At 38.2% G+C, this 288,358-nt stretch overlaps 1 protein-coding gene across 2 annotated transcripts; it reads right to left on the bottom strand.

Annotated features, from left to right (window-relative positions):
• Positions 1-77,115: 77,115 nt before the first annotated feature.
• BRINP3 (BMP/retinoic acid inducible neural specific 3) lies at positions 77,116-284,989 on the bottom strand (the record flags this gene model as incomplete). 2 transcript variants are annotated; one of them, XM_082003025.1, is made up of 7 exons in its annotated part: positions 77,116-78,232; positions 117,834-118,056; positions 140,929-141,165; positions 144,607-144,712; positions 167,103-167,293; positions 177,049-177,239; positions 284,754-284,989. In XM_082003025.1, 7 exons carry the CDS (start codon positions 284,987-284,989, stop codon positions 77,116-77,118), a joined length of 2,301 nt encoding a protein of 766 aa, XP_081859151.1. The 2 variants fall into 2 exon arrangements, with proteins under 2 accessions (XP_081859151.1, XP_081859152.1); XM_082003026.1 differs by lacking the exon at positions 177,049-177,239 and having other exon boundaries at positions 284,754-284,874.
• Positions 284,990-288,358: the final 3,369 nt, after the last annotated feature.

Below are 288,358 nucleotides of genomic sequence, written 5' to 3'. Positions count from 1 at the left end.
TGGTCATTTGGGGAGTCAGCCCCCTCCTCCTTTTTCCCTTTTATGGTCATGGGTCTCTTGAGGATAATTTCTTCTCCTTGGATGTTTGCCCCTTCTGTTGTCCAGCCAAGTGGTTCCTTCTTACCATCCTTGTTAGAGCACTCCTGCCAGTCTGTCTCTACGCTCAAGGTTGAGATATCTTCTCTGTTCTCTTTAATCTCTCAGTCCTTGCTCTTAACTCTTCTTTGTTTTAATTTTCAGGAGGCCTGCTTTCCTTGTGATTAACAGTTTACACATAGTTACAGTGTTAGCATTGAGGCAAATACAGCCTAAGGACTATGAGAATAGGCCGTTAAACATAATCACACAGTTACTAAGCTAAAGAATTCTATACTAAAGTTAAGCTAATCATGTAATCAATAACCTTCCATATATTAAGAAATTTGCAAAACTTACAGTTGATTAGTGACACGTGCTAAAACCTTATAATTGTTTTAGATCCTTGGTTCAGTTTATTGGCAGTGTTAGGTTAACAGTTGGACTCAATGACCTTAAAGGTCTTTTCCAACCTAAAGGATTCTATGATTCCATGGTTCTGTAAGAATCTGCTTTAGGTATTTCAATGGAATCAAGTACCTCTGCTTTCTAAACAAGCTAATTTCGGAGTGGCATAATTTTTAAACATGGACAAGAATGTCAGAATCATTTTGACAGACAGCTAACATACTCCTTGGATACTCTCTTGTAGCTGGTTTCTAACAAATGCTGTAGGTGTTTAATTCTCTACAACTAAAGTGTGTACAACAAACAGCCAGGAAAATTCTGCAAACAGTGAATTATAGCATTCCAACCTTGAAGTGGTAGGACATAAATCAAGAGCCATAGATCCTGCTGAAACAGCAATGTCCTTAACCTTGCTAAATTCCTGACGTGTAAATATGAAGACTTAACAATGTGGCCCTCAGAACAAGTTTCAGGGTCAAATATAACACCAAAATTATTCAGTCAGGAGGCAATTTTATATTCCCAACAAATGGTTCCATAAATGTGAAACTGCTATTTAGCAGGCAATGGGCCAAATAAAATCAATTCTGTTTTAAGCACCAAATGTTAGCAGACACTCAACACTTAACATCTAATAAGTATCCTTCCAGACTAGAGACAGATTTATCTAAGTCATCATGAACTGTTTGATATACCTATTATATTTGGATGTCATCAGCATAAAGATAGTAATTAAGATCCTGCTTATGGAATAAATGACCCTATCGGGAGCACATACTGTGCATGTTAAATTGGATAATCATGCTTTATAAAATATATAGTGGGATTTCCAGACGTTATCAGTAAAGCACCTCAACACTCATAAAACAGAATTTTAAGAAAGAAAAAAAATAACTGAACAAATTTAACCATAATTTAATTTTGTTGCATCCTATCAAAATAAGTAATGTGTAAAAGACTATTACTATTCAGTTTTATCGTGGCTCTAAGAAAATCTGCGGTGTATTATGTCAGGGTTTTGATTTTATTCATTCTTTTTAATTTACTTTACTATCTGGCAAGATGGGTTAGTTGTGTGCACAAGAAATAGTGAAATCCTACTCCCTATTCATGTTGAATTAGTCAAAATTCCTAAAGACAGCATGGAGAGAGGGAAGCTTTAGAAAAGGAATATGCAGTATTAGTCTGTATAAACTGCTTGTTTTGCAGCTCTGCTTTGTTATTACCATTTAATTAATTATCCACTATATAAAAGGGGAGATGAAGGAGATAGCTCTCCTCTTAAAAAAACCTGTTTAGAACTTTAAATTTATCTTTCATTGACCTGTTGAAATTTGTTTATAGACTTTTCTACACAGTTGTTATTTCACATGGACAAACTATTCAGCTCTTGTTCATGTATCCCTAACCTTTCAAATTAGGAATAAAAAAAAGACATTCGGAGGAATAGATTCATTTCTTCTACTCCAGTTTTAGGTTACAGGGGTTTTCTTGGTTTGCTGGAATTTGCATTCTTTTAATTAATTGCAATGGGATTTGTGAGCAGAGGAGAGGGGATTTCGGAAAAAGATCATAAACAAGCAAGTAAAACAAAAAACTCAACTTGAAATATAGTATTAAAATTCTGAGTTCTGTTTTCTTTTCTGTAAGAAATGTAACTGTGAATTTAATGTATTCATCACTCACTTTATGTATTCACATGAATAAAAATGTACTTAATCTGATAGCTTTTTTAGCTATATAAAAAGAAAAAAAATATTTTTAAGCTATCATTGCAGCTGAGCAGAAATGTTCTTCCCAAATGCTCTTTTCTTCTTAGTGGTGTCTATATATGAAACTGGTAGAAAAACAGTTCAAAATTGTATCTTGTTTTGCACAGCATACAAAATTAATTAGATTTCTCACAGGTTATTATTTTTCACTGTTGCTGTGGCTGTTTTTGTCAGAAACATGATAGTTATTTAAAATTATGTTACATATACCAAAAGATACCCCCCCCCCAAAAACAGTAAAAAAACAAAAGGGAGAATGTGAGTGGTCTTAGGTCAAAACTAAGAGATAAAAGCAGGATGACAGTTTTAACTGTCCTAACTTCATGCTAGAGTGTGATTCCCAAGCCTATTTTTTTTTCCCTTGAGAATAGTCAAGATAAATATTTTGACAAATTCAAAGTGTTTGATAGGACGCAGCAAGGAAGTCTGTTGTTATGGTTTTCTGATGTAGTAGTAAAAGCACACTAACAGTTGTAGAAAACTTCTGAAAGTTCTTTTCTTTTTTTCTGATGTCTCAAAAATAATTCTGGTAAGTACTTGGGGATTTTTCTAAAAGAAGAATTTAACTGAATTTATTAATCTTTGTCTATTCCAGCAATACAATTCTCAAAAATTAAAAATGCAATCAGGAGAAGGCAGATAGAGAATGGAGTTTGTCTGCTTTATACAGGGAAATTAAAGTTAATATTTCAACAGTAGAGATGAATGTTAAGAAAGTTCAGTTTTGACAACAGTTTTTACTCAAACTGATTTTAGTAAATACTTTAGAATGGAACAGTGACTGTGTTTAGAGAAATACCATCCCTACATCCAACAAAATAAGTACATTGTTGTTTACTTGTTAACAAATTTCCAATACTTGTTAAATATTTTCATGTAAGTTTGAGAGATGGCAATATAAACTATACACACATAAAATAAATTGAGTTAAATTTAATATCATGTGCATATATGAGAATTATTCATAACCCTTACAGAAAGCTGTCTTAAGATTCAGAGGACAAAGTACAAGTACATGTTTACTTCATTTTTATTCTCCTACAATTCACAACTGCAAATGAGGATTTATGAATAGAAATACATAAGGAAATATTTTAAAAGAGCCTGATTCAAGAAATATTTATATAAATACATACAAGATTATTAACATTGTGTTTAATAGTAAAGATTAATTTCTAGCAAACAGCAAGAAATACATTTTCTCAGGCTTCAACATTGGCATGAGATAGTACAATTTTTATATGAAATCTAGTCCACTGATTGTTTTTTAGAGAAAAGATTATAAGGATCAGAAATACGATTCTGTAATTCTGTGAAAAATCTGCCTAATATTGGTTATAAACACCTTACAGATTGTATGAAATAATAAGTTTTAACCATAGATTCTACGATAAATACTGTTAGTGTTCCAGCTCAGAAACTGAACTCCGAAGCTCATGGATCATTCAATATTCATGTATCACAAATAATTCACATTATTGCTGATAACACTTATTAGTTACATTAGTCTGACAAAAGTGCAATATGTTTCTCAGGTATAGCTACAGAATTAAACTACTTCCATGTTTCAGCACATTAACATTGCTACATATCAAAGTCCCAGGAGAATAACATTACAGATGCTACGAAAAATCCTTTTTTCAGCACACACAAAAAAATCACAAACCAGCCTCCTTCATGCAGTTCTTACGAGATGCATTTTGTTCTGAATTACCTATATGACAAGTTACTTCATTCCCTTATGACTTTGCCAAGGAATAATTTTGTCATAGTTTGAGAGATGAAAACATTCTCATCTTATGTTTTTAAAGTATTCATTGCTATTTCAGCTTGGGGTAAAAATGAGATGAGTTATGGAATTTTCTTACTAAATTGACAGTTAGTTTTACTGTCCAATAATATCCATGCAAGGCTTGATATTTTGTTTTTAAATACATGATTATACAAGAAAAATGCTATCAAAATTTATGCATATTTCTATTTTCATTTGATTCTAATTTAAAGAACACTTAAATGGGAATAAAGTAAGCTATATTTCTCCCACAAGGAAATAATTTCTATGGACAAAATCGCCTTAGTGTGCTAATTCTTTACAGTACAAGGAATTTTCAGGTTTTACATATGAACACGGTTTTTTGATTGGCCTATTCAAACAGAAAGTCCTAGACGTAACTCAAAATGGCCATTAAGTCATTAATTTTTATATAGTAAAGAGAGAAAGCAATATTCACATTGATATTTATGATTTCATTATTGTCAATGTTTCATCAATTTTATAACACTTATAAAATAACAATCTGTGTTCGGTTCTAAGCTATCTTGGCATTGTTCTAGTTGACAGATAAATCAATACAATTGATAATCTTCTTTCTGGTGTAACCAAGTATCAAGCGGACCTTAAGGCATCTGAGGAAAACTGATAGCTTTTTTATATTGTGAATTGCTTTAATTGTGTCACTACTGCACAGCAGAACTATGTCCTTAGAAAAGCTATGAGTCATAAAAATTATCATTTTCACTCCAGTTATCAAGTGATAGTAATAATGAAAGCGCTACAAGAGCATCAAGGCAGGACAAAGAAATTAGACCCTCCCTTCAATATTTTTCCTTTTTTTTTCTTCTTTTCTGGGAAGAAAATTCCATACATTTCACGCATGGAACAATGTGGAGGTGAGGGTAAAAACCATAGGTATTCAGCTTAGCTGAGCAGCATTCCAACTGCATATCTATTTCTACTAAAGAAAGTTCACCTTCTTGTGCAGTTCTCTTTGTCCTTTAAACATTTCTAAATCACTGTGGACAAAAAAAGCTAAGTCCCTCAAATGTCCTATCCCTGCTTGCTGACATCTCCCATCATCGGTACCTGAGCACAATAAAAAGGCACCTCCTCATCCTAAATCTCCCTCGCCCCGAAAAATATTTAACCTAAGCCTCTCAGAAATACACTGGAGACTACTCTTATTTGAATAACATGGTCAGAGGAGGTCCACCTGAGGTCCACCACGATACCATCGTATTGTATGTGAGCACTTAGAATTTTTACTCAGGAGCTGGTGGATCTGGTGTAAATTTTTCACTGCCTGAAGGGTTTCAAGCACGTGACTGCCACAGAAGCTCACCAGCCTTTAGACTGCAGCTGATTTCATCTGTATCTGAGAAGTACACTTAGCTCCTCCTGTTCTGAAGAAGTGATTGCGTTTTAACTAAGAAATAGATTCACAGATGTAAAAATAAAAATGCAAAAAAAAAACCAACAAACCAAAACAGACTAGGAGTGAGTAAGAATAAGCTTTGTTTTGGAAGACTAAGTCCTGAGATTAATTTTTTCTTTAAGTGCTTTATATATTGAGATAATAGTTATGATCTAGTTCAACATTAACATGTGTCTAAACCACAGCGAACTCATTTGTATAGACAACTCTATCTGTGTATCTCTGTACCTGTACCGGTTCTAGCCAGCACATCTGACTAAGATTTTGAAGATTTGGACCTTTGTGTCCCTGGAGGTGTTCAGATTTATGTCACAGGTATATATACATGTGAAATAGACATTTTGGATTTAGGGGCTTCTAGTCTGCCCAAAACTCTCCTCAGATGCAAATAGCTACAAATAAATGCAAAAAACAATTTTGGATTGTATTTGAAATTTTCCCCTGGCCACTTACTACACCATTATGTACACAAATATCTGAAGTATTCAAGGTTTCAGAAGGCTGAGTTATGCCTAATAATAAAACTTTTTTTAAGTGCTCAGACTTTGTGGTGAATTCTTAATAAAGCCAAATTCTCCTGGCCGCTGGGTATTCTTAAAAAAGATTTTATAAAGTTTATTTAGGAATTTGCTATAGCAGCCACTATTTTGTTTTTTCAAATTTGCATCTATCAGTAATGAAATTCTTTATTTTGAAGTAAAATTTCCTACAAAGCTTATAATATCTGTTCTTTTTAAGGACTTTAACTATGTGCCTAATTGTATCATTGTAATGTTTTTCTGGTCAAGTTATATATGATTAACCCTGTCCTCTATGTAAACAAAGTTGTTAGATCCCGTTTTCCTTCAAACTTATAGGATCAGGTTTATTGAAGTAATCCACAGGGTTCTTGCTAGATTTACATCACATTTCAGAAGCAGATTGAATATCTTCCAGAACTCTTGCAATGTAAGCCATTTTTTACCTTGTGTTTTCAAAGTGATAGAATATATAAATTTACTTTAATGAGAGAAATCACCAACTTGCACAGAGCAAAACCAAACGGGCCTGTAAATACCAATTCAATTTTTACTTGACAAACAGCAATACTGAATATTTAAAAGCTTTTGTTTGTTTGTTTTAAAGCCATCATACAAAATCAAATAAAATAGTTGATGGGTTTAGGTAGACAAAAGACAAAGAAGGACTCAAAGAGAGATGCACAGGTGAGAAATATCTCACATTTTCTGTTCTTTTATAACAAGCACTGGGTAAAGTGAGTAAAAATAATCAACTGAGAATGTTTGGGGTTTTGAGCTTGGTAACTGATGAGACACTTCAAATGCTTTTAAAAAATAAAAAGATTAAAGTTTTGAAAAGACCTCAAAAAGACATGTTACTGAACTTGATTTTTAGAAAATACATACTCCAAACTATATTATTTTTTTTTAAATTAAGTAAAATGTATTCTAACAAGACAATACCTACAAAATTTATGAACAATCTTATTCAGGGAAGTAATGACTTTTTGATGTTTTTAGTGTTCCTTGAACCTGTTGTGAAAGCTGATAGTCATGTACCTGGCAAGCACATTACATGCTTGATTTATTGGGGTATTCAAAGCACTTTCTGAAAATATTTAAATAAATATCAGAAAACTCTGACATTATATATACCTACAAGTAGTTAACAGATCACTGAAGCCCACTTAACAGTTTTCTCAACAAAAGGCTATTCTCATGCCTGACTGTCTTCAAGGAATAGGTACGGGTGTTTGTTTATATGTAAGGTTTTACCTATAACAAAACAGTGTACTCAATTAGCTGTACAATATCGCTTTATTTATTCCCTCGACTACCAAACGCAAAACATATAAATCTTTATCAGGAATTCAAAGATGAAACCATTTTTTTTAGTGTAATGTTTCTTACCGGTAATCTAGCTTTTCCATGTCATTCAGACGTTAAGGATGACAAAAGGAAGAAGTGTGTTTCTGTATGCCACTAGCGGCTGCAGTGCTTGGAAACTCCAAGAACAGACTAGAAATTTTTACTGGGTAACATTTTAATAGGTAACATGGCCTTGCAAAAGGATCTCGATAGATGGAAGCATTGGGCATGAAATTTAACAAGAACAAATGTGGATGTGGAGAGGGAAATGCTGATCTCTTCTCCTGGTATCCAGTGACGGGATGTGTGGGAATGGCTCAAAGCTCTTTCCAGGGACTCATAATCCTCTACCACTGAACTACCCATTTCCCTGATGCTGAATTCTCAATTCAAAACCGTAACTCCAGCAAATCTGAAGCTAGCACCAGATAGTTAGCTCATCTAGACATAACAGGGTCATGCATGCAACATCGAAAATGTGAGACACAGCATGTTTTCTGCCCCTAATCCGTCAACTGTTCAGACTGAAGTCCCAGAAAAAGTTTGCAGACATTGTTTGGATTGTACACTTTTTTGTGAAAGCCAGGATGCTCATCCAGGCATGAGAACAAAGTTTAGGCAAGGCTTCAACTTGAAATATTTTAACTCTGAGCAAACAGTGCTCTGTCCTGTGAAAGCTAAATAATGAAAGGAAATCACTCTTAGTGTGTCAACATTTACCCAGGCAGTGTGGACTACGCAACTGTGCAGATCTTTGCAAGAACTTCTGACTATGAACATTTAACGATGATGGCTGCCCCTCCCTAAATCAAGATTTCATTTTTACACAGATTAAATATCTAGTCTGCAAAAGCAAATTTTTCCTGGCATGTAAGTGACGTTTCAGAAGATTTGATACCAGCATTGTTTCACTTGTCAGTATACTTAGATTAATAACATGCTGTATCTTCAGTTTCTGCAGGAAGTATTCTTCATCTTAACCAGCAAACCCATAAAGGTAGTTATAAATTTATAACTGACACAATACTCTCTGAATATTCCATGATTCCATGGCACTGTGCCTGTCATAGAGGTACGAGATACTGTCTAACCTTCTGATGAGGATTCTTGCAGAAGACTCTGAAAACTGTAAGTGAATCATCTCTTGTAATGCTTTGTTCTCCTGAACTGCAAATAATGCTTTAGTCTTGGATCTTTAAGTTTCTGAAGTTTTTTCTTAGTATTAAAAAAGTCACATATGACTATCTTAGATGAATATTGATAGTTTCTGTGAATAAAATTGTCAAGACTGTTTTTTGTCTGGAAAACAAACAAGTACTTATTTCTGCTGCCTGTAACTTTCACAGAATCCTAAAGGTTGTTGGTTGTTATACTACTTGGACTCAAATATCTGATTGGAGTATAAAGAAATCACAGAGAGCACCTCATATCTAAAACATCATGAGCACTACACTATCACTGGCAAGTCAGATATTGGCAATCCATTTATGCAATATTATCAATTTTTTGTTAGTTAACATCACAATGATGATAATTTTCTATTCTAAATTTCACACACTTAATCATGGCTGTGTGATCTTTTTTTAAAACTCTAATATAAACTTGAATGAAGCTGGTTTCTCTTTATCAGTTTCTCTTAACTTCTCTATCTTATTTGTGATTTGTTTTGGGACAAAAATGTAAATCCTGTTGATCATTATACCAGCTACTTCATTTCACTTGCTGTGTTTAGTATCTTGATAACATCTCACTTCAGCTGATTACTGTGTTTTAATGTTGCAGCCAATTCAAGAATACTGTAGAAGAAGAAGTGTATTTCCATAAAAAAAAAGGAAAACCTCAGTCTGTATGTCCTTATGAAATCTTTTTCTTATTGGTTTAAATAAATCTCATGTAGGCACAGTAAAAGAATTTATGTCAAAGTCTTTGAAAAAGGCGTCATACACTGCTTAAATTTTTTTGTTCCAAAGATTCAAGATCTTTGTTTCAAGGGCTTACAGCATCTCAATAGTGTTATTTCTACTGTGGGGTACCATACTGCAGACAATGATATTGTCACATCAGCCCATCACTTTTCTCATGAACACTTGGGAAAATTAAACTCTCATAAAATGTGAATCACTTTTACAATTTATGTAGCCCTCTAATATTATGCATGTATGTGAAAACTTCCATTGCTTTCCAGTCTTCTGAATGGTAGACAGTCAGATTAAAAAGCAATCCTAGGGAGATAGACCTAGAAGCCAAGATTTCTTTTTCCTAACTGCAGTAATCACTAAACCATAGTCTGGCTCCCTTCTCCTTCCTGTGCTTCTCACACTCTTGATGGCACAGTGGTCTACTTCTTTTTCTAAAGGGTAAGCTGGACATGAGTTTCAAAGCATCCAGCTATCAAGGGCTTCCAGAGAGAAGCCCTTTTTTTTTTTCAGAAAACTGTAAACCATCATGGGATGTCTTTTGAGTGAAAGGGATGGTGACTTTGTGTTGGACATGCCTTGAACATTGCTCTTAGGGATACAAATAGATGATGGACACAAGTCTTCCTGGTACCCAGTCTGTGAAGGAATTTAGATCACGGCTAACCTGCATAGAAATCTGAATATAAGTACACCGAGAGCTCTATGATACAAACCATACGTGCCAAATTTACTTAGGTATGAGGTAGATTTTATTGCAGTTGGAGGGGGAAGACTCTGGATCTTAGTTTTAAAGGCAGGTACTAACATTCTGTCTAAGACCATCTTAAACCTGCAGTAATTCCATCCAATGACTTTATTCCTGCTTCTACTTTATACCGAACATAGTGCCCAAACTGATATGGCAAATAAAGGAGGAAGTGATATTTGGCTTTAGTCTTAATCACTCAAGTTGTTTGCCAAGAGAATACTCGAGCAAAGTCAGCAGAATGCTATTCAATGGATATTAAAGATGTTTATTTTAATTAATTTAGCGAAGCTTTTTCTGAGGTTATCATTTGCCTTGTAGCCATCTGGAATCAGAAACTTATTTCTATTAAATTACTTAATCACTGGGGTTTATTTGATTTTAGATTTGCTTCCTCTAATTCCACAAGGGAGTGTTACTTCTGCCCAAATTTCAGAGAGTGTAATAAGATAAGATTTCTTTAACAATTGGCACATTCTTAATGATAAACCATTAGGGAACTCTTTTTCCCTTTTGAAAACATAATACTTGGGAAAAAAAAAATCTGTTATCTCTCTTTTGCTTTGCTACTTTCTGCAATAAATTGAAGATTTGGGTTCTTGATGTTGTCCTGGAGGACTGGTGTTTCCTTAAATAAAGGCCACCTTGGTATACTGACTTATTTCTACAGGAATTTTTCTTAAGAAATCTTTCTTTTCAGTATTTCCAATTATTACTCTCTTTCAAAGATTCTGTAGTTGTGTAACTAGCTAAAGCTTTTATGTCACACTGAAATTAACTGTTTTGTTGTTTGAAATATGTAACCTCTGAAATACATGATCCTCTGCGATGTAAGTGTTCTGTAGAGACAGAGTTGCTGCTGGATCTAATGAAATATCACCTGATAAACAAATTCCTTCCTTCCTTAGTGCAGTAAATGTTCTAGGGTCAAATCCTGACTGCACCTACACAAATCTTGCTCACAAATGTATCCACTGGCTTAATGTTCAATAGGGCTACAAAAACCAGTTGTCACCAGTTTAACTGCTGCCAGAGAATATAATTCAATCTTCGTCTCCTGGTACATTTAATAGGTTCGATCTTTACTATTTTAAAACCCAGTATTTCTCAACAAGACAACGTGTCAGTGGTTTAGTGACCATTTCTAATAATGTGAATTCAGGATTTTTTTCAAATGAGTTCCTGATTATGAATGCCATCCAAAACACATCCCTTTTAATAAGGGAAATGGATAACTTTCTGTCCTTGTACACATTCTTTTTTTAGAGCAATAGGAGAGAAGCTTGCTAGTATAGTTATGAAAGCAGAAAAGTTTTTATTGTATCCGTCTGTTTCGAGTTATTTATAACATATGACCCTGCTTTTTATAACTGCTTTCCTACAGAAAAATGTCCATCTCATCTAGGACAAGTGTAAACACTTCAGCAATGAACATTTTCAAGACCTCAGCGAGTAAAAGTATCATGTTAGAACTGGAAAGATAAACTGGATGGTTTGTATTAGACAAGGAGGAGGAGATACAGAAATTTAATCAGTTTCCATACACTGATGTTCTGTTTAAAAGTCATCTAAAACACTGAATAGTCTCATACATTCTTCCAGATATTAATCATCCCACAAAAACCTTAAAATTCAATTGTGGCATTAAATTTTATCCAGTAGCTTTTATTCACGACCTGAATTAACATCTGATGTTTGCTTCATTATAGAGTCAGCCATCTAATCAAGATTTTTATATAGTTTGTTAAAAGCTCAGCCAGGCATTTGCTTTACCTGATGTTACAGTGATTTGCACCAGAAGTTTTTCAATAACAAATATTTCTCAGACAAGAAGCCAGTATTAAGACTATCAAATTCCATTGGTTTGCTAATATTAACTGTATAGATTGCCACATTATATATTTAACTCTATTTCAGTGGTTGATTCTGTAAAATTACAAAACTAAGTAATTTCAAAGCAGTAGAATTCAAAACCAGTAGATCTCAGAATTAACAATGAACAATTTACTACAGTTTTACATGTTCTTAGAGTAAGGATAGATACTTTTTTTTAACAAGCATCTCCAAATTTCCAGTCTTTTGGAGCTGGAAATGGGAGGCAGCATGTTTTCCTTTTAGGTTGTCTCTGATTAAGGAAGGAAATATACTTGTATGAAATTTATTTGTGTATGTTCTACCTTCAAATCTGTAAATAAAACTTGTATTGTGAACATTAATTAAAGGAAGACATAGACCTGTTAGAGTGGATCCAGAGGAGAGCCACAAAAATGATCAGATGGCAAGAATACCTTTCCTATGCAGAAAGGCTTGAGAGGGCTGAGGTTCCTTAGCCTGGAGAAGTCTCCAGGGAGACCATACTGAAGCCTTTCAATGTATAAAGGGGCTTTTAAGAAAGATGAAGACAGACATTTTGCCAGGATCTGTAGTGACAGCACATGGGGCAATGGTTAGATTGAATGTAAGGAAGAAATTTTTTACAATGAGACTGGTGAGACAATGGGACAAGTTTCCTAGAGAAGTTGTGGATGCCCCAACATGGGAAGTGTTCAAGGTCAGGTTGGACAGGGCTTTGAGCAACCTGATCTAGTCGAAGATGTCCCTGCCCATGACAGGGGAGTTGGACTAGATGATCTTTAAAGGTCTCGTCCAAGTCAAACTATTCTACGAATTATGTTTTCCACCTGAAATAGGTTGTACTTTAAACATTACAGATAAAAGGTGTCCCAAATTATTTTTACACTAATAAAATATTAATTAAAAGATATTAAAAAAGAGGGTTTCTAATTTCATATTTTACAACTAAGAATTTCCTCCTTATTGAGATTTGACTTTATATTAACTGCCCTGAAGCGAAATATTGCTTGTTATAATTTCAGTGCACACAGTCCATGAACCTCATTTCTCTTATGTAATGCAGGCAATCAATCTGCCATTTGAGTATTGTTGCGTATGTATTATACATGTGTAATTTAGATTCTTAAATGGTCATATTCAATAAAGATGAATTAATAATTTACATACAGTAACAGCAACTCAGACTACAGAAGCTAATGTCCAGAGAAATACATTTTGAATAAAGTAATGAGAATCAGTTGTTAGTGTCACCTTTTATTTTTCTTGTTGAACATGCTTTGCCAAAAAAAAAAAAAAAAGCATCCCTCTGTACCCATTATAGATTTTGTAGAAATATAGTTCTAGAGTCTTAATGTCTGCCACTCTGTAAATCATTACAGTACACTGGAAAGCTCCAAAGTGTCACTGGTGATGTATTAATTAGTAGTTATCATCTGTGCTGGTTTCAGCTGGGATAGAGTTAATTTCCTTGAGGGTAGCTAATATGGGGCTGTGTTTTGGATTTGAGCTGAAAACGGTGTTGATAACACGGGGATGTTTTAGTTACTGCTGAGCAGTGCTTGCACACAGTCAAGGCTAAAGGACTTTTCTGCTTCTCATGCCACCCCACCAGCAATTAGCTTGGGGGTGCACAAGAAGTTGGGAGGGGACACAGCTGGGACAGCTGACCCCAAGTGACCAAAGGGATATTCCATACTGTATGACATCATCCTCAGCATATGAAGCTGGGGGAAGAAGGAGGAAAGGGAGGACGTTTGGAGTGATGGGTTTTTGTCTTCTCAAGTAACTGCTATACATGATGGACCCTTGCTGTCCTGGGGATGGCTGAACCCCTGCCTGCCCATGGGGAGCAGTGAACTAATTCCTGGTTTTGTTTTGCTTGTGTGCACGGCTTCTACTTTACTTATTAAACTGTTTTTATCTCAACCCACCAGTTTTCTCACTTTTATCCTTCCAATTCTCTCCCCCATCCCACTATGGGGAAGTGAGCTAGTGGATGTGTGGTGTTTTGTTGCCAGTTGGGGTTAAACCATGAATCATCCTAATGTTGGTGTAATAAGAATCAATAATTACCAAGAAATTATACTTTTGGGGGGAGATGATTAAGGCTACTTTCCACCTTTTTCACCAAAATAAGCACATCCAAGATTAACTCACATACTGCCTTAATTTTCCAGGGATATAATCATCCTTCAGTTTCTCCAGCATTCTAGATACAGAAGAAATGCAAGGCCTGCACGGAAAAGAAATGCAAGACGTTTTCCTCATAGTGTCTTGATAAATGGTATTAGCTTCTATAAATAGCAAGTGCTTTATAGAGGAATTAAATGCTATCCTCATTTATCAGAGAATGAAAACTAAGGCACAGAAAGCAACCCATGCAATATTTTGTAGGCGACTAACAGGAATACAATTAAATTAATCCTTTTAGACTTTACATTCATTTTCAATGTAATTGTACCTGGCAGTTATCTCTTTCCTAATAAGAATAAAACTTGTACAATTTACATATGATTTGTATATAAATATGCAGAAATAAATGCAATCTTTACACAATGAAATCAAGCATATGGAAATAACTGAAAAAGAATTAATCAAAGTGTAAATTTGATCACTCGAAGTGAATTAAGAAAAGACTAACAGGTTTATTCTGCTATTACCTACCTATAATGAAAAAGGCGTGTTAAAAATTTAAAAAAGACTATTGAAAATCCATTGTCCTCTCTTTTCTCACTTGTACAGAAAAAAATGTTTTAAGACTCTGAAGTCCATTTACAGAGCTGATATTAAGTACAGATTTTCAAAGATTTTTGAGAAAGTACTTCAGAGTTATTTAAGAACCAAAATTCCTAGAAGTAAACTAAGGCAGATATGATTTTGATGCTGCACAGCTCCCCTGTTCCTTTAATCTTAACCCCAACCTCAAAGTACAAAAGCACATAACTTCTCATAGGAAAACTTTTGTACTAGATGTTTTCAAACAGGAGGGCTGGAAATATCTCTTTGAGAAGGGCTCTTGCAATACAACACCAAAGACCACTGAGCAAACATGAGGTGAGTAGAAGCAGCTCTTGTAACTGATTCACTTATTCAGAGCAGATGGCTATTGCCATTAGCTCATTACAGCTAATTAAGGAATGTATAAAAGCTTGTCTTGCCCTAAATGAAATGTAATGAGCATGAGAGTGGATGTGTAGCTAGCTGTAAGGTTAGGAAGTGTCACAAGTACAGTAATAATATTTAGACACAATATTTCAAAGATATTCTGAGGCTTTTTGATTTTTTTTTTCCTTATACAAGCAGGATTCTTTACTTGTTTGTTTTCTGAGTTAAGGGGATTAAACCAAGTCTCTTATACTTTTGGGTTCTCTCTCTCCTTTTCCTTATGTATAAGAGAAAACTACCTGTACTTTGCTTCTTTGTTCTTGTTGACGTTTAACGTTAATGTAGTAGATTATTGAGCTTTCCTAGTGTTTTCTCCATTCATTCTACTTGCTCAGCCAATTGATTCTTCAGCAGCTTTTATTTTCTCAATCTGAAACGTTAGCTGGTCTATAAAAGCCAAGAATCAGAAAGTGGTTGGTTTTTCATGGCTGCAATAAATGAACTATTAGCCATTAATTTAGATCAGAAAATGTAAATGCATCAACAACACTCTTAACTGCTGAAGCATTATCTGCTGAAATCAGTGAAAAGACTATTATTGACTGGAACAGGCTTTGGAGCAGACCTGTAGCAGGAAATAAAGGGCAGAAATGAACTAGAGAAGACAAAGCAATAAGCTAATAGATTTATTTAAAATTCACTTTCTGTGTTACACTAAATTTAAGTTCAGGCTTTCTTTTTCTGTTCATATCTTTATGTAATATAAAAGGTCTAGTGAGGATTGTTCACATCCAAAGCTTAGAAGACATACTGAGAAATTAAGTTATTGCAGAACCTATAGAAAACATTCAAAAAAACCCTAATTCTTAAAAAAAAAAAAAAAAAACAACAAAAACCAACACACCCTTTCAGTTATAGTTGACAGTTGCTGCAAACTGATATTGGGAATCTTTGCCTCATTTAACATGTTATATCATATTAGAGTATATTTCATTTGCCAATGATTTTTTTCCCAGGACGTAGAGGTGTACAGCTCAGCTTTAGGCATTTTTTGATAAATACACAGGAAAAAGAGCTCACCAAAATATCTGACTGATAAAGGTTTTGAAACTACCATCTGTGGAATTTCAGTATGTATAGAGGAAAAAATAAAAATTCTGAAGAAAGAACTTAGAGCTTGGCTTTCTGGTTAAAATGTTTTCTCAGTATACAGAACAAAAGGAGGCAAGGGTCAAAACACTTGGTTTTACTCGTAATCTTAAAATAGCACTGTGTAGTTCTCTACTAGACTATGTGTTTATAAACTCTCTGCCAAATGGGTAATGTGTTTTCCTCTTTCTTTGTACTTAATAGCAAATAAATTCAATTATAAAAGGACAGGTTTATGCTTACTGACTACCAAAGCTAACATCTTTAAACAAATGAAAACTGTCCTCTCCAAGAGGGACAGACAGTTAACTTACCTTTTGAAAGTACCTATCAAAAATACATGAGAAGCTGTCGATACCATCTTCAGGATTGTTTCAATTAATCCATTTTATGCTAAAAATTTCAAAGAGATTTTATAGAAGGAATCCTGAGTGATGTGATTTTAGAACCCTCAAGTCAAAACATCAATCAAGGACCAGAGACTTCATACCTAAAACCATCTGAGAAGAGACTTTGTCTTTATTCCCTGGCATTGCAACTCTAAGGCTATTTTTTTCCAGACCAGGACCTGGAAGGTTTAACAGGAAAGGTAATAATATGCCTCTGGGTTTATGAAGGGTGAATAAACAGACAGAGATCCTTGTTTAGGTTTCTAATGCAGCTACTTTTGAAGCCTATAGACCAGGAGTCTGCCTGGGATGCAAGAAGATGGCCTTCTGAAGCATATTTCTCAAAGTTGGTTTTGTGTCTCTGATCATTTATAACAGTATCTCTCTAACATAAACGGGGTTTTTAAACTGCACTGAATTGCCACATTTAGGGATTGCTACAGACAACTCAAATACAAAAAACAGTTCTACTAAAATTGTCAGACTTTTTTATGCAGCCTGATTACTACCTGTTTTTCTCCCTTGGTAAAGTCTGACCTTATAAAGGATGTCCTAATCTGAGAAAATCATTTTACCAAGAACTGGGTGGAAAAGTGCTTCTATCTGAAGAAAGCAATTTTTTTAACTTTATCTACTACATAGCAAATAAAATAATTTGTAAAATAGTTCTAATCTTTTCAGGAAAGAATCACAGCACTAAATAAGAATCTCTTCACATCTGTTAATTGAAAATTCTTTATTCATCCAGGCTGGGATTAACCATTCTACAAAAGACATTTTTAACTTATTTTTGCCTAAATTTAAAGCTGCATGTTTCCAAACAGTGACAGCATAGAAACATTCATCTTTTTAAGCTTGAAATCTCTCTTACAACACAGTATTCTATGTTCCGTTACCTGGGAAACTTTGACTTTCTAGCTAAATTATCATATTAATTGCTTAATAGGCTTGTCATTACTCTTCTAAAAGTAGATGAGAGTAATGTCAAGGACTTGCTTCATAAAAAGAAGTGAGTACAACAGAAATTATAAACCAGCCTGGCACATATGTCTTAAAGATACTTGATTACCTATTTAATTTTCAGCTCCTCTGTGAGAGGGGGAGCACATCCAGCAGGACTACAAAACCTGAAACTGATTTGATGTAGCCCGTAGAAGAACTTTCATAGTAGACTCTAGGACCTGTGACAATCCATGATAGTAACAAAAGGCAATAATTGTAGGGATTTGAAAAGACTGGTTTCAAGAGTGGGCAGATGGCTAGAGGAGCAAAAGGAGCTTTCTGAGGCTGCTGTTGGGGTCCATTAAGTTAAGCCAAAAAGGGGTTTTACAGCTGCTAAAAAGAAACTTCTGAGTGCCAGTGAGATAGTTTGACGTTGAATCAGGCACCACCAGATCACTGCTGTTTGCTGAATTACCACCACTCTTAATTTCTAAGCAGAGATACAACAAAGGAATCGTTGTAGTGTGTGATGAACGGGTTGTTGCATGCGCTTTCTAGTCGTATGCGCTGCTGTAGTTACCTTGGGCTTAGGGAACCTATTTTATCACATCTCTACTGGCCAGTGTTGGCAACAAGAGCAAGCTCTAGGTGAGGCTATACTGATTATTGTTAGGGGTTGCTCAATCCAGTAGCACGATAGATGTGACACTGCAGTGGATCAGTGCCTCCAGCTGGAGCCTGTAGCAAGGCTGAGCAGGTTTCGCACTGGTGCATACACACACGCGTGGCATGGCCAGCCACACTGATAAACACTGACAGAAAACTGTGCCTTAACTGGCACCGACTTAAACACACACCCCACTCACAAACAGCATGGATGGCCTGATCCTCTTCCTCCCCTTTAACTGATCAGCACTAAAGTCCACTTGTGGGATATACATCCATGCGTACACAACTTGTATCGCTCCACTAGCTGGCTTCAGATGCTCAGCTGACCCTGTCGCTCCCCAGTTCCTGGTACATGAACACATGAGCTTCCAGTGTTTGTTGCCACACCCTGGTTACGCTCAGACGTCCTGCCCCACTCTCTGGCTGTTCCAGCTTGGTGTTAACTAGCACTCACTCATTCCCATTCAGAATAAAGAGCAGCCACACAGAAAGTAGAAACAGAAGTTTCCTGGCTATTTTCCCATGCTTGTTGTCTCCAACCCACTCATCCCCCAGTACATATTGATCTTTCCATTTCCTTGCATTCTGCCCTTCTGGACATCCCGTAACGTATTCTACATTCCCACAAAATTCATAATATATCCTATAGTAAATTTTGTACAATTCCCGAATGCTCTTCACCTGCATGTCATATTGAACCCTTTGTGTCCCATATTTAACTCCTTTGTGTCTGCAACACATTCTGGGAGTTTCTTTGGTTGACTCATCTCGGTGTGCTTCCCAGCAGTGACAAGGGACCAGTCCTTCTCCCCAGGTAGCCCCAGAGGAGTGGACAAAGCCAGTGATCCATTTGCATTGATTAAGCTCCTAGGTTTCCCCTGCCTGTCATTGCTCCTCTGATCCTTGTTGGGATTTATGTTTACGGTGATTAGCCTTCAATCACATAACCTAACGATTACATTTTCTTTCCGAAACATGCGTGCTTCCGATTTTTATAGTCAGTATTCCATTGAAAGTCTTGTGAGATTTTACTAATGGAGCATTGTGTAATTTAAAATAAATGGGGGAGCACTGTGGGGAAGGTAGAAGACAGAGAAAGCAACGGGATTAGAGCTAGTCAAATATTTTTCATTAGAACTCTACCTTTTTTAAAGCTTATTTTGCAAAAGTTAGGGGATTAAAAATGAAATTGATGATTTCTCTGTTTCTTTCTCTTTTCTTTTGAATCTCTAACTCACTTAAAATGTAGATGAATGTGAGAAACATTTGCTCTGTTCACTGACCAGTAAATTGTTGGTAAGTTCTTAGTGTTACTGAAAACTCCTGGGAGAAAGGCCTGAAACAGGAAATCCTTTTTCACCCCTCCCAACCACAAATGCATGCCCTCTGGAAGATGCTGTGGAAGAAATAAATAATAAAAAAAAAACTTTAAAAAACATCTAATCTCCCATTTTGCATGTATCTGGGGGCTGTGAAGGGTTGGTGGAAATTATGTGGCTGGTGGGTATTTTATACAGGCTTATTGATATTTCCCTAGTGCAGAAATTTGGGATTATGAATCACAGTTCCATGATGGTTTATTGTCACATGAGGCTTTTAAAAACATAATGTCACATTAAGCTTATTTAAAGTTTCTACGCAACTCTCATTCTAGTGATCTGAAGGTAGAAGCTTCCATTAGGTCAAAACATACCTATGGCATTCTGGGAGTGAGATGAGGCTACATCTTTCTGACCATTTACTATGAGGTCAGCACTTACAACACTGGAGTACATTTTTATGTTTCAGCAATTCCATTTTTCTGACATTCTGCTAACCCAAAGGCCCTTTCACCAGTTTGGCACCTCTAGCTTGCTGGATTAATGTCAAAGAGGTATCTCACATTGTCAACGCCTATGCATTTCCAGTTTATTGAAGTATGCCAGAGCAGAGGTTCTTAGGACATCATTGGCTAGGGAAGCAAAATGGTAGAGGAAACCAGTAGTGGAAAAATACCAAGTAAGTTCTTTTGTCAGTTTTGAAGGAACATGAAATTATGGAACAACTATATCTGCAGTTGCCCTAGATCAAGAGGCATTTGTCCCAAGTGAAAAAAACTTTGTCATATGAAAATGCTTTAATGTTGAAGAAAACATCAAGTTGGTTTACAAGTAATAGTGGGGCACAAAGTCGTTTGGGAAAAGGCAGTTCAAGAAGAAAGCATTTTGGAAAAAAAAATTTCCTCAGTTACTGCTTTTTATCAAATTTGATGAGTATTGAGTTACAACAGCTACATCTTTTCATGTTCAAACATTGTGATTACAAGAACAAATCACAGGATTGTTCATGGATCACGGCCACTGTCTGTAGAAATCATTCACTGTTTGTAGATTTCATTCATTCTGGAGAGCTCATAAATATTCAGCATACTGCACACAGTGACTCTCCCTTATGACTACAGCATATTGATTTTTATATTTATGCCATAGATCCTTCTCAGCTTAAAGAGAATTTTTCCCCATTAGACTGTAAATAATTGATATGCCTATTGATTTTGTTTAATGTTTTAGAAGTTTTTCTGATTTTGTATACTTTATCGTTAACTTAATGTAACAGTGGGAACAACATGTTGTAACTATCATAAATGGTTACTCAAGGGAAAATGCTCTTCTCCCAAGACCTTTCCGATATCTCATGACATAAGCATGAGCTCCCTTTTGTCATTCCTCTTACAGAGGCAAATGTTGCTTAAATCTCTTCCTTGCCCTCCAACAAAGCTTGTACGTATGAAGAAAATTGCAATGAAAGCCAACCAACTTTTGTGGTTATCAGTGGCACAAAATCTGATTGGGAACCAGTAACTAGCGCTATACTCCAGGGTTCAATACTGGGTCTGATCTTGTTTATCATCTTCATTAATCATCTGGATGAAGCAGATGCTGTACCCTCAGCAAGTTTGCAGATGACACAAAACTGGGAGGTGAGACTGATACACCAGGGAGTTATGCAGCCACCCATAAGGACCTCGACAGGCTGGAGAAATCAGCTGACAGGCATTTCATAAATTTCAACAAGGGAAAACCCAAAGCCCTGCACCTGGGGAGACACAACCCCAGGCACCAGGACATGCTGGGAGGTCACTTCCAGCTGGAAAGCAGCTTGATAAAAAAGGAACTGGGGTCCCGGTGGACACCAAGTTGAGCATGAGCCAGCAGTGTGCCATTGCAGCTACACCTGGAGTACAGTGCTCAGTTCGGGGCTCCCCAGTACAAGAAAGACATGGACATACTGGAGAGAGTCCAACAAAGGGCCACAAAGATGATGAAGGTTTTGGAGTGTGTTTCTCATGAGGAAAAGCTGAGAGACCTGGGATTGTTCAGCTCAAAGATGAATAGGCTCAGGGGGATCTTATCAATGTATGTACCTGAAGGGAGGGTGCAAAGAGAACAGGGCAAGGCTCTTTTCAGTGTTGCCCAGTGACAGGACCAGAGGCAATGGGCACAAGCTGAAACACAGGATGTTCCCTCTGAACATCAGGAAACACTTTTTTACTGTGAGGGTGACCAAATACTATCATAGGTTGCCCAGGGAGATTGTGGAGTTCTCCATCTTTGGAGGTATTCAAAAGCTGTATGGATATGGTCCTGGGCAACTGGTTCTAGGTGGCTCTTCTCTAGCAATGGGTGCAGGGGGGAGGGGATTGAACCAGATGAACTCCAGAGGTCGCTTCCAACCTCAATCACTAGGTGGTTCTGTGTGTTTCTGTGAAATAGAGAAAATGTGTTAAATATTGTATTTAACCATTAGTTTAAGATGTAACCGTATACACCTGAAGATCATATTCATTCAAAGTGTCCTGAAAAGTTGCTAACTTTAGCGAGCTCAGGACAGATGAGAGCTTTCCTTTTTCTTCCCACTTCCTCTTGACACATAGAGTCACAATCCGTGGGTTGGAAGGGACCTTTAAGGTCATCGAATCCAACCCCACTGCAATGAGTAGGGACACCTTCAACTACAGCAGGTTGCTCAGAGCCCCGTCCAACCTGACCTGGAATGTTCCCAGGGATGGGGCATCTACCACTTCTCTGGGCAACCCGGCCCAGCGTTTTACCACCCTTATTGTCAAAAATTTTTTCCTGATATCTAGTCTAAATCTACCTTCTTTTAGTGTAAAACCATTACCCCTTGTCCTACCACTACAGGCCCTGTCCCCATATTTTTTACGATCATAGAAGCACAGAATCACAGAATCATTAAGGCTGGAAAAGACCTTTAGGATCATCACGTCCAACCATCAACCAGATACCAACATGCCCCCTAAACCATGTCCTGAAGTGCCACATCTACATGTTTTTGGAACACTTCCAGTGATGGTGACTCCACCACCTCCCTGGGCAGCCTGTTCCAATGCTTGACCACCCTCTCAGTGAAGAAATTTTTCCTAATATCCAATCTAAACCTCCCCTGGTGCAACTTGAGGCCATTTCCTCTTGTCCTATCGCTTGTTACTTGGGAGGAGAGGCCAACACCCACCTGACCACAACCCCCTTTCAGGTAGTCGTAGAGAGCGATAAGGTCTCCCCTCAGCCTCCTCTTCTCCAGACTGAACAACCCCAGTTCCCTCAGACTCGTTCTCCACCCCTCTTTAAGTCCTGTCAGGCTGCAGTAAGGTCTCCCCGGAGCCTTCTCTGCTCCAGGCTGAGCCCCCCCAGCTCTCCCAGCCTGTCCTCCCAGCAGAGCTGTTCCAGCCCTCAGAGCGTTGCTGGGGCCTCCTCTGGCCCCGCTCCAGCAGGTCCATGTCTCTCCTGTGCCGAGGGCTCCGGAGCTGGACACAGCACTGCAGGGGGGTCTCCCCAGAGCGGGGCAGAAGGGCCTCCCTCGCCCTGCTGGCCACGCGGCTTTGGGGGCAGCCCAGGATGCAGCTGGCCTTCTGGGCTGAAGTGCACGTTGCCGGCTCATGTCCAGCTTTTCATGCAATGATACTTCCAAGTCCTTCTTGGCAGGGCTGCTCTCTATCTATGTAATGGAGTTCTGGGTTACTTTGGAGGTTGGATTTGTTATCACTCTAAGACCAGAGATATGCATCATTCCTGAATTACTTTTTCCTAATTCTGCATTTCCTTTCATTGTCAAGGTGGCCCCACTGGAAAACTTGAGACACTAGATTTCATTGTTCAGTCTGAACAAGATCCAAAGCATGTTTAGACACTTATGCTCAGATTGCCGAGAACAAAAGGGAACGAATATTTGTGAAGTAGCTATTTTCAGATTCTGAACATAACAGATGCCAGCAGATGATGCCCAAAAATATATTTTATGTAACAGACTAAAATTGGAAGATGACACTGGAAAGATCAAACTTGCAGAAAACAGTTACCTGGAATTTTCTGTCTTGCCTTTTGAAAAGTACTTCTTATAATCTTTTCAGAAACTATCATTATAGATTACAGGAGGCTTTTTATACCTTTGCTTGATGACCAAGATGTTACAGCTCTGTCTGGAGTAGAAGGCAGAAAAGGTTGTGAAACGTTTGAACAGGCTGCCCAGGGAAGTGGTTGAGTCACCATTGTTGGAGGTATTTAAAAGACCTGTGTACTTAAGGTCATGGTTTAGTGGTGTTAGGTTGATGGTTGGACTCAATTATCTTAAGTGTCTTTTCCCACTTAAATGATTCTATGATTCTATTCTATGATTCTGTGACTATTTAGTCAGCTAAGTTACTTGATTAAAGTTACTTGATTAAAAATTAATATTCCAGAAGGTAGTTCTTAGAGCATATATACAATTAACTTGGTTTCATTTATATGCTACCTTTGAAGGTAATAATCATTTTATTTCTGAGGATACAGTCTGAAGTTCTTGTTGCACTGATACAATACTTAAGGTTGTATTGTTTGTTGTGCCTGATACAATAACAGTCAAAGATAAGTAATTTCCTTTAATTATTTTACTGGTGGGGGCATCCACTGCTAAATGACATAATTATCAATCTTCTGTTGCACAAGTTCAGAATCAGATGGGAACATAAGTGCATTTTTCATTGTTTGAGTATTAGAAAAAACAAAGGAAAAAAAAGCTGCTGTTCTGCAAGGAAATTTTATCCAAACAAGATCCGCATGATCCTCTTTGATTTCAGAGCTGTTTAAAAAAAAAAATAAATGCCTGCTCTGCTTTAATTAAAATGCATTTTAAATTATCAATTTCTTCATTTTCAACTTAACTTACCTGTAAGAGCAACAGTTCTAATTTTGTCTTAACACAAGACAAGGCGGTTCACCTAATGTACTCAAACTAGTCTTCCCCAGACTAAATGTTCCAAGAATAATGACTAATGACATAGGGTCAGATTCATGATTCCATGTCTAAAGCAACAGTAATATTTGTCCAGAGAACACATGTTTTGCAGACAGTATTTGTTTTGTGCAGCACAGAGGCTCCTAACTTCTCTGCCCAGGTCCAGACCAACACAGTTCTCAAAATCTTAGTAGTGTTGCTGGTTCATAAACAGGTTAGTAATAACCTCCAAAGAGCGCCACTTTCTCTCACCTTTTCTGCTTTTCCTTTCTACTTAGGAAGACCAGTGAGTTAATGTTATGGACTTTTTGTGAATAGTCTTCATCCAAGGATATGTTTGTCTTATCATCCTAAATAACAACAAATTCCCTGTGTTAGACAAATCCAGCTGTATTAGCAGGACACTGAACGATTTACCTGACACTGGATGTATTCCAACATCTTTCTGCCATCAAATTTCTCCTGTTTGCAAAACCTGGCATTTTTATGCATACCTTCTGCATTTGAGTACACATCGGTAAACTCATCTGTTTCCTCAGCTGCTGCTAAAAGTAGGAATGATGACTTGTGGAAGTTACTTTTCCCTCTATTTTTTAGGGCAATAAGTTTGTGATTAGCTGAGATGCAATGGATTCCACAGATATTTTAAACAAGTTGCTGTTACCAGGTTTATAACAATATCAAGCCAACATGCAAGAGCCAGTAATGAAGGGACAAGAATCCAACATATGAATCTGGCTTCCTCGGCCAAAAAATCCAATAGCTTAAGGGCCTTGTAACAATCATTGCAAAACACATAAGGTGAAAACCTTGGTAGCATTAAAAAGGTAGTTTTAATATGAAATGTAATCCTGAATAAAAATAATGAACTTCAAAAAGGATTGATGATTTTAAAAAATATCTCCACAGTCAACACACTACTTACCATTTTCAGATTTGCTATGTTTTTTACTTTGTTCTTCATTTCAACAAAAATTTGTTGAGAATAAAGCAAGGAAACGCTTGCTCTCCATTTTGTGCTGAGCTCTCATTTCCTTTTTAATATTGTCCTGAAATAGTGTATTGTTGTAGACTGACTTTTTTTGCTAATTCATTGCACTGTTCTTCTCCAAAGTCCCACTGCTATTGTATTGGTTTCAAATGTAAAGGTAGATGCCTGAAAACTCCTACTGCTGTATATTGATTTATCTTTTTGCTCATAAGAAACTAAGTTTCACAGGTAGCTCACAGCTCTTGGATTTGACAGCATGGAAGTGTTAATGTTTATATTCCAGGTATTGATTAACTTGTGGGAATGGTGTTGCTCGGGAGAAAAAAAAAGGTCACCTTGTTATATAGATTTAATATCAATTTATGTAACTGCACATGGAAATATGCACCAGAAAAATGCTCCTGTAGCAAATGAGGCTATATTTATAGAAAACAGGTATATATCTGTTTACAATAAGGTCTACTTTTTTACTTGAAAAAAATTATTCCCATTCTAAGTCTAAATTCTAACAAAAATATTTTTGTAGATCTCTAATTCCTGTTATAATATTACAGTTCATTTCTGCAGTTCAGACAAAATAGACCATCTAAGTGACTCATGATACTTTTTAGAACATGGTCACAGTGTACTCTAAAATAATGAGAATTGGTTTACAGCCAAGGAAAGTGGAGAATCATTTTAAACACAATTCAGAATCACTATCCTGATTGCAGGACAGGGAAAAAATATCCTCTTTGGGTTGTGTCAGCGTCAATTTAAATTGACACTGCAAAGCTAAGAAGCCATCTGGGAAGATGGAAAAATAAGCGTCAGCAGTCCCTTTTGAACTGGACAAAAGCATGAACTGCATTTCAGAGAAATGGCTGATGATGACATATCCATTGTACTGCTGTTTTGTGAAAGGATGAAAAATCCCACTTTCATGATTAACTTCTTGATATCTTCTCTGGGTGGAGGGACAGTTTCTCTACTATCTCCTTGTACTGAGATGAGAAAGGAAAGTAAAAATCTATTTCGCCCAGGAATGAGCAGATCTGGACATGTTTGATTTACAGTGAAAAGTACTAAATAAGAACAACCTGCACCAAAAGAATATTTTGCTGTATGTATGTTGGGTGTATAAGTAAGTTCTATTTATAATCAGGAGGTCATTGATGAATAGAGGGATTTCATTCTGCTTACAACTTATAATTAACATTTTCTCATTTCCTATCAGCTGCTTATGCTCAAAGGTACTATCACGAGTATTTAAATGATGAAGTTAGTTTGTCATAGTCCCTGCAGCCATGAACCATTTTAATTGTTGAACCATGTGGAGAGATGATTGATGTGAAAAGGAAATCATAGTGGTAAACTACTGCACCTTAGACAGCTCCTTGCCATATATCACTATATACACAAAAGCCCTCCAGATTAGCCTTGTTTAAATATTATTTGCATTTAAATTGCAGGATAGGTTATAGACTGTGTATTTTATCAATGAGGCTAAATGCTAAAACCAGCAGTCACATGTTCTTTTAAACAGTGAAATTCAGAGGTGCACTTTGAAGGCACAGTTATAAGCAGACTGCGGAGTCAGGGACATAAGAGGAAAATCTCTTCTGATGTCTGTAAGGTTAGGGGCTAAGAGGCAGTGCAGAAATGCACTGACTCAGGGTTCTGAATTACGAATAAAGGAAAGGATTTCCATGTTCTGAACAGTGCCTTTGTAAACACATCTTTATTAAAGTGTTGTGCAGCCTTAATGGATTTTCTATACACTGAACTGTTTTGTTATTTTGCAGTTAAACTTCAAAATGTTCTGCAGAACAGTAGTATGGTAATAGAGTGCTACAGTGTCACTTCTATCCATAGCTTAAGTAACGAAGACTCTAACTGTATATTGCTGCTAAATACCATTGTTAGGAAGCCCAATTATATTTGCTTCTGTGCCCAGTTTGAATAAGTGCAGCAGGTCAGTCATTCTGAATAACAAATCAGCTTCTTAGCTTTTCCAAGAAATTCATTATTCAAAAAGTCCATTGTTGATTTTTATTTTTCAAAAGGTTGTTGCAAGTTTTATAAAAGGACACTTTTCTTCTCCAGGGACTTTCAAAATTCAGGACCTATCTACTTAGTAAAGTGCCAAGTACCTAAGACATGCATTTCCCCTACCAAAAAAATTTCTCATGCTAAAAGTTTTAAAATGGAAAACATAACTAAAATTTCTCTATATGGGCTAAAATCTGTGCATTTCACATTGCAACAAGCTACCAAAGGACAGTATGTCATAAAATGCCTATTGAAATTTGTTAGAGAAGGGTATGGCAATGTTCTTAGGAGACTGGTAGTATGAAAGACCTCATTTGGTATCAGAAGTCTGCCAATTCAGACTATTATAGAGAAGATCCTGGAAAACACTGGCTGATAAAGAATCTGGTCCTAATCCAGAAAATAATGAAAGAATGGAGTATTTGTGGGGAAAAAAAAGTCTAGTGGCAAAGGTGATTAGTGAAAGACTTCATCAAAAGAATGAAGCTGTGTCACTGGTTTTCTTGCTGTGACTTCCAGGGCACTGGCAATCAGGAACAGAGCTTGGTAAATCATTCATAATGAATGAAGAGTTCATTTGAGAAATATGATTTTTTTTTCCCATGAAGTTAGAGAATCACTTATTTAAAATGTTCAGCTACAAAATCGTCATAACTCACAAGCAGCTCAATGGAAGTACTTCTCTTACATCAGACACTTTAAGAGTAGAGATGACATTTCATGATGTGTTTGCGTAGGTCATTGGGATGCTTCTCTTGATTACAGCCTCTAAGACAAACTTCTAAACAAAGAAATTAAGAACAGCATAAATAATATCTCTCTATGCAATATGCAGGGTAGCTCCAGTGGACTGTGGCATGCCTAACAGTGAAATATTTTCATGTTCTCACAGTTTATCTTGTCCTTTCTCTATCTGTTAGCTTTCAGCTTATTTAGGGCCTGAACCTTTTACTATACCCACACCTGATCTTGGTCAGTTTGTAGTCACTGCTGTAATTAAATATAATTAATTCTGAAAACTTTGAAAATGTGAGGATCAAGCACTGAATGTAGCACATCAAAGAATAGGGGAAAAGACCAGAGCTGGATTGGAGACCTGGTGGGAGACTGAGAGCACTAGGATTACTGCACCTAAAACTGTCCTCCCCAGCTTCTTCCTACAGAAGGGAGCTGCCTGCACCCCACATCCCATGCCACTCACACAGGCTTTTCAGAAGCACAGGCAGAGTATCTGGAACAAGGTCTGCTCCCCCAGGCAAGCTGCACTTACACAGAGTTGGTATTGGTCTAGCAAATATTATTTCTGATTTCATGTGTATGTTTATAGTAGGTGGGGGAAATATTTTGAGCAATACATGTGAAATATTTGGATAACTGTTGAGATTCAGATAGTGCTTATTAATCTTGGTAGTAATTCAAAAAAATGTCTGCTCTTTATTTGTATCTCAGAACAGCATCCCAAAATAACAGGTTATACATGAAGTCAAAGGCATGGCTTCGCTGATGCACCAGCTGCTCTCCCAAGTGGAATTCTTTACAAACAGCCAGTAATCTGGTCTGCAGTGAGACATTTACAGCATTTTTTTCTTAAACTAGAAGTGCTAGAATTGTATATAAAACATATCTTCTGGTACTTCATTAAGGTTACTGACCTTGTGTCCAAGGGAACAATAAGATGCCAGAAGGCTGCAAGAAATGCAAATAAAAATGATACAATGTGCTGGGACTGTTGTTTGTAATACTACAATATTTTTAATTCTATAATGTTATCATTGGCTTGAGAATAGTAGGCTAAAGCTGGGAGTTACTGATACATACCCTCAGTCACAGGGAGATTTTTAATGTACTTTTTTGACCTTTTATCCAATGGTCTCTCACAAGATGGTGTGAAGACCCAAACTACAAGAAACTGCCTCAAACATTCACTAAAGAGTGTCACAAAGAACAAGTTGTGGTCAGAAAAGAGGGCCCTGTGGAGGCAAGGCAGCACTTTTCTGAACCAACTTTCTTACCTTTAAAAACCACGCCAAGTAACCTTCTCCCCTGCAACTTTCTAGAATGTTCCAGAAAGAAGAAATTTGCATGACACTTAATTGACATGAAGAGCGAGAAGGCAGGCTGGGGGACGAGACTGGCTGCCCATATAAACCCAGGGGAAGGGCTGCCCCTGTTGGCACCCCAGGACTTGGACCCCCATTTCATCAGCTGGACCAACGCTGGACCTGGGACTGGTGACATCTCTTTCTCTCTCTCCCCCTTTTCTCCTTTCTCCTTCTCTCTCTCTCTAGCACCCTCACTTTTTCCAAATGGCAGCTTGATGACATGATGCAAAATTCGCCTTCGTAAGTATATTAATAAGTATTAATTGTTGTTTGGACTCTTCTGGTGTCATTTCACCATAATTCTGACAATGGAAATCCATGAACCTGAATCGCCCCAAATTTGGGATGCAATAGATGGTATGGAGTAAACATTCATATTACCAAGTTTTAGCCTCCTAGCATAGGAGTTAAAAAACGTCCTCAGTTAAGAAGCTAGCGTGTTAAAATACGCAAGTTAGTTTCCTGCTCTGGTTTACACTATGGGGAGGCCTGTCCTTCTCCTGTTACTACAAAAAGAACACAGAGCTCCTGAATATTTAAAATTGGAAATAATTTTTGTCTTCTCTGGTTATTTTAAATCTGTGGAACCTTAAACTTCATCTTTTGTGCTGTGTATTTAAATAGGAACTTTTGTGTACCTAGACGAGAATATTATAATGGCTGTTTTAAGTTCTTTCCAGCACACCATGTGTTCAGGAACTGGCACATTATACAGCAGTGGTAAGGCAAAATTGATTATTTTAATCCATAATAATTGTCAAGAGCTTTTGTGGACTGGGCCATTAGGTAAGAACTAGTGAGATTCTAAAGGTACCTACCACAGTGCCTTCTCCTGCCAAATGTTAATCTTCAGAGGAATCTCTTTTCTATGAATATTCCAGTTATCACTCAAGACATCTGCAGGTCAGCTATCTGCTGCACAGAACACTGCGTAGTCCCCGTGTTAGACTGCAGAACTCATCTCCAAATGTAAGTTAGTCTAAACACTAAGTATTGTTTAAAAAATATTGTGTACCTGACTTTGAGATAGTAAGATGAAGAAGAAACAAAAAAGTTTCAAATGTCTTCTAGGGAGACCATATAGACTATAGTCTATCCAAGACAAATTTTCTCTTGTTCAGCTATATTATCATCTTAAGGGAAATGTTGTGTTTCCCTTAAGATTGTGTTTCCCTTAAGATTCCCTTAAGATCCCTCTTAGTGTTGGATTTCTTAGAGTATATGAAAACTGTGCATGTGATCAGTTACAAGGATGCACACTAATTATTAGAGAATATTTTCTAAGGTTTTTCAGGTGGGATATTCATGACATCAAAACTACTTTCACTTCCAAACACAAATGGTTTTGACTGACTAAAGGGTCTAGATAATCAGCACAGAGGAAAATTTAAAGGAAACTCCAGAAATCTTCTATTATATTTTCACAGTATGGACAAAAAATGATTCCAGACCTAGTATGAGGACTTTGGACTTCACCATAGCTGGAATATTTAATCAGAGAATCATTAAGGTTGGAAAAGACCTCTAAGATCATCAAGTCCAACCATCAACCAGATACCACCATGCCTACTAAACCATGTCCTGAAGTGCCATGTCTACAAGTTTTTTGAACACCTCCAGTGATGGTGACTCCACCACCTCCCTGGGCAGCCTGTTCCAATGCTTGACCACCCTCTCGGTGAAGAAATTTTTCCTAATATCTAGTCTAAACCTCCCCTGGTGCAACTTGAGGCCATTTCCTCTTGTCCTATAGCTTGTTACCTGGGAGAAGAAACCAACACCAACCTCACCACAACCACCTTTTAGGTAGCTGTAGGGAGCAATAAGGTCTCCCCTCAGCCTCCTCCAGACTGAACACCCCCAGTTCCCTCAGCCGCTCCTCGTAAGACTTGTGCTCCAGATCCCTCACCAGCTTCGTTGCCCTTCTCTGGACACGCTCCAGCACCTCAACGTCCTTCTTGTAGTGAGGGGCCCAAAACTGAACACAGGATTCGAGGTGTGGCCTCACTGGGGCCAAGTACAGGGGCACGGTCACATCCCTGCTCCTGCTGGCCACACTGTTGCTGATACAGGCCCAGGATGCTGTTGGCCTTCTTGGCCACTTGGGCACACTGCTGGCTCATGTTCAGCCAGCTGTCAACCAGCACCCTCAGGCCCTTTTCTGCCAGGCAGCTCTCCAGCCACTCCTCCCCAAGCCTGTAGCGTTGCATGGGGTTGTTGTGGACGAAGTGCAGGACCCTGCACTTGGCCTTATTAAACCTCATACAGTTGACCTCTGCCCATCGATCCAGCCTGTCCAGATCCCTCTGCAGAGCCCTCCTACCCTCCCGCAGATCAACACTCCCACCCAACTTAGTGTCATCTGCAAACTTACTGAGGGAGCACTCAATCCCTTCATCCAGATCATTGATAAAGATATTAAGACCAACCCCAGTACTGAGCCCTGGGGAACACCGCTTGTGACCAGCTGCCAACTGGATTGAACTCCCTTCACCACGACTTTCTGGGCTCGGCCATCCAGCCAGTTCTTTACCCAGAGAAGAACGCACCTGTCTAAGCCATGAGCCGCCAGCTTCTCCAGGAGAATGCTGTGGGAGACACTGTCAAAGGCTTTACTAAAGTCCAGGTAGACAACGTCCACAGCCTTTCCCTCATCCACTAGGTGGGTCACCTGGCCATAGAAGGAGATCTGGTTGATCAAGCAGGACCTGCCTTTCATGAACCCATGCTGGCTGGGACTGATCCCTTGGTTGTCCTGCACATGCCCTGTGAGCGCTCTCAGGACGAACCTCTCCATAATCTTCCCCGGTACTGAGGTCTGACTAACTACAGGCTGACAGGCCTGTAGTTCCTCAGATCCTCCTTCTGGCCCTTCTTGTAGATGGGTGTCACATTGGCAAGCCTCCAGTTGTCTGGGACCTGCCCTGTTAACCACAGAAAAATGATGGAGAGTGGCTTGGCAAGCTCCTCCACCAGCTCCCTGTGTACTCTTGGGTGGATCCCATGGGACCCATAGACTTGTCAGTATCCAGTGTGAGTCCCAAGGGACTCTCTCAGCCAGTGACCTGAACAGGCCAAAGTTTTCCCTCTGGAAGTCCATGGTAGTGGTTTTCTGACCCCACTCCTTCCTTCACCAAGAATTGAGAGTTCTATCATTTCATGGTCGCTAAGCCCAAGACGGCTTCTGGCCACCACATCTCCCACCAGTCCTTCTCTCTTTGCAAATAGCAGGTCAAGCCGAGCACTTCCCCAGTAGTCTCACTTACCAGCTGTGTCAGGAATTATAATGACAATAATAAGGTTTGTAGCAATTGATGTAGGCAATGTATTGCTAGATCAGTAGGAAACATCGAATAGGAAAGTACTATTCTGATTAGTTCTGTAATGAAAAAGAGAAAGATAATTTCATAAACTACTGTGATGCAGTGCAATTAGCAGAAATGAACTGAAATTTTGATCTTACTTGTAAGCACCTGAGAATGACAAAGACCTTGAAGATGAAAAAGGCCATTAGGCTGAGAATGAAGGGCAAATCTGTCAGGGATGTTTTGTTCTGACAATTGCCCTATTCAGAGTTTTTTTCTCTTTCCTCCAATTAATGGAAGAAACAGACTGCTACATTGAAAGGCCACTTTCAGGGGCCTGAGAGCACTAATAGGCCTCAACAGCCCTGATCAGCCCCTCCTGTGCCCCCCCAAACCCACCCCTGGGCCCAAGACCCCATGTAAACCCTTATGGGCTGCCCGGCAGTGTCGTTGGTCTCCAGTCTTGTCATCACCCTACACGGCCGTGGGCCCTGCTGAGCCAGGTCCCAGCCTCGGGGTCACGTCCTGCCACAGTCCTGGCCAGCCATCCCAGGGCTGTGTCTACTTTGCGTTCCTCACTGGGTCAGATCCTGCCCCCACTCACAGGTGGACATCCCAGCCTGCCCTCAGCTCATCCCCATTCATAAGCACCAACGGGATCTGGACATAAAGACCCGTTTAGTTTGAAAGTTGACAGACATATTCCATGTTTGGAAACGGTAACCAATGCTTAATTTACAGCTATTCCCACAGCCTAGCTGGACAACAGTCTGTCTGTCCATCTGTGCACTCCTCTGAGCAGCTGTGAGCATGCAACACACAAACCCTTCGGAGGTTACCGATTTTAGTCTCAGCACCTAATCGAAGTATGTTCAGTGGGTTTGATATCAAAGGCCATCAGTGTTTTATGTAGCCAGCTTTTCCTCTGTGTTGCTCTAATTGCTCTTTTCCCAAAAGTCTTAGTTTGTTGTTTATTTCAAAAATATATTTACAGCCTTGCAAGTACTTACACGAATTCTCTCACTAATGACATGACTGTAATACACTTTCTTTGGTTATTGCACATTAACTGCAATATGCAGTTCAGCTGTATTAAAGCCAGAAATATCTCAGCATATCTACCAGTACGTGTCAGTGGATGCCATTAAAATGTGTACACCTCTAATAGTTCACTGGGACAACTGGTTTGCACACATATACACAGGGAACATCTGTTCACAATATGAAAATAGATTCTTTTAGGTATGTGTTTACAGAAACGGTGGGGGAGTGAAAGATCACATAAACTTATATGAAATGCTATCTGCAGTACTCGTCAGCTAGTTAAAAAAAGCTTCGACTGAGAATTCCATTAAATATTTCTATTAACTGTAAACCTTCTAGTTTATCATAATCCTTTGCTTTTCTAATTTACATTAAATTAAATGAGAAAAACTTATATAGATATTTTGAAATTATATTTGCAAGAATAGACACATAAAAAATTAGTATTACTATATAATATGGTGTATTGTTTTATATACTTATTACATATTATGTATTATTAAATATTATAAAAGGACAAAAATTAAAGAGAAAAAAATTATTTAACCATTCTGTCCCATAATGGAGAAAACTTCTGAATCCCTGTAGAAGAATTCCTCTAGGGTCCATTCTTCCACACATTCCCATGAAAATGATGCAAGGCAAAATGTAGTAAAAAGGATCAAACTTTATTTTAAGAGCCTAGAGAGATAATCAGCTGGAAACTTTGTGTTCTACTGTTAGAGTCCACAGCCCACAGAGAGACATGGCAGCGTGGTAATTTCACTAATCTTACCGTGTTATTTTTTTGCATTTCCAGGTTCCTAGTGTATTGGTCCATCTATGCATAATCGTCACACAGGATTCATTTCCCTAGAAGAGAGCTCATCCCTTCCAAGTTTGATATGTTACTTGGTTTTTCAAATGTCGTGTGTTTCCTTTTTTGATTTAAAACATGTAACAGCAAAAACAAATGTCCTATTATGCATCACATTCAGAAGTGATAGACGTTAGCAGCCCATTAAAACAAGTGAGTTATAGAGATACAAGGGTTTTTAATCCATAATATGCTTACAAGTAGTGCCAAGTCACACAAAAAATAATTCTGTGTTTTATGAGGTCTGTGCTTTCTGCTTTCTCCTCTCTTTTTAAATACAGATTCATTTCAAGAAATATCAGAGAACTTTTTTAAGGACACTTGCCCTGATTGTTTAAGATACCCTTCATTGACTGCTCTGATGAGTTCATAATGAACTTCCTTAGACACAAGGGACAACATAGTAAAATAGTATCATTTATTATCATTATGAACTGTTATTTCTGAGATAAGAAAAAAATGGGAACTACCAGGATAGTGCTAAAAACTTTTCATTTGTAAGGAAAAAACCCAAAAACAAACAAAAAACCAACCTCCGAATTTACAAGCCAGGGAAGAATTAAAAAATCAAAAGCTCCCAATAAACTTTTCCTCCATAAACTGAAAAGAGCAAGAGAAGGATTGCTACGGCAACATTGGCACCTCCTCCTTCTGTCTATATTGTTATCACAGAAGCAAATTCAGGAGCAAAGACACTGATAATGGCAATGCTCATGTGAGAAGTGAACATATGGCAGGGGCAGTATGTGACATGTATCAGTTTTGCTTTGCCTCCTTTTGTATTTAAAACAAGAGAATAAGGTAACTGGTTTTTCTCAGTTATATTACACCAACATATTGCTGTCCTCCCACTCCCCAAAATTATCAGTAATCTACAGTTTTTCAACTGGGCCGTACACAAGTGTACTGCGAAAAGGAGAGGATAAGATGATCAAACCTGCTACGCTATTCCAATATTTGTAGTCATTTGCATAGTGTGTGACACCAACATTTCATGAGAAAAGGAATTGTATTGATGATGGGCAGAAGTGCAGCAGCAAAGAAACAAATGCCTAAGCTCCCCTTACCCTTTTCTGCTTTTTTCATGTGGTGACTTTGCAGGATTCCTCAACTTCTCTATGGGCTTGAGGAACTGACATGATACAGTCTCCTTGGCACAGAATTTATCGTCTTGTGGTTTCCTTGGTCAGCATGATTAAGTTTTGGGTCACCCTTAAGTGTTTATATGACTAAAACCTACAGACAGTTCCATTCTCTTGCCCAGAATACCTGATTTAGCAAGGTCTGAAAACAGACACTGCCACCAGTCATGCTAGTAGTAATGCGTAAAGTTATGTAAAATATCCTCTTCAAATCAATTTTGTGGAATTGTTCACAGAAATAACTTGAGAAGTGGATTTTTTTTGTGTAAAACCATATATATAAAAACATATATATAAATATATACACATATAAACTTCTTTTAAATTAAATACACCTTTTTTACTAAAGATCATGACTAACTGTTAGAAAATGGCTAGTAAATTCAGTTTCTCATCTGTGTATGCCTGCTGAATTTAAATATAAGGAAACACAAACTCATGACAGTAACAGTTGCAGAAGCCCTTACTATACTGCAAATGAGGATGATTGGAAGTGTTGGCTGTGATATTGTTTCTAAAGTTTTAATCTTTATTTGTCTAGTTTATATCAAGGGATGTTTCAATGAACTGTAGATTTCTTTTTGGAAAAGTTGATGTGCGTGAATACAGTTATACTGATGGTCATCATCAAGTCAAACGAGATGTCACACACAACCTCAAGGGCAGCTTGAGCTCTAATGAAGGAAGAAACAGAACAAGTTGAATTAAATTGATTTAATAGAATTTTTCATATAGGAGATGCATATTTAAAATATCTGGAACTGTTTGGCTGTATGGGTAAATATTTGACAAATACAACTCTATCCTGTAAAATAACTTGAATTTGTCACAACTGAGTAATAATCCTTTGTCTGTGTTAACTCAAGAGTCAGTGGTCAGGACTTCCTTTGGGCTACTGCTATGAGGCCCATGCCACATTGGTAACAAGCAGTTCTACCAGTGTAACACCATCAAGGATTGAGTTCTTAGGCCCAGAAAAGTCTTCTGGAACTGTTTCATTTTGTTAATAATTTTTGTTACTTTTTAACTGCTATCTTAAGAACTAAAGCAGAATGTCAATATTCTGGAAAGCACCTACAAACACAGAATCATAGAATCAGAGAATCATAGAATCTGTTAGGTTGGAAAAGATCATCAAGTCCAACCGTAAACCCAGCACTGCCGAGTCCACCACTAAACCATGTCCTGAAGTGCAACATCTACACATCTTTTAAACACCTCCAGTGATGGTGAGTCAACTACTTCCCTGGGCAGCCTGCGTCAATGCTTGACAACACTTTCTGTGAAGAAATTTTTCCTAATACCCAATCTAAACCTCCCCTGGCACAATCTGAGGCCATTTCCTCTTGTCCTGTTGCTTGTTACTTGGGAAAAGAGACCAACACCCACCTCACTACAACCTCCTGTCAGGTAGTTGCAGAGAGCGATGAGGTCTCCCCTCAGCCTCCTCTTCTCCCAACTGAACAAACCCAGTTCCCTCAGCCGCTCCTCATCAGACTTGTGCTCCAGACCCCTCACTAGCTCCGCTGCCCTTCTCTGGACACGCTCCAGCGCCTCAATGTCCTTCTTGTAATGAGAGGCCCAAAGCTGAACACAGGATTTGAGATGCGGCCTCACCAGTGCCGAGTACAGGGGCATGATCCCTGCCCTGCTCCTGTTGGCCACACTACTGCTGATACAGGCCAGGATGCTGTTGGCTGCATACTGCTGGCTCCAGCTGTCAACCAAACATATATAGCAGCAGTTATGCTAGATCTTAAAGTAACATAATTATGAACAGTATATATCTTTGGCACTAGTTCTTGAAGTGAAATAAGCTTCAGTGTGACAACCCTGGTAATTTTTAATTTCTAGCCTTGATCAAACAACTCATTTCAAGGACAGATCTTGACAAAATATATTTTCAGAGCAAGCATGGTTGAAAATGTTTTCTAGTTACTGCAGTTTCTGGTTACATTTTTATTTGCAGCAACTTTCTCTTTGATATGTATTTTTCCTACTTGTAAATTCTTTCCAGTAATTCATTGGTGTGATCTTTGCTTTATCACTGCTGCCAAGGACCATTGTTTTCTGCTACATAGGTACTGATCCTTCTTTTCTTTTAAATATTCTTTCTTCAGTAGAAATAAGTTCAACAGGATTTTAGAGCTCTCAGCAAAAGCAACACTCACCAGCTACCAGGATGATGACTTTTCTTCCTACTCATTTTTGAACAACAATATTTCTGCATTTTCCTGTCTCATACAAATCACCAGCAAGGTTTAAGCAATGTATATAATTTTTTTCATTGCTTTTGAGGGAGGGATAGAATTGAAGCCATCCAAGTTTTAAAAAAATTTTTTTTAAAGAATTTTTATAAAGGGCCCTACCAGTTCACAGTGGGAAATAGTTTGGTTTACTATTGTTACCATTTGTGTAGTATTTTTGATCTTTGGATTTTGTTTTCTCTTGCGTAGAAGCAAAACCACTATTCACATGGATATCTATTCTTTGTAGAGTCTAACAACTTCAGGAATTCCAATATTTGAATTTAGGGAAAAAGTAGAATTAGTTCTTTTTTAACCCACCAGGAAAAATGTATGGGCTTTATTCCATAGTTTCGTTATAAACTGGTCAGTTTTGCATACATTTATAACTTCCCTGTTAAGAAACCAAAATTATTTTCCTATGCATTTTCCAGTCTCACCTAGAAGCTATGGAAGAGGGAATGGCTCATCAGAAATGAGACAGCATAAGTGTCAATTTAAGCAGAATGTAGTTAACAAGCAGTAGAGATCAAATACTTGTACCCTTTCCAACTAATCAAACCCATAAATAAGCAAAACAACTAATAAAAGTTACACTAAATAGATACCCATTCCACAAAATGCTTTGAGTTCTGAATCATCATCTCTGAGCTAGCTGCTAACTAGCTGTATTTCTGTATGGTTGTGGTTGGTTAGTTGACTGACTCCTTGCTTTTCCAGTTAATTCCGGTCCTTTGCCTACAATATAGCTATTTTTTTCTCTGCCCCTTACCCTTTTTAACTGTTTTTTCCCTGCTGTGATCACTGCAACTCAGTGACAGGTCTTTAACCCTCAGGAGCAGTACAGATGCCTTTCACAACAAAGGACTGGCACTGGTAACATTAAAACAACATCCTCGTCTTAAATGGTCAAGATTTTTTCTTTATCTCATTAGTTCCATCCTGGATTCTTGGTGAACACCTGTCACAGAAAACCGCTCCAGGAAATGCATATTTTAAATGTTTCTTTGATTTGTTAAAGTTACTATTCAGTGAACTGCTGCTTTTAATCTAAAACCACGCACACGTAAAGAGAAGGTCGTGACCAGCTTTGTTTTAAAGAGAAGGACCTGCTTACAGAAGCAGCCCGACTGGAGATAATCGCTGTGTGAGCAAGAGCAAATGAGAAGCGTGACCTGGAGTACTGAAATGTAGGAAGGCCTGGTTTGAGCACCTCTGGCAAGTTTGGAAAACGTTTGAAGTGGTGACGTCCAGTCACCACTGACAGGCGGAGCAGGAAGTGCGGGGCAGGGTACCCCATTCCCCGCTTCCGGCAGAAACCCCGCCCCCTTCCAGCCGCCTCACGGGCCAGTTCCCCTGGAAGTCACGCCTCTCCTCCAGCTACGTGGCCAGTTGTGATTGGCTGGCAGCACCCGCCACACCAACCAGTTTACCCTGAAGTACACCAGGCCCTTCTCCTACATGCGCAGGGGACACCATTTTGTTTTGTCCACCATTTTATGGCAGGGAGCTGCCATTTCATTGAACATGATATTGCTCTGTGATTGGCTGATGGTCATTTCTTGACATCCTCATACCCAAATATTTTCCTGCAGCCCTGTGATTGGCTGCCCACTTGCTTTGGGTCAGGAGGGGTTAAGATATAAAAATATAAACATTTATATATAATCTGGACATAGATATTTCTTTTTATATGTAGATTTATTTATACACATAGATAGATTTGTATGCAATATGTTCACATACAGAGATATATAGAGTGCACCCATATGTATAAATATATCATATCTGAAGTTTAATATTAATTAGTAGATATAAATATTAAATATTTACTATACACTGTTTTATTTATACAGTAAACACTATTTTATCAAAATATGTAAATATTTATATGCATATATATTTACAGAGTTATAGAAATAAAACATATCTAATGATAAGATCATAGGTATAAAGTGGATAAAACAGTCTATAACAAACACTAATGGAATAATTGAAGTTTAAATGTGAACAGAAAGTAATTAAAAAAAAGTAAAAGTCTGGGTCAGGATCCCAAATTTTAGCAGACTGCGAAACAAAACAAAGTGATGTCTTCCTGGAGTATGAGGAGAGATGAAAATTAATGACTAGGGAATAAATCAGATAATGGGTGTGATGCTGAGGGCAAAGAATATGAGGAGATGAAGATATAAAGAATTGAATACTTTTATACTTGCAGTCCCTAATAAGCTCAGTCAATGTAGTAGTTATAGGGCGAAACCTATGAGGCAGATGAGGACTTAATTGGTGACATCAGAAAAGACCAAGGCCTACAGCCAGCCCTGTCCATGAGAGGCAGAGCCTTATCCTCCACTTGATAGAGGAGTTCAAGGGAATGACTGAGTTTCCTGCATCACTGCAGAGGAAAAGAACTGGAAGGTTAGTAAAGAAGGCCAAAATCCTTAGAGCTTCCTTCTTCCCTACAGCAAATACACAGTTGTGACAGAGGAAAATCCATTATTCCTGTTCCATACATAGAGAACTGAAGCATGAAGGGGTTAAGTGGTTTGATTCAGAAAGGTTATGAATATGATTATGGGAGAGATGGGAAGTGAAATCTAGGAGTGTTCCTGGTTTTGTCTGGTTTCAGTTTTATTTCCTTTTCCTGTCAAAGGAAAATCCTGTCCTATTTTCATATGTATTCGCTTCCTGCTTCTTATGTTATCTTTACAGTGTAAAGGTCTTAGCATATGGATGATTTAAAACTTCCACACTGCTTTGCACAGCATGACTCCAGTCTAGCAGCATCTTCTAAGATGGACGTTTCTAGATGGTACAGAATAAATCACAAATAACTAAAATACAATAAAAATGCAATAGAAAGCCTAAGTAAAGTAATAAATTGCTGTCCAACCAGTTTCTGTAAAGCTGAAAACCTTCCCACTGGGACAAATCTTCAGGATCTAAAAAAAAGTGTTATTGCTTACAGTTGTGGAATCCTGATGATGATGTGTGTTCAGCATTCATTTAAAAAGTAAGCAAAGCTACATCATAAATTTTTCAAGGAGACAATGGAAATGTGGAATTTATGATCATTGACTCTTGCTGAAGGCTGATCCTGTGTATCTGTATTTGTCATTTCAATTGCACAAAGTCATTTTTCAGTTTTTCATGGCTGGCTGAAGGGTTAGAGTGCCAGTGGAAACATCACATTGAAATAGCGTATGTCAGAAATACTGCACAAGGAACTGGCAGCTGCTTTAACAGACCTTGTAAATACTGCTCCTTCTTAATACCCAACATAGGGGTAAGAGTATTTCTTATTTGCCTTTTAAGTCAATTGGCACTTTGTCTGAGCTGGAGCCATAGGGTTCGGCTGTGAGGGGATTTCAGTTTCTGACAGCACATGTGAAGTTTTTCTTTAAAGGCAGTGAGCTACTTGCATTGGCTCTTACTATACAATAAATAAATAGTCTCTTTTAAAGGTCCTTGAATAGTATAAAAACATTGAAACACTCCTTTAGCTGTCCCACTGAAAAATATTTAATTCTTGTCCCTTGTTGAATTTATCTAAAGAAGGTTTATTAATTTTCTTTTCGGTTACTCTTTGCTCAGGAAATATTCTCCAGTGTTTTTCTGGCTTGAGCTATGCGTGAAGGTTTTGCCAGCATAAGTACGTCAAACAAGAGTGTGAAAAATCTTTTCCCTGTCAAGTGCATCTTTACTAGAAAATAACAGTGTGAGTAAAGAATGTGACAGAAAAAAGAGTGATTTTTTAATAGTTAACCAATTTTATGCAGGGAACGGCTATGAGCTATGCTAAGAAATATATTCCTTTTTGTTGGATCAGGTTTGTTGGTATGGCAGTTAACAATCACTCTCTAATAAAAGTAAGATATTGTTTCTACATTGCTTAGGTCTCATAACCAGTTGTTTGCATGTTATTTTGGGTTTTGTTGGCTTTGTCTGTTGTAAGAAATTCAACCTGGTATTTTTTTCATTTCAAAGTGAAGGGATGGTGTTTACAAGAGAAAGTAGGCGTTTGTGAAGGACACTCTTGGATTTCCTGGCCAGTTCCCTACACCTTTTCTGGTATTAGCTGTAGATACACTCCATTTGCCTGGAAATATGAGGTATGGATTTCTGGCAGTCTACCCTGGGCCTGAAACACTTTGACAAACACCTGTCGAATCAGTTATGACGTAGATAATACTCAGACAAAAAAAAGTATGACATGGGAGGTTATATTTACATTGAAATACAAGCACTGGAGCTGATGGGAAATGTGTGCATACTCCATGAGACCAGGATGACTTTCTGACTCAGGGACAGAGATATCTGAAATGGAAAAAAAAATGTTCCTTCACAGAGGTGTTATGAAACCAAAGTACAAGTGTGTTGGTGTTGGAAGATGTTGACATACTGTTGTAGAGTCCACACGTATTTTCAAAGTCTTGAGTGGAGGACGGACTAAATTAAGGCAGCAGGGTGAGGCATCAGTGATGTTGATATTAGTGATTAAAACACCTATATGCAACATGCAAAAGAAGAAAATTTCTCTACTGATGGAACCTGGAAATGGCTCCTATTGCGGCCATCATGGATTATTGGATCTCTTTTTTCGTAAAAGGTGTCTAATAAAGTCAGAGACTTCTTACAGGGTTAGTATTTTAGTTTATGTTGGTTCTGTTCAATGAAAATTTCATTGAATTTTGTTTATGGTGAGAGATCAATATTTGCCTGGTACTACATGAGAAAATGCAGTTGTCCATACATATTAGGTAAAGTGCTATCACTGTTGAACAGTGCTGCAGGCAAGCAAATATTCCATATTTTTTTCCTGTAAGAGAAATCTGATTTAGAGTTTGTCCAGTATGGATTTGGTAAAGATCCTGATTTTGAGAAAAAGCAGACTGATACTACAATGAAAGAAACTGAGAAACAGAAAATAAAGTACTATAGAGCCAGGTAACTTCAAGTTACTCTTTTGAAGAAGTATGAAATCAGGAATTTAACTCAAATGCTTAACTTCAAAAACTGCCTGTCATTTTAAATATCTTTCTTTGTGGACTATTTTGAATAATGTCTGTATAATCTTTTTATACAAATATTAAATATTGTAACAACAGCAAAAAGCATTATTCCTGTAAAAAAAAATCATTACTCAGCTAAAAAGAACATTAGATAGAAGCTCTGTGTAAAATGGAGAATAAGCAGGAGAGTCTAAGTCAAGCAAAAGGATCAGTTCCCTAACAGAACTAGAGCACTATGCTGAACCTGTAAGCGACTGGATCCTCAAGGAGACTCTAGAACCTATTATAAATTTTCTAGTATTTGGACAGTGTTATGACAAGTGATGTCCACTAATTTTTAATGTACCCAACAAGACTCAAGTGGTAGCCTTGAGCATAGAATGGATAATTTCTCGATTCTAATTTCTCTTAACTTCAACTGTTTCTTCCTTGCCAGAAAGCAGGGAAGTTTGGTCTGTAGGTCTTCCCACTTTCCTTGCTGTAACCTGGTCACACAGTGACTCAAGTTAAAATGGTAGGGCACCTACTCAGTCCACAAGGCAATCAATCCTAATGAGTATCATGGTGGTTCTATGCTCCTGTAGCACAAACCTTTCCCAGGAGCCAGAGCAGAATGAGAAAAACATTTTTTATGAGAATTTGCACAGTTATAATTTATTAACTACTGCATCTGTTGCTCCTCTCATTATCTAAGATCAACTAACGAATATATGAAATTAAAAGGCAACACACGTGCATTATGCCTTTAACCTCTAAGTGCTAGGAGGCCTCAGCGTGTTCATACATACCTTTGCAAAGACCTTGCAGATTCCTAGATATTACCGTAACGCTATGGTATAAGCATGTCCTGGTTTCAGCTAGAACAGAGTTAATTTTCTTCCTAGCAGCTGGTATAGTGCTGTGTTTTGGATTTGTTATGAAAAAAATGTTGATAACATACTGATGTTTTCAGTTGTTGCTCAGCAATGACCGTTCAGCTTCTCGTGCTGGCCGGCCAGCAAGCAGGCTGGGGGTGCACGGGGAACTGGGAGGGGACACAGCCAGGACAGCTGACCCAGGCGGGCCAGAGGATATTCGATACCACATGACATCATGCTCAGTATAGAAAATGGGGAGTTGGACAAAGAGGAACCGTAGCTTGGGAACTAACTGGGCATCAGCCAGCGGGAGGTGAGCAATTGTGCTGTGCATCACTTGTTTTGTATATTCTTTTATCATTATTATTATATTTTTTTCCCCCCCCCTCTCCTATTAAACCATCTTCATCTCAAACCGTGAGTTCAACCTTGTTTTTTTTCTGACTCTCTCCCCTATTCCGCTGGCGGGGGGGAAGGTGAGTGCATGGCAGTGTGGTTTCTTTAGCTACCTGCCGGGTTTAACCAAAACAAAGCATTAGTGTAGGAAATTTTTTGCTTTTTCATTTAGAATTTTATTTAAACACATTAATAGTGATTCTGTCAAATAAAGCTGAAGAAAACAAAACAAACTAAAAAGAAACATGTTTCTACTTATTAGAGGAAAAACTGATAGGTTGTGGTTTGTTCGATTTTTAAATGAGAGGCAGTTAAAAGAAAGCTTCATTTTTTGTTCTTTATTTTTTTTCTTACTCATTTAAACCCTCATTATTCTTTCCAGTAAAAAAAAGAATTATATGATTATAGATTTTAAGAAATTTTAAGAATATTATATTTTAAATGCTTAAAATTAGTGTCGTTTCTTCTCTCAGGAAAGGTACCTGTTTCACTATGCTGTCCCTTTGTGTCTAAATGTTTATGACTTTCCTTGTCCATAAAATATTGTAATCTGTTGGCCAACCTTAAGGAGTTTTTGGCAGAAAGAGTAGAGTATTAAACTCTTGCTAAAATAGATGGCAAGACACAAGACAGGAAATGAAGTAGTGTCTTATTGAAGACCACCATACTAGACACCAAAGAATCCATATAAAAGAATTATATCAGGAATTTTTATCCTAATGAATAAGTTTCACTCAGAGGTTACACCTACTGTGGATTCTGAGAAACCTAATGACAGAAAAGCCAGAGAAAACTAAAACTTTGGGCACTGAATATGAAAAGAACCATATGAAGAAGCATATGAAAGAACCTCTTGTACATAGCTGCATAATTTCCACATTAGTTGAAATGAATACTAAATATCCTACTAACTACAGCTTTCAGTTCTGATCCTGAGTTGTGCTCCTGAAATCTTATACACACATTAAACTCCACAAATAATTGCTTTTCACTGTTTCTTCATGTTGCTTTCTTCTAATTTCTCTGGTTTATAGGAATTTCTATACCATACTAAAATAACATTTAACAGATTTGAAATATTTTGAAAAAAACATGAAAAAATTCATGAACTTAACCTGCATTTACATGAAATGTATTTCACCCTGCAAATCTGATGCTCAAGGAAAAACCCAAGTATATGGTATTTATCTGATCATTTGCGTCTTTAAATTCTGAACCTTTAAAGTGAGCCATGGTTATTACATGTATGTTTCATACTACTTTGAGAAATTACTACCCCAAGTGAGCCATTTATACCATTCTAATTTTGTTTTTCTAAAGAGGATATTTTGGTTTCTTTAGAAAGAGAAGAATGAGACAAAATATTTGAAACATTCATTAACTGAGGAAGAAAAGTTAACTGGGAGGCAGGAGACTGTTTCAGGTGAAAGAAGAATATTTTGAATTGTTTTTTACTTATTTCTGATGAGAGATTTTTCAGCTACAAGCAGGAGAAAACATTCCATCTTCATTTCTTTACTGTTACTTTCACCATTTCTAAATGCAATGAAAGTCTCTGTATACGTTGTTGGGGAATTTTTATTGTACCCCTTGAGGTGAATTAAACACACATTTGTGTTTAAATATAAAAAAATCTAAAAAAAACAGAAAACAAAAAAAACCCCCAAAAACCTCCCAGTGGATTGAACAAAGTACTACTGCCATTAGTTCAACAAGGAGTCTGCAAAGACACACCATAGGCCAATAGCTTATGTACACTTACACCAGCACCAGTACTGGGAGTACGGGGCGTCTCAGCCCCGCCTGGGGTCCAGCCCCAGCCCAGCTCTGGTGACGACGGTGGCTCCAGAGTGCAGTATTCCAGGATGGCTACAAGACAATGCTGAAGCTGTTTCTTTTCTCACCACCAAGAGAAACCTCAGTCCCTTACAGGGAATCTTTGTGTCTCTGACATTCCTGCTTCCAGCCAGTTTAACCCCTTCTGCAGTTTCTTGCAAGGGTCGTCTTGCCCTCCATGCCAGATCATTCCCTGGTCACAAATTACAACTGCTGAACAGTTAGTTACAATTTGAATGTCCCCTTCAACATAAAGGTCCAAGGAAAAATAAAAATAATAAAAAGTAAAACACCCTCATATTTCTTACTAAAGGAACTTAACAATTTCTTCTGCAATTAAACATTTTTTCATTTGTTTTCTTTCTCAACAAAATAACTTTACATTGAGTCAGTCAATAAATAACTATATATTATAGATTGATAGTCTAACTCAGTGATAGTAATTTTATAAGCATATGCACATGTTTTTCAATTCACAGGCTCCTGTTATCTATTATGCAGCATCTATTATTCTTTCTATATCCTTATCAACGTTCTAAAACAGGAAATCTAGAGTGTGAAGTTTCCATAAAATGCTGTCATCTTTACTTATATACTTTCCCTTCAGTTGCTCGTAAGTCATAGGACATTAATTTTAAAGGGAAAGAAATCTTTTTCAAACTATTCACAACTTTCTATCATAAAATTCTATGACCGAAAAACCAAAACAGAACAAAACAAATTAAAAAAAACCCAAACAAAACCATGCCAGTCATGCAGCAGTACAAACCCCCATGAAACCTTGAAGAATGGAAGCTGAACAGAAGAGCTAGGATACAGTCACGGAACACAGGGAAATGACTAAAAAAATACTGTGACTTTGTCTTTTCAGAACACATAATTTGAAATATAGTAAGTGAAAATCATCTAAATGTCTTAAAAAAAAGAAAAAAAGAAAAAATGACTTTATTGAATTCAAGGTCCATTGATTTTGCCGGGTGTGTGATCCAAAGTCAATGAAATGACTCCTATTAACTTCGAACTATTTTCAATCAGGCCTAAAGCATAATGCCTGTAAGTGTTATTAATATAGAAGTGCATGATTTAATGAAGTTGAAAGGTTGTTTCTTTCTCAAGAAACTTAAGAATTATTAATGCATTTTTATATACTTCAGGATATGTCTAAACCAAAACATATAGGGGCAGCTCTGCAAGGCAATACCCTAAGGGTTTATTGAAAGCTACCACACAAAACTCACCAGCTGCTGTTGATCATTTGTGCATAGGAATGACAGACACTTCTCAGAATGATGCTTCACTCAAATTCTGTCTGGAAATCTAATTATTTTGGATAGGATGAAAGATCTTGCTAAAATAGCTTTTTGCAAATGAAACTACCATGGTTAGGTAGCTATGAATAAGTTGAGTTTAAAATAGGGTGGTTTTTTAGTATTCTGTAATTTAATGATTTTTTTACATAATGTGATAAAATAGTAATGGTTCATACTATGACTTAAGGACATAGTATGATATAATGAGTCAAAATATATAATTTTAAAACAGTGAAAAGCTGCTGTTGCACTGACAGGGTCATCTTTTTGTATCAAGGTTTATCTGAAACACAGAATATATTCAATATGTCACAGTCTCATTCATTCATTCCAATACTGTTATTATATTATTCTGATATGTCATTTTTAGTATCTTGTTACTTACTGAACAAACATGAAAGAATACAAAATATATATGCAAGTTCACTATATTTTCTAAGCCTTTTCCTACACCCATTGCTTAAAACAGTTGAAAATGAAATATCAATGGTTAAAGCAACATTTTCCTGCAATGACAACTTTTGAAAATTCGATGACACATAAAAAAAATAAACCTTCCCCTCAGTTTTGTGGAAAAGTCTTTTAATAGCTCTCATATAGCTTTTCATCGTATTCTTCCTACAAGAGGAGAGGGATTTTTAGAAAATATGCATTCTTTTTGAAGATTATGGGGTTTTTAATATGTATTTTATTATGTCTTAACACAGGCATACCTGAACAGAAATATTTTGCTCAACGAACAGCCTCTCCCTTGTAAAAGATAATAATTTCCTATTTCTGTAGTAAACAGAGAATTTCTGTTCACTAGTAACCAGGGAAGCTCCTGAACAGAACTGGTAACCAGCAACGCTTAGGGAAGTCACAAACATTTTTAATCTGACATTTAGCTTGACCAAATCTGACAGTGTGTTTTAGATGGAAATAATACTGGAAGAATTATAACTATCAAACATAGTTTTACATAACTGTGTAGTTACTACTCATAGCTCTTCTACTAACCCTACTCTAGCAGCTGAATTGTTATTAGTGTAGCATTGGAGACTGAGTACTTGTACTCTTATTTTTTCATCTGAGCTGTTAGAAAACATATGTACATAGCATAAATATTACATAGAGAGGGAGAGAGTTTGCAGGAAAAACACCCAAGAATTACTAATGATATTTTGTTAAACGCTAATGCTACTGTAGGATCAAATAATTTGTATGAAGAAAATAAACATTTTCTTTGTGGAGGGGGGAATCAGCTAAATGGGATATCAGGAAGAGCTTACCTTTGTGCTGATAATGCTCTTGCAATCCCATGTAGATTCACAAAGGTTATCTCTAGCTGATATGCGTAACAAGCCTAAATTGTGATTTATTCAGTCAGGACAATGTTCATCACTATCTAAATTGTAACTACTTCATGCCATTAGAAGACTTGACAAACATGTTCACAAGCTACCGCTTCTTCCTAAGGGAGACAAGAGGGTTCATAATATAAAAGATGGGATTTCTTATGTGAATAGTTTCAATCTTTTTCTCTTGAAGATATGGATAATAAACCAAAAGAATGATTTATACAATACATTGAAGCTATTGCTGCTTGAGGTTTCCATTCATCGTAGCTACAGAGAGACTGGAGTACCACTACGAAAGGATTGCTGCTGAGACAGTGCTAGCTGTGTTGCTCAGGAATAAAATCACTGCAGACTTTTAGAACCCTCCTTCAGGGAAAATTGCATTTTAAAGTAGTATCATAGAAATTCAACTTAGAAAGTTGACATGAATATTCTGGTGCTTACTAATTTTTTTTTTTTGCATTTATTTTTGGCTACTTTACTGCTGCCTTACATTCAATGATATATAACCCATCGCTAGTATTATCCTAACATTTGTCAGTCTTAGACATCCAAAAAATTGTCATTCTTCTGAAATTGAAGAAGAAATGCAATTCTTTACCCTGATGGCCATTTTGCTCTCCTATTAGACATCTTTTGTAATGTATTAGAGGAATAATTGCATAGCTAAAACAACAAAATGATCTTTTGTCAATTAGTTGTCAGTCTTGTACAGCACTTATAAACCAAGCAGCCAAACCGACTGTCAACATAGGATAAATAATAGTGTTTTTCATGTAAATTGTTCCTAAATAGAGGTTTTTACATGTTAGGGATATGGACATCTTCTTAAAAAGACAGCGTGCCCTTTCACCCTGAATAAATGTGTCTATCATGGCTACTACAAGGACACTACCAGCTTCCATTCAGTTTAATCTTTATCTGTATTTTTAATCTTTTCTCCTATAAGTATGAAGTTTGAACAGTCAAATGTACACATCAGTCCTCCCTAAATAAGAATTGTCAACCACCTTTCTTCTCTTTACATATTCAAGTACTGGCATTCTTTGCAACATTACAAAGCACTGACTTGTAATTTATACCCAATTGCAGTCTTTCAGCTGAAACCTTCTCTTGATTTCCCGGTGTGTCAATGTACCATAGCAGTAATCTAGTAAAAAAAAAGAGTGTTTAAATCTCAGTCTTCCCTATGAATTCCTCTGTTGCTGAAAATAGGAACTCTACATTATGTTATTCTCTATGTTGCTTAATCGTAAAATCAGTTCTTAAGAATTTACAACTCCAAAATTTCTTCCTTCTCTAAATCTGTGCAATCAGTATGGTTCTGGCTATACTTGTACCAGTAATGACAAAAAATAAAATTTTACTTCTTGCACCATGGTAGTGCCTAAGAAAAATGTTGGTACCATTTCCAGTGCTATAAAACTCCAGCCTTATTTAAGGCCAAACAATAGTTTTGAGAGTGGATTTCTGTTTTTGGTGGGACCTGAGACTTCATGCTGCCCAAAATTTGGAGAATTCACAGCTTTAGCATTAGTTACAAATCCACAGTTTTGCCACACCACCCCTTTCACAACTTGAGCTAAAGAGAATATTTAGCCTCCTCACTGTTCCCTTGCAAAATCAAGAATTCCTAAAGAAACTGTGCTAGGAACAGCAAAATCTGAAATGAGGCTGAGAGAAAGCATGGGTCTCAGCCCATAGAAGGTGCAAATCATTTGCAGGATTAGCAGTGGGGAGAAAGAGCACCTTTTTAAACACTAGATAAGGAAATCTGTCTTGGAACCACCGGGATCAATAAATATAAGAAAGCACCGTATTATATCTGCAGAGAAACTTTGTTTTGGCTTTTGTGAGGCCTTTTAAGTGTTCATCTAACTTCACTTTGGTAATCAAACACTGAGGATGCAAGCGTAGTTTTTCACCAGGCATGTCAAGGTTCCCTTGTGTTGTTAGGAAGCATTTCTTATGAACAATTTTTAATTAGAAAAAGTTCAATAATTAATTTAGTGAGAGCTACTTAGGTTATTTCAAAGTCCTTGGAGGGCCTGTGAGATCATTAACTCTCTGTACCTTTCTTCTGCATATTTGCTCTGGAAAGAAAACAATGGTCTTTGTTACAAACTTCAAAGGCAAAGGAAATTATCCACTTTTCCTGTCCATTGTGAAGAAAGTAGAAACTTATGGCTTAAACCATAATCTTTTCTTGCTACAATTTGATATTAAAACCACATTCTGTTAGCTATTGTAAGAGTTGTGAAGTACTGGAATAAATTGCATGGGAGGGTTGTGGAGGTTCAGTTACTGAAGTTCTGTGAGAACAAAGTAGACCCCCATCTGCCAGGAACTGCAGTTGGACAGTAGTGCTGCCTTGCTGTAAGAAAATGGACTAAATGGTGTTCCAGCCAGCTCCATTTTGTGTGATTCTGTATGTGCTAGTAGTTTTTTATATTGTACAATGCAAAGAAATGTACAAGCAAGGAGATAAATCTTTATAGACAAGATACAAGGAGCCAAAGGAATAACTGTTTATCCCTTGATGCGTTTCGTTATAATAGCGATATGCCCTGTTTGCAATCGGACTCAGTGGAAGAGTTAATGCATGTTCTGTTGCTGATTTTGAATAAGCTTTACCCCTCAGGAGAGAAGTGTCAATACTTTTTTGGGGGGACAGGGCACATTACACTGGTTTTGGTTTAATGTACTATGAGGAACTGTGTACATTTAGAGCTTTTGAATGACCGAATTGTGTTTAAAGCTTTTGAACGAACAAATCTCTTTCTTTCTGACAATATGATTCTGTACCCTTGGTACTTAACTGTCAGTACTTTTGTTTTATCATGCATTTTTATGTGTGTGATGAGATCTGATGGGAGTTTCTGTTTCCATAAAGGGGAGACAACCTGGAAGCTTACTGGTTCTTGGAGTATTGAAATAACCCAGATTTTTAAATACTGCACTGTACTGTATTCTTCTTTATGTTTCCTTGGTTTTCATCCAGCTCTGTTGAAAGAGTTCATTCACTTGGGTTTTAAGGCATTATTTTTGCTTTGGTTATTGTTCAAATTTATTAGCCTTCCCTCATCGAACACTGATAACGTTATTTGTGAGAGTTAGAATTTATAAGCTGTTCTGCAGGAGACATTTATTGTCTTATGGGCTGCAACCTGTAGTGGAGCTATATCGTATCTGAATTTTCTATCAGTGCTTATGGCCAGATTTTGGTATCAATGGCAACATCATAAATGTGAAGAAATGCTACTGGCTTTACGCTAATTCTGAGCGTGAAGCCGTTTTAGGACTGTGCTGATTTCCAGCCTAAGTTGTACATACAGTTGTCATTGAGTGAGGAACGCACAGACCATTTTCTCCCTCATCGTCAGACCTTGAAACTTAATAATATGAGTTTCAGGTGCCAATTGATTGATTTCATTTCCAAATCTTCCATGTGCTGCAGGTGCTTTTCATTAGATACTTCCTCATTAGATACTTCTGTCAGTTGCATATACAAAAAAAGATAGAAAATCTGTGTCCTGAAAAGACACAGAGGGATAGCTGCTGAGTGACTAGGTAACATATTGGTAAGTTCTAAATACATTTTTGAATACACTGTAATAAAGCTGATGTCCACCTTCTATTGTTTTTTTTTTTTTGTACTGATCATTTGTAGACTTAGGATTGTGTCCCACCCTGATTAATGGGACTAACAACAGGAAACTAAATTCTAGATGTATTAATGTTGCCACTCTCAAAATTATTTTTCTACTTATATATATAATTTGCCAAAATTTGTTAAGATAAAGTAAAAACAAAAATATTAGACAATCTCGGAATTACACATAATGCTCAATCTGGGCCATAAGTAATGAGTGTTTATTTCTATATTGTAAATAATGTTATTTATCAATAAGCAAATATCTGAGCCTATTCCTAACCCTGCTCAGATTCCTGTTACAGTGAGTCTGAGCTAGAGCATTTCATTTACAGAGTGTTCATAAATGTCAATGACTTGAACAGAAGTTGTTAGTAATTGTGTAGAGCTTTAGAAAAACATCTACTAAAGTTCTACAGATCTTAAAAAAACCCCACCCCACCCCAAGCAGCTTTCATGAACTGTTATTTCTATAAGGCGTGCTCTACTCCACAAGAATATAAACACTTAAAATACAGTTACTTACTTCTGACAGAGACTCTGAGATTATCAGGTAGAGAAAGATGGCCTAGATTTGTTCCCCTAGAAGTACAGGGTCTTGAAAGGAAACCTTGGTATAGATTTGGTCTTTAGTAGAGGTTTCGGTGTCCATGGAAATGCTTCACACAAAATAATCCTCTTAAATGTCTGTGTGCATTCTGCAAGCTCCCCCCATCAGTCATTAGCACGCTGGACTTCAGCATCTTTTCCACACAGCTTTATAAGGGAAAGTAATTTTAAGTAACAATATTCTGCCTTTGTAAGCATTCTTACAGCTTCAAATGGTAAGATTCTAGTACCTTCTGAATGCATGTTCCATATCATATCAAAGAATTTCTCTGGGGTTTTTTCCTTGGTTTTTTTTTGATATAAATAGCTGAGAAGGGAATAATTTTGCACTGCTTGCACTGTTAATAGGCCCAAGCAATGAGATGCTGAGAGACTTTAAGGGATGCCTGTACCACGTAAAGTCTGTGATTTCTCCAGAAGTACACAGGGCCTCAAACAATAAAGATCTAAACATTTTAAGAAAAGCACTCTCGTCTAAAGTTAGTGGATAGTTTTCATTATGAATCAATAATAAATTGTAGAGAAGTTCTTACATTTCACATCCATTTGCCTCTCTTTTTGTTGCAACTTTACAATGAGTTGATTGAATTGCTGAGCTCCAACCACCAGCAGAACTAAATTACACAGTGGTAATCTTAGTATTCTGCTTACAGGCAGAACACATGTATATTTTGCTATGACAAGGTGCAAAAGGTGCTGTGCTGGAACAACATGGTGGTGTTTCTGTCACTCAGCTGCTCATTTGAACTCCCACAGCTGTTTTGTTACTAAACAATGAATGAAGTAATGAGGAGCCCTCCTGCCAGTTGGCCTAGGAGGAGAACAGAGAGAGTCAAATACATTTAGCAGTACAGAAAAAAAAGAGTTAATCAGATACTTTCCTGGTTGTTGGCAAGTGAGAGCTCCATATTGACAAAATTACCATCAAGCATCAGGCAAACAATCATTGCATTCCCATGTTCACAATGGAAGAAATTACCGAGTAATAACAGCATTATCGGCAGTGCTGTTAGAAAGCTTCATCACCATTATATACTGCCAGATTATAATAGCCTGACTACTGCAAAAGAGACCGCAGGAGAGAAAGGCAGCAGGCGCCTGTGCCCTGTGTTCGGAGAAGGGAGCACAAGTCGCTCATTCTCCCTGAAGCGAATATAGAGCTCATGGGGTCCAGGCTCTTGCAAACCCCGTCATGAACTTGCACGTGTCGAGCAGTTTTGAGCAACATTCGCTCTCTCCAGTTGATTTTGATGCTAGATGGACACTTTAAATATTCCAGGACCTCAAGAGAAGCTCAGCTGGAGAAGTATCTCTGCGGTGTCACAAATCCACCAGTCACCAGGGCTGGTGGCTACTTTTAGGCTGAATTGGCAGAAAAATTGTGTGCTCCTGGTGGTAGTACAGCGCAGAAACAATATTCCTCTTTGCTTTTTCTACCTGGTTACAAAAGAGAACAAAAAGGGACTGCACTTTTCTCTGTTTTTTCCCAGAATCAAACTGGTTCATGGTAGTGTTCCTCCTATCTAATTCCTCCTGCAGGTCTGTAATCCAAATTAGAGAAGTAACATTTTTCTCATGATATCTTAATAGTGCAAAACGGGGCCATTACGTATGCCTCTGGACTTCCTGGAAATGAAGCAAGCATTAATTCAGAAAGATTAATTGAAACATTACCTCTGGCACCATTACAGGTACTTCAGCTCTTTATTGATTTGAGTTTGGCATTGACACCTAGATCTCTTTGCAGGTGATTATGTAGAGCCTGGTGAAAGAATAAGAAAAATCTTGTTACTACAGGAACAAGGAGTTACTAAGGTGAATGTACATATGACACATACACTCTCTTAAATCTTCCCATGCAAAAAAGATCTGTCAGAGTTGTTATCATTCACCAATGCTGGTCAGAAAGTTTTTCAGTAGAAAATTCCATTCCATTGAAAGCTAAATATCTCATGGAGTTGTGTCTATTTTGACAGCCCTTCTCACTGAAAGTTTTATGAGGCCTTGGTAAATCCACTGCTTGAGGGGAAGATAAAATGAAAACCAAAACTTTCTGAGCAAAAACTAGATATTTGCAAAATTATATTTTTTTGGAAGCCTTTTAAGGTTTAACGTTTTCTCCAAAGTAGAATGAAAAAAGAATCTAAAGCATCACAGAATTGTATTTCTGGTCTCTGTTAACCATCCCTGTTATTCACATAGCTGTTGAATAGGCTATTCTTGCAGTCCTTTGTTAACTGTTTTCAGATGTGAAAGTAAGGACCATCTTATCTCAAACATTCAAGAAAGAAAAAAATGTCAGGAAGAAGAGAGGAGAAATAGGACATTTATCTAAAGGAAGAAAACAGCTGTGTAAGACTGAGGTAGATGCTGCACCTGAACTAAAAGATAATGCAGTCTAATTCAAGATTTAACAATGAAGCCGGGGAAATGGAAAAACTCTAGAGGTATTTGGAAGTTAATGATGCAGCATTGTAGTAAAACCCAAATTAAATTCTCAGTTCTCGTTGCAAAATCACATTAAAACTAAAGTACTGCAGGATAAGGCTGTCTCATGCTGCTTGGTGCTTTACTCCTCCTGAGTATTTGTTGTTTTTTTCACTGCCAAGGAATGACAAGATGTTGGGGTTTTTTCTGGCTCTTACTGCTAACAGGAAGACAAAGAATAGGGTTCTGAGTGAGTGAAAATACGAAGTAAGTGTAGAAACTTTGATGCAAACAGTGAGGAGACTTGAATATAGAATAATGTGTCAAATTATTTACTATAACTCACTGAAATCATGGACAGAAAAAAACCCCAAACAAACAAACCCCTACCCCGCAAAAAACATACCACCAAAACCCCAAACAACCCACAGTTTCTCAAGCTCCTGTTTTTTGCAACATTCTCTTTAACTTTCAACATTACGATTTTTATAGATATATAAATAGATATGTGGGTATATCTCTATTATAGATATCTAGAGATAGAGATATAGAGATATAGACATATAGAGATATAGAGACATAGAGACATAGAGATATGGTGATATATCTCTATGATATATCTTAAGGATAGGAATTGTGGTGTCCTCAGGAGAAAAGAGATTTATATCCAACAATATTAATATTTTTCTATTAAATGTTGCAAACGTTAAATATTTGAAGTTCTTTCTCCCTTTATGCAAGAAGTACACATGGAAAACATGTTGTTACTGATTTGAGTAACAACACTGTATTTACAGCACCAATCTCAAGATATCCTAAAATACGGCAAGTTTATTGTTCTATCTCTATTTCCTCACATGTTCACAGTAAAGTAGTGTCTCAAGACAATAGTACCAATTCAAACAAATCAGAAGACAGAACAATAAACTTGTCTTGTACCAAGGGAATCAAAAAATGTGGAAAATAGAAATAAGTGTTCCAAGTACAAAATATACTTGAGGAAAAAAAATCTTACAATGATTAATAAGATTCTTTGCGTAAGTATAGCATGTAATTCTTTATAACAAATCACTCATTAAAAGTTGTTACATAATTGCATTTGATATAATACCCTCTTACTCATATCTTGTACTTTATTTTTCTGTAGAATAAAGTAAGGATGAGCTTATCATAGACAGGGATGATACAATTTGTTTAGTCCCATACTCATTGCTGCTGTGAAAAATCTCAGCTGAGTCAATTGTGCTTATAGAGTCTTATAGTACGGGTTTTTCTATATATTAACATTGATATAGGAATCATTTATTTGAGTGGGATGCAGCCACACAGAGATATAAACTCAGTCTTTCTCTCTTCTTCCCTCTTTCCAACAAAAAGTTAATTAAGGCTAAACTACTACCACCAAAGATTTCATATATCATATGTTTACTGGGATCCAGATCTCCTGGTGTGCTGAGAGTGGTCTGTGCCCAGGCTGTTCCCTGCTTACTGCAATAGCTTAACAGAATTTGCTGTCTATAGCCTCATCCTATACTTCTTGACACCAAAGGAAAAGCCTTTAAAGTCTTATAACAGCCATAATAACGTATAGAAGATATTCTTTTCATGTCCATTAGGAGATAAAAAATACCAGGTACTTAGTAATTTCAGGACTTGGACGTCCTGTTGGCTAACACCCTGTATCGAGTATTAAAAAGAGCTAGCCTCTGTCCTAACTGCGCAACTAACTAAACCTGGTAGAACTTGACTCAAACTGCTTAGGTCGTTATATTTAGATTAATAAATAATGATCATAGAATCATAGAATCATAGGCTAGTTTGGGAGTAGTTGGAAGGGACTTTTAAAGTCATCTAGTCCAAACCCCCTGCAATGACCAGGGGCATCTTCAATGACATCAGGTTGCTCAGAGCCCCGTCCAACCTGACCTGGAATATTTCCAGGGACAGGGCATCTACCACCTCTGTGGGCAACCTGGGCCAGGGTTTCACCACCCTCAGTGTGAAAATTTACTTCCTTAGATCTAGTCTAAATCTCCCCTCTTCTAGTTTAAAACCATTATCCCTTGTCCTGTCGCAACAGGCCCTGCTAAAAAGTCTGTCCCCATCTTTCCTATAAGCCCCTTTAAGCCCCTGGAGCCTTCTCTTCTCCAGACTGAACAAGCCCAACTCTCTCAGCCTGTTCCATCCCTCTGACCGCTTTCATGGCCCTCCTCTGGCCCCGCTCCAGCAGGTCCATGTCTCTCCTGTGCCGAGGGCTCCAGAGCTGGATGCAGCACTGCAGGGGGGTCTCCCCAGAGCGGGGCAGAGGGGCAGAATCCTCTCCCTTGTTCTGCTGGCCACGTACAGGTGTTTTTAAAAAGACAGTTAAAATGTTTCTGTTCTAGCAAGCACTGAATATATCTAACAGGAATAATTGTAAATAAAATTCACTATTGATCTGGAACGACTCGCTGACTTAATTTCCGTCTTATTTATTGTCAAGGAGTTTTGATTTCAGCAGAATTACTCTTGATTTTATATCAGCTGAGAAGCGGTATATAGCTCCTCTCCTTTGAGCAGCCTGAAATTGTATATCTAACTCCCGACTTGTCCCTATCAATAAGGATAAATTTCATTGGCAAGGAAATAAGGATGGAGAATTCAGAATTGGAAAGGAGATTTGTTCTCACCAGCTGGTCGCAGAGAAAGGTTTTTTTCTCGGGAACGCAAAAAGAATCCCCATTTGACAGCAGAGCTGAAAAGGTGGTCACATAATAAACAGTGCTGCTAACAGGAGCTGTCACCATATTTAAGGCTGATGAGTAGTAATTAATGCGGATTCTTTCAAGCAAGACTTGCAGGCTTAAATGGTGCTCAGTGATTCATAGAGGAAGAGGAAAGTGAGAGGGAGACTCTCACTTTGAATTTGAATTTACTCCCTGTGAAAATCTGAAAGTGGCGGTGTACAGGACTCACAGCACTCAGCAGCAACGAAGTGACTCGGTGTTTGCTCAAATTGCAGGAGGCTTTAAATACAAGAGCATTCACAATTAGAGGTGAACCTATTACATTCTTACTCTGTTAAACACCTTCATATCTGAGGGTAATTTAGAACCTGATGGAAATACTCAGTTCTCTGGCTCATTCCTCAGTATTCACAGAAATATTAAGATCAGTGCAGGGTTTTAGGAGTTTAAAATGTGTTCATCTATGAATGACTGACTGAGAAAAAGTTGACGTGTATGACAATGATTGAAAAGGACAAATTTAATACCTTCCATTTAGCTCAAGTGCCAACTACCTCAAGAAATATACCTTAATAATCAGATGTAAGGAGTAAGGTGTAAAGTGCAGGATGTAAGATACAGCATATTGTAGATATAAAAATTTGATGTATGAGAACCATGTATCTTCTACCTTATGTAATTTGCAAATTATGTAATTCTCGAATTTTAGATGGAGGTACACTGTGTAAGGTTGTAGCTTATTGTGTCCAAACAATCTGTCACACCATAGAAATGTTTATAAGCTTTGTAAACACAATGCAAAAGAACACAAATGTCTTTATTACTGGTTGTAGTGTTGATCCTTTCAACATATGGATACTGTAATGTATAACAATCTAGAAACCAAAAGAGAAATAAGTTTTACAATACAGATGGGCTTTTATAGTCTTGATATGCAAATGTGTGTATCACATAAGTTGTTGAAACATAGTCCCACTGATATCAGCGGAGGTATCAACTGAGCTCTGCCCAGATTCTTATTCAGCTCTTGTCAAGCTGCAGCTATTGCAAGTATGACTTCTAACCCATTCTCATAACAGTTAAAACCAGTGCAAATGCACTGCTTCACCACAGTTCAACTAGATGAAATGTGCTCAGGCATGTCCTGCCTCTTATATTATTTGAACTTTTATCAATCTGGAAGATGAACAGCATCTCTCTTGAGGAAGTTCTGAATGGGCTATGGAGTTATTTTACATGATTCACCCTTCACTTTGCTCAGACACACATGTCCCATCGCAAAAAGCTTTCACATTGAACTGGAATACCATACAGTAGATAGTAACCATGTCTGTGCTATCTGTAGGCTGTATGTGATTGGTCAGTAAGATTTAAAGAATGGGTATTTTCCAACCTAACTGATTCTATGATTCTGTTATTCTGTGACTAGAATTAAGTTTTCTGGCTATGTGACCTACTGGTAAATTATATCTCAATTGAGTAAACACAGATAATCCCAGGTCATTGTTCTCTTTATTGAAGTCAGATCATGTATTTCCTGACTTTAAAAGTCTTTGGGGAAAACTAATTATTTATCGCCAATTAAAAACAGAGTTGGATAGTACAAAACAAAGACAAATTAAAACATCTTTCACCCCGCTCCACCCCTCCCTTCTTCCCAGGCTCAACTTCTCTCCTTCACTGTTAGCTCCTACACCTCTTTCCTGCTGGAGCAGTGGAGAGGGAATGGGGAATGGAGGGGGTTGCAGTAAGTCTATATCAGTTCCTCTCTGCAACTCGCTCTTCCTCCCAATTTTCCCCTGCTTCAGCATGCACCCTCTCCTGCAGTCCTTCAGGGTAAGCCTGTTATGGTGCGGGGTCCTCTGCACGGGCTGCAGGGTGGATATCTGCCCCACTGGGGTCTTCTCCATTGGCTACAGGGGAACCTCTGCTCCAGTGCCTGGAGCACCTCCCTCTCTTTCTTCTCACCTTGTCATCGCAAGGCTGTTTCTCGCACTTTCTTCCTCATTCTCAGTTTATTTTCAAAATAGTAATAAGGTAGAGTTTCATTAACAAATTAAATAGTTCTGTGTGGTACAGATTTGGTGCTCCATTGATATAATAATTAATTCTATTTAAAGTTCTGTCCTAATTGGCACAAACTATGAGCTAAGACAAAAATGTTGGATATATTGAATGAAGAGTTTACTCTTCTCCAAAAACAGTATCTTCTTCTCAAGGAGCCAAGAACGTTGTAGCATGTAAAAGGTTTTGAAAATAAAAATTAAAGTTCAGCCAAGGACAGAAATAGTTTTTGATTAATTGTAAGCTTCCAAGTAAAAAAACCTACAGTAATCAGAGAGATATATTAGCATAAATTACACATACTTATTATAATAACAAACACAACAAGGATTTGAACCTCAGAATCAGGCTTAAAAAGCATGAGATTGCATTGTAAATTTGAGGATTTGGACTCATTTAGTGTATTGGCTTTGATTTTTCACACCAGGGAGTTTCAGCAAGCAGCTGTACTCAGAGCAAGGACAGTGAGAAGATTTTTATCTGCCACAGACACAAGGAGATGTTACATATCAGAAACTTTGATGGCTTTGGCAGCTTGGAAAACCACATTTTTCTTTTAGCTTGAGCATGAGGTAAAGTGCTGGCCATTTTTCTTATTCAGCAATGTCTAAAACCAACTGGATAGCTTTCACCTCCGCAAACTGACTCTATTCACCTTCTCCTTCTTCAGTTTCTGCAACTTGTTGTGTAAGATTCCATACAGTAGCTTTCCACCTTCGATGTTTTCCCATAATGCGACAAGACCCATCGGTGAACATGGCATGTCAGTTCTCATTTTCTGGCAGTTTATTATACAGTGGGGTCTCTTCAGCATGCACCACCTCCACCTCTGGCAATATTCCAAAGTCTTTACCTTCTTGCCAGTCCATGATCACTTCCAAGATTCCCGGCTGATTAAGGTTTCCTATTCGAGCCCATTTGTGTGATCAGTGCGACCCACTTACTCCATGTAGCATCAGTCACATGATGTGTAGAGGGGACCCTCCCTTTGAACAACCAGCCCAGCACCGGCAGTCGGGGTGCCAGGAGGAGCTGTGCTTCAGTACCAACCACTTCTGAAGCAGCTTGAACACCTTCACATGCTGCCAATATCTCTTCTTTAGTTGGAGTGTAGCGGAACTCAGATCCTCTGTATCCCTGACTCCAAAACCTCAAGGGCTGACCTCAAGTCTCCCATGGTGCTTTCTGCCAGACGCTCCAGGTAGGGCCATTCTCCCCGGCTGCCATATAGACTTTGTCCAGCCTGGACTGGCAGATAAAACCACAGGGTGGCCTGAGGTGTGTACCTCCTGTATCTTCTCTCTTGAGCAGAAGAATGTTTATTTTTTACAGCTGAGACACTGACCTGTACAGGTGGGGAGTAGGACATACCCTCTTTGAGTTGCTGGAACTCCCAGAACAGTTTTCTGAACTGGTTTTCAGACTTTTTGGATAGTTTTTCCACAGCCAAGATGCAGGGCCCTAGGGAAGAGGAGACATTTTCTTCATATTGCAGGAGATGGTCAGCTAATTCATCCACCATTGGTCCATCTCTGTCTTTCCAGGTCATTACTGCCAATGAATTGACATACAACAATGCTGCATGCCGTACAAATTTCCACCACATGGATCATGTGCACTGGACTTCATCTGGATCTGGGTTGTCCGAGTTATGATAAATCACCTCCAGCATGGCTAATTCCCTCAGGTACTGGATATGTCTCTCCACAATGGTCCACTTCCCTGGGTGATATATAACATTTTCCTTGAAAGGATACCTCTCCTTCAATGCCAGACAGGAGTCACCTCCAGAGGTTGAGGGCTTGAGTCTTTCTTCCAATCACCCTGTCAATGCCCCCTTCCCTAGGCACAGATCCCAGCTTCTTGGCCTCCCTACCCTCTAATTCCAAGCTACTGGCTCCTAAAATAATTTTTCCAGCATTAGAGCAGCCAGGTGACAATGTGTTCGCCTGGATGACAGATGAAGTCTTTCTGCATATCTCACAGTTCACTCAGGCATAGGGATCGGGTGGTTATCCCTGGTTCTGCCTCTTCCTCCTCCAGTTCTTGTGATGGCTCTGCTTCATCATCTTTTACTAAACGTGCTGACTTTCGCATCCATTTCTTGTGGATAGGGGTGACTGATATCGGCACGGATTGGTTTTCTGGTTCATCTGCAGTGCCCATTGCCAGGGTTTGAGTAGCCACAGTGCCCATCATGGGGGTTGGAGTAGGGGCAGTGCCCATTTCCAGGGTTTGAGTAGCTGCAGTGCCTGTCACTGGGGTTGGAATAGCTTCGGTGTCTGTTGCAGGGGTTTGAGTAGCCACGGAGCTCCCGCATCTGCATTGAGCACTGGTGGCAGGTGGGGTGGTATTTTTAAATAGTTGTTTAACCCTGAGCAAGACCTGAAAGACATTCAGGCAACCTAGAAATAGGAGTGTGTTGGTTTGAACATCCCAAGGATGTTCGAAAATCTCAAGAGCTGTTGTAATTAGCCTGGAGGGGAGGGAGAAGATGAAGAAAGGTGTCTCCTCCATAGATTGGCTCTCCGAGGAGAAAAGGTAAAAAGTGTAATTATTAATAACTTCTGATAGGTGGCTCCTGAAGTACAGAGATTAAGCCGCCATTACTGCTCCACGCTGCACGCCACCCTGCACACCATCCGCTGCCCCTGAGTACAAATACCAAATCAGTCTAACGACCAATGATGTTATCATACCATGAACGAGTGTTACACAGAACACCAAAGCAATAACCTTAATCCAATGCCCAGAGGTGATAAAACCCACATAAACACTGACAAACAGTATATACGGCAAGTAAGGTGTTACATAACACAACCCTGAGACCAACCCTGAGAAAAAATAAAACAACATTGTGACCAGTGACAATTAAAGTAACATAATGAATTCTTATAACTGATTTGTGTTAACACACTCTGGTCAAATCTGCTGTTATCTCAACCCTTTGTGCCCCATGTTGAACCACAAACAGGACTGTTGTACTTTAACCCCAGCCAGCAAATAAGCACCACATAGCCACTCACTCACTCCTCCCCTTCTCCTTAGTGGGATGGGGAGGAGAATTGGAAAAAAAAGGTAAAACTCATGGGTCAAGATAAAGACAGTTTAATAGGACAGCAAGGAAAAATAAAAGAGGAGGAGGAGGAAGAAGAAGAAGAAGAAGAAGAAGAAGAAGAAGAAGAAGAAGAAGAAGAAGAAGAAGAAGAAACAACATAAGTGATGCACAGCACAGTTGCTCACCACCCACTGACCGATGCCCAGCCAGTTCCCGAGCTGCAGTGCTCCTGGCCAACTCCCCCCAGTTTATATATTGAGCATGACGTCATATGGTGTGCAATATCCCTTCGGCCAGTTTGGGTCAGCTGTCCTGGCTGTGTCCCCTCCCAGCTTCTCGCTGGCAGTGCATGAGAAGCTGAAAAGTCCTTGACTAGTGTAAGCACTACTTAGTAACTACTAAAACATCAGTGTGCTATCAACACTATTCTCATACTAAATCCAAACCACAGCACTACACCAGCTACTAGGAAGAAAATTAACTCTATCCCAGCAAAAACCAGTAACATGTTGTCTGGAAGGTTATTCCCCATTATATTCCTCTTATGTTACAAATTATTTCTAGCCAAGCATGAGGACTAGAAATTTTTAATGTGTGCATAGTGATGACTCACTTAATGACAGCTTTCTAAGGTGTGGACTTTAAAACATAAATCAGGTATCATCAGACTTACAGTAAAATCCCTGAGTTGGCAAAACATCAGTGCTTCCTAAATGGGTCAGTTCAGCCTGCCTACTAACAGGGAGAATATACATTTGCTACAGGGAAATTAAAAAAAATGATAATAATGAAAGAGAAAATAGCTCATCAAAATGGTGATTTATTTTATTTGTATGATCTGCTTGTCAAAATGTTAATTCATTCCCTTAAATAAATAGCAAGTAAAAATCACCCTCCCACAAGCCACAAATTAGCCAAAGCATTCATAGATCACTCTCGATCACTCTTGGTAATAGGCTTTTTCCATGGAGTCCATTTCACCCAGTGTGCAAAGTGCAGCTCCTTACTCTCAGCTTAATGCATTTAATAAAACTTAATGAAACATTTGTAAACTTAATGAAGCACTCTGGAAATGAAAACAAAGGCAAGCCAATGTCCTTCTAAATGGAAACTAGGCCATCGTACTAGTACCACTGGAATATCTGAAATTGTGCTAAGCTTTCAGTGTGTCCTTTGGGGTTAATAGGGTAGACAGGAGTACCACTGAAAATCCTGTTACAGTAAATATTTTTTTTTTATTAGCATCTCTGAAAGCTTCAGTCAGATATAGACATTTGTGTATTCTTAGTGATTTTCTCGACAAGTAAGAAGTGTAACTCTGCAATAAGGTATTGCAAATGGTAGTAACGGGTCACAGACTTTGTACTGAGCTTGCAAAGCCTTAGCACTGAGCTTTATCAGGCTTCCTCTGTCTGAATTTCTTTTGACTTTCTGGCAGTAGCTTTGATTCTACTCAGTTTAGCTGCAACAATTTTTTTTTTTCCTAGCAACTAGGTGTCTATGGTTAATATATTTTTCTTTTGCTTATCTTTCTATGGTACAATCAAAGTTTCTATATAAATACTTTTAAGTAGTTATTTCATGTAACAGAACACAACTTGAACATAATGATGTAGCGTGGAGGACTACAGACTCCATATGATAGCAGAAGCCTTCAGACATGGAGACACAGGCTGCGGTGTAGAGGAGGCCAGCACAGGATGGTAAGAGGTGGGGCACAGGCTTGGCACTGGACAATTCACCTATAGTCAATTAAAAACCCAAAGACTGGGAGTTGGACACAATTAGTTTAGAGGTAACAAAGAGAACAAAAGCCAAATATCTAACCTATGCAAAATACACCACATGCGGTGAATACACATATAGTGTGAACATTCACACCAGAGAAGGAAGAGCAAGGTGTACATTCTTGTTTAGAAAAAACACGTGAAAATACCAAGCATGACACTGGGGGAGTGGAAAATCACATCCTGTTCCTCCCAGCAAAGGAACTGGGATGCCGACAACTTACTGTACCACCTTCCACATACATTTGCCTGAAGCCAAATAATAAGCTTAGCTATTATTATTGTTGTTGTTGTTGTTATTCTTATTATTTTCTGTGTAGTAGTATTCTACTCTTCATTTTTATTCTAATAATTTAATCTGAACTACTATTAATTCTCTGGTTATTCTGTTAAGGTTTTAAATATGCTGATAACAAATTCTAGGCTTCACATATAGTATGTGTTTTATTGTAGTCTATAACAAGGTTTTGAATGGTAATAGAAAACTAATTGTTATAGGCTGTTTTGTCCTTGCTCTTTCCTTTGCAGATGTCTGAGCAATGAAGTACTTATTTGTCTGGAGAAGTCATATTTTTTAGCAAGATTTTTTTCTGGTGACAGGAGGAAGACGATATTTTTTTCTTCTTTGTGTACATGTTTCGGTGTATGTTTTTAACATCAAGGCATGGAGTACTGATTTTTCAGAAGACAAATTCAAATTGATGTGGTTTAGAGCACAAAATAGTAAGGTTTTCTACTATCTTGAATTCCTTGGAAAGGTTCCACTGACCCAGATGACTTTATATAAAGTTCTGTAATGTACTTCACTGGGACAAAGGAACAGTTTTTATGGAGTTACAGGTTATTGTATCATAAGGTTTTGAAAGTCAATGCAATAGGGTGTCTGTAAAAGCAGAAAAAGTTCAGAGGTTCCTTCTGATTGAGGCTGAATGTCTGCTGTCTTTCTAGGGACAGGTGGAGGGATACTCATCTGTATCACAAAGAAATTGTAGCTCAGTATCCTCATCCAAGCTATAGATTGGTCAGGTCTTAAAATATCAGATACTGTCAAATGAATTTGTTGCTGTTTTGATCCACTGTTGCACACACACTTCTGTTGACTTTTCTGCAGTCCAGGGTTGAAAACAATACCTTATATTCACAAATCATGGATCATGACCTCTTTCCACTGTGCCATAAATTCTTGATAAAGTAATCTTCTGCTTCTGGACTGCAGGTTGATTACTTAGTAAACAGGTAAGCAGAACATAATTATATTGTTTGAGAAAGGTATCTGATTTTTTTTAAAAATACAAATAAAAAATTATGGATTTCATTGAGATACTTGCATTTTGACTTTTGCTTGTGTTTTGGGTCTTTGTATTTAGGATAGCTGAAGAATTTTTGCACACTAAGTGGTTACTTCAGGTAGGATTCAGTTTTATCTTTGTGTCCTTATGTTAAGATTTTGAGTGTATTAGTCTTTGACTGTCCACACTTAAGCTTTCAATTCATTCTCTTCAGCCAGCATACTTTGACCAAGATTTCAGGAAAGCTGTTAAATAGAAAGGGAAGTCATCATTTGAGAACTCGTATGTTGTCATGTGTGCAGTAATGATTTGACAATTTTTCAATTATTTTGTCAGATAGCAAACCACTGTACTCTTTCCCTAATTTCTGAAATTTTCTTGGAATATGAGTATTTCCATAATGTTTGCACACTTTCTCTTTCTTCTTTTCCAGAAGCAGAAACATCTTTACACATGGCCCTAATGAAACTCCAGTCCAGGGGAAGATGCCCACCTACAGCAAAGACCAAGTCCTGATTTTAGCAGCTGCTCCTGCTCATGCAGAGGAATGAGAAGAGAATTTCTTCCATAGAATTTTATGATTTCCCAGGAATATATGCCTGTACACTAGTAAAAATGTGTCACTGAGTTATCCTTTTTGTTCACATGTATTCTTCATGTTAGCAGTACCTTACACACCACAGGACTTCCGAGTTCTTCCTAGAAAATCTTCCAGATTTTTCTCTACAGAACTTCTGTACTTTCTTGCTGTGTTTTACAATTGATTGTTCCTTGTGAAATGTATCTTTTACCCAAAGCTAGTGAATCACAGATTTTGAATTAGAAGTTATTGTTCTGGGTTTCTTGTGTTCACAATATGAATGCACTACAGTGATAATTCATAATGATGCAGCACAGGAGAATCCAATGCTGACAGTACAAGCCAGATAAATTCATAAACTATTTCCAGTTTAAAATGAGTTTTAAAAATATCTTTGAGTATTTCTGATATTGGACCAATTCATCTTGTAGTGTGGTCAGAAATGCTGTAACAGAAGTGGCGTGTATGGCTGAGGCCATAAGATATACTCCTTTAACCTTATAAAAAAACCCAGAAAATCCCAGGTTGGGATCTCTGGAAAGGATGTCTGGAAATCATCTGGTACCACCTCCTTTTGAGACCAAGGCCAGCTTATTCAGGACCCTGTTAAGGCAAGGCTTGATCTCATCACTTCTCTGTGCAATCCATTGCAGTGTTCATTGTTGTTACAATCAAGATTCTTTTTCTTATATCCATATGGATTGTCCCCTAAAGCAAATTGCACCCATCATCTCTTTTCATTTCGTCCTGCACCCTGGTCGACAGAATTCCTTCATCTTCTCTCATGCAGTTTTCTACTGAAAGAATGGGATCAAATCTCCCCCTCAATCCTTCTCCTTTCTAGGCTGAACTCCAATTCTTTCAACCTTGTCAAGTTTTCCAACCCTCTAATCATCTTGGTGGCCCTTGAGTTATTTGATGTCTCTTTTGAACTGTGAAGAATTGGACACAGTATTCCAACCCTAACATATTAGTAGTCCCTGCTTCTTCTCCCTACTGGCTTTGACCTGTTGAGCAGGAATCGTTGGCCCAGTTGTCTCTTCCAGCAGAAAAGGAACTAATTAATTTCTCTCCACTTTCCATTGCTAGGATCCCATGTCTCTTCCTCATCTGTTTTTTTTTTTTTTTTTCCAAATGAGGGGAGAGCATCTATCTTGGTGCCATGGATGCCAAGCTTTGAAGATGTCTTGTCCTAAGAAACACTGCACTCCCCCTGACTAAGCCTTGATTTTGGCCATCCTATTCTGCACCCTGAGGCCTCAGCTTTTACCCTTTCAACATCACTGGTAGCAACCTATTAATTTCTTGCTCAACTTCCCATAATCCACTGACCTCTTCCTGAATCCCTTCATCTGAAAGCTCAGTGACTGAAGGCACACTGCTCATAGACAAGTTCCACCCCCACCTTAGCTCCTGGGGGAGCACAAGGCACTTGCTGCAGCCCATCACCTGAATGACAAACCACACCTCCCCTCAGCAGCTCTACCCGGGTTGATGTCTCTGACATCCTAAGAACAGCCCCAGGGTGGTTACAGGAGCAGCATCCTGTGCTGTGTCACCATGGTCTGAAATGATCACCAGTTTTCCTCCCAAAACACCAGCACAGATCTCTCTATATCTCAAAGCATCAAGCAGCATCCTGGGACAGTCTACCCCCCGTCCCAAACTGTCATGCAAACTGCTACATCTCTGTTGGCAGCCCCTATTTGCAGCACTCCAGGTCATTCTGCTCCCTAAGTGCCAGATAAATACTAATTAGGAGCCAGGCACAGGTACTTTCCCCCATCAGCAGGTCCTTTCTTGCAAGACCGTGAGCCCCCTCGAACACCTCCCAAGTGAAGTTCAGTTGCCTGGTGAGTGCCATTGCTGCTTTCCTAGCAAGTGGAAGCTGGTCACAGATACCTTCCACTGTATTAAATTGATTTTATATTAAGTCTTTCACTGTCATATAGTGTAGCTTTACATTGTGAATTAGTGATAATTTTTTAAGGAGAAGATCTCATTCTTACGCCAGTGATAAATTTCTTAAGCTGAAGGGGCTTCAGTCATAGTTTTGCCTCTTCCCTAGTTGCTTCCTGCCTGCTAGCACAGACATTGGAGAATCACATATCCAAGACCTGATACTTATTTAACCATTTTCAGATTCAAATTTTGGAGTAACCTCCAAAATTGTTTGTGTTACAGTTTTTCATTACTGTGAATGTGCAATAAGCTCTTCAATAAGATCAAGTGGGGCTGTAGCAACATAGCTTGCACACGTGGACACATCCCATATTTTACAAAAACAAGCCCCATTTGCAGTTGTCTAGGCAAGGTATAAAAAATGCCTATTCGCAGTTTTATACGGGTCTAATAAGCTCATTTCATGCCATCAAATTTATCCTCATGCTTCCTGACTTGAACGTGCATCACTTGAACCATGCCTAGTTCAGACTAGTGATTTATGAGGCAGGTTGAGCTCCCTGGGTTTAATTTGGTTTAGGGAAATTTCCCAGAACTTACCCGGGGGAACTCAGTTATAAATCCAAACATCGTATTTCATAAGAAGATTTTACATTTTCTCCTAATGTTTTAAAAAGATTTCTTTAAAGCCTGATTCTGCAGTAGTCTTCACATTAACCTACATCACGCCTTGCTGAATTTCAGTGCATTGACTAAGGAAGCATCCTGCATGATTATGCAGTGGTTAAATGTGGTCCTTAATGACCCCTTCTTGCCTTTTTTTTTTAATAACTGCTTTTTTTTTTGATGACTGCTTTTTTTTCCCCTAGTCTCTTACTTATACTGTAGTTTTTCCTAGGGAATGGCCCTAGACTCAACCGAGTTGGCATAAATAACAGCCTTAGGACTTCAGCCCATTTTTGTGCCTGGCTCTGTTATTCACACTGTCCAACATTATACACCTAATCTAGGTAGGAGCCTGGGATCTTTGGATAGTTGATAGACAGATGTAGGTTATTAAGATGTCTGAAGCTTTATTGCAAATAGAAGAAGTCTATGCTTCTATCTTAAAACTCTAATTTTAGATGCCTTAACTTTTACGAGATGAAAGCCTCCACGTTAAGTATGGACGGCTTCAGTGATCTGAAACGTGTTACCTTGTATCAGTGTGATGAAGAGCTTGCTTACAAAGCAACTTCTTCAGCTTCTCATGAATTGCTCATTCCTGGAGTGCTTAGGTGGAAATGACATCTATTAACCTTAAAGTCAAATATCTGGACTTGCAGGGGATTACTGCTCAGTGTACCTGAGCTCTTTATATAATAGTTTTTCCTAACTTAATCAAAGACACTAAAAGTTGCTTCTTAAAGAAAAAAGTAACTAAGCAAGTTCAATGAATAAGTGTGTGTGTGCATGTATAATCCAGTTACTTTAATAAGTAATCGTATAAAAAATTTCGGATATATCTGGGATGAACTGAAGTGATAGAATTAATCCAATCTATTCAAATAAGAGGATATGACAGGAATTACATTGCTTTTTCTCATGAAGGAAAAACAATTGTCATCAATATATTCCATTTAACCTAAGAATTATTAGAAATAACACTGATATTTTCAATTTAAGTCAGTTACATTTGTTAATTTGCTCTCTTAAACTCTTAAAGCTGAGAAATAATACATGAAAATAAATGTTTGGTAGTTTTAAAAGTTTATAATTAAATTCTGGTTGGCTAGAGACTTTAACATGTTCAGTGGTCTGGATAAAACTTTTAACTAAGAATTTCCATTTTCTGTTTTGTGTTGATAAGTCAACATTTTAAAATGTTTAACAGCTCAGTCCTCTTCTTAACTTTATAGATACAAATATAAAAAAGATAGCTGTGATGTTATCTGATGTCCTGCTGTTAAATGAGAACTTTCATATTTAATGCTGTCAAATTCATCCCCTCAAGAAATACTGATTTTGGTAGTGAAATCTTAAGCATTGGACAGCGATAGAGGGTTTAAATTCATAGAACATCAGTGGAACAAAAACAGTTTAAAAAAAAATCATTTTCAGATCACTGATACACTGAAAAATTACTGTTAAATCTATGGCATGTCTTTTAAAAACTTACTTATATGCACCAAAGCAATTTACGTTGTTACTAAATGATGTGATAATTTGTTACACTGTTAGAATAGAATATGAACTGTGTTCAGCTTCTGCAAACAGAACGAGTTGAATTAATTTTACTTGTTGAGCAAAATGTATAAATCATATATCACCTGTCATCTCCTTCTGGAGATTGTCTTCACTACATTTTATTAGGTTTGGGTTTTTTTCTGTTTAATGGTGAGGAAGGATTTCTTGGAAAATTTATAATTATATGCAAGACCTAGTTATTTAAAATTACTTGGAAATCTAACTGACATGACAATAATTTTCTCTCATGATACAATACCTTAATTCTGTAGACAAAAGAGTTATGTCCTAGAACATAACTGATATAATAAATAAGTGAAGTGGAGGTCAGGGGGCTGAAGAAAAAGGGCACATGAAAGATGATCTACACATTTATAATAATAATAATTTTCTTGTTCTTATCTGTTCTCTTATGCACGTTTAATACTTAAAGACTCTTCCCTGCTGCGAGGGAGAAAAGATGTAAGACAGAATTACAGGTGTTCAAAACTAATTGTGGTCAATATTCTTGTGTCACATTCATGCTAAGCGATTGTACCTAAACTGTGTATTTCTGGTCTTCTCCTGCATTTACTCCTATTGTATCTAAATGCTCTTAGACTGAGCTACACATCTATGATGAGTTCCCAAAGGGACTTCCGAGATTCTTTGTTCTTCCCCCTTTCCCCTCAGAAGACTCACAGTTTGATGTGCACACACCTAGTTTTGTTTTAACCCCCCTCTTCTCTTTCCCCTTTCATGTCAACTGAGAAATGACAAAAACCTTTTTTAAAAAGGAGAAAGCTCTTGTAATGTGTTCAAAAGGTGGTCGCACTCTGGATTAAGCCCTCTCAGGGGAGTATTGTTCTCCGAGCAAAACCGTCTCTGCCTCCCGGGTGGTTTTACGCTCTTTTCTGTTTGCTGTATGCTGAAGAGGAGATCGTAGACACACATGCAATAGCTAGTGCAGCTATGTCCAGAGAGCGGACAGCCCTGCGTCAGCTATTGTTACCAGCATTGTCATTTAGCTGTATTTCTCTTTCATATATGCATATGTTGGACTAAAATGTACCATAAGATAAAGAGGAATACGTAAGCGTGTCGACAAGAGACAACGGTAGTTTTAGATGCACATTACTGCCCAAGAAGTATTCTGTAGGGAAAGAAAAATTTGCACTATTTCTGGGGGGTAAAGCTGTTTCCTTAATCATAATTTACACCTTATTGTTCTTGATTTGGTGAGTAAAGAAAGAAATGATGACTCTTGCTCCTCCACACACACTCGCTCCCAAAGCAGTGTAATCTGTGGTGTGGCCACTCTGCCACATTTGTGAACCTAGAACGTCTCAGAAAGCCATACACTCCTCTGGCATGTGGATAAGTTGACATTATACACACCATGTCCCAGCGTTATACGTTGCTTGGTAAGTGATATCTGTATGCAGAACTTGAGATTACTATGCTGCACCTTGAATAGATTTCTTGCTTAGAATATGAAGCTGAGTGAATAGATGCAGTGTCAGTCATGCAGCTCTATAAACTGCCTGTGCTGTAAGGCTCAATCAGCTGTGTATGGCAGGGAGACAACGATACCAGATGTGTTGTCAAGGTCTCTCATGTCACTGGTTCTCATGAAAAAAGAGCCATGACATTTCTTGTTACCAAATTCCTACCACACACAAGGTGATCTTGGTCTCTTGTTTTAACTGCAATGGGACATAGGAGCTCTCTTCCACTTCTTTAACAGCGTAGCAAAATGAGATCTTGGCTCTTGCCCCCTCCCCACTTTTTCCTGGCTTCCCACTTGCACCCCAGCTACCTTGGCAGAAGCTCCTGTTGCACCATCTGGAGCACCCTCCCCTTCGTAAGGGTGGCTGTGCTGGCATGAGCTATAGTTCAGATTCTGTCATCTACCTGTTAAAGAAACAATTGCTACGGGGCTGTAGAAGACTGATCACATTTACCTGTTTGCTGTCGCAGCTCTATTGCCATGCAGGACTCAAAGTTTAGACGCAGCTCAGCAGAGTATTGATATGGGTGTTGATCTCTTTTCTTCCTTGGTGCTCTGCTATGTTTTGCTTTGTACCTGGAATATGTGCTGTATTTTCAAGCAAATGACCTTTTGACAGTTGTAGCACGCTCCTTCATGTCTCCGTCCTCTCTCGGGCTCGAGCTGCACAGCTACTTACTCAGCCTGGGAAAAACTGACTTGTCTTGGCTTTTGCCTCTTTACTGACTTGAATTATCTGCTGAATAAGCACGTTCACAATAAATGCGGTCAGCATATGCATACTTTGGGAAACATGGGCTCTTCCTTCAATTATTTTTACAGGTATGACTGTTCTGTGGCAAAGGAAAAAACACCCTGAAATACAACTACACCTCTCTTCAACCTTCAGCCAGCGTTCACTGAGAATATAAACATATTTTCTGTCTGCCTGTATCTTTTCTGTAAGAAATGAGAGATATGAAAGTTTATTCATCTTCATTATATTTTTATCATTAATTGTGTTCTGAATTGTATCACCCAGAGGTTTAGATCACTCTGGCAAACCTAATTCTGGTTTCTAGGCAGTGGTAAAGTAACCCATCCTTATTACAGTTTGTTCCTGAAATAGAACTTTTAGACATTAGTTTGGCTCTCAGACTTCAGACATGACCTGAATTGTGTTTGCTTGGAAAATAGTGTTATGAGTTCTGTATCAGATAACAGTTGCCCTCACTTGGGGGGGAAGGTTACTGTGTTACCATTAATATTTACCTGGATATTAGAACTGTAATCGCTAAAGGTTTTTTTTTTTCTGAATACTGTTGGGTTGTCATGGTACAGTTCCATATATTAATATAACTTCCTTGTGTTTTATTCAGTTTATAGTGGTAAGTAATAACAGCATGGCTGAAAGCAGAGGGAAATAGACAGCACAAAAATCAGAGTCAGGATCTGATGTACAGTGCACAGTAAGTAGGAGAGATATTATCCTGCAGTGTCCAGACGGAAATGAGTGTAGATAGATGTAGCCACAGTTCGTTATTCCCCACAAGTGTGTTCATATCTTATTACAAAATTTTCTTATAGATGAAGTTCTTGAGTGTTTTGACTTATCCAGACTTCTCTTTTTTTTTCTACACACCCTGAAATTCATTTTGAGAACATAGAAAGTTTTCAATTGGAAAAGTATAAAAAGGGAAATATTGTTGGCTCTCGTTTGTAACTTGAGAACCAGATAAATCCTGTGACTTTTTTTCATTAGTCACTTTTTTTTTTCCTTTTATATTTATCTTTATGGAATCAGTTTTGGTAAACTAGAAACCCTCACTATTCCAAGATCCCACAAGTTCCAAAATCCAAAACTAGTCCATGACTAGTAGGTTAGGAAAGTTGTATTATACTTTTAATTTGGCACAAAGGTACAGTAATGTCAGGGGTTTTCCACTTGTGCAGTCAAATCACTTAATGTGTTATATAATAATTAAATGATGTCTGACCTCTTTGGGTTTCTTCTTATTTGTACATTCTATTGTGTACACATCTGGGCATAGCGAAGAACTTGCCATCTTGGCAGAGAAAGGTATTTAAAAAAAAAAAAACAAACCACAAAAAATGAAAAAAACCATACAACCGAGAAAGCAAAAATAGTCACAGAGGTACTATTTTAGGGAGGAGGGTGAAAGAGGGGGAAAAAAACCTCAGACCTTTTACCACTATATATTAGTATTTTTTCCTATTGAAGGGATAACATAAGCAAATGCTTTATTTATCATTGCCCCACATTTCTATTGTAACTTTTAGTTTCTATGAACAGAAGAGGATGTTTTTGCTTTTTGTTCATTTTACAACATCATAGTCTTTTGTTTATTTAAAAAGACTACACAAGATACTGAGTAGTAAAACCAAACTATCTAAGTCTACAATTTATTGTAGTTGCCAAAGACATACCAAAGGAAAGACTTGGAGATGAAAGCAGGAATAGTAAGAATCTTAACTGAGAGGGTCTTATCAATGCAGGAGCAAGCCAAAATTCTGACACATAGAAGAGGGGCTGAGATACATTATTTATCAGCAAAAAAAGTAAAGTAAATAGAAAAAAGCAGGAATTTATCCAGAAGTTGATTACAAGAAAAAAAAATGTTAATTTTCGTTCTGGGGGGCTTCCTAGTATAGAAGGTCTGAGGAATTACCTGAATGTGTGGTGGTGAAATAGTAATCTTTATAAATATTTGGTGAAATCAGAAGAGACAGAATCAGCAAAGAAAAGAAGATTTTCCTTGCAGTAGGGTTTCTGGAATGTTACTGGTCTTGCATTTTATTTTGCTTACATATATTTATGAAGCATTGCATTTCTTGTCTTGCTGTGGTTTAGCTAGAAACAAAGTGAGGAGTGTACCTTAAATTCAGATTAAGTTACAATTCAGAATTAAATTGTAATATAAATAAATTGAAATTAATAAAATTGAATTTAATTGAAATTAGTTCATGTCTAGTTGAACTAAAATTGTATATGAATTAAATGGTTTTTTTCCTTCTGTGCTTGCACATAAAATGTTAGTTTGTATGTAATTCTTTCAGATTTTAAAAAAAGTTGTCTTTTACATCAATGACACAAATTCAGACTTAACATAAGTAGGAGATACTAAAAGACTTTGTATCAATTTCCTTCATTTTAGCCTGTATTTACTACCCCCACCATCCATTCGTCCTATTCTCTTGCAAGAGGTAGCAAAACCTTCTTCAGAGTCCCAAGTTCTGCTGTCTTAGTTGTACTTTTTTTCTGCTGGAATGTGTAAAATATCCAGTGTCATGCACATTTAATTAATTGTATTAATTGAAAATGACATATTTATTTGTAGTTTAAGCTTTGTAAACCAGATTTCAATAGCTGTCATGTATCTGTAAAAGGATATATTTTTTAAAACTGATAAACCTTGCCCTGGAAGGAAATTATCTGTACCAATGAAAAAAATATCCACATACTAAATAGTTGCATTGTCAGGGAATTTTTTTTAATGAATTCAAATCTAATCAGCATGAATGGTATTTAGCTAAATAGTTCAAAACAGATAATTCTAGAGAAATATTATATTGTGTGTAATTGGGAGGAGGTAATATATACATGTGCTTAATTCTTTCTGTAAATATGCAAAGCAAAGGATTATGGAGACTTTCAAAAAACACTTTTGCTGGAAAAGGTTGTTTCTTTTGTAACGTGAATAATATCTGTTGCAAAGACAGCCTCTCACCTGTCTCCTACTGAGCTAATGCAACCTTTCATTACTGTGCATTTCGCAGTACTAACCTCCTGTCCATCCTAAAACATTCGATATTACCACTCTGGGAGTCTGTATGTCATGTTAAACACCTTGAAAAGGGCATGCTTTCGGAAAGTCTCAGGTGTAGCACGTAAAGCATCACTACAGTTGTCACTTTGGCTCAGCGTGAACATTTAGATCCATATCCTAAGAATAAAATATTTTATGGCTTTGACTTTTCTACAGTTTCTGTTAAAATCTTGAGTCACTGTCTTCTCTTTACCTACATCTCCTGTGTTCAACACACACAAAAGTGTATTAAGGTTACTACTTTTGTGTAAGAAAAAAGAATCCCACAGCATTTCTTTTTAATAACTGTTCGGCTACAAAATTTTATTGGTATCCTTCTATGTTCCCTCTAGAGGATGTAATGCACAAAAGCATTGCCACGGAACATATAAAATTACAAATGAAATTTATTGTAAAAAGTAGAATGTCTCCTAGACTGGTGTCAGTATTTATTTCATTCATAAACCAAAACTGCAGGTATAATATATTCATTGTCAGCAAGTTCATGTGTGTAAATTGCCATCCAACAGTATTGACTGATATAAGACAGATATTGAAAAGACAATTTAAATTTACTCTTCCAAACATAAACTGTTCCACAAAAGCACTGTAAAAACTCCTTCAAGGTTTTGTGTTGTGCTTCACATTATGGTTAACTACATAATTTGGTTGTGTCATAATCCACTGTGTTTGGCAATTTGGCATTAAAGGCCTGCAAAGCAGATTGAATCCTCACCACTTCACTGGTAGACAGTTTGAGTCTATGACGGAGCAAGCAAGAGAAGAGGTCTAGACGACGTTGACCAGGTGGAGAGAGTTTATTTACACGATCCCGTATCTCTAACAACTGCAAAAGTGCCGAGTCCTGTGATCCCTGAGTATAGGGGTAGTCCAGCTGCAAAATCAAGTCTCGAATTGCTTCTGGGTCAAAGTGCATGCTGTAGCCAAACACTTGAATGTTATTGATTTTCATGTAGCCCAGATTTCTTGAGGGATCAATAAATTCCAGGGGTTCATAGTAGATGCTCTCATTGCCATTTGGACCATTTGACTTTATTCTACTCCTCAAATAGATGTGTACAGTTTCAAAAAATGTCTTCCATTTGTTGCCCAGAGTCAGCGTCCAGTTATAACACTGAAGGGGTAAGTCCAGTTTAGTCCGCTCCCAGTCTGGGAAATTATTTTCATTCACAGGCATAAACCAGCTCTCAGAGTGGCTGCCCCCAAAAGGGTTGACGTAAACAGCAAGAACGGGCTCTAAGGTGCTGTTTTTAGTTAGGCAAATTTGAAGAGAGAGGCCCAGTATCATATGGACCAGGCTAGACTTGTACTTGTTACTCTTAAGAGTAAGGAGCATCCGCTTGCGCCAAGAAGGATCAAACCAGCTGTTGAGGCGCATGTCATTGCTGATGAAAATGGCATGGACCTCAATTCGCCGGTCTGTCTTCTGCAATAAATATTTCATTTCCAGGTCCTGAAGGTCAGTCTCAAACCCAATGTAGTGCTCTGTCGATTCTGCCACTTCAGGCTTGCAAAGCCCCTGGCTCAGCATGTAGCCAGCATTGCAGCTCCCACAGCGGGTGCGATTGTCAGGAGCACAGCTCAAGCACGCAGAGCCGTCTCCAACGGTGCAGGGAAGGAAGCCATGGCAGGCAACCTGGTCATTAGGGCAGGTGCATGTGTGAGTCTCTTCAGAAAAGCTTCCCAGAAGGCCATTTTCATTGCAGTAGAGAAAGGACTGGATGCGATTGAGCCAATAGTTGGAAGATCTGCAATGTTAAAATAACTTATTTTAACACAGAGAGACTTGCACACAATAAATACAACCTTGTTATTTTTTATCGGAAAGAGAAAAATAAAGCTGTTTTTAGTAACAGATTAAGGCACTGAAGTCATACGACAGCATCTGCTGTCAGGTAAATACATGTATAAATTGCCTTTTAACAATGCAAGTCATGAAAGGAAAGTTTCCTTATAAACTTACAAGCACATCAGGAGCATTTTGTTCACGTATTTTCTCTCTCTGTATCTCTGTCAAAGAAGCCTGAGAAAGAGCCATTTTTCTGTAACTGTCTTCACATTAACGTTTTGAAATCCTATGCAGTTCAGATTATTTTTCCTCATACTATTTGATCAGGGAGGTGCTTTGTATGTATCTAAGTGTGTATAACTCTGTACCATCACTCTATTTCATTATGAAGATTTTTTTAAGCTTGCAAGCTATCTTGTTTGTGGCTGGAGCTGCTTTGATTTATAGCCAGTGAGCCAAAATGCCTTCCTGGAATAGCAAGTAGGACCCTGCACCCCACTAAAATAGATTCAGTCTTAATTCTTCAGATGACTTCCAGCACAACAATATCCCTACAGGAAGCCATGCATGAGCATGTTGTGTTTAATTTTCATCTGTGGAGATGAAATTAAAAGATCACTTTAATATTCTTCTTGTCATCTCATTTTGGTTTCACTAGAAACAACAGTTAATGTCCTACATCACACTGGGAAAACATTTCCTGAAACCGACAGTTTAGGCTGATGAGGCACAGTCGCTGGAAGACAGACAATGGGAACAACGGATTTACATGGAAATAGTCAAGAGAAAAATTATCTTCTTTCTTTGCCTGTATTTTTCAATTCTTATTAATCCTAGCAATACACAGTTTAAAGAACATGTTTTGGCTGCTGCAGAGTCAGATCCATTGTTGCCGCATGAATGATGATAGTTGTACAATTTCTTCCCTTTGCATTGTTTCAAAGAGAAAATGCAAGAGCCTCATTTACTGATGACACTTATAAAATCACATCTGCATTTGTCACAAGCATTGAATAGCTCAGAAATCTTAATTTTTTGTTGGTTCATTTCTGACTACAAAATAAATACTAAAATTAAAAATCTATGGTATCTCCAAGCCTGAATCTTTCAAAACATGAAAATAAAGATCGGTAAAATTACATCACTGTATACTCTGGTGACTTTGTTTAACATATTTTTTTCCTTTCTCTTTTTTTGTTTGGAGTGGGAATCTTGGTTGTTTTGGCTTGGTTTATATATATATAAAAATATATATATATATATATAAAATCTATTAGTATTTTCTACAAGTATAAGTAAATATAATAACATCCACAACATGAATGCCTTAACACCATTCTCCTCTGTGCTTACTTGAAAGTCAGCATTAGGCAAAAATATTTTGACAAGTTTCTTCCTTCATTTCCTGTTTAAAAATCATAATGTCCATTCTACAAGCAAGGTCAATGTCACAATATAAAAGTTACTCCAAAACTGAGTAGAACAGAAAAGCTATTGCTCTCCCAAGTGGAATGGGAAGTTCCCATGTACTTTGGCTTATTTTGACAGTGATCTGCACTTACTGAGCTTGCCCTGGCAGCTCACAGGAGCGGCAGTTCAGGTGTGTTATGGCTCTGTTTGCCATTATGGGGTGGACTTTGCAGCCAGGCTGTGTCTCACATGGTCTACCTTATTGCTGTTAGCCCCACAGCAATCAAAACAGAGAAGATCCTTGTCCAAAGGAGTGAAACTAACCTTTCAAAGGTCTCTCATTACAGCTTTTTCCTAACACCTTATGGCTCTCTGTCCTTATTTAAGAACTGATACTGGGTTCCAAAAGCTGCTGGATGTAAGATATAAATGTCTGGAGGTTTTACTTTCCTTTAGATCTTTGGGTTATGCCATTTGTGTCACAATAGCCTTCATAAAGTTGTTACTTTATTTTGATTTGCTACCTTGAACAGATAACTGGGCAGATTTAAAAAATACGTCATTTGTTTTTTAATCTCCAAGTTTTCTGCTTGTACTCATACTACCAGTGTGTACCACATGACTACTGTATCAAGGTTAAACACATTCAACAGCTGATGTCGATCCGGTTTGTAAATGTGAATTTTAACATCCCCTTCTACTTCTCTTGCAAACAGAAGTCCATGTCTTTGAAAAGTTTTGTAGTATATATTAAGCGTACATTTCCAGAAAACCTCATTTTGCACAGAGCAACTCTGAGCGTAAGCTGTGGCTTTCAATTCATCTCAAGAGAGCATAGACATCTGAAGACTTACATTTTCCATGTATCACAGAGTGTCAACCATAGAGGCTAAATCTGCCTGGCTTGCTCACACAAAACATCAGCCCTGCTACATAGTTTGTGACATATAAGGGTATGTTTACATGATACGTTTTAGTCAGAAGAAAGCTAACTGTGCCTGAGCTCCAAAGCCAAACAGAGACACATGACTATGTTAGTTTTTCAACAGTAGCTTGGATTTGGATTGTGTATGGACAAGAAATTTCTGTATGGCTTGGAGACCAAGCATTTATCCTGGCTTAGAGCTCAGGCACAGTCAGCTTTAAACTACACACCAGCTACGAATTTTTTGAGCCTAATTTTACATACTTTCTGATACATTTTAATGAGTGATTTTTCAAATATTGCTTTATTGAGGTATATTAAGTGTCACTGGAAAGGTTTTGGCAGCGGGGGTTGAGGGGCAGGCACAGGAGTGCCCTCTGTAAGCGGGCAGGGGCTCCCCATTCCAGACACAGCTGGTTTCAGACAGTTCCAGTTGCTTCCAGCCAGCTGCTCTTATCTTGACCCACAAGTTTTTTATCTTATTTCCTCCTCCCCTCCCATTGAAGAGGGTGGGTGAGAGTGCAGCTGGGTGCGTGAACATCTGGCAGCCAGCCTAGGTTCACCCACCACGTAAGATAGGCAAGATAATTTGCAACTTTAAGTTGATCCCTGTTACGTTTCATCTACCCTTTCTTCCTCTTAGATCTAGTGAATAGGATTACGGGGCATGGAGAGGGCTCTATTATATCACTACGTATTATTCTGCTTAATATTTGGCATTGAAATAAGTCAAAGAATGTTCTGCACATTATTTTTTTTCATATAGAGGAATTTCTGGGAAAAGAAGGGGATTACTCCTCCTGTGGATACACCTGAGCATGGTTAGAAGGGACCGGTATACGGAATGCAGGGTGCGCCTGGCAAAGAAAGAAAGGGAGACTGTGGCAGTACTGGAGACCGATGAAGAGAAGGGAGCTGGGAAAGCAAGGGAGGAATTCACTCATCCTGTGGAGGTGATGGAAAGACAGAAACCTGGTGAGGAAGATGGCACTCTTGGAAAAGGAGAATTTTCTATTGTTGGAATAAGCCTATTTAAAAACTGAATTAATTTACTGGCGAGGGTTGATTTGGTTTGGGTTACTCACTTCTCCAACCACATGGTTTCTGACATAATTTTTCCTTATCTAGTAGTAGATCCAGAAGATCAAGATCAGTAGATCAAATATACTGTTTCCATTATTATGAGAAGCAAAACCTTTAATGTCACTTTTCTGTTCTTTTTATTTTTAATGAGCCTGCCTTCTTTCTTTTTTTGTTAAAGGATAGAAGAAGCAGGCTAAAAGTCTGCATGAAATTACATAGCTGCACAATCAAGTAAGTTTCCTTTAGAAAACTTAATTATCAGTTCATAACTCAGTATTTAGTTTATTAAAACAACTATATCTTTGATCATTAGCAGTTGCAAGGAGACCAAGAACTTTAGAGGGAAGGAGGTTTTCTCTGTGTTCCAAATAAAGTTCAGAAAAATAACCGTCTAATATTTTTACCTGATTTTGATTTTTTTACCTGATTTTAACCAGGGAGATTTCAAAAATTTCTACTTATACTTGTTTGTCTTTGATAAGTTTACAAACACAAGTCCTTTTTTTAAAAAAATAAAATGAACTGCCTTACTCAACTGCTTTTCTTTAAAGTTGTCATGAAGGAATACCATTACTCTTTGTAAATTTATTGCTTTCATTCAAGTAAATTAAGTAAATTAAGTGAAAATAAATAGAATGTCAGCAATACCTACTTTATTTAAGCCACTCATCCTTAATTAGATAAATTCACACTGGAATGTAATTCTGAAAGCTTTCTTTTTTTCCTAGAAATAAAAGAGATTTTAAAATTCTGGACCCTGCAGTCAAGGAGAAAGGCTTGGTTAGGAGCAGATGCCTCCTGCAGGTCAACACCTGGCTGAACAGCTGGTGCAGTCAGATAGGCAGAGCCACTGGATCCTCTCTGAGGATGGATGGCAGCTGTGGAGAGATGGGATCTAACAGAAAGTAACGGGTGACAAACTTGCTGACCTTGTGAGAAGGGCTTCAAGCAATGTTAACTTGGGGCTGGAGTCAAAAAGGGGACTAAGGAAAAAAACATCTGGGAAAACAACTCCCACCAGAAAGTGGTACTACTACGGACCCCTCTCAAGGGCCTAAACACAGATGCAAATAGTGTGGGAAACAGGCAGAAGATGTGGACACAGCTGCAATGTTATGACTTCATTGGGATCACAGAGATGTGGTGGGACTAGCCTGGGATGCTTGTGATGGAGGAATCTAGACTCTTTAGTGAGAATAGGTGAGCAGGGGCGATAACTGCACTCCACACAAAGGAGTACTTTGAACTACAACTTTGCTATAGACTGGTCAGGTTCTTAGGGTCTGGAATCGGAGGAGAGACCAGCAATAGGGAGACTGTGGTCAGAATCTCCTACAGACCAGAAGATCAAGAAAAGGAAGTGGATGAAGCCTTCCTTAACCAACCGGAGGAAGCAACATGACCACTGGTCCTGACCTTCATGGGGGACTTCAAAAATCCCAGCAGAGCTGTTGGTGGTGGGGTAACACGACAGGACATGAACAATCTAGGAGAGTATTGAAATGCATTGACAATAAATTTTTATGCCGGTGTCAAAGGAGCTGAATAGGGGAGATGCTCTGCTGGAGCTCCTACTCATAAATAGGGTTTATTTATGACCTAAACTGGTTGAGGATGTGAAAGCTGATGGCAGCCTTGGCTGCACTGACTACAGGATGCTCAAGTGAAAAACCCTGAAGGGAGTGGGAGAGGCAAGTAAAAGAGTGGTTATCCTGGTCTTCCAGCCTTTGTCTCGTTCAAGGAATTATTAGGTTGGGTACCAGGTGAGGCTGCCTTAAAAGGTAAAACATGGTAGGCAATGTGGTTGGTCTTCAGGAATGATGTCCTTATAGCACAGTCGTCCATTTGGATGTGCAGGAAGTTGAGCAGGCACAGCAGGAGGCTGACTTGGATGCATGGGGAACTCCTGTCTGAGCTAAAATACCAAGAAGTCTACCTAAGCTGGAAGTTGGTATAGGCTACTTGGAAGGACTACAGAAACATGGCCTGGACATACAGTAATTAAATTACATGACATTTCAAAATTCAGCCTGTTTTGAAATGAGTGAGCAATGTGAGTGATAAAAAAAAGGACTTCTACATGTACATTTTCAGCAAGAGTCAGACTGAGGAAAATAGAGGCCTGTTGCTAATGGAGAAAGCAGACATGGCAACAGAAATTATTAATGTATTTAGTGTCTTCTTTGCCTTTCTGTTATCTAAGAAGATATGTTCTAATGCAGAGAAATGCACAGTCCCGCAGCTGGAACCAGAAAAACCCTATGCAACAGATCAGGCTGGGTGTATACCACCTAGAAACCAGCTTTACAAGAAAGCACCTGAGATCCTAACAGATATGAAGCTGAACAGACAAACATGAGCTAGGACTATTGTCTTGTGGCAAAGAAGACAAAGTGCATTAGCAGAGCCAACAGGCCAAGGGCAGCAAATATTCCCCCATATTTGGTACTTGCAAAATGGCATCTGGGACATTGTGTCTGGATTTGATCTTGTACTCATCTGTACAAGAGAGTCATCAACAGACTAGAGCAAGTCCAGTGAAGGTCCACCAAGATGTTCAGAGGACTAGAGCACATAACGACGAGGACAGCCTGAAGGAATTGGATTTGTTTAGGCTGAGGAACATAAAACTAAAGGAGGATCTAAATGCTGCCTCCAAATACCTTCTGGAAGGATGTAGAGAAGATGAGCCTAGAAGATGAGCTTCTCCAAGGTGCAGAGTAAAAGGACAAGAAACAGTGTACAAAAGTTGTAGTGAAGCAATTTTGATTAGAGAAAAGGAAAAAAAATTCATTGTGAGGTTGCCCAAACACTATAAGAAGTTGACGAATGAGATTCATATTTTAAGGTGCTGCCCTCCCGCAGTGGCTATTGTCAGTAGAAGTAGGGTGAAACCCTAATACTTAGGGAGAAAAAGAACTTCTCTTCCTGGATAATGTACAAGCCAGACAAGATTTTTCTACTTTTCCTGAGCTCATTACACAAGACCAACCTAGACCAATCAACACCACTGAGCTGTATAATATCTTCCACAAGGACCTCAGCCACAGGTTGACAGAAAAGTTCACACAAATGAATGACATTCCAATTCGATAATTACTCCTATATTATGCCATATGTTTCTGAAAACATCATTAAAACAACAAACTGTTCAATGAAAATCAAAACATTAGTTCAATATTTTATTTTAAAGGGATCCGGTTTTCTTTTTTCTCTTAGATAATTTTGCACTGCCTCCAGAGAATGGCAGAGTGTGGGAACATTTTTTGAAGCTCAGTGCACTTAGCGTGAGGCAAACAAAATCTCACTTTTCTTCCAGGTAGTTATTTTCTTCACATAAGATTCAGCCAATGTCAGTTATTGCTTGTTGCTGTCCATTAGATTTCCTTTTTTTACTCTATTAGGTCTAATTATTCTTTCATTTTCTAGGTTAGTTGGCTGAACTAGAGCTTGGTTGTCTATGTACTCTATGAAAACTTGAGTATACCCCTCCTAATTGCTTTCTTCTATTGTTCACTATTTGACATATTCAAGATCCACTTGTTAGTCCATTGCCAGAAAGAAAAATGCTTATTAACTCTGTCATAGGACTTCATTACATTTTCCTACTATTTCTGGTTTTTTTTTTCAGATTTGTGTTGATATATGAGGGCTTACAGAAGTCACAAAGAAAAACTGTTTACTTTGATAAGGACAGAATCTGAACCTCTGACTTTAAGTTCCTGAAGTCCAAATTAACGTTCGTAACAGGCTTTGCTCAAAATTTAGTATACTTTTATTCTTCTCTTCAGGTATAATAAATTTTTGGTACTTCATTACTCACCACATTGTTCTGTAAACTTTCCCAGTGTTCTTTTACCTTTAATCAGTTTTACTTAATCATTTATGTGTTAATGAGGGACTAGTAACAAAGGCTGCTTATCTTGAGCAGTTGCTTCTTGTTTATAGAAGTTAATAAATAAATAAAGACAATTAGCTTCTGAGGAGGGTTGAAAGAGCTCTCCAATTATACTTTTAATGACACTGCAAACATTATTATTTGATTTGGAGAATTATGTTTACTGGCCTGATGTGTTAGTTTTCCAAACACTGAGATAGAGAACTTCTGAATTTCAAACCTATTGGAACCAGGAAGAATCTTCCTAGTTATTTCAATGAGCTTCAAATCAAAATGGGATGCCTGCAAGTATCTGCAGCTTTACCATCATGCAAAATTACATGATAAGCTATAATCAAAAGTTATTTTTGGTGAATCATACACTTGAAATCACAACTTTAATTAGAAATAACATAATCTTTAATTTAATGAAATAAAACACTTTATAAGTATAGGACACTTCTTATTAGATTATATAATGAATTAGACCTCCCTGAAAATTCTTTAGAATTTTTTAAGTCTTCTTTTGTTTACTAATATTGGATCATTGAAATCAACCTTTCGAAAGCGGCACAAAGTTACAAAAGAAGTGCTAAGTCCAGGATGGAATTTCTATGAAAACATAAATATTGTTGGTCATCCTGTTAGTTGAATACCTGCGGTCTTTATAGGCAATAGACCATGAAGCCTCTGCTCTGACTGACGCAGAGCAGAACACTGAGACAGATAACCCGTACAAATCACATACTCCTACCCTGTAGTTAAGATCCCTAAACTGGCTTTCCACTCTTCTGAGGTTTCAGTTTCACATCTAACTGCAAAGAGTTCCTAGATATGTGAACCACGTCTCTTGTGTGGACGGACATGTCCCTCCATCCTTATTTAATTTGTTTGATCATATACGTCAATATGAATATACTTAATTGTGCGTGACAACATTCCACAAATTTTCTCAATTCTTAAAATTTACTGGGAAGCAGATTGTTAACTAATTATGGTTTAATAACAGCTCCAGCTCCACCTTTTTATATTCAATGCTTTTCCCACAATACTACAGGAAGATCAGGTTTCTGTTGCTGGATGACTCTTCTGTGGGTGAACCTTCTATTGCATAGGATGCACTTAACAGTTGGCTACCATGCTTTCAGCTAGAATACTTACAGGGTGAAGAAAGCCTGCCATATAATCTCACATTTACACAAGCATGATAAAATATAGGATAATCCTATCGAAGTTAATGTATCGGTTAACATCGGCCAAGTTTCTGATGAGAGTTGTCTTAATGAGAAATATAAATCTTAAGTGTTTTGTAGGTGAAATCATTCTATGTTAAGTTGCACTGCATTACCTCTTTATGAAATGCTCTCCGATTCTTAATTCTGAAGTGTATTTAAGACATTTTGCAATTTTTTTTGCTATGAAATAAGTTTACTTTAAAAAATTGTTAATTTATTTGAACAATAGCAGTTGCAAGTTTTATCCAAAACATGTGCTTACTCTTGTTCAATACACTGTAACCTTAAATGTAAGAACAAAGCAGTATGGTCACCCTATATAATAGCTGTAGCAAGTATTTAATCATGATATGACACTTCTACCTTCTTCTCTGCCTCACTAAGTGCTTAACATCTGTTGTACATCAGATGGCTCAGTAGCAGATGATGAGTACTCAGTGAGGCAGATGCTAAGTAAAAAAATGAAGACAATTTAACAAGAAGTGTATAGGCAGTAAAATACCCATTACCTATTTTTCCCTCCTTTGGAGGCTGAGTCCAGTATAAATCTGTAAGACAGAACCATCAACACCAAATGCACTTACAGACATCTCTAAAATGTCCTACTCTTGATCTTATGGGATCACCTCTTGGGAAGGACAAATGAGACTCCAAGTGCTGTGATTCATAACAAGAACATTAATTGTTACTAAATTTGATAATGGTCTTTATGTGAATGCACTTTTCTTCTGGGAATCAGGGTAAAACTACTGACTGTACAGTCGCCAGAAGGCCAGCGAGAGATTAGAAGAATTAATGTGTTTAGTTTATTTAACCTTACAAAATTAAAACAGTACTATTAAAAACTACTGAAGTAAAAATGCCTGAAATTGTTTTACTATGGCTCACGTTAAAGGTATGCCAGCAAGACTCGCAATGACAGCTGCAAATCTTACTCAAAAAGATGATAAATAGGAGAAGTGCAGCTGTTCTGAGTTCACAACTTACAATTTCAGAGCTGGCTCCACCCGAGCCAGGTACTTTAAAACTGATCTAAAGGGCTGAGGTAACTATATAGCCCATGGCGAAAACAAGGCAAGCATACTGTGGCGTAGAGAAGGGATACGATACTTCTCAAATGTATGGAAAGGAAAGAAAAGCCTCTGCCTAGAGGGAAGCCTTTGCTATAACCCCCTGCTAACACACACAGAAAAGATATTAATTAGCAATGAAATTTTTATGGCAATGTTGTTTTCATACGCTAAAATGGCTTCCAACATGGAAATGGATGGGGGAACTGAAGAAAACTGTCTTGGCGTGAGACTTCTTCCATGGTAGCTATACTCTAGGAAAGGGACTGGATGAACAAGGAGGTTGAATCTAGGATTTTGTTGCTGGGTTTAATAATAATCTAAACTGAATCTATCTTGATTTATGGAAGTAATATACCTTGTTCTGCCCTGTTAATCACATTTAAGGAGGTCTTCCAGCCCTTGTGCACCATTTTTCAGGTGTTTCCCACCCCCCTTCTTAAGGCTGGTAGTCCATATTTTAAAACCAGTAATTCATGTCACTCTTAAATTCCAGATAGTCTTTGTATTATGAGAAGTGGAGGAATTAAGCCCCTCTACTAAATGACAGAAACCTATCACACCTCATAGAACAAAACTGCTATGGACTACATGATATTCCAGACTAAACATTTTGACATTAAAATATTTCGTATTTCAGAGGCTATTTCTAATTAGCCTGCTATGAATTTATTTATACAGATTTTTAGCTTTACCTATGCTACTGTCGCACCCTTTTAATTCTCATAGCAGAGTTTTTCTACCATCATAGAATCACAGGATGGTTTGGGCTGGAAAAGACCTTAAAGATCACTTAGTTCCAACCCCCCTGCCATGGGCAGGGACACCTTCCACTAGAGCAGGTTGCTCAAAGCCCCGTCCATCCTGGCCTTGAACACTTCCAGGGATGGGGCAGCCACAACTTCTCTGGGAAACCTGTGCCAGTGCCTCACCACCCTCATAGTGAAAAATTGATTCCTTATATCTAGTCTAAATCTACCCTTTTCCAGTTTATAGCCATTACCCCCTGTCCTATCATTACATGCCCTTGTTAAAAAGTTGCTCTGCAGCTTTCTTGTAGGCCCCTTTCAGCCCTGGCGGCTGCACTAAGGTCTCCCCGGAGCCTTCTCTGCTCCAGGCTGAGCCCCCCCAGCTCTCCCAGCCTGTCCTCCCAGCAGAGCTGTTCCAGCCCTCGGAGCGTTGCTGGGGCCTCCTCTGGCCCCGCTCCAGCAGGTCCATGTCTCTCCTGTGCCGAGGGCTCCAGAGCTGGACGCAGCACTGCAGGGGGGTCTCCCCAGAGCGGGGCAGAGGGGCAGAATCCCCTCCCTCGCCCTGCTGGCCACGCGGCTTTGGGGGCAGCCCAGGACACGGTTGGCTTCTGGGCTGTGAGCACACATTGCCGGCTCCTGTCCGGCTTTTCACCCACCAGGACCCCCAAGTCCTTCTCGATAGGGCTGCTCCCCGTCCCTTCACCCCCAGCCTGTGCCGATATTGGGGATTGCCCTGATTGTTTCCTCACACTATTGCTAGCCCTTCCCTCCCAGCTGGATTTATTAGCTTTGGAAGAGTTTCACATTAATATCAGTTAAACAATGGCCACTCAAAGCTCTTTGGTCTGTGTTCAGCTGCCCATAAGGTAGAATTCTGAAATTAAACCTCCTTACTACAGGTAAAATCATAGTCTCACTCACAGCAAGTAGCAGAAAGGCAAGTCCATGATTATATCTCCAAAACTGATACAAGGCCATTATAGTATCTTATTTTCCTACTGGTTTTGAGACAGGATCTCTATTCCTATTTTAGGCATCCTTATTCCCAGATACAAATTACTGAAATCTAAAAAAAACCTGGTTATATTCTGGCAAAATTTTTTACAGCTATAATTACGGAGGTAGAGAAAATACAGATTCTATTCCTGGCTTCTTCACCATCTTTCTGTATGACCATGACTATGGACAAATCACTTGCCCTTTTCCTTTCACAATTATTTTAATTTTTTTCCACTGCTTGGCTATTTGGATTATAAATTTAGTTACCTCTAGATGTTACTGTAATACAAAGAGCAATAATCTGTCATTTTCTTCCACTGTGTAGAATCAGAAGTATTGCACCAAAGTAAGAGTCTCCCAGTAAAGAGTAATGGTTTTAATTAAAGAATACAAAACTCAGTTCTGTATTCATACTTCATTTATCATGATATTAAACAAAATAAAATAAAAAAAGATTCTGAACTCAGTGTGCTTTTTTCCTCTCATGCTATAATAAATTAAAATAACTTAAAATAACTATAATTTTGAACAAATCCTTAAAGTTTTAATATAGGCACAAAATACATTACAGAAGACAGCTTTGCTCTTCTGCCGTGATATCTTTGAATAAATTGTAAGGACACACTTACATTTCTGAAGGAAAATTAAAGGCTGTCTAGAAAAGCTTTATCATGCTGTTTTTAAAAACAGCATGTATTTCACTTAATAATGTATAATTCTTGTAATAAGATGTCACTTATGTAACGGTCATAAATAGGGAAAGTATTAATATAAATGACCAGATGTTGCATGTATATAGTTTAAATTAGGAGACAACATAGTAATAATGCTTATAAGCAAATATCAAGTAATTGCTTCTCTTCTGACATTTTTGTCTTCCTTGAACAAACCAACCAACCCACAACCTGAAATGCAATCTATAGGTGATAGAAAGGCTGACACTGGGTCCACAAAAGAACGATTTTTTGCACATTGATCTACAAAAAAGGAAAATTAGTATAGATAACTGAGGGAGAGGAATCACAGTCCCAAAATATTTCTTTTGCAATATATATACAATTGCACAAAGATTAAGATTATAGAACTGTTCTCACTCACCCACCAACTGTTGATTGCTGAGAAAAAAAAAAATCTATGTATGCAATTCAGAATAATAATCCTTCTTGCAAATTGCTGAAACCTTTATACTTTCCACTCATCAGTATAACTGGGTCAGTCTGGTTACAGTAACCCACAGGAGCCACAAGAGATTGTGATGTCGGTGGCAGAAGCCGGGATATGTAACATCTCTTGGTAACAGCTCCGAATTTCTCCTGGCACAACCATGTGAAAATATGCAATTGCGGCATGTACCACAACCGAAGTTCATTGGCTCCTTTACAATACTTGGTAACTCTGTCAGAACCTCGAAGCTGTCAGGATATCTCACAGATATCTAACTGAACTTGACAATTTTTTTTTCTTTTTCTGGACATTTTGTTTGCTTTAGGAAACATGGTTGGGGCAATCTGGTTTGTCCGTAGTTTCATTTTCTGCATCAGCATTTTAGCTATTAAAGTAAATCACAGTTGCTGGAGTGTAGCAGTGGGACTGTGTGCAAATCCCTTCCCACGGAGAAGAGCGTGTGAAGGGTAATCAGCTATAAATAATGAAGAAATGACAAATCTTGTTGCAGCGAAAGAACATATTACTTCTAATACACTATTTGTCTAGATATTCAATCGTACTCTGTTGAACTGATCCCCTCCTCAGTATTACGTGGTTTCATACACAATAATACTAAAGGGTAGAAAGAAAGTCTCCCCATGCTGAACAGCTTCTTTGATATCTCGCAGTTTTTATTTAAGGGAGTATAGTTTAAAAAAAACAAAACAAAACAAACCCACAAACATTTTAGTCCCTTTTAAATTCCTCCTTAGTGAAACTAAAATGCTTCTGCTGGAAGGAATTAATTTAAAGAGCCTGTCTTTCACAAAGAATTTCTGGAATTTAATATTAATAACCAAAAGGGGATTGGAGCAGACAAGATTTCCTTGTAGGACAAAAAATCTGTTAAAGAATATATTCTTCTGATAAGTGACATATAACATTTCAGAGCCTGCAACAGCATATGTTTGAAGACATATGTAGCATTCTTTACACAGGTATTGTAAATATCTTTGATTATTAACACTGTGGGATACTAAAGGCTCTGGAGGAATTCTCTCATTAGCGATGTCTCTAGTATGCTTTCTGTATATACCTGTGTGTGTATATGTATAAGCACACACTCTTCCTTAATATCATAGGCACTCTTTGAAAGATTTATCCGTCCCTTCCAGAAAGGCCAGCTGCTCTCACCTGGGGGAACCAAAAAACCCAAAAACCAGCTACAATAATCCCCTAAAAAGTCCTCCCAAACCCAGTCTCCGGAGCTGCAATGGAACCAAGGGAAGAAGGGACACGATGGTATTAGGGGAACGATGGTGATGCTAATTAATGGAAATAAAGTGAAATAAATTTGAAACTTTTATTTGGGACAGAGGAATGATAGTAAGCTTCCCACATATAAGGAGCAACGCAAGACTGACTTTAAAAGAAAAAAGAAGAGCTGTGTTGAATCACTGTAGTGTAACTTGCTGGTCACAGCACAAAACTTCAGAGAAACCCTGTGCACGGTATGCTTCTGTCTAGCTGTTAAAATGGTCTTCTGTTAAATGGGGTTTCTGATATGGAATTTGTGTTGAAATGCAAGCGGCTTGCTTATTTAGGGAGAGTTACCTGAAGGGAGATTGATGCACAAGCTGCAGAAATGTGCAATGCTGTCCTCAGTTATTACAGAACGAAATGCCATGAACAGCAACTTGCTGTCTTTCGCTGGATGTATTTGGATGTCATATGTATTCATCTTGGAACCTATATACTGAGTAAATAGCTCATTTTTTTTTAGCTTGTACGAAATTGTACAACTCCTGTAGTTCGATATCTTTGCGCTTTTAACAACTTAAGTTCAGGAAGGATGGTTAAACTTTAAGATTGTGAATCAGGTCATGAAACATGAAAAAATTCATAGTGACAGTTTTTAAATAGTTAATTACTAGGGTAAGCGCACTACCAAGATGTCTCTAAAAAGGATTCCATCCATTCTTCTCAACGCTTTACAAATGCTATTGTACTTTCTATTGTATTTAGAATAAAAGCGACAACAGAAAAAGCCTGAAGACATCGTCCATATGGAAAATGCCAATCTGTCTCAAGTGCCTTTGCCTTGAAGAGTTTCCAATCTAAGTGCAAAACAGGCAAAAGGAATAGAAATAGGATGTAGGATGTACTCACAAAGGTTTTAGAGATGTAGGGAGGGGATGATGAGGTCTGGAGGTGGATAACTGCAGAGCCACTAGCTAAAGTACAAGCCTGGATCTTTAATATTCCCTCTGTCCTGCAGAGGATTTCCTACTGTGCACAGTGAGTACCGCTGAATAACAAGGAATAGCCACAAAAATAGCCCTAATGCCCTCAGGCAAACACATCATCCATTATTTCTCTTGTTTATCAAATACGCAATCCTTCCGCATGGGTTTTGGAGGCATCTTTTACGTGTGTTTTGGTGGATAAGGTGACTTAGCGTTTATATTAAAGGAGCATTTACAGGGGCAGAGAGATTTTGGTGAGATCTTTTTCAGTCTGCTTACTCAGGCACTTTCATTCAATGCATTAATGCTGTTTGCCTCGTCTCTAGCTGCACCATTTTGTGGTGCTTTTGATTGACAACAAAGGCAAGCAGGCTTGTCACTGGCAAAGCAAGCAGGGCTCCAACACAAATACTCTCACCTTGATGAGTAATTACATTGCCTCCGCAGCACAATCAGTCTCTGCTGGCAAACAGATTGAGAAGCCCAAATCCACACATAATCCAGTGTTTTTCACAAGGCTGCTTACAGCTAGAATCGACATTACTAGAAAGTTAAAGAAAAATTGACCCTGCTCGAATGTTGCTTGTTTGTTTGATTTTGAAGTTAACTCTTAACAGCCAAACACTCATTCGCAGAAAGCCAAACTGTGTGTGATGTAAGGAGTGCAAACTAATGTCAGCTTTAAGACTGGCAGGAGTTTTACAATCAGTGCCACTTACTGCAATATAGTTCTGTCAAACATTACTATTATCAGAATGCTTATTACTCTCTTAAGCTATTTAATTTACCTTATTAGGGACTTGCTCCAAAAAAAAATGGCATTGGTAAAAAAGACCCCTTTAACTCCAGAGCATTCATGATGGACCACTTACATAGTCCTAATATTTTTAATACTAACCTGTAGCCTTATGAGAAACAGCATGCCTGACAAGAAGCTGCAGCTCAATGATATAATTTAGAAATATTTAAGAAGAATACCACCTCCTTGCAAACAGTACTATGCTGCAAATTATCTTTATTTACATAAATATAAACTTGACTGAGTTCTTTTAATACTATGTAGAAGTTTCCACTGGTTGCTTTTAGTCTCTGTGGAAACCGTTTCAATTCTGATTTTTTACATAGGACTGAATTGCTGCATAGACTACGTGTCCACATATGGATACTTGAACTCTTAAATGAAGTATCTATACCCTTAGCTCCAGAAATAAAGGATTTGTTGGGTACTATAACATCATTTAATTTCCCAGGATCAAATAACTGAGGCAGGTGAAAAAACTTGAAACCTGAAGTGCGATGGCATAACCTCTGATGCATCCCACTATATCCTGAAGGCTGAGGATCACAACAATTTCCCAACTTCTACATGAAGAATGTAAAAGTAACCATTGTAAAAAGAGGAGGAAAGGCTTATTCATCTCTGTTGCTGTGGGAGAAAACCTTGTTCGCTTGCCAAGGGTGTTACGGCCTTTTGTACATACTGATCTGCAATTTGATTAATTCTTTCTACTGACATTACATAAAATTTCCTACTGAAGTTGAGCATAATTGTCACGGAGGTTGTTTTAGAGACCCGTTAAATTTTAAACTGTTTAATATGGTTTATATTTTGGTCTTTTACAAAGTGCACAATGAAAAAAATCACTGCTTTTTGGCCAACTTGTATTCAGCTAGCACTGTTAAGCATGTAAACCATAAACCCACTGGAATGAGTTTAAAAGCAATGTCTGTAATGCCAATTGTAATGCCAATCTCCCACCCCCAAATCAAGGTACTTATCCTTCACGTAATCCTAAAGTCAAGTATAGTTCTCAAGTACATGAACAGGAGGCAGAGAGCAGTTAGACTGACTGAATTCTGATAGAATGCCTCGGGTAATTCCCATGCCCTTTGCTAAAGCACAAACCACGACGTGGAGTCAGGGAACATCAGTTTAGGAACAGAGCCACTGGACTTCAGACAAAATGGAATCAAAGTGAGGAACAGATGAAGAAAAAAGTAAAAGCCCCTGCAGAAGCCTTAGCAGTATTACATCAAAAAGAAAAATCATCTTTTCTCTGCTCTTATACTGTTCTGCAGAAAATGTTGGAAAGCATTTTTTTTTATTTTCTTCTTGACTGCTTTTTAATTTCTGTTTGGTTTTCATTGATGCATGATTCCTTTGGAGTGCAGAGTTACAATACCTTATATAAACACAATGCTAATTATGAACACCTTACACATAACAGTGATGAGGTTTTCCTCTAAATATCACTGGGGCATTGTTTATTAATAAACAAAAGATGGTCCACAAATTTTTCTTGGGAAACTTGGCAAATATTGAGGAAAATATTGCTGAGAAATACATTATTCTAGTTCTGTACCCAGAGCAATTATGGAATACCTTTCTTATTTGTTGGCAGACAGCATTACAGACGGCGTGTTGGCCTCACATCAGAAAAAAGCTGACTTTTTTTCTTTTGCCAGTGACTAGTTCAGACATTGGACATAGCTGCATTTTTTCTCTCCTTGATCAGAGATCTTTCTCAGACATGATTGATGGATAAGATTTTCTGCCCTCAAAGTATACACTCCCAAGGACAAAGAGACCCAAAGCTACTTTTAAGGGTCATATATGGTCACATCACAGTGAACTCAGAACTAAAACTACATTACGTTTTTCATCCCCTTTCCTATCCTCATCAAATACAAACCTTAAAAAAAACCGAAACAAAACAACACAAAGCAACAACAACAAATCAAACAAGAAAATAAAGCATCAAAAGTTTAGTAGTGCAGAGATTTGTAGTTGCCCCTAAACCTAAGAGTTTCCTGTATTGCATACATAGCACTGGGAGTCATCTTTTATTTATTTGTCTTTTCCTGCAACTAGTTCTTATTTTGTTTGCACTGAAAATGGCTCATGAATTTCCTGTGTCTCACTCTGTTTTAGACCGTTCTAGTCTGCACTGAGCCATGTTGAATATTTTAGTCACCTATATACTAAGCTTTCAGAACCTTTGATACAACAGTGTTGGAGCTCATATGTAGAAATATGCAGGTTCCCTACTCAGGATCTGCTACGTTGTAAGTGATTTGTGAAACTGTTCTTTCAGACACTACTCATGATTCTCCTGTGTTGCTACTAGATTCGTGTAGGCTTTGAGCAGTGAATCTAATTTAGTGCATGAGCAGCACCTGTTGTGTTCAGCATGACAATAACTTGTAAATGCTTTTTTAGATGAGCACACATACTACATTTACAGGCTCAGGAAGTCCTTTCCAATTAAAAACAGATTGTCCTTAATAGAATCTATAAATGTGAACTAGGGTATCTGTTCTATTTTCTTTTGCAAGTTTTTTTTTTTCCTTTGTAATAAATTTACTCCAACTGTCTTCTGCTTTATTGTCCTGATAAGACAGCAAATTCCATTTCCTGCCATCTGTTGCTAAATTTCCACAAAATGACTGTGTATAGATAGCATTTTCTTCTTTTTGTTACTTTAGAGAGCTTACTACAGACAGGCAAAATGATTGTTCCATTTTTGACTTAGCAAACCCTATTCTGATATAAAAAACCAAACCAAAACCTCCAAAGATTCTGCTCCTAAATTATCTACATTGTGAGGGGATTTGTTGGTTAGAAAAAAAATTATTACTGATTTCATCTGTCCCTTCAAACTTACAGTTTATTACATTTCAGATGTTGTAATTTCTAAAGCTTGGTTTTTACTCAAAAGTGGTCTCTTGCATTCCCTATTAACTGCTTATGTGTCTGATTTGATGGACCATTCTTTTAAATATCCAAGAATCTGTAGAGACAAAAGTAATTGTGCTGCAACAGTGTTATAGTTACTGTGTACCCGCATGGACATATGTTTGCTGTTTCTGTTTTCTTTTATTCCTAAATATCCACATAAAAGTTTGTCAAACTTAAACCTCCTTGGTGCTCTTGGGTTCAAAGAACATCTCAAAGGAAAAGGAAGAAGCAGTGAATAGATGTTCTGCTTCATAAATAATGTAAAATTGAAGGAGTTTTAGGAAAATATTATGGTCATATATGAACATAAAGAAGTTCTCAAATATGTATGCACAAATCTAATTAGAAGATGATATACTCATTATGGATAAAACCTAATAATTTTGTTTCTAGTGCTGGGACTTTGGATAACCTCATCGCCATTTAAGTTTTCTCATTTGGGACTATAAAATAACAACTCTTGTTTGTTTTGTTTTCATGTTGCATGTTTTCCCACTCGGGTTCTGAAGAAAAGCTTATTTAGTGGTATTGTTTGTCAGTCCTGTCTAGCATTCCTTCATGATTTCTACCAACAAGCTTTGGAAGTGTTCAGCTAATACCTACAAAAATTGGGAAAAGGTCAGAAATATCAAAAACATTGAGTTCTTTCAAGTTTTATGAAAACGAAAAGTTAGTCCATAGGATGGTGATCCTATTAAGTTGCAGTGTGAGCCCAAATATTCCATAAATACACATGGGAATTCAACAATGAGAGGCTAATTTATAGGGAAATAGGACTTACTAGTTTCAGCACTTACAGAACTATTTTCTTTCTTTTACAACAAATATTTAAAAACTACAGATTCCTAAAAAAAAAAAAAAAGAAAAAAGGAAACAGTCTGGTAGATTCCTGATGCATCTTAAAGTGCCTTTTTGTAAAAGTCACATCTTTAACAGATCTTCTATGAACACTGAAGTCAGTCAAAAGTCAAAACTAGTCTCTCTGAAGTAATTAAATATATCACCTTTCTCCCAGGTTAATGTGTTTATGACAAATGAAAAATGGCCGCAGGAAAACACTACCCATTGCTCATGCCAATAGCTTGCTTGTTCTTCAACACAGCACAAGGAGCATTTGGTGTACCCAGAAGCCCACCAGTACTGTGCACATCTATTTATCCCAGGGTGCCAAAGACCAGTGACAGTCAAACTCACAACTACAGTCAATATGAAAAGCTTAACCTTTTCGAGGGGGCACGCTCTTTAAGGATACCCTTGTTTTCGTAGTTAAAGATGGTTCTCTAAAGCAGTGTGTCAGGGTTTGAGCAATCGGAGTGAAAACTATAATTTACAAGTATTTTTTAAAGCATAAACAACAAGAATATTTTTTAACCATAGAACACAGTTTGTTAATATGCATTTACATTATTTATCTTGACGATGGTTTTGCTAAAGTTACTATATCTGGGTTGTTCCTGCTTGTTGTCAGGTAAAATGATACATCACCTATTATTATTAATTTCCTTCTGACCCACTAAAGTATTTCTTATTAAACTTAAGTTTCTCCTAGCAGGATCTATCCTTGTAAGAACTTGAGGAACACAAAATATGCAGTAATATGTAGAAAATACTAACAGTCTTCAGTGTTTATCTTTAGTTTAAGTACACAGTCATTGCCTTACAAAAATATAAAAAATCATGAGCTTAAAAATAAATAGCTGAACAAAGTTAAATTTCTATAGAAAATTATTAGTTTTAAAATGCATTTAACATTTTTTCTTATTTGTTCACTGAAAGCTTAACAAATCCATGACAAATTAAAAATGATTACAGGAAAAGAGTATCTGAGCTCATGTCAATAGTTTGTTTGGTCTTTAATATACATACTGAAGAACATAGAGTTCAGAAATGTGCATTTAATTAGTATTATTCTTCTATTAAAAAGGGAAAAAATGAGCTAAAATTCTACTAATGAAATTTTATTTGTGAAAAGGAACATCAGAAAATTTTCATGTCTTTATTGTTAATTTTATTTGTACCTGTATCTGTTTGATACCTGTCAGACTGAGAGCAAGGTGTTCTGTATATCGATATGATTGCTGCTGCAGAAATCAAACTGAATCTTTTTCCCTATGGATACAGTTAAAATTAATGAAAAAGAAACGTTAGTATTTAACAATGGTGAACTTGCACTGTCTTACAAAAAAAACAGAAAAAAGGAGTAGGAGAGAACCTAAGCAATAAGAAATTTCTCTTCCTGTGACTCAACTGGTCATAAATAATATAATCTTTGAAAAAAAGACTATCAATCAAGGAAAATGTCATTTATTATAAAAAGTGTCTTAATTTGGATAGTCATTGTAAAGAAGAACTTTTATTCTTATTTTGCGAGATCAGCAGGTATCTTCCAGCTAATGCCCATTAAATTAATTTCCTTTGTGAGCGAGATTTCACATGACACATAGCAGCAACGCTAGTTCCAGCTGAGTTTCAGCAGAATTTAGATGGTTACAAATTTTTGTATTGTAATTAGTGGGCAATAACAACTGTAAGTCAAATACCCTTTTTATTTATAATACACTCTCCATTGCTGTGCAGGTTATTCAGGTGCTTGTGTACAGGTCCCACCACGGATGCTGCTACCAGTGCCACAGGCACGCTGGGGCATCTCTCCAGGGTCAGACATGGCACTGAAAGACTATGAGCTCGACCCTTAAAAGTACAGCGGCCCTTTCCTCACACTATAGTCATGGCTTTGCGGCTAATCCCTTCGCCTTGAAGTACAGTAACAACTGTGATGCTGGGACTCAGAGCACCAGTGCCCAGCAGCCAGCTGCCCCCAGCCCAGCCGTGCCCTTAACCTCTCCTCAGTCCACATGGGCCACAGAAGTTGAGCAAATATTCTCTTCATGTATTCCCATGCTCAACGGAATATTTACCTCTCTCCCAACGTTTGTATAATGACCCCCATGTCCCCTAAACACCCTTCCAGTGTTTTTTAGTCCTCATCCTCCTTGAAGGGGGAATTCCACAGAGGAAGGCTGAGTTTCTGTGCAGTAGATTTCCTTTTGTAAGAACATGGGAACCGTTAAGACTCCAATCATCACGTAACTATTCCGAAGTGCTGTGCTACAATAATCTACTTTTATGGGAGTTTGGAAGGTGAATATAAAATAACATAATCCCCAGCTGTGCTGTTATGTGTAAAGCCATCCCATTAATCACACTCAGTTTTACTTTACAGCCTAAAAGTATGCAAAATGTTACTGCCATTCAGGTGCCTTAATACTGGCAGTTGCGTACCTTAGCTGCATTTCAAAAGCTATCTTCTCAAGAAATTAAGCATTCAATCTTTTCCTTTCCTCTAGTCGAAATGTTAATTCAGCACCTTCTAATGTCAACAACATATACAGAACAGCTTAGAAATCTAGGGAAGCAAATGAAATCTCAGAAGTATACCAGCTTCCATACCCGAATATAAAGTGTTAACCATGTTAAAAAAAAAAAACCAAAAAAACCCAACAAAAAAACGTCTCAGTGATTTTGTTTCTTTACAGATTATCTGAACTGATTTAGCATCTGTATTTTTCCATGAGGATACTGGGCACAAACAACAGTAACTGGTTAACCTACATCACTGCAGGGAGAGATCAGATTATTTGGGGTTCAAAAGAGTGACTCCATGCTAGACTGATGGTGCCAATAAAGAGATTCAAACCTTATTAAGGTCTGGGGCAGCTTGCAGACATGAGTGCAAACAAGTAAATAAACAAGAACTGCGCACTTCTTTCCTAGACCCCGTAGCATTGATCACAGATTCACAGAATCACAAAATCACTAAGGTTGGAAAGGACCTTCAAGATCATCAAGTCCAACCATTAATCCAGCGCCACCATGTCCCCTAAACCATGTCCTGAAGCGCCACATCCACACGCTTTTTGAACCACCTCCCTGGGCAGCCTGTTCCAATGCTTGACCACCCTCTCAGTGAAGAAATTTTTCCCAATATCCAATCTAAACCTCCCCTGGCGCAACTTGAGGCCATTTCCTCTCGTCCTATCACTGGTTACCTGGGAGAAGAGACCAACACCCTCATCGCCACAACCTTCTTTCAGGTAGTTGTAGAGAGCGATGTGATGTTGGATTTGAATTGTGATCAAGTAACTGAGTTCAGATCAGAAAAAGAATATGTGATAAGGTCAGGAAGAGAGGAAAATACTGTACTAGTTACTACTTTGTATCTGAAAGTCTGAAACTACAGTTTTCTACTTAATCATCAAGGACATGCCTCATATCAGAACCAAGGAAATGCTGTGAAGTAGAGCCTTTTCTTCCAAAGAGTGGCAAGTACTGACTGAGAGGGATTAATCTGTGATGTACAGATTTTGAAATGCGTCTAAAACAAAGTTTCTCAGTGTGTGAAAGCAGAACCCACAAGTAAAGACAGCTTTATAAAATTCCTGGGGGTGGACTTAAGAAGCCTATTTTTTTTTTTAAGAGGCAAGGTTTTGTGAGTTTTAACTTGTGAGCACAAGAAATTTCTGTTTGACAATTTTGAAGGAAAGTTTTGTGGAAGAGAGAGTTCTGCAAATGTACTCCTTAATTTTATTCATTAAATATCTGTAAATAAGTGGATATTATATATTTTATATCAATGATTAAGGACTATGCTCTGCAGACATTGCAAGGTCTTTCTACTTATGTTTACTAGCAAGGCTAGACATTTAAGCTAGGAATTACATAAAAATTACATGAATTTCACACACACAGAATATTGGTTCCATCTCACTATTGCCTTCACAAAAAGAGTGGAAAGGACATAGCGAATGCTCTTGCAAACTTCAAAGTTGAAATAGATTAAAAGAGGGTTTTTTTGTAAAATCTATTTGCAAGTTTGAGTCTGATGTATGATCCCACAGACTTGCAAGGTCATCAATTTCACAACTGCATGGCACCATTCATCTGAATTTGTCTATAGAGCTCTGTAACCAGATGACTGTCTGCTATTCAGCAAAAAGAGGAAACAGGCTCTGGAATCATTATTTGCCAAGATTCACAGGTGCCTCCTGTAGAAAACTTCTTTATAAAGCTTCACTCCTCTCTGTCAGGATACTAATCTCTATTCAGTACAGAGAAATTTTGCTTTTCGTAGACAGAGGGTCTCTTTTTATCTTGGAAATTAATCCAACCCCAAGTTGCAGCAACACTTAGAAACACAGATGCAGATATTCGGTATAGACTTCCTTTTAAATATTCATGGATGGAAACCTGTTTCTCTACTTCTGTCATTCAAAGCTGAGGCTTCTGGCTTTTATGAACTTTTGCTCATCTCTTAATCCACAAGTAAAATGTTTCCTCTCCAGTGCAGTTGACATTATATCCAAATGTGGATATACACAGATAAGTAGTCTACTTATGCAGCAGATGGTCAGCAGAAGAAATAAAAAATCACTTAACGTTGAACAACCTCATACCAGTGGCAAGATTCATTAAACTGTGGGCTGGACTCAGCAAGATAGAAAATGCTACTCAAGTGTTTTGCAATGTATTGAGGGCTAAATTGATGAAACAGAAAGTCTGCATGCTGTCTTGGGATTTGCTACACTGGTCTCCACTCAGAGCTTATTTAACTGAAGTTTTGTAGAGAAACATCAGGGACAACACAGTCAGCAGCTCAGCTATCCATTTCACAGTACCTCGCTCACATCCTGGACATATTTGCCAACTATCTCGTTTATATTTATACTGTATCTTAGCCATCACTCCAGGAATTACCTAAACCAGTAGTGCTTTCTGCAGATAATAAACTGATGAAGCAATCTACACAGATGGTAAGCTTTCAACTTAAATTAAAAAAATCATCTGTTATTGTTCCTATTTTTTTTCCAAAATTAAGGCAACTTTGTCCAAAAATGAGTGGAATAATACATGCACAGTTTCAAGGACATGATATCTTTGCATTCCTCTAAGGTCAATTAAAGAATTTTTTAGGATTTCTTCTTAACTCGCAACCAGAAGCTTCTTAAATTTGGAAGAATAAAAAAATTAAAACTAATAAAATTTAATATGATGATCCTGATTTCAGATTCTATTGGGAGTATCACTGTTTAAAATAAGGAAGGAAAGTCTTAAGAAATACAACGAACACAGTCTAAGCAATGCTGAGAGACATTTCTAATTGCTGGTTTTTAGCAGCATATGCATTTTTCGAAGTTAATTTCTTTCAAAATTTCTTTTTTCATAGAAAAATTTAGACATTAATTTTAATTGATGCAAAAAATCCTGACATTTGCTGCACTTTTATGTAATGAGGAGAGGTTTGAATGCATATTGAAGTCATTCCTGTCATATAAGTAGAGCAGGAACTTATTTATCTAAGAATCTGAAAGACCAAAAAGCCAGATAATCAAAAGAACATAAAAGACAAAAAACGTTATTTGTTTTTCTTTTTTAACTAAAACCTGGAGAAAACAAATTTTGTGGTAGATATGACGTAGTTTCACAATGGGGAAAAAAACTTTACTTTCTGTAGAGATTGCATTTATTTTTATCATTTCTTGACTTTTGAACAAATATATGCATTTATTATTGAAAAATAACAAAAGAAAATGTGATTCTTGGTAGAATTCAGACAAGGTTTTAGTTTGGTTTGGGTCATCTTCTTACTTTAATATTTTGACAATTGAGAGAAGTCAGTCATTAAAGATAAAATAACACTACGTTAGAAAATTAGCTAGTGTCACCTTCTGTCTGCAATGCCAACAATTTTTATTACTTCTGCTCCTTGCAATACATAAATCCTTCTTTTTATACTTATCATCTCTGGTTCCATATATGGATTTCTAGAAAACTGGTAACACTGTGGATGGGGTAATTTCCTGACAAATTAAATAAAATTTATGCCTTCTGCAGCTGTGCTGTATCATCTGCTACTTGAGGGATTTTTTTAATGATCTGTGGTCATCAATTTTAAACTATGCTACTGATTGTACCTCTTTAATATGCCTTAGAATCCAAAGGAACATGCACTAGATGGGGAAAAAGATTACGTGTTCTGAATCAGAACTTGCCTTCCGGCCAGCTGGGTTACATCACTTGGGATCCCAGGATGTGATTTCTATGTTATCTCCTCTTATGAATTCTGACATCTTCCCGTGGGAAAAAGACCTTCCTGCCATTTCCTTCAGTGAGGTGTGGGTTGAAGCCATGGGACAGAGATGTCTTAAGACATTTGACTTCCTCTTTTTCATTGGTTGCTATACAGTGTAGGATTTGGAGACAACTCCAAAATACTGGTTGAACTGTGAATGTGGAGGAAGGAAACTTGATAAAAAGGCAATCTTGGTTTCATTTCAGATGTTGCTTTAAGGCCCTGATCTCCTTCACTCGTTGATGAAATAAAACTTCGTTTGCATTCTCTCAGCCTGAAGCTTTTCTGTTTCCTGCTTAAAAAAAAAGGCTTTTAAATAGATTTTTTTAAAGAATGTTACTGATGACATAGTGCTTTGTATTCTTTCTCTGTGATATATTTATGGTACTTTTTGAAAAGAATATAATTATATGAAATATCTGGGAAAAAATTGCACAAATGTAGGTCTATGCCTTTTGTACACTAACATCTTACAGAAAGTCTCAATTATAAAGAATTATTTATTTTTTTCTTTGCAGAACCATACAAAACATATGACCTAAGTTTACATGTCAATAACATAATGAGTTCTTCACATATGATAAGCAGCCATGGCAGTTAATGTTTGCATTGAAAATTAACATTTCTAATGGGCAACTTCTGTCACTCTTGTATTTTCTACTCTCTTGTTGGTAAGTAGTCTGAAAGAAAGTGATCCTATTCCAGGTACAAGCAACACGGTCGACCTGAGTACAGATAGCAGAACCTCCTCTTGAGATTTTTCTGACTCTAATATTACCCAGAGTGAGAGATGATAATCTGCTGATATTAAATGCATGGAATATCTTCTGAGATACAAAAAATAGCCACGCTGGATATAGTCACGTCAGAAACAAGGTTATACCTTGCTAGATACTGCCACACACCAGATGTAAGCTGAACTGAAAACTCTGGAGTTAGTTTGTGTTAACTGGGGTCTCCAAGTGCATCCCTTGAGCTACATTAAGTTTACAAGAAATCTGTCAGGAACGTAAATGTTTTGACACAACAAAATATGAGGTGAATACCTCAACAATGGAGCTTTTCCCTGGGTGACATCTGTCCACACAGCACACGTCACCACCACAACTGGCGCCCTTGCTGATGCTCTCAGCCGAGAAACCAAGGAACAAAATGATACGGAGTTTATTATTTATCATGGACTCGCTTTCACGCCCTCCAGCTACGAACCCTCCCAGGGAAAGTTGAGACGTGTTGGCAAGACAACGCAAGCCTGGGCCGGCTACTGATCCTGTCTCTCTGGGAGCACGTCGGAGGGCTGGATGCTTCCGCGCTGTCTGCCTGGCACCTCTCTGGAGCACTAAATTCCTTCAGAAGCTGGGGCAGGGAAGGGAGAAAGACAAGGAGAGGGGGCAAAGACAGTTTCAGGGTCATGTCGTACCATTGCTGTCAGTTAGAGATGTCGGTTTTGCTACTTGGTATTCTTTGGGGTAAATGAACTGTACATTGTCTTTACCAGTCTGTATATAGCTACACGCATTAAGATATCAGCATAGAATTAATAATTTGAATTTTTTAATTTTTCAGCAGGTTTTTAATGTTTCCAAAAATTAACTACTGTTTCATATAATTTTTCCTACTGATTCTGTCTATAAATTACCATTGACAGTATCTAATAGCAATTATGCACAAACTGAATCTAGTAGTTCCATTTCAGAAAAATTAAATGTCTCCCTACCCTTTACCCTTCCACATGCTTTCCATTGATTTATTTTGCTCATATCAAGAGCACATAAGAGAATCCAGAGAACACATTACATCAACAATTAATACATTTTTGTTTTATAGAAGACCTAATAGACTGTAAATAAGAAAGAATTACTAACTTTGAATGACCTGGAAGCTGATATATTAGAGTTACTTCTTTCTTTGTGTTGCAAATGGAAGAACGACATAGCATGAAACAGCCATATCAGAATTCAAATAAGTCTTTTCATGATCACATCTGTACGTATTGGCCAGACAGGAAACTTGTTCCCAGAACTATGTCATCTGGAAGCTCTTAAGACACAATGTGATTAAGGCATTCTGCATGTTGGAAGAAAAAGCTTTTTCTCTTTTTAAACGAATAAAAGAGTAAACAAGACAATAGGAACAATTCAGATGCAGGCTTACAGTACTTTTCAAAGCATTTTTAAAAATCAAAAGCTTGAAAATCCACCATCTGCAGAACTGAAACTATCCAATCTTCAAATTTATCTAAAAACAAAGCTATTACATGTCTTTACTTAAGATGACCTGAAGCACAACCCTGAAGGTTAAAGTCTGGCATTTGATCTCCCCTTGGAGGGCTAGTACCTCGCTTTCTGAGTGAGCTAACACTTGTATGTGTCCATTTCTCTATCAATGCATATCTCACGGTTCTTTGACTTGTTTAATTGAGACATTTTTCAGATTTAGACCCTGAAAAGCTTGTTTTCAGAGTGCTGACAGACAGGACCTGACAAGCAGAGACCTCTTCGTCAAAGTGAGGCATCAGGGTGATGAAAAGTTTTACCTGAAATATGGATATGCATGGCAATATCCCCCCGCCCAAGTCCAACCTTCATCTTCCCTTTTATGCTGCACTCATGTCAAAGCTTTCTTGCGCTTTGCATTAATACCACCTTCCCACAGAGGAGACACATTTTTACTTTAAATAGCACAGACCAGAAAAGCACTTCTGTTACAGTAATTCATCCCAGCCTGAGCTGAGGCTGGGGCCCCACTGTGATGTGTGCTGTACAAACACAGCGAGAGACGGTCTGTGTGTCACTGAAGAAACAAATAGACAAAAGGGAGCAAGGGAGATGTGATATTGTCAGCCTGTTGTCAGCCCTGCTGTACTATGCTGGGCACAGACAGAGGGACGTGGGTGACTCTGCAGAGGAAGCCTGATGCTGGAGACTGAATATCAGAGATCATTCTTTCTTATTTTCTCCTGTCTTAATAACTGATAAATGATAAAAGACGTACATTTATTGTACCTTTTATACTCTTCTGCATCAGATAAAGCAATGTTCAAATATGCTCTTATTATACAGGTGAAATCTGGAAGATGTTTCAGCTTTCTGGACTGAGGGATAGCCTGAAGCCCAGAGTGCTCCAAGATCCAATATCTCACGCTGGTGTCCTTGCCTGACCTCAGGCTGCATTTGTGCTGTACATTATCCCAATCCTTGAAAGTGGTGGGGGGGGTGTTATCTAGAGAGAATCATGGCCATCACGTCACATGTCATGACTACAAAGACAGATGGTCATCAGGCTAGGAGCAAACAGAAGCTGCCAAGCCCAGAAATGTGTTCCAGGATCTATCCACATGTCAAGTGATCATTTTAAAGTGTAGGCTTGCAAGTCTTGTGAGTCACTGCAGTCTTGGCTCTGAAGTTTCTACAAGTGATTCATGTGGATAGGTGATTAAGTTATCTTTAAATTTGGCCTGAGGGAAGGTCCTTTACAGCAGTTTGGCCACAGTAAATACCAAAAGGCCAAAAGCACGCCTCTCAGTACTGTAGATCTACGCTGGGGATTAAATGTGCTGAATACTCTACCTTTATAGCTGAAATTCTGCAGCAGCTTTTTCTTAAGCTGTGCTTTTCTTTTTTAATACATGTCTATAAAATAAAAAGCTATTTTAAGCTGCTTGTGTTTTACAATCTTTACATTTTCAGACTCCAGTACTGATAGCACCAATTGCATTACAAAATTTGTCCAGAAAAAGTAAGGAAGTTTGGACATTTGTGTTAGAAACAACAAGGGGTTTTGGTAGGTGGGACAGAGGCAATTTGTAGTGGAATGAGTGTTAACAGATCTGAAAAAAGTGGATACTCTAAGTACAGTTTCTTGAGGGAGAAGGGGAAATTGAACCCAACTTTCCACTTCTCAGGGCTAGACTGTGTAGAGGAATTTGGGATTTCTGTTCCTATCACCTTGTTACTCTTAGAAAAGATCCCAAAAGAAAGAGGTGAAAGAATGACTAAAAAAGAAAGAATGACTAAAGTAGTCATTCTTCTTGAGTGAAATAATTTCCTTGAGTCATCTTCTGCTGTTGCACTTCTGAACACTGTCTCCTTTGAGGTGTTATCTGAATATTCAGCATTCTTATATATTGGCAATACATGGAATGAAGTCACATCTCTCATGCCAATGTTTTGTCCTTTTAAAGTATAGACTGTTTGCAAGTGCAACAGTACTCTCACAGTGGTTAGCGATTCAGTAATCATATTATAGTAGTGCAGGTCTCAGAACAAGGTGTAATACAACATCCTGCAATATTTTATTAATATAGAATCACAGAATAGTTTGGGTTGGAAGGGATCTTTAAAGGCCATCCAGTCCAACTCCCTCCAGTGAGCAGGGACATCTTCGACTGAAAAGAGGAGAGTTTATCATCTCTGGAAGAAGGGGCAGGCAACTCACGAAGAGTACAAGGATCTTGTTAGGTCAAGCAGGGACAAAAAGCCCAGCTAGAGCTCAGTCTGGCCACATTCGTAAAGGATAATAAAAAATGTTTTTACAAATATATTAACAACAAAAAGAGAGGCAAGGAGAATCTCCATCCCCTACTGGATATGGCGGGGAACATTGTCTCCAAGGACGAGGACAAGGCTGAGGTACTTAATGCCTTCTTTGCCTCAGTCTTTAATAGCCAGGCCAGGTATCCACAGGATATTCAGCCCCCTGACCTAGAAGATGGGGATGGAGAGCACAATGTACTCCTCATAATCCAGGAGGAAGCAGTCAAGGACATGCTAAACCACCTGGACACCCACAAGTCTATGGGGCCTGATGAGATCCACCCGAGAGTACTGAGAGAGCTGGCGGAGGAGCTTGCCAAGCCACTCTCCATCATTTACCAGCAGTCCTGGTTAACAGGGGAGGTCCCAGAAGACTGGAGGCTTGCCAATGTGACGCCCGTCTACAAGAAAGGCCGGAAGGAGGATCCTGGGAACTACAGGCCTGTCAGCCTGACCTCTGTACCAGGGAAGATTATGGAGCGGTTGGTCTTGAGAGTGCTCACAGAGCATCTGCAGGACAACCAAGGGATCAGGCCCAGCCAGCATGGGTTCATGAAAGGCAGATCCTGCTTCACCAACCTGATCTCCTTCTACGACCAGGTGACCCGCCTAGTGGATGAGGGAAAGACTGTGGACGTTGTCTACCTGGACTTTAGTAAAGCCTTTGACAGCGTCTCCCACAGCATTCTCCTGGAGAAACTGGCGGCTCGTGGCTTAGACGGGTTTACTCTTCGCTGGGTGAGGAACTGGCTGGATGGTCGAGCCCAGAGAGTTGTGGTGAACGGCGTTAAATCCGGCTGGCGGCCGATCACAAGCGGTGCTCCCCAGGGCTCGGTTCTGGGGCCGGTCTTATTCAATATCTTTATTGATGATCTGGATGAGGGGATCGAGTGCTCCCTCAGTAAGTTTGCAGATGACACCAAGTTGGGTGGGAGTGTTGATCTGCTGGAGGGTAGGAGGGCTCTGCAGAGGGATCTGGACAGGCTGGATCAATGGGCAGAGGCCAACTGTATGAGGTTTAATACGGCCAAGTGCAGGGTCCTGCACTTTGGTCACAACAACCCCATGCAACGCTACAGGCTTGGGGAGGAGTGGCTGGAGAGCAGCCCGGCGGAAAGGGACCTGGGGGTGCTGGTTGACAGCCGGCTGAACATGAGCCGGCAGTGTGCCCAGGTGGCCAAGAAGGCCAACAGCATCCTGGCCTGTATCAGCAATAGTGTGGCCAGCAGGAGCAGGGAAGTGATTGTGCCCCTGTACTCGGCACTGGTGAGGCCGCACCTTGAATCCTGTGTTCAGTTTTGGGCCCCTCACTACAAGAAGGATGCTGAGGTGCTGGAGCGTGTCCAGAGAAGGGCAACAAAGCTGGTGAGGGGTCTGGAGCACAAGTCTGATGAGGAGCGGCTGAGGGAACTGGGGTTGTTTAGTCTGGAGAAGAGGAGGCTGAGGGGAGACCTTATCGCTCTCTACAACTACCTGAAAGTGGGTTGTGGCGACGAGGGTGTTGGTCTCTTCTCCCAAGTAACTAGTGATAGGACAAGAGGAAATGGCCTCAAGTTGTTCCAGGGGAGGTTTAGACTGGATATTAGGAAAAATTTCTTCACTGAGAGGGTGGTCAGGCATTGGCACAGGCTGCCCAGGGAGATGGTGGAGTCGCCATCTCTGGAAGTGTTCAAAAAACGTGTGGATGTGGCACTTCAGGACATGGTTTAGGGGACATGATGGCGCTGGATTAATGGTTGGACTTGATGATCTTAAAGGTCCTTTCCAACCTAGTGATTCTGTGATTCTGTGATTCTGTGACTCGATCAGGTTGCTCAGAGCCCCGTCCAGCCTGACCTGGGATGTTTCCAGGGATGGGGCATCTACCACTTCTCTGGGCAACCTGGGCCAGTGTTTCACCACCCTCATTCGGAAAATTTACTTCCTTATATTTAGTCTAAATCTCCCCTTTTTTAGTTTACAACCATTGCCCCTTGTCCTATCTCAACAGGTTAGCAACTGTTAAAAAGTTTGTCCCCGTTTTTCTTATGGGATATATTTTCTATATAACATATCATATCATATTGTATATTGGTATAGTGCCTTTCATGTCAGATTGTTCTTGCTAAGCTGATTTTCTCTTTTTAACAGTTTGCATCATGTGACAAAATGTAAAATATTATTGCTAAAGCACTGCTATTAGGGTACAGTTGCACTGGTAAGTAGTCCATACTTTAAAAGAACAAACATCGGCATGAGAGATGTGACTTCATTCCACATCTTGCATGAATGGTATTTCCAGAGCATGGAGGCAGGCATACTCCTGCTCTTTGACATTAATATGACCTGTCTACTAGTTTGACAGTACTTTATGATATGGTGAAATTTGTTCTAATGTTGCTGTTCATCAAAAAAATAAAAACTGGAGTTGTGGGGAGGCTGGAGAAATTTTCATGTATAACATGTGGTCAAGAACAGCCTCTATGAGTATGTAATGAAGTGCTGTAACATTAGAAAACCAAATCATCTCCTCCAAATTACAAGGACAGATGCGAAGAGCAATCTGCCGGTACGTATATAGTTATTAAAATATGTGTGAAAACACACATATACACAAGAGTTTATCTTGTCATTGTTATCAGACCTATTATTTGCAGGTTGTATATCATATTTTTATGTCTGTCACGTTAGTTTTAAATAACTCCAATCCCCAGTCCAATTAAAGGTATCACCTCAAAGCAGATCGTTTTATTTCCTTTGAGAAAAGATGCAGACTTATTATTCAGTTTAGTAAAAAAAACACTGCCAAACTGACCTTCATTTTATCTCAGATACTTTCATCTTATCGCCTTCCTTTTCTATGGCATGCAACTTTCAGCTGTGCACTTGGTGTGTTAGATCAAATCAAAGTTTCCACTGGAGAGGCGTTCCTTTACATTGAAACTTGCAAATCCATTTTTAACTCCCACATGCAATATCCTAATGGAAGCAGATCAAAAAATTTTCTGGTATTTTTTATAATGCAAAATGATGTGCAATCTAAGTACATTTTTGTTTGTTCTTTCTTGGAATGACTTTTGTTTAAAAACATCTCTATCATACGTTGTACTCTATCAAAAAGAGAAGATGTTCTAAAACCAGACAGAATATTGTTTGTTTAGCACCTCTTGTCTGGAAGCATCATATATATTAGACCCAGTCCGTTCAGCTGAGCTTTGGCTGTCTTACACTGTCTTTCCATAAAACAATTTTCATCTAGACTCACTGTTCACCTTCATTCTAGCAGTCTGCTAAGTGATGTATAACTAGATTTTTTCCCTTACATCCAATGCCACAAATGTGCTTTGGAAAGAAAAATCTCTGTGTGATGCACTGTGAAACCTCCATGTGGCTTGCTTGGTGGAAGATTTTATTCCTTGGTAATTTTGAGCCTGGGAATCAATTATACTTATAGCAAAGCAATCTGAAGTAGTTGATAACCAACTTTGGGATGTAAGGAACTAATCCTGTGTAACACCCTGAGGGCATGGGGTTAATCTACACTATCATTTTTTGTGTGTACTTCATTCTGAAGCATTTTAAAGAAACCAGGTTTCAAGGCCTCAGTATTATGACGGGTTGTGTATACCATAAAGAAGTCAGATATCTTAAACCTTTTTTTTCTGCATAAGGACTGAAGAGAAGACTAAGACACAAGACCCATCTCTGAGTGTTTTTATTCAGGCCTGGTTGTGCTCCTAGGGCATGTGAATTTTTTGCTCTGTGAAATTCAAAAAGAAAATAAAAATGAGAAAATGCAAATTCATGGCTCTTCCTCCTTTTATACCTGCCGGTGGTGCATTCTGTGGGAAATTCCAGAATAAATTCTGTTTTTGAAAACAACAATTCTTTCTGCAACTCTTCTGTTTGATGCAGCCATTCACAGTCTCTGATGATGAACTCCTAAATCTACATTAGCTTCAGAGTATGTTTCTTAAAAAAAAAAAAAATCCTTTATGAAGATAAGGTTGCTGTGTATGGCTTTCCTTCAGAAATAAGGATATTTATATGTTAATTAAAATACTTTTTTAAGGTTATTAAGTAATTCTGTCTACATTTGCCTTCAGCTTATGTTACCAGAGTAAGATCCTTTAAAGATGTGGCTAGATTGTTGGTATAACCACCAACTTCACTCTAAATTATATGGTAATATTAAGCATCCAGTCTTTTTAAAATTTCTAATACTGACATTTTTTTAATGATCACATGCTTTTGTGTACAAGTGTTGTACCTAGGTCTTTTAAAATTAAAATTCTTATTTACTTAAGTTGCTCACCAAGGAAGATGAAATTTTTTCCACTGGCTTATAGTTGTATTTACATTATGTTTCCCTTTTTAATATTTTTTTAATGTCTTTATTAAATCACAAATTGTGCTGGTTAAATTTGGCCTCAAGTCATGCCTTTTCATTACAAAGTGATTTAAACTGCATACAAATAAGGTTTGTGCATATAGCAATATACTGTACTGAGTATATTCACTCAAATGGGTAACATTAGCCAAGGAACAAATTTGAATGACACAGAAAAGAACAAAATCAAGTGCTAAACCGGCACTTCTGAAGCAAGAAATTAAAGCTTTTCCCTGTCTTCAATGTCTTTCAGTAGTGTTTGGATATTAAATCCAATCACAGGAGATCATTGCCATTCTTATAGAAAAATATTTCAGAAAGTGAAATTGTCCTTCTCCACCACCACAGTTTATATTTCTTTTATGCTCTTAAGCATAGATATTCCAGTTTTCTCATTTTGATTCCATAATTTGGGTGGATGTAAGTGCCTGCTTACCCTCAGCTCTGGTTCATGTCAGGTGTTTCACTGACAGCAGTTCATGGGTAGGATCAGGACTTCTGTTCCTGTGATTTTCAGCTTCTCAGCACACAGTCAGTACATTTGAAAATAAATCTTACTGTCACGTTAAAAAGACAAGAAGAAAAACAACTTTCCCTCCCCGTAACACGGTGACAAATGCACAACCACAACTTTGCTTGCTGTTTTACCTCTTCCCGTCGCCATATGGGTCCTATATGGACATCCCTATTGAGGAAAATTGATAATTCTGTATTCCCTCCACGCATTTTGTCTTTGAAAAATGAGAAGTTTCAATCCAAAGGTGACATTAACATGAGATTATGCATGCACAGATCTCATCTTTCAGTGCAGGTGTGAGCCACAACTCTCAGCCTAAGCTGGGAGGAAGAATGCCCTTTGCTGTCTGTAACAGGGCATCACTTTCTCACCTCATTTGAGAAAGATGCTGCTGGAATCGAGAGCTTGGACTATCCTAATGACTATGTCAGTCCTTTTTCTCAGAGTAGATATGCTAGAACACAGTTACCATATGCAAAATGTTTCCAAAGATTAATAATAGTTCCTTACACCTCATGGTCCTAAAACAGAAATGTGCATGACGAGTTTAGGGCAGGCAGATGGTTTTACACCTCTTCTTGATTCCTACAAAGCAGAACGTGTTGTGCTTCGAGCATCGTTTCAACAACCCTCCTATATACATTTTGCAACAGCCACCGATTCCTGCAAAGCACAATGTATTGTGCCACCAGCGGTGTTTTGACAACCTTCCTGTGTAAAAACTGCAGCAAGAGCTGGCCACCTAGTGGAATTACAATTGTTGCATGCAGTGGACTCTGGCCAAGTAAACACAATGAAAGAGCATATGATACTGCGAGTTTTTAAGGCTGTTGTGTCAGTGCAATGAGAACATATTAGCAATAATCGCTCGAGCGTTTTGAAGCAGCAGAGCCTCAAATTCATGGCGGCAGTAGCTCACCTGGTAGTGTTATTCCACAGAACATCAAGTTTCTTTCTCAGAGTGTATTTTTTTAAATCTTCTTTTTCTCTTTATGTCTTTAAATTGTATATTTTATCATTCCACCCCCATATACAACATGGGAACAGATTATCTAGATAGCAATTTCTGTGCTCCTTCTTGGTTTTGAATTATCAGTTGGTATTTTTCTTTGAATTCAGACAATCAGTAAATACTTCATTGATTACAGAAAGTACATTGATTAATTCAGGTGAATTTTAAAAGTTACACTCAGCAGTACCATAACGGTTTATAATGGATATCTATGGACTTTTGATGTATCTTGGCATGATTTGACTTTCAGGGAAAGGATCAATGGTTTGTTTCATGTTAACGAAAGAAAGCTTAAAATCTGTGAAGAACATCCGGAACTTGAAAAAATTCGCAATGAACAGAATAAAATAAAAATAGTAATCCTGTTCCCATCCCCAGTGTATACCAAAGTATTGCAGTAAATAAGATATTGTTCTGATCACTAGTGTAGACTGAAAGAAAACTATTTATACATTATTCTAGCTGACGAATATAAACTGTGTTTAAAAAGGAGACACGGGAATGTAGTTTCTTTAACTTGCAAGTTAATTGACTCTTTTCTGTTATGAACAATGATGTTAGGAGAGGATTCAATGGTATATTGGTTCAAGGATTAGAAAATTAAAATATAAGTGTAATTTAGTCTTTTTTTTAAGAGGCTTGGTTCTTCAGGAAATATGGAAAAAGTTGCAATCAGTTCTGTCTAACTGATTAACTGAATCACATTTGAAAACAATCAAGCAACAATTTATTTTAATGTTCAGTAACAAAATTTTGAGGCCAGAGACATGTATTTTCAGTAATGAATATAACCTTGACCGTATGTAGGAGCTCCTTCAAGTGTGATAAAATGGTTTCTTGCAGACTACATAGATAAATTCCTCAGTCTCATAGAAAGTTTCCACAAATTATATTGAACTTTTAGGACATACCTCCCAGCCTCATGAAAGAGAAAACCAGCTCTCACTTTTGACATATTCCTTTAAAAATCCTTTCTGTGTCTCTTCTATGGACTTGTGAAAGACAGTGAAAAATTAACATTAGAACAGTTATTTTGTTTTTACTCACTGCCAGCATCATGACATTTATTAAAAACTGAAGCATTGGCTCTTTGATCTCTATTTGAAAAGACAAGTGCCAATAAAATACAGTTTTAAAAAGTATTTATATCTCTATTAACTCTGCCTAATTTCTCTTCCCCTAATAAACTTCACACTTAACTATCAATAGCAGAGCCCAAACACTAATCTGAAGGAGTTGTTTGGAAAGCCTTTGGAAAACATTACATTTTGCTCCAATTCCTTCTTGTTTCTTTGGAGCCTAATATATCATTGGCACATGAAACTGTGATTTTTGCTTTTATTTCTGTCTTCCCTTAAATGCAAGGAATTTAAGTACTTTGGTTTGGTTATGTAATTCCACTCACTTTCTGCTGAAATGTCTGTTTTTACAGCCTAAGCAATAATTCATGTTTCTCCATTGCATTACTCAGGTATTCATTCTCTGTCACATTACCCACTATTCATTCGCGTGCTTACCTGTTAGCAGTTCTGTACTGAAAAATTCAGTACCTTGATTGGATTAGGTATTCTCTCACCACAAGAAGTACCTGAATATTATTCTTTCAATACCTGCGTTTTCTTTCTCCTCACTATCCATCCTTTGACCACTGATATTCCTTTATACATTCTTGTACCTTGGTCTATCAGATTTTTTTTTAACCAGGTTTGGAAATTAAACCAGTTTCTTTTGACCTTTTCCCCTCACTTCTCAGTTTAAAGCTCTTCTTATCAGCCATAAAAGCCTTGATGTCAGAAGGCAATTTTCCCAGATAGTCAGATGGAATCCAGCCTTTGAAAATGTTCTCTTTTAGCAAATGCATCCCACTGGTTAAGTATTCCCAAACCTGCTTTTAGCACGGATCTTTGAACCATCTATTGATCATCATTATGTCATCATATGTCCGATCTTCCTCTGTATTGACTAGAAAAAAATTTAAGGCGGTCACTTAAATGGGACATATTTATCTTAAAGGCAAGTTATGATATTCCTAACTCAGAGATGCCTTGCAAAATCAGACTTATGAAAGTTTAGTACAAGTCCCTGTGAAACAGGCAAACTCTTTGTTAGTAAAATTGATGATTAACAAATAAACCATGAACTCACAAGTTCTGCATTTGAAAAAAAAAATCATTCATATAACAAGAAAGGTGTATTTTGATCAATCATCTCAACTGATCTTTGCTTTTTATATCTCAGTTCATCTGTACTCTATCATTGCCACTAATGGTGGCAACGAAAGATTGCCTCAAAACCCTGTAGTGGTTATTTTGGAAGACCTGATTGTTTTAAATTTTGGTTGGGGGCGGGGGGGAAATGAGGTTGGATTCTGTTTCTTGTGTTTTAAAAAGCTCTGTGCTCCTGCTGAAATCTTTCATGTTGAATCATCTCTTTGGCACAATGCTCATCCAGGTCATGCCCAAGAAACACAGGAAATTATGTCGAAGCACTGCAGTGACTATATAACCTTTGCCGGTGGAAAGTTTTCTAATTATGAAACGACCTCACAAGTGAAAAATGCATTATTTGTTTCAATTAGCAGATCACAAAGCAAAGCACAATATGGAGGAAAAGGGAGGCATGAGAGCCATAGTGGCTCTCTGCTTCTGAAAGGAGCAGCGGAAGGGTTAGCTAAGCGCCACCAAAAGGCACAGAGGAATTGATGGAGCTTTAGCCTGCAGCAGGAGAGCTGAAAGCAGGGGAGAGCAAAGCACCCCTGGTGGTTCTTGAACACTGAACCTAAACTAGGTTTCTTTAAAAACGATGGGCTTACGTGCTAAATGCAGGAGTCACTGGGCTCGGTGACTCAGAGGAACAATGCCCTTAAAAGCTCATTCATTTCAGATTTACTCTAGTGTCATTCCACTAATTTCAATAAAGCAATTTTCGATCAGCAATCAACTATAACCACTTTATGATAATATAGATTTGACTAGCTAGCTTTCAGGATCTCTCTGTTTCTAGGGAGGACTAAAACACTTCTATTTTCTTTCCTTAGGCATCCTTTCAAATCTAATTCATATCTGACAAACGAGACAAGAAATCAATAGTATGTAGTATGTACTGTATAATGACCTGGAAAGTTCTTAAAATAGCTTTGTTTGCTTCAGAAAAGGTATTCAGTATTTGCTATACAATTATTTGGCACAGTTACAGCTGGCCAAGTTCCCCTGAAAAGGCAGTTCTGTAAAAGAAGCAGACCAAACGGGATGAATCTGTATGCTCATGTTATTTTTATGTTGCCCCACATAATACACAGTCATATACAAATCAGGCTTTATTTTGACCTTTCCCATTATATTTAGGAAAACATGAATGGAGCAATGTTGAAAGCTGGGATCGTTTGACTCCTACAAATGCAAAGACTTTGTACTGGGCATGTACCATATGCTGCACGCGTTCCCACGCCTGTGCCCCTTAAGGAGATTCTGGTGTCAAGACGGCAGTTTGAGTTTCTCAGGTTTTCATAGGCTTTCTTACCTCTGCCTCGGCATGCGAATGAGTGGCTGTTTATGGCATCTCTTACTGAGGCCAAAGAGCTTGTGAACAGTTTTCTGCGCCTTGAGGAAGAGTTGCTTCATGCTGTTTTCTAGTTGCTCATAGCGACGTTGAAAATTGGAATCCATTGTCCACATATGCATTACAGTAGATGTGTTGAGGAAATAATTCATGGGCAGCCTTTTCATGAATAACTTGAATTCATCTGAGGGAAAAAAAAAGTTAATAGCCTTTAATTACATAGTTATGCCTATTGTAGCAGGAAAAATTAACTTCTAATTTGTTTTGTCTTGAACTTCTAAATTTTTTAAACTTGAATTTTTGCAATTTTAGAATTGAACGTTTTAGCTCTTTCAAAGTAGAGAGATAACTGCATTTTTAGTGGTAATATTGGAATAAAAAAACCAAAAGCTAATATTTATGGAATTTTTAAATTTATGTTAAAACAAATACAAGAACTTTCATTCTTTTTCAACCTTGATAATGTGAAGATTAAATAAGAATCAGAATTTCTTACCTTCAAATCTAGGATATGAAAGTAAATATGCATTTAAAGATCAATGTATATTGACTCATTTGGAGAAGATAGGAAACTGTCTTAAAAAGAAGTATATTCCAATACTTAGGAAATGCAAGTAAATGTGATTTTAGAAGCCAGCTCTCTTTTAGACATGTTATTTCAACTGAGAAAAGCAGTTAAGGATCAGACCTTTGAGAGTATTTAGAATTGAAATGGAGCTCTTCAAAGCATTTTACCATACTTTGACACTTCAGAAATGTCCCCCATAACTTCTTTTTGACTCATGTCCCCATCTCTAAAGTGGTAAAAAGAAGTTCTTAAATCACAGGATCACTGTTCTTGTGAACATCTGATGCTTTGTGATTTGTTCTGGTAGCTCAGTTCATGTAAGATACACACACTGAATCTTATCAACAGAATTATATTAATCAGTGAGTCTATTTGCATAAATAGGATAAATTATAAGCTGTTTTATAAGTTTTGAACCTAAATAAACTTCCATTTAAAATGGCTCTAATTACTGGGGAAAAAATGAGGAAATGTGTAGAACACTTGAATTCACATGTTTATCCTTTTTTCTTTCTTTTTTTTCCGTATATCAGTACGTTTTCCTGTCTGCCCTCCTGCCTGCTGCTATCTTCCCACCCTTCACAATCCATTTTTTCTTTCAGCTTATTCCTGAAGTGAAGTCACTTATCCCACAGTTGGGCTTTCACCCTGCCAGATACTCCTTTTGAGCAGTCTACACGTCAGCAGACTGTGTGAATGCGATGATCCATCTGACTGAAGTAGCTTCCCTCTTAAAACTCGAGTTAGTCGTAATATTAAAAAGTGCTATAATTTTAGTTTGTTCATGGGAGAGTGTTGATTGGGGAAAATATCTGCTCACATGAAAGCAGAAGTTACTTACTGTCATTGTTTGTAAGACACTTGGTTTTGGTTTTAGCTTTAGCTTTAGTTTAGCTTTTTAACAACATTTTTACACAAAGATGGTAAAAATATTTTCTTTTTTAGGGGCAGAGTAGAAAGATCTTTTCTAAATGAGCTAGAGTGACGCTCATCCACATCCTGAGGGACACAGGGCCATGATAAAATAGAATAGCCCTATTTTGGCATACTATTTTCTGTGATGGATGAAGATGCATCAGAAGACATAAGACATTGAAAGGTCTTCTGGAAGGTAAAATATGAAAGGCAAGGGGCAAAGGTGATGATTTCATATTTAATAAAGTGGTTTTAATAATTCATCTGGGAGCTCTTTGGCAATGTGTTATCCATTTTCTCCTCATGCCTTCCTCTTTGGGTATTAATTGCCCACTATTCTCCCCCTGAGGAGAGCACCGCTGTCCCTCTGCTGTCCCTGGGTACAAGTGAAGGGACTGAGGAAAGGAACTGTTTCTTTATTTTATCAAGTATGCAGAGCCTCTTATCCTTTACTTTTTCCCTTCCCTAATTTTGCCTAAGAAGTTGGTTCTTACCCTCTGTCCAAAAAGAGCAAGTATCTGTTCCTGGGTTTGTAGCTTAATAATTGGAATTAATATGAGTATTTAATAAATTCTACATTACCAGATGAGTACCTCTTTGAGTCTTAGTGTAGTTTTGGGAAATCCAGTTCCCTGTTTTCTCCTTCCCAAGTGACAATTATGTCACTTGTCTCCTCACACAACACTTCCCAGTCCTCACTTCCCCACAGGGCTTGCACAGATCCTGTGAGAGAGGGTTACGCCTGGCTTGACTAAAGGAGGCACAGTCCCGTCAGCTTGGTAAAGCCGTTCAAGCTTAAAGAGCGCATTTTCAAATTTAACAAACTGGTGGTAAAAAAACAAAACAAAACAAAAACAAACAAACAAAAAAAAAAAGGAAAAAAGAAAAAAAAAGAAATAAGGTTAACTGAACTGTTACAAAGTATGTCCTCTGACAAAGCACAAATCTGCAGTTTGTATAAATCGGCCAAGCTCTACTGACCTCAGAGGAGTGTACTAATACACCCAGGGAGGATCAGATCCAACAGCCACATTCCTGACTACCTGTTTTAATCACTAACTTCTCATTTCCCTTCTCTTCTTCTGAGACATTGGTATATCTACTTAAACACAGTTTCAAAAATAAATAAATCCCAAAAATAACCCCAAATCCCTGAGGACAGAATATGAAAAGATGCCTTTTCAGTTTTCATATTGCTGTAATAACTTTTTTAAGAAACATTGTCAATTTGCTGTCATTTGCACAATGGCAACTTTGTACAATTGCTCTACAGCTAGCAACTAATTGGATGCAGTGTTTAGAAGTGATAAGGAGGGTTTACACTCCTTAACTTGCAATGAAAAATCATTTCCAATCCAAAAAAAGCTTCTTTTTCTCCCTGTAACAAGGTTCATCTTTGACTATCACTGTGCCCTGTATGATCATGCTAGTGAGCACCATAATGCAGGTAAAAGAGAGACAGAGATAAAATGAGCACGGTTGCATAATGCCTTCTGCAAAAAAGACAATGTGCTCATATCTTTAACAGACATATTTCATGATCTGTGAAACTGCAACATGGACTTCTATCACTGAGAGATGATTAAACTATTACACTCTAATCAACACATTGTACCAGTCATTTCTGAGGATTAACAGCCAGGATTACAGTGCTGGGGACTGTAGGAATTTATACTTTTAAAACATGATACTTGATACTACATATGACGTGATTTCAGCTCCTCTTCATTTATTTTGACGTGGGTAGCACAAGAAATACCATTTTTTCATATTCTTAACTAATTGCAAATAATGGGGAAAAATGTAAAACAGTATGCAGTGGTTGACCAAACCAGTTTATTTAATTTTCATTTTATGTCTGGTCACGTCTGTTTTCCACTTCTCCTTTCTGCAAGGTAAATCTTCTTTGTATTAACAGTGTCTAGAGACTGAAATGGCATACCATATTTCAGTGGCAAAGAATAAATGAAAAATATCACAATGGGAGCAAACATTATTGCTGAAATCAGGAGGACATCAAACATCTTTAGGCTATAAGAAATACCTAAAGCTACTTAGCTTATAACTTGGATTCTCAGTGTTATTCTGAATACAATGATTAACATTCTGCATACACTGCTAGCAAAGACCAGGAAAATGCAGTAAGCCTCATCAAAGGATTTGACAGTTCTCTGCTACAAGGAAAAAAGGTGCCTGCTACAAGGAAAAAAGGTGCCTGCTCTGTTTCGGAAGAGAATAGGACCTCTGATTTCTCTGCTATGAATGTTTGGCATATCCCTGATGTTTTGAATTACAAGATCTGTACAAGACTATCACACCTGCAAGACCATGGCGCACTTCTGTCTTCATTTCAGCTGAGGCTGTGGTTTTTTGGAGCTTTTCTAGGCTATCAAAATTTCTTGTGTTAGCTTATTTCCTAAGATCCCTTTTGGAGGATTTTTGGAAGCATCTTGGAAGTCAACAGTTTTATACCAGCTTGGGAATTCAGAACACTAGGTTAGTGACGGTAACACAGGTTAACATCTGACTGTGCAACGCCTTGCTAGCAGTATTAACATGGCACATAACATCACTGCACTTTCTTCTCCTATTTTCTTTAGACTAAACAGAGCAAGTCCATGACTGAACTTTCAAACTGTCATTCCTGAAATTTTCCTTTAAATTATATAGCCACTATTTCCCTATCAATGTAACAGATTTCTAGTTTATGGGTGTTAGAGCAATTTCCTCCTCACAGCCCAAGACACACTCTATGCAAAGACAGAGAACTCAGCTACTGCAGCCAGGGTAACATGAGCAGGAAGATAAATCTATAGCTCCTTTAAGCCATAGCTTGTGTCTAGGGCAGTCTCAATAATGTACTTTATAGAAGATCAGAATTCCTGAGTCCCCTGGCAAATATGAAAATTCAAATTTGATGGATCAAATTTGATCAAATCAAATGGATTTCTAACAAAGAAAAAAAATACACACAGTCCTTTTTTTCTTTTTTTTTTTTTCTGTTCTCTCTGTGTTATGGCTGAAATGAATGACAGTCTATCTGTACTTGTGAAGAAATTAAGTGACAGCACAATCTACATGCAGTTTAGGAGAATGTAAAACAAAACAGAGTTTGAAACTAACCTCCATTTAGTGAATTGTTAAGAAAGAAATTGTTTCACAACAAAGTAAACTAAAAGGAATTTCAGCCATCTTCTCTCAGTCTCTAGAAATGACTGTTTCTGGGGAGCTGACATTCCATCAAGTTTTATTCTGTCATTTAATTTAATGTCATATTCTGATAAGCCCTTTTACCTAAAAAAGAAATAATTTAATCTTATGGTATCAAAACCTTTAGTACTGGAAATTACAACATAATGTTTCAGTAAATATATAATCCTGTCTAATTGTGGATTACATAGTCTAACCTAAACTTAATTTTAATTTTTTTACCAATATTCAAATATGGAAAAAGCAATTATATTTTCTGAGCAAAAGCAGCCTGAAAATAACTGAAAAAGTATTTTGCCTGGCTAGTTTAAGACTCCTTTATTGGCTCAAGCATACCATTGACAATAGGCTTATATATAGTCCATGTATTTTCTAAAATGAATAAGAATTTGGACTGTAGCAGTTTTCCCATTTAATGAAGCTCAGTAAAAGTACGTCTGTAGGACAAAACCCCTTTTTGCATCGTATTATCATGTCAAAATCTCCAATTAGACAGCAATCGAAATGGACTATTCTGTCATTTCTCTAAATGATGCATTGATGAAACATTTTTCTCCCTTATTTATCTAAGAATAGCAATAAAAATTCTTTGACAAACTTTGTAGTGAATAAAACGGTGTGTGTTCATTAGTTTGATGGAATTTGTGACACTTCAGCATTGTCTGTAAAATCTATGCATCAGTCATTTGTACATATGTCCTTTTTTTCTATCAAGCTCCTTAATTTGCTCTAAAGGTATTACATTTCTGCCATCACAGTCTAGAAGTGTATAATACCTCATGTAAAAACTGTTCTGGTTTGGCTCTAACAAAATGTTACACTAGGCTTAAGGCAAATTGACAAAAATCGACTAGTCCTTAACAAGTGATACTGTATGTCTGAACAAAAAATTATGTAGTCTGACAAGCTAGTCCAAATGAGAGTGTTTCATACAATTTCAGAATTGGTTGAAATGGATTCATGTTCTACATTGCTTTTCATTTTCTCCCATTCTTAGAATGAGAATTACTTGCAAATGACCACTACTTTTTATAGACCACTACTACTTTGGGCAGCCGTGCCCCTTCTTAAACAATGATGACAGGATCAGATGTTAATCCAGGCTTGACGGGGGCAGTCTCTAGGCAACTTCTTTCTCCAGACAGGTCATCTCTGACATCAGACCAGGTTGCTCAGGGTTTGGTCCAGTCATGTCTTGGAAATTGCTGTGGATGGAAACAGCACAACCTCCCTGGGTAACCCAAGACTCAGCTGCCCTCATGGAGAAAATGTTTCTCCATATCTCAGTCTGAACCTCTCTTTTTTCAGTTTATGCCTGTTGTCTCTCACCATACAGAGACAGCTGCAGCTTCCTTCAGTGCGTCTCCACCTGCTGCAGAGTGCACTCCTCCATGGGCCGCAGTGCGAGTATCTGCTCCAATGTGGTCCTCCATGGGCTGCAGGCATACAATCTGCTTCACCATGGTCTTCTCCACAGGTTGCAGGTGAATCTCTACTCCAGCACCTGGCGCACCTCCTCCCCCTCCTTCTTCACCAATTTTGGTGTCTGCAGGGCTGTTTCTCTCACATTTTCTCCCTCCCCTCACAGCTGTTGTGCAGTGTTTTTTACCCTTTCTTAAACATGCTATCACAGAGGCACCACCAGTGTCACTGATAGGTTCAGCTTTGGGCAGCTGTTGGTCTGTTTTGGAGGCTGCTGCCACTGGCTTTGCCTGACATGGGGACAACACCTGGTGTCTTCTCAAAACCGGTCACCCCTGCAACCCCCCCTCTACCAAAACCTTGCCCAATACATCTCCAGAAACATGGTCCAAGAGGACTCAATCCATGATTTTACCATGGACCAAAGTGAAGCTGATCAATCAGTAGTTCCCTGGATCATCCTTTCAGACTTTCTTGATGAATGACATATTTTTCTTTCTCCAGTCATCAGTTGTTACCCAGTCTCCATGATCTTTCAAAACTAACAAGGAGAGAGGCCTTACAGGGATATCATCCAGCTCTCAAAACCCACAGACACCATCTGTTGAATCCCACGGACTATCATGAGTCAAGTTCTCTCAAATAATGTTTGATTCCACCATTACTCATTGCTGGTAGCTCCACTCCCCCTTGAATCCCCTTACTAAGCTCAAGGACCTGTGATATTTGCTGGTGAAGATTGAGGGCAAAGAAAGCATTGAGTACTTCTGCCTTATCTGTTTATACTGAAAGAAATAAATCACTAAATCACTCAACTTATTCAGCAGCAGGCTCACATTTCCTTGTACAACCTTTTGCCACTAAGGCAACTGTAGAAGCTTTTCTTGTTGCTGTGGGCATCCCTTGCAAACATTGTTTCTAGTTTTTCTTGTCACCATCTCTAAATGTCTGGCCAATGTTTCTGAATTTTTCCTTGGCAACCTGTCACTGTTTGCACATCTTGTGTGCTGCCTTTTTGGTTTGGAACTCTGTCATGAGTTCCCCATTAGCAAAGCTGGTTCCACAGTATATCTACATATTTTCCTGAGTACCAGGATGGAGAATTCTTACGCTTGGAGGATGCTCTCCTTAGAACCTGGCCGACTTTCCAGAGTTCCTTCATCTTCAGAGCTGCCTCAGAGGGAATACCACCCATCAGTTCCCAGAATTAGGTGAAGACTGCTTTGTGAATCCCAAGTCTACATTCTGCTGCTCTCCTTATCCACTCCTTTGCAGATCCTGAACATCACTATTTCATGTCCTCTGCAGCCAATGTTGCCTCTGTGTCACTCCTGTTGATCCATTCAGTATCTGTATCAAATGTTATTCCTGACACCCTCCAAAAACCTCCTTGACTGTTTATGTCCCACAGTGTTGGCTTTTCAGCATGTCAGGGAGGTTAAAGTTCCCCACAAGAAGCAGGATCTGTGATCCAGATGTATCCTTGAGGTGCTTCATCCACTTCCTCATGTTGACCGAGTGGTTTGTAACACATCCCCACCGCAATGTCACACTTGTTGACCTCTCCTCTGACTCTGGCCCACAAGCTCTCATGCCTGTTGTCCATCCCATAGCAGGGCTCCATACATCCAAGCTACTCCTTAACAGAGAGGGCAACTACCCTCTTCATCATCCCTGCTTGTCTTTCCTGATGAACTTGTACACATCCTTCACAGTATTGCAGTCAGGCAAGTTGTCCCACCCTGCCTCTGCGTGCTGGTTTTGGCTGGGATAGATTTAATTTTCTTCGTAGTAGCTAGTATGAGGCTGTGTTTTGGATTTGAGCTGAAAACAGTGTTGATAACACAGGGATGTTTTAGTTACTGCTGAGCAGTGCTTGCACACAGTCAAGGTCTTTTCTGCTTCCCACACCACCCTACCAGCAAGCAGGCTGGGGGTGCACAAGAAGTTGGGAGGCGACACAGCTGGGACAGCTGACCCCAACTGACCAAAGGGATATTCCTTACCGTTTGACAACATGCTCAGCATACAAGGCTGGGGGAGGAAGAATAAGAGGGGAACATTGGGAGTTACGGCGTTTGTCTTCCCAGGTAACCGCTACGCGTGACGGAGCCCTGCTTCCCTGGAGATGGCTGAACCCCTGCCTGCCCATGGGGAGTGGTGAATGGATTCCTTGTTTTGCTCTGTTTGTGTGCGCGACTTTTGTTTTATGTATTAAGTTGTCTTTATCTCAACCCACAAATTTTCTCATTTTTAGTCTTCTAATTCTCTCCCTTGTCCCACCAGGGAGGAGAGAGTGAGTGGTGCCTGCTGGGGTTAAACCATGGCACTCTGCTATCTTAGCAATGTTGTAACTCTGTGACCTCACGCAGAGTTCTGGTTCATTCTACTCATTTCACAGGTGAAGTGCATTTGAGTAGGTATACTCGAGGTGGATTTCCATTTGCCCTGTTTTATCATTACTCTTGTTACTGTCACCCTGCACTACGTATTCTTAAGACAGATTTTCCCTTTACTTAGGAGGACCAAGAAGACACTACATGGGCCTGAGCCATGTAGTCACTCCTGATACGCTCCAGCTCTTCTCTGGCAGTATTGTTGGTGCTCACATGGATAAGCAGCAAGGGTTAATAGTCTAAGATGAGCTAAATGAGCTTCAGCAGTCTTTCCTCAACTTGCCACATCAAAGTCCCCAGAAAACCTCCCCAGAGAGCAGGTCAGGCTGGTGGAGGGAGACCTCCATCTTCAAATGCCATTACCCATTGCTTTTAAATGCCTGCGTGTGGGCTGGGCTTGGCCAGCTCTAATGGTTCCCCAGGACAGTCACAGATCTACAGGTGGAAAAGGAGCCATCTTCCTGGTGCCAGAAGTCACAAGCCTCCTGTTCCCCCATCTTGACAGTCTGCATTTGCCACTTGATGGATTAGAGGCTCTGGCTGCTCATCACGTGCAGCTGAGGGTTTAGAAGCTTGGCTCTGCAGGGCATCTGTGAAGATCCTATTTATATTTTTCATCTTCCCCAGTGCTTTGTGGAAGGAATACTATTCCTCTCTGAGGAGCGATTCACGAGATAATGTTCCAAAGGCAGGTGCCTGTAATAATGCCTTTCCAGATTCTTGCCTGTCAGAATTAAAACTAAACTAACTTGAAACTTTACATTAAATTATAAATTTCAGCTGCAGTTTTAGTTCAGTTGAGGTGTGTTGGGTTTTTTTTCCAAAATAACCTGCCTCATTGTCTATGTTAATCATTCATCTACACCTGGTTTTAATATGACTCCAGCCTTCCTTTGGCACAATTCATTCTAATAGCAAGCCAAAATAAATAGCTAGTATTGCATAAAGAAAATGAGCAACAGTGAGGGACAACAAGAAATATTCAAACCAAAAGCTTTAATTGAAAAACACTAAAGAAATATCTCTAGTAACTCCAGCAACCCCTTTACCTACAGAGCAGCAAAGCAAGCCATCCAACCCCGCTCTGCCAATTTGATTAAACTTCTGTGCCCGTTTCAGTGCTGACCTTATCTGCTGATTCTGGAAATAAGCTTATTATTTAATATAAATATTGGTTTATTTTTGTTATAGGTTAGAATCTGGAAAGACGACTACCAATTAATTTCACAAAAAAACTAAGGAAAGCTGCTAAAGCTATTCATTTCACAACAAAGGCGGATCTTAAGTAGAACTGTGCAGAGCATAGAAAATCCATTTTGTAAAAGGATTTTTAGCATTCCAAAATTAGAATGCAACCTAAATCTTTTGAAATTTTCTAAAATTCTCCAAATTCATCTCTGAAATCCTCTGAAGGGAATATTTCAAGGTTTTCTTGTTTTACTTTGCTTTGAATCATTCAAAATACTTTACCTTGACAGAACAGAATTTCTGTGTCAACCTTAATTTCATATTATAACATAGAAGTCATAAAGTAAGAAATGACAAAATTAATAATAATTTCAAAATTAAGGTCAAAGCGCTTTACTGCATTCTGTCAAAAAACATTTTGCAATTATTGAACTGTTACTGGTTATTTTCAAAACAGCTACCTCAATATTTTGTAATATTCTATCGCTAAATCTTTGTCTCTACTACACTTCAACTGTCTTTTCTGTTTAGACTGCAAGGTCTTCAGAGAAGAGCCTGTCTCTTATTACATCTTTATGAGGCAGTTAGCACAATAGATCCCAAATTTAATTGTTGCCATGTGTTACAAATAATAATAATAACAATAAATTTGCTTATGGCTCCAAGCAACGGCATTGTCCTGGGAGTCCTCTGTGGTAGCTGCAATTAGTGTGAGGAGCAAGAGTTCTGGTAGGAAAGATCTCATAATCCCCAATAGTTTATCACACGTTTTATATAACTGCACTGTATATGAAAATCCTTCTACTCTAACAATGTGAACATGGTATTATCATTCCTTTCCCATAACAATGCTTTTAATTGTAATCAGGGCAATAAATATGACAGCAAGTGAAATACCAGTGTCAGCTGTAAATTGAACCTTCAAACCACAAAGCCAGTAGTCTGAGAGAATAAAAGGCAATAGGACCCACATTTCAAATGGCTGGATACGGTTGCTGTTCGATAAAGTGCTGCCTCAATATTTTGTAGATATTATTAAAGAGATTTATAAAAGATATATTTTTTTTTTAAAATATCCCACCATGATTCAAAAGCCCAGAGAAAACAAAGTACTAAAATGAACATACATTTGTTTTTATGTTGCAATGAATTTTAGTTGTTCATGATGCATTACTTAATTTGTCAAAGAAGTAACAGCTGTGTTCCAAAAAATATAAGTTTGAAAATAATCCAATTCAAGGAAGCACAAGACTGCAGCTTGAAACGACCTTATTTCTTCACAGAAAAGATAGTAATGCTGAATTTTGTTTTCCCTCCCCCCACATCTAGGCTAAATCATTCATTCCTTCTCATAATTAAAAAATTTGCTTCTCCAGAGCAAATGAACTCTCCTTTAAACTTTCTGAAGGACAAACAGAAATGTATGTGCTCTGGAAGATATGGACTGTCTATGGAGGAGGACAGAAGCTCAATACTTGATATTGGACAGGCTATTTGAACTGGTACCATCTAGCTGCTTTGTAAGCCTCAGGGGAAGTAAATTTTTATGATTCTTACAGCGGGGTAGGTTTGTGGGGGGGGTTTTGTTGGCTTTCTTTTTTGAGGCAGGGAAAGCTCCTCCAAACCCTAGGCTTTGCACGGAGAAAAGAACAGGGCTAAGTATCAACGCAGGTGAAGGTGGAATTGGTGGGCAACAGAGACCCTCTTATCGTTCATTAACATATAGTTTCTGAGGAACCTTGTGCAAATGTTTCAATACGACTGATTTTACATACATGTTACATATGTTTATCTATATATAGGCATGTATATATGTATGTTATATATATATAAGTTAATGCAAGTGATGTCAACCTGTTACAGGAACAGGAAAACAGGAAACCACAGCTACTGCCCTCACAAGCTTTGGGACCCTCTTGGTGCCCAGATAAAGAGGAAAAAATTACAGAGTCAAGGTAGTAAAGGTAGAATATCATCCTGCAAATCATGGATTAATTCTGAAGTTTTACTAGTCAGGAAATAATAAGCCTCCCTAGATTCCTCTGTGAGCTGAAAGGACTCACATTCCTATAATCAAAAAATTACTTGTTTCTTATTCTTAATCTAAATATGACCTTGACAGCAAGTTCATTTTTCAGAAACCAAAAAGCAGGACTCCAACAGCTGTCTCTGTAAATCCCAACAAATGAAGGACATTCCCTTCATTCTGTCAGGTTTTCTTTCGGATGTGATTTTGGTTCATTACTCTTTCTTTTAAAAATGCTCGTATCACCATCTTACAAATGGATGTCCCTTGGAATTCTTTGTAAGCTTTCAAGAAAAATGTCTCAAAAATTTCTTTATGGATTATTTTGTATTCTTTTGTAAACACTTTGATAATTTCAACATGGTTTACAAGTATTCTTGCAACATGGATGCTCCAATTTCTATTTAGTGCTAGCTATTATCTTTCTATAGCACTATAAATGTACAAAATACATAGGATATAGTTCTTATGCATAGATTTAGACATAACCTCTGTCACCCCAAAAGTTACCTTACTTGTTCGTGTTCATGCTGGTAACTCCTGCAGTTTGAAAACAGGATATGGCAAATAAACATGTAACGTAGCACAGAAGGATAGTTCAGGGAAGAGAATGAGTGAAAGTGAAAAGTGTTCTTGGAAAACACATTGAAGTAAATAACCAAAGAGGAGATTTAAGAAGCTATGAATCAGAACAGACAACACTGCCCTAGAAGAAAAGAGAGGCCACAGAGTGACATCCCTCTTAATAAAGGAAGTTCAGTGCTGCCAAGGCAGATTGGAATTCCACCAAGAATGAAGTTTTTTGTCACTAGCTTTGAAGGGAATTACATTATGTCCCATACATGGTGGACATAAGTAGAATCATATTAGATCAAGCCTTCTGCTCCTCCTCTTATTACAATGTCATCACAATGTTTAAAGTGTATGAGAATACATTGCCATGTAAAACTTTAATAATTTGATTTGCCAGGTGCTGCTTTAGCAGGGGTCATTTAACGCTCTTAGTTTTGGAACAGGGGCAACTATATTGATGGGTCCTGATTGGCTGTACCTTCATTTTTGGAGTAGGAGACACTGACTCTATGAAGAAATTATGCGCATCCCACCTGTTCATTTTATTAAAACACTGACACCTCCACAGGGGTGGGAGAGGTGGGGAGGGGAGTATTTGTCACAGAAGCAATGACAGTTGGACTATCTGTTCAAGCTACTGATTAAACTTCCTGACAACCACACAGGGAAGTAATTACTGGGAGGCAAATTAACACCCTTGCAAGATAATAGAGAAAACAATAATTATATTAAGAACTCAGGGGGCTAAGTTTTCTTGGCCTTGAGCCTGAAGCTGTAAGCACCGTTTTAAAGAAAACCACTGTTCTACTGCTCAGGGGCAAATAGTTTGAACCATATTGATTGAAGTCTTTATTCTCGGTGATTAAAAAGCACCTTCAACTGCCAGTGAGTCTGTTCAGACTTTTCACAAGGAGTCTTTCAATTAAGATTTCAAATGAGACTCACTTTGCATCGCAATCGGTCTGTTCTGGTCAACGGAGAGACAGACTGTGCTACCTGAATGACCTGTGCAATCACGCCTTATGTGTACCATGTGCAATGAACTTGCAAGGGCCCTTTGGCAGCTACATTCTCTTATCCTTCTGAATCAGTGCAAACAGAGCCCATTAGAGAGCATTTTAAATTTGTTGATTTTATAAATTGAAGAAATCCTCCAGTATTCAGTCTTAGTTCCAAATTTCATTTTTAAGTTTATGCTACATGCATTTGAACTGAAACACAGTAAGTAGAATAGCAGTAATACGTCACTGGACTGTGGTAAGAGAGAACTTCTAGTGGAAACTGTCTTCACCACAAATGACAGTGTGGGACTCTAAATTTACAGTCATTTTGTGATGCCAAATCAAAGTTAGTCATCCTGCAATGTTGTTTAAGACCTGGAATCTCAACATAGAGTCTGAAAGTCAGTCTGGGCACTTTTATTCCATTATAATTGCAAAAAGCTTCTTCTGATCAGAGTGTACATATAGCAACATCTATTTTTAAACTGACATTTCCAAATTAAACCTGCAGTTACCTTGGGCCCTTTTACTCACAATTACTTTTAATAACGTGGAACAAGTGTAAATGAGACATTTGATACATTAACTATATTTTAAAATGTCTATCTTAGAATGCAGTTTCTCTTTTTTTTTTTTTCTCTTGTAATAGAAGGACCACAGGGAACCCTACAAACAGCAAGATAATTTTTACCCGATGATTAGAAGGCAGTCTGAAAATTTTTCAAACAAGGTCACTGTAGTTTACACAAGAGCTATTGAAAGCACTGTTTAGACCTTAGGGTTGTCATTACTGTTGGTAAGAAGGGAGAAGGCTAGAATCCAGGTTGATGTCTACAATATGTAGTCAATCTGCAGGCTTGGCAGCTGGGAAAAATTACCTTTTTACTCGTCAGCTAGGTGATTTTGATTTGAAGTTAGTAAGAGGCAATAAAAAGGAACCCCATGGTGCCCACTTTTGCTAAAGCAGTTTCTAGAAAGAATTCTTGCTATAGGAATAGCAAAAATCTGTGACTTAGTGGGATGGCAAACACAGTTATATTAGATTTTTCTGTCTAAATAGAGGGATTGCTAAGGGTGAACATCACAGACTAAATGCAGACTTACTATAGTTGTTCTGGAGTCATCAATCAGAAAGAACCTGACACACTATAATCACAGCAATGTTTTAAAATGCTTGTCTGATGGAGAGGAGGAGAAAGAATGAACCACATGAGGGACACTGTTTGCATTCCTTAATGCATTGCTGGCAGATATTAATATAATTCATAATTAAGATGATTCCAGAACTTCAACTGACAACAGTGTATGAAATGATGAAAAAGCTAGTACTTATCTGATGATGTAAACTTCTTTCCCCCAGGTTTCCTGTGTCCTTATGCTGTGATTCAGATCTGATCTTGAAGATTTGGATTTGTCATTGGCTCTCATCATAATGCATTCTGTCAACCAGACGTCTAAGATTTCTGTCTTCAGCACTGGACAATCTATTTAAATTTATTTACATTATTTAATTTATTTTTATTTTAACTTTAGATTTAATCTATTTAAATCTAAGTTAAATCTTTAACTTTACATTTTGTTTAACTGACTGGTTTATGTCCGATTTATTTAAGTTTTTAACAAATTAAATAAGTCTGATTGATTACTCTGGTTAAGTCTGCCATTTTTTAACTGTTACTCAAATTGAATGAAAGACAAAAATTCAAGAGATGTATTACTATGTGCTCAGCATCTGAGAGTCTTTACATGCAAGAATGATGACTGTAAAATTCTCTTTCCTGAGAAGTACTAAAAGATTTGTGTAGGTTTTGAGACCAAATATGATCACTTGCTATGGATGTATGTATTGACTGACCATGTGACTGTTGTACCCAGTCTCTGACTTTGGAACAATCTTGGAATTCCTCCTTTACAGCTTCTTTACAGCCTCAATAATCATAAAGGCAGTGCTGCCCATCTGTAGCAAATTCATAAAGCTAGCAGAGAGTATAATTATGCCCTGAGCATCTGCACTTCCACGTCAGTTCGAATTGTAATTTCCAGTCTTGATTTTACCGTACTTTACCATGGTTTGCAGCCTGGGTATTGGAAACCACCTTTACTGTGAGGGTAGGGATCTTCATCCTTCACAAGAAACAGTAGAACAGATTTGAAACCTAGAGTCAGCACACAGAGCTATTTTATAAAGACCTGTAGTGTGACCATAAATGACTGGGCAATATTTTGAGAAGACATGAATCAGACGACTTAGATGTCTATACAACAAGATTGCCACCAACCCCAAAATTCAAAGTGTGAGTTGAAATATATTCTGTCTTTTAGTAGTATTCAATAGTAAAAATATTGGCCAAGTTTGCATAAGAGTTTCAGTTGATTAAGGTCTAAATTAATTTCAAGAGTGAGAGAAGACTGATTTTTCACTTTTTCCAAGACCAGCTTTGGGCTTCTGTTGTGCTTGGTTTAATAAAAAAGATTTGCAGCTCTGGGAAGTATATGTGCTTAGCGGAAAGAGCCTTTCTTGTTTCAAAGTTGACATTTCACAGTATGCTCATATTTCATATAGGAATATATGAACTCAAGGAGAAGGGAGACAGTTCTGAAAGTATATCATCAAAATATGGTGGTTTTCCACTACTATGACATTTTGCAATTTTGAAGATGAAGATATAATTTCATGACACTATTAAATGGATAATTCTCTAAATCTCACTGAAGATTATGGAGTGGTGGAGATGATCTCTCCTATTACTTTCTGTAGATTTGACATAAAAGTAATTATATGAGATGTAAATGCTACCCCCCCAAAAAAGAATGGGATTCCTGAACTTCCTCATCTTCAGTATTACTGAAACTTAACTCTGTAACAAGCTTATCACCTCCTCTATTAAAACCTGCTCTCTTCAACTCTTTAAATTCCGTTCTTTTATACAAGGGATTTTGGGAACATCACTAATTTAATCATTGTAAAGAAATGGAAAAATATAATTGAACTGAGGAAGCAGGACTCTAAAGTCCTGAAAGCAATCTATGCTGATGAAAACAAGAAAAGTTAGGTAACTTTCTATGTAGTGCTATACACTAACTGAGGATTCACATCTAATTTCTAGGTGAACTTTTCAAAACTGTGGATTTTTTCAGCTTATTTTAAGTCAGTACATGTAAAGGGTAACCAGTGCTCAATAGCCAGACATCCTGGAGTTATTAGGGAATTATGAATTGCATATAGGCATGAAGTCCAGTTCCAATGAATCCAGGATTTTAAGAAGAAATAGCTTGCAACAGCAATTCACTTTAGCTAGTACTTTTCAACAAAGCAATGATGGAGGAGAGATGCACAATGAAAAATAGTTTCAGCAAATATTAATGTGAAAGTTAATAACAATTTGCTGTACTTATACCACTTGCACTGTGATACTGAAATATACCTTTTGAAATATCTTTATAAAGCAGATACAGAAGTGATTGAAAAAATCAAACTCCACATTTTGAGAAGAGAAGTTTGTCTTTTAAAGCTGTAGAAGGATACTCTTCAAAATATTTACAGGATTACTTTTGATCTTTAATTACGCCTGTGAAGCCACATGTCTGGTAGCATAAAGAGTGTTTTGCGTTCAGTGGGCTCAGTTCTTCAAGGTCCTAGATAACTCTGGCTCTGATCTATTTAAGCTGATGCTGAACATTTAAGCACACAAGTCAAATCTATGAAGTTAATGGACTACAAATGATTTTAAAAAGCACATATTTCAGTGCTTCTCTGAATCACTTTTAAGCCCAACTCTGACAGTAAAATTTCTGTCCAATTTGTTGTAGGTGTGCTATTTCATGCCATAGTATTTTGTATTTAAACTAAATGTTTGAAAGAATAAGTTTTCAATTTCAAAAATTTTGAAAACTTTGAAAATATACCTCATAATATTTGTTGCACATCTCCTCATCCCATGTCTTTCAAGGAAATGTTCCAAAAAAGATTTTGTTGCCTTCAAGGGAAAAAAAACCCAACTGCTCAGCACTTGGGAAATATGCAAAGACAAGGCAGCAAGCTGCCATTGCATGTGAGCTATGTGAAAATAAATGCTTGGATGGGAGATTTTACTTTCACATTTCCAGGAGGTCTCATAAATGTTAGTGACAAAAAAAGAAATTATGAAAATGCACTTTTAACATCTTCTGTTGTTTAGGAACCCCATCATCCATGTCCTTATTTATTTTGATAGCCTTTTTAATTTCAAAACTGAAATTAAGTTGCAACATGGACTGCTACAAATTTCTTTTAGATGTCACTGAGCAGACCACCATTAAAAGAAAATTGCTGTCATTTAAATTGTTTAAATGAAGTGGACACATTTCCAAAGGCAGTCAGCAGCCAACCACACCAAGATTATGGTACAGACAATGCGTGACCATATTCTTATCCTTGCTGCCAGAATCCAGAGAGTGTGGATGTTTCTATGGGTCTTCATGCCTTTGATGTGTTTTAGAGCAATGGGTCATAATCTCTGTAAAATGCTAAATTACCAGTCAGTCATTAACAGAGTTGCATGTTAGAATTTGTTCCTTTGTACATTAAGTCTTGCCAGGAAAGTCCCAAAAAATTCCAAAATCTGTGATGTGTAACAAGACAACATATTCACTAACACCATCTTCAACACTGCTGTAACCATAAGCTGTGAAAGTCCTCTGTGCTTCAAAAAGTTGAGAATTTTTTCAAGGAATCTTTTGATGACCTTTCCTGTGTGAAACTAATTAGCACGTGAGTGCTTCAGTCAAAGCTTTTTCCTGAAATGGAAAGATTAAAGTTTACTGACAGAGTGAGGTAGGAGGAGGAGCTGGACAAATATATGCTCCTAGTGTTAGGGGCAGAAGGGGTACGGGAAAATTGTCAATATTAAAACACCATCACATTGAAAAACTGTGGAGAGCTACAGGCATCCTAGTGAAGATTGCAGTGCTTTAATCTAATTAATGTAGGTGGACTCCATATTTTAGAATCTCAGCAAAACTTAGTGGCTTGTGACAACAGCAGGTCAGCTAGATAATCTAGTTGTCCTTTTAGGCTCCAAATTGCTGTGAAAGGCTAGTGTCATGCACATTAAGAACGGGTAAATGAAACACTGCTTGATTCCATTAGAGGTGATATTTTTAGGCCACATGTTAGATGATAACAACACAGCTTCTTGGAATGATGTTCTCAGAGAGAACTTTGCTTACACACTAATTCAGCCAAAGGCCTCAAGAAACTAATGAAATTTGTTAATAAGGGTTGAACAGCTTTAGTATGGATTTTTTATAAGGAAACAGCTGCTCATTTACAAGGATAGTAGCTGAGTCTGGAGGCCACAAGATATGATAAAGAATAAACAGATGGTTCATGGTAAAAAATTTAAAGTAACTCTTGTAATTTCTTTGAGAACTTAATACGTACCCTGATATTGAGAGGTTATATGAAGCTCATTGAGCTAATAGTGATCAAGTATGTATTGCTGGAGGCAGCTAGAGAGGTAAAAAAGGCAGCCAAATTTACTGAGAGATAAATAACATACTGCTCCATGTCCTCAAAAATGAGATTTGGGTAGTTAAAAGTTCAGTGAATTCTGAACTGGAGTATGTTTGGTCATCTAATCTATAATAATCATAGTTGCTCAGAAGAGAATTGTCACTACCAGCAAACCCAAATTGTAGACCAGAGTCTTCCTATGTGAAAACCAGGAAAAATCTTTAATCACAGAGTAACAGAATGGCTGAGGTGGGAAAGGACCTCTGGCCACCTACACCCAGTTTCCCAGGACCATGGCCAGTCAGCTTTCGAATATCTCCAAGGAGGAAGACTCCACAACCTCTCTGGAAAACCTGTGCCTGTTCTCAGTCACATGTGCTTTCAGCTCACCTCACAGTGAAAAAATGTTTCCTGATGTTCAGAGGGAATCTCCTGTGTTTCAGTTTGTGCCCATTGCCTCTGGTACAGTCACTGGGCACCACTGAAAAGAGCCTGGCTCCATCTTCTTCACACCCTCCCTTCAGGTATTAATCTACATTGGTAAGATCCCCCTGAGCCTTCTCTTCTCCAGGCTGAACAGTCCCAGCTCTCTTGGCTTTTCCTCATAAGAGAGATGCTCCAGACCCTTCATCATATATCAAGGACTCTCTCCAATATGTCCATGTGTCTCTTGTATTGAGGAGCCCAGACCTGGACACAGCACTCCAGGTGTGGCCTCACCAGTGCTGAGGAGAGGGAAAGGATCCTCTCACTTGATCTGCTGGCAACACTCCTCCTAACGTAGCCCAGGTCACCATCATCTGCCTTTGCTGCAATGGCACTTTGCTGGCTCATCCTCCAGTTGGTGTCCACCAGGACCTCCAGGTCCTTTTGTGCCAAGCTAGCACAGTTCCAGTTCCAGCCAGCAGTGACCCCCCAGCATGTCCTGGTGCCTGGTGCAGGACTCCCCAGGTGCAAGGCTTTGGAATTCTCCTTGTTGAACTTCATGAGGTTCCTGATGTGGTACATGCTTTCATTTCACCCAACATTACATTCATCTGACATGATTACTTGTTGCGGTTTGACAGGTATGCATGGAGTACTCATACTAAATTACTACCTTTTTGCAATTGTAATTGTAGTGTTCAACACCTTTGACTTTTAACTAGGTACACACATTATTGTTTCACATCTCATGATTTAAAAAGGTAAAACAATAATGTAAACTGCCTAATTTGGAAGAGAGCAGTAGGCTGTAGAGAAAACAGTCCTGTTGCTTTTTTTTTTCTTTTCTTTATTTCTGTAATTTCAGATGTAGAGATTCAAAGATGCAAGCTAAATTTAGCTACCCATTGATTTCAGATGGGATTTAGGCACTGCAGAACTGCCATTTTTTTTAATTTTAAAAAAATCTATTCCTCAGTTGTTTTATCTTGAACAGACAGAAAGAGAAATAACACCAACAGTAAACTAACCAACTTAAACAGAATATTTACTTCTTCCTCTTTAAGCTAAATTCTGTCCGCAAATAATGTGCATTACCTCAAGTGAACCCAGTAAGTTTTACAGGTCTGTATTAGGGCACAAAATTTGTTTCTGGATTCAGAGGACTAATTTTTTATATGTAAGGTAAGGAAAGGTTTGGAAGGCAGAAAAGTTAGAAAATTAATATATTTGTATTTAACTTTATTTGAATCTGGAGATCATAGTGTCAAAGAATGGAATTCATTTATTCATTCCTGTGCAGTTAATAGTAGACTATATGGGCCAGTAGTTAGTGCTCTGGGTTATCCTATCCCCTGTCCAATCAGACTCTAAGTTACTAAATAGTCCGGTCTCTTTCACCCTACTCTTTTCTAGCTAATTTATTTTTATTATAAAATGATTAGAATAAAACAACATACTCTTGTCTCAAAAGCTGACTTCCACCAACTTAGAAGAAGAAATATATCCCATATCAAATTTATAAAATATCTACTTAAAACATGTGCCCTTTATTGGGCACTTTTGTTCTCAGAACATGCTACTAACATGAATCAGATCATGCTGATAGTTGTTAATAGTGATTTTCATAGTTTAAATGTTGCACAAGATTTAATTTGTTCAGAATATATCTCAGTAATCATTGTGGCTAGAAATACTTACAGACCATGTGTGACAGTACTGGAAGAGCTGTTGAGATGGTAATATATGATTTATATAGGGAGGTTGAATGGGCAATGACTAAGCTATCTATCAAAAGTTCACATGCTGACTTTTTTTCAACAAAGTACAGACCCATACACATACAAGGTTACCTATCATCTTTCCATGAGCATCTTTATGCAAAAGAATTTATAAGTTAAAAGCAGAAATTTTCTAAGCTACCTGTGAGATGTGGAAGTCATGCTTTGTATATTTATTAGATTAAAAATAATTTACATAACTCAAGGGCTAAGAAGTGGGTGTGGAATATGTCTTAATGATGCTAATAATCTATATTTCACACTTTTTAGTAACCACACCTTCTAGCAATTACCTAATTGACAATGTATGTGAAGTTTCCATTTTAGTGATTCACACAGCATAGCTAAAGAGCGTTTTTTAAAAGCACAAAATTTAACTCTTACCCATTTTCCTCTGACATTCATGTCTCAATCCTGTACATAGGACTTTACACATAGCTGACAACTACTCAAACACATAAGCAATTTAATGCCCTTATACAGTTTGCTATAAGAATCCTCCACAGATTCAGATATGTGTGCTCTTTCAGCTTAACTAAAATTTCTGTTAAGTAGGTGCCATCCAATGACATTCTTCCGGCACTGAACAGGATCATGTTCCATTCAAAGAGGACAAAATATGGTAAACAAAACTATGGCTTTCTATAGAGCCTATACATTTGATCTAGTTTGCAAAGTAGTAAATGATAGCATGACTCCATAAATGCTTAAAGGTGTCAAAATAGTCATTGGGAAAATGCATTTTTACATACATAAAAATCAAACATAAATTCGTCCTTTTATATTCAGAGAAGCCTGTGATCCTCCAAGGAGAAATATTGTAAGTTCTGGTGTCCTCATGGTACGAGTGAGACCGGGGCTGTGAAAAGGGCCTGAGATCTTCCAAATAGGCTCAGATTCAGGCATCAGGTGTCACTAAAAGTTACAACAACTGAAATTTTAACTCATATAGGGTCTTTAGAAATTCTCAACCTTGAATTGAGAAAGCAGTCTTTAACAATAAAACAACAAATACAAAAATGAATGTACACAATGTACTGTTCACAGTTAAGTATTGTACTGATAATTCTTCTCTCCCACACTCTTTCTATGACCACTGAATAGCCTTCTTCCCCCTTTCTTCTACTGACTCATTCTCTTTTTCCAACACAACTCATTAAAAACTGAAATTTTTGCTTTTTTCTGCTTCTTCCTTATCTCTTTTTTTTTTTTCCCTTGGTGATTTTTCCCAGGTCTGCTGAGCTCTCCTTACTTTTCCCACCATCTGGCTAGACAGCTGTTACTGATATCACCGAGTGAGTGAGTTGTGAAAAGAGTTGTTCAGAAGTTGATTTTAACGGCAGTTCCCATTCTCTATGGGACTGGAAGTTCTGATGATCGGGACAGGTGAAATGATGTATGAAACAAACCTCAATGCTTTAGAGGAAACCAAAGTGACACAAACGTGTTGTAGAGGCAACATGGATGGGTCCAGTTTAAACAGAAATCATATGAAGAAGTTGCCAACTATGATGGGATGAACTATTAACTACTTAATAAATCAAGGGCTGGCTATGGTCTCCATGTCAGCTTCATGGTATCGTTGGAGGGACAGGATAAAGGGGAAGTACAGGAGAAACTTTGACCCAGCACTGAAAAATGACTGTGAAATGAAGCAGCTATTTCAGCTGCATTACAGAACAAAAATGCAGAATACCCATATAAAGCGTATGAACTGACTTTGTTCCTCATTTGTTCTGTTTTCTGCCTCCTCCAGTACACTTCTGATCCAAGAGGGACCAAGTCCTCACAGCCCTGGATTCAACAAAGGATAGTAGATGAACACTTAAACATAGCAGCCTAAATCCTAGTGTAATTACACAGACTGCTGATCACCACGAGGTGAGGACACCACTTCCTATCAGCAAGTTAGAGTAATTGAGACTCACATCCAGGATGCATTTCAGTACGTTTAGCTTTAGATGTAGGAAACATTCTGGAGATTTCAGATGGAGTCTGTTTTATAAATATTTTTTGTGAGATACAGCCAAACAGACAAACATTTTATAAAACAGCTCACCAGATTCTTCAAATTCACTGTTGTATGCATTCCAAGTCTCACTTATGCGGAGCAGATTTTCTTCCATGGCTTGAATGTCCATGTAGGGACAGTTGCACTCTGGGAATTTGGGACCACACTGACACCAGCAGTCATTGTCCTTGCAGATGAACTCCCCCTCTGAATTGCAGGCAATATAGCTGAGAGCTGCCTGGACAAAATGTTCTTGCAGATACTCAGGCAGGATGACCTGAAGACCTGAAGGGAATGGAGTCAGTATTATGTTATTAAATGCAAAGGAATGCTTGAGTCAACCAGCTTCCCCAACCTATGTAACAAACAAACAAGCAAGCAAGCAAATAAACAAAAAAAAAAAAAAAAAAAGGAAACTATATGGCTTTTTTAGGACAATTTACACATCTGTCTAGCATTTGTACGATGTCACGTATTTACTTTCTTAGGAATTAATTTCAGATATACTCCTCACATTTCCATCTCAGTATGGAACATCCATTCTGTTAACTGGTAACCTGTGTTCCTCAGATTACTAGTGTAATTTCTTTCTAGGGGAATTGTCAAAAACAAAAAGAAAGGATTACATCAACTTCTCCTTGGAAAGAATTGCTGAATGAACAGCCTCAGCAGTAAGATCTTTGCAGTAGGGAAGCATGCAACTGAATTATAATCTTGGTATGTTATAATTATAATGTCTAGCAGCTAATGCAAATTTTGAGAGTGCTGATGAAAGGAAAGCAGCCCTGAAAGACAGAGTAAAGAGACAGTACAATCAGAAAATGAGGTGTGAAGGTAAATGTTTCCATTCTGTTTTGGACTTGTTTTTCATGTTGCTTTTAGCACAACAAGGTATAGCTTGGCTAAATTACTCTAGTTATCTCTTCATGATTCTGTAGAGACAAACTAAGAAGAATGGGAGAAATTCAGTTGGAGGAAATTTTAGAAAAATAAAGTTTGTCTCATTTAATTTCTTCTAACATTGGTATTAAATTGCTAAGGGACAGTCAAGTGGATATGACATGTAGGGCTATAAAACCTTGAGAAAGATAAATAATTCTTAAATCTACTAAAGGTTTAGCGTGGAGAAAGGGTGCAAAGTCTAGCTCCCATGTTGCTTCAAAAAAATCCTGCTATGTTGCAAATCCTTTTGCAAGGTGTTTTCACACTTTACCCTGCCATGGCATGCAGAGACCTTGCAAAAGCATGTCACCTTGTTATATCAGAACCACAGAGTGGGTGAATCAAAAATTCAGAATATTTATGATCTGAAATTTAGACTTACTCATCCGAAAAATTTGGCCATTGTTCACATGATTGCAATGGTGGGAATGAATATTTTATATAGAAGCCTCTTCACTAACCAGCTATCAGTTGCTCTAGCTACATTAGTAATCAACCAATCCAAAATCCACTGCAAGTTACATTATAAAATTTTATTTATTATTTGTTGTTACTTTCTTTGGCAAAAATAATCTCTCTGGAACCAGTGGAGCTCATTTGTGGGCCAAATAATTTCTCAGCATATGGATTGGCTATTTGTGATGTAGTTTTCTTCTACATAGGCACTTGGAAAATTAATAAAGATTTTCCCCTTATTTTTAGGTACATCAAAATAATAGCTGTAGCAGTAATTTCATAACCCTTCCCCGTCAGAAGTCATATCACAATTGCTAAAACCAGGTCTGCCTGTGCTTTCTTGTACCTCGTGTCAAAATTTGTAAAACTTGGTTATTTCCTGCCTAAACTTCTCAATGTACTTGTATACTTGTGAAAAGCCTTGAAATTGTGAAAGGAAAAGAAAACCCAGATAAGCAAACATGAGTCTTGTTCCATTCTTCCAGGATAAGTATGAAATCGTTTATGCAGTTCTGATAATGTATTTCTCATAATGACAATCCAGTGGCATGTGTCAAACCACTGTCTGAGGGATGCAAAGATTACTTTCCAAATTTCAACTGACAAACATTATGTATATGCTGGAGATCATTAAAAATTGCAAATTATTTCTGGAAACATTTCATTGCATCCCAGTGGAAATGACAAGTTCTTTTTAAAAATATGTATACTGTCTCTGAAATTACTGTATGATTTTATGGCTTTTAACCTATTCTGGGTAGAGAGAAAGGAAAGGGAAAAAACCCCACATGGTTTTTTTAAACAGGAAGATCATCTTCCCCTGATAGACATTCTTAATAATCAGCAACAACTTCACACTATATGTCCAACTTATTTATGAATCAATATAGAAAATTTTTAAAACTGGAAATAATTGTATAGCTATATGTAACTGCAAATTAAGATCTGTATTCTTCTCTCATTTTATGTACACAGAGTTTTACATAAGTACATAAAAGAGAATTTAGCCTGTTTTCATGGTAGTAAGTTGTTCATGCTACATCTGTGTAACAGAAAAAAACAATTATTAAGGGGCTAATACCCTAGAGGGTGACTTTTCAAAAATGTTCATGTATAAAACATGCAGGTTGGCAAATCAATCTACTGGAATTATCAATAAATGCATTAGAAATAATGTCTCTTTCCTTCCTTCCTTTTCCTTTTCCTTTTCCTTTTCCTTTTCCTTTTCCTTTTCCTTTTCCTTTTCCTTTTCCTTTTCCTTTTCCTTTTCCTTTTCCTTTTCCTTCTCCTTCTCCTTCTCCTTCTCCTTCTCCTTCTCCTTCTCCTTCTCCTTCTCCTTCTCCTTCTCCTTCTCCTTCTCCTTTTCTCCTTTTCTCCTTTTCTCCTTTTCCTTTTCTCCTTTTCCTTTTTTCCTTTTCTTTTTCTCCTTTTCCTTTTCCTTTTCGTTTTCCTTTTCCTTTTTTCCTTTTTTCCTTTTTTCCTTTTTTCTTTTCCTTTTCCTTTTCTTTTCCTTTTCCTTTTCCTTTTTTCCTTTTTTCTTTTTCCTTTTCCCCTTTTCCTTTTCCTTTTCCTTTTCCTTTTTTCCTTTTCCTTTTCCTTTTTCCTTTTCTTTTCCTTTTCCTTTTTTCCTTTTTTCCTTTTCCTTTTCCTTTTCCTCTTTTCCTTTTCCTTTTTTCCTTTTCCTTTTCCTCTTTTCCTTTTCCTTTTCCTTTTTTCCTTTTCCTTTTCCTTTTCCTTTCCCTTTTCTGTTCCTGCTCCCGTTCCCTTTCTCTTTCTTTTTTTATTTTTTCTTTTTTTTAATACATAATCACTATTAGTTTTCTAATGAGTGACATTTTTCTAATGAGTAACACTCCAAGTTCTCTTAAAATTCCCAAGAGGAGCCTTTGGACTCTTCATTATTTAGAGTCTTTGAAAATCTATATCCTGCTCCTCTGGTGACTCCATTCATTTCAGTGGAACGACTGCATGAGGTATAAGCTACTACACAGTGTGCGCAAAGCAGGCTTAGCACGCTAAATGTCATTCCCTGCTTGGTGGAATCTGTGTGAATTCAGGCTGTTTAAAAGGTGTGCAAGTGGTTGCTAAATAGGGCTGTAAAATGTTAACAGCATTATTCAAATTATTTTCTGATGTGTACAGAAATTGTTCCCATTTCAAAGGCAACATGAGTTACTGACATTTCCTTCAGTTTGCCTAGAATGTACTTATTGCACACAGAAAAAAAATTAGGAAAATGACCTTTTATGAGGTGGAAGAAAGAAAAACAAATAGTGTGATAAATGTCATCCTGTTCCGAAACAAATTAATGAAATCGCACCTACATACCTTGCAACTGAATCTTATTTTCAGGACTCTGAACCAGAACAGAGCTGACAGAATCTAGGTTGTCATAGTTACTGCAGCCGAGAGGACCAGTCCGCGTTTCTGTTACCTGATGGTGAGGGAATGGAAAAGCATTTGCTGTATTATTCAAAAGAGACAGAGCAGTCCAGAAGCTTGTTTCATAAAGTTTCCCTTTAATTCAGCTGGAGGGACATGTCAGACTTAATTAACATGAAATACCTCATTTTAATTATGAAAATTATGACTGTGAAAGTTTTACCAGTACCACAAACTTCAGGGAGTGCTATCTCTATTTCAGAGAATCCTTGCAAATACTTTATCTGACCAACAGTCTAAAGATGATTTATTTCTTCATAGCTATAGGCATTACAAACGAGTTCAATAAAAGTGGTTCATAAAAATGAGGACTGTGATTTTCACTGATGAAACTTGTGTACATGGCAGCTCCTTGTTAAAACTATGGAAAAAACTTTGACTTTTCTTGTGTAGCACAGCAGGATTCAGAAGTAAATACTTTTTATGAGCAGTATTTATAATGCTGGTAAGCAGTGGGATATTTTTCATCAAAATAAGGCCTAAGATAAGATTAGACATAAAACTCTAGACCTTTACATGTCTACATTTACATTAGACTCTACCTAACGTAATCGAATCCATAACTGCAGAATCAAAATACAGGTAAATTAATAAAAACAGAATCAGCACAAGTGGAGCTCTAGCTTAACAGTTGAGGATTGTGCTTGGCAACAGGCAGTTAGTTAAACGAGTAAATAAAAATTAAAAAAAAGAAAAAAGGCAATAATGGAGTATTACAGATAAAGTTTAACTGTCAATAAAATAAATATAAAGGTTAATTTATTTTTTTAATATTGTTCTAAGCAAAAAAAAGGGAGGCTAATGTGGTTTCTCACCAGTGAAGCACTGAGGCTTTTGAAGCAGCGCTGTGGTGCCCGGAGGGCGGGCAGCTGGGCAGTGGGCTGGGCAGCACCTCAGGGGTTGGGTTTTTTGTCTGTATAGGGAGTCAAAGAAAAAACTCAAACCCTTAAGATAGATGACCTCACTTTTTTTAAAGGGGATTGAGTTCTGTAGAAAATTCATGGTTTTGTAGTTCCTTCTCTTTTATACCAAGACAAGGCAGAAAGAAGAAAGCAGAAGTGAAATAAAAGTAACACAGAGCCAGAGCAGGAAATGCCGGCCATGGGACGCCATTCCGGGCTCCCTTACTGCCAAAGCGCAACCAATTCCTCTATCATACTCCCTCCCAAACTGCTCCCAGCCACCGTCCTGGAACTTCTTAATTCTCTTCCTTTTGCCATCTCGCAGGATATGTCCATATTTACCCTCCTTTGGTGATCTGCCTCAGTTCTGAATAGAGCCATCTCTATTTTCTGTTACTTCAGGTGGTGTGTTCTGCTCTGGATCTCCTGCAGAAGAAGCCTAAATTATGGGGTCAAGGAGCTCGTTTCCAAAATAGACACGTCCACTAAGCTGCTGACTGACATGCAAACAGGCAACTAACATTAATTCTTATGAGCACAAGGAAACTTGCTATTTTAACAATTTGTTTTGAAAGGAATGTGAAGGTTTGCTAAAATCATCCGTGAATGTTCGTGTTGCTTGGGACTGGTTGGCTGTCTTACAGCCTGTGCTACCACCAGCACGTGTGGGTGGCCGCAGTGGGATCGTACTATTCTTGAAACCACTGAGATTTCACATTTTCCAAGATCTCTTGCACTTTTTCAAAGTAAATACAAAATCTTAGGCTAGTCCAAGCCCTTGGCACCTTTCCGTCACTTTGAACTAGTGTTCCTGAGAGAGGAGAAGGAGACCCTTTGCAGCGCCAGCAGCCCGTGGAGAGGATACACAGAACTGGCTTCAGCCAAACCTGTTAGTAAAGTGCCAGCTGCACAAGGAAACAGGATGGAGTCAGGATGTCTCTTCCCTGCACACATTTGGCAGTCTTTAGTATTTATGCCAGGGCCAGATTTACCGTGTTTTTTGCTTAATCATCTTGAATCAGCACAAAGACTCTAGCAGAAGCATCAGATTTGGCTTGAACATGGCTGGAATGACAATTTTGATTTACCTGTGATCCTTCAGTCCTCTCCCTCTCCAAACAAGGGATGTAAAATTCCATTCTAAAATCTCATTTTTGTGTAGTACCCCTAACCCATATACGAATCCCAGTTTGTTTATACAGTAACAAAGACAGCTACCTACATTAAATAAGATAAATAGCCAGAAGGCAATAAAAGAGGGGTGAATGTTGTTATGAGTTTTATCCTAGTTCTAAAAGATTATGCTCAGCATTTATCTATGCAATTCTTTATTTAAAGATCCATTTATTTTAGTGTTGCTTTGTTTTGTATATTATTATTATTATTTTCAACCATTTGTGTATAAGGCAATGCAGCTTCATAAAGTTATATGAAATGTAGAAACAATAAAGTCAATTTTACAATTTCTATCCATTCTTATTATTCTTATGCCTCCTGAAATCACAAAATAAGGAAGGTTAGTAAGTAGCTTTATAATTACTTGTGTCCCTTTTTGTTTATACATCTTCATTCTTCGTTTGGATTATGCAAGATGTAAGTAGAGACTACTACTGTTTTGATTATGGGTGTTACAGAATTTGGTGTATTTAGGTGTGCCAAGAGGCAGAATGGGGAAAAATCATCATTAAAAGGCTTTTTTGACTTCTTTTTTAAAGTCTGGATACATCAATCTACTGATTCAAAAGAAAACAATATATATGAAAAAAACTGAGCACAGTTAGATTTTGAGATGACTTACAGACACTCATGATTGTTATAGGGAAGAATAAAATATTATTATAATAATAGTAATAAATAATACACTATAAATATAGCAATAAATAAGGACCTTTTCCAAACATTAGGTTTTCACTCAAATCTATGTATTTGTATTATTCATTCTTTTACTTTTCCAAGTACCTTAGCTTTCCTCTGTCAACACCTTTCCTCTGGTACTCTTGGCTTCTGCATACAAAATACATTGCAAGAAGAAAATCGAAATGTATAGTCCCAATACACAACAAATTAAAACTAAAGCAGATAAAAATAATACAAACTCTAATTTTCCATGGACGACACTTCTAGTCAGAGGTCAAAGTGATGTAGTTACATACGCTTTTTTCTACCCTGTTCAAATCCTGCCCAACAAAAATTGTAAATCAGAAAAATGTTTTAATTAGCTGATAAATGAAAACCTTAAATTTCTGTCAAATTTTCTGGTCAAATACAAGGAGTTAATTTTTGGGTAACTCACTTTGATAACAAAGCAGACTACAGAGGGAGGAAAAAAGGTCCAAATGTGTTAATTCTGGTTTGATCCAAGTGTTACTGAAATCACTGATGATTTTGCATTTTCTGTTTCAGGAACAATAGAAACAAAATTGGAAAGGCAATAGCACTTCTTTAATTACCTTCCAAGCAGAGAAGTGTGACTACATTCAGTCCCAAGATTACATCTGAAAAGTGCTTTGTCTGAAAGTGTGCAACACAAGATAAAACAAAAACAGGAGAGGAAAAGGTAAAATGTGTATGCAAAGAGTATGCTAAGACACCAGCACAGTCCAGAAGTGATTGCGTATGAGCAAAGAGCATCATAAGCACACGCTCGTTTTGTACGAGCTGGGCCTGCAGTCTGTAAAGAACGCTAACTCACAAAGAAAAATACCACAGAACAAAGTTATTTAATAACCAAAACCCCCTAAGAACCAGTAACAAAATATGTGTGAAACCATCTGACATGAACCAGGCAGGCTATTCTCAAGTGCCTTGTTTTCAAAGATTATCACAGAACAGGTTTCCCTGGGCAGCATGGTTTTCAGTTCCCAGAAATAAACTATAACATTTGGCATTAATGAGACAAATGCCTACAGTTTTCAGTCAGTTAAATCTCATAACCATGGTGATAACGACCCGATTATAAGTGCACTGAGAACATACCTCCTAGCACTTAAGCAGGGCTGAATTCTTGTGATATCAGTGGGTAGTATTTCCCTGGGAACCAGTGTGCTTTTTTGGTCTGTGATAATTAAACCTATAGAAGGCTTTCCTAATAAAAGGGAAATATATTTCTGCAGAGATTTTGTTCCTGGTGTGTCCTTTTAAATGCACATAGCTAATATTCCTAACTACATGCCCATGCAGAGGTAGTGTGCTGTCTTCCATAAAGGACTATCCTCTTCAGCAAGACTCTTTCAAAACGTATTTGGCTCCTAAGGAAGGTAACTAAGCCAACACAAAGGAGAATGAGACAATGCTAGTGACTTCAAAATAGGCAGCTGCATTCATATTCGTATAAACCTCTTTAATATTTTAAACATTAAAATAATGATTTAGAACAAACTCAGGATATATACATGACTACTCATGGAAGAGGGTCTTGTATGAAGGATTGGTGCAGACAGAAGAATGGGCAAAAGTACGAAGGGAGGGAAAACCTGAAGTCTTTAGGATTCTCCTGTATGACTCTCCTATTAACTTCACCCTCAGGACTTGTCTTCCATGCCGTGTTCCCAGACATTTTCACCCCTGCGCATTCTGCAGTCAGTGTTCGTTTCACCAAAAAAAAAAAAGTTGATCAAATGAATAGGAACTAAATGTACTTTTTATTTAGAAGTGGCTCTCCTACCAACTTTCTTCCCCCACTGCAAGCTCAACAGTTTTTCACAAAAACACCTTTCAGCACTTTCCTTTAGCACACAACAGTTGCTGCTCCGCTGTCCTGCTTGTGTCATTGAGCATGTTAAAAGACTCCCTCTAATTAGTGTGTAGTTAAATAAATCAAATCTTCTGAATGTTCTAAGCACTAACATTTTGCATGCTACCAGCTAGATGAACATTTCTGAAGGAAACCAACAGCACCCACAATACCAAGGGTTGGATTAACTTTTGTTTGTTTTTTTTTTTTTTTAATTGCCAGCATTCTAAAGCAGTACCTCCTCATAAGCATGTAACATTTTCAACACATTTTCTAGCAGCAGTATTGATTGGATAGGACTGACTTTTTAATTTGAAGAGCCCACTAACTGAGGAGACCTGGAATCACTCCCATCATATTTTTCTATAATCTGCTGTTGTAAGGTGGAACAGAAAGAGTAAACTTGATCTTTCTGCAAATGAAATAAATTGCAAAATTTCCATTAACTTCATTGGAGGTGGAATAAGGACTTCCTTCAAGTTTTTGGGCAACAAGGCAATTTACAATTTCACTGAATGCAGCAATACAGCTTGCCAAGTTATCAGTTATCCCTTCATTCCCTCACCTTTGTTTCTACACTCTCAGGAATTTACTGTGAACTAGACCACTACGCTACAACAACAATGAACTTGAAATGTATCATCCCCACATAAAGCATAAAATACCTCAAAAATCAGAGTATTTTAGGAATTGAAAATGAACTCAGACTACTTGAATTCTGCTCTGTTTTTGCATGCTTTAAAATTATTGTGATTTTTTAAGGCTGTTTATATTCATCTGACAGGTAGCAATCACCTGTCTGTTCAAGTCTGTTCCTCACTATCTCAGAGAGTAATTTATTATCTGTAAATTCCAGGAGAATCCACAAGAACATCGAAAAAAGTCTTTGAACCTATGCTGTACCACAGGAAAATTTGACAAGAAACCAAGACTGTCAGGAATGCCTCATCTCTCAGGTAGCAGGAAACATATATAGGTTGAGCTATCTCCTAAAGATACTTGAGGTAAGGGTCAGGCAGGGAGGAGAAAATGATTACTCCTTGCGCTGGTCTGTAGCGCCAGCTCTGCAGACCGTGCAAGGCTCCTGAGGTTGCGGAAATTGAAAGTGAGGATTTACCCCGGCTGAAATCACTGGCAGCGTTGACTGTTCTGGCATTGGAGCCAGAATTTTGCCTTTTCAAGGACATTTTAAATCCACTCCATGTCAGATGCCGTGTTCCCATGCACCCTGATGTAAAGCAACAGGGGACTTTGCAGGAAATGAGGCTGTTGGCAAAGCAGTCAGGGCAGCGGCACCAGAGCCTTTATCTCTGCATTTTCAGAAACCAAGGGTGCATCAGCCTCGTGCAGAGAATAAGGACAGGCAGAAAGAACAAGTTATCTCTTTTAATTAATCTTGAAGAATAGATGAGAGTGAAGATCTCTTCTGGAGAAGTAATAGACTTATCAAAAACGTAATAAAAGCTGAGTATTTTGTTTGCGTTAACATTTAGATACTTCTGCTTGCACACATCTTAAATGAATACTAATATCATTTTTTCACAACTTCTATTACCTAAAGAGACAATTGAGCAACAAACAACAAATGAAATCTATATATTTTGTTTAAAAGATAAAATTAGAAACAAAGAGGAGAGCACAGATACAAATTAAAATAGTATTTCATGTTCATAAACATCTCAAAATATCTGCAGAAAGCAAAAGCAATGAAGCTTATTGAAGTAAAGCCCAATTCCTAACCCTCCATCCTTTTCCAAACATAACTCCATTACTATATAAAGGATAAAAAACTCCAAAGACATTTTGGGGCACATACTGTAAAGGGAGACCATCTATCTACAATTAGCCCAGCCACAAAATCCCATGCAAGTACTTCCCAGGAGCATTTGTATCCTCACGGCTCAGTTCCAATACGCAATGCTGAGGCTACTGGGATTATTCACCAGGTCCCCATTAGTTTCAAGAAGACAGCATGGTTTGGCTATTTATAAAATTCACAGATATCGTTAGACATAATAATACTGCAGTTGAATGGAAAATAATTTTCTTAGGTTGGGAAAGTTTGAGTTAAAGATATAGTCCTTTCTGAATCAGAAAAAAAAAAGTTAAAATGTTCTTTTTTTTGTGAAGCGATGGGGAAAAGAAAGTCTAGGTCAACATAAAAATTATCTTTGGATAATTTGGAAACATTTTACTTTTAATGTGGTCAGTTTTTAAAAAATTATATATGTTATATTTTAAGAACAAAAATAAGAATAACTTGTGCTAAAGAAAAAATAATTGCTGAATGTTAACATTAAGACCTAAAAATAATGTTAAAAGGATTTAAAGTCTTTAAGCTCAAAAATCAAAGTGATAAAGGCAGGTTAACTAAGAAACAAATTTTCCATGGAGACCTTACCTATGGTTATACATTTTTGTGCAATTCTAAAACTTTCTTATTCTTAAATTCTAGAAAAGTTGCAATATTCTCTTTGGTAATATCTCTAAAAATGTAATAATTTAAGCTGTTTCCAGATCTTATATTTCCTCCCCTGGAATGCTTGTAAACTCGTGATTTATTTTTGCTCTCCATAGCACAATTCTTAACGCCCTGTACCTCACTTGCCACAACATCTGCAGCAGGACATTTTGCATGTCCATTTTATTTTACTATACTCCAGTCAAACTACCCCTTATGGGGTTGTCATTCTAACCTCTCAAAAGAAATCACATTACTGTCCATAATGTGCATGTCTGCTGGCTTGGTCTCTGCCTGGGTCACGTATATGTTTTTAGGCATTTATTTTTAGGTTGTATCCTCATTACTTCCCACCCATTTATTCCCTCCGGTACATGATTGTAACACATTTGCCCTTTCTGTCTCATTGGCACAGCCAACACTCAATGCGTACTTTTGCAAAACTCTTATTTTTATGCTACCGGTTTTTACATGTTTTCATGCGTATGAATGCCTACCTACAGAGTTAACAATTACAGTTGATCTATAATTTAATCATCAAACCCCTATCAGATGTTCAAACTAAAGGGAAAGACCTGACTAAATTTCTTTTAGAAAAGAAAAGCAACTGTGTACTGAAGCTCTAAACTTAGTTTCATACGGACGCCTCCTCAGTGTTAGATGACTAGTTTAGGTATATTGCTCTACAACTTTGATGGATTATGCTGTTCCGTTACTATTGTGTAGTTTCTTCTGTGGTGAAAGCAAATCTTAAGCCTTTAAATCCCACTAACTTATGAAAAGGCACTGAAAGAACATCTGAGACCAGAATCTGATTCCGAGTTTTGCTGTAGTAAATGTGCATATCATGCATATTGCATAGCTACAGATTACATGATTCTTAATCAAAGTACGCCAATAGGAATGATAACAGACTCAGGATTCAGAAATCAAATCTCTGGCATTTACCTTTTAAACTAAATGTATATGTTGCTTCGTTAAATATTATGTGGTAGGAAAAAGGATCTTCAAATATTTATCTGTAAGTGCACTTGAAACTTTAATCAAGGACCAATACCAAATCAGCTAAAGAATAATAAACCACAAAGAACTTAGTGTTGAATCTATTCTGAATCATACATGTTTGCTGACGTTTTCTAAATCATTTTACTGAGTTAAAGGAGCAATGTTCAAAATCAAAGCTAATGTCGGCACTCAGGAACTCATTGCAAGACTCAGGAGTGCTGGGTGCTTACTTTGGTAATGAGCCACAGCTTTTATAACGACCAAGCAGTTCTGGGGACTTGACTTGTAAGATTTCCACAAGATGTAGGAAATCTTAGTGGCGTTTTGTCTCACTGTCATCCAGACTACTTCTGAATTCACTCTAGTGCTGGATGTTAAGGAAATATTTCAGGGATTGTCTACAACAGTTTAAATCCCAGTGGTAAGAGAAAAATAAAATTGGTCCTCCATTTACTGTACTTAATCTTCATATGGAAATTATTCACAGCAAAAAAAGTCTCCCAGAGTCTCCCTATTTCTATTCCAGCTGTTACTCTGGAATGCAAAACCACCAACATTTACAGGCTGGTTTCAGACAGTTTCAGAAGTAGTTGAGGAAACACCAGGGAAGAGTGACTGGAGGCACTGCAGGAAAGGAGGTCATTTATTTGGGATATTTGCTTTCTGTGTTAGGTCAACTTGTTGCAAGCCCAAGGTAAGGGTAAGTACACCAAGCCTGAGGGTGTATTTGATTAAGACACAAATATTCACACAGTTCTACTTAGTAATCTCTATTATGAGCCAAACAATTATTTTAATAATTAATTATATGTATTTAATTAAAAATTATTTTTCAGGTAGTAATTTTTACAGAAGACTTGCAGTGTTCTAGATTTAAAAAAATTATTGGGAAAGGCAAGGCAAGAGGAAAGAAACAAATTTGGAAGTGAAAAAACATATGAAAGAAAACTGTTTGGTTAAAAATAACCCATAAGCTCCTAACACTTTTACCAAAACACAATATATTCCCCTTTTTATTCCCTCTCAGACCAGTTGTATTCCATAAAATTATATTGCCTTTCTGCTATACATCAGAAAGGAGGACTGAATCCAGGTTTCTCGTTTCAGTCAAGATTTATTGGAAATAAGAATTTGTAGTCCTGTTCTGTACACAGTCCGATCTTTCAGATTTGGTCTGTCAAAATAAATGGAAAAAAGACCATTTCTTTTACACTTAAATCCTGTCAAGTATGCACAAGTCAAGAGAAGAACCCTGTAGCAAAATGACTGAGATGGTTTTGGTTATACCTACACTTAAATATAGAAAGTTTTAATGTCAAACACTCTAAAGTCTGAAGATTTTAGAAACTGCCTTTAGTGAATGAGAACTGGGAAGGTGTAGGTACCAAACTGTATCTTCATTATATCCCTTAAAGTTTTAATTAACACACAAAAAGTGATAGAGAGGAAAAGAAAGAGTATCTCTCTGTCCAAAATTACACATCACATCAGGAGGTGAAAACTTCAAACAGGAGTTCAATGTTTTACTTTTAGAAAAACAAAACTAAAATTGGATTCATAAGTTTGCTGAGTTTGATTAAATAATAAAAGTACTAATAACTGCAAACATATCAAATGGTACTCAAGTATTTAGAATCACAGAATCATTAAGGTTTGAAAGGACCTCTAAGATCATCAAGTCCAATGTCAACCCAACACCACCATGACCACTAAACCATGTCCCGAAGTGCCACATCCACATGTTTTTTGAACACTTCCAGTGATGGTGACTCCACCACCTCCCTGGGCAGCCTGTTCCAATACTTGGCCACTCTCTCCGTAAAGAAATTTTTCCTAATATCCAATCTAAACCTCCCCTGGCACAACTTGAGGCCATTTCCTCTCATCCTATCACTAGTTACTTGGGGGAAGAGACCAGCCCCCACCTCACCACAACTCCCTTTCAGGTAGTTGTAGAGAGCGATGAGGGCTCCCCTCAGCCTCCTCTTCTCCAGACTGAACAACCCCAGTTCCCTCAGCCGCTCCTCGTCAGACTTGTGCTCCAGACCCCTCACCAGCTCCGTTGCCCTTCTCAGGACACGCTCCAGCACCTCAACATCCTTCTTGTAGTGAGGGGCCCAAAACTGAACACAGTATTCAAGGTGCGGCCTCACCAGTGCCGAGTACAGGGGCACAATCACTTCCTTACTTCTGCTGGCCACACTGTTTCTGGTACAGGCCAGGATGCTGTTGGCCTTCGTGGACACCTGGGCACACTGCTGGCTCATGTTCAGCCGGCTGTCAACCAGCACCCCCAGGTCCCTTTCCGCCAGGCTGCTCTCCAGCCACTCCTCCCCAAGCCTGTAGCATTGCATGGGGTTGTTGTGACCCAAGTGCAGGACCCAGCACTTGGCCTTGTTGAACGTCATACGATTGACCTCGGCCCGTCAATCCAGCCTGTCCAGATCCCTCTGCAGAGCCCTCCTGCCCTCCAGCAGATCAACACTCCCACCCAGCTTGGTGTCATCTGCAAGCTAACTGAGGAAGCACTCAGTTCCCTCATCCAGATCGTTGATAAAGATATTAAACAAGACCGGCTGCAAAAGTGTGCCCTGCGGAAGACCACTAGTGACTGGCCACCAACTGGATTTCTCTAAATTTACAGTAATAAAGACCATTACAAAGTTGAAACACAAAGTATTCAAACAGAAAGCCATCCTGAGAGGTAGGAATTACAGCTGGATGGAAAAAAATCCTATAGACATACCAAGATCCTATATTTTCATCAAGAAAGACCAGATCCTCCCCAGTGTAAATCAAAATTGAATTTAGTGGAACATTGTGGATTTGCAACATGGGGGTTTCCATATTTTTGACAGGTGAAAATACCTCTGGCACACGGCATTGAGGATGTTTCATCAAACTCTGCTATTAGACCTTAACTCATTCACCATCTATGAAGATTCTTGAATGAACAAACTGACTACTCTTTGGAAAGTTTTGGCTAATAACTGAGTGATTCTCAATATTCTTATTTCATGAACTAGACAAAAAGAGAATTTTTAATGTACAGAAGACTGCTCTTAGAATTAGGCTCCAGGAGCACCATTATCCAGACAGACTGCTGTGCCTAGTTGGAAAATCATTCAAATCATCCTGATTCATGGGAACAGAAAGACCTATCAAATATCAAGGCCTGTTCATTAGGACACATTTGAATGTGTCCTTTTATGGATCTTGCATTGATATAATTTTTGCAGAAAAGTTTTAGAATATAGGATCTTGTCCAAGGGCTTGTTTTATTCATTACTTTCTGGACCTGACATAGATGAGACAACATCTAGGGTAAAGAATGATGTATCATAAAGGCAAATGCATTTCTTCAACCAATAAAATAGAAGAAAAGAGAGAGTTCCTATGAACATGAGAACCTAGGGAAAGAGGGAAGTTCAGAAGAAAAAAGAGGAAACAAATGAAGAGAGTAGCACTTATCATCAGTACTGTGAAGTCCCATGGAAGTGGAAAGACTTTTCTCTGCTCAGACTTGAAAGGAACTCTACTATCTGCAGGATTTGATTTGTTTCCATATAGACTATCATGTAATTTAGAAAATTTCTAGAGATATCTAAGTATCCAGCTCCTTTTATGATATGGTGGGTGAAAAACCCATACAGTTGCCATGAGTTGCTTTTTGAGTTACAGGTCTTACACATGTAAATGTTTGCATTAAATCCATGTAAATCACTGTACATTTTTTTCATGCCTTCTTACTTACTGGAATATTCAACATGTATGTAGTGGACAATTATTTCTAAGCTATTACACTGTGATAGTAGTATATAATTCTTTATATCTTACACTATAGACTTGCCAGCTTTTTATATTTTCATCAAGGAAGGACAGATCCTACCCAGTGTAAACCAACACCAAAGCTGTTGATAAACTTGATTCAATTATCTTAATAACCTTCCTTATTGTGTTTTTAGCATTGTAACCTCCTGATGCTGTGGAGTTTGACAAGTGAAATGCCTTTGTCTTTTACGTCAAGAAAAAACAGTCTGATACTGATACTTTACCCTTCTGTTTGTGCAATATACCAACTCCTTCCTACAGGACTATTTTTAATAGATTAGTCTTAAATACCAGGTTAAAATTTTCAAACACAGATTAAAAAAGTAAGACTTTGGTCCTCTTGCATACCCAAAAAAAAAAAGCAGACCCACACATTTTATAATTCTACTTCAAGCAAGTATATAAATTGCTATGCTTAAAGAAAGATAGGGTATTTATTTCTTACAACGATATGCATGGCTCACTATTGTTGTGAATGTCATAATTCAAATAGAGAACCCGAGTAAGAGTAAAAGTTACTTAAATAGAGTAAAATATGACAGAAAAACATTTGCAATGGTCCTCTTCAAACCATTTTCTCTATTATCTGTAACATTTTGTCATCACTTATTTTTAAACATTAAGGATTTCATTAAAAGTTGAAGGAAAAACATGGGATGGTTTTTGATTTTCAAGGCTCTAAGTACTCCTGGAGAAGAAACAGTTATATTTCCTTAGAAATCTACATACTAGGTAGGAGACTGTATACCCGTATCCTCTATTTAGTGGAATTATTATAATTGTTGGAATATTATGAACTAGTATAACTGTGACACTGTAGTTCTTTTATTATATTTTTGTACTTTTTTTTAATTTTATTTTACTTTTAACAAAAATCAAAGGAAGACTACTGCAGATACCCCAAAGACCATGAAATATATTATTTGATATATTTTGATGAAGGTTGAGGTTGAATGGAGAAAAACCTGCTCTCACTGATACCAATATGCATGTGAAGGAACTTCTTTGACTTCAAATGGAGTTTATTCATTGTATAAGGTCAGAATTTCACCGTGCAAAATTAGAAACGATTCTTATTTTGGATACTTGATTCATCAATAAAGTCTGTAGAACAGTGATGAAACTACCAACCACATAGACTTTAAAGATCTGAAAACACTATAGTAATCACAAAATACTATAGAAAGTCTTCTGGGTGAATAATGAAACCTTTCGTAAACTCAGCGTGTTCTGCAGTATATATAGGTATTATAAGCATCATATTGCTAGGGATTACATTATAGTTTTGCTGTCAGAAATATGAATCCTGCTGAAGTACTGTGTGAAAGCCCTACAGGTAGAAATAATAGTGACTTCATTGGTGACAGAATGCAGCCATGATGTAACTCTCAGAATCAGTTGCCTCGGAAGGATTGGCTCATGAAGGAAGTTTTCAGTGTGTTTTTTAACATTAAGTTAATAAATTGAAGAGGATAATTGTCTTTCAAATCAGAATCTATAACAGCAAAACATGTGAAAATGTATTATGGGCATAAATTTATGGGAAAAATAATATGAACACTGAAACCTTTCAACAGCCTTTTATTATTGTCTAAGCTGATTTCTTCTGACTCTGAGTCTCTATTACCCTAAGATATTCTTCCTAATCTGACCTTTGTGTTCACACATGTTGTTGATACATGCTACCTCGTCTTTCTTAGGGTTTAGAGGTGGAGAAATGTTCTGTGAATTTTATAGTCCTTGCTTGACATTTTCTGACCTGCTGACAGGCTGTAGCTGCCAATTATAGAGCGAAGGACATTGAGAGTTTCTCAACTCATACACGAACGACTGCACAGCCAGAATAAAGACCAAATTAAAATCCATCCAATAAAATCCTGAGTGCCTCCAAATTCGTGCTGGAATGCTCTGCTCTAACTGCATTGTTCAATACGTCCATTGTGGATCTCTCAATATGAAAAACCCTCTCTGTTTTCCAGGTTTGTTTACTTTAGTTTCATTTTTTAAGTAAATAAAAAAGTATATGAAACATTGAAGGAACTGTAGTATGAATTGTTTATAAGTTTTTGACAACTGTGATGGCAAGTGCTCTGTTAGTGCTGTTAAGGTCTCTTGTTTCCATATGTGTATTTATAACCTGCTTAAGCTTTTACAGTCTTCATTTTCTTGGGGTTTTTTTTACCCTTCTCTCTTGACTAAACAACATAACTGATATAACAAAGTCCTTGAATTTGTTATGGTCTATCATGTCATATGTTCTATCCTTTTTTGTGGTTTTGTATTGTGTTGTTTTTTGTGTTTTTTTAAAGTGAAGAATAGTTATCTAAAGTCTTTCCAAAATACATATCCTAGCATCTCTGTTATGTGCTATTTTGCTGCTTTGAAAGCATTTCATGCTGTGTTACCAACTAGCTGGCGATGTTGTAACTTCTTGCACTCATTACTCCTCTATGCACGTTGCTGAAAATATAATGAGAGTGTAGTCTGTATTAGAGGCTGCTAAAACATATCCTTTTAGGAGTGTCAAGCTGCAGCTGCTGTGATGTATTGTGTCAATTATGTTGCTGAGTATGCATTCTGAGAGTGTTTAGCGAGACATGTGATTGCATTAACTTGCTGGTCCTTTTTTTTTCCCCTTTTGTCTCACTCTCTGAAATAGTGAGGGCCAGATTCTCAAAGGAATTGTGCTGTTTTACACCTCTACATTACCTTTTAGGTAAAGCAACCCTGGAGTTTCAATTTTTAAAACTCAACTGCCCAAATGAATTAATGTTGTTTTTAATATCATCACCTTAAATCCTTGAATAAGATATGGAAATAAATCCCTAACCTTTACACTTGGTGTATTCTTAGAATCCGTTAATGGCCCACACAGAGCAGTTACGAGATTTCATTGTATCTATGCGAATTTGATCCAAAGTACTCCAACAGCTCCCAGACATAAATGCATAAAACCTCATGTATTTCAATTTTATAATGAGACAAAGGCAAATCACGTGCTGTGCAGTAGGATACGGTACACAGCCATCTCAGCTACCTGACGTTGGTCTAGCTTCAGAAAAAGAAGGTCTATAGCTGGGGACATCCAGGGCTGCTCCTAAGCAAATAAATCCTGTTGAGAAACACGGTCTCTGTGTCTGAGCACAGCATTGTGGTGCAGCTTTCAGGTCATGTCCTGTGTTTCACGTTTTGTTGATGTTAGCACCATGTACCAGCAAACGGCCTCCATGCCGTGCTTTGTGCCGTGGTTTAGCCAGGCTCAAAGACCAGAATGTCAGCATTTTAATTCCAGCTCTCTAAATGTGCCTATCCAAATCCACAGTTACATTCAGCTTTCTGAAAGACCCTTAGGACCTAAGTGATGCCAAAATGCAACAGAAGCTAGATGCCTAACTGCAGGTCCCACTTCCTCTGGCAAGATTAGATAATGACCCAAATTTAAATCTAAAAATCCATATCTAGCTGTATAAATAGCAAGCTGATTTTGTGAATCTTTTAATAATGAGTGAGATTTTCAAAGTAACATGCAAAAGTATTCAATTCTCACAAAAATTACATCGGAGTCTACCACATCAAGACAAAGATTTGGGAGCACAGTTTCTATGTATGTCCTGAAAATTTTAATTTTTAATTCCCTCTGAAAAATTTCAAACTTTGTTCTTGCATGAGGGCAGTCTGATCTCCCAAGGTAGTGGAGAACTTGGAATTTCACAATGGACCTGAACAACACTTGTCCTCGAAAATCTGTACTGTGGTTTTTCCTTAACATGCTTAGGTAACGTCACCACACTTACACAAAGGGGAAGCCACAAATTTTTGAAAAGGGACAGTCATTTCTCTCTTTTAGTTCCCTAGGCTTGTTTAATTAAACTTACATTTAATGTTTAATATCTTCAATGGAATCAACAAATACCTGATGTTATAGTTTTTTTCCAGCCCAATGTTTCTAACTGATTTTACAACTTAGACTTCTTGCTGAGCAAAATTTTTTGAGCTTCCCAAGTTTTGGTCATTTACAAGGTTTCTCAGCTATACAGTCTTAAATTCTATCCACAAACTGAATGTGGAAAGTAAGGGCAAGAAGGGTTCAAGATCAGGATTTCAAAAGCTTCAAAAATTTGGCTGTTTATACAAAACTATGAAAACTATCTGCATTTAGAATTTGCCAGAAATCTGACAAAAGCTCAAGGTTTTGTAGTTTTTCAGTATTTCTACTTTTGTTTACAGCAATTACTTGAATACACAGAAAAACACATTCAAGTATGCGGTATGAAAGAAAAAAAAATTAAGCAAGGAAGTTTTTTCAGAAAAAAACAAAGAAACAAAAAAAAAAGGTCTGGATTTCAGTCTGAGTTTTGAGTGAGAATCTAATTTCATTGCACTTACATTTCCTCTGTAACAGTCCACCATGAGTCATTCATGGATTAATTATAGATAATCAGATACATTTAGCATCACAATAGGGCCTTGTTCCTATAAACTATTTGTAATCTAAAGTTTTTAAGAGACAACAAAAGTGCTTAAATCTCTCATAGCAAGATACGTGTTTGGGGGAAAGGAAAAAGCAAATTGCACAATAAAATTTAATTGAAATTAGAGGGCACATTCTCAAGCATGTTTATTCTTTCTCACTCAGATGGAATAAATGCATTGTAATCTGGTTGTAAATAGCTGGTAAAAAATTCAATTTATGCACCTGTTCTTCTGTTGCCTCCTGTTCTTTGTTGCACTGTGGCTGTCCCACAGCTGCCTGGACCCTAAGATAACACCCACACTGCATTCACCTGCCACAACCCCCTTGAAAGAAAACGTATTCTGAAATGGAAGAAGATATCTTCCAAAAGACAATTAACTGTAACAAACTCTCTTTATTAAGTGGCAATGTTATACTTGTCTAACATAACTGTGTTTATCCTTTTGCAGAATGCAGTGCGAGTATTCAATAATATTTAATGCACCATGCAAGCAATGCGTTTCTTATCTGTCCCGCACAATTGTGTGGACTTGGTGCAGAAATTCATTAACAACAGCGGTAGAATTATGGCTTCTAGTGAGCAGGAATCGTGGTCATTTGAGCAGGAGCATACTGCTGTCTCCCAACTGCATTAGACTCGGAAAGCAGAATCAAACCTAGGTGCACCGTGCACAGGCCTCTCCCATCTACTCGCCCTTGAAAGTCTCCTAATTAGTTGTTAGGAGTGTGGATGCATGATCTCAGGGTAGTACACCAAGGTCATTCTGCCAGTGGGCAATGACAGGACATCTTGCCAGAATCACAGTAGATACTCCAGTAACTCCCGACCTTCATGTCTTGTTTACACCATCCATCAATCAGCAAAGGAGAGAGGTCAGTCATATAGATTAGGGTCATTGCATAGTCCTAGGTCTCAGGTCATTTCACCTTCCCCTGGGCCTCCCACTTTGTTTAGATCTTCAGTAGGTGCACATCAGCATGGCTGTACAGACGCGAGAATGCCGGGTTGGAAGACCTGAGGATATTGCTCGTTAAAGATACCACGCAGGGAAAAAAAAACGTTCGCTGACTTTATTTGTATTCTGCTACGATGATTGTACAGGATTTTATTAAACAAGAGGAGAGCATAGCGCGTCATCCTCATACGGATGTTAATAGGGAGAGCTAATAGCCATCAGTGCATCTGAAGAGAAATTTTCATAGGAAAAAGCTTCTAAAATGAGCATGCAAAGGAAGTACTGTTGGATCTGTAATATTTCAAACACAACAGGATGTACATTCATGTAAATGCATATGCAAATTAGATGCAGCCCTCAGGCGCTTGGTGAGTTTCCAACGAGGCCCTTGAGGCTGCAAACTGTTGATTTAGCATATGAGCCTAACCACTTACACTAAAATGCATGCATTAAAATAATATTGAAAAAACGTACCTATCAGGGACTTTTAAATAAGTTAAATATTGATATAGGCTCTGGGAAGCTTCCATGGACATTTGATTTCCGGTTGGAAAATGTTGCGACGTGGGGATTTTACTTTTTTTAATGTAGAATATGTCTATGTGATTAACGTGAAGCCTCAATCAGTTGTGCTCATGTTAATTTTAAGGATAATTATGTCACAGCTAACAAACTTGATTACAAACAAATTTGGTTAACAAACTTGATTCATCAAATACATCTCTTATACTCTTTTCCTCATGCTGCACATTAACAGATTTTGCTCTGAATGGTATTGTTTCTCACCAGATAAATAAGAATTAACATGAAGACTTTAAAGTTAATTCTCACTTCCCCTTCTTAATGCTTTCCTTCCTCTGTGACATAACTTAGTTTTTTGATATAAAAGCTTAATTATAAAGCTTATAAAAATATTATCTCCTGCATCAGTGCCACAAAATAACGTATCAAGATCTGTAAGAAAAAAATTCAACTATCAGATATCCCAATGAATCTGAATGAAGAATATAAGAATTGCTCAAGTATTAATTGTTTTAACCACATAAGGGAGAAAAATGTTTCATTATGTGCTGCTTTCCAAAGATAAATTCTTAGAATGTGGGAAAACAGATATTTATTGCTGATGACTTTTGCTTTTTTCCAGAAGACTGACTGAACTTGATAATTCTCACCTAAAATTTGATCTATTGTTGATTTGGCTCTATAACTCAAGAGACTTAATGGATCCCTCTCCATGTCCCATCTGTAAAGACCTTAGTCATCAATCTATTAAGGAAGCACTAGAGGAAGAAGCTGGAAACATTAGGAACTGAGTGGCCAAACCTAGACACGGTGGAAGTTTGTGAATGGACATGTTGCTCATTGCTGTCCTGGCACGTTACTGAGCACTGCTATGACTCTGTTCAATGCTCATCCTCTTTCCTGTCCTAGATAAATCCACTCTCGGTCGTGCTTTTAAGGTAGCTTCAAGACCCCCTCTACTGCTGCATCCTTAGGTTTCTTTCTTACTGTTTTATGCTTTTGTAGATGAGATAATATTTCTTCCCATAATGTTATTACATTTTTGTTGCTAAATGTTCATTAAACTATTCATGTGTTACCAATTCACAATGCAGCCAAAAAGAAAATTTCTCCCTCCCTAAACTAGATGATAGCTTAAAAGACAGATAAGTCAGGAGAAAAGAAAAATCACAAGAAAGGGCACAGAACTAGAGTAACTTGTAAACTTGTTTAGGAGATTCATCATGTTGTTTATAAGTATCACCCTTTTGCTTTTTAAGAGAAAATATGCATTTTTGCAGGTGCAACTATAGAAAGAGAGCTGTGAGGCCTGGTCTAGTCTAAGCTGAAAAGGCTTGTACTGATTTTGGAATTAAAATGAATAAATAAATGAAAACTGTTGGCTTTGTGTTTTTGAAGGAAGAAAAATGTATTTTCAATCTCTCTTCTCAAATAATATTTTTAGGGGTGTCACAACCATCAAGATAGCCATCTCGGAACACCACAAACAACAAATACGTGGTTGTGCAAACAGTTGTGCAAAGTTTCAGATTGCCCATGGTCACAGGAAATGTGAAAAACAAACAAACAAGCCAACAAGCAAATATTATCAGATGACTCCTGTTCATTTTGAAGTCCAGAACTCCAGGAACACCTTTGTGGCAGAGGTCGTTTGTGCACTGAAATGTTATGATTTATCAGCAAATATCACGTCTTTTCATTTGTGCTTTAAGTCTCGCCTGGTCAAAATAATATATTTTTTTGTTGTATTCAGATACTCATTCCTAAAAGGATAGTTAGTAGTTGAAGGATGCTCTGCTTAGTAAGAGTATGAGTTATATGAAATATTATTAATACTTTCAGTTCTCTTTTCTAGTACAGTAGAGTCTAGTATACTGCATATTAAAAAGCCATCCAAAATGTAAATAAAATTGACTGACAAAAAAGGAAGGGAAAACAAACTATTCAAAAGATACTTTTTTTTTTTTCCTTTTCAATGAAATGGAGTTATAGGTGCATGCAAATTATGTTTTAAGACACAGAATTGCTATCTGAGAGTGAATAAAGAACAATAGTATCAAATACTAAATATATTCTGAATTTTTTTCTTTTATTAAACAGGCAGCAATCAAAAAAATGATTGTATATCTCTTGGAAAACTTCTAATATACAATCAGAATTTCAGGGATTTCTAAACCTGCTCCAATACATTTATATTGGATTTCTTTGATGCTGGTCATAAGGAGTTATGGTAAGCTGAGAGCGCTTTTCTTGGACTCCCTTTGCAAACACCCAGTTTGATCTCTCACGCAGAAGAAGGTTTTGAGCAGAGCTGTGGTAAGCAAGCCAGGCACAGAAAATGCTGTGACTTAAAAAGCTTCCCAGGAGTTTGCAGTGCAAAAAAACCACTGGGTTTACTCTCCTCCCTGGAGAAGCCCAGGAGGTGAAGGCACAGAGCTGGCTGATGGCCATCCTGGTCCTCAGGTTCCCCAGGGTGTCACTTCTCTTGAATCAGCCCTCAAGCTGGTCTGCTGGAAAAGAGAGATCTGGCTCTGCAGCTCTACAGAAAGCCTGCAGTCTAACTCAGATCTCAGTATATATGTTTTAATAAATAATCTTGAAATATGTTATTTACACCGTGGTTCTGGAACTTTATGTGATAGTTTTCCAATTTAAAAACAGCAGTGTTTCAAAAATCTCTGTGGGGAGAGAACAAAAAATGCCTTCCCTGTCTGCTTTTGTGTTTCTAGTCTTCAACAGAAACAATTTTTCTGTTCAGTTAAGTGTTCTGACAATAGAAATTTGTAATGCAAATGATCCCAATCTCTCAACGAAAGCAAGCTAAAAAGCAGCGTTTCATCTATCAGCACTGTTGCATCTGATGCGAGAACCATTTTCTAGAGACCTGCTGCAGTCAATTAACCAAATCAGATTTGCTGATGGACTACAGCTTGCATTTGTATCCATCTCATGAACAGTGAGGGGGTGGAGAGAAATCTTAGTCATTTTGTGGTAAAAAACTATGGACATGCAGAAGGTTAATTACATAAATTGTTAGCAAGAAGGGTTGAATTTCACAATATGACACAATTTTGCTTTAAAAAAAATTAGTGAATAGAAAGGAGAAATTTCTTTCAGAGACGGTTTTGTCTCTACATTTCTGTTCTATCATTTCAGTTACCGCTGGTTTCAGCCATAAATTACCTTAACATAGAAAGAAAATTTTGCATGTGCTTTGATGGAAGGAGTTTAGTTTCAAATGTTGCTGTACATCTACAAAACAAACAATGAGATTATGAAGATAAATCAGATCAGAGGGATGGGTAGTATGATGGTCTGCAACAAGACTGTGTGATCTGATGGGCAGATGAGATGGGACTCTGTGTAGGTCCTGCTGTATTTTTAGCCGTGCTGCCTGAACAGGCAAACGCTGTCCCACGCCTGCAGATGACCAGCTCTGAGCTGGGATTAGCCACCTATGATGGATGAGGCAGGAGGCATATCCTCCATAGACCAGCCACCAAAATGAACAGGTGCTGTCAAGCCACAAATTCCAGTTGTATCCTTCTCACTCTAAAGACCCTTGGGTGCTCCCAAGGAGGTAAATTTATATTTACTTGAATAACAGCTACGCAGTTGGAAGCTGCAGATTGGCTTCAAACGGTCTTTAATGAAGACCTTAGTCACCAGTGGAAGGATCCAATGAGCAGAATGGATTCTAAATCACGTATCACAGAATCACAGATCATTAAGGTTGGAAAAGACCTTTAAGATCATCAAGTCTAACCACCAACCCAACACCACCATGCCCACTAGACCATGTCCTGAAGTGCCACGTCTACACGTCTTACACTAAAAGCTTCATAATTAATGCATAAAATTTTAATTCCTCTTCAATGCTGAAAATGGGCTAAGAGGCATTATTTCAAATAAGCAACATAAGACTAGAGAGCTGCTCAAAGGAACAGTTGTTGCTTTACATATGTTGTTTGTATATGTTGCTTGCCGAGACACTGATCTCAGCCAAGCATCCTCTGGTGCTCTGAGTGACCTGCAGCAGTCAGTAGGCAGGATGCTTTGACTGACAAACTGTACTAAAATAATTTCCTAATAGAAAATAAGCTGTGCCTCCACAAAACTGCAGATCCAAAAGCTCCAAATTGTTTCAAAGATCAGTAAAATTAATTAATTAATTAATTAATTAATGTTTCAATCACAGAAGTCCAATATACTCTGTTTGAAAAAAAAGACAAAAAAGAAAAGAAGTATGAGGGAACTGTATGCACCCGTACACGGACATAAGTCTGCCTATAAATGCAGTTGCTGTGCACACATGTAGAGGAGGTTGTCTCAATGACTGAACACTTCTACAAGGGCCGTCTGTATCATTCAAATTGATTCAGGTGAAAAAGTTTAGAACAACAAATCTTTTTTTACTTATCAAATCACATTTCTCCTGAGAAGCAGCTAGTGAATCTGGAACCACATCTGCAGGTTGGTCCGAGAGGACCGTCCCTACCTTTATGGCAGTGGAGGCAATCTGGATGTGGTGGAGTCGGCGCAGTGTGCTGTCCCTGTCGATGAAGTAGGAGGCTGCGAGCTGGTGCAGGGTCTCCAGCGTCACCGCAGAGCTGTTGGTGCTGGGATCACTTCCTTCTGACCTCTTGCTCAGCTTCCGTTTGTCCACAAAAATTGTGAGTGACTCCTCTCCTGAGCAGGGAAACAGAAACCACAACGTTCATCAGTGACATCTTCTGCAAGCCTCATTTTGACAGAAATAAGGTGGCAAGCCAAAGCTTTCCCTAGCTGTTGTCTAATGTCTAGATATCCCTTCCTGGTGGCACACGCAGATACTTCAGTGCCTAAGCACATGGACAACAGGTTCATTCTAGGCTTTTTGGGGATTTTTGGTGCCTCATATGAAAAACAACTATAAAATAGGACGCATTTATGCCTAAAATGCAATGACACTGGGGATAATTCTGCTATGTTAACTCCTATTTACCAACAATATAGAGATATTCTGTAGACATTCAATTTAAATTGTGTATAAAATGTGTTTATTTCTAAGGTTGCTTAATAACTTAATATTTTAGTATTTAATGTTAGCATAAAAGAAAATGAAACCAATGTAATACTTGAGACTTTTTTTCTTTCCTTCTTTTAAAACAGGTATCATAACTGATTCAGAAAAAGATACCTTGTTAGAAATTGTTATAAGCAACCTTGTTATAAGCAATCCTGTGTTTTCTAATCAATTCAGCAATGCTAAGATTCCTGAAACTTGATATAACACATCTTAAAGCAAATACACACAACTGAATAGTACAAAAATATGTAATAAGAATGTTAATCAGTTTCTTTAAAAAAATGAAAACATAAATAACACTTTATTAACTTTCAGAGTACAACTGCTTTTCTGAAAGCAAAGAGAAGCTCCAGCATCTTACACTGTGGTTTTCTCCCTTCCTTTCTCTTTAAAGAGATATGGAGAAATACTCTTGAATTTAGAAATTTTAATGCCTGTAGGATTACTGAAAACAAAACCAAAACAAAATCTCATTTCTTTGACTGAGTTCTTAAGAACCAATCTAGATCAGACCTACTGATACTGTTATATTTGTAAGGACTTTTCTGCATTTATTGTTTATTTCACAGATATGTTTTTCCTGCGTTTCAGGCGAAACAAGAATTCTTTCATTTAGTAATGTGTTTAGGCAATACTCTTTACTTCAGAAAATGAATTAGAAAAGTAATTTATTGATTCAGTGTTTTCTTCTGTGCAATTTATGTCCAAAGTAACTGCAAAACTACTTTTCTCACTTTCTGAACCTGTGTTTAATAACTTGCATTCTTCAACAAGAATCAATGAATAATATCATTATACCTGTATTTTAGGTGCTGAACAACTCCACTGAATGCCATTTCCTTGTTCCTGGAACGGAAGCTACCCTGATACGGTCTGACTTGCCACTTGCTCACCTGTCTGCTACCATGGCATTTTGCCCATTTAGAGGATGGGATGCCAGCTTTGGATGGGTTTATGTGCCAAAAAATATAGCTCTAGAGGGATAACGTGGGATGAAAACATGACATCATCTTTAAAAGGAGGCAATCTTGGAGGTGAGCAATGCCAAATGAAGAATGTGTGCCTCAGTGCAGGAGACCATACCTGTTGACAAATTTGACACACAGCTACCTCAGCTTGCAAAATTCATTTGTGCTTGGAGAGAGAGGAGTGCATCCATGTTAATCAATGTACCTTACAGCGGTTTCCAATCTCTCACAACTTCAGAAGACAGTCAGGCCCTTCACACCTGCAAAACTGCCATTATCCAGGAGCCTCTTCTCTAATTAGACCTCCTGGGCTTGTCCAGTGTGTTCATTTTGTCCTGGAAGGGACGGCTGCTGCCCGGGACAGCTGGCTATTCAAGCTGGTGCCTACCTCAGCTTTCACCACCATATTTATACTTCTGCTCCTGCTGTTTCATAACGGGTCATTGCTTTGTGCATGCAGTCATCAAAGCAGGGATTAATTGCCCAAACTCCAAAGAAACAGGGATTAAAGCAGCTCCGTAAGGAACAGGGTTTCCCCATCCGGTTACCTAATCTTTCTGCTGTAAAAAGCAGACGTAGGTTTGCGTTTTATTTAAGTGCTGCCAAAGCCTCCTGCGAAGCAGAATAGGGTTGCTTGGCCGGGCGGGCGCAGGCACGTCACGTTAGCGCGGGCTTGCGTGCTGCGTTTTGCTACGCTACCCTGACGCGAGGTGGGGCTGCGGTCAGAGGGGCCGTTATTCACACCTCGCTGCATCCGTGCCAGCCGCCACCGGCAGAGAACCGGGAAAGCACTGGAAACCCTGATGACTCGCGCCTAGAGAAATTTGCCATCAAAACCTGGACTAGGCTCCCGCTTTGCTGGCGTTCAAGTACACCTCTGCAATAGAACCTGCCTTGTCAAAACCTGCCTTGTGACTCGAGCTACTGTGGAAGGCGCTTCTGGAATGAAAAGCGATGGTGTGGGACGAGATTCGAGCCAGGAGCCATGGGCTTTCTGCAGCTGTTTGTGGAGCTATGAAGACCAACATCAGAGCTCGCTGGGTAAACGCTGTATCCGTTACCAGTTCAGGCTGCGCAAAAGAAGGTGCAGAATTTTACTAGGAGATTTCTTTCCATTTCTTCCCATTTTCAAATGGTTTAGCTAGTATATTTAGATTAAAGTGACTTTTGCAAGGTCGACTAGTGTTCCACTGAAAATACCTGATAATGAATTGTAAGGTAAAAGACAACAGCCCTTAATGTTGCAGGAAATTTCTGGAAAGCAGAGAAAAAAAATTTTTTTTCAGGTGTTTTGTTTCATTAACCAGTATACCAGCCCACCTTCTGCTGGTGTAAATGTTTTTCATTGATCTATGTTATTTATTAGTAGAGATGGTTGGAATGCTTCTATTGCAACAGAATTCTGGTAAGTTTTATTAGCAAAACAGAGTTTGTTTATTTTTCTCCCATCACAAGCATTTGTTCTCCGGGGGGGAGAAGAGAACTGCAATAAAAACTCCCATTTCAAAAAAAAAAGCTCGAAAAAGGACAGCGTTCTGTGTTGCATTGTTTTGTTTTGGTTAGAATATGTCAGGAAAACAACTTTTGAACCCCCTCACAGTAATCACATCATCCTGTTATCCCAGTCCTGCTTGATCCCATGCTTGCCATGGCAGTTGCTGGTGGGTGCATTTTGGCAGGCAGGATCCCCTCACGTCCCTAGCCCTGCAGCCTCCGTCCCCGCTCCCTGACAGATATGTTTTGTTTTTCAGGCTCTGTGAGCGGGTTGAAATGATTTTGAATGTTTACTTTGACTCAGATCACATCAGATGACATCTCCCAGGGTTGAGCGAAGGCACGCAGCCGGAGCGATGGGGCCTTTGGTGTAAGCGTGAAGGAAGTTCTTTCTCCTCAAAAATCTCTGCAGTGTGTTTGTACAGCGTCTCAAACAAGAGGGGCGTAGTTCATCACGGGTACTCTCAGGCACTACGCTAATACCGGGTGCGATCAGGTAGGTTTCAAGAATATTTGCTGTTCGAAAAGCATCCTACAGATTCTGAAAGTTTTTCACATCAGAGCTGATGTAGCACTTGCTAGAAAAAGTGGATTAAAAAACCAGAGAACTCCCCCGTAAGTTGTGACTCAGGCGTCTATGTCACTGCAGAGCTGTGTAACCCCTATAACAGGGCTCCTTTTCGCACCCAGAACTCGGGGGTTTTTAAACTAATATCACTGACTCATATTTAATTTGTGGAAGGAATTTGTGAGTTTTAAGTTAATTTAGAGCAAATTAAACCTGTGCCAAAAAAAGACTCTTCTGTCACATTTGAAACATGGATGAAACTTGTTTTTTACTGGTTACAGTCTGCCACCATGAAATAGGCTAAGAAGAGATCCAAGAATTAGCTAAAAAACAAATTATTTAGAAAACTATTGAAGGTTATGAATTTTAAGAACTGAAAGGGATTAATGACAGTGGATGCTAAGGACGCACAGTTATTCAGCATCAGCTCCACACAGCCATGCTTTCCAAAAGCTCTGAATGCTCTGCTTCACCACATTCAGGAGTCAGTTAACTTTACTCTCTCAGGCTTAAAAGCAATATCATAAAACCATTTGGTAATGCTCACCACGCGACACCACGTAATCCAGGGGTTGGTTCAAGAAATCAGCAGAGTTACTATGCGGATGCTTTATTACCACGTAGCTGCCGTCACTGACAGATACTCATCAGGGGGCAGGAGACTGACATTCCCTCGATCAACTGACCTTGGCACAATATATACTAATGTCCCCGCGAGCTGTGGAATTTGCAAGCTTATAACTTAGCCTACATATTAATATATTCTTTCTAGCTTCATATGAACATATTTGCCAGGATTTGTATTTATAAGTTAAACTCCTGAGTTGAGAAAAATATTCTATATGCTGTTTTTCAAGAAATAAAAGTATGAAATAAAATAGGTATATAGGAATTTACCTACGCTCACAACCCATCTGTGGCCATTCAGATATAAGACTCCTAAGCAACAGTTTATAAATGTCATTCAGAAATTAGAAATTAGTTTTGTGTGCATCTTAAGAACATCTTCAGGAATTATTTAAATAAAAAATGCAAATAATCATAATTGACACGGTAGAATTGGAATAATGCTGTAACAACTGTAACTAAATATAACCATCTATTGAAAGAGTAAATATATTTTGTTATACATATTCATACATATTCATATGATTTAAATACTTAGTGCTATCTCTACCACGCTACTGAGAGATTGTTTTCCTGCATCCACATCTTTGTAATCATGAAAGGGTATGCCTTGATGTTTCATATTTTCATCTGTAGACTGGGTAGTGGTAGGAAAGAGCAGTGATCCAGGCAGTTCCCATCACTTTATGTCAGAAAATGAGGAAACAGTAATAAAAGGATGACACTCGAAGCCTATATCTGAGCATCATCCAGTTACCTATTTAGAGCTCTGTCTTCATACACTTACATATATCTTACAAAGGCATAAAGATATTTGGTTTATGAACCTCAAAAGTTTCTGAGTAAACAGAATACCTCAGCTACAACGGTTGTAATGCATTACAGTAACAAGTAAAAAAAAAAAAACAAACCTGCTATGCCTTTGTTATGAAAAACGGTTTAGCTCTAGTGGAAAATCTATTCATGTATGGATCATAGAATGTACTATTAGGGCTTTATGAGGTCATTTTCCCAAACTTAAGCAGATAGTGATGGAAGTGCACAGGTTCAAAAAGTATATAAATTATTGTTAGGCCAGATGTGGTATCATTTCTGTGGTTCAAGCGAATAATAGTTCATGTTAATTCCATACACACCACCTATTTTAGGATTTGAAATTTGTTTTCACTGAGTAGATGGAAAGAGAAAAGAAAGAGAATATATTTTTGCAATTTTTTCTTCCCGTTAGCATCCATTATATTAAATGTTGGAAAATTTACATACCTCGGGGTGGGGGGATGTTTGCAAATTTCATGCTAAATTTTCAAGTTCCTTTCTCACATCAGTCATTTAGGACTGGACTTTCCCTCCCCTATTTGCCAATAGTTTGTATCTTACCTTGAAAGAAGTATTATAGAAAGCAAAGGTCATATCAACAGTCAGTGAAAATGATCATAAATCCTTCAGAATTCATTGAGATTCCCTGCTTTGCACTACCTGACAATTTCTCCCATCTCTGTATGCACAGTAATAGACTGCTCAAGAGGAATATTAATCAGGGGCAGAAAATCTGACCTTCTTTATTTCAGTGTGTAGAACAGAAAAGGTGCAACTATCAAACACACTCGCAGAACTGTAATCAGTGGAGAGGAGAATGACAAGAGGTTGGGCTTAGGCTGATCTGCTGAGGCCCATTAAGATTGTCTGTTGTAAAGACGAGGTTACCTATTTTTTCTTTTGATTCTCAAAGCCGCCAACATTATCAAGGGATATATCGTGACCCAGAGAGGTGAGTGTATTGATGGTCTGGTAATGAACACTTCGAGCAATTATGACAGACAATAACAGAAAAAATAAATCGATCAAACATATGAGAGTACCATTTAGCCAATTGCCTGAAAAGGTTCTAGTTTCATAAGAAGCCTTGGCAATCTCCTGTAGATCTGTTTATTCAGAAGATTTACTGTGTTTCCGGGTGCAAGGGGGACGCGTTTGCAAAGTCCACTGTCTTCATCTTGCAAAGCACCTGAATCAGACTCACATCATCCAAATGCCTGGAACAAGAGCCTGTCTTTTCATTGTAGTATATTAATCTCTAATTTCCTAATCACCAAGACTATCGGTTTGCTGGGCAGCCTTTACATCTATATCTGAGAAGAGCATTAAAATGCCTGCCTTTTAAAGTGACACCCACTGATATTTTCATCCTCCTACACTTATTCCACAGTAGTGCCCTAAGCTTCACAGTAACTTCCAGTTCTGAAGCTCGCTGCTGCAGGCTATTTTTTGTAAGCCATTGAAGTGTACAGCAGGTAATACTCTTGTATATTCAGCAAGCTGGACCTTCATTGCATCATGTTGTATGCAAGCAAAGGAGAAAAGCATAAATGCAGAAAAAAGAATGAAAAGCAATACTGTGTATTGTCTCTCATTCAAAGGAGAATCTTTGTTTTTTGTAACTGTTGAAAGCTGATAAATAATTTAGAAATACATTTCATAGAGTCAGAAAGTAATTTAGGCTGAAAAGAACTTCTGGCAGTCATCCAGAACATCCCAAACATCCCAACTCAAAGCAACTCTAAATGAGATGCTCAGGGGCTTGTCCAGCAGAGTCTTCTCTCACCTTCAGGGATGTAGATCCCTTGCACGTGTCCTCTCTTGTCTTTCCCCTAAAGTCGTTCCAGCCAATGTTAGCTGGGCTGTGTAAATTTGCAATTTTGCTAGCGCAAACAGGACGTGTATTATCCTAGAGGAGTGGAGAAAACCTCCTTACTTCCTAATGATGGCCCAGCCCGACACAGCATTCCCATTTATGCACAAAACTTAACAAAAATGAGCAGCCACAGCTCTCCTTTCTCTGCAAATTTGACACTGCAGCAGTCAATGCAGAAGCAGAAGAAGTTACTCCTGTGCGCAGGCACATGAGCTCGTCCGTGAACCCGCGGCTTAATCCAGCGTTTGCACAGCAAACGCTGGATTACATAGGGTCCTTCTACCCTGCAGCTTGAAGCTGCTCATTATGGACATTTGGCTTATGTCACGAGAAGACAAAATTTCCATAAGAAACAGAAGCAATGAGAAATGTAATTTTCCACATTATCTTGCGGCAGCAAGAAAAATAGAACTTCCCTAAGTTCTCATTTCAGAACGCCCTTGAGGACTATATTTCTATGTTTGTGAATAAAGACTTGGGAACATATCACAACCAGCCATGTGCAAGAGTTCCCTTTATGGTCAAAAAGGGATATTCATGAAAGCTAAATGGTCACAGGGGCACACAAATCTTACCACAGGATCACTTGTTTGCCAAGCTTTCCTTTATGTCCATGAATACAGATGATTGGGTATTCATTAAATAAAAGTACTATGCACACTCAGTTTGGTCTTCTGCTTTTAAGGAGCTACATAAATGACAAAGCTTTCATAATAAAACAATTTGTAATTAAAGGGAAAGTATGAATACATTATTGAAAGAAAAAAATCTAATTATATGTTAAAAAAGGGTGGACAACCATCTCTGGGAATCCCCATTCAGTCTAGCCCAAAAATGAAAACTAACAAATACAGGAAACTGTAGGGTTATTAGCTACCTCATGAAAGCATTCTTAGAAATTACTAATTCCCTGTAATTATTTTAATTGAACTGATTTTTCGAAGTATTCAGCACCCATCCAATGATAATGGAAGGCAGCAGGTGTGCCTGAAATCATGCCTAAAAATTGAGGCTAGGGACCTAATTCAAATCCCATCAAATTTAATACAAAAACTCCCTTTAACTTCATTAAGTGTTGACAGAACCCAGAAGTCAACACTGTCTCCTTGTGAGTGGAAAAATTTTGCAGGTATGTGGCAGCTACTGCATTTCAGGGCCTTTGTGATGTCGTCTGGAGAGGGATGTGAAAAGGGTACCCTACCCCAGTTTCCCTGCCGCAAATCCTGAGGCTTTGGGGAGAACATTGAATGTTTAAGCTCGAATTTTCAAATCACAGACTACCATGTGCAAAGAGTTCCCTTTATGGTCAAAAACGGATATTCACGAAAGCTAAATTAACATTACCCTTAAATTTTAGTTTTTACATAGGGCTATACTTCCTAAAAGGTGTCAAGTCTGTAGCTCTTTTGTGACCAGTGTCATACTGGTGTTTTGTACTTTTAAAGAGCAGCAGTGCTTGTGTTAGACTGTTTTCCCTGAGTCGTTAGGTCCAATTTCAACTTGAAAATTAATTTCATCATATGGCTGTTAGTACTGAAGGTTATGTTAGCTAATAATTAGCAAATAGATAATAATCCTAAAAAATAATTTTTAGCATTGGATAACCCTTGCATTAGGATACATGCTGCAGCCAAATCTTTAATTATTATGCTTTATATTTTAAGAAACATTTTATTTCTCTTCTGCAGTAAATTTTACTGTTCAGATGTGCTATGTGCTGTATACACAAGAAAATATACGATTATTAATAAAAAGTGTATTTTTTGCATGGAAGAAATATACTGAGTAATTAAAAGAAATTCTAGGGATTTTATTCCAAATTTCTGGTCAACACATATAATTTGTTCTTAAAATTCTAATGGTGATGGATTTGCTGTAGAAGCACTAGTTCCCAAAATAATGATAGGAAATAGTTCTTTTTTATTTTAAGTAACAACAGTAAGACAGAATTCACCTTGTTTCTAGAATGGTCTTTTCCAAAACGGAGCTACCACGAGCCATTTCAGTTGTTATAGATCTCAGATATCAGCCAAAAGAGAATAGGAAGGCTGTCATTGCCTTAATATATGGTTAGAATTCAGTTATGAAATGTATTAAAGAGAACCATTCTTCAGGTGAATAAAGGATTTTGACAAGACTGTCCTGCTGGAAGGATACTCAATCACCAGGATTATCTTTAATATAATCACCCACCAAGGGATAAAATTGCATTTCTAAAATGTCAGTTCATTTTGTAATGCCTAGATGGGTAATCGCAAGCACTAATTATCTTTCATTTGGAACAATTTATGCTCTCTCCTGAACATTAGGCCTCTTCACTGGATTTCTTCAATCCATTTGGTGACTAGATCCCAATTATACATCAGGCTACCCTTTCCAAATTAGTATCTGGGGATTGAGAGATACAGATTCCATTAAGTTAATAGGAATCACATGGCAAAACCTCATCATTCCATTTTGAAACTTTTAGTCCCACTGGTTAAATGGACACTAGTCCTAAAAAGGGTAGACTGACAATATAGGGACTTCCCAGCAGTCAACGTAGTTTAAAAGTCTCCTAGCTGAAAAGATTTATTGGAAATAATTGTTACTAATTTTCTTGCTTCATCTCTGCAGTACTGTAATGGACCCAGATACCTGTGTAATCTGTTATTATGTAAATCGTTATAAGGGTCTCTTACAGAAAAAATGTCACTCTCCTTAATGAACTCTTAGTGCAGAGAAACGTCCCCAACAGGCCAGGACCATGCACACCAGGAACCCAGGAAAAGTACTCAGTCTTAGCCATGGGATTTCTTAAGTTTTTGTCCCTGAAATTATTTCCGCAGAATCAGTAAATCAAAGCTTAACATCAGCAGCAGCAGGAGTCATGAGGCTTGTAGACAAAACCTGTTCCCAACCTTTCAAGTCCAGCCCAGGGTGAGTTGCTCAGCCCAGCTGCTCTGAGAAGTGAGTATCAGTTTTAGAGAGAACTTTTAGTACGGTCATGCCAAACTCATGCGCAATATTTCCAAGCATTAACCCTACCTCCCAAGGTAGCTGATAGCAGGAAGTGTGTCCCATATTTCTTGATAAGGTTTTCTGTGATCTGTTGAAGGGTTGGGCGGCGTCCGAGTAGCCTTATGTTACGGAAGAATTCAGGGGCAAGTGGCAGTGGAGAGCCAAGGAAATTTCTTCTTTCAACGGCAAGATTGTTTACTTTCCAGCGGCCGAACTCTCTGCAAAACAAAGCGATTCTCATTCAGAAATATGTCATTCAGACAAATGATCTTCATTTGCAAACTACTCTGCTCTGTTGACTAGCTGGGGGCGACTAGCTGGGTGTTACAACAGGCCTTGACAGTGATACTCCGTCATGTGTTATAGGCATAGGACAAGAAACGAGTGTTATTTATTAGAAGTCGAGACAGTACTCCATAATAAAATCATTGTTCGGAAAAAAGTAAATGAAAAATAAGCCACTTAGGATGCTGCTAGTCCTATCGCTTAAGTTTAGCCCCTGATGTGAATACAGCCCTAGGACAACCAGATTTGCTAGAAAATGAAAGTAAGTTAATAATTTCCCAAAATTTGAACCAAATACAACAAGTATTTTAATTAGCATGAGGCAAATTTTAAAATCGTTTCAAGAAACAGGCCATGTTCTTTGCTTTTTGATGATAAGTCACTTAGGTACATAGCTGGCTAATTTGAACAATTTAGAGAAACACTATCACACCACATTTGACCTTACTATGAAACTTCCAGTTTACTGTACTTTTGGCCTCCATTTTGAGCAAATATGCAGATAGCAGGTCTGATTCCTAAAAACAGATGAACTTTCAATTGTAGGAGGGATATAAAGTAATTCAAAGACTTGTCCCCTTCCCCTCTGCAAAATAAATCAATGATAGCAGGGAAAACAAGTCAATTACACAGCAATAAGCACATTTTTTATTCATTTAAGTACTAATTAAGATACCAGATAGAGTTATTAGTGGAAGGACTCATTGTTCTCAAAATCTAGACAAGATGCAGAGTATTTGCAGAAACTTTGCTTTTGCAAGGTACACCAATGGTTACAGAGTCAAGTACTGTGAGAATTAAATCCAAGGCAACTGTGGACTGTGGTTTAGCTACCACTTTGTCAAGTCATTCATATAGCTGTGTCAATTAAGATTTCCCTTAGATAAGATTGTGGAAAAGTAAATAGATCAGAAAGCTTGGAAGATCCTACTGAAGGTCCCAGCGAAATAGAGCACAACATTCATTTACAGAATTAACACAGAAGGCAAAAATCAAGGATGCAGCAAACAAATAACATTTGAGGGATATCTGAAACAAAGCAGTTGCCTGTGGCTGAATGACTACAATGAGCTATGTAATACATAATCAACACTAGCATTTTTTAGTACTTTTAAGTCTCAACTCTTAGTAGAACCCAGACAAATACATTCCTGTATAGCCCTTCTACTGTCCAGCATCCTCCTGTTTTTCTTGCAGATCCAAACTGTCTTAACCCCAGTCTAGCTTAGATTTACATGCATCATAGGTGACAGTTTGGTGCAGCTTCTATGAACTACCTTTCGTCTCACAGACATTCTTGCAGATGCCATTTTTTATCAAAAACAAATTTGAAGAACTGTAATAGAAAGAGCTTTATATAATTTACCTGAAATTCAATGCAATTTTCCAGTCAAGAGCATGAGACTAAACAGATCCCCACAGTTTCTTAAAGACTGCACATCAAGAGTGTGCCTGAATTAGTATTTGGAAATCTATAGGTTTGATAGGTGTGGGGTTTTTTCAATTTTGTTGTCAGTTTTTAAAGAGTTCTCTCACAAATTTACTTTCCTTTTAAGAAGCAATAAAACCAATAACCTCTTTTTTTTTTTTTAGCCTGTATGGAACTACTGCATATTTCTAGAAAGAGATGAGAAAAATTACACACAAACAGTTTTTTTCTCTAAAATGAAAAAAAAATTCATTGAGCTTATTGACCACATTAATGCAGGCACTAAAAAGAATGAATTACCCTGCACTGTAAATGTACTTTTCAAGTGAAAGAAAAAAGGAATAAGCAAAACATTTTTATTTAAATTTTGTGCTTTCTGGGCATATTTGACTGGTTTTTTTCATTTGAATACATCAGAAGATATAGGTCAATTGTAGTTCCTGAACAGACCATCAAGACAGAATTGCTTTGACAGCAAAAAAAGAATACAAGCTCTGTAATGTAAAATATTAATTTTATACCTTGATGAAACCTTTTCTTCTAAACTTGCTACCTGACTAAGTGTCCATATCAAAGCTGAGCTTCTCACACAAGAATAACGGAAAAGTTTAAATTCTCATAAAAACTAGTTTGCTGCTACCTTTAATTTGATTTTCATTGTCAGAGTTTTTAAAGACAGAGAAGATCACCATAGTGCCCTCATCTACCCCCTTTTTAATGCAGTCAAAGGATTGTCACCAAACGGCTCTTGCTGCCTATGTCAGCAAGTCTGTGACTGAAGAAGAAACTGTCTCCCAGAAAAATATCTCATCCTGACTCAAAACTTAACGCTGAAGATCTCTTAGAATTTCTCAACAATCTGTTGTAACATTTAAATACAGAGAGTGCATTTTATTTTCAGTTTGAACATTGCCAACTTCATTTTCTAATTTTTGGATCTTTTAATGCATGTCAGGTAGATTAAAAGTTTTTCTAAATATTAGGTACATTCTATGTAAGTAATTACAGCTGTTTTCTGAACCTCCTCTTAACGAGGGTGATTGCCTTCTTTTGTGTTTCTTTATGAACTGTGGTTTTAGACAATATATCTTACAGCTTTTCTCAAAAGTGGCAAATGATTTCTTAGAAGAGTAAAACTAGAAACTTTGGCCTCATCCATATCAAACTCAGGAAGTTTTTCCAAGTTGAGATCCTACTGTTCTGCTGCAAGTCCTTTATTTACTGAATCCTGGGACTGAGTTATTCTAGCACTATGAAAAATTTGTCTGGCTTAATTAATCAAACTTGAATTCCTTCCACAGTTTTTCTATGGAAAGATTGTTTTGCTGCATCTTATGTTATTTGAGAGAAAAGAAGTAGGCTAATGCTTTCATAAACGTTTTGGCATTCTTTTTTTGATTCAGACCATATTAATGGAAACAATTATTAGTGCAGCAAATAATCATCCTTCAAAATTCACTGCTGAGGAAACTGAGGGAGTAGAATATGGAAGCTGATTTTGTTTTAAAAAGATGACAATTTTAAAAAGATGAGTTTTATAATTCTGCCACAGACTGAGCTGAAACTTTTAAGGAACTTACAACCAGTTATTGTATTTTTCTGAAGTCTTTCTTAAATGAAGTGTTTTGGAATATGGAGAGATGAAGACCTAAACCCTCTGGGAGAGACAAGAGGAAACTTCATCTCTGCAGATAAAAGAGGGACAAGACACCAAATGTGAGATGCTTGGCTGCAGGAGCAGTGATGCCTGGATGTGGACAAGCAAGAATTAACTAGCAGCTTCTCCAACAGGAAACCTAAGGAAAGATTTCTGATTTCGGAAGTAACTGGGTTTAAGAAAGCAAAATATAGGAGCAGGGAGACCTGGGCTGGAGTTAAGTGGGGTGTTCATGCTCCATTGTGTCTAGCATGTTGAGTGAGGAGGCTTTCACAAACACTTTCTGGGTACGTGAGAGTCACTAGTAACTGTTATCCTGAAATTAGAGCTAATTTCTCTTTCAGAAATTTCACTATAATTAAAATCATATTCTTATGTTCCTTTTATATGACTTATATAAATATGTATATTTATATACCTGTATATATAAGTTCCCTTTCTTCTTTTGATTTCATCTTGCAAGCAGCTGTATATGTTCTACCGTTCCCTTATCCCTTCTCTTGCCATGCAGTAAGCTCAACCTTTATATACTTGTTAGTCTTGCAGTCATTCTCTCTAACACAATCTCTCCAGCCCTGAAATGATTTTTGTACCAAATGTGCATTATTCTCCTTTGGAGATCATGTTCCTGTCCACTGCCAAAGGCAGATTAGCAGACCTGACAGAGTTAATGATCTTCTTTTTAGTACAGAAAATACTGCCTTCCAAAGTCAGTGGAGTACCATTCATCAGAAGACCCCCCACAGAACAGCATAACATCAGTGCTGGCAGCTGGTCAAGAAAACCAGTTATGCGCTGAATAAGAATACTAGCGATATTAGAAGCTTATTCTTTCTTCCTTTTCCTCTTCCTCTTCTTCTACTGCGTAAGAGACAAGAATAACAGCAGTCATGGTGCTATCGGGAAGCTAAGATTTTATAGCAGGTGCTACCTTCTCTGCTGCCCATCTATTTCCAGCCCAAACAATATGTTAACCATTGGATAGAGTTCTTCAATGTTCAGGGCAATGCCCGTTACTGAGAAGGATGATGGCTTTGAGTTCCTGGGCTTGTACAACAGATAGGAAATAAGTCAGTCTGGCTCCTAGGATGAAGCCTATAATGGAACCACATTATTATCGTAACTAGTGCCAGAGGCCATGGACCGCATTCTCTCCATCTCCCTATACATCAGAACAGTGGATTTGTATGTCCTACCAAAAATCTGTTTCCTGGCTGGTTGTCTATCGCAAGTGCAAGAGCCCTGAAGCCCAGTAGTACCAATTCTGACCAGCTGCACTGCATGCCACAGCCTCTGTCTGCTGAATGGGGTCTCCTGCCACTTGTTCTACTTAGAGGAAGTTAGGTGAAGAATGATCAGTCAAGGAGTCGGTGTGGGGTAGAAACAAGCACAATTTAAAATACAGTTTTTATTTCAGCGCTATTTCTTTTATTATTTCCTACTATTTCTTATTTGTGTTGTTGTGCTCTGACATTCAAAGTGATGTTTAATCCAAGAATAACGTTCTGACATGAAACACCACCTTAGTAGAGTATTGTACAAGATGTGGACAGGTTTTCATCTTGAAAGAAGCTTAAATTGCAAGTGGATTTGAAAGTAATTCTAGGGAAGCAGGCCAACAAGGGCTGTCAACATCTCTTTTGAATTTCAAGCCATAGCTTTTTTTTCAAATGTGTATATAAATTATACATTTTCTTGTGCCACTGCATTCATTTCAATACATTTTAAATCATATGGTATGGGGAGATATAGGGAAAGTTCTATATAAAACTTCTAGTTGAAGGAAATAAAAAAAATACCATTATACTCTAAAATTGTAGTGTGTGGAAGGTATGTAATGGGGACATAATTTCTGTCATTGCGGATGACTAAGTCAGAGCCTAAAAAGAGATTTACAGTGAGTGTGAGCCACACACAAAATGGAGCCCAGGCAAAATTAGCAATGTTAGGCCTCATTGTAAGTAACTTATGTGTTTTATAAAACAGTATTAGTATTGTTAAGCATAATGTTAATGAATAGTAGTGTGGCATAGTTTGGAAAGCACTCTTGAATAATTTTTAATACTAAAGAATTTTCCTGTGTCCTTCCTCTTAATGTCTTCTAAATGAGACAGCTCCACTCTTGGATGGTGAGAGGTGGCTGCTTCAAACGGGCTGGAATGGCAGTGGGATTCTGAAGCCAATGTTTCCCATGCAGCTGGAAGTTAATCTGTTGGTAGAACAGCTCAGCGGGAGAATGTATGGTGTTTTTCTCCACCTACCTGCTTTAAAAGCCTGAGGATTTCTTAATGCCTTAGGCCATAACTTGAATAAGGCCAAGATGATATGAAATGAAACTACTACCATATTAAGCAAGAAAAAGGTCAACAAAACATTATAATGCTCATGATTTGCACTGTGCACGGAGCAGTGGCGGGGCTCATGTAAGCTGCCAACTGCACAGCCACACCACAGGTGAGCCCAGCTGCCTGGCTCTGGTAGGTCACAACGCTCTCCGCCACATTTCCTCCGTCCTGTTCAATGCAAAAGCTGCGTATAGCTATAGCTGTTGGGGGAAATTGTCCACAGGCTGACGCCTCTCGATGAGACAGGCTCAGCGAGGATCGTACGAATGGCACTTGGCCTCAACTACACCACCTTCATACAGATTTTATGAAAGGGGATCCTGTAGCAGCAGCACCCCATTACCTTGCAGCTACCTACCAGCACTTCTACAAGAGTAACACAGAAGTATGGACAGTATCTGCTAGCAGAAAAAAGATTTTAAAATTGGCTTTTAAAGAGAAGATTCACCCAGCTGTGGACAGAACCAGAATCAGGTAATAACCAAGGCTGTGTTATTCACAGATTGCCAGATGAAAAAATTCTCCTTACCAGCACAGGTCATAGAACTTTCAATGTTTATTAGAATCAGCCAAGTGATGGAGAATCTGCCACAACCTTTACTAAGTGTTTGTTACAGTTGATTTTTACTAGTCAAGGTGAAGAAGAAGAGAAATAGTGATATATTGGCTGAGCAGCCTTCTGAAAATATCAACCTTTGTACAGAAACATGAAAATAGGGACAAACACTGCAATATGGGCAAAGTAAACATAACAGTTTCCCTTGATGGGAAGAAGAAGCAGTATCTGATAGTATAGAATACATCTTATCCATGTCTCTTAAAATCGTCAGTTATCCAGATATAGTGATTAAAAAGAGAAGTATTCAAGGTATAATAAGCTCCTTTTAAACATTTCCCATTGCTGAAATGAAAAACATTTCTTCATTAACCATATCCTCATAATTGTCCGGCATTTTCCCAAAGTCAAAGCAGAAATGTTTGCTGAGCACATGTGTATTTCCATATTATTGCTTATATTTATATTGTTTTTCACCTTATAATGAATAAGCACTATCATTAGGATTTCTTTTTATCCTAATATAATTTTCCTTTGAAACATCCTAGTAATATTTTTGCCTTTCTATGCCACTTTCATCTTATCAGTTTCCTAGCACCTGAAATTCTACTTCCAGTACTAGAAATCATTAGTATCATCTTCCCTGTGTTCTTGCATTGTGCATATGAAATATGTAGGACTCTATGAAAAAATATTAATAAAAAATATATGCATTACATGCCTAGAATATACTCAAATGTATTTCTTTTTATGACTACTCATAGTCAGATTTTCCCAGCTACTGTGACATAAATGATTTGAAACATCTCATCTGTCATGAACATCCTTTTGTCCATGTCTGATGGGCATTTAGCCTCTGTAACATATCTACCAAGAAAATTCCTCCTCTAATGAAATCTGAGAGGGAATTATTTCTGTGTCTTGCCTTGTGGCTTTGTGTTTGCCTTTTACCTATACTTTGTGATATAATTCCGAACTCACTTGTGAACGTTCATTCAAAGTCTCACTGTTCACATATTTAGCTGTACCTATACTCATGCAAAGGTATTTCCACGAAACTAATAGCTCTTTGTGACTTAATCTTATTTAACTTCTGCCTCAGAGGAAGCTTAGTCACTCAAGCAGTATATAGTAATAGCACAAAGAAATGCACTTACTAAGAATATGTTGCAAATTACACAAAAGATAAAAAACAACTACAGGGGGAATACAAACACTTCTGAACTGAAACCTGCTTGTATGAACTTTCCATCTAACAGTGAGGACCTGCTGAGTTAGCCTGTAAAATTGAGCCAGATTGCACAGGTTTTTAAGACAAGGATTACATTCTAAGCAAATAATTCATTAGCTCTACGTATGGTAAGACTTAGTCACATGGAGCAGAGAGGAAAGGGAGAATTCCTAGTAAAACCCACCCTTGCCTCCACTACATCTGAAATGGAGAACGACTGGGATCGTTCGGAGCTGTTTCTTATGAGCTTGGTAAACAGAACATAGATTTTGCACCTTTTTTATACTTCTGGGGTTTGATTATTTAGATGTGCTCTGGCCAGTAGGTGTTCTTTCCTGTGTTAATGACAATGACAATATGGATTTACAGCCTGTTACATAAGATGGTGGCATTTCTGGAGTCACAAGTGGTTGTCCATCCAATTAATTACAAAATGTCCAGGTCAATATTCATTATCACTGGTTTATAGTTTTATTCTTCCCTGCAAGAAGTGCTGATTTCATGGTTTGTCACATGTCCAAGGGGGATAAGAAGACTGTTCATTCTCCTCTTGACAGTATCAAGAGAGTTTCTAACACCTTGTACCCACATTACTCATATTAATCCAGCTCTTCTACCGTCTTGGAAAGCTCAAAACATCCTTTTTTCCATGTTCACATCTGCCCATAGGAATCATTTATTATCTAGGCAACAGATTTTATAAAACGGTGCATTTGCTGAGACTTGTAGAAGACTAATGAAATAAAAAAAAATTCCTCTGACTTGAAGATTCTTGCATTTCTTGCAATTTATTTTCAACTGTTAGGAAAGCCAATGTTGTCTAAAATTCAATGTGATGAAAAAGTATGGATTAAAATTTTGCAAATGTGGTATAAAACCTGTTTTCTATGTTTTCCACAATGCACAGATTACCTTCACTCTGTTTCTCAGAACATTTTCAGAGAAGCACATATCTTACCTATAGCTAAAACAGCAGTTAACCTTTAAAATGGAGAAGAGTTTTTTGATACAATAAGGAAACAAGTTATGAGAAAGAGAAGCAGGCTTTTTGTCTAACATTAGGGGTGAATAGTTATCATGGTCCTGTTCCTGTATTTGATTGTACATGAACAAAACCTAATGACTCTGGAATTTTATAAGAAAATGAAACTCAGATCTCTCTGGATCTCTCACTGTGGAGGCACTTTATGGATTTGACTGTACCTGCTACTGCTTCAAAATCAACAAAAAAGTCAGATTCTTCTTCCTTCTCTTCTTGTCCTAACTGAAATAAAAAGAATGGAACCAGATTTCTTGTAGAGATAAGGCAGAAAGTTGAATCTGTGGAAGTGTTTTAGTGCATGATTCAACACAAGAAAATACAGTTTGTGAAGATTGAATCAGCATAAAGATCTGTCAGAGAAAATAAAACATAACAGAAAATTCATTGACTCTGTGTTGGTGCATACTCCCAGATGAATCACAAGGGAAACAGAAACTGCTAAAATTCTTTGACATTATGTGCTACAGTTCATAGTCTCAAAGACTTTGAAATGTCTTTTATTACTATTTTTATAATTTTTGTTTCAGAACTACAAATCTGATCTGTTGTACTGAGCAACAGACACACATACAGACAAAACCAAACTGTGATAAATAATTTAAAATTTGAAGGTATTGCTTCTTATTCACCTTATTTCTTATTTGGAAAATTGAGGCATAGTAAGGCTGAGATAAAGAGAACTGCGAGCAGGCATGACCTCCTTCTGTCCCATACTCACACCAGACCAAAAACATTTATGACCTGGCTAGTGTGGCAGAAAACGTGTGAGCTCTTAAACCTTTGAAAACTGTTTGTTTCTTTGTTTCTGGGATGTTACTGATGCTCAGTATTGGCTTAGGCTAGGTGCCACAGAGACACCAAATTCCTATCTACTCAAACCAAAGGCTGATGTTGCCCCTGCCTGCCTACAAGTGGAAAAAGGTGCTTAAATGATTGGTTTCAAACAAAATTTATATTCTTAATATATTCTCAAATATATTCTCAAATACTGATCCAAAGCCTTATCTCCCATCTATATATAATGCTTAGAACTGTTTGTTTTCCAGTAAGAATGTTGTATAAATTTAAATAACCTTCTATAATGTTATTTGGCTTATTCTCTACACAATTTATAAATTTATCCTTCCACACGAGAAGCGTTTTTTTCTCCCATTTACTTCTATGCCACTCTTGCGGAGGGCATGCGGAAGTATTATTTACAGAACTGATAGACGACAGTTATTTAACCTGCACTTGAATTTGTAAAGGCAGTGGTTTCTACCAACAGTCTGGGATGAGTCTGGCTTTACATGAGTGTAAATCTTACAGACATAGGCCTAAACACTGTTTTGATGCAGTGAAATACAACAACTATGTTATTGTAGTTTGTAACAATTCAAATTGTTGAAAGCAGTAGAATGTAAATCAAAATATTTTCTGAAAATATTTTGGTGTGCTATTTGTTTGCTTATTGCTTAGTTCTTGGGGGAACGTACGGCTGATCTTCTTTGCACCTAAACGTTGTCCTCCCATGAAAATGTTGTTTCACAGGTAGCAGGAAATGCTCAAGTCTCTATTTGCAAAAAATAAAGCCAGGGACTCCTATTCAGCATATTAAAATATTTCAATATTATCTTCTACCACAACGAAGTGTGCTTTTGTTTTAGCACAACCATTTGTATTAAATGCAAAATAAATTTGGACCTTTGGTGTATTAAAAATGGTGTTGGTGTTTCTCTTTTTCCAGTGGCAGAAATTGCAAATATCTGTAAAGAACCAGTGGAATTACAACAGTAAGATGAACAAAGAATCAGGGCAATAAAATTGTCAATATAGTTCCAGATTACAAACACAGAGCTTTCTAATGCTCTTAACTAAATAGAAGTGTTGAGTGGGAGTTGAGTTACTAATTTCTGCAACAGAAACAGTTAAGTGTTAATTGTATTCTCTGAAAAAATAAAGCCTATATACCTGTTACATTTAATTTTACTTTCAGTCCTTCTTGAATGACATGGATGTAGAGTTTATGCAAGGTGGGGAAAAAAACTTGGAAAGAAAACTTTCAGCACTCTGTGGCTTGTATAAAACTGGGTAGGTCAGCTTGTAATACACCTTATAATACATGTGTTGGAGACTTTGTATGCAACTAGATCTATTCTGAAGCTCAAACTACATTAAAAATACTGAATAAGATATTTAATCCATCTACAAGTCTAAATATGAGCTTTTTTTTGTTTTGAATTTTACTATTATAAAATATATTTGTTGAGAATGCATTATTATAGAATTTCTGTGTGACTGCATACATTTCATTATCCCTCACAGCACCTTTGTAGAATCCGTCTGAGAGAGAAAATTAAAAGCGATTGTGGAAAATTTCAAATGGGATATAAGCACCAGTGGGAGATAAAATATTATTTATGATGTCATATAATTAACATGTACACCATAAATTTTATTTATAATACCATGAATACTGACGCAGATTGGGAAGCAGTGAGACTTCATGCACCCAACAGAGGCTGGAACAAGAGCTGCAGAAGAGGGACATATTTTACAAACAACCAAGAGAAGTGATGCATGGCATACCCTCACAAACATTTAGCTATGCTCAGGTTTACTCTGTCTTTATACTAACATGGCTGAGCAAAAATCTTTCCTGTATCACCAGTATCTGTATTAACAGTGTCATCACTGTGCTTGAGCTAACAGCAGCAGCAGCAGCAGCCACACCTCTGTGCCTGGGAAGCTCATGGAGCAGATCCTCCTAGAAGCTGCGCTAGGGCACATGGAGGGCAGGGAGGTGATTTGAGACAGCCAGCATGGCTTCACCAAAGGCAAGTCCTGCCTGACCAACCTAGTGGCCTTCTACAATGGAGTGACCATATCAGTGGACAACAAAAGAGCTACTGATGTCATCTGTCTGGACTTCTGTAAGGCCTTTGACACGGTCCCCCACAACATCCTTCTCTCTAAACTATAGAGATACGGATTTGATGGGTGGACTGTTGAGTGGATGAGGAATTGGGTGGAAAGTCACATCTAGAGAGTAGTGGTCAACAGCTCAATGTCCAGATGGAGATCGATGACAAGTGGTGTCCCTCAGGGGTCTGTACTGGGACCAGTACTCTTTCATACCTTCATCAGTGACACAGGCAGTGGCATCGAGTGCACCCTCATCAAGTTTGCAGGTTACACCAAGCTGAGTGGTCCAGTTGACACACCTGAGGGACAGGATGCCATCCAGAGGGACCTGGACAAGCTCAAGGAATGGGCCCATGTGAATTTCATGAGGTTTCACAAGGCCAAGTGCAGGGTCCTGCACCTGGGTCGGGTCAAACCCAGTATCAATAGAGGCTGGGGGATGAAGGGATGGAGAGCAGCTCTGCCAAGGTCTTGGGGGTCCTGGTGGATGAAAAGCTGGACATGAGCCGGCAATGTGCGCTCACAGCCCAGAAGCCAACCGTGTCCTGGGCTGCCCCCAAAGCCGCATGGCCAACAGGGTGAGGGAGGGGATTCTGCCCCTCTGCCCTGCTCTGGGGAGACCCCCCTGCGGGGCTGCATCCAGCTCTGGAGCCCTCGGCACAGGAGAGACACGGACCTGCTGAAGCGGGGCCAGAGGAGGCCCCAGCAACGTTCTGAGGGCTGGAACAGCTCTGCTGGGAGGACAGGCTGGGAGAGCTGGGGGGGCTCAGCCTGGAGCAGAGAAGGCTCCGGGGAGACCTTCCTGCAGCTGCCAGTGCTGAGAGGGGCTGATGAGAAAGATGGAGACAAACATTTTAGCAGGGCCTGTTGTGACAGGACAAGGGGTAACGGTTTTAACTTAAAAGAGGGCAGATTTAGCCTAGGTATAAGGAAGACATTTTTCACAATGAGGGTGGTGAACCCCTGTCCCAGGTTGCCCAGAGAGGTGGTCGATGCCCCATCCCTGGAAACATCCCAGGTCAGGCTGGACGGGGCTCTGGGCAACCTGCTCGAGTTGAAGATGTCCCTGCTCATTGCAGGGGGGTTGGACTAGATGACTTTAAAAGGTCCCTTCAACCCAAAGGTTCTGTGATTCTATGATCATCAGAAATGGTGGCTTTTTGCTTTGAGTGAAGTGCCATGCAAATGCAGCTGTACTGCTGCTTCATGTCTGGTCAGCTTGACGGGGTCAGAAGCCTTCTCCGCTTCGCTTCGCTTCGCTTCGCTTCGCTTCTCCTCTTCTCTTCTCTTCTCTTTTCTCTTCTCTTCTCTTCTCTTCTCTTCTCTTCTCTTCTCTTCTCTTCTCTTCTCTTCTCTTCTCTTCTCTTCTCTTCTCTTCTCTTCTCTCTTCTCTTTCTCTTTTCTCTTCTCTTCTCTTTCTCTTTTCTCTTCTCTTCTCTTCTCTTTTCTCTTCTCTTTCTCTTTTCTCTTCTCTTCTCTTCTTTCTCTTCTCTTTTCTCCTTTATTCATGAAACATGAGTTATAACATACTTGGGACACAGTGTAAGATATGGAGGCCAGTTACAATAAAGAAGAGATGTAATTATTGAATTAAAATTAGCAAAAAGATGATTATTTAACTTCTAGCTATATTTCAATATAAGGTTGATTACTAAATAATTAGCCACAGTATAGCAATTGTGCTAAAGATCACATTGTTCTGGCTGCTGTTCTGCACCAAGTTTAAGATAGAGAGCACCTACATGAAAGTTACAGTATTTTCCTAGAAATGTTGCTTAGGAAGAAACAGAATGCAACATGGTTGCACAGACCTAGAAACAGAGCCAAGATTAACAGGTTTTCCAAGTCATATGCCCAGCAGACGTGGTGGTATTTTTGTCCAACTTCTTTGTATAAGGAGCAATGCTGCACGATTACTGGGGATTCCATTTTGGCTACAGTGAACTTAACCTTACCTATAAATGTCTTGGTCAAAATGATTTCCATTCTATTGTAGGACATACCAGCTTTGCAATGCTGCCATGAAAAAATACCAGTGCACCTCCGCAGTGTGTGCTGTTTCTGATAAATCAAGATTATCTGTTAAATTCAGTCCAGTATTTTTTATATAATAAGAATATGTTACATAAAATGAAAGAGGTGTGAGGATAAATGAATTAATCTGTATTGTAGTCATGAACAATGGCTGTGCATCACTGCAAGTCTGTTCAAGTACAGGCCTGTGATGAGTTGAAAAATCTTGCACCTCCAGATTGCCAGCTTGAGTACAGTTCAGTGTGGCAACAAAGCAAGCATTTTTACCACCTGTCAGTTGCCTAGTGGCCAGTGCAAAGGGAACTCCAACTCCAGTTCCTAGGGTAAATGCATTTATCTCACAAATGTATTACAGGAGGAAGCTAATCAGCATATTCATAAATACTTTCACTAAAACCAATGCAGCAAATAGGTAATACCAAGGCTTGTGCTTCCTGTCTCCGCTAAGCAGTGGAAAAAAAGACAGGATGGTCGAAAATCTTCTTTCACAAAGCTAAATGTTTCCTTTATGCTGCTTATGCATTGAGCTGGTTTGGTACAAGGCTGCTGTGTAACACGTATTGCTGCGTTAGCATGAAACTCACACAGCCATCGACATCCATAGATACGTTCACCCTCTCTGAGTCAGACCTGCTGAGTTGCAGACAGTGGTGATTCTTGATGTGTCATGGACAAGGTTGGAGTGAGTTACTATACCATATATGTGGAGCAATTTGCTTCACCCTGGGACCAGTCGAAAGCATGCCAAAAATGAACATAAATTAGTAGTAGAAAATGAATAAATAGCCAAACAGCACAGAAACAGAAATCTTCCTCCCATGAGACTCCTTGCCTTACTTTTTTTTAAAGAAGTTGTTCACACAACCAAAGCTACAAAAACACAACCTCCTTCTCTCTCCTACACATCAGTTGCTTCTCTACCAGGTAGGAAGAGACAGAGGTAGATATTTCTCTTGATTTTCTGGCACAAGTTCAAGCACTGTGTCATGAGATTAAAACAAACACTCAGACAGATAGAATAGAATTATCTGCTTGATTACTCCTGCTTTTTGCTCATCTTAAACCTGGCAGTTCTGTGTAGCTGGGGTTTAATTCCCCTGACCACAGGGTGACCTTAGAGTGGTGAATAACTTTCTCTCCTGCAGGTGTCACAGACATCCACATCCCGGGGGTGATCTTTAGCAAAAGTGACTTCACCCCACTGAAACCAAGGTAGAAAAAGTAGAAAAGTAGGTTTAAAAAAAAAAAAAAAAAAGTAGTTACCACAAGAGAATTGGGTTTCCTCAGGTATAGTCCTGGAAGTTGGAAGAGACATGTTACATGGAGCCCATATACTGTTGCCCCTGGGGATAATCTTGTCTTCATCAGGGCTCCTCACTGAGATGTCATCTCCCTTGCTATGACTGAGCTGCAGGGAAGTACACACTGACACAGAAATCTGGCAAGAATTCCAGCCTGCATTCACGGGTCTTTTTTTTTTTTTCAAAGAAAATTAAGTCTCAGGGAGAATGCATGGATATCCTGGTTTGAATGTGGATGAGACCAAAAAGTGCCCTCTATATGAAGAATTAGGAAGCACTCCTGTATCCAACAACTCTAACAATAGTCATGAATCCTTGCATCCTTTCAGGAGAAACTTGACCGAGCAGCAGCTGCACAGATAGGAACAAACACTTTCTTCCCCTCTTTAACCTAAATAAGATCACAAAATTCACTGCCAAATGGAGACTATTTAAATGCTAATTGGGACAGCAGGTGATTTCATTTCCTCTCTGATTTTTCCTAGAAACAGAAATAAAGAGAGTTGCAGCAATCCAAGACTTTTTTTTTTTTTTCTCTCTATAAAATGCTTTATTTGTTGTAACCATTATTCCTATGCAGTATTGCTGTATCATGTGAAAACTAATGCTGAAATTTAAGGAAATTACAGGAAAAAATATCCTCCACATCTTTACATCCTTGTCATACTAAAATTAATTTTCTGAATCAATGAAAAGTTAAAAGTATATAAGGTGAAAGTACTTCAAGTGGTTATAAATCAAAGACTTTTCACATACATAACAATTTTTAATGTTTGTTCTCTCTGGTTAACAGTTTAGTGCACTTTGGCTTGTGAAAAATGTGTGAAAAATATATACCATCAAACTTAGGAAACATGCAAATTCGGGTTCTGTAGTGGAATTTTTGTAGCATTCTGTATACTTAAATGTCACTTTTACAACATAAATACAGAGAAAAGGTTTTTTGCATAGAATGATTTAAGACCTAACTGCCGGCTTCCACAATCTTCTCCTCTGCCACAGAAACTCTGTGGCACCAGTAATCATCATGAAGTGCAAAAACTATGTGCTGTGCATCAGCTAGGAATCTTTCATGCCCTAATTTGATCTATAAGTATCCATCTACAGCCCCGATAAATTATGAAATTTTGTGTGTCTTTCCACTGGAAGAGCGATTACAGTCGTTTGAATGTAGGAGTAGGACCTAGATCCCTTTCAAAGAGTATGTTGTTAGTGGTACATCATCAAGTTAGAAGGCTTTTATACATGGGATCTTACAGAAATTATCCTGAATCTGGTCCTTTTTAAAATATTTCTTATTGACTAGGATGATAACAGGTATATTCATAAAATACGCGGTCGATACTAAGCTGAGGGCTATGGCAAGTTGTTCTGAAGATTTATAGAAACCAGACAAATGGTTGAAAATCAAAAAGATGGAATGTGACAAAAAGCAACATACTATTCTTAAATAAAGAGAAAATACATGCAACCTAAATAATTAAGCAAATAGAAATATGGTGAAATAGAATTTTTTTTAAAAAAAACAACTAAATATGTTTGGAATTTCACTGCAAACTTGGCAAATTCTTACATAAAACAAGAACATTTTATGTATGACGACAAAAGAGCTGTGTCATTTTCCAGAGTTCTGCTAAGTTCACAATGTAAATACTGCCCCCAAAGAAAGATATTAAAAAAAAAAAATCTGTTTAAATCCTTTTGAAAACAGACTAAAAAAGTAAAAGAAACTCTTTATTAAGAAAGGCTGTACATTTTGTTTTTTCGAGAGAATGCAAGCTTCTGGAGGACAGGCTTCCAATATGAAATATTATTCAGAAACAGGAGGTGAACAATTTCTCAACCAGGGAAAAGAAGCTTTATTTGGGGCAAAGAATGTTGAACAAGAGATCTGTCTCAGCCCTACATTTCTGCGAATCCAGCGCTGTAAATCTGAGTAAAACTATTGTGCTGACTAATGCTGTCATATGACTTGCTATATTCCCGTTCTGCTGACATCCGTCTACTATCTCTTATTTCCATCTTAGATTGCATTTGCCAGCATTGCAAGCATTTTGTGGGCACCTTCACTGTCTGTACATACTCTGGTATAGGGGACTTTTGGTTTGTTGGCAATTCCCAGTACAGAAATTAATAGTAGTAGCAGTTATTGTGCTATGCCTACACAATAGTTCCTGAAAACAGTGTATAAACTTCATCACTGAAGGAAAACAAGGAACTGTCAGCAAAAGAATTGGGTTTAATTACATTTCATGCAGGGAGAGTGTTTGCTACAAGTTCATATTAGTTCATAATATTCATATTAGTAAAAGAAATTTTAAAGTGTTAATTCTAATAGTTATATTTCATAAAGAATTATCATATAATGGATGTTACATTATGCAGGGATCATTGTTTTGGAGTACCAGAGTGGAGCTGTAGTCTAGAGCTATGAAGTTAAGCATGTTGTTTTCACTGAAAATGTCAAATATGCAGTATTTACTGGCTCTTTCAGTATTTCAGTAGATTTCCTATACTTAGATAAAATGTTTTGTTTCAGTGATATTAAAAATATTTCAAGATTATTTTTTAACCTACTAAATATTTTGAGACTAATATTTTTCCAAACCTGATACATTTTAACTCAGAGACACCAATAAAATGTAATTTTAATCACACAGAAATTGTGCAATTGAGTAATAAAATGTAATTTTTTCCTCGTGGGCTTAAAAATAAGAAAAAGCATATGTATGTATACTTTTTTATTATTAAGATTATAGGTCTACTTTTAGATAACTGAGTTATCATTTTATCTCACACTTAGGAAGAGGAGAGAAAAAAATAAGTATAGTCCTACAAATAACAATAGTCAGAAAGAAAAATTGCCAGTTGTCTCTGAAACCATGAAATTCTTTCTTCCCTGAAGTCACAGAAAGAGTCAAGTGGGTCCTATGACAGCAGGTATGCATGTTGTCCTTCATACATGGCCGGGCCCTTACCAAGTAATCAGTTATTCCTCTTTGATTTGAGGGAAACCTCACATTTGGAAAACTTCATTTGTGTGAAGTGTTTTTCTCCTTTGGCTGTTACTTGGGTTTTGTTGTTGCATTCTTCTAGTACATTTTTCAGTAACTGTCTGAAGCGTGGCCATTTCAATTCTGGTTTACATCACCGCTACAAGCTACAATGCTGCCTTGACAAGTAATAGTCATTATAAAAGTCATAGAAATTCCTCTGAAATTTAAATTACGAGGAAAAACTATAAGGATTTTTTCAGGTGGATGCTCTGAGAACAGCTGATTCTTTAGAAGCTGATGTCCTCAGTAAAAAGGAAAAAAGAAAGAAAAATGTCTCTTTCAAACTGGGGGAGAATTATTTATTAGGAAACTATATTTCCAGACTTTCTTCAGAACAGCTGTTTAATAAACTACACTTGTAGCGATATCCTGCCCTTCCCGTCCCGCAGTCAGTAATTCAAATGTGCCTGTAACTCAGAGATGATAGCTGCCCTGACAGCTGGAGGCAGGGTGACAAATCACTCTCCCGGTTGAGACGTTGACATAACTGAGCCGTGCTGCCAGGGGAGAACGAAGGAGGGAGCATGGAGAGGCAGCAGCAAAACCCCTGTGAAGGGTGCAGTCCTCCCCGTGCCCCCCTTTTCCTAGCACAGCAGTTTTAGGCTGTTCAAGTCGGCTGTGATAATTCTGATCCCCGAATGGGGCTGCCGTCACACTGGAAACGGAGCGGATTGATCTTTCATTAAACATTTACAAAGTTTACATGCTAGCTATAGAAGGTGAAACGTGAAAACATTGCTGATGTGCTAAAGTTTACAGGAACCCCCTGCTTTAGACCTTCCATGGTAATATCTTGAGAAAGTATAACTGAAACGCTATTTTACGATTCTATTTATCTGAAATAACCTTAAGATTCTTCATCAAAATATTTTTCTACTGTATTTGTTCTGCCAACAACTGGGATGTAAATGTTTTTGTACAGTGGACAGTGCCTGGCATTGAAAACCAGATCTGTAAGAGATCTTATCTCATTTTCATGGGTGACTAAACGTACTTTTTAAAGGGTTTTTTATATCCTTATACCTTTACGCAGTAGCAGAGTAAATATTTTCATTATTTTAACAAGTATTCTGGGATACAAAATACGTGATTAATCAGTATGTACCTGACCTTATGATGTTTGGGAAAGGGCTTCAGGGATTTTAAGAGCAAAATATGTTTTAACTGAGTCATATAGCCCTTGCAAATTGCACTTCTTTAAACACAGAGAATAACCTCTTTGAGCCTCAGTTTTCCCATCTGGAAAATGATACGTATCGAGACATTTATTCCTTACACATGGAAATCATAATAGTTCTATTTGTAAAATGCTATTCAAAGCACAGTTCTGTGCCACGCTGTAATCAGAAATGTCTACACTGGGAACATAATTAATGCTTTTCTTCAGTACGAGAAGAGTAGGGTTTTATAAGAAACGTCTCAGGAAGAACATAACCTAGTAAATGAAAACTAGGAATATTTGCAGAGGAACCTATTCACCCACTCTTTTTTTCCTCTCTGTGTTCTCTAGAATTCTACACCTACATTTTTACATCTCACTACCTTGAAGGCAAATTGGGGGTTGCCAATATTTTTCTTCTCTTTTTGGCCAGTCATGTTCATTCTTTATTAGACTGACAACTAGTGCACAGGTAGAAATTCCATACCCTTCACCCCAATTATACCTTAAAATGCACTTTCATGTTACGGGGACAACAAAGTACAGAGTGACCCAAAGCCTCTGTCTAGGGACCAGCAAGAATAGAGCTAATACTTTTGTTCTGATTAGAAGACAACCACGGCTGCATATAGAGCTGAGCTGTTGAGGGAAGCATGTCTGGAACCAGGTGGGAGGAATTCGGAATTTCCCCAGGGCACTAAAAGAGGTAATGCTTGGGGAAGGGCTGGTCTTAAATGACCCTGTGTTTCAGGGTGAGGGGAATGACATATGGAGGGTGGGGTGAAGAAAGAAAAAGGAAGCTTAGGAAGGGATTAAGTGCCTCTTCCAACATCATATTCTTTCTGCAAAAAATAATTTTAAAACAGGATGGGGATACTCTTTGAACTTTGTAGAATAGTGAGTGGGAAGTTTCTGTGTTTGCTTTTGTATTTTTAAGGGGCCCCATTGCACTTCCATGCAGCAGTGGAGCTTCACTAGCTCTAGGCAATCATTGCTGTCCCTAACAGCCATGGCTTGCTTGTTCTCCTTGAGACACGCAAGTTGCAATTATCTGCATTTCTGTTCAGATGTTTACAGACCTATGAGCTGCATTCAGTCAGATAATGAAACAAGAATATAAACCTGCTAGCATAATTTTTTCTAGAAAGGTAATAACTGTGGCATCATAGGATTATTCAAGTCATATATTTATAACTATTCAAAAATGTGCCAGTAGTCAAAATTGACAAGATACAACTATATTTAGTTTCATAGGGTAATAGGCTGTATCACCTATATAATCCTTGAACATTATTGGGAAGGTGAAAATGGATATTGGTTTTAACATCTTTGCATCAAGCTGTCAGTCAAATTGCTGACAGCAAGCAAAGGTATTTTATTCACAACATCGGAGCTGAGATTAGAGGGCATGCTTGCTTTTGTTACATTTTTACAATTGTGTACACCATCATTTTAAACTGCATCTGTACCTGTCATAACTAAATCATTCCGAACAAAAATTAATCCTTCAAAGAGACTTGACGCAAGACAGAATAAGGAGACAGCAGTATCACCCTTTGCCTTCTGAAGCCCTTTTGGTTTCCACCTACCCCTTACAGCACCAGGTCTTTTACCTCAACACGTGTCAAAACAAACATAGCTGCTTGGCATTTTGTGCTTGTTGGCCAAACACTCATATCCAAACCTGGAACACTTCTGCGACAAGTTTATTGATAAGATAAGAAAAAAATTGTTAGATATTTTAGGGGTTTCCGTGATAACCTTAGCTTCTCTTTCTACATAACACGCATACAAACACAAGTGATGGTAAAAACCAGAAGCATGGTTCAGAGCTGCACGAAAACAACAAACTCACTTTTACCTGAGGGGAGTTAATTTGCCCATATCTTACTTTAATCAAGATAAGACAAAGAGTAAAGAAGTTCTGTGGAAATAAACCCCCCTGGAAATCCTAAGCATTTCAAATGTGCCTAAAAATACAAAGATAGATGATAGAAACAGTGGATTTTGTAAAAATCTATAATAAATTTGCTAGTGTGAAGGGAAATAAATGTAATGATTAAATTTAAAGACAGAATAATTTTAATTTAAGGTAGAAACTGGTCTTCTAAGTTCAGCATCTTCCTCAGTAAGGAGTAAATATGCTAAGTGTCTGTAACTCACTTTCTCCTTTCCATCTTACACCTGGCCTTTGACTTAATCAATTAAAGATGATCAAAAATAGGTATAAAAAATTGCAAATGCACATCTTCCTTTTTATCTATACCTAGACATTTGAAATCTAACTTCTCCCTGAGGTGTCTTTATAAGGATGAGCCATCAAAATACTTTCAATAGCTCAAATGAACCAGTAATCATCTAAATACAAGTTTGGAAGCACAACTAATGAAGTAAATAAAGATTAGCGCGCAGCAGTTCAGAAATGGCTAGGGAATGAGAAGCGAGGAAGGTTTGTTCTGCACCTGCTGTAGGTATGCAAATTTGCCACGGGCCACTGGAGGCCTCCTAGCACCGGGAGGTGTCCTCAATAGCGAGACAGAAGTTCTTGTTTACACCAACATCAAAGAAAGACGACTTTCTGGGCTTATCCAGTGTCTAATAAGCATACGTCAGCACATTGGCATTGTGCAAAATTATTTTGAGCCTTAGGATTCAAGACCCTCTGATACCATTAACAGGTGGTTGTGACACTACTTAGTGATAGGAAAAGGCAAAGTTATCCAGCACTGATGAAATGTCAGCAGCTGAAACGCTTTGGTACTGAATGAACATCAGCCACTAAAGAAAAATGAATCTGTAAGTGCCTATTTATTAATTTACAGTAGGTATAAATAAATGTATATCTATATTTAGGTTTTCTATAGAATACGTAAGAGAGATGCACTACTCATACACTAAAATACCCACATTAAGCACAAATAATGCTGTTACTGAGCTCTGTGGATAATGCTACTGCCTTTATAAGTAAATTTAAAACTAAAAAGCTGATAATCCCATGAGATTAGAGCATTTGATTTACTTTTTTTAGAGATGTTCACAGGGTAAAGAACTTAGTAAATGCAAAGTGTTTCCCATATGAAGTCCTAAAATTATAGAACCAAATGGCAAAATGGACCCTATCTTTAATGATGTCTACTATAAGTCTACTCTATAAGAGCTCAGTACAAAGCCCACTGAAGTAAGTGAAGAGACAATCAGAAAATAAATCCACAAGCCACAGAGATTTTTAAATGGTATTTCTATTCTTCTGGTCTTAAAACTAATTTAAGACTGTATTTCAGTAAATTATTCACAACCAATGTCCGATCAGTTTGAATTCTCTTGGTTCACAGCATGTCCATTAGCAGATTATTTTTCATAGCTTATTCAATGTTTCAATGCAGTGAGAATATTTTTCTTGTGTTTTGTACTGAGGATAATTCATTGTACCTACTTGACACCATACCCAGAGTGCCAGTTAACTGTGATTGCTACATGAATCTTCTTTGATTGGATTAACATAACTGATAAGCAAGCAGAACATGTGAACATGCTGATCTGCCCGTTTCAAATTGTTTCTGTGGCTTTAGGGAGAGAACAATTTAAATTCAAATATTTATTTTTCAAAATTGTGCAAAGAAATGGATAATGTTTACCTGGCATACACACAAAAATAGGATTATTCACTCCAGTCAAAAAAAGAAAGTTACAACATCTGAAACACTCAAAGGAGAGGATATCTGAACAGTCCATCCCATTACAAATTATGAATTTGAAAAACTAGCTTATGTATTTGGTATCAAATTGTTCTAGAAGAATTGGATCAATATAAAGATACCAGTGCCAGAAATCCAGATGGTATTGGCTTCAGCCAACTAAAATTAGCTTCATTGGTTTTGGCTCACTTATCTATTCCTGTTGATCCATGCAAATTTATGGAGAATGGGACAACAGCCAAATTTGTACCCCATTCATTACAGATGTGACTCCATTTTTACAGTTAAAAGATATTACAGTAGAAGATCTTTTTTTATCCAAAATATATAAGAAATTTGATTTTAGCGAAGAGTTTGATTTTCTGTGATGAAAATAGTATATCTGTTTGTTAATCAAGTTTCAGAATAGAAATATTCAATTTTTACTTTATCAATCAAAATCTCAGAAGACATTAACAGAATAACTAATGATCCTTTAATTCCAGCCTGAATAAATCAGCCTTGAAGGTTTCAGATATGATTAATTCTCCTTTGTTATTTATATTTTAACAGTGTCCCAGTACCCTAAGCTACATTATCAATGTTTGTTATATAAATTACATGTCACAGCAAGTTGCAACTAAAATTCATGCAGTCTTCTATTAACAGAGTAAAAGTAAAATATCTTGTTGTCTTAATTTTACAAATAATGTGCCACTACCATGTGACGATACAGCATGCATCTACAATATATATGAATGATAAGAAATTGTCCCCCCAGAAAAAGTGGCCTACTGATATTAAATAAAATACATTCCCAAATGAAAATGTCCATAACCTAAATTAATCTGAGGAGGTATAACTGTTAATATTGTCCACTTATTACTAGTGTACAATGCAGTTTTCAAGGCATCTAGCAAGCAAGCTGAAAGACAAATTTCAGGTACAGTGATCATGGGTTTTAACTTAGAGATCTATATTTATTTCCAACTGTACTAGGTCAGAATCAAAGGCAAAAAGGTAGAACTAAGAATGCTTGAAGTTCAAAGTGCAGGTATATTGACTCAGAAAGGTCATTGTCAGTTAATCTATATGTTTCTCCATTACAATCTGATCTGTGGTTTGTTAGAAGTATTTCTCAATACTACTCACACCTCTGCTTAAGCAGTACCATAAGTGTATAAAAGTGAGAAGAGTTTCGTCAGAATGTCCTCTGGAAGCCCCTTGACAATGAGCAAGCCTGCTAGGAAGGGCAAACAAGAATATGTAGTCTTTGCTTAATCTCATTTTGTACTGAACAATGAATTTTCATATACTCTAACACAGAGAATTCGTAACAATTTTGTTTTGAGAGAAGGACTCACAAAGCTGTTGACTTGCAATTTCTGAGTTCAAGTTGGCCAACAACTTCTGAACGGTAGGAGAGACAGTCCAAAGCTTGATGTAAATGGACAAAATGCTACTGGTTTTATTTTGACATTAAAAAGGGGGAAAGGAAAACCCTTGAAATTGTCATTAAAGGTAAAAATGACCAAATGCATTAGTCACAGCTATATATGTTAGGCTTAAGTTGCAAAGTTGATGTAAATTCTAGGCAATAGTGAAGTCCACTCAATTGTGTCCACCTCATACCACATTTATATTACCTGCATGTTCTGTGTGTACAACTATTTTATTGTTCTGTAAATTCAACTTAGAAAGTGAATATAAAATTCAGGATGAGCTTAATGTAGCAAAAATCCATTTGTGAAGGCAATTCTTTCAACAGGCATTACCATCCGATATGATCAATTACCTTCGTGTCTATTCTTTACGTTAGAAATTCAAACCATACACTACATGTATCATAGGAGATTACACTGTAATCTAAATGCTGATGCAGAAGTGGTACCCGGGTCAGGCCTGTAAATGAAATGTGGTACGTCAGTAGACCTGTCCATGAAAAACGTTTTAAATTAACACAATATTTCAGACCTAGCACAGAGACTACAGAGAAGAGTGAAGACGCAAAGCATACGTATAACTAGGGTTGTTCGAAGCTGAAATGCGAGGGGCATCGTCTTTTACCTTCATCACTATTTTCTATTTATAAATTTTCCTCTGCATTAGAAAGTGATTACAGGCGAATTTCTGAAACTAGTGCCTCTTGCAGTTCATTTCTCTGCATTCCCTGAGTGCGCAGTTGACACACGGTGGCAAATAATACCCTCTGTTACACTTCAGTGGAACTTCTGTCTTTTTTCCCCAGTGCCCAATTTACAGTGGAGAAGTAGCTAATAGAAATCACCTTCCTCCAAGTGCTCTGTTTATCATTTCCCCGTTTCTATGCTTGATAGCTTCCCTGTGAGGAGGCACAAAATATTTCTATCTTCTTTCATGTATATTTTCCTGTTATTTCATTATCATCTGCTAAATAGCGTTGCAGCAAATACTTAAATATATCGTCTGGAATAACAACAACTACACAACTGAGAAAGTGCTGAGATTGCTGCATATGCAGCAACTGTGTCATTGCTTCAATGTTAGCTTGTCCTCCCCCGGGTTTGATTTGCTCCCTTCATGTATCTTGTCACCATAGTTATAGTTGGGCAAAGAACTTCTCTTTTAATTATTGCATTTCTGAAATATTTGTACCTTGATGAAATCATTGAAGAGAATCTTGCTCTCTCTCGCCATTAGGACTTGTGTGTTATTTCTCCAGTCCCCACTTGCCGTCTGCGTCGAGGCAATTACACACCCACCTCTGACAAAATTAGCTGTTTTCAACAGGTAAAAAGCTTGGATTATCAAGCGAGGAAATTCACTTTAAATGCTCATAGCTTTTATCACCACAAAAGCACGGGCACACAGGAGTACTCACAATGGCCAATTCTCGGTCCTTCCCCAGGAGCTGCTTTCGGAGACCAGGAGGAAGGTCTCATCTCCAAAGCCGTTCAACCTTTTTCATGTAGGGTGATAATCTTAGGTTTTCTTTGGCTGAAAGTCTTACTTCTCTCCATTTGCTCTCAGTCAGCTTTCATGGTGAGGAATTATTTTCCTCATTACAATCACCAGCCTTTCTTCATAAGATATCACACAGCTCGGAAATGACTTTGAGTGTGCCCTTCCCCTTTTTACCAATCAGCGGCATAGTGACACAACAGCTGCTACAAATCACAGGAAAGATACTTAACGGGTACGTTTTAGAGAAAAGTTCATGCTGAAGAAACCACTCAATTTGCAATCATAGCACTTGTTCTTTGAGCGGCTGTGCTCTTACGGCTGTAGCTAAGGGAAAAAATATTTTGGAAGTGTTGCAACTAATGTATGAACAACCTTGTGTTGAGAAACAAGCTGTGATGTGATCTGACGCATTTACATTCTGTGCACGGTGTGGTTCCTGGTGTCACGATCAGAGGTGGAGCCCACACAGGTTGGCATCACGCAGTCCCAGTGACACCAAGGTGCAGCTGAAGATGCTGCCTCAGCTTTGAACTCCTTTGGCCTTCCATACTGTTATGACATCCCCAACACTCAAATTTGTGAAAGTTTAGAGTTAAACCTGTCATGTAAAACTGTAATATTCACTCTTTCTACGGTGGTTGCAGCTCTGGAAATCGCTAGGTGACAGTACAATGAATTAAGCCGTAATGCCTATAACAATCCTGTATGCCAGAATCAGAGCTAGGCCGCCTCTCCTCCTCCCGTCCTGCTCAGGACCAGATGGAAATCAGCCAAAATACACTGACAGTGCTTTCTACTACTGCCAGTTTTGGATAGTTTTGGATTTAAGGATGGTATTTTTGCCAGATAATTGCCTTATCAGACCTTGTAATTTGCCTTATCGGGCCTCATACCATTTGTAACAGCCCTGTGTGCGCTTCCTTCGAAGATCACTTTTCTTACATCCCCTGGGTCCCATCTGGAAAATGTCAGTGGCATCTTAGCATCACAGCTGATTGTATTCATTCTTTTTACTAGATTTCTTTTTTTCCCAGCAGACTTTTTTTTCTGCTTTCTCAGACTGTCACTTATTTCCTGATTTGTATTAACAACATCGAACAGGTCTAATAGATCTTTTCCCCAGGCCCTTCCCTTCCCCTGGTAGCAGATATTTCTCTAAAAAATGATTTATGGACCATTTGGATTTGCAGCCAAGATTTAACAAATCTTCAGAAATTAAACTGATATCTCAAGGCTTCTGTTTTCAAAAAGAGGCAAGTGACTCTCTTTAAAATTATTAATACTCCTTTAACTGGTGGTGTGCTTGAATTTGATCCTGGATGTTCCAGTTTTCTGCTTAAAACACACTTTTTGCAGATGAACAGCATTCCCATTAAAAAGAAGCTTTCAATGGAAATGCTGACATAGTGCGGCAGAAAAGCTAGTGCCATTGAAATTATGCAGGATTTAATAACCAGAAAAGTAAGCAAGAAATTAAAAATTCAAGATATTCAGGTGGGTTGTATTCTTTCATACAAATTATGTTCTTCTTGTAATTATGACACTCTCCTTTTGTATTGATGAGATGCTGATGGTTTTAGCTTATGTTTTTTGGAATCATTATGCCGTATACTTGGAAGTGTGTTACCAAATTCAGTTACTTAGCAAATCAGTGAGTATTAAATTAGACAATCATATTATTCTTCAACATAACTAGGAGTTTCAATCCTAACCTTCCTCTCACAGCCTCAACTTTTTTTTTTTATTTAATTTTAATCAATTTAGTATTTATAACAGCAATATCTTGTGCTTTTCAGGAGTAGACTGAAAGGTATTTCAAAAAAGGATTGCCTTTCTAGCCCAGGAGAAATGAATAAATGAAGTGACCAAGGTTATTCAGGAGACAACTGACAGACACAGAATGTACCCAGGTCTCCTGTACCTGTTTGTAATACCCTCCTAGCTAGCACTTACTTACTTTTTATTTTAACTCATAAAAGTTAAGATGGTTAAGATCAATAGACTTTAACTTGACTTTTATTGTTGCTATATATACATGTATGTGTATATACACATATTCTTGGCATGTTATATATATATTCTTACATGTTCTTGGAAGACAAAGTCAACTAAATAACACTTTCTGAAAAGAGATTTTTCTCTCCTTCTCCTTTCTTCCCTTCTTCTTAAAAGCATTGTATCTGGGAAGAGCATCTAATAATTCCACCATTGCTAATGCTGATTCAACAACTAAAAACGAAAGCAGAATTATATGTAAAGTGTGTTCCAACTTTAGAGAACACAAATATGCACTGCATGTTTGGAGAGCTGTTGTGGGGTTATTTTGTTTTTAACTGTGAGGTTTCCACAATGTCTACTGGGCAAATTCTGTGCTGGTGCTTTTGTGATATTGAACATAAGTAGCATGTCTTCACTGTGGAAACCCTGGTGAAACTAGAAAATTATTCAAATCCATCAGATCCTAATCCCACGTGTATCCATGAGAGATGGGAGGTGGTTTCTAGATCATTAAATTCAGTAGCAACTCTAACAAGATCTGCAGTTAGTTTAAAAATACTCAAAGTAGTAAGAGTGTTCAAAACAGCACATTAAAGAATTTATATTCAGAGATGAAGAGTATCTGAATCTGACACGTATCTACCTCCTGACTCCTCCTTGTCAGTTCATCTCAGAGCAATTTACAAAGGCGTTGAGAAACACTATTGCCATTGTAAAGGTGTCACCCATAGTTAAAATCATCCAGCTGGCTAGCAAGATGCTTCTTGCCCTGACTGGTCCTATAATCACTTAATTCAAACAAGCAAGCTAGCCCAGTTGCTGGTCTATCTACAATGAATGAGAGGGAAGCAGAACTAGTGATGAGAAAGCACAAAAAGAGTTGTAACAGTTGCTTTTGGCATAATTGTTTTTCACTGTTTAGAAATTGCACAGGTTATGTCCAGCTGTAACAACTGCATAGTTATAAGAAAGGAAAAGATCATCCCAGAATAATTTCCACAGAAGTTTTTATTTTATAGCAGGATGTCTACTTTCAGAGTCCTTCAAAATTTTGAAAAGTTTGGAATAAGACCTGGAGTCTCTGTAACTCTCCAGAGAAACAGAAAGCTTTTAGATATCCTATATGATTCTTAAAATCTGTATTTTTAGTACAATTATTGTTGTTATGTGAGGTGTGTGTTTCAGAGATGTTCTAGGTTGTGACGTATTCTTATGTTTGCTGTTGATCAGTCAGAGCTTGGATAGCTTCTGCTACTCTAAAAGAGCTTAAACTCTGAAGTGGCGGGAGGGAGAAGGGAGAGGATGCAAACTGGCAAAAGTAGCTGCATTAACGGAGGCTAAACGATGACAGACACTCAGTGCTTGGACTGCAATGCCTATTTGTCCTCATCTAATTGGCCTTTCCCTTTTCTGTGTTGGCAGTTTGCACTTCCAGATAAGGTTATGGGAGAAACAGAAATAATCCTCTTAAATAAAAATACTCAGTGATATAGAGGTAAATGCTTTCCTAGAATGTCATTAATATAATTATATTAAACGATAACTGAACAGATATTTTCCTCTCCAAAATCTTCTGAACGTTGCATACTGATCCTCATGATGTTTCAATGACTTGCTCTAGAAATCAGAATATAATTGGTACTTCTCAAATGTTATATACATTTCCTCACTGCCCCTGCTTACTGCTTCATGGACTGAAGAAGTGAAAGGTTTGCCTAAAGTAGAGTTAATTTCCAAGGTAACTCATCCCACAGCACGCTGAAGACTATGGCAGGGGCCTCATGTAACCTCAACCAGCTGGAGTGATAGGGTCCTTTTGCTGGGTGAAGCAGCAGTAGAGCCTGTTTAGTCCCACTTTGCTGTCCTAAGCACCAATTAGTAGGAGAAATCAAAATGAGCACTCATTTTGTACTTCCAAGCATATCTGGATTGTGTTTTCCCTGAAGGAAAGGAGGATTCTCCATGTAAATGTGTAAAAACAACCTGACTAGCAAGGGCATCAATGATTGTGAAATGCTCTTCCAAAACATTTAGTTACAAGTAATGAGATTAATACTCCAGAAATGGTCGTAAATACCAACAAGATTTAGTCAAAGGCCTAAATCCATCAGTCTTCCATTTCTATTCCTTTAAGCTCCAGCCCAGGCTTTGCTGTCATTTTTAGACTTCCACGCCACAGAGAGCACACCGGCAAAGATATCCCCTTACAGAGTGTCTCAACTTCAAACCGGTATGCCTCTTTTGTAAGAATTAAATGTTTTGTGTTGTGACTTCACAGCAAAAACCAAGGGGGAAGAAGTGGGTAATTTCTCCTGTGTGGCAATAATAAACCACAGTTATCGTAATCACTCAAATCAGTTATTTTGCTTAGCTTCTTCAGCTTTCTTGTTCCCAGCTGTGCTGTGGCTGAATGACAGTGTGCACTTTGGAGAATGTGTCTGCCCCATTATGAATTCTGTTCAGTTTTGTGAACACTATTGGTAATTGCAATAACCACAGTGGATTAAATCACCCTTTTCTTTTGTACAAAATTGCAACGCATTGTGGGGATACAGCCTGAAAGACTGTGACAAAGAAATCAAGTTTTATCATCACGGAACGACTCTTCCTAGCTTGAATAATGGTGCTACTGTCAGCAAGGCTTTTGATTTAAATGGATTTTAGGCAGAAAACTAAACCAAGCTTGGCCTGGCCTGAGATACCCAGAGTCCTCCAAATTCCACCTCACTCAGTGACTTGGAGAACTGATTTACACCACTTGGCCAAGAAGGCATGGGAGCTTTGTCTGATGGCCTGCAACACGATGTGAAATACCCTGAACAAGAAAATGCTGTACACAAGCATTAAAAATAAAATACTTTGATAGATTTCAACATGATAATAACAGAAAATGCTGTAAATTACTGTCAGCAGCCTTTATCAGCTCTTGTGTCTGTGAAAGCAAAGATTTTGCCACAGTGGGCACTTTAAAAAAAAAACTATGCTGGTTATGAGCAGCAGTTATGAGCAGCATGCTGGTTATGAGCATGGCATGAGTTACTCCACACTGAGGGAGCCAATGTGCTGCCTGACGGCATGTCAGCTGAGGCTCTGGAGTACTAGAAGACTAGAAATGTGGTTATCTTCCATTTACAAAGGTGCTTATTAACATGGCATATTGATGTCAGACTGCACGGTATGATGAGCTGACCAAACCAGGCTACCCTACCAGAACACCTTCCACCTCACATCCAGGCACGTTTATTCGCAGTAAGCCAAGACAACAAATGGAGAAAAATCTTGCACGTGGCAATGCAGTTCTATGCACATCTTTTCTTTCAGCACTATAGCACATTTATTAAAGAGTACGATGTCAGTTATAGGATAGTTTCAAGTACTAATTACTAGTTCCAAGATATAGTCAGGCTGTGATTTTTTTCTGCTGAGTTCAGTGAGCTTTGGATTCCATCCCACATCAGCAGTTTGGATCTCTTAGTATGGAAATTAAATGCATTCCAAAACCAGTGTTAAAACTAAGAGAATTTAATAGCTGTCAAAGCTGTATACAAAGATATAACTTGGCCTAAGCACAGGTAGGAAGATGGTAACCATCTGGACAGCTTTGATATGTTAACTACAGGTTCCTCCGGTTAGGGATTTAGCATTTCATTTTTTCTGAGTTTATAGCCAGGCACAAGGCACTGGAGCAGAACTCACATTTGGAGTTTTTCAAAGGTCCGGACCTCTTTTATATGGCCTCCAGTTCAACACCTTTTGCTTGCTGAAATATTGCCAAAACCAGCCTTTGTGAGGCTTGGCTCACTCTTTCTGCATCAAGGTACAGGACTCCACACAGGGATCAGCACTGCTCTAATGCTTTAGCTAAAGCTAAAGTCTTGTCAGTTCAGCTACTCGAGAGCTCACGCTTGTTGGTCTGACAGCCTAAGGAAACAGGCTGCCAGGAGACCAGTATTCCAGTTTCGATAGCTTGCTGGGCAAAATTCAAGGCGAAAGCTGCTGTGGTAGCTGAATATTTCTAATGTTCACATATGACGGTACCAGGCACTTGTGAAGTTACTGGTTATAAACTCCAGCTCATCGCAAAACCCCCTGTGATCGATATCTATGGCATGTCAAGTATATTTTAATACCAAGGGACACTAAAGTGTATCCCTCACAGTCTGGGATGTCTCCAGCTCAGGTTCTCTGCGTGCTGGGTTGAGGTTACAGCACAGGACTGTGTTAAACTCCTGGCTCAGCACCCCTACTCGATTGGATGATACGCAAACACAGGTTCCTACGCGGTCAAAGGAACGATATCTATAGATTGCTGGGATGATGGGGAACTTTCTGAAGGCTAACGGCTCAACAGCTGCAGCTGGAAGGTAACAAACCGCAGGCCCGAGTAAATGCATCAATCCAAGGCTGGATTTAAGGCTGTCCTTGTGGGATTTCCATGTTAAGAAACTCAAAGCCTTTGCCTTTCCGGGCTGACCTTGAATGTTAGATTTCTGGTTTTCAGTTTTGAGTCTTTCTGATTAGATGTTTGGGCATTTTGAGGTCTAGTGACCACACAGCTCTTCAACATTGATATGACGGAACAAGGTTCAGGAAGCCAGCGTACCCAGCTTTTTCTGCTGTTACCAAAGTATGCATTTTTTGTGGAATCACTGGGAGATCACATTTAGCTGCATGGTCGAATAATGTGCTTCAGTATCATTGTTATGTAAATTAGGATATATAGGACAGGTGGAGGATTTTTTACCAATTTTAAATCAATTTGTCATATATTTATTGTATATGGCTACTGATGGAAATTAGATATAATAGGCTACTGATGGAAATTAGATATAATATGACCATTATTTACTGGCTTCATGGCTTTTTCTTCAGCAAAAGACAGTAACTTTTGGTTTATATCCTTTGGAGAAACATTTTTGTCACCTCCTGACAGCAGTCTGTACTGCGGTTTGGTACAGCGCAAGGCTGAGCATGGGGTGAAGGGTAATGAGTCACGTGGGTTGTCATGCACAGTCAGAGCTATGAAAAGTTAATTTAGCAGTGGATTACAGTGAAAACATGACAAACATGTGAAAGCAGGGAGACTGTGGAAATATTTTTGAACAGAAAAACAGATTTACATTTAGAGTCTGAATAAAAAGCCGTCCTTTGCTTTCAGTATATTGTTCCTGTGAAATCATTCATAATGTCTTCTTGCTAATAGGTAAAAAGTGGCATTAAAATTTCTAGTGTGCAGTCAGGAAGATTTAAACATACTGTAACAAAGATGAAAATAAAATTAGACTTATCAAAATATTTTCTGATAAGTGTAGCAGTATGCAATATTAAAATTTAATTATTATTTTAATTCTCCATTTTTCTTCTCATTTTATAGGTGTTTTAATATGAGATATTCAAATGTCCAGAGAATTAGGCATGTCATGTTAAGGTACGCAGGCAGACGACTAAGCCCTGACCTCAGATTTGGGTAACTGAACAGACCCTGGGAAACTACCAAGCTTGACATAAGGAATTGCTGAATGTAATAAATAACACAGTGAGAGGAGGACAAAAGTTCCAGATAGTGCTGTGAAGAATGGCCAGATTTTACAGATGGTTAATGGGGTTTATGTGAAAGAAGGCCACATTTTACAAATATTTGGAGGGGAATACTGGGGACCTTTGGGAAGACAGTCTGAAAGGCCAGCAGGGAACCGCATCAGTAACATCGAGATTGCCTACAAAATTCTATCAGAAATACCAAATTTGCATGCTGATAAAAAAAAAAATAACTTCTGTGGGGAAAAAGTAACTGGAGGCAAGTCATTTACTTAGGAGGAGCCCAGGGCGGAGAAGGAAAGATTATAGTAGTTGGGGGAAGAACCACCATAGGGAACTGGTGGGAAGGGGGTATGAAAGGAACCTATGTGGAAGACGCGTGACCAGCTGTGCCCATGCTGCGTGAGCGCATTTGTGTGTGCATCTGCACCCCGGGAGAGGTGCTCAGCCAGCTGGTGGGCCAGCAGGGAGGAAGGGAACTGCCCCGTGTCCTGAAACCCACTGGTTTTGGCTACCCAGAATTCCCAGAGAATTTCAATAGACTGAGATTTCATTAAAAAGTTTCGACATTTTCCTTAAGAAACCACTTGCATCTTTTACGATATTATTAAGAATGTTAGGAAAATGGTACCTTCTGATATTTTTCTGGTGATTTTTCATAAAGAAACTAGACTTAAAACATTTTTTATCATAATTAGGTCATAATTAGGTCATAATTTAAGCTCTTTCTGTTTTTTAAAGTAAATCAGTGAATTCCCTTTATAATCTGAGCAGATTGCACATAAGGTCAATTTTTCTCTGATTGCTACTCTTTTTCTGAGGCACATAAATAATTATTCTTCAGTCCTTCTGCAAGATTTATAGGAGCTTAGTTGTACCAATAATTACTCAGTCACCTGTGTGAAAGGTGCTACAGGTTTTGCAAACTGAAAAATATCTAGGGAGATTAAAAGCAAGCATCAAACAGAAGCAGAAAGAGTTTTTTGTTTTAAGGGTTTTTTTCAGTTTGAGTAGTAGGGGCATTTTTTTTCTTCTATATGTAAAAAGAACAGAATATGTAAGCTTTGATTAATCTGGGTTTACTTTAGCTACAATGCCAAATTTTACTATAAATGCATTATTTTATTTGTTTTTAAAGAGAAAAAAACCTTCCCACCTGATTAAATCCGGTATTAAATGATGACTTAAATAATGTTATTTCTCTGACCCTTCATACATATAATCACACAGGATTCCTCCCCTCATTTCTTCAGTTTTTCCCAATTTTTTATATATATTCTATTATAAAGATTACTTTTATTTTATACAAATATTAAGGATTAACTACTAAGATATCTCTGTTTTCTGATTTGCTCTCTTGATTACGTTTTTTTTATTGCACGGACTTATTTTTATTCTCCAGATCCAGCAATTGCAATGTTACTCTTTATTAGTTTGGGTCCACTTTCCTCCCAAGAACCCATTCTTTTCTATGTATGCTATTTCCCATTTCGTTCCCTTTCTTCTTCCTGTCTGTCCCTCCACTGACATGAATTTCCCATGCCCAAATTGAGGATAAAACTGCTCCAGGTAAAATGAGAAATATATGTGTAAGCAGTGTGTATGGACCATCTGAGAGGACACCTGTCCCCAAAGTGACAACGTTCAAGAGGGAGAGCTGTCGGCTGGGTTAACCCCACGTTGCCCCACCAGCACCATAGCCACCCTGTACGCTGGCCCTCAGCCAGCACCCAGCTTGTGGGGTGACGCTACAGGGACAGCACCCAGGGGTGTTGGGTGTGCAGCTGGAACCCTGGGGACCCTGGGGGACAGGGGCACGTCTGTATCTGTTCACGTCCCAGCAGAGCTCTGGGAATCAGTTGCAGAAGTATACCTGGAAATTAAGGCTGTGTATTCACTGCTTGTAGGTGTCTAGCGCTGTGGTTTCTCCATTGTACTACCAATATTGATCCTTAATGTATTCTGGCAGTTAATTGTTTAGCGTCAATAAAACGTTTCAATTCCAATTTGATTTAAATCTCGTGAAACCATGTTTTCTTTGCAATAGGTATCTTTTCCACTGGCGGGCAGAAGCAGGTGCTCTGAAGCCCATGGGTTGCACGGGGTAAAGCTGGACGTGTGACTGGTATCTTTTATAATAAAAGATTTAGTTGAAGAAAAATCAGTATTACAGCTAGTGGAGAAACGTTCTCCCATGACCTTTTCTTCCTTTCCTCATCCAAGTAATTTTTTAGTTCCTAAGACTGTAGATATATTTTTTTCCTAATGCAAGGCTGGTACTTCTTGTGGAGGAACAGACGTGGATTTTTGTCAAAGGTTTTCTTTCAGACTTTCTGCAGCAGAGTTGAAGCCAGTCCTCCTCAAATCATGGCTTTTCTTTGTGTCCTTTAAAATATTTTGTCCCTATTGGATGTGCCTCAGCCTTCTCTTAACACTGGAGGAAATGTACTCTACTATGAGATTTAGCTCAGAAGATAGGACCTCTTCCTAAAACACTTCAAACTAATAGTATTTCAGGACCTGATTTATAATTTTTACATTATTCAGTGTTTTTCTGTCCCCATGAGCCTTTTCTGTGCTTTACTTTGTAACCTCATACCATGGAAAAGGGATTCATTAACTTCTTTGTTCAAGCAGTACGTAAAAGAGCAGCCACAACTCCACTTCACTTACTACATTCATTTTTACTACTGTCATTTGAAAATGTCAGGAGCCAGAGATCTAAACAGTCTGAGGACTAAATGAACAATTTGTTTGTGATACAAATAAATGTTTTCAGACTGCTAGACAACTTCCAGAACCTGCATTACATACTTTCCAGTGTGTGAACTTGACAGATCAGACATCAGCTTCTACTCAAAAGGAAGAAAAAACCCAAGGGGAAGAGGAAGGGGGTGGAGTGCGATATTGCATCTTTATTTATCTGCAAACATATTTGCATTTTTTCAGCCAACTGCATGGAGGATAGCAGAATGAAGTGTCCGTGACAGCAAGAAAATTAAAAGCGATCAGGTCATACTGTAGGCCATACTGGGTGCATTTTAAGGTGACTTTACAGGGATGCATATGACACACATCAAAGGCAAGTGCAATTTTTTTTAAATTTGTCAGATGTTTTTTTAGGTGGCAATTGAAAATCCTGCGGTCACACAGATGCCCAAAATGCAGCACAAAACATGGTTGCTTTCCATCAGACACATAGCTACAGAGACGCGGTGCAGCGAGCAGCCCACAGGGAAGGCAGGCTCGCGAGCGGCGGGGGAAAGGCGCACTTTGCTCAGGCCGCAGGTAGCGTGAGCTGTGGCTGAAGGTCTCAGGATGGAAGAAGCCATTGTGGTTTGCATTAAGGCTGATGATTTAAGAGACTCCAGTATCATAACTCCTGTCACTGAGACTGCACTAAGGAGAATAAACACGGGAAGAAAGACAGGAGCGTTAAACAGCTGCATAATTGCATGCCTATGGAAATTGCTTTAGCAACAATTTTTGAGTACATGAAAAGGAGGAGAGAATCTTATAGCAGGATCAAATGGGAGCCCGCATGAATAAAAATGCACAGGAAGAAAATATATCCTACAAGCAAGAAATAAGATTGGAAATTTATAACTCCATATACAAATAAATAGGAAGAGGAACCACATAACTCTTTGAGGTGTAGAAGAACCTATTGCAGGCTACAAGATTATCACCAAGCCAGGCACCTGGACAAAAATTTGTTCACAACATCTTTATGTGAGCTCAAGCCTCAGTCTTGTCTTATATTATCTCCTCATCTAAATTGTCTGTCTTGTGCATCCAAAATGCTAACTCAAGGCTGGAGTTACGGTTAGGAAGCCAAGACTGAATCCAAGTACAGCTACCAAGGGCAGTACAGTTTTCTGCTAGATTTCCAGATTTGTCTTGCCTGAAGCTGAAGAATGATATCTGTTGTGTCCCATTCCTGTTTCCCAAAAGGGAAAGGCCAGCTACACCCCTGTACTCTTGTCAGCTCAAGTATTTTCAAGGACTGGAAGGAAAGGGACTGTTTGTTGGGGTTTTTTTGGGGGTGGGGAGGTGTTTGGTAGTGAGAGAGGAGAAAAAAGAAGAGAATGGAACAGACCACACATAAGGATGAATTATCATTTTTTAAACAAAAAAATAAGGTATTCTCAGATACCTGTGTCTCAGAAACCTTTTGTCCACCCTTCTTCAAGAGATCAAAAAACACTCACACACGCTTTGGCAGGATCAGGGGCTGCAGAAGTGGCTTCTGTGAGAGAAGACCAAGAGCTACCCTATGCTGGGCCGGCTGGTCCCACTGGTTCCATACATATTCTATACATTCCATGACCACAACCATAGCTGAGGCCATCAGTGACACTGGTGGCTCTTCTGGGAAACCATGTTTCAAAAAAGACAAAACATTGCACACCAGAGTGAGGAAAAAAGTGTGAGAAACAACCCTGCAGACACCCAGGGCAGGTGAGGAGGAATGGAGGAGATGCTCCACTTGCCAGAGCAGGGATTTCCCTGCAGCCTGTGAAGACACCACAGAGGAACAGATATTTTCCTGAAGCCGGTGGAGGAGACCAAGCCAGAGCAGATATCCGTGCTGCAGCCCATGGGAAGGACCCATGCTGGAGTGGAGGAAAATGTGAGGGGGAAGGAGCAGCAGAGAGGAGTTGTTATAGACTGACCACAATCCCCCGCTCCTCATCATCGCTGCACTGCTCGGGTATGGGGGAATTTGAGGAGTCGGGAGTGAAAGAATGAAGTTGAGTCTGGGAAAAGCGGGGCCGGGGGGAAGGTGTTTCATTTTTTGTCTTTGTTTTTCACTTCCTGCTCTATTTTAATTGGCAATAAATTACATTAATTTTCCCTGTTTTGCCCATGATGGTAGTTGGCAAGTGGTCTCCCTGTCTTTATCTCAACCCATGACCTTTTTCATCTTATTCTAACCCCGTGCCCTGTTGAGGAGGGGAGTGCAAGAGCGGCTGGGTGGGAGCTGGAAGCTGCCTAAGGTCAACCCACCACAACATAAAAAAAACCCTAAAATTTTACAGTGAGGGTTTAACACTGAGTGTTTAAGACCACCACAAACTTTCTGTCTTTCCTAACCCTTCCTGCTTTTTTATACACCTGTTTTTTGTCTAGAAGAGGTTTTTAGTCCTCCTAATTCATGTTTTCCTCCATTGTGTTTCAGTGACCTTTGCCGAGTTGCCTAGTTCTCAGATATTGTTACCACACAGCATCCTTGCTTTGCTCACCCAGCTTTCTGCTGTCATTTCAGCTTTGTGTCCTTTTTCTTGTATAGACTGCTATAGAGATGGACAGGAAGAAAAAACAACCAAACAAAAAAGCCAAGATCACAAAATTCTGAGTGTTGGCAGTTGCCATCAGTGCAACAGGGTGGAGAAAGCTCAGCTTCAAAGCAAGGGTTTCGCACTAACATGACAACTAATGTTTTTCCTACCAAAATCTGCAACAGAGAATGAATTTTAAGATAGGATAAGTGGGGGTTTTTTCATCTTCGACTTGACAAACATTTTATTTTCAACCTTTTTTTTTTTTCCTTCCAGCACTCATTGCAATGCAAAAATTCCTGTGGATTTGTCTTCTCCCAGCTGCAGTGCAAGATGAAAAAGACTCACAAAGTCAAGCCAAAGGGGCACAAAAGAAGGACACAATATATTTTTTTCTAATTCATGATCTCAATTACATAGGCCTGAGAGATGGAAGCACAGTGGGAGACTACATGCTTCCTTTAGTTCTAGCAATAAGGAAAACAAAATTTTAACGTTAGAAATCTCTGATCAGTGTCTCATAATTTCTAAGAAAACACCTAACACATTTAATATTCTAAATTCTTACTTTACTCATCTTTGGTACTTATCATGACATTATGGACTATAATAATCCATAATAACAATTAATCATAATTAATAATAACAATCCATAATAATAATTGATTTGTGTATAGAAAAAGTTGTTTAAATTCAAATTTTATAAAGAATGTATTACTTAAGCTCAATGTAATTTCTAAATGTGTCATTTCCTAACTGTGAACTGAGATAACACAGCAGGACTTATAAAATATTATTATAGTACACACCACTCATAGAAAAAACCCACGGAAGCTTCTAAAAAGACTTACTATTTAAAAGAGTAAGAAGCTTGCATTATACTACATCACTCCTTCTGGTAAGTGCAAGGGACTGCTCTGTTCCCATGAACTGCTACTTGAAATAATAATCTTTGACTTACGACTTTACAAGCTGGTTTTGTGGGGAGGTTTGTAAAAAAGACAATACCTACAGGTGATTTAGTAAACATGGGGAACTATCAGGAAATAAGGGCAGTATTTTCTGCTGAAAGTTATTAAAAAGGTGCATTGGAGGGTAAAAAAAAAAGTATTATAGCTGTGGAAGTGTTTCTAAATAACTACTTTTTATTGTGTTCTGTGAGATATTAGCCTTCAGAAAGTTCAGCACAATACCACCTACAGAGAACACAGTAAAGAAAATACAGCAGTAAAGAAATCCTTTTGTGTATACATCACCTATACGAATACCATCCAAGAAGCCACAAGGTACAAAGACAAGCTTTGTAATTTCTCACAGCTTAAGCTGTAAATAATTAGCTTTCTGTATCCTGAAATGTTTACTACTAGCATTAAATGTCAGCACCTCCATTAACCTTGTATCTCCCCTGTCAGGGTTGCATACAGTTTTGCTGCAGGGGGAATAGGCAACTAACAGAAAATCTGGTATGTATAATTTTTTTAAAGCTATTTGTTTTCTATGAGGCCAGAATTATCAATTTTTTAGTCAATCACATATGTGGACATGTAATTAAAGTACAAAGATATAGTTTAGTGACCCTGATGCTGTACTTGATCATGGTGTACAGAAAAAAGTACGAGCAAAGCACTTCAGCTACAGCAAGATGAACTTCTCGCTAAATTGATAGCTGCTATCATTTTCAAGGCATAGGCTACACAAAATTTATCTCAGTCACTAAAACACATACAGGGGCTAGAAAACATCCAACTTGACTGCCCCAAGAAAAGGCAAATTCATGCACAGCCTTGTTTTTAAGAAACTTCAAGTTCAGAATTCCCCAGCTTATGTTAGCAGTAGATGTGCTATAGGGGATTTGGGGAATAGGAGATTCCTGGCATAGGAAATCCTTGGAAATCAGAAACTCATGAAAATGGTCGAACTGGTGGGTATGAATGCCTTTCTACCCATCTCTATAGTTGCATATAAATTAAAAGCAAGCAACTAGTTATAAATTAAGCAAACGCAACCATTCTGAATGGCCATCATTTCACCTTTTCACTTGAGAGCTGGAACAAATCTGGTATCTAAGTTTATTCTTGTTTCTTTCAGCACTAGTGACAAAAATGAACTATTTAATTTCTGATACCATTTCCTGGTTTGCAGCAATTCTCTTGATCAGTGAGTGACAGGTTCTGAAAGTTACTGGTTTCCAGCCATAACCCAAATACCACAGCACGTGTCAGCAGTCCGGCATCCTCCAAGAGTGCTCTTACGGTGCGACATACGGTAATATTTCCCAGGTGACCTCCCTGAATCACATGACCTGACACCCTTCTTCCACATCACCTCAGGACATGACAGAAGCTTCTTTCCCAGAACCGGTTATGACAAATTTTCTCCTCCCTTTTACAGTTCCGTGACATTTGTATTTCACCCCAGCACTTCGCTGATGCCCATCACTATGGTACCTGCTGGTCTGTCTTTATCTGAAATGATAATGAAGGAACAAAGCCTTATCAAAAGGTGTGGGTGGCGTTTGCTTTTCACTAGTGGCACCGTGGCAGCTTTAATTTTATTCTGGCAATTGTTGGCAGAGTATTGTTATTGGTTTATAAAATATTCTTTTAATTGACGAAATGCACCCAGAGGCCTCCTAGGGAAAATAAGCAAGCTCGTGTTTATACGCAAGTAAGCCTAAAACTGTTAGCACTAAAAACCAGAATGGCAGCCAAAATTTCCTAGTCACTTATAGCAAAGGACTTTTCAAACACTATACTGACTCTGAACTTATGTGCTTCATCCCTTGAGTAGGATAAGGGACTACATAAGTGACGTTAATTTTATTTTCATTCTGAGGTCTGGGGTTGACATGATTGCTCCCTAGATTAACTACATCCTCATAGACATTTACATTTAAGCATTTTTAAGTACAAATTCCTCCAAAGGGTCATAGCCAAGCCAAGATAGATTATTTTCATGAATAATTCTTGTGAGCTATGGTATCAAATGCTTTACTAAGTTCAGATATTAATCTAAATGCATTCTACTGTTCTCCCCAGAATATGGAAATTAGAGTCAGTGGTTCAGAAAATTCCTCAGTGAGGCTGGAGGTCCTTGTGGCTGAAGCTATGAAATATAATATGTCTTTTGCTTCAAGGATGGATGGATCAATGAATAAAAATGGGATAAGTAACCTACATCTTTTCAGAGCTCCTGGAGGAGTAGGAAGCCTTATTACAGTGCATGTGTGAATTTGCTTGCACACACTGGCTAGACTAATCTGCATCAAAGCATAAGGTACAATGTGAATCAGAGACATGTTGGATTCAGACATATTATAAATCATTTGGAATGGATGTTGAGACTGTTTCCTTTGTGCACTATCTTCTGGAATTTAACTGTAGGGATGAACGCCGTGGAAGGCCTCCAGATTTAGAGGAAACCAACCATGAAAAATCCCCAACCTTATACTAGGTGAGGCCAGACTGTGGCTGAGGTTTACATGTAAGTGTGCGAAGGTGGAAGGGCTTTTTTCCTGAACCACTAAAAGAAAACCCTAGAGTGACTGAGGGGTAAAGTCAAGTTCTCTGCTTGCAAACTTGTGAGCAGTATTTTCCCAAAAGTACAGAGAATGGATACGGATGAAGGTAAGGTTTCTGTTCCCTTATTTATGTACGGATCAAGGTTTGCTATTACCATAGTGCTACTAAATTCATTATTGCCGTTATTGGTACAATGCCTGCAAACTTCACTTGTAGGACAAGACTCCAGTCTGCTAAATGTTCTGTAAAAACAGAACTAAAACTGTCCTTTGATGCTTAAAGAAGGATAGTACAGGGAACTCAACTGGCTCCAAAACAAATTTTAATAATATTAATTGGAAACCTGACTGCAGGGTTATGTCTCTTAATCTCTTGTACCCCCCCTCCCCTTCAACAGCTTCCCACAGGATACCAAAACAATATAGCCCTCAATGGCAAACTGCCATGGCTCTTAAGTTCTCTCATATGGGGTGTATCTTGCATGTCTAATTCAGAGCAACCATTCTATCACTCAAAACCTATTCAGCTATTGTAAGATTCTGAATTTACTTCCAAGCTGTCATCTTTTACAGCCCTTGAGACAGGACAACGTTTGTGAGATCTGCTTTTCTGAAAAGGGATCTTAGGGAAATGCTTGTTCCTAATATGCTACATTAGTGTCATATATGGCTTGCATGAATGCACATGTATTTGCACTCCTGGAAATGAATACACATACAGTGCTAAGTGGAACTATATCTCTTAGAATTGAAGACCATTTAAACATGTTGAAAGCAATATTGCTTATGAATAATCCTGTTCCAAGACTTTTGCAATGAGGTATCTTGTTCAGAATTCTGAAGTTATGGGGAAACAAATAGGTTTGGGTTTTTTTAATATGCTAGAATTTAATTAAAACTGCATCACTGAAAGTTTTAAACACGAAACTCTCCTTGCTTCACTTGCAGGCGGTCTTTTCTCCGTTTTGAATTTCAGTTTAGAGCTGACTCTTCAAAATCAGTGCAGACTCATTTTCCCTTTTTCAAACAAAGATTACGTAGAACATATATCTCTCAGTCTTAAAAAAATGGGATTCCAGTTTATTTTCCTAATTAAGACCAGAAACCCCATCAGCTTCTCCCCTGCCTCCCCAGGGACATTTTCATTAATATAATCCCAAGTCTTCTGTTCCTAGAAACAAGGGCAAAAGCAAAGTCCAAAAATTTATAATCTATGAAGAGTCACTGGAGATGAAAGCTCTCGTGATAAGCCCCAAAGCAGATGAAAATTAGAAAACAGGGCTGTAGAAAAGGAGGTAGCACAGTTTTGTAGTGAGAAATAAAATAAGTTTACATGTGGGCAGTGAGGAAGGAAGGTGGTGGAAGTAGAAATGAACAAGACTAGTAGAGGCAAAAAAGGCAAAATGCACAACAGAAATTTGACACCATAAAAATTCTGGCTTTCCACTCATCTCTTATCACATTCAATTAACATGGCTGTTGTTGAAGAATTTTAATGGTACCCCTTGGGGTAAATTAAACTAATGTTTGTGCTTAAATACAGATTAAAAAAAAAGAGCAACACATTAGGCAGAGTCCTACCGCCACAAGGGGTTCTACAAGGAGTCTGCAAAGACGCATCACTAACCCATTCCTTATATATGCTGGCACCAGCACCCATCCCATGAGTGGTGGCATGGGGCGCCTCAGCCCAGCCTTGGGCCCATCCCCAACCCAGCTCTGGGGCCCAAAGGTGGCCCCTGAGCCTTGCAGGATGCCTACAGGACAATGTTGAGGCTGTTCTTATCTCATCGACAGGAAACTTCAGTCCCTTGCGGAGAGTCCTTCAGTCTCTGGAATTCTTACTTCCAGACAGTTTAACCCCTTCTGCAGTTGAGCCAGATCATTCCTCTGTCACAAATTGCTGCTGTTGAGTGGTTACAATTTGAATTTCCCCTTCACTGTAAAATAGGGAATTATTATATATCCTGCAATATATTTAGTCCCATCTTATTTGTATGCATATGGGAATTTTCTAGGAAGTAAGCAGAACTTACCCTCCCTCAAAAAACTTGAAAATCTCATGTGAGTTTCTTCAGCAACTTAAAATTAAAGTACTAATACTCTCATGCATGTATACTTTTGAATGGTATTTCCACAGTGTTTGCATTCCATAAGCACTTTTAGCACTGATATAATGCCTTCTGTCTCACAGATGAACAAAACCAGCTCTGGCCAGTTATTCAACATCAAGCTGAAAATAAATTATCTCAGACAATAAGGGAATACCGTGAAAGTTCTGTGCAGGTGTGACTTGAATAAAACATGGTACACAGTGATGAGGAACCGAAAGCTGTTCTTGGATGAGTCAGCTGGACAAGCCTTTGAACTTCAGAAAATTTCGCTTTAGAGAAATGCTTGTATCCTAAACTACAGATTTGTATCTCCGCACTTATATACACATACTAACCAATTTTACATGGGCTGAAACACTTTTATCCTGTCAAAAGCTCAGTCTGGATTCATGACATTCAGATTCTGAAAGTGCATACTCAGTAATGCTGCATTGTGCAGGAGAGAAGAAATATTTTATGGCCACAGTAAAAATATACTTTTAATTTTTGATTCTAATGTTTCATTACCATATTTCATTTCAATGAGGTTTTTAGTCTTATATCAAAAAATGACCACACAGATTTGCAACAACTACCCTGAAACAGTTAAGGGCCTTTCTTATCTTTTGGAAGCCCACAGTTCTGATTTGTGTGTTTCTTGTAGCAAAATGTTTACGGGGTAACATTTCTATACACCAGATAGTTCTGTAAACATTACAGGCTAGTACTGCTTCTGTCTGTGTAAGTGAAAACAGTTTTTCAACTGAAACAGATCAACTCTGTAACAAATAAATTGATAATTACAATGTGCATTCCCTCACACTTGAAAATAATGGAAAAACATTTTGGGTTTTGATGTTTGTGTATATGTGTGTGTGTGTTGACAGAAATGAGTGGGAGGGAGGGTTAGACTGAACTGAAATTTTCTGTCTCTCTCAATGAACCATAATATTAAAATAAAGCAGAATGTCTAGGATCAACTTCTTTCTTACACCATTTCAGCTGGAAGCAGAAGAAAGTCAACTGCAAAAATTGTTTCCTTAGACAGCATGACCTGGCAAGAAGCCACTGCTTGCAGCCCCTCGTTTGACTGCAGCCCTTGGGGCTGGGGGTACTGAAAAAGGAACTATGGAAGACACTGTGGTCCGACCCCGCTCCAAACCCACACCTCAGGGTGAGCTGCAGCTTGGGCTCTCATGCCATATTTCTGTGGTACGCACAAGGGTAAGTACAGACCTTTTCCTATTACAGTGTTATAGATTTTTCTTTGGACTGCAAGGCAATGCTCAGTGATATAATTTCTCAGGAATGTGGATCATACTTCAGCCAACTTGGGTATTAAAATTGGATTCTTCCTTTTCTAGTGACCAGCCTTTACCATGGACTCAAGATCACAATATATAAATTGATTTTTTTACAAAAGTAACTTTCAGCTTTGAGGTGAGTTGTGTTTTTGGAGACAAATCAAATACTGGAATGGAGGTACCCAGGTCAAGAAAAAGATACGACAAGTGCTGATGACTCACTGTAGAAATTCAAGGATGACAAAATGCGGGGGGAAAAAAGGCTGTTGTTGCTGTGTGTGTCATCCTCTGTGCATGTCACAGGACATGCAAACCCATAATAGTTCCTTTCCATTTCAAAGTACTACAAACATTTGCCTTCGCCGTAGCAGTCAATATTGTGATCAGTTTGCTACACATCTATTTGAAAGAGGTCCAAAACTGAAAGACATGTATGCACTAGGAGACATGGAAGCACTTCCAAGACCTTTTGATAGTCTTTAATACTGTGTTAGTATTAAATCATAGTGTAGCATCAGCAGCAGACTTGTGCATGGAAATGCCCTTTTAAAGACAGCTAATTCTAAACTTGTGTCTTCACTACCCTTGAGTATGCCTGCCGTGAGTGATGGTACTTCAGTCATTAATTTCATGTCCCCTTTTTATGTAGGCAGAAATTCTTTTTAGCTGGCAATTTTTACAAATGTATTGATTTTTTCTTCATTTCACTGGCTGTGCATAAGCTTTCAAAATCTATGATGTTTCAGAAAAAGCTATGAAGCAAATATTAAAAGAAATGGCAGAATTTTAAAATTATTAGCCTATGTACAGCCTTCCCTACACATGGTTACTGCTGTGAATCTTGTCTCTCCTGCCAGCGTTCCTGTCCTGTTTTTCCTCTCCTCTACGTAGGCATATGATAACTATAGCCCTGTATTTAAAATAGACTAATAATACAGCTTTAGAATAACATTTTGTTCAGCCCAGTTTTCTGGATTTCATGACCCCAAATGACAGTCACATTTAGCTGGAAATGCCAGGGTGAAATATGCTTAGAATTTGCTCATTTTCTCTTTCCCAGGCAATTATTATTGCAGTCCTAAACTATATAATCTCATGAAAAAGTTATCCACCATTTTGGGCAACTGCAGACATTTTTCAGGGCACGGCTTTGAAATTAGATTCATGACACATAAAGCACGATACCTGTACTCAGGAAGAACAAACGGTATGCAAACTTCAAGGCATTGTTCACGCCGTTGCTAACACAGGCGACACTAGAAAATGTGCTGACAGATTAAATCATGTAATCCCTTACTTCTGTCTAAGAAATAAAAATCCATGAAGGAGCAAAGGATGGAAGTACTACCAATGCACTGCTAAATCAGCGTGGACTGATCTCGGAGAGGCATGTCAGCAATATCACCTGTTCATAGGCTAGTTAGTGCTCCCAAATACTAACATAATGCGAAAGTTTCACGTACTGGTACGCATAATTGTATGGTGAAATAGCCTCTTGATTCCATATGAATGTGCATCATGACACTACATTATTGCACAAGACGTTAAGATTAATACCATTAACAGCATTGCTAGCACAAGATTAATAGCATATGCCATGTTACTGAAAAATTACATCATCATATGCAGCAACTTCTGTGTTTACAGCATACTATGATGGCAGAATACACGGTGAGTGCTATGAAGAATGCTTCAGTTTAACAAAGCTTAGCTAATGTTACCCTAAATCCTTCTGAATTTTTTATTCTAGGCTTCTTTCTTTCCGCACAAAACCTTCGTTTTTTAATAGTGACAGGTCACTATCTGGCTTTGAGATAAGGAGGAAAACAAAGAGGTTGTGCCAGGACTATGTAGCTAACAAGGCCATTGGTGGCTTAGCTAACAGTCTAGTTCAGAATGCAATAGACAGTGAAAGCAATAGTCCACCCATGGGGCTCTCTGTACAGGCAGATCCAACACTGTGTTGAAGTCAAAGCCCAAGGTAGCACCGCTGCAGCCTGGATCACCAGCCAGGACCCAGGCATGTCAAGTGGTGAGAGTGAGTGACTTGTCCCCTTGGGTCCAAGGTGACCTTTTGAACTAGACAGGAGGATCTGTGGTCTTGGCAGGCATGAGTGTGAAATGCATGAGTGTCCGAAGACAGAAATCCGAGAGCAGAAATCGCTATCTACATGCTATTCCAATCCCACTAAGAAGATGAATTTTAGATTTTGGGACACTGAGTGACGAGGTTCTGTTCTTGTGGTTACTCCATGCTATATTCCCCCATGACAGTTCGTGTCAAAGTTCTTATTACAGGGGGAATGGAAATAGGAATTAAAAAATGATAGAAATCAAACAGATGCAAGTCCAAAGCTGTCAGTTCTGGCAAAGAGTTCCTGGCTATCCAACCTTCAAATAGAAATAAAAACTAAAAAAAGTAACTGATCTGTGTCTCCTCAAACTGTCTTGAGAACTAAGCCCCTTACATTCCTTAAGTTACTCTGTGGGATGGAGTTCTTTTCTCTTTTTCTTTTTGTTTTTTAGCTGATTTTAGCAAGAAACTTTTTCATTAATATCCAGTATAGGACTGATGGTCAACCATTGCCTATCCCTTTATAAGGCCTTCCTAACAGTACCCTATTCGCCAGTGATATGAAGGTGACTGCATTAAAGGCTCAGAGATACTGTAGTAATGGACACATTTTGAATTTCTATCATAAATAGAATACTTGGGTTTAAATTATTAAAAAATTTAAATAGTCATTTCTTAAGTCAGCTGGTGTAGTAGCTAGTAGCTACAGAAGGAATGCTGGAGGGCACAAACAGAACTTCAGGGACTAATTCTTCATTTTTATACCTTGTCACAAGGCAAAGATGTAAAAGCAAGACTAATAGCTGTTAAAATAACTTGAAGTATTGGTGAACATGAACTTGATCCTAAACATGACAATTCTGCTAATGAAAGAACAACTTATTTTACATAGTTGCTGACCACTTGCTTTCTGCAATGTAGCAATGATAGGGTTCCCAGCTATTCTGAAGCTTGGTATTTTTACAATGTACTTTTCCCTTTCTTTAAAAGAAAAAAAGGAAGATCATTTCATTCGGACAAGTAATTCTCTGAAGACATATGCCATCTTTAGAGTTTTACCTTCAAGGTCTTAACAGCTGTTTGATTTTGAGATCATACTGTGTATAGAAGGTTAATTCAGTGACACTAGAACAAGAATGGAAAGTGTCAAAGTTAGAAATGTACTTGAGATAAGATTTGACATGGTTTAATGGAGAGAGATATGCTACACTTTGAAAGCACTGTTGCTATTACAGGATATTTTTTCTTTTGGAAGAATTTGTTGTTGTCTCACCTTCAGGGTCTGAACAGTAACATAAAATACCCACACCTATATACAGACCAGAACTAATATTTCTTCCTCTTAATAGTGTAATTGTATTTGAGATACTGAATGACAAAAGCCAAACACAAAATTATTTGTTGACTATCACTCTCTAAAGTCATTAAAATTGTAAAGAAATAAGGAAAAAAACACAGACTATAAAACGAAAGAGGTGGTAAGTTGGAAGAATCATGTTGGATATTCTTTAGGAGTATGGAAAGATAAAATTTTCTGGACTTCAAGGGAGATCTATTTCCAAAACTGTGACTTCTTCAAGCGTGGACTTTATATCATGGATGTTCAGCTGTTGATACAGGAGTATCAAGCAGAGACACAAAAAGGGTCTAGCCAAAACATTCCATAGTTCTTACAGTGAAAAACAGCAGTTTAAACTGAATAGGTCCCAAATGTGAAGTACAAGAACCCGGCTGAATTTAACCAACATAACGCAAAAGTATGTAATCATATTCTTGTCTCTGGAACTAACTCTATCTCAGTGGACCAGCCTCACCAGTAATCAAGTATAAAATGATTACAATAAGTGAGTTCTGAGACTGCAGCAGTGTGACTTTTTACTGGATTGTAAGCAGATAACCGTGTGTCTGAACAGAGTTCCAAAGTCTACAAAAAAGGCACTCAATAATTAAACACATTCAAAAATGAGGAGAGCCTTTAACTTTTACTTAATCTGCTTCCCAAGCTTTCAGACAAGTTCTCTCTAGCAGAGAAGGCAAGAAAGAATTATTTCATTAAAATAATCCTTGTCCATCCCAATAGCTATATTTTTGTCTCCTGGAGTGAATGAAATCTGCTGCCTCCAATTCATTATCATTTAGACATTTTTCAATCTGGAAAGGTCCATCTGGCACAAAATATATAACTGCTGATGGTACCCAACATACTGATGTACCCAACCTTATGACATCCTCAGCAGCTTTAAAGATATGTCAAATTTTATCCATAAAATGCTCATTGCCTGAGTTACAGCTTGGTGAGTCACTAATCAGGAACTCATTGCCAATTATTTTCCAAAGCAGGACTAGGTACTTCAGATGTATCAACAATATCAATCAGTCCCTGAGACAACAGAACATTCTTGATTGTATCAAAAACCCGACAAAAAATATAACATAACCAATCGTTACTACTCAGTCTTAAGTTGGAGCATAATCCTGCTGGAATTAGGTGCTTGGCTAGAAAGCAACATTGGAGAATGGGCCAAACCTATCTGGGAGGCCATTTACAAGCATCCTCTGGCTGACAAGCCGCTCTCAGCTGCTTTCCTCCCACAAGTAAAATTTGCAAACAGATTATAAACACCTCAGTGCGAATCACTTCTGAGAACTAAGCAGACTCCAAATATTTCAGTGCAGCACTTCTGTACTGTTTCATCCCCAGACACGGCGATGGCAATGGCAATCAAAACTGACCGTATTACTCCAGCAGTTGACTCCACTAGCTCAAGCAATGTAAGGTCGTAACTACAGCTGGCCAGCCTCAAGGACCCAGTACACTAAAGCCATGGATTCAGAGGCTAAATTAAACTGTATTAGAGGGCAGTGGTTTACTAGGATGTCAGGGCTCTTAAGAGCCAATCTGAAAATACTGAGGAATATGTCCTAAAGCAAATGTATCATACCCACAGAAAAAAAAAATTCAAACTGAATGTAATTAAGGCAAGTCTGGAGTCCATATAGATTTTAGAAAATTGCACTCTGAGAAAAAATGGAGGTGTCTGGTCTATAACCTATTTACATTTTATACAGTGTCAATAACTTCAGCTTGCTTTTAATCCAAACCACACAAATACATGTATTGAACTTCCTCGCTTCTGTTGGTCTTATACAATCATAAGCCCACTCAATGTGTGTCTGTGTTTATTGCAGGAACAGATGCTACTGTATATATTTCAAACGTGAGTCTGAATTAGGTGGTCTTCATAAACCATCCAAGTGGAGAATACACATTTCAAAGAGAAAGGGCAAGCTTTCCATAGCTGTTTCACCAATGTAAAATACATGAGTCTCTTTGTACTGTTTTCGGATGGAATAGAGTTAATTTTCTTCATAGAAATCCATGTTTTGGATTTGTGATGAAAACAGTGTTGATAATACAGGGATGTTTTAGTTATTGCTGAGCAGTTGCTTGCACAGTACCAAGGCCTTTTCTGCTCCTCATATGGCTCTGCCACCAAGCAGGCTAGAGGTGCACAAGAAGTTGGGAGAGGGCACAAACAGGACAGCTGACCCCAAATGACCAAAGGGATATTCACAGAGTCACAGAATCATTAAGGTTGGAAAAGACGTTTAAGATCAAGTTCAACCATCAACGCAACACCACCAAACCCACTAAACCATGTCCTGAAGTGTCATGTCCACAAGTTTTTTGAACACCTCCAGTGATGGTGACTCCACCACCTCCCTGGGCAGCCTGTTCCAATGCTTGATCACCCTCTCCATAAAGAAATTTTTCACGAATATCTAATCTAAACCTCCTCTGGCACAACTGGAGGCCATTGCCTCTCGTCCTGTTGCTAGTTACTTGGAAGAAGAGACCAACACCCACCTGCAAACTATAGAACATTTCATAAATACAAATAGGCTGTTTACATAATCTTCAAATGAACTTATCTAAAACAGACGATGGCACGCAAGCCACAGTGCACCATTTCTAACAGAAATACAATATACATCATGCTTGGAGATGTTCATGTGGTTCCCTGTCCGACGTATATACATGTCACTGGTTAAAAGCTATCATTTTCCTTATTGAATTGAGGAAATGGAATCATGTTTGTAAAACATTAAATTCAGCATATGGTCTATGGCAGTTCAGTATTTTAGTCCCCCAGGGACCTTTCATATGACCTTTGATAAACACCCCTGTGCTGCATTGCAGCCATCTAAGAAACAGGGGTGATAAATGTCCCTTTTTCCAACTCCCTTTCTGCTGTTACTCATTCAGGTACTAAGCGCTCTCAGACTGTGTTCTGCTGTAGGAAACACTGGGTATGCAGAGAGAGGGGATATTAGGTTCTACAGTGATGCAAACGCTGGTAGCTGCATTGCAAAAAACCTGCAACAGAAAAAAATATGACTCAAGTAATGCAACACGGCTTCAAAACAGTGCATATCAGTCCAATTTTATTATTAATGTCTTGCTTCAGGACGAAAAGTTTGCCTCTCACTAAGATGCAGGAGCTTTGTTGTAAGAAATTAAGAATTTCACAATTTAGAAATAGCAACAAGTATGACTGGTAAAAACCTGTGATCTGTTTTCTTGCACTGAAAATTAGAGTAAGTAACTGCTGGGTAACCTGTTCAGCACATTCTAAAAGGTCTTTTCTTAGCACAAGTGATTGTCATTCTCACTGCTGGACACTGATAATTTATGAAATAAAGGATCATGTCCAATGAAGTGCACACAATACAAAACCAAAAACTGAGGAAATGCCAGGTTCAAGCTCATCTGAAGACTCTAGTTCAGGAAAAGATCTTTTAACAACCTGTCTGGAACTTGCATTTTAAGAAATCTTTGCAACAAAGCAATCTTCGTATGTTTGGTGCCCTCTGGTCATCACAGTATTCAGCATCCTCTTTAAGTTCCACAGATTTCCATCTCTGGTGTTAACTCTTCAGTGTGTCCTTCAATGCTCATGAAGCTTTTGGAATGGCCTTGACTGTAGACTTACAGATCTCATATAAGTGCGTTATGCAAGATGCTGATGTTTTCATAAAAGCATGGCAGCATTTAATATCTATCTGTTGTGTGTAGTAGCGCACTGCAGTAATTACTTAAATATATGTATTAATTAATAAATAAATAAACATATTTTTCTATATCTGGGTAAATATTCCTTCTCAAAATATGTGAAGTTTTCACACAGTTCTCACAGTTATGCCCTCTGTATCCTGATCAAAAACTTTACCAAATAAGAAATGTTACAAATAAATCAAGCTGCCTTCCCTGTTTCTGCATCTATTCTATTCTCAACCCACAGGATTTTCTTTCCTCTTTCTTCTTGCCTACCTCTTGAACTATTTCTCCTTACCTCTCTCTGAAGAATATTTTTTCTCTGAGTAGAGATGATGCCTTAATAGTCTTATCACCAGCATTTTTTGGTGTAGGACAAAAGGCTTCTTAGAAGGTTAAACTACAGAAAACAATTAAAAGCAAATAAGACCCCCCAAAATTAGAAATTGATTCAAGGGAAACTACCTGCTGGATTCAAATTCTCACCTTCCGCTATGCTAAAATGGCATTTTTCAGGAAACCACCCTGACCTCCCATTAGCTGTAAAGGGACAGACACCATGGGAACACTCATTTCCAGGAAATACAGCAAATTGTTAAAGTTCATTCCTTTAGGTATGAGCAAACACATCCTCTTGATCACTTGTTAAGAACTTCCTTCATCTGTTAAGCTCACTTATCCTACCTGGATTTATCAAACTCTTCATTACTTTTCTGCTATGCAGTCTGTCCATCAGGGCTACATTTCCTCAAGTAACTCTGCCAATGCAGTATGGCTAACTATCTGGTAGTACTAAAAGCTAACAAATCTTTTCAGGAGGACAGGTAGCCCTGAGAATGCTCTGAATTTAAAGTCTGATTTATGTCCTTGGCTTAGGAGAAATATCCACTCTGTAAGAACAAAAGCTCCAACAACCTAAGGAGAGCTGAAAATTCTTGAAGTGGCAAAATATTATCTACATCTGGGCTGAAGTTTAACTCTGGGTAATAAATCACATCTGGGCACCACTTGAGAACCTAAACCTTAACTGGCCTGTCTTTTACTTTAGGCTTTGACAGTTGATCTAACTGCCAATTAGATTTTTCTTCCCTGAGTAAAATAAAGTTGCTGTTTGGAGTGAGATTTCATACTGGTCCATTGTAAAAATCATTCAAATTACTGGAACTCTAAGAATCAATAAAATGAAGTGTGAATAAAAACCTATTAAGGAAGGAGAAACCCATTTCTAACTCCTTTCTTTTCTAAAATCTTTTTTAATAATCTGGTAGAAAAGTGATTGTAGTAGGTTTAGAAATATTTGTTGCAAATGTCTTTCCTTCTCCACATCTGGATCCTGTTTGAGCATCAAAGAAAGAATCTTTATAAAATTGTGTGTGTTTTTTTTGAAAGAATTCTCAAGTGCCTGTATTATTTCATAGACTCTCAGAGTAATTTAGATTGAGAGGAATCTCTGCGGTCATTTAGTCCAACCCCCTACTGAGAGCAGGTTGCATTAGCTCGGGCTGCTCAGGACTTTTTCAGCTGAGTTTTGAACACTTTTGTCCAGCCAAATTTCAAATATTCCCAAGAAGGGAGATATACTATTTTCACTTTGTGGACGACGTGTTCTGTCACTTATCCACGCTCACTGTGACTTTTTTTCTTCTGTCTAATTGAAATTTTTCTTGATGCAACTTTTGATCATTTCCTTGTGGTATTTGGACGTGGCTCTGCCTGGCTCTGCCCTCTTTACAAGCACATGCAATGTGTTCAGTGTTCAGGTCAGACCCGGCAAGGCCAGACAGCTGTGTCTGCTCCACCACTTCCATCTGAAGGTGTGCTGTGGACACCACAGCTACCGCACGTGCTTACATACCTTGTGAAAGTCAGCAGCAGAAGGGAGACCCGGCTCTACCCAGGAAAAGAAGCAACAGTCCCCCAGTGATTTCTGACCACTCGGGAGGGAATATCCCAAGCCTTACCCTTTTTCTAATGGTTTGACCTTCTGTGCTGCAGAACACTGGTTTTTAGCTCTGGCTAGCAAACACTGTGTTTCCATAACCAGAAAAATCTCTCAACAGTAGGACAATGAAAATAAAAGCCGATTGTTTTTCTTCGGATATACTCTCAGGTGTGGTTACTTGTGCAACTGTGACCAGCAGCAAACACTGCTGGTTTTCTAACCTTCTGGGAGTTGAGAGCACAGCAGAGACGGAGGTTCTGAAATTCATCACAAGGAGACATGTCCAATGTACCAAAGAGGCACGGCTCAAAAGGAAATAGAACCATTATGCCAATATTATGTATATTATTTTAACATCTAAATGGACTTAATCTGTTTTGTCTGTATGAGGTTTCCAGATATTTATGAAAGATTATTTCTTTTCATGGTAGGCTTTCTAAAGTACAGACTTCTTGCACTCTCTGACACATAGTACCCTTTCTGTTGGTGAAATATGAGATTTAAAATAAGCTGTATGTCTAACATTGTTCTTTACACTTTGATGAATGTTACGCTTACTCCTAAATTTATGAGAAAATGAAAAACTTTTTTCTAAACTACAGAATAGAAAACAGAAAATAGTTTTCTCATTTTAATAACTTGAATTAAATTTTTCTATGTACTATAATTTAAAAAATCATGAACAGGAATAGATACCCTAGCAAGCAATGAATCAGCCTTGCCATTCTACTGTTATCACTAACCAGGAGTGAATGCTATAGATTTATGTTCTGGTAATTCATCACTTTCTGTCATTATCCTGTGGATAATTTGTTGTGTTTATAATAACAGATTCTCAAACTCATTATATTAAAGCCTCAGATAATAAAAAGTATATAAAATTGATGGTAAAAAAAATCCTGAATATGCAGTCTGCTGCCTTGGTAAAATGTGGATACAAAGTTACAATCTTAATTTCTGAGGTAATAAAGCAGTATTTACCTGCTGCATCAGAATGAGGGATGATGGTTAAAGCATCTGTCATGACAGGTAGAAGCATATTAAGAAGCAGAGATCAACTAAAAACTACAAGTCCAGCGTCCTGAGGGTTGCGGCTTCAGCTTTCGTTAACTTAAACACATTGGTTGTATTTGGCATCTTTTTCATATGTGAAAACCTAGTCAGCTTTACTATCGAACAGCACTTTACATATATGACACATTCTACTGTGTTCCATGTTTTGAAAAGTTTGCGCTTGCAAGTCACTAGTTAGCCTTGATTACTTAAAACATACAGTTATTTTTATGACCAATGTCACCAAAGCAGGTGATCAACAAGACTGATTTCTCATCTCATCATCAAAAGCAAATAGTGAATAATAGTAATTGCATCGACATTCAGGTCTAAAGGACTATTAATTGATAGAATTGTTTCCACTTTGACATGTGGGAAACAGGGAAAATAGGGCTTCTCACTAACAGCCTCATTAGCTGTTTCATGAAAGCAACCTGAGCGTTGTTTGGTCAGTCATAGTTGCATGGACTTCTTCAGACAGCTACACTGAGGGCAGTGGTCCAGATCCTGCTGCACCATTGTCTTGGATTTATCTGTCTTTTATTTGCCTCTTATTGTCTTTTATTTAATCTATCTCATAGCTTGGCTTACGTTATATATTATATTATAAAGTTTGGATTTTTTGTAAGCTTATCATTACAACACTGGTTACCTAATCCCACTAAGGTTTACAAAATATTTTTAAAATAATAAAGAAATTATTTATTAATTGTCTTTAAAAAATAAAAATATTGTAATTAATAAACTCTGAAACCGTTCAAATGGGAAAGGTATACTAGAATGAATACCTTAATGAAACACTTTAAAACAGTGCACAGGAGTTTTTAAACAATTCTAAGAAATTCCTTCAGACTTGAAGTCTTTCTAGTTCTTTCTAGATGCCTGATTTTGAACAAAGTGTAGGATGGTATATTTGTCCCTTTGGAAGTGAAGAAACAAAATATGTTTGAAATGTGTGTAACTACACTCTAGAGCATAGTGGACTTTTAGGATATTTAGAACACGATCATTGCAGGTTAATCCATTAGTGAGTGATCTTTGGTACTTTTTATACTACTGCATTTAGCTATAAGTGTTTTAGATATATTATCTTATCTATGAAAATGTAATCAGAATATACATTCTTCCATGTAAGTTTGATGGTATTGTAAGACTTACCTATTTAATGAAGTCCTTCTTCCATAATAAAAGGCAAACAGCAGAAACTTGAGAAAATAAATGTAATTCTGTTTGAGTCGCATCCCAAACTGAAGAACTCAGTATGTTGACTTCCCAGGTTCAGGCCTTTCATACTTTAGATCTGAGTTCCACTTTTTTTACCTAGGTGTAAATAAGTTGTAGTTTTCCTCCATATTCCAGTTGTGAAAAGTAGACATGTTCAAACACAAAACCAAAGCAGTCTAACTAAACTAGGTGCTGGGAAGCAAATCATCATCTGGTAGAACTTGCTCTGTGACTCTAAATTACACACTGGCCATTCTCTGAGCATCAAAGATGGTAGAGTCAGCTGAGGAAAAGCAATTTTTCCCAGGGATATGCCTCCTTCTGATGAAAATCCTGAAATGGCAGTTGTCACAGTTACAAATAGAGATGAAATTGTGTTTCTCAAAAGGCAGATTTCTTTCAAATGTCGTGCAGATAAATGGTATGTATGCTTAATAATACTGAAAGATACGTACTTCAAACTAGGATGTGAAAGCAATTCTAACAGCAGGATACCACACAGCTGGCAGGTGTTCAGACCCTTAACACCCACTCATGAGGTGGGAATCAAGAGAGCCTGAGAAACCAGACACTCAGAACTACACATGGAAAAGGATATGTCGAGGATAAAATAGAAGACATAAATTTGAAAAAACAATTCTATTAATGCAAAAAAATAAAAAAAGATTGATAACCACAGTATAAAATTTCTGAATCTTGTAAAGCAAAAGCTGTTTTATATTTTACTTCTGACTCCTACTTCTAAATGATCAGCTGTAGGTGGACAAGCTATGAAAGAAGAAATCCTGACTAGCTTACACAAGCTTGAGACTACCTGAGCCTACCTTATTCAAGAGGCTGGGACACTTCAAGGCATCTTCTGATGGCAAAATCTCTAAACAAATACAAGTTCAGTACATGGGAACAGTGATTTTACAGTGATATTTGCAATTTTTTTTGCAATCAAGTCAGTTTTCATTTCTCTGTGTAATGTAGTTTTTTCCAATGGGAGGATTTTGCAAGACTTGGGCACGATTTTGAGTATGAAGAACTAAAGGGAGATCAGCAACAAGCGACGCACCTGCTAACATATTGGTCATGAAAGTTTAATGCTAAATTCAGTAGAGATTATAGGTGAATCAGAGAGGTTTCCTTCCTTCTATACAGGTGAGACTATCACTGTAGATAATCCATGGGTGAAAGACTGAAGAAAAGGCCTGAGAAAAATTAAGTTCCTGATGGGCAGCCTACAAAAACTGGAAAAAATAAGTATATTCCTACAAAAAATATAAAAAATTAGTAATAGCAAATAAATGTGAAAATATTCAGAGACTTTCACTGTTGAAAACTAACATAAAGTGTTAAACTTGTGCTAAGCATTTATGATTTCTTTTTTGTGTACGTTTAAAAAGAACAACACTTTTTTTATGGACAGATGCTGATTGTGTCTGGCCCAAAACTTGTGCCCAAAGCAGGGGCAGATCTGAGGTCAGACCAGGCTACTCAGAGCTTTATCCAGGTGAGTTTTAACAGCTTTATCTGCTTTGATCTCCTGAATTATTGCGAGGCTATGAAGAAAAGCCTTTTTTCCAGACAAATTTCCAGTCAGTGAATTGAAAATATTTGGTGGGCTATACCTGAAGGAAGGTCCCACTCACTGTGTTTCAGAGCATCAAATCTGGCTCTCAAGGAGAGCCACAGACATTACCTTAACAATTGAAATTATATCCAGTGAAAAACAGATGGAAAGTAAGAAGTTCTTTCCAAATGAGTCCATGAAAAAGAATAATTATTTGCAAGGAAGAGTGGTCAGCAAAACCTTTGGAAGTGTTTGTGAAACTAGATATCTATGAGCTGAAGATATACAAATGAAAAGTGTGTTGTAAAAACAGATCAACTGCTGTAAAAAAAAAAAAATGCTTAGGGGAAACAAGGGACCTAGAGAGCTTCAGCTCCACTAAGGATATTTACAATTCATGCAGGCAAAGAACAAAAGGGTAGGAATGTCCTTTAAAAATTGTTTAGCAATAAATGTCCACAGATCTTGTATTGTTAGAAATAATTAAAACTTTTCATGACAAGCACTGGAAAGTACCGCTGTGCAATTACAGACACAGAAAAGGGGAGAGACTACAGGAACCTGCCTTTTAAGCTGCAGTTATGTGCAATACCTCCGTCAAACAGATGAAAATTAACTACTGGGTGGCTACTACTACTGAAGTAGTTAAATTGTGCTTATCTATCTTCTGAGTGCATTTCCTACAGGACAATTTGCACTGCTTATTTTAACAGGGAGAATACCATGTCCATCCAGACTGCACAAGGACACACTGTGATATTGTTCAAATTCAAAAAGAGATGTTAGCTACCCTCGCCAACAAAACAGAATGCCCGGAATGTTTGAATTCATCCTGAAGCATAATAACATCTTTCAGCAGGAGATTAAGCAGTTGCTTGAGCCCAAACCTGCCTTCAGAGGCAAGCCAGCCCGCAAGCGTGGGCATTAGCTGAGTGTGATGAGATCTCAGCCTGAAGAGAGATTTGAGGCTGATCTGTGGTGACTTCCGCTTTCATAAGAACTACCTTAAAAAACCAAAAGTCTTGCTTCTAATAGCCAAATAAAGATTTAATAAATGAATAAATAAAATTAAACCTTCCAACTTTTAAAATATACAAAACTCAAAGCAACTGGAAAAGGTAAGATAGAAATTAAATATTAATTTATGCATTGCTTTCCATCTGCCTGCTCCTGGTTCCAGTTTTACCAGTTCAACAAGTATGCATTGAAGCACTGAGCCCTATCCCTTCAGAAATGTCCCAGGACCTTCAGAGGATTTCCCTCACCTCCACAGTCTGACTGTCTCCTTCATGCTTCTGCTTTCCCACTATAACTCACTTCTTTGCTCTCTCTGCCCTAGCTTTCTCAATCTCTTCCTCACTCCTAAGGGTTCAGCTCATCTTTTCTTTTATAAGAGAGTAACACAAAGGCAGGGAGTGGGGAATATAACAAAACAAAATTCAGCAGCGGCAGCAGCATCCATTAAGCAGAGCTTGGTCTTAGCTGTATTTTATAAAGATACCAAATGTCATTCTACTTATAGGTGCAGTAGGATGAAACAGTATTCATATACAGAAAAAAGTTTCTTAATTAAAATAAAAGAAAGTGGGTTGGAAACTTACGGAATATTTTTTCTAGAAATAACACCAGTTTTACTGTTTCTTGACCAGAATCACCAATGTGACTTTAAGGACTCTGGACCTTACAAATAAAACGTGGTAGACTCCCCTAAAAGCAAACATTGAAATCTATCTCAAAAATAATTTAAAAAACATCTTTAGGATTCATCTTCACAATAAAAGATCCAAAATGTGTTTACGATATCATTGGAAATCTAAAGGCAGACCAAATAAATTTGTAATCAAAAATTAAAGCAGAGAAGTATATTAAGAAGTCCTCTGTTTAAAAAAAACAAAAAAAAAACAAACAAAAAAACCCCAACACATTAATCAAGAAACGTTGGAGCTTAATAGGTGTAACCATAAAGTATAGAAGTAAAGTCTTGTCAGTTTAGATGAGATGGTAAGTACTATGGGAAATCATGGAAAATTTAATATGCATTCAAGAAGGACTTCTGCGTTAATGAGAACCCCACTAAAGTTTGTGTTGTCATTTGAGTGCACAAAATTGGAGCTGGTGATGATGAAGAAATCTCAGTGCCAGCACTGGTCCCCGATTACCACGCTGGAGGGTACAGCAGTCCAAAAGGAAAGAAAACCCTTCAAAATTAATCAATTAGTTCTCCCTAACCAAAGCCTAGCATTTCAGAAGAAGATAATATTTGTTACCAAAGTTTTTACTGATGAAAGCATTTCTGACTTTATTCGATTCCTGCAAAATCCTGTATAATTCACTTAAGCAAGATGCTCGTACTCCAAGGCATTCAGCTGCTTCTCCAGTGTGAGCTGCAGAAGTTGAATACAGCCCTAACGAGCTCATCAAATACCACTTTAAGGCACAGCGCGGTAACACGACATAATAGCATGTGACAGGAGAGGTTTGCTGCTAGACAGAACTACCGGGTGCTTTTCATACCTTTCTGCCATAGAGAACCAAACACGATTCAGCCATTTATTAACAAAAACCAAGAAGGATTCAGACCCCTTGCACCAGAGGACTTGAAGTGTCACCGCTTCCAGCCCTTGTCTCCCTTGAAGCCCCAATGCATTTTCAGATCTGCTTCTGGTTTTACTGTATTCTATTACACCTTAACTCCCATGAACGTTGCTGTAATGTTGTAATTCCTGTAATTAGTCTGAAAATGCCAGCACAGGCTTTTCACTTCCAAATCTAGCTAATTTTCAAAGGTCTTCAGTACGAAAACAAGGAGTTATCGTTGTGACAGTCTATACTACATGGTATATAGAAAGGTACCCACTAATGATTTCAGAATTTCTTTTAAGCTCCATGAGTTTATTATTAAGGTCACAAGAACTGTGGAAAGACATTTGTATCCAAAAATGTAGCCCCAAAGATTATCAAAACATGTCAAAAACTTGTTTTGCACTATTACTCTTTTTGAATATTACTGATTATTCTTCAAAGAACATAATTTCTTTTCTGAAAATAAGAATTACTTGATTAAGGAGAATACAATTAAAATACAATTATTTTTAATAGCATTAGCTTTAGCTGATAATGGGGGTTTTTTGCATACTTTTTCTAACCACTAATTCTCTTTCCAAGTGAGAATATCTGTATACCCAGAAATACCCAAACCAGAAGCCTTTGAATTTGTGTCATCACAAAACAAATAGTTTTCTCTTATGAGCACATTTTAAATAATAAATCTAAGGGGTTTTTTGTTAAATACTCAGATTCTATGATATCACTCATTAGTTACTATAGGGAGAGAGATTAAACCATAAAAATAACTGAAGTCTAAGACAGAATGAAGAAATTAAAAAACATAATGCAATTAAATGAGAAAAGATGAAACCTTCCAGGTTTTGTGGTTTATATCCCTATTGTCCACTCTTCACTAATTTCTACTCTTTGTTTTATATTACCAGGAATACACTTTGTATAGCATATTATAGCTGTATATTATATCTTTTCTTTAACGTCCTTTTATCTAAAAAAAAAAATTTCCATCCATATAAAGAGCTGTCTCTGCAATCATATGCTTTTGTCACAACTATACTTTGTCCTACAGCAGAGTACAATGTCATATACAATGTATGGTGATTTTATTGGAACTGTAGAGAGGAAAAATATGTCTATCTGAATCAGAACCAGGAAGGAAAATGCAACTGTTGGTTAATAATTTTATGTTTAATACTCTGCCACTGAAATTAATTTTTCTCTGAATTGAAAAAACAGGGGAAAGTTTTTATAATTATGTGTGTGTGGTATACATTAGTTTGACATAGCAACAGAGCTCTTACCTTGATGAGATTGAATGAATCTAAATATTGTACAAAAATGCACAACAATGTCCTTTAATAAAATTGTAGTGTTTGCAAGTTCAATCTTCTAATGTTGTTTTATTTCAAGTAAATGCACATTTCTCCTACCTATAGTTGCACTGTGTTGGCAGTGGTTGTTCACCTTTCCACAGTGATACCAGGAGGAACAAGCCGATCAATATTGAAGTATTGAAAATATTGCTGTCTTGACGTCAACACAAAATGCACTGATAAAGAATTTTGGAAGTGCCAGATTTAATTTCCTTTTAGAAAAAGGAAAATAACCAACTCTTTGAAAGAATAGCCAATAAGCAAAAGTTATTCATTTGCCTAAAGATAAATCCCAAGTTATCCGAAATACTGTAGGATCACACAAAATGCTCCTGAGAATATCCTCAGGTAGGTGACTGAAAACCAGATATTCCAAAATATTCATGAAAATTCCCTGATCCTCGGCATTGAAACTAGCAGCCACAGCTGGCTGAACATCCACTGTCATGTATGTGAGAGAATGAACCGTAAAACATTTGTCTCAAAAATTGTTTGTCTAACCAAAAATTCTTTTGGCTGATAAGGATGGCTACAAGGCCACAGAGACCTCCGGTTGATGAGAAACACCCTGCCAAGACAACGGCTCCAAGGCGTGCGATAGTCCTGGGAGGAGCGGGGCTGGAGCTGCAGTGAAGCGTATGCGCACGTGCAGGAATGCGAAGATGTGCTGAATTGCAGGCCTTGAATGAGAATAAAACGGACTGCCGAGACAAGCCCTTTGCCCAATTGCCCACCACCGAAACATCGAGAGACTTGGACCGCGGACCCCTGCGGATCCATGGTGGTGACTACCCTTGCAACTCTATCCCAAATGCTTGCTTGATTTCTTTTTATTCCATTCTGTCCTATTGCTATTCTGTCCTGTCACTACTAGTTTTTTACTTTTGGTAATAAAAACTGTCTTGGATATATGGCACTTGACCTCCTTTGTGTCTTAATCTCACTCTTGTGATCGTATCAAAACCTTCCCGACATTGGGTCAGGACAATGTGGCATCACTTTAAGTATCTGAAGTAGCTAAGGGCTCAGCTCAGAAATTATTGAATGATTGTGTTACATAGGAAGCCGGACCAAACGTTCATAGACTCTCTTTCCTACTTGATAAATGTGAACATTGTATTTGTTTTCATTGCAGGAACGTTGAAAACATCACAAGACTGAGTGAGGTGTTGCAGTAGCTTAGGCTGATGAAGTGTGTGCTGCTACCAGAAAGGGAGGAAGGGATGCCTTGTCTTCTCCTGCCTGGTCAGGCTGACTGTGACACTGCAGAACTGCTCAAATTGTGCAGGGCAAGCAGCAGAAATGCAACTGCAGAGCAGAAAGGTAGGGCAAAAGCATTTCTTTCAGCAGGTTAAGCAGCATCCTGCACCAACATTTTTGGCACAGCCAAGGTGAAGCCCAGTGTCTCACGTTTGCAGCTCAGCATGTCATTTACCCGGGCACCAAGAGTCAGAGCACTCACCTATCCCCCTGCTCTTTCAGTATTCTTCCTCTGGGAATAATTTTCTTTCATTAGCTTGGCTAAATGATAAAACCTATCTCTTTTCTGATTGAGTAATGTATGTTTGAATAATAACAGTAAGAAGTGTTTTATTCTTTGCTGTAAACGAATGCTTTGATCTCTAAGGCGGACTTAGCATGGGGAGTGAGGTGGTCAGCAGGACCCTCATTAGGCTCATTTGGTTGTTGCTGAGATGCTGAGATGAAGTTAGAGACAGCTCGTGTGCTCCGTCGTCCGTCACTCTCATTTGGTACGAACTGGTACGGTTCATGTTTCAGAGCAGGTGACAGGCTGCCCTGCGTTCACTTCTTGGTTTATGTGGTCTTCTTTAACCTGAATAACAAGATATCCTACATATACTATGAGATATACTGAAAATACTATAATAACACCCAAGATAGATACTACATTATCTCCTGCGTTGACATTGAAAGGAAAAGAAGAAAACCTCTCCAGTCTAGTGCCTTAAAAAAAAGGAAAACCACATTTTTTCCTGATTTGTTAACTTAAAATATCAAGAGATACATTCTTCCCTTCTATGCCAGGGACAATTCAGGCTTACAATCCTCTTATGTGTTAGTATTTTAGTTAATCTATACTATACACTAAAATGAATATAATTTCTATTTTTTAACACAAGCAGCAATTTTTTTTTTTAATGTTCTAGTTTACTTGAAAGGGCAGAGGAACCATCTTTAATGATTACTTGGTTTTGACTCAAGCTGGTTTAATGATACTGGCAGTGATTATGCTATTATGGGATGGTACACTGAAATGTGAAGAAAAGAGACAAAAAGAAAAAAGAAAACACCTTGACACAGCCAACATTTTTTTGGCTCTGAAAGGACACTATTAAAATGTTTCACTCTTTGACATTGTGTTTTTCTCCACTGAGAATAAAGCAACTAAAGTAGGTAAACATTTTGACTTTGATTAATATGAAATAAAAATTTTCATTTACGTAGTGCCTTTTTAACTCAGAAGTAGCATTAAATTCTTAGGCAATTTTTAAATTAATTTAATATATACAGGCTCCAACAGATGAATCACTTTGTCCACTACTGGAGTGGAACTACTGCTGATGTAAAATATGAGAGGCATTTAACAGTTCATGGCAGCAGTCAGGCATGGGCAAGGAACTGAAGAATAGCTTCTGCATCTAAAGCTGAAGGGAAAATAAACTTCATGAATGGAAAGTGATCCAGGCTTTGGGGTTCACATCCCTTTCCTTTAACACTTCTTGGCCTTTTGGCCAACACACTTGGACAGATTATGGGTTGTATGTCTCACAGCCATGTGTGATTATTTCTACAGAATCATAGAATCATTGGTTTGAAAGGGACCTTTAAAGTCATCTAGTCCAACCCCCCCTGCAGTGAGCAGGGACATCTTCAACTCGAGCAGGTTGCTCAGAGCCCCGTCCAACCTGACCTGGAATGTTTCCAGGGATGGGGCATCGACCACCTCTCTGGGCAACCTTGGCCAGCGTTTCACCACCCTCACTGTCAAAAATTTTTTCCTTCTATCTAGTCTAAATCTGCCCTCTTTTAGTTTAAAACTATCACCCCTTGTCCTATTGCAACAGGCCCTGCTAAAATGTCTGTCCCCATCTTTCTTACCAGCCCCCTCTCAGCCCTGGCAGCTGCAGGAAGGTCTCCCCGGAGCCTTCTCTGCTCCAGGCTGAGCCCCCCCAGCTCTCCCAGCCTGTCCTCCCAGCAGAGCTGTTCCAGCCCTCGGAGCATTGCTGGGGCCTCCTCTGAACCTGACAGGTCCATGTCTCTCCTGTGCCGAGGGCTACAGAGCTGGAGGCAGTATCCAACTGGGGTCTCATCAGAGCAGAGGGGCGGGATCACCTCCCTTGACCTGGTGGCCACTCTTCTTTTGATGCAACCCAGGGCATGGTTGGCCTTCTGGGCTGTGAGTGCACATTGCCAGCTCATGTCCAGCTTTTCATCCACCAGGACCTCCAAGTCCTTCTCCACAGGGCTGCTCTCAATCTCTTCATCCCCCAGCCTGTATTGATACCAGGGATTAATATATATATTATAGATCGATTATTTTCAATGACACAAACACTTTTTCTCATATCTATAATAAGAAATAACTGAAGTGTTCACAAGCAATAGTTCAATACTATTCATTTGTATCAAATATGCTGCTGTAATTTAGCTTACTGGTATTTTTGTTCACCAGCCCACACTGAGTAACGTGCTGAATTGTATTGCTTTGTTTTAAACTTACGATGTCTCAGATACCAGTTCTCTTCAGAGCATCTAGCCCACTAGGGAACTACATTTTCTCACCAAGAAAAACAATAATTCTTTCCTCTGCATTTCAAGCAGCTGGCCCTCACTCTTGGCATGTGGAAGAAGCAGGCTGCACAGTCTTTCCCGGAGTGGCAGCTGTGAATGTCTTTTGCCCAGGTGGTCAGATGGTTCCTTTGTCCCTTCCATTTCAGATGCTTCCATCTCAACAGGTACACAGGGGCTTTGGTGCTTGAGTCTAATGTGTCAGCTTATATACTTTGGTCTGAACACAGAGGGAAGTTATTAAAACACACTTTGTTTAACTTCTTAAGTGTGCTTGTGTGGCAGTAGTTTAAAGAAATGGCAGCTGAATGGCCCCAGGACTTTTTTCAGATGCCCTGCCACTGTGATGCAAATAACGTAAGTGCCTAAAAAGACATGGCCCAGCTGGTCATGTTAAGCCGCATGACACTCAGTGGTTTAATAAAGATCCAGTTCTATTACTGGCACCAAAGGCGAGGTCAACTCAGGAAACGCTCTGTCTGTGATTCACAACCTACTTACTTCTTGCTCCTTGTTCTAGTAAGAAAACACAGTATGGCCTAAACTGCAAGTGAGACCTTGCACTGCATCTCACATTACATTTCCAACAGTAGATATATTTATATGGTTCTTGGCTATAGTTGCAGAAAGCAGCCTTTGATTTCATTTTATGTCCACTGTTCATGACCTATTTTGTAAAAAACCACCTACTTTTACACCTGGAAACTAAAGAAATGTTCTAACAAGTCTAATGTTATATATATGTATATTCTGAAGTCTACCCCAGCTAGTCTTTCTAACCTCACAAAGACAGAGAGAAATGCATAAACATTTCTGAAAGACACAAAACACAAATGGCTTAGAAGATACTTCCAAAACAGAGAGTATTTAATGAAGAATGCCCTGCTTTGAACTCTCAGAATGTCTTGAAGTGTATGGGATTTTATATATAAAATCAACAATTAAAGCTTTATCTGCCTAGAAAGTGTAAAGTGACTTTACAGAAGTGTTGAGACTTTTGAGAAGCACATGCAGAAAAAGGCTGGTTGAAAGCCTTTTCCAGGGAATGGGAGGATGATCCAAGTGCAGAAGAGTCACAGTCAGCTGAATTGTATATCTCATACAAGAAAGCTGTTACTGCTGTTATACATCTACCGAGTTATATATTTTTATATATATTCTGCCCCTCTGCCCCGCTCTGGGGAGACCCCCCTGCAGGGCTGCGTCCAGCTCTGGAGCCCTCGGCACAGGAGAGACATGGACCTGCTGGAGCGGGGCCAGAGGAGGCCCCAGCAACGCTCCGAGGGCTGGAACAGCTCTGCTGGGAGGACAGGCTGGGAGAGCTGGGGGGGCTCAGCCTGGAGCAGAGAAGGCTCTGAGGAGACCTTATTGCGGCTGCCAGGGCTTAAAGGGGGCTGGTAAGAAAGATGGGGACAGACATTTTAGCAGAGCCTATAGCAATAGGACAAGGGGTAATGGTTTTAAACTAAAAGAGGGCAGATTTAGCCTAGGTATAAGGAAGAAATTTTTGACAGTGAGGGTGGTGAAACCCTGTCCCAGGTTGCCCAGAGAGGTGGTCGATGCCCCATCACTGGAAACATCCCAGGTCAGGTTGGACGGGGCTCTGAGCAACCTGCTCTGGTTGCAGATGTCCCTGCTCACTGCAAGGGGGTTGGACGAGATGACTTTAAAGGTCCCTTCCAACCCAAAGATTCTATGATGCTATGGTTCTATGAAAGGTGGCACAGCTAATTGTCGTATGACTGATTTACAGCCTGATACTGTTAAGTTTAAGAAAACTGAAAAGGAGGGTCATAAAAACAGCCTTTGCATAAGACACTTGAAATCTCTAAGTATTCCAGCTAAAGCAATCTGAGTAACAATGAGCAAAAATAACACATTTTGTTTGCAGTGTAATATCTTTGGGATGAAGGGAAAGGTCATGCTTCAATGGGCAAAGTTCTTGAATGTTGTAGACTGCGTTCACCTCCCAGAGAACTGCAAAGCGAGCGACTTGATGGGAGCCCACCAGGTTCGTTATGTTCGATGTGCCTAGCTAACCTCAGAGGTTTTCACAGTATTATGAGAAAGGCAGTATGGTGCAGAAGGTTCACAGAATCGGAGACTGAGAGAACTGCTGCTGCTTGTAAATGAAGCAAAAACTTCTGCCATGATACCAAGCTTCATTATTCCTTGCACAATAGAAGGGACTTGAAAATAAAGTGAAAATAAAAAACAAGATAATGAAAACTTACTGTAGCAAGAGTCATTAACTGCTTAAATAAATGCAGTTTCTAAGATTATTACATTAGAGTAAGTGCTGTTTTTACTGACTTGAAAATGTGTGGAGCTGCTGCAAACTACTGCTGCATCACCATAAAAGATAAAGGAAGAGGGATTTTATAGGCTAACAATTATGTTTACTAGAGGCTAGACAAAAGAAAATGTGCTGGTCAGATAAAAAAATTATGTATGCATGTTTGGGGTAAAGAACAGGAATAATCTGATATGAAGACAAGAAATAGAAAGTTTGTTCAAATTCCTTTACTGCAAATACCCTTATTCATCAGTTTTATTTCCACTTTTTATGCAAGGATACTGATAATTACCCAAAGGCTCTCCACCCTGTCAAAAAGACAGAGGTGACTCTTTACACTTATGCCCATTTTTTGTGGAATGAGGTGAAACACCACTTTTCTTCCTTTTCACACTGTGGGATCAGCACTGCAAGATGAAAGATCTCCACTCTAATCCGACAACACTTTTACCTATACCAAATACCTATACCAAATGAACGAGACTCTTTAGTTACGGCTATGCTGAGCGTCTTCTCAGCGTGCTAAGAGCCTGTTCTCTTTCTGCCTTTCCCTACGGTGTCCCACCTGTAAAACTTCCAGGTGTGTTTTCCTCCTACCGTCTTCCAAAAGGTCTGGATCAGACCCCTCAAGGCAACTTTACTTGTTATCAGACCCCTCAAGGGTAACTTTACTTGTTATCTTACAAACACTAAAAAAAATTCTGAGGGACATGACTATTATATAATTTTCAGAAGATGCAATAAATGGAATGGAAAAATAATGGAAAAACAATGATTTTTTTAGGGTGGGGATGAGCTGCAAGTCTTAGACAGATTAAAGAATGTAATCTATTATACCTTTCTGAATTTCTACTGAAAAAAAGGGAAATGTCATATGAATTACTTTGCTTGACCAGAGAGAATTATTACTGAGCTGTGACAGTAGTCTGTAAAAGACAATTTGAATATGCTTTTAATCATGACCTCATTGCCTGGTGCAAAACTACTTTAAATGGAGGTGAGATGTCCAAGGCAAATGGTGTTTTATATTTTCAGTAAGCTTCATTGCTCTATGCAGCACAGCTTGGAAAACAAAGGAAGTTGAAAACCTGTAAACAGCTTTTTCTCCCATTTACAATTTTTATATTTTCCTCTTACTACCCAAATATGATATTAAACCAGGCTAGAGGAGGCCAGATATCAGATTCTAAAGCATCAGAGGAAAAGAGAAGGTGAATGGACAGATGAAAAATAATTAAAAGCTGGTTTCTGCAGAAAGTATAAGTTACCAGTCGAACAGTGGAAGACATATGCTTTACTCATATATCAATTTCTCCAAGGTCAAGTTGCTCTTTTAACATACCTGTGGCTGTGTCATAAGGCAATCTGAATGAAATTGAATACTCCTACACAGCTGGCAGCTGATGATGATTCAAAATCAAAATATTTTATCTGCGAAATATTCTCCTGAAAATTGGTGGCTGATAGTCACTTTATTTGCTTCTTTCTGGTGGAGCTAAAAATGTGAGGTGAGCCTCACCTCACATAGACTGCAATTTTAAAACCAACATAGGTTGACTAAGAAATGAAATAATTTCTGTTTTATTCTTCAGTTGCCTGTTCTCCAAATTCCAGCTTTTCAGTAAGAGCCCTGAATTATCTCTGGCTGCAATTCTTGCAGGGATCAGAAAACCTTTTCTGAATTGAGGATGACTTTCTCCTCTTCCCTTGTACTCGCTTCTCTTGTGTCCCAAAGTGCCTCTGTCATCTTTGCCACTGAAGCACAGCAATAGGACACAGAGGAAGAAGTCTACATGTGCGCCTGAGCTTTATGAATAGGAGGATTTTGTAAAGTCTGTCACTTTCAAAAGTTCAGAATAAGCTAAATAAAACAAATAAATGGACAGTAAATTTATCACATTAATTTTTGGAGAAAAACAATAATAGAAATAAATTACAGGTGTTAGAAATCCCTTAAATATCTAGCCCTGTCCAGAAGTTTCCTTTGGAGAAATGGGCTCATAACTTAATCATGTATGATTTTGAGGCTGCCTCTATGATGAATCTATAATTGTCCTCCCACTTCATTTACACTTTCATCCTTGGATCCTTTTTGTCTCCCACCACAACATTTCAGTGCAAGTATATGGAATGACCATGGTTTCACAGGTCATTGTTCCAGTGTTTTCTCTATCTCACCTCCAGCTGTGGTAGAGTGGATGATTCACAGATGGGTTGGATTAACATCCACAAAGCATTTGGCAGGGAATGCAAGCCTGTGAGGTATTCAGCTTCACTGGAAGCTAAAGGCATTCAGCACTCAACCGATAAGCCTTAAGTGTGCAATACTTTACCATGGAAGCAAAACTCTTCATTGCCCGGTTGGTTACCAGTTTAAAAAACAAAATATGAATGCCAGCAGCCTTGTCAATTTTATGTTAGAAAATCTACAGCTGCCAGTGCTGTTCACAGATATATCCACACCTTTTTGCAATCTAGATAAAATGTTTCTCCTCATATTATCCTGTGACAGCATATTGCACAGATTAAGTTCTATGTTATCACTTGCATTTTTTAAATATCCTGCCTTTTTCATTTCGTTGCAAGCCTTATACTTCCACTGTATAAACATGTGGAGTGATCCAGTGAATTTAACATATCTCCAATGAAACAAGAGGGGCAGAATGGCTGATTTTCTGATGGAGATGCACCTTTATGTGCATGGGAAGCGCATGCCACATTTTCCACGCTCAGTAAACCAGCCAGTACTGTTCCTGTCTTCCTTCTGATTTTTGTCTTCAATCCGATGCCTCAGAGCTATGCAGACGTGTTATTGTACAGAATGGTTTCATCAGTTTTGGTAAGCAAAGAAAATAAAAGAATAGAGAATATCACAAGGACACTCCCTGGTGGAGTCATTACATTCTTCAATTTGGGGGAACACTGCTGTTTTTCAGATGGACTATTAACTTCCCAAGAAATTGTTGGGTCATATTTTCTTTACCTTTCCCTTGTCTTGTCTCCTGAGTCTATGAGATCTTACACACATGACTAACTTGCTGCTACAAGTATCCTCTTGGAGACAGCAAAGAGCATGAGGTCTCAGCTTGTGCAAAACTACAGCTTTCATTTATAAATCCAGGAGATGGAATATGTTTATATTCAGTGAGATCATTGCGTACCGTGTGAATAATAATCTGACTGATGACAACATGCAAACCAGTAACCAACTGACATTTTGATAACAACACAAAGCAAGTACTTTCGTCTGGAGAAAAAACATGATTTCCCAAAGATAAATTTGGCATCAAAATTTAGGTTTAGTTAACTCATTTTTAAAAGATGGTTTCAAAATCTATGGCATAGAAATATGGGACTAATTCAGTCTTTATAAACAGTCTATATAAACTGTCACAGTGCAATTTTTTCACAATGTTGTGTAAATCCCATATACTATATTTTAATAAGAATTAAAGGGCAAATGAAAATATACTAGTGTTTTAAACCATACCTTCTTGTAGTTGTATAGACAAGAAGGTCTATACACCTAGACATGTCCAAAGGAGGCCATAGAAATTATCTGAGGAATGGAACACTGCTGTGAGGCTGGGCTGGGAGAGCTGGGGGGGCTCAGCCTGGAGCAGAGAAGGCTCCAGGGAGACCTTACTGCAGCTGCCAGGACTTAAAGAGGTCTGCTAAGAAAGATGGGGACAGACTTTTTAGCAGGGCCTGTTGCAATAGGACAAGGGGTAATGGTTTTAAAGTAAAAGAGGGCAGATTCAGACTAGATAGAAGGAAGTAAATTTTCACAATGAGGGTGGTGAAACCCTATCCCAGGTTGTCCAGAGAGGTGGTAGATGCCCCATCCCTGGAAACATCCCAGGTCAGGCTGGACGGGGCTCTGAGTAATGTGATCTAGTTGAAGATGTCCCTGCTCACTGCAGGGGGGGGTTGGACTAGATGACTTTAAAGATCCCTTCCAACCCAAACTATTTGATGATTTGCAGGAAGTTTCTTGGAGATGAAAGATATATCTTCTGTATAAGTGCTTTGATTTCTTTCTCTATTCATTGTTGGTTCCACTCTTGTCTCATGGCATTGCAAGGGTCAACTGGATTTGTCTGCACCATAAACGAGACTGGAAAAATACTGACACGTGTTTTACTATACAACTGCTGTTAAACCTACAGGCAATTTGGCTTGCCGACTGAGTAAAACTAGAAATTCAATTTTCTCTCTTACATACAACTTAAATCTTATACAATTACAAATTACATGAGAGGATGTGATCAGAGGGGGTTGTGAAGGCATGTGTTTACCTAGCACTGACGACTCAGTTTGGTTCAGGACCTAAACCCAGAAATTTGAGTTGTGCAGGTTCGGCTGCAGGTTTATTACTGCTTAGGACATGAGTCATGATGAAAGGTGCTGGGAAAATAAGAACAGGGTCTGACCAACAGCAGCAGGGAGTATTATATGGATACAAGGTTGAATGTCTTTGTTGAGGCACAATATTTGCTGTGCCTGTGGCAGGATTTGTCCCAGGGTACCACTGCAGTATGGAAAGGAAAATGGACAGGCTTTGATGATTTTGTAGTAGTAATGACACTGGCTGTGCATGGTCCCATTACAGCTCTTCTGGAGGGGATTATCAGAGGGAGAGTGTTCTTTCTCCCATCCAGAGAGAAACAGCTTCACTTTAATCTTAAAGCATTCAGCTTCCAAAAGCATTAGAGAACTTTCCTAACCAAAATCTCATAAAGAAGCCATGGTGCAATGGGACAAGAGAGAAGATTCTCTAGTGGATTAATAACTTGCTAAAAGACAGGAAACAAAAATAAGGAAAAAAATAACGGGTTGTGCACAAGGGAGAAGATTAACATTGTGTTCCACATGGATCTCTCTCTTGTTCAGCATATTCCTAAGCCATCTGGAAAATGGGGTGAGTAATGAGGTGAAAAAGTCAAAATTCCACATTTTAAAAATGCAATAAATATCTTCAACTGAACTAAATAATTCTTCTTTGGATTGTTGGTTCACAAACACTTTTTTATATTTAAACTCATTGGTCCAGTATTTGAAATCTATTGTTAACATGTGAGAATATTTTTTTACCCAGCTCCATTTCTGCACGTCTACGAGGTTTGCTGAAGAAATAGTCAAATTATGATGGCAATTACAAAACTCACTTGCCAGTCCTTTCCACCTTCCAAAGGTACTACCTTACTAACTCACGTCATGCACATTCTAAGTCAGAGGCATAGTAACTCTTCATGCTTGCAACTTTTTTTCAAAAAAGCAACACCTTTTCATAAATCTATATTGCAAGTAATTAGATACTTGTGAATGCAAGGAAACAGATAAAAAAAGGTTTTTTCCTCTTTCACTGCCTGTCTCCAAAGTTGTTAAGTCCCTGTGCTGCAAAGTCTTGATCCTTGTTGTGGAGGTAAATCAATGAGAAAAACTTTGGTAATACACCAAAGCTGTGCCTGTTGCACCTCTGTCCAGTGAATAATGAATGAAATCAATATTGCTTTTGCACTTGTTCTTCTGTGACATAGGAGAACACTTTTTAACCTCTGAACACACTACAATGTTCAGCTTGCAACTCCAGCATTTGCAAAGAAAAGTATCTGAATCCTAGAATGACTTTATTATTGTTGCCATCACCTTGGCTGGGTATAACGAACAGATATTCAAAAGGTGAAGACAGTGAAAGCACTGGATATGAATTGTTAAAATTTGTCTTGGCTATAGTGCTTTATACACATTTGTTGATTCCCATACTTTAACACACCAAAATAAAAATGCATGAGGGCAGCTCTCAGTTGTCTCAAACTGTCTCCAATGATTCAGAGGAAAAAAGTGGGTATCAGATAATCCCTATATGGTGCTCAAGTACTTCTAGTGATGAATGCAGTGTAACTACTGGAGTGAATGTGAGTGCAATGTACTGCATAAAAGGCTACAGAAAGTGCAGCAGATGTTCTCATTGTGTGGACTGTCCCCTCCTTTCTAGTGGCATGGTGATGAGTTATGGGCAAGATGCATCCTTGTTTCAGAGATTCATATATTCATGTTTTTTAAGGCCAGAAGGAACTGTTGAGTTCATCTGACCTGACCTACTACAGTATAGAGCAGTGAATTGTGCTTCATAATTTGTCCATTAGTGAAAAAGATTCCTCCTTTCTGTGTAATTGAATGATATTACCCCAGGAACTGTGGCTGAACAGCAGTCTCTCTCTTAAGTACATCCAATCATGAATTAAGCACTCTGGATCTAATTCTTACGTGCAGTGCTAACAGCTATGGAAGATAGCAACAAAGTCCTATAAATGCCTACAAATTCTTAAATCTATTATGTGACCAGGTTACACTGGAAACTAATGCTTATTGGATAATCCACAGTAATCCCTTGCTCCTTTCAGCTTCCAACTTCTAGGATAAACCTTCCTTCTTCCCCTTGTTAGTCCAGGGAAATCTTTTCTGATATTTGTATTTCCTCTGTGACCCTGTACTTTATCATCTTCACCTGCAAGAAATTTATCAAGGGATCTGTGTGGAGCTGTGTTTGAACTATAAGTCTTCTGCAGCTCATATCTCACCATCACTCCTTCACAAAGCCACCACATGGAAGTCAGATCCTACTTCTTCATGGGTGAAAAGATAGGAAAATTTGTCCTGAAATCTTCCAGCCATCAATTTGTTTTTCCTTTTACAAAGAACAAACAACGCCTTGAAGTAGAAATCAAACCTACAATGCACATTATAAAATATCTACAGTACACAGAATATCGCCAACAAGACAAATAAGTAAACCATGCAACGTTATGATTGAAAAAGTTAAATTCCTCCCTTCTTCTAACAGAAGTGAAACTTGTTAATTGTAAACTCAATTTATAATCACTATAACTGCTTCCTACTATGTTTTTCATTTCTAGAGGGTTCAGTGAGGTGATATACATAAACACACACAGGAAACGTGTATAAAGATGTATACATATATATTACATGTATATATTACATGCATATATGTATACATTACATGTATATATTGCATGTATATATATTACATGTACATAAAGATCAAATAAGAAGGCGTGCCCATTGTTAGCTTAATGATCATGTGCTCAATATTTGCAAAAATATTATTGACATTACCATTATACCGATAATTGATAATAAGAAGAATCCTTTTGGTTACAATTATATATTATTACCCAGAGAGCTGGGCTTAGAAAAGACACATTGTGGTGTAAATGGGAAAGGACAAGCAAGTTCAGACTCAGAAAAAGTGGTATTCAGTTAATCTCCATGCCCTCTACCCTTGCCGTAGTACCTGGACACGTTTACACGTATTCATTCTGACAGATTCCTGTGAGGCAGGAAATTGGTTTTATCTGTTGGAAAAGCAGACTAACGGATTTGTGCATGGTCACACAGTGAATCTATAAGGAAAAAGGAATTTGAGCATAAGTTTTCTAAGTTGCAAAAAGCAGCCTAAGCCCTAGACTTAATCTATTTCAAATAAAAGCATATATGATTAGTCATCCGTATTTTTGCAGGTAGTGGTCAGTTCTGACTCCCTTAATGAGATATATAAATCATCACTTTTCTAGAACTTAATGAGGAAAGACCAGATTCTACTCTTTTAAACCCACATGCACACACCACTGCCTATTTTTTCAAGCTCATAAAGCAGATAGATTTGAGCCATATGTAAGGAAAATACAACAGAATATTCTTTCTCTGCAAGAAATGAACAATGAAGCTGGACAATGTTTTTTCTGCATTTCAACACTTTTTAATGGGAAAATGCTTTTGATCAGTTAGAATTAGAGACAGAGTATGTGTCTTCCTCACAGGGTTTCATTTTTCTTTTTTTTATGAAAACCTGTGTCTTCAAAAAGGGAAAACTGGTGGGTTTTGGGTTTTGGGAGGGGTGGGGAGAAGTTCCTCCATGTTCAGTCAAAACTTAAAGTGCTCTTAGTTGAAAACAGTATAATGGAACTTGGTGAAGGATTCAGTCTACTCATCTCATACTCTGTTTCCTCTGTTGTTGAATACATTACCTCTCCCACAATGCAGCTGCAGTCATAGCACTGTACTGAACTAATCATCAAGCATGTTTCTGCAACATTTTATGGGCAGCACAGCTGATAAACAATGTTGATCCAAAGAGGAAAAAGGAGGGGAAAGACACCATACCTCTTGCCATCCAAAAGCACCATTTGGTCCTCTTGTTGCTTTTGTTTTAATTCGTACTGAAAAGTCAACATTTGACACAAAAAGATTCTCTGAACACTTCTAATGGTAGTCAGTACATTCTCAATAGCTCACCAACATTACAAAGGTCATGGAATCGTAGGCTCAAGGGCTGCAAGGGATCTCAAGACGTCTCTAGTCCGACCACCTGCTCAAAACAGGGTCAACTTTGAAGTCAGACAAGGATGGAGACTGAACAATCTCTCTGAGTAACCTCTTCAATTCTTAACTGTCCTCATGGAGAAAAAGTTTCTCCTTACATCCAATCTGCACCACTCTTGTTACAATTTACGTCTGTTGTCTCTTGCACGCTTATCATGCATTTGTTCCTGTTGGACTTTGTTGGGTTGCTGTACACCCGCTCCTCCAGGCTCTCCAGGTCCCTCTGGATGGCAGCCCTGCCTTCAAGCTGTCAAATGGTTCCATTTCCTCCAAGTTTGGTGTCATTTGCAAATCTGACAAGATTGCACTCTGTCTCATCCTCCATGTCATTGATAAAGATGTTACACAAGGCAGGTCCCCTGGTAGCTCAGTTACATTCTGCTTGCTAATGGGCTCTAGCTAGAGTAAGATCCATTAACAATGACATTCTGAGACCAATCATTCAACCTGTGCTTGCTCTCCATCTGATTGTCCTCCCATCTAGACTGTAATATCAAAAGTTGCATTCAAGCATATTGTGAGAGATTATGACAAAAGCTTTACTTAAGCTGAGGTAAATGACATCCTATGCTCATTCACTAATCCAGTCACTTCCCTACAAGGTAATCAGGTGGGTCAGACATGATTTATCCTTGGTCAATCCGTGCTGTTGCCAGCCAACTTCTTCTCCCTTATGTCCCCAGAAATGTGCCCTAGAGGTCTCACTCCATGATTTTCCCATGGATCATAGCAAAGGTGATCAGTTTCTCAGCTCATTCAAAAGAGAATTTGAATTTTAGCCTTTTTTGAAGATGAGTGCAACATTTGGTTCTTCAGCCATCATGGATCTTCGCAATCTCCATGATCTTTCAAGGACAGCAGAAAGGGGACTTACAAGGATGTCATCTAGCCCTCTCAGCACCCCTGGATGCATGTTAGGTCCCACAGGCTTGCATGGGTCAAGTTCTCTCATGTAATCCCCAACTCAACCCTCATTCTCTGCTGGTAGCTCTTCTCCCCCTTGAACATCTTGACTCAGTTTAGGGGCACAGGAAACCTTGCTGGTAACAGCAGAGACAAAGCAAACACTGAATATCTCTGCCTTACTGTTTCTCTGTCTCTAAATCGCCTGTCCCATTCAGAATGAGCCCAAATTTTCCTTGTTCAGCATTTTGTTGCTTACATAACTGTATGAGCTTTTTCGTTGCCCTTGTCCCTTACAAGTCTCAATTCCAGTTACGCTTCAGTTTTCCTAATGCCATTGCTGCATGTTCAAGAAAGTTTCTAAGTTTCTCCCTGGTAGCCTGTCCCTGTTTCCACCTCCTGTATAATGCCTGTTTGCTTTGAAGCTCTGTCATGAGTTCCCTGCTTAACCAAGCTGGTCCCCTGATACATCTACTTATTTTCTGAGTGTGCTTGGAGGATGTTTAAAGGATGCTGTCCTTACTTTCTTGCCAAGTTTCCAGAGCTCCTTTGCCTTCAAAGAAGCTTTTCAGTTCACTGAATAATCCAAAGTCTCTTCTCCTAAAGCACAAGTCTGTACTCTGCTATTCTCTATCCTCATTCCCCTCCAGATCCTGAATATTACTATTTCATGATCCCTATATCCACAAATTCTCACACTACCATACAGCACTTTCTTATGGGTCAACAACAGAACTGTCTGCAGTCACGTCTGTTGATCCATCCAGTACCTGTATCAAGAAGTCATCCCTGACAACCTCCAAAATCATCCTTGACTGCTTATGTCCCACCATATTGGCAGATGTAAGGGAGGTTAAAGTACCTCATGAGAACCAGGGTCTGTGATACAGAGATGTCCTTGAGTTGCTTAAGGAAGGCTTCATCCATTTCCTCACCCTGACCAGGAGGTCTATAACACATTGCCACCACAATGTCACTGTTGTTTCCTTCTCCTCTGACCTTGACCCACAAGCTGTTACCCAGCTGTTGTCCATCCCATAACAGAGCTCTGACACCTGAGCTCTCCTTAACATAGAGGCAAATGACCTCCTTGTTGTCCTTGCCTTTCTTTCATGAAGATCTTCAGTGGTGTGCTGGTGGCAAGGTGTTGACAGTGGGGTGCTACAGGGTGGCCTCTGTGGGAGGAGTCTGGGGCTGACCCATGCCAGGCACAGCTGGCTCCATTTTCCTCCAACAGACCCACTGCAGGACACAGCTGAGCCCATCAACCATGTGCATGAAAATACATGTAAGAAAGGAAGAAAAAGGCTGGACAGGTGGGGGAGTAAGGGAAAAAATAGAGACACAAGACTCTGAACACCAAAGTCAGAGAATGAGAAGGAGGACATGCTCCAGATACCAGAGCAGAGATGCCCCTGCATCCCATGGTGAAGACCATGGTGCTGCAGGTTGTTCCCTTGCAACATGTGGAGGACCATGTTGGAACAGATATCCACACTGCAGACCTTGGAGGACCCCACACCAGAGCAGGATGTGCCCTGAAGGAAGCTGTGGTCCATGGAAAGCCCATGCTGGAGAAGGGAAAAAGTGTGAGGAGGAAGGAGTGACAGGGAGGAACTGTTTTGGACTGACTGTAACCCCCGCTTTCCCCATCCCCCTGCACTGCTTGCAAGGAAAGAGGTAGAAAGTTGGGAATGAAGTAGTGAATGTGAGCCTGGGAAAAGGAGGGGAAGGAGGTGGAGTGAGGAAAAGTTTTGTTCTAATTTTTTGGGTTTTGTTTCTCAGTACTCAAATCTATTTTAATTGGTAATAAGTTAAATTAATTTCACCCCAACTGAGTCTCTTTTGCCTGTGGGAGTAACTGGTAAGTGATCTCCCTGTCTTTATCTCAAACTCCCGTCCTGCTGAGGTGGGAGAGTGAGAGAACAGCTGACTGGACATCTGGTCCTTAGTCAAGGTTAACACACCACAGCTTGAATCTATCCGTCACAGCACTGCAGTTGTATGAGTTGTTCCACCCTGTCTCCATTATTCCAATAATGATGTAGCTCTGTGACTGCTCTCTGAGCTCCAGTTCATCCCATTCATTTGCCAGGCCACAGATTTTTCTATACACATCCTTGAGGCAAGTGTCTCTTTGCTCTTGTGCCTACTATATCACACTCTTCATTCTCCAATCCAGTCCTGTACTCCCTCATTTGATTTTGGTTCATTATATCCCTCCCCTGCTGTTCACCACTTTGTTCTGTCTGTTGGAAAAGACGTTCTCATCCTACTTTGTCAACTGGATCCCATCTCTCTTTAGCACTCCTTGATCCACAAAGAAGGTCCCATATTCAACAACAAACCCCCGCTGTCAGTACAGCTGTTGACCTGCAGGATCCTGCAATTATTGCCCAGCCTTTCCCCTTCATTGGCGGGACTGAGGAAAACACTGTCTGAGCCCTCATGTCCCTGAGACCCCAGAGACCTTCAGCTGCTGTTGACACACCAAAAGTCTCCTCTGGCAGTAACAGTGGTGCCCATATGGATGAGCAGCAAGACTCAATAGTCTGAGGGCCAGACAAGCCTCAGTAGTGTCTCCACAACATCCACATCTGAGACCCCAGCAAGCAGCAAAACTCCCTAGGTAGCAAGTCAGATCGGCAGATAGGAGCCTCAGTCCCCTGGGAGGGAGATGCTGGGAGCATTGAAATGATGATATGATATACTGTAGGCGTAAGGATGGAGGACAAATAATTTATGGGAGTCATAGTAGCATGTCATGGAAAAGTAGCACATAATAAAATGCTCTGTTCTCAATAGCAGTAGTTACCCCAGAGGGGAAGCTGCGTAAGTAAGCACTATTTTGCACCCTTTGTTAAACGATGGGAACATAAGCAAAGATGCTGTAGCCAGAATTATTCCTTAGGCATAATTTGGTACCTTTGCAACATTTCTGCATGCTTGATTTCTTCTAAAGAGCAAAAAATCCCAAAGATCTCCTAACACAGAGATTAACATATTCCTTTTCCAGGTTGTTCAGCGTACTACTCTGGTTTCAGCAGGAGACAAAATAAGCAGAAATATGTCTGTTTCTGCCAAGCCTTTGATTGCATGTGTTAGCCAAAGTGATAGCATGGAATCTCATTTTAGGGAGTGCCACAGTTTCTTTAAGATTCATTTGACTGCAAACATATCTAAAATGTAGTGTTACAATTAAGTAAAAAATGTATATTTAGCAGCTATTGCACAGGATAACTTAACAGTAGTGTATGCAAGACTGCTGCCCTAAGAGCATGCACACAAAAAACGAGAACCATCCGGCAACTTTATTTACCTAAGTTGAAGAAACCTTGCTATGTCCTTAAGGAAATGCAATAGTTAAGAATCCTTTCCCGAACAGTGACTTCTGGTCACAAACATTGTAAATTTGTGGCTTTATTTATTGTGAATTTATTTATTACCTTTACTGAAAGGTAAATGGTTAAAATGAAAACATGCAATAAAATGTTCATCTGTAATGTTGTCCATCGTAGTGGGTGGCCTCTGTACTTTACATTCTTGAGGGGACAGGAAACCCTAAAATTACCAAGTTTTTATCTGCAATCTGAAAGAACGTTGCATTTGTTTTTAAATATATATATAGTGCTTCATCTGTTTGGGGTTTTTTGGTTTTTGTTTGGGAGGTGTTGTGGATTTTGCAGGTTTTTAAAATGGTTTTTGTTTGTTTTATTTTTAACAATAACTTGAAAAAAGACCTTTGCCCTACAGTTAACTACTACTGTTTCCCCCCTTTTTTTCCCCCACCTCTCCACCTTCTTTCTTTGCCTCTGACCAGACTGGGAGGGAAAGAGAACGTAACAGGAGAAGGGCATAATGAAACAGCAATTTTGCAAAGTGGTACCAGGGGTTTGATCAACACATAAAAAGCTCAGCATGCTTCTGGAATGTATAAACGTTTTTGTACTTTTTGTACAAGAAAGAAAAATTTTTATTTTAGAGTTGTGGAATGATAGAATCACAGAATGGTTTGGTTTGGAAGGGAATCTGATGGAATGATCATCTAGTCTACTCCCTTCCCATGGGCAGTGACATTCAACTTCGAAATAATTAAACTGGAATGCAGTTTTTCATTATGAAAAAGATGGAGTGCAGAATTTTTTCACACTTTAGTGTATGAAATAATTTGCCAGATACAATTTTAAAGTGAATACAGTCTAATTCTCTAATAGTCTAATAGTCTTCTATGACCAGGTGACCTGCCTAGTGCATGAGGGAAAGGCTGTGGCTGTTGTCTACCTGGACTTTAGTAAAGCCTTTGACAGCGTCCCCCACAGCATCTCCTGGAGAAACTGGTGGCTCATGGCTTAGACAGGTTTACTCTTCGCTGGGTGAGGAACTGGCTGGATGGCCAAGCCCATTGTGGTGAATGGTGTTAAATCCGGCTGGCGGCCGGTCACAAGCGGTGTTCCCCAGGGCTCAGTTCTGGGGCCGGTCTTGTTCAATATCTTTGTCGATGACCTGGATGAGGGGATTGAGTGCTCCCTCAGTAAGTTTGCAGATGACACCAAGCTGGGTGGGAGTGTTGATCTGCTGGAGGGCAGGAGGGCTCTGCAGAGGGATCTGGACAGGCTGGATCGATGGGCTGCGGTCAACTGTATGAGGTTTAATAAGGCCAAGTGCAGGGTCCTGCACTTCGGCCACAACAACCCCATGCAATGCTACAGGCTTGGGGAGGAGTGGCTGGAGAGCAGCCTGGCGGAAAGGGACCTGGGGGTGCTGGTTGACAGCCGGCTGAACATGAGCCAGCAGTGTGCCCAGGTGGCCACGAAGGCCAACAGCGTCCTGGCCTGTATCAGCATTACTGTGGCCAGTAGGAGTAGGACAGTGATGTGCCCCTGTACTCGGCACTGGTGAGGCCGCACCTCGAATCCTGCGTTCAGTGTTGGGCCCCTCACTCCAAGAAGGACATTGAGGTGCTGGAGCGTGTCCAGAGAAGGGCAACGGAGCTGGTGAGGGGTCTGGAGCACAAGTCTGATGAGGAGCAGCTGAGGGAACTGGGGTTGTTCAGTCTGGAGAAGAGGAGGCTGAGGGGAGCCCTCATTGCTCCCTACAACTACCTGAAAGGGGGTTGTGGCAAGGTGGGGATTGGTCTCTTCTCCCAAGTAACTAGTGACAGGACAAGAGGAAATGGCCAGGGGAGGTTTAGATTGGATATTAGGAAAAATTTCTTTACTTGTTTCAAACAAAAGACATGATCAGAGAGTCATACAGGAAGCAGTCAGAAAACACTAACTCCAACATGTCATACTGATGGAAAGGAAAATAATAAGGAAATAATGGAAAAATGAGTGTGCAACTCATATAAAATAATAATTTTCACAGTATTTGTGGTTTTTTTCCTCAAATATTGTCTTAATTACCACATTCCCAGTAACAACAGGGAAGATAATAGTACTGAGTAGTGCTAATACTGATTTGTGCAATAACAGTCACAGTGTGTTAATATTTCAACGTTACAAAAAATTAACTGCAAAATGCTTTCTTAAAATGAAGGAAAATTTCAGTATTTAAGACTTCAGATAACTTTCATATTTCATTGATACAGAACTTCAGAAAGAAAAGGGAAGAGCTCAAATGTTATCTTTTCCTTTTCTATCTAGATATTGATACAAGGGATTATTTGGTTAGTGTGACTTTTTTATTCTTAAGTCAAACTGTAGGAGTTTTACAAAATTAAATTCTGAACTAAAATATTCAGGTGGATGATTGTTCTCTGCAGAGGGTAGCTGAAATTAGGATTTTAATTACTCTTTGATCAGAATTGTGACTACTTCCCACAATGTAAATCTCTGCAGAATCACAAAATGTCTTTTATATACTGGTTCACTTTTGCAAGCCATTACACCATATTAAATTCACACATTTTGATGTTTTTATAATAAAGTAGATCATTCCAAAAACTACCGTGAAAAGCTATGGAAAAAATATTTAGGAGACATTTATGTTTAGATTATGCAGAAGTATTTAGTACTCAACAATTCACTGATTTAAATGGGCAGTGAAATTTGTGAATTTTGTGAAATTTGAATGCCAAAAATAATTTTGAGATAATTTTTAAGTGCTTTCAAAATTAAATCTTGTGAACATTAAATTACATTGGGCTTCTGTGTTTCAGATGGTGAACTGTTATTTAGCTGCACAATCTAGATCATTAACAAAAGTGCTTAAAAACTGCAGTATATCACCTTTGTTTGTGGTTACTGCTGAATCAGAACTGCTGCTTTTTGACACAGCATGAGGCCAGCAAATGTTTCTTTGCCATTGCCAGAGCTATAACCGTTTCTGAGAATATACAAAAAATCTCAAAAAACAGCATTTCCACAGGCTGCTTTTCTCACATGTTCTACAAGCGCTAATCTAAATTTCAGGAGAGGTAAACATATTGAAATTAAAACCACAAATAAATATTATGTATCTGTGGATCGGACGAGTTGTGGTGGCAGGAAGTGGCATGGTTTTGTCCAGTCAGGCGCTGAGAGGCATGTTGTAGGTGATGTTTAAATCTCACCCATGCAGCTTTCCCCACTCAAAGCAAGTTTAAGGCTGCAAGAGGCTTTCAGTGAACTTTACCATGCATGACAAGGTGAGTGGCTGCACGTGAATGTAGTTTTTTTCTCACCCAGCAAAACAGATGTTGAATAATGTAATGATTTAGTAACGCTAAGCAAGGTCCTCACAAGAGCAGTTTCCATTCTGAAAAAGACTGTTGGATTAGCTCTCTCTGGTAAAGGCCTTTTTTTTTTTTTTTAAGGAAAATGAAGTGATGAGAAGCAGACAGGAAAAAAGGTTGTTCTAGCAGAGAAGATAGGTTGAAAACCGAAGTCTGTCTAGAGTCTAACCTGGCCTTTCACCTGTTGTTGCCGAGAAGTTTGTGAGCTCTGTAACATATGTGACTGGGAAAGGCCAGATGGGCAAGCAAATCTCTGAGCCATGCTCAAAGGGATCCCTCTGCCCAACGTACTCTATTTTCAACCAAGGTTTGCAGTTTGAAAGAGACACTCACTAATTGGAGTTATAGTCTCAACAGCTATTTAATTACATATGCCAACACACCAGAATTTTTGAAGAATTTTTTCTTTCTCCTCCAAGGATACCCTGTGATTGCTCCAAAACTGTCAAATATAGATATAAATACCAGAATACTAGTAGGTGAGAAAGAAGCCCCAAAGCACTGAAGAAATTCTGCACAGTTTTTCTTATAGACGTGCTAGTAGCTTCCTGACAACTTGACTTCAACTTTAATTTTCTTCCTCACGGCGCCAAGTACCATATGCTAACCGTTACAGCAAAATGACACTTATCCCACAAGTCTGCAACAGAGATGCTATATTTAAATTCAACTGTTAGGTGAAAGTATGTTTTATAAAAACTTTAGAAAGCTGTATCCAGATGGTTACAGAGAAGAATCTATATCTAGGGATTTGAGGGAAAATAAAGGTTGCAGCGGTATCACTTCTGAATTTGGGGTTATCTAGTGGCTATTCCCTTTCTTTTCAGGTAGGACTAAAAACATTGCATAATGCAGTGTTTGTCATACATCATCTTGACAATTTTGGCAGAAATAAATTCTTAATAAAATTGGTTTCTTTGGGGTTTTCTGTAACTATTTCTGCCTGCGTATTATCAGTCTCAACTTCTTACTTGAAATTAACCTAATGAACTAAAGAGAAATGTTAACACAGTTATTTCAGCATTTTGTCAGTATAACTTTACTTTTAAATGGCAGACACCAGGGGAAAAATCTTCAACTGTTGGAATTATCAGCATTGAATATTTGACATTCTGAATTAGATCATTTCTAGCATTAGACTCTGTTCCATAAAGGGAGAGATGGCAGTCAGGGAGCTGATTATGTTTTTCAGATTTCCAAAGCAAATGTCAGTCCTGACAGTACCTAAAGCAGTTCAACAAAGCTGCAACATTGGCACAGAGTAGATGTCTTCAGTTTTTGGAGGAAATTATTTATAGTAACTGAGGGTAATTATGAATTAATGTTGAAGAGTTCCTTAGTCTGGCTAATGACGGACTGTGCCTTGAAAAGCAGTTCTGGAGATTGAGAACAGTCCACCATGGGAAAATCTGTAGTTTGGCAGCTCGCTCTTTAGATAAGGGAGACATCTGAACTCCAGCCTTATGTTGCTGATGTGACATCATGTATTGTCCTTCTACAAGACTGTTTCAAAACAAACAGATGTGAATCAACCCTATTTTCTGAAATACTTCCAGAGCAGTAACTTCCCCAAATAAGCTCACATTTCTGCTGGTTTTGTTTAACAATGCCTTTGATGTTATCATAATGATTGCATGAAGCTATTAGTCTAAGTTCATGTAAAGTATCTTGCAAAATTGTACCTCTGTATACACATCTGCACACACGAATATGTGACATGAACATATGCATACATACTTACTACCAAGGGTGTTTCATGAATATCAGCTAATTTTAGAGAAGTCTAGAGTTTTTTTACATTTACATAATGGCAGTGTAACAGTTAATATGAGGGTAGGACGTTCTCAAAGCCCACATAAAGCATCTTACAAGGACAGAGTGATGAAAAATTGCATTATGCTGGTACACACATGTATACACACTCAAATTAATGCAGCAAATAAATTTTAGAACAAGTATGTCATAAAATATTCTGACTGGGAAGCTACCAGCATGCTGCTCACAGGGAAAATCATGAAAGGGTGTCAATGAACAGTGAAATAACACTATCTCAAAAAAACAAAATTAAACTTCTAAAGTTTGATTGAATTGACCAGTATTTCTATTTGGTCTGGTTACTCCCCAGTCCAGCACCAACCTCACACCAATCAAATAACAAAGCTATTGTTTTTCCTCACATTTTTTTAGCAAAGTCTGGCAGGCCTCAGTTCTGCTCTCCCCAAAAGGATCTGATCTGCAAAATTCAGTTTAAGAAAGCTCAAGATAGATCTTTTAAGATTTGATGAGCTGACTTGTTCATTCAGGCTCATGGGTTTCTGCCCTAAATCCAGGTAAGCATTGTAGGCTTGGTGTTTGAAGAGAGGTGAGGTTGATCCTGTGACTTGTATTGGTGCCTGGGTTCCTGCCTTGCTCCGCAGCTGAGGCTAGCTGTGCCCACCCATTGCTTGCCACAGGCTGGCTTCCTGATCTACATCAGCTCAGGGTGCCTGCTGTTGTGTTTGTGGGTAGAGTGGAACAAGAGTGGGTTGGGGTGTACAAACAGCAGGGTCAGTGTCACCCACTCCCTGCCAGCTAAGGCTTCTCCATTGATTTGTCGCAGTTAATGAGGTGTAACAGGTTGGCAGAGCACTTTTTTTATTACCCACATTGGACTTACGAGACACATCCTGTGCAGAGTACAAGTTTCCTTGTATCTGCTGATGTTCCTGTCTCAGGCAATCCACAAACTTGCCATTAATGTATCCAGTTTAAATAACTATGGATTCAGCTCTAATCTAATTTACAAATAAGTATCCATGCAAGGAATAACCCAATTCACTTTCACTCAGTATAGGAAGAGAGATCTACTTTTTAATGACAATTACACACAACCAGTGGTTTCAGCAGAAGAAAAATGTACCATATGAGGAAATTTTACTGTGGAACCTCCAATCAGGCTACAGGGAAACGATTACCATCCACAGTCCCATCTATTACTAACTCAGCTGAGTCCAGCTCTAGACACCATTTGCAAAAAAACAGAAAGCTTAAACAATCCCCGTCTGTGTGCATATCCACCAACATATAAAGAAAAAATTGTTACACTGCATTTTAGCTGTCATTATTCTCGTGTTTTTTAATCCTCCTTTCCCGTGTGGCAATTTCTTCCAGAGAACGGAGGAAGATGTGCATGACTTTCTCCTGCCTCTGTGCTCCTGTATGGTTAATGCAGAATACTTCCTGTCACCTTGATACAGGGTGCCTGATGAGACCATTGCCCCTAATGTATATATATGGGAAATAAAGGATGCACAGATTTGGTAAATAGATAGCTAAAATCTCAGCCAAAATGTTTCTCTCCTCTCAGAAATACTTCTTGACCAGTTCAGAACATTTGAGAAATAAACTAGATCCCAAAAGAAAGCAAGCACCTAAATACGCCATCACACAGCTTGTTAAATGTTTTGCTTGTTGGTTTTTTTTTTAATAATATAAGGGCAAACCATAATCAAAGCAGGTAAGTTGAATAATTATTCACAAGCATTCAGCAATTTTTCCTTTATCCTAGGGAAAAGTTTTCAACTGATTGCTCTATATCTTCTACCGACAGAGACTTGCTCACTCATGGATTCGCAATAGCATTAACTTCTTCAGGAAAGGCCAATAGGAAAAGCAGGCAGGCAATGAACACACCATCCACAGAGCCACATAACACTGTCTTGGCTAACGCAGTGGTGTCAGCTGGCATGTATAGATACTTCACAGTGCCAAGACTGCTTCTTTTGTATGTTTTCTTCTGTTATCAAAACCTGTTTCTTAATTACTCAGGTAGACCATCATAAACTGTAAGTTCACATCTTTCAAGAGCAATTAATTTATAATTCTAGCTGTTCAAATGTGGGGTATACCATCAGGAACCAGAATAGGAACCCTCCTACTTTCTTCCACATCTGACATTGGGTCCAGTCACCTCTTTGCAAGTAAACTATGTAGGTCACTGCCAGTGCCATTGTCAGAAGCCAATGCCAGTTGTTAGGGGCCTAGGAAAGGCGGAGGTAAATGTTATCTCCTAATTCCATAATGGAAGGTGGTTAATGACAACATGGAAAGAAACATGTTAGAAAAGGAAAATTTTTTGGTTTTAACTGAGTGATATAATGTCACCCACTGCCAGAACAGGTGGCAAAGATTACTCAAGGCAGGATGACATAAGCTATATGAAAGGATGATGCATCGATACACATCATATTATGCAAAAATATCCAACAAAAATAATTTTCATTTCAATCACAGATTTCTAATCTGAGCTTGTCACCTGTATATTTTTCTCCAGTTCTGTTTGAAGACCTCTTAATATCATTATTCTACATAAATGTTTTTGTTCTGCAAACTCCTTTTTTGCTCCCTAATCTTCAAATATGCAGTACTAAGTCACCTCTTGTAAGTAATTCATACTCATGTGTAAAACTCCTCTACCTCACAAAACCATCAGGGTTCCTCCTGACTGATTGAACTTTTTTCTTTTACATTTGTAGCCTCATACCATTATTTGTTTTGTTCCTCTGTCATTCACTGTCCCAAAGTTTTTGCAGTCAGGATCTGAACCTACTAATCCAAACTACTGGGCATAATCTTGTTAAGCACAAGATTATGTGCTGTTTACACAAATTTATGTAAGCGTTAGACTAATGACAGTGGAACGATCCTAGTTATTAATTTGAAAACTGGTGAGCCATCTTCTTCAGTAGAGCTCTTACCCTTCTTAGGTCCCTAAATAAATAAATGTCACACCAAGGACTAAAGTCTTTTGAAAATATGAGGCTCTTTGGAGAATCTGGTTCTGAACGCCAGTGCTAAGCTCTATAGAAAATTTCAACAACGATTGACTAGTGAGAAAGAAATAGTATTTAAACAGCATATTTAATTGATATGGCATTAACTTCAATGATATTTAGAGAACATCAAAGACAAAATATATCTGTATCATGAGGAATGAGGCAAAATTGGAACTTCAGCAGAATGCTCAAATTTAATGCAATGAGCAACAACAGTTAGGATAACAAAATATTCTATGCAGCAAGTTTACTCATCCTCTTAACTTTATTTGTGTAGCCTGAAATTGGATTCCATAGAAATGCAAAGTTTTTCAGATTGCTGATATGTGAACCTTTATCTTTCCCTGCAGGCTATTTGTATTAATCTACTTTTCTTTGAAGCACAGAGCTGTTAAACTCTTAAAGCTCATTTAAAATGTGGCTATATTTCTATCAATGGACCCAGATAGTTGGATTATAGATTTTAATTATGTTTTTTATACTTTGGAGATGCTTACTTAGAAATATGTGTAACAAAAGTATGCAATTAAAGAGCCTTTATTGCTGATGATTAGTGAATGGTGTCTATATTGACAGCAAAAGATGGCTTAGCATTTAGAAGAACTTACATGGGCCACTCTTTATTAGTGCTTAATATGAAACTCATTCTCAGCTTTGTTCCCCTACTTTTATTAGTATTTTGTCATGAAATCAAAGCAAAGCAAAAGCTGTGAAAATGTGAAACTCCTTATACTTTAAGAGTGAAATACAAGAATATTTCATACTTGAGGTAGCACCATCCTACCAAATCAGTTAAATCCATAACTGGAAAATTAGAATTTATGTTTACAATTTTATCTACTATACATTCGACATCTCTGGTTAACTTTTCCAGTTTAGTAAAACCAGAGTAAGACAGTTGCCATCATGCAATCTTCACTCATTTTTCCCAATGAACCAATGCCTGAATAAAAGCCCCCTCACCAGCTGAAAGTGTTGCAGCTACAATTAGCATGACATCAAGACTGGGAATCTTTACACAGAAAATGCAATGCCAGTTATAGCTGGTGGAGGGAACCTTCCTCTGCAGTCCAGTGCATGCTGCAGCTATGGGATGTTTATGGCTCTGGGGAAAAAAAAGAAAATAAAAAACTAGGAACAAGCATTGCAGTAAAATGGTAAAGGTGAACTCCATTTGCTTTTCAGAGTATTATTGGATAGCAAGGGGAGTGTGTTACTCTACGCTCTGCCAGATTTTGAATATAATATCATATTGTACCATTGAATACCCCTGGCAATAAAGTGTAGAGATGCAGAATAAAGCTAATCCTTTCACAAATACCACCAACTTGACAAGATTTACCCAGCAGACATTACATAAGCACATTGAATAAGACCAGGAAATAGGAGGTGTTTATAATAGACAGTGGTGTTCTTTCCTGAAATTGCTAATTTTGGCTTATCAGCATAAAAAAATGGTTGAAAACAGAAATTACTACAAACTACTTCAGAGGAAACTCAATGTGTGTGTCTAACATCCTATCTGCCTCAAAATGGGTTCCAAAATCTGCACACATACACTCACACATATTCTCAAAGTTTTATTTCTTTTGGGGAAAGTTAATTATATCATTGACTTCAGGGAATCTGGTGGTTTAAAATATTACTTGGTATGAAAAAGATGTTCAAACCTGGAAAGGCCCTAGAGAAATGTCACAAACCAGAAGAATTTAACTGCTTAGTGACAGGTATTAAAGAGCGCTGCATTATGCAGCTTTTATATCTGCTCCATACTATGTCATTATGATTTCACACACTGTTTGGACCAACATAATTGGGACTAAACATCCCTTCTGATACACAAATCACCTCCCAAAGTTTCAGTTTCCTATGTATTTAGATTTCCAGCACACTATGGATAGTCCATAGAACAACAGGATGAGAACAACTAAGATTAAAAAGCATTGGGCAGTTTTTTCCTCTATATTCAGGTTTAACTTGGGAGTGGCATTAGGATTCAGTTATTTGTGTTTAGAATTGTTCCTAGGAAAAAAAAAAACCTACGAAAATTAGATGTCAGAGACATTTGGGGTGGTGGTGGGGGGTGAGAGGCAAATTCTTGACAGTCTCTGATATCTTGGATGTAGAAATAAATTCTTATTTGCTTTGAAGTTTGAATTTAAGTTTTCAAAGCATCCTTACAAATCTGAAATTTTCATTTAATTGGCCATTGGCTTGCCATTAAGAAAGTACTTTGGTGGGAAATTACTGATGGTTCAGTAGCTAGTGGGGTAGCTACTAAATTTATGTTCTGCATTCATTAGTAGATGAAGATCTCATAAAACGTAAATGCGTAGTTCTTAAACCATTACTTATGAAGGCCACCTTCTGCTTCTGCCTGTGAGGAGTGTGACCATTCCTCATTTCACAGCATGAGAATTAAATCTCCATACCGTTGTTCCAAATTCCACCATTTGTTATCAGTGATAAAAACATCTTTCCTCATGTCAGAAAGGAGTTAAATAAATCCAAAATCCTAATCCTTTTGCTGGATTAGTCTCAGCATCAAGTCCACAGTGGATACGTTTATGCTTCTCTGTATGCCTGTCTATTTATGATGAAGATCAACATATCATTTCATGCTAGTCTAAACCTAGAAATTTCTGCAGTCAGTAAGTTCAGACCCTTTGCTTTAACTACAGGTGGATTACTTCACCTGAGATAGTGAGTTTACTATCCCAGAAGACTACTTTACAGGTAACACCATGTCATTTTTGCATAGCGTTGTTACAGAGATAGTGTGGTCCCAAATTTTCAGGACTCAGTAACAGCCAAAGGGTATATAACTAGAGGGACTTTGTCCAGGGCATCTGTAATGTGAAGTCTTTAATTTTGTTTCATTTTTGCATACCAGCATTGATTAAAAGGTATTACCCACACTTGTGGCAAGAGAATAATTTGATGATTTTTTTTTAGTGAAGAAGGAAAGATAGGAACTGTATTTCATTCTGAGTTATATGCTGTGAGCCCTCTTCCACTGAACATTTAGCTAAGACCCAACAGGTGAGACAATCAGTGAGCCATCTCATGAAATTATAAACTGACAAGAACTATACTGATTAAGGTGCAGAGGAAAACTGTTCATGTTGTCTGATTTCATGAATGGTGAAAGCCACACAGCTTCTCGCATTCATTCTTAGAATCATAGAATCATTAAATGGTTTGGGTTGGAAGGGTCCTTTAAAGATCATTTAGTTCCAATCCACGTGCCATTGGCAGGAGCATCTGCTAGAGCAGGTTACTCAAAGGGGCTGTCCAACCTGACCTTGAACACTTCCAGAGAAGGGGCATTCACAACTTCTCTGGGCAACCTGTTCCAGTGCCTCACCACGCTCATCGTAAAAAAAAGACTTCATTATATCTAATAAAAATCTACCCCTTTTTACTTTAAAACCATTGTTCCTTGTCCTGTCACTACAGGCTTTGGTAAAAAGTCTTACTATCTTTCATGAGGTTCAACAATTTCATTTTGTCATGAAATCAGGGGTGCAGGGTCCCACACGTGGGCCAGGGCAACCCCCGTATCAATAGAGGCTGGGGGATAAAGGGATGGAGAGCAGCCCTGCTGAGAAGGGCTTGGGGGTCCTGGTGGGTGAAAAGCTGGACAGGAGCTGGCAATGTGCACTCGCAGCCCAGAAGCCAACCATGTCCTGGGCTGCACCCAAAGCCGCGTGGCCAGCAGGGCGAGGGAGGGGATTCTGCCCCTCTGCCCTGCTCTGGGGAGACCCCCCTGCAGGGCTGCGTCCAGCTCTGGAGCCCTCAGCACGGGAGAGACATGGACCTGCTGGAGTGGGGCCAGAGGAGGCCCCAGCAATGCTCTGAGGGCTGGAACAGCTCTGCTGGGAGGACAGGCTGGGAGAGCTGGGGGGTTCAGCCTGGAGCAGAGAAGGCTCCGGGGACACCCTATTGTGGCCTTTCAGCATATAGAGCTGGGTGCAGTACTGCAGGCTGGGTTTCACAAGAGCAGAGTAGAGGGGGAGAATTGCTGTGTCACTTTGATCTGGTAAGAACAAATAATTCAGTGACTGTAATATGTCCCAGCAGCAACATTGGGTGTAATAGTAACATCCTTCCATAAGAAAATAGTAAATTATAATACGGATTTTGAATGTAATGTCCAATGCCCAAAACTTAAAAAAACCCCGCAACTTTTACCAAACATAAACCTGTTCTTGCTATAATGTCTCAGTCATCTATACCCCGCGTACTTTGTGGTCTACTTCTATGAACTATTCGTAGCGCTGTTAGAAATCTCCATGCACCATATGCCATTACACAATCTCTACAGCAAAAATGACAATTGAGCATTAAATCCATGTTCCATTTCTCTAATTAGAAACAAATGTATCGGGGGGAGGCAATTGAGAACCGTGTACTTTAAAAAATTAAGTTCAGACTATGTTGCTAAGACATTACTTGTCAAGATAACAAACATCCCAGCTCCTGAAAAATTGAACACTTACCACCCGCTGTGGAGTTAATCCTTCCCTATGACAAAACAAGGCCACACATAACCTGTGGAGCAAATACACGTTGCAATGTGCCCTGCTGTTCTCTGCCCCCAACTGTCTAGGTGTCCTTCACAAAAGCAGGGAGGACACCGGAGATGGGTTGTGGTCCTGAGTTTGCTATTACAAGTCTGGCCATGAAGAGCCAGCTTGCATCACCTGTAGGTGGTGAGGCCTAAACTGCAGTTGAGGCTAAGTTGAGGCCTAAGTTGAGGCCTAAGCTTCTGTCCTACTAGCTCAAAATCTCACCTCAGTAAGCTGGTGCATTTTCAAGTCAGTGGCATTACTGATCCTCATCAGTCAAGAATTCAACCCTTCTCATTTGGGCTGAGTCTAGATTTGATTTAGCCTGGTTTCTTAAAAACTGGAGGCTATGTGACTGCGTTGTGGTAGTAGGTACAGGTGGCTGTTACAGGCATATGGCTGTATCTCTTCCAAATATTTTTGTAACACAGTGTCCAACTTCAAACAGATTTCGCCGATTTCTAGACAAGTTAAACCATAAATCACTTTAAAACTATTTTCACATTTTATGACCATAAGTGGGCAAAATAATATGATCACAAAGGCGCACCTGAAAACAACCCCACCGAGCTGGATATGAGTGCGAAAGAGTGACCCTCTTTTAAATGCCTTGGCCGCAAGGCAAGTTCCAGCCAGACCCAGCCATCAGCCAGAAACCACAAAGCTGTAGGAAACCAACCTGCATCGGCTACGGAACTCCGAGCACAGCTGGCTGCCTGCGGTTACCCTGCGGGTACCACGCTCAAGCCACTTGCCCTGCGCTCAGCAGACAGTGTCCGAGGCAATCGCTCCGGTGGCCTTCCCACACCTGGGATTGTTACCACCGCTTTCCTTTGTTTTCTGGCTTTAAGGGATGCTTCTCTCCAGACTAGCACCTTCTGAAATTACTGTTTTGTTAGCACATTTCAGGATGATCTCACATCAAAATGGAGAAGACGAGCACAAACTTTTTTTCACCACCGACTGGAAATACAGATTTCACAAGGATAAAACCAACTCATCTTGGGTTCACACCATCTTCAGACACAGCTATCAACCACAAACCATTTGATACTGTGTAACTGGACCTCTTTCTGTTCCACCCCACCCTCTCTCTCAAAAGCTCTGCTCTCTGGCTAAATTCTGAGCTGTAGCTAGCAAGTTTTCTTAACTAGAATTGACATTTTCATACTGTTTTATTCCAATTACTGTGACAGAAGCAGTGCTTCTGTACAGGTTTCAGCTGGGATAGAGTTAATTTTCTTCACAGAAGCTGGTGTGGGGCTGTGTTTTGGATTTGGGATGAAAAAAATGTTGATAAGGTGCTGATGTTTTGGGTTGTTGCTGAGCAGTCAAGGACAGTCCAGCTTCTCGTGCTGGCCGGCCAGTGAGCAGGCTGGGTGTGCATGGGGAGCTGGGACGGGACACAGCCGGGACAGCTGACCCAGGCTGGCCAGAGGATATTCCATACCACATGACGTCATGCTCAGAATATAAAGCTGGGATGAAGAAGGAAGGGGGTGTAGGGGACGTTCGGAGTGATGGCGTTTGTCTTCCCCAGTCACCGTTACGCGTGATGGATCCCTGCTGTCCTGGGCATGGCTGAACCCCCGCCTGCCCACGGGCAGTGGTGAATGGATTCCTTGTTTTGCTTTGCTTGCATGCGCGGCTTTTGCTTTACCTGTTAAACTGTCTTTATCTCAAACCATGAGTTTCCTCACTTTTACTCTTCCGATTCTCTCCCCCGTCCCACCGTGGGACAGCAAGCTAGTGGCTGCGTGGGGCTTAGTTTTCGGCTGGGGCTAAACCACGACAACTTCTCAGGGAGAGATGAATGTTGACTCATGCAAATCAACCGCACATGGGGATTTCCAAAGATTCAATCTGAATTAGAAACGGGGGTCATGTGACCTCAGTGTTTCTTGTGTAGAAACTTGCCAAATCTCACTTTGTATTAGCATAAATATCAAATGAACACTGTTTTATTGCTGTTAACAATGATATAAAGTCTTGCAAACCCACTCGTGGTTTGGAATTCTCATGTTTTAACTGTGATGACAAGAGGAATAGAGTGAAATAAGTGTGACTGTTATATATAATATTTTGCCTCCCAGTAAATATAGAATAGGTACACAGAGACTTTTTTTTAAAAGTAGAAGAACACTTATTTTTCTTTCATTTTAATGTCCTAGTTTAGTTTATAAGCCTTTTAAGTTTAAATGCTAATGTTAATTGTCTTTAAATTCCAATAAATTACTATGGTTAAAATTACTTTTTAAGTTATTTGTCATCTATCAATCTTGTTATCTGGGAAAACAACCATCACCCCCAAAAAAATTTTTGGACTGTTTGTTTATTTTTGGTTTTTTGTTTTGTCTCTCATGAAAGAAAGGGTGAGTGACAGGTGACAATATGTTTTACTGGTATCTAGCACCCGATGGTTTTGGTACCAAGGACATGCATACCCAAGTCACACAGAACCTCAATGTTAGAACCAGGAAAAAAGCACATATTTGCTTGTGCTCAACCAGGCCAAGGAAAAAGCAGTAAAAATAGACATGACTATTACTTCTTTAGGCAAAATTCTAAATAAACAAATGGACCTTCAAAGCCAACTATATGGGAAATAGTTTTATTGAAAGGAAAAGCAAATTTCAGAGGCAACTCAAATAAAAATACCTTTCAGATACTATTCAATCCCTGACAGCAAAAAAAGTGAAAAGACAAAGGTGTCGAAGCGAGAAAGCAGTCCTTCAGGGAATTAGCAACAAAACAGAGGCTAGTGAGGCTTTTCAGGGGCGTATGAAAGAACTGATCAGGACCAGTTTTTCTGTTGTACTCCCATGCTGTTAGTCGTAACTTGGGCACCCAGCCTGGGCACTGAACTCGGCATGAAATTTCTTTCAGATTTCCTGAAAGTTAGGAGTTAAGCACAACTTGTAATGTTTTTCAAACAGATACATTGACAGGTCTCATCAGAGTTCCCTGTCCAAGCATGAGCACATATTGGATCCACAAGTGAAAATATAGGTGGAAAATCTATGGCATATGGATTTCACATGACATTACCACACAAGGAATCTGTGGAAAACTGGGAGTTAAATATAGAGCTTCTGTAACCACATACATGCATATATATTTTTTCTGTACAAACATAGGAAAACTATACCCTGCCAAGGCTAATTTCATTAACTATCTCCAGAATCACATGGAAAGAGAAAAGAACTGGAACAAAGTCATAATAGCCCCTGTAGGAAACAGAAGGTTCATGTTAATGTGTTTCAGTTAGAGATTCTCAGATGTCTTTTATTGTAGCCACAGCTAAAGTTTAATATAAGAAGTGGCATAATCCAGAGTTGACCAAAAGCATGGGAAAATGCAGCAAGATCTGACAGAATGCTTCTGTCAGAGATATTTTAATACAAGGATCTAATGAGGAATGATCTTTTGGCATTGCCAGCGTTATGGAGAATTTCTGGACCTCTGATTCATCAGGAAATGTCCATAGTAAATGCCATTAATGTATTGGTCAAAGGCCGTTATTCAGATACCTGACTGTAGAGATAGAAGTTTTTTTCTAATAAACAATATTCTTCTCACTGCAAAAACGTGAAGTAATAAAACCATTTATTTTCACTCATCCATATCAATATATATACATATACACACACGCATATGCACACACATACATATAAATGTGTACATATATACACATAAATGTATACAAACACACATGCATTCATATTCACACCAATTTACTCTGACAATAATCAAAAATATTTGGGTTCTAGAAATTAGTAAATGAACAAGAAACACAGGCTACATGCTTTCCATTTATTCTAATTTATTGAGTCATGGGATTTGCCACCAAAATCATCATTAACTATTTTATGAAAGAAAATGGCAATGAACAGTTCTTTGTAACAAGAGACCTCAATAGAGGTCCTTCATTTTTAATCAGTTAAAATTATTATTTTTAATGTATTTTGCATGGTTAAATATTTGAGATGTAGACAAAAGACTTTATTTTGTTTTATCAGATTGGTTATGTTGTGTAATGTTTAGAATTTAGTTTTAGTATTATAACCTATAGCCAGTATTTTATGTAAACAGCTAAAGATATGATTTAAATAAAATGCAATTAGACGTAACTGGATAAAAATGTGTTGCCTCTGTTTACTTTCTATTAATAGAGCATATTTATCAGTAGGCAAAGCTCATATTTGAGTTCCTAGAAATCAAACAATTCTACTAGTAGCAGTCAGGTTATAAGTTAAAAATCCTTATTTGTTAAATTTGAAGAACTGTGAGAATATAGCTCATAATTAATTGAAATGCAAATGTTTATTTTAAATTAATCAATCGTACTTCCTCAAGTCTCAGATTCTGCTGATCTTTCAGAATATTTGGTAGAATATGTCTTATGCTTTTGATTTTAAATTATGTTACTCATGTAATTCAAAACCTGTATATGTGTTTTTCCCTTGAGAAATTAATATGCATTATTTAAAGCCAGATACTATCTCTTCTATGCATGTGAGACCTGCATAGACAACTTCTAAAGTGCAGTGGGCTTTGTGTGTGCGGTTTTCAGAGCTCTCTATATATCAAATTGTCTGGTCAGTAAAGATACCTTCTCTTCTCAAACTGCATAAATAAAGTAGAAATTGAGAGTATCGGAAGATGAGTTGAGATATGGAGCCATTAAAGACCTTAAGAACACTGTTATCCATAACAATCATATTGGGATTCTAGGGAGAATAGAGCGACGAGACATTTTTTTGAAGTATTGCTTTTCTGCACAAGGGTCTCTGTTGGAATGCATCTGGAGCTACACAACAAAAATTCACAACCAGAATAATGACTACTAAAACCTGTAGAATCAATCAATCAGAGATAGAAGACAACTAAGACTTGAATTCTGAGATATTGACCATGACCTTAAGTCAATGACAGCAGAAGAAAATGACAAAAATTCTTGGAGGAGTACATTTGTTTTTAGTTGTTCTTTATCTGTATGGAAAGGTACAAATACCCTTCTATACAAAAAATCACATATATTCCAATCAATACCACTGTCTTTCTATACAGAAAAGGTTTCTGTGTTTTTCAGTTTATTTTCTCTATGCAAGATATAACATGCTACCCATATAGACAATATGTGGACAAAAAGAAAAACCTGAAAGCCATTCTGTTTGGAGATGACTACTGACCTAGCAGCAGCAAGGAAAAATAACAATACAAGGGTTAAAATGAAAGCACAGAGAACTTGATTCAAGTAATAAAGAAACCTTTTTTTTTTTCCCCAGTAACCAAAAGAAATCTTGGTAATTGTTTTTCCCCTTTATGAAAGACATCAGCATTTCAAAACCTCTACATCTTGACTACCAGTTATAGTAGGGATATTTAAAAAAAAACGGGAAGGGCAAATGAAAGAACAAAGTCCCAACTAACGAAAAATCTTCAAGGAATTAATGAAACTGACCTAATTTCATGCCCAAAATCCTGGCAGACTATCCTGCTGACTGAAGAATTAATCTATTATTAGTGTTAAACAGCTTTTATACTACTTCAGTGATTGCATGAAACCATTAAGTTACAGCCTCTATTACCCTAATTTCTTTAGAGCAACTTAAATGATTTATGAACTTACTAACTGAAATGATGACACACCATATCCTCTAAATAAATGTTCTTTATTCTAGGGAAACAGATCAGTAGGAGGTTTGATCTAATGATTACCCTTAAAAATACTAGATTTTGAAAGTGGGTATATTCTGGAAATGGATTATAGTAATGTTTACAAAAAATAAGATTTACTCTCCTCCTTGCAATTTGAGTTTCCTTGGGATGTTTGATTAAATACACCAAACAAATAAAAGAAATACAAAAATACAGTGTCAAAACACAGGCTCCTGCAGTGTATTATAAAAAAAAGAAAAAACACAGAAGGCAATCTTGGCATCAATATTCCCTTTTGTTGCCAAGCTGAAACATGCTTGTGTTCTTGTCAAACAAACCGACTCCTGAGAACAGCCCTAATCCTGCTGGCCTGGCCAGCACTGCTCCCTGGTATCCTTCCCAGCACTAGCACTTCTTTATCTCACCGAGAGAAACTCTACCCTTGTTTTGAAACCAGTGAAATTTAATACTGAGCCAACAAGACGAGTGATGGGATATGGGGTAGGTCTGACCCTGGTCAGTGGCAAAACAACTCTGAGGTTTTTGAATGCTGTAGGATTAAGCTCACTGATAAATTTCTTGCTGTTGACTAAGATTTCTGCAGGATTCTGTAGGAAGCCAACATCTCTTAAAAATATACTGTTTCATTAGGGTCTGGTCATGCTTTTCCCAAGACCTCCAAAGACGGACTGAGGGCTGATGTTGTGGATTATTGTCAGAAGTGAGCTTGATTTCTCCTGTGCTCTTGAGTGATAAGTGCTAGCCCGTTGCCTAGAGCAGATGATCTCTCTGCTGTGCTGCCTCACATATGTAAGGGAGCTGGAAAGAGAGGGACATTTTGGGAATCTGAACTCCCTTCCTCTCTTTGATCCTTCCTGCCTACCTCTGAGCTCCTCATGTCTATCTGTCCTTCTTCCTGCGTCACAAGTGTCCACGAGAGCTCAGACTTTTTTATAATTGCCCTTGGAGTTATCTTTCGTCGTTGTCTGTGGAGCTATTCCTACCTAGGGCAGACCTCTTCCATAACTGGGATTGTGGGGACAGATTTAAATCTGTATCTCCTGCACCTCTGGTATCTCTGGTATCCATCTGAGGGGCCCCTTGTGCTCCCAGTGCCATTGGAGGTAGCCGTATCTTGTAGCCATAGGAGCAGCAGTGAAAGACTCCTTCACCTTCGTGAACATCCATTCTATTCTATGTACTTGTCAACCCTTGTAATCACTGGTAAACTAAACTAGGCTCCAGTTGTTACTCATCTGAAAACATTTTTTAAAGTTTTTATTATGTATACATGGGTTCTCAGATTAAATATCTGTTCCTCTTTTTCCACCTTTTTACAAACACGTACCTTCCAGAGAATCCCCTGGATAAATAGATCAAGAAACAAATATAATTTTGAGAACAGGAATTGCTGATTTTAAAGCATCGCTACCTCATATGAGTTTAGGCCCTAAAAATAAAACAAAAATGCTTTCCTGTGAAGGAGATTTGCATTTGGCAAATGGAGCTGGAAACTAGATGATTTTGGAGAACATCATCCAAGTGTTGCTAGACCTGGACATACAGTCAGTTTAAGCTTTTATTTTGCTCAGGTATGGACTTATGCAAGCAGTTTCACCAAAGTCAGTTAACTTGTGTCAGGTCCTTATTATGCCCAACTAACTAGACTAAGAGAGGTTGTTAATGTGTATCATAATCAGAAATGAAACTCACTGATATTTTTCAGATCCAGATGTTCTTAAAAAATGTCCTTTTTAAAAAAATATATATAAAATAAACTATTCTTCCACTGTAAGAAACTATTGCTCTTTGATTCCTCAGGACCAAAATCAGCATCTTTTTGTTCTGGGTACCCATACTGCCTAAAATAATGAGGGCACTGGACTACAAATATTATTTTTCCAATGGAAATCTATCAATTCACAATCCCAGAAACTCTGTTTGAGCTGCTATTCTCGGTTTCCAGCCCCTGAGACACTGGATTTAAAAAAAGGATTTTGTGCGTTCAGCAGTATAGCCCTTTGTAAACATTCTGAGAATGATGATCCATCTGATCACTGTACCTTTTATCCACCAGGTTGAATGGAAAATTCCCTAAAGCAAGCTTACCAACTACAGTGCAGGCCAGAAGCAATTTACTGATACAGAGAATTTCTGGAAAAGGCAGACGGAACTGTTCCTGCTATTCATTGCCTATTGATACAGCAGTTGTGGAAGACAAACTCGTTTGCTCTTTGGTGCATTTGTAATCCCAGTTCTCAGTTGCCCACGAGTGACGCTGCATGCAAGTCAACTCCCAAGGAAGCAAAGGCTCTGGAGTTGAGGGCAATGGCTGACCAGCTTGCTAAGCTACCTGTTGAAAGCCACCTCACCGTCACCCACTAGAGTTACAGTTTGCTGATGACAGTCGTTCCTCAACTTCTAGAGTACTAACTCACCTCATTCCTTTCTTTGATATATCCTGTTCCACTCCTCTGCCGCTCCCTCCCTCCCCTTTTGTGGGTTTTGCATGCTATGTTTTGTGTTAGGGGAACTGAGGTCCATGGCTGAGAAATGAGCTCCTGTCTTAGTTTCTGAAGAAACAATCTTATTTAAAAAAGACAACAGCTCTCATGTTTCTGGTACCAAATGGACCCTTCCAAAAAATTGTCAGTGATGATGGCTTCTAGACTGTGAGCAAATGTATAGGAAATAACAGCACCAAGAAGTGCAATATCATTGTTTCCTTAGACTTTTGAAAGGTACGATGGCAGACATCTCTTATCAGCCCCCCAGTTTACTAAACATTTGTGCTGGAAGAAATTGTTGAAAACATTTTGTTAATCCTTCTCAATGCCTTAAAATTCCTAAAACAGCAGTTCAAAGCAAGCTCGGGAAGAACACAAGACTGTCATTTCAAGGCCGTACACTGGGATGAAAATTGCACGTCAGGGCATGTTGATGTGTACATCCAAAACTGAACCCCTCAGTTTTTTAACACTGTCTGTCAGGAGTATACAAGTGTAAAGGAGTCTAGTGATAGCTGTGGGCTAAAATATGTTGATGGGGAACAAAAACCACAGCTGACTTTAATGTTGGCTCTACTTAACTTCACACACAAGTATTAAAACATATCCGTGAGTGTTCTACTACAGTCATCAGTCTTGCTAACTTTACCCTATAGGTTCAGTTACCAGAGGATTCGGACCGTATGAGAGGAACCCATTATAACCTAACATAAAATAATCTTTAATTTGATAGCATTATTTTCTAATCATTTTTTTAATTGTTCATGAACAAACACAATCCCTTTTAAAACAACTTCTAAAAGAATACTTCTTAAACCACATGAATACAATGCTGCATGGAGCTACTCAGGTCTTTAGAAGATTCTTTTTTTTTCCTTTTGCAGAGTAGTATTCTACACTTGTTAGGGTTACTTACCTGAAAGGGATTTCAGTGGTTACTAAAACCTAGTCCACCGTCATAAGTGCTGCACCTTATAACCCTTTCCCGCTGTTCAGAGGATTGGTAAGGTTTTGTAACTTAATGTGTCCCACAACTATTTTATTCTAATGTTTAGAAACATTTTTTAAATTGCCAGCCTAAATTTATTCATAGCCGTTTTATACCAATTTAGTTTTATGACAGTGATGGCTTTTGGTTTAAATAGTTCATCTCATTTTGTAGTGTGTGTATTGACGGGAATTGTATCCTCTTTCAGCTTTTTTCTTTTTTTCCTAAATGTGCCAGACATTTCTGCCTTAAAAGAAAAAGCTAGTCTCTTCCTTCCCCTGATTTTTCACATCTGTTTCAGATTTTAAATCATTTTGCTTGAACAAAACTACTCAACATCCCTGAGGAGATTTCCTCGGGACCTTATTTGATAGCATGAATACTTCCCTATCTCCGTAGAAATTACCTCTTCTGATACAATGTAAGTTCTTTGCATAATTTCTCAATCACTCTTTCCATCCTGGTAACCTCTCATCTCATTCTGTTTGGATTTAAATTCCTTTGTCTGCATAGCTGATTTACATAAGAGGCACAGTACTCCCATTGTGTATTAAATAACAAATTATAAACTCAGTTTTCCTTGCCAAAATATTTACTGATATTAACTACAGGAGTCACCTTCCATAAAATATTGACACAGCATTCCCACTATGTTAGAGGTTTTCAGCAGCCACCCAGGTGCCTTCCTGGCATTTCTCCTCATAGATCAGTGGCAATGAATGCCATCAAAAATTGTGGCAATTATTAAATTTCCTGCAGGAGGACATTTCCTTCGAAGAATTATAGGGAATACCACACTGCCACATAATCAACATAACCAGCCCACCACTCCCAACTTATAACAGCGTTGGTAACATCGACTGCAATTATTTAGTGTTCTGCAATAGCTGATTAAAGCATTATTACATATCTGCTTGTCTGTTGCAGCTCTATCTTGTCATGGCGGAAGCCCCTCTCCTTGGGGAGCTAAGCACACTGCAGAATTGGCTTGTTTGCCCACGGACGCAACCGATCTTTAATGTGTTGGGTAGGTATATAAAATACGGGTGTCAGTAGAATTTTCTACTGCTACTTTCCCATAATTTATGCATCAGTTGGTTTTATCACATGGTTGTTTTATGTTCTGAGGCTAGATAGGGAGATAAGGCAAACTGTAACTTTTGTCTTTAAAAATTATGTTATACCTAAGTTAAGACTCCTCATAAGAAATTGGGCTCAGTTAATAAGCGTACTCTTCAGTGTCAACCTTTGGCTTCATCTCTACAATTTATAGCAGATTCATGATCAGACGAAGACCTGTTTACAGTGACCAGGGAGTGTGGATGCAAAGCAGCTGTTTTTTGCCTCATCAGCGTACAAACAGTTGGGGGAAAATAGAAAAGCTAACACAGATCCCATATAGTGATAATTTTTTCTCAAGTGTTTTAGTCTAAAACTTGGACTCCATCTATTTTAAATGCAAATAGTTTATATATTTTAAGAACTGAAAAAGTAAAGGTTACTGGACATCATGGAAAGCAATTGCCATATATGTCTAGGTGAAACTAAACTTTAAAATCAGTCTGTCTCCTGTCATGAAAAAGACAGGAATAAAACAATTAGCACAACATTGTTGTACTCAATAGCTGGGAAATAATGACAATGTTTCCATCAAGTTTCAAGTAATCTTCATTTTAACATTCTTTGTTGTTCTCTTTAATATGTGCTTTCCCAGTTCTCTGTCCTATTATCTTGATTTTAATCATTCTATATCTTTCATGGGCCTGTAGCGCATGACCTTGATGCCATTCAGATCAGTGCCAAACAATGGTGCTTTCATCTCTGCCACTTTAGTATTTACATAAATATGCATCACCGAATTTAACCGAAAGCAGAATAATTTGTATACTCTGCTTTTTAATATGTTCTTGATTATAATAGGGAATGCTATTTTGAAATTTTAAAAAATTGGGGAAGTTAATGATTTAATTTTTTATTTTTTTCTACACCATTATTGCCACTCCTGAGACTGCAAAAGGAGGGGAAACAATAATGGGAATCAAAATATCATTCTAGTCACTGCATAATTGCTGGAAAACAAAAGTCATACAGCAGTCTCCTGCTGAAATCTCCTCCAACACCTATTAAAGTACTACATGCGGTATGTGCAACTCACTGCTGTTTTTATGTTATTTCTATTGAGACCATTTAATTCCTGTTAACTGTAAACACCTAGTCCCAGTGTTAGGTTGGTCGTACTGAACTAGTTCCCGTGGGCAGCGGTACTTGTTAGGTTTTGGCAAAGATGTACAATGGGTCATCTTCTGTGTATGGCTTGGATCCATTGCTCTGGAGACAGGGAAAGGGATCTGTTACTTGTCGCTGTCCCATCAGTTCTTTCAGAGCCAGCTCCTTCCCCAAAAGAGAGGTACACCTTTAGGTAGTCTGCAGCTACTTGCTGCATTTGTGGCATTAAAAAAACCAAACCAAAACAAAAAAGGTCTTCAGTCATTTACTGACTGTCGTGGTTTAGCCTCAGCCGGCAACTAAGCACCACGCAGTCGCTCGCTGTCTCACTTGGCATGGATGTTAAAAAGAAGGGAGATGACTTTTCTTCCCTTTACTCTTAAAATGTCAGGTCTCAGGTGTGGGCTTTAAGGGCTAATGTGGAGAGCAAAGGGAAAGGAGGTCATCCTGTTAGCACTGTTCGCAGTGGCACCTTTCATTCTTGTTAGTATGATTCAGCTGACTCAGTGCAGGCTTGGGTGTTCCCCTTCCTTACCTCTCCATTCGCATCAGGACTGTGTCCCTGAGGGATCATTTTCATTAGGTAAAAGATAGGTGAGGGAATGAACAGACCAACTGGACTCCAGATCTTCAGCCTGGGAAAGCTCATAGAAAAGTAACAGGGATTAAATTTACAGTGTGTGGTTCATAACCAGGTCACCATGTTCTGCGCTGCTTGCTAATGGGACCATATTTTACAAGGAAACTTTACAGTAAGGTTTGTATTTGCAGGACTAAATAAAAAAATGCAGCTTTTCTTTTGATTCGGGCAGCTTGTGCCTCTTTTGACTTCCCAGCTCATTTCTTGAAGGGAATAGGCAGAGGATAGAAATAAACACAAGGAACACTTTCTGTGGGATTGTGTAAATTAAAGTCTTTGTTGAAACCTATGTACAAACCCAAATAAATATTACAGATATGATTACGGATCTACAAAAATGATGGCTGAGATGAGAAATTTTCTTAAAGACCTGATTGAAAGAGCTGAAATGAGATACAATTCCATCTTTCATGTTTTTAGCAAGATAATTTTGGTTCAGTGTTGACTAATACAGAATAATAGGAATAAAATATGCTGCCTCAGTCTCTGCATTATTGGCTTTACATTATTGGTCCTGACAGCTGGCTTTTAAAATGCAGTAAATATTGGGCAATCCTGTTCTGTTAAGACAAGCCACTTCATCAAGCGTATTTCCAAATCACACTTTATTTTCAAAATGTGCTTAATTTCTTTATATATGGCAAATGAGCTCTCTACAAAATTGACCTGCAACAGAGTGCCCTCTACTGCATATATTTAGGAAAGGAAAATAAAGCAAGTTCTTTAAAAGTAAAATCTTTACAGACTGAGACCAGCAGTTTTGCCACAGGCCACTGGACATTGAACTAAATATAACACTCATATAGGCATCTATCACTCTGATCTTCTTCTAAAGAGCTGGATACCACTAGGGAATAATAGTTCAAAATAGGTATGAAATATGCACAAACAGTTTAATGGTTTTAAATGAAATCAGCGTGTGTCTTTCCATACCAAAATGCTCTGTCTTTATAGGTTGGAAAGTTATTAGGGAAATTAGCAATCTGTCCTGTATTGCCCTGCTGCCACTCCTTTCTCTTTGCTGCCAGGAGGGGTCTATAACAATAAGAAGTGAAAAAATATCTCTCTCATGTGTTTTCTCAGTCCTTAATCTCTCATGGTCCCTCATTTCTCCCCTTCTTTCTATTTTCCATTAAGTCACTACTATGAAACTGAACTCCCCTTTTCATTCCCATGTCCTTGATAAACCTATTTGGTGCTACTGCATTACACCTCTTGCAAATGATTAAGAAGATATTTCAACAGTGCTGTCTCAAAAGAGTGGAAACAGGTTACAAATGTATCATGAAAGCAATTCTACAGCAAGGCACAATTTCTCAACCAGCCTCACGCTTTTGAAATTTTCCCCTGTTTTTTTTTTTTTTCTTTTTTCGGTCTGAATCAGGACAGCCAAATGCAGAGTTTTGTGATGGACCAAGAGCCTGCAACTTCTGTGAAAACTCACAGTGGCTCTTATTGCCACATTATTCTCTCAAGGATGAGAAAATTGCTTCTCAAAATGCTGGTATAAACTAGCATGGAACTTGTTGAGCCACTTTGGAAATGCCCTGACTTGTACAATGAAGTCCATGCTTTGCCAGCAGGATCTATGGAGCCACAATTTCATTGTTAAAGTCTCAGCTTATGTCTTGGTGAGTCACAGTGAAAACTGAACCTTGCTGCACGTTCAAGAGCATTTCGTGTTAGACCACTGCAATCAAAGATGATGTTTGAATACCTTAGGATATTTTTGTCACTGGGGCAGAGTAGTGGTAGGTAGTAAACATTTTCCAAAGCAACATAATCAATTACCAAAAGTTCTTTAAACAAAATAGATACAACACAAGCAGGCATTTCCATAGTACACAGTGTATATACGGCCTTGAATATATTTCAGCAATGAATTTTGGGTCTATGGATTTGTTCCCACATCTGAAACTTTCCCTTAAGGAAACCCTTGTTGATAATTTACAACTTCTAAGGATGATATTTCTGTAATTGCTTTCCCTTTGCTTCATACCTGTAAATCTTGTATCTTGTGCTAAATCCCTGTCGACTTCTGTCCACAAAATCTGTGTATTCCTGTGAGCGATGGAAGGGTCCCTTATCAGACAGGAGCCAGTCGAAGGGGCTTGTGGCATGCTGATCCGAAACAGCAGCAACTGCTAAAACCCAGCAATGAAGACTCAGTGCTATCCACTCCCATAGAGCCATCAGAGAGAACAATTCAGCACCAGCACTGCATCGCCATATCATGCTTCCACTGGGGACTTAGGGCCTTCATTCTCTTAGCTTTCCCTCAACACCTAGACAAAATACACAGTCAATTAGATAAGCACACACTAGGCATCCCTTGGATGTAGAAACAAGTTTCCTTTCTTTCAGCTTAAAGAGATAGTGGTCTCTACTTTATTACATTTTACATTAGCATAAACCCCACTAGGCTAGTTAACAGCGGAGTGTTTCAGTACTTCAAATGCTGTGAAACTAATGTCTTCATTAACATCATCAGTGATAATATTTACTGTTGAAGGGAAACCTTCACAAATTGTCAGGGGAGGGACTGTTGGGTTTTTTCCCAATAACGCTAGTCATCAATGAAAAATATGCAACACAAGAATTATTGCCTGTTAGCATCAGTACAAAATCATTCAGTAACGTCTATGCATAAGGTCACAGTTCAGGTATTGGCAAGAAAACAGATGAGATTCACAAGACCCAGATTGCTTTCTCTTTTTATGGCCTTGGAAAAGTCACTTAATGGCTTGTCTTCACTACAAACGTAATTAACAGACTCACGTTATTCTGTTCAAACTAGAGTAGCTGGACAAGGAGTGACTGAGTTGATGAATAACACTGGAGTTACCCACAGTGATGAGTTCACCGAGTTATTCAAGCTCCTGCTGCAATTTTGAGTATCCCTAACAGCAGCATTTCACTTACAGTCCAGTTCACTCCAGCCAGTGTATCAGCCATGAAACACTGTTTAAATTGAGCCTAAACAATTGTTTGCATGCTCAATCAAAAATCAATAGCCTCATGTAGGAACTCAGTGAAGACAAGCCACAGTTTCTCTATATACCTCAGTCCCATACCTGTGAAATGGAATAATGATTCTTTATTCTGCTCAGATTTTGTGAAAACATCTATGCAAGATCATGAGGTTCTCAGGAATACAGAAATGACAAAAGTCATGTAAATTCCTAAATATATGGAAACAAACAGTTCTAGTTTTCAGTGTAAGGTAAAACAGCACAGAATTAATTAAAATATATTAATGTGAGAGCTTTCATTTTTCCAGCTGATGAATTTACAGGGAAAAACATTTTTTAATTCACATTCACTCAAAACAACACTCATTATCGTATTTTTACAGTGCCCTTTGCTTTGATTTTTTTTCACTTGGCAGGACATTTTTCTTTATCATCAGTAATTTAATTTGTGAGTGTACCCAAAATGAAGGATGCTTCCAATAGAACGGTTCTGCAACTGCAAACTCAGTACCACCCGTCCATTAAAATGGAAATGGTGTAGCTGAACAAATATGCTCTGTGCATATACTCTAGACATTGACATTCTGAAGAGTCTTTTGTATAGATTATAAACATATCAGCTGCAGGAAGTTAACTGCCTCCAGAAGAGCACAGAAGTTCATATGAACCAACAGGAATTTACAGTCTGAGAATTTAATAATCTGCCTATATAACCCAAGAAATTGTCAAGGTTTATTTTCTTCTTAGGCACAAACGTAATTGTTTGTAACATGATTTGGACCTGATTCTGCAAACAACAAATGTGTAAGTAATGTCACTGAAAAAAAAAAGACCCTATTCATATATTTCATGCTGAGCATATGCCAAAGCACTGAGTTGTAACCCTAAGTGATTACAACCACCCGGTGGTTTATGATCATAAAACACAGATTGCATTAATTTTATAAATCCTTTTGAAATGATATTCCAGCAGTCTACAGCAAAGAACTCTCCAAGTTTTATTTACACTCTCAAGCAACCACTTACATGCAAAAAGCCTGCAGATCTGTGTACGCTGCATGGATAGCTTTCAATATCTTCCTCCTAGATTGGTGCTTTTTGCTTTCACAGGTTGCGGTTCATGTATGTGAGGTTACACTATTGTGTAACCTTCACAACTTCATATGAAAAAGCATGCACAGACCTGAAGCAAAACTGAAAGGAATAGATTGTTCTCCTGGCCCACAAAAGCCATGATGATCATTCGGTTGCCATTTCCTGTTAAAAGTTAGCTCAGTGTGAATGAAGAAGACATATTTCAGTCACTTCCAGACAGGCCAGACCGGCTTTTGCATCACAGCAGAGCGAAAATCCATAAATATTTCTGTCACTTTTCTTCCCACCAATCAGGGGAAAACATATTGCACAGTGTACTCATTCCCCTCCATCATCCTTTTCATAGACTAGGAAGACCCTGGGCATAATTTTGTTACACTATGTGAAGCTACAAAGGGCATAATGAGAATTTTAATTTTCATACCTACTGCTGTTATAAAATTGTTAGCTAAGACATAAGGTTTTATGTTTCCCAAATTATCTTTTCTATTGAAAAAATCATCTTATGTTTTAAATTACAAGAGGTAGGACTCTACTTTTTCAGATACTTATTAACACTAAAGAGTTTCAGGCCATTAAACTGTAATGATGACTAATTGAGTCCCTTTTGAATTTAAAATTATAATATTAGGATTGGAAAACAAATTACGTCATATATGTAGCATCTTCCTAAAACTAGAATAAATGGGCACTTGAAAAGGAACGGTGAAGAGCCCTGCTCTATGCTTGCCTTAATGCTACACCTCATGGCATGTTATAAATTAACAACCGGCAAAACACCTTTAGAGAACCTGTGTAGTTACAGAAGAAAATAATCTCTTTGGTTTAAAGAGAGATGAAGATATTTTCCAAAAGAGTAAAAATATACAGCTAGTCCTCAGGGAGAGTAAAATAATGTGTGCATTTCTAACTGATACTTACCCGTTTGTCTATATTGTCCAGTCATTGTAGAATCAGTCTCCATAGCATTAATTCTCGTAACACCCTTGAGAAGTAAACTTTTGCCTCGATTTAACAAACACGGAACTGAAGCATGAAAAGATCAAGCCTAAGATTTTTTTTTAAGTTGTTTGAGGGATATAAATGTGTATTTCCTATTAAAAGATAATTTACATAATTCAAGCCTAAGGAATTTTCCTAAGGTTACAGTGTGAAAAAATATCTCTAAATTTTAAATACTCAAATTCTCTAATGAATGCAAATGCCCTGAAAACATTTTAAAAAGACTGTTATAGGCATGTGGAACATGCAAAGTTGTAGTTACAACAGCCATCACAGAACTCCAGGGAGGAACAATCTGAATTAAATTTGTGGTAGAGCACCTGCTGGTTTCAGGGTGCGATGTGAGAACTGAAGAATAAATGAACACCTGTTAAGTAACAGAGATGGTGGATTTTAAAGCAGAGAAGACACTTCAAACAAAACTGTCGTGTCAACATGCTGCCTCTTTAAAGTGCAAGCTTAGAGGACAATTATCAGGTATGGGTGCTCAGCACAATTACTTTCTGTTATCCCCAGGGTTTCACCTGGCTACCGC

The sequence above is a fragment of the Phaethon aethereus genome, assembly GCF_964289735.1.
Source record: "Phaethon aethereus genome assembly, chromosome: 8".
NCBI lineage: Eukaryota > Metazoa > Chordata > Aves > Phaethontiformes > Phaethontidae > Phaethon > Phaethon aethereus.
Note: the sequence above shows the minus strand (reverse complement) of the source record. Positions and strands in the feature narration are given on the sequence as shown.